We start from the raw sequence: 288,358 nt of genomic DNA, 5'->3' as shown, positions 1-288,358 counted from the left end.
AGCCCCATACCTCTCATTAAGTAATACATAGAAACAGACACAGGGAGGCAGCCAAAATGAGGAGACAAGGAAACAGGTCCCAAATGAAAGAACAGAACAAAACCCCAAGAAAAGAACTAAGCAAAATGGAGATAAGCAACCTAACAGATGCTGAGTTCAAAATACTGCTTATAAGGATGCTCAATGAACTTAGTGAGGGCATCAAGAGCATAAAAAAAGACCAGTCAGAAATGATGGATGCACAGTCAGAAATGAAGGAGGCATTAACTGAAATAAAGAATAATTTACACAGATTCAATAGTAGAGTATGTAAATCCAAGAAGCAAACCACTGATTTGGAATATAAGGAAGCAAAAAACGCCCAATCAGAACAGCAAAAAGAAAAAAGAATCCAAAAAAAAATGAGGATAGTGTAAGGAGCCTCAGGGACAACTTCAAGCATGCCAACATTTGCATCTTGGGAGTGCCAGAAGGAGAAGAGAGAGAACAAGAAATTAAAAACCTGTTTGAAACAATAATGTCAGAAAACTTTCCTAACTTGGTGAAGGAAACAGACATACAAGTCCAGGAAGCACAGAGAGTCCCAAACAAGATGAACCCCAAGAGGCCCACACCAAGACACATCATCATCAAAATGCAAAAGGTTCAAGACAAAGAGAGAATCTTAAAAGCAGCAAGAGAAAAGCAGTTAGTAACCTACAAGGGACTTCCCATAAGGCTGTCAGCTGATTTCTGAAAAGAAACTTTGCAGACCAGAAGTGAGTAGCAAGAATTATTCAGAGTGATGAAAAGCAAGAACCTACAACCAAGATTACTCTATCCTGCAAAGCTGTCATTTAGAATCGATGGCCATATAAACAGTTTCCTAGACAAGAAAAAGTTAAAGGAGTTCATCACCACCAAACCGTTATATGAAATGTTGAAGGGTCTTTTTGAAGAAAAAGATAAAATATATGAACAAACAAAATGGCAATGAATACATATCTATTGACAATGGAATCTACAAACAAAATGAACAGGCAGAACAGAAACATTCTCATAGATACAGAGAACATTTTGTTGGTTGCCAGATGGGAGGGAGGTTGGGGGAATGGGTAAAAAAGGTGAAGGGATTAAGAAGTACAAATTCATTGCTAGACTGACAAATCTCAAAGGGAAAGGGGTTGGGAGTGGGAAGAAATAAACCAAAGAACTCATATGCATAACCAATGGACACAGACAATAGTGTGGGAAAAGGTGGGAGAGGGGCGGGAGTGGGGAGGAGGGGGTCAATCGGGGAAAATGAGGAGCATCTGTAATACATTCAACAATAAAGGTTTAAAAAAAAAAAAAGAAAGAACAAGAAATTGAAAACCTATTTGAAACAATAATGACAGGAAACTTCCCTAACTTGATGAAGGAAACAGACACATAAGTCCAGGAAGCACAGAGAGTCCTAAACGATGAACTCCAAGAGGCCCACACCAAGACACATCATAATAAAAATGCAAAAAGTTCAAGACAAAGAGAGAATCTTAAAAGCAGCAAGAGAAAAGCAGTTAATTACCTACAAGGGAGCTCCCATAAGACTGTCAGCTGATTTCTCAAAAGAAACTTTGCCAGCCAGAAGAGAGTGGCAAGAAATATTCGAAGTGATGAAAAGCAAGAACCTACAACCAAGATTACTCTATCCTGCAAAACTATCATGTTGAATTGATGGACATATGAAGAGTTTCCCAGACAAGAAAGAGCTAAAGGAGTTCATCACCACCAAACCAGTATTATATGAAATGTTGAAGGGTCTTTTTGAAGAAAAAGATAAAACATATGAACAAACAAAATGGCAATAAATACACATCTATCGACAATTGAATCTACAAACAAAATGGACAGAACAGAAACATTCTCATGGATACAGAAAACATTTTGTTGGTTGCCAGATGGGAGGGGGATTGGGGGAATGGGTAAAAAAGGTGAAAGGATTAAGAAGTACAAATTGATAGTTAGACTGACAAACCTCAAAGGGAAGGCAGGTGGGGTGGGAAGAATAAACCAAAGAACTTATGTGCATATGTGCATAACCAATGGACACAAGCAGCAGTGTGGGGAAAGGCAGGAGCGGGGTGGGAGCGGGGAGGAGGGGGTCTATAGAGGAAAAAGGAGGAACATTTGTAATACATTCAATAATAAAGATTAGTGATAAAATAATGAGGTATATTTTGATTAAGCTCTGTTTATTTTTATTATCACTATTTTTAAAGTAAAATATATTTTAGATTACTTTCAAATTTACATAAAATTGAATACAAAGAGTACCCCATATACCCCCCCACTCCTGACAATTTCCCATTATGAATACAGTCATCCCTCATTTATTGCAGTTAATCTGTTTTAGACTCTAGTGGTTGCACCTGGTGTTGAAGGTTTCCTGGGCTGCTCAAATACATAGGCCTACAGTCCATACATACATACAGTAATTTTAATCTTAATTGTAATACAGGGGTGTATAATTGACTCAGACAACCGAGTGCGTGCTGTATCATTTTCACTGTCTCAATCAACTTTTTAATGAATGTATTTGAAAAAAACCACCATAGAGTGAAGCTGTGAAAGTTGAAGTGCGAAGGGGAGAGGCGCAACTGTATCTTATTTTAATATTTTGTTACAATTAATAAATCAGTATTGATGCATTATTCTTAACTAAAGTCCACAGTTTATTTAGACTTTCTTAGTTTTAAATTATTATCTTTTTTCTGTTCCAAGATTGCATCCAAGATACCACGTTACATTTAGTTGTCCAGTCTCTTTAGGTTCTTTTTGGGTGTGACAGTTCCTCAGAACTTCCTGGTTTTCGAAGATCTTGACAGTTTTGAGGAGCACTGGTCAGGTATATTTTAGGATGCTCACTTATTGAAACTTGTCTGGTGTTGTTCTCATGTTTAAACTGTGGTGTAGGTTTTTGGGACAAAGACCACAAAGATAAAGTGTCATTTTCATCACATCATATTTAGTACAAACTATTAACACGATTTGTGACTGTTGATGTTAACTTGGACCACTTGGCACAGATGGTGTCTGTCAGCTCTCTACACTATAAAGTCCCTCTCCTCTCCCACCTCCAAACTTCCATGCTCTTTGGAAGAAAGTAACTATGCTCGGTTCACACTTAGGGAGTGAAGAATTACACTAACACCTTCTTAAGGATGGAGTGCGTATATAAAATTATTTGGAATTCTTTTTTCATGAAATATTTGCCTCTTCTCCCCACATATTTACTTAATCACTTATTTATATGAATATGAACTCATAGATACTTATTTTATACCTTGAGCTAGACTCCAATGCTACTTTATCTTCTTGTTCAAATTCTTTCAGTGTTGGGTAGTGGCAGCTCTTTCACGGGGGGGCTGTGCCTCTCTGACATGCCCCTCTCATTTTGGGTCATTATTCATTTATTTTTGAGTATTTCCTTAGTCTCTGGTCTCTACTGGTTTTTAAGAAATAGAAACTCTCTTTACCTCAAATTTTGAGTGGAAGTACATAAAGATATAATGTCTTTTTCTCATTTAATGAAATGTGATAGCTTTGCTTGACCTCCTTTAAAAATTTTTTTTTCTTCCTTTATTGATTTTAGAGAGAGAGGAAGGGAGAAGGAGAGAGAGATGGAAACATGGATGAGAGAGAATATCCACTGGCTGCCTCCGGCATGCCCCTGACTGGGGATCAGGCCCACAACCTGAGCATGTGCCCTGACCAGGAATTGAACCAGCAACCTCTTGGTGCATGGGTTGATATTCAACCACTGAGCCACACTGGCTGGGCTTGTGTGACTCCTTAAACCACTAGGGTCAACAACCCCACACCCCATTTCCTATCCATGCTTAGTTCTTTGAATTCTTTCCAAGTTATATGCTCTAAATTCTAATTCTCTATGATAAAATTATATATAACACTATCAGCTGATTATCTCCTTAATGTTGTTGAAAACAAAGAAATAAAAAACCACCGGACTTGCAAAAGGATTGTTACCCAATTTAAAATTTTTCTGAATTATACTGAAAAGACTTTATCAAAACTTATCAAATGACCCTTAGTTTTATCTATTGCCTTTCAGACATATCTGTTTAAGCTGATATATTTAGAAAAGTTTAGAAACAACTGAATATTGATTTTAATGTATCATTGTTAATAAAATATTTTGATAACATACATTTATTATATACTTTTTTATTATACTTAGCTCTGGAGATTTAACTCAACCACTATATAACCTACTAATTACTATGCCAGGACAACCGGTGTGAACAGCGACTGCCCTGGGTGAACCGAGACATATGTTTACCTTTTGTAATGAACAGAACTACTATTCACTGTCAAACCAATCAGCCAAATCAACTTATTTTCTGTCAGAAAAAGTCTGACATCATATTCAATCCAAATAAACATGCTATTATGCATTTCTATGACAACCAGCTCACTTTTGAACACAGTGACTAGCTAGGGATGATCCCATTTCCTCGCACATCAATTTAACTCCCTTGATTTCATAATATTTATAATTTAAATGGCAACACTCAATATTCCCTCTAAGTTAGAACTCCACTTTTTACAATCAAAGCTTGTTTATCAATAAAATCATGTTTCCAAGCCAAAGCAAGTTTTAATGCACAGATAAAAGACATTAAAGTTCATTTCTGCATAGTCATTGTGATAATCAGGACTGGTTGCATAATTTTCAGGGCCTAGTATACAATGAAAATGTGGGGCCTTTTGTTCGAAGATTAAGTGTTTCAAATTGGCAATAGCAGAGTCTTAAAGAGAGCACATGCCTTTCTAAGGGCAGGGCCCTGTGTGACTGTACCAGTCACACACCCATGAAGCTGGCCCAGACAATGGTTTTATTTTTAGAGAGCCTTAGGTTTCATTCTTAGAATAAGACAAATCAATAAAGTTTCCAAATTTAAAAATAACATTACTCTTTTCATGCATTCTCTTCTTTATAAATATGGACATATCTGTGGATTTCCCCATCTGTAAGGCAGAGGAAATCTATCTGCCACAAACTTGAACATAATCTGGTGAACCGTTTCTCAGTCTTCATTTCCTCATTTTACCCTGAACTGTAAGAACTAATTGGGTTAATCTGGTAATGCCCTTAGCACAGTATCTATATTTGATAAGTGCCATAGAACTGTTTGCTATTACCATTATCATTATCATTACTATTATTATTCTGCAATTTCATTTACTGTACAAACTACAATAATGTCAGAACAGGAAATGGATTTAGTGGCAATGACAGACTTAGCATATAAAATATTTTTCTGTCAACAGTGTGCCAGGTGCCATAACCTTCTCAACATTTATGTAAGGTTTCCTAGTTTTCATGAGGAAAATAATGACACTAGTGAGCAATGCTAATTCTTATGTGGCTCCCCAAGCCAACCCTGATAACTGTTTAAATGTGAAACTTACTGATAATTCTACCAGTGTCCTTAGCGTTCCTCACAAAGAATTAATTTTAGAGTCTGAACATCCTGTAAATAAATTACTGTACACTACATCAGAAAAAATTTTCAAATATTGTTTAATAATGCTTTTTTTGAAGATCACAAAGCAGGGGACTCTAGTACATTGCTGGTAGAAATGCAGACTGGTGCAGCCACTATAGAAAACACTACGGTGTTACCTCAAAAAATTAAAAATTGAATTGCCATTTGACCCAGTGATCCACTTCTAGGGATATATTCCAAGAAGCCTGAAACATCAATCAGAAAGAATATATGTACCCCCATGTTCATAGCAGCACTATTTACAATAGCTAAGATCTGGAAACAGCCCAAATGTCCATCAGTAGACGAATGGATAAAAAAGCAGTGGTACATATACACAATGGAGTACTATGCAGCTGTAAGAAAGAAAGATCTCTTATCTTTTAAGATGACATGGAGAGACCTGGAAAGTATTATCCTAAGCGAAATAAGCCATGCAGAAAAAGACAAATACCACATGATCTCACTTATTTGTGGAATGTGATGAACATAACAGTCTGAGGATTAGGGTAGACCCAGAGATGTGGAAGTAGGGTACAGACTGACAACCCTCATAAGAGGGGGTGGTGGGGGGAGGGAAGAGATAAACCACAGAACTTATATGCATGTACGCATAACCAATGGACATGGACAACAAAGCTGGGGACGGGGGGGCGGGATGGGGAGGAGGGTGTCAATGGGGAGAAAGAGGAGAAACATCTGTAACAAAAATATAATAATAATAAAAAAAGATCACAAAGCAGAATTGTCGTGAGAAAAAAGTACGTGTTACAGATGAGAGTCATCATGTTTAGTATTCGTGTTTTGCTTTCAATTGTACTTTGATAGTTCTTGAAACTTTGGTTGAAAAACGTTCATCATATTTGTTTAGAGCATGGGTCTCTTATAAATCCCTCACTGTCTGTGTTCAATGGAATCCTCATGTCTGTTTTCTCCAGCATTCTGATTCTCCTTATTGGAAGCTTAGCCACAAATTGGCCAATTAAAAATTTTAAATAATATAGAATGCTGACTCATTTTACTGGAAAGTGACAGTGCAATTTAAAACTGAAATCAAATTTGTATGAAATCTATCTGCAATAGTTTTCTAGGGCTATAGTAACAAGTGCTACAAGCTTGGTGGCTTAAAATGACAGAAATATATTGTCTCAGAGTTCTGGGGGCTAGACCTCTGAAATCAAGGTGTCAGCAGGGCCATACTACCTCTGAACTTCTAGGGGAATCCTTCTTTGCCTCTTCCTAGCTTTTGGTGGTTTGCTGACAGCTTTCAGTGTTTCTTACTTTGCAGCTGCATCACTCCAGTTTCTGCCTTTGTTGTTACCTGACGTTCCCCCTGTGTGTCTCTGTCTTCATATGGCTATCTTCCTACTGGATTGGGGCCACCCTACTTAGTATGGCCTCATATTAATGTCACTAATTACATTTGCAACAATCCTATTTCCAAATAAGGTCACATTGTGAGGTACTAGGCATTACGACTTCAATATATATCTTTTGGAGGAACAGGGTTCAACCTATCACATTTAATTAAAAGATTTTTATATCAAAAATGAAATGTTTTCAAGGAAGACATCTTACTAGTTAGACTTGTATTTTCAAAGACTGTTATAGAAACCGGTAAGGAATAAATTCTGGAAAGAATTTTGTAATATAGATTACTAAATTAATAAAGTCCAGATTAAAATAACGGGGATTGAATATGATTATGAATTTTATAATAAAGTGTAAAAATCAGATAACATATCAACTGTGTTCTTTCTCATTACTTAATTTTTACTAATCCAATGTAGGGTGAGATTAAAATTTTATGAAATAATATCATGAAAGGCATGGTATTTCTTCTGCAAAAGTGTATGTTTGGCTTTTGAAGGTAAGTGAGTCAATCACATATTTATATCTGAAATCATTGCCTTAATTTCATTAGACATTGTAATTAGACTTTCTCCATACATTTGAAGAAAGAGAAAGATCCTTTAAAAGTAAATCAGTTTGAAAGCTACCATGGGGGTGTGCCTCTCATGGGCTATGGTGAAACAGGGGGTAGGAAAGAGTCTGTGAGGTTGCCTCAAGAACAAAATGTGTGCTCAGATGGCTCTGTTCCAGGAAAGACTCACGTGAAAGTTGGGGATCTGCAAATTGGTTCCCTTGGAAAGTCTTTGTGTACCCAAATATCTTGCAAGCGTTACCACATGGCTAAATTTATGTCACATGTGGAAACTTAGTAGCAAAAGATCTGGGAATTTAGCATTTAGCCTTCCAGGTATGATGCATTAGGGGGAAGGTAAGCTAGGATGAGGGAATATGGGTCTTGAGTGAAACAAACTATTTAACAGAATTTACTACCTTCAGTAGAAATTACCAACAGAGTTGCTGTGCACTTTATACTGAACAGATTTAATACTCTCTCTCTCTTTCATATTTAACATTGTGGTTTATAAATCTGGAAATTGTAGTAGCTCACCCATAGGTATGTAGTACTGTTCCTGTAAAGAGAGATTAGATGATTCTTGAGTCCTATAGCCAGTAATGATGAAATGACCCTGTTGCCAAGTACAGGACTAAGCCATAAAACTAAATAATGATTCCTGCAAAAAATAATCTGGAAAAAATCTAGACAACTCTTTCTAGGAGTGCTTTATCAAATTTCATGCAACTTCTCATGTTAGTTGTTTTTATTTCCTTATGTCTGTTTCACTGTTTCATTAATGTCTATCATAGCAAATAAAAATAAAAACAAAACCTAAAATAAAGACTCTGAATTTGCTTGGAGGGGACAGCAAACAAGGGAAGTGGGATGCTGAGGCACTTGGATTCTGTAGTAGTTGAGTGAGAAGCCCAAGAGACTAAGTCTTTGAAGAAGGGAGTGAAACAATCTAAATGTGTAGAGTCTGAGAGAGAAATGTAAGAGCTGTTAGGGCCTTAGGGTCCTCAATTATATACATATAAATCATTGGGCAAGATGGTTACAAAGCAAGGGTATTTTCAGGTCTGTTATTAGTATTCCCAAGCAGAGCCCCATCGTCACTGCTCCTGGCTCCTGGCTCCTGGCCTGGAATGTGGCCAGGGTCCCTGTACTTTCAGGCCCTCCCCGTAGGCCAGTATAAAGGCCATAGCACTGGAATCGTCAGGAACACCATGCTGCGTAGTTCAGACAAGTCACTTGATGCCTCTGAGGTGTCTGGGCAGGATGCTGATCTTTAACGTTCTTTCTAGCTCTGGTGTTCAATTGGATTTCCCCAGAAGATGGGTTTTCTGGTCAGGTTGTTTCCTAAAATACTAGGAGTGGAAAAATGGGGAAAAGAGGGGGGGGATTCATGCCATAATATGGAGACAAGAGACTTCCTTCTCTCCTGCTCCAATATATTCTCTTTCCTTTGACTCTGAATCTGTGCCACTTGGAACTGGAGCTCTGCAGTCACAAGAATCTCTGATATGTAGCCCATGTTGACTCCCTGCTAGGGAATGATTCTGCTTCCTTTTCTGACAAAGTTTTGCATCTTGGCCCCATGATGCTGTTTTGAACATTGTTTGCACTAGTGATTGTTTCCTTCACTCCTCTTCAAGGTCTATATTCAGACTGTCCCTATCAAAGTTCTTGGCAAAAGGAAGCCAGTTCATTCTATAAAATGGAGGTGAAGACGTCCTTCATTTTGGTGCAGTTTTTACCTCCCTTGGCCCCTGAATGGCCTCAGGGTAGAAGGGCCTGGAAAGACACACTGGCTGCTCCTAATTTACCAGGTTTCCAATCATTTTCTCATAGACTTGGAATTCCAGCAATGCAACCCAAATTGATTTCCTTTTCCTGAAATAATCCTGCTGCCTTTAGCCTAGAGCCCTGGCTCCTGGCCCCAAGGGGAAGAGTCTGGGAAATTGTTCACACCCCAGCTGTGATGCCTCAACTGCTGCGGATATAAATCCAGAGAGGAGGAGGTCTTGACACGGCAGCCTCTGAATTATCCAGGTCCTGGGACATCAGCTTCTAACATCCTCTTCCTGGACATATTCTCAAGACCTGATTACATGTGGGCAGTGAGTAGACAGTCAAAGCTGTGGCTGTTTCCTGGTGCTCATCAACCGTCAATGTTTTCACCTTGGACGGTTGAGGTTGCCCAAGGCTGTGCTTGTGGTCTGGGCTGAGGGAGCTGAGGTTGCTCAAAGCAAATCCAGGGAACTCTTTGCATGGGGGAGGGCTAAGGAAGAGAGTGGGATAAGTGGTTTCTGAATTTTTATAGAGAATTAAGAGCAGAGATCTTTGTTACAAGTTGTTTAATTTATTTTCTCTATCTATTTTTCTCTCCCACAGACATAGCAGGAAAGTTTTTGCGTTTCCCATTGAATTAGATGATTCCTTTACCACATAAGCCACCAGGGCCTCTACAGTCTGGGTCAGATTTTAATTTCACTCATGATACAGTCTCTAGGCATATAATGTTCTGAAGCACAAAAATGAGATCCTATTCTTTAAAGAAAATGTTGAAGTGTATAGTGGGTTAGTAGGTGGTTCTGATATATACATTTCAAGATCTCATAGAGCTCTTCTGGTCCAAAGCACCTCTTTGAAGGCTGGTAGTCTTCCCCCAAGATTGCAAAGCTCTGGGTAGATGGGAAACTCATGGTGAGGAGGAGTCTGAAGAAGGAACCCTCTGTGAGGACAGAGGCAAGCATTGTCTTGGGGCAAGAGCAGGATTCCTTTGGTGGTAACTTTGACGAGAACCAGTGTGGTGGGAGACATTGGAGTTGTGAACATGTGAAACTTTGTGTTGCCACCAGTTGAGATTCACAGTGTATTTCATGGTGAGACTTTCAGTCCTAATATCCTGGCATGGATAGTGCCAGTGCATGAGTGCAGAGCAAAGTGTTCACCAAGCCTAGTAGCCCTGAGGTCCTTCCTGCTCCTCTCAGAGTACAGGTCCTGAGGGCAAATCTTGGAGATTAAACCTCCCTTTCCCCTTGCATCAGGATCTTCAGCATTTTTGTCTCCCACACACTGTTGTCCAACATATCAGAACCTCTCTTCAGCTCTGATGGAATGGCCTTCCCTACCTTTTCAATGTACCATCACCTAAAGGGAGTATAAAAGAGTTAGTGAGCAACCTACTGAAGCAGCAATCATTGGAGATCAGAACAGAAATTTCTTGAGCTTATAGGTACCTTAGAGACCAACATGGAATAGTGGTTTTCATACTATTGTTTGAAAACTTTTTATTTTATTATTATAATTATTTTTCAATTACAGTTTTCTTCCAATATTATTTTGTGTTGGTTTCAGGTGTACTGCAGAGTGGTTAGACAATCACATACTTTACAAAATGTTCCCCCTGATATTTCCTGTATCTACCTGGCAACATATTTATTGCAATATTATGTACTATATTCCTATGCTATATTTTACATCCCTATTACTATTTTGTAACTACACATTTGTACTTCTTAGTCCCTGCACCTCTTTCACCTAGTCCCCCAGTTCCTTCTGCTCTGGCAATCACCAGTCTATTTATGTTTGTAAGTGTTCCAATGTTGTTCTTTAGAGCCCACATGTAAGTGAAATCATATGGCACTTGTCTCTCTCTGATTGGCTTATTTCACTCAGCATACTACTCTGCAGGTCCATCCATACTGTTGCAAAGGGTAAGATTTTCTTCTTTCTATTGGCTGGCTAGTAATCCATTGTGTAAACGTACCTCTGCTTTTTTATCCACTCGTTTACTGATGGGCACTTGGGTTGCTTCCGTATCTTGGCTATTGTAAATAATACAGCAATGAACATAGGGGTGCATATATTTTTTCAAATTAGTGTTTTGGTTTTTAAAAAAATAAATATCCAGAAATGGAATTACTGAATCATAAGGCATTTTCTTTATTAATTTTTTGAGGAACTCCCATACTGTTTTCTTTTTAAATCCTCACCTGAGGATATTTTTCTATTTATCTTCAGGTAGAGTGGAAGAGAGGGAGAGAGAGAGAGAGAGAGAGAGAGAGAGAGAGAGACATCGATGTGAAAGAGACACATTGACTGGTTGCCTCCTGCACGACCCTTACCAGGGATGAACCACAACCGAGGTACGTGCCCCTGACTGGAATTGAACTCGCAACTCATTGGTCCGCGGGCCAACACTCTAACTGCTGAGCCAAACCGGCCAGGGCATCCATGCATCCATACTGTTTTCCATAGTGTCTACCTCAATCGTCATTTCTATCAGCAGTGCACAACGGTTCCCTTTTCTCCACAACCTCACCAATAGTTGTTGTTTGTTGATTCATTAATGATAGCCATTCTAACAGGTGTGAGGTAATATTCCATTTTGTTTTGAATTTGCATTTCTTTGATGATCAATGACATTCAGCATCTTTTCATATGTCTGTTGGTCATCAGTATATCCTCTGTAGAGAAGTGTCTATTCAGTTCCTTTGCCCATTTTTTAAATTGGATTGTTTTTGTGTGTGTGTGTGTTGAGTACTATGAGTTCTTTATACATTTTGGATATTAACCTCTTATAGATGTATCACTGGTGAATATGTACTCCCACTCAGATTGTCTTTTTGCTTTGTTAATGGTTTCCTTTGCTGCATTTTAGTTTGCCGTAGTCCCATTTGTTTGTTTTTTATTTTGTTTCCCTTGCCTGAGGAGATATACCAGACAAAATATTGCTAAGAGAAATGTCATAGATTTTACCGCCTATGTTTTCTTCTAGGATTTTTATGGTTTTGAGTCTAACATTTAAGTCTTGAATCCATTTTGAGTTTATTCTTGTGTATGGTGTAAAAAGGTAGTCTAGTTTCATTTTTTTTTCCTGCATGTATCTGTCCAATTTTCCCAGCACCATTTATTGAATAGATTGTCTTTACCCCTGGTGTGTTCTTGCCTCCTTTGTCAAATATTAATTGATCATATAGGCTTGGATTTATTACTGGACTTTTTACTCTGTCTATATACCTGTTCTTATGCCAGTATCATGTTATTTTGATTGCTATGGCCTTGTAGTATAGTGATATCAGGTAACATGATTCCTCCAACTTTGCTCTTTTTCTCAAGATTGCTATGGCTAGTCAGAGTATTTTGTGGGTCCATAAACATTTTTGGGATATTTGTTTTAGTTCTGTGAAATATGTGATTGGTATCTTGATAAGAATTGCACTGAATTTATAGGTTGCTTTGGGTAGCATGAACATTTAAATAATATTAGTTCTTCCTATTTATGAGCATGGTCTATGCTTTCATTTATTTGTATCTTCTTTAGTTTTTTTATTTCAGTATCTTGCAACTTTCTGAGTAGAGATCTTTTACTTCCTTGATTAAATTTATTAAAAAAATAATCTTGATGTAATTATAAGTGAAATTGTTCTCCAAGTTTCTCTTTTTGATAGTTCACTATTGGTGTATAAAAATGCCACTGTTTTTTGTCCTCCTAAAATATGTTTTTATTGATATTTTTTAGAGAGAGAGGAAAGGAGAGAGATACATCAATTGGTTGCCTACCATAATGCTAGTCTCATAAAGTGAGTTGGGAGTCTTCCTTCCTCTTGGATGTTTTGGAACAGTGTAAGAAGGATCCTCTTTCATGTGGGCTCACATGCCATCCAGACTGACAAAGACCTGGAAACTTTGGGGCCACATGAACCATGGCCACAACCACATAGGCAAGCACAGGAAACACCCGGGAGGCCGAGTTAGTGCTGGAGGCTTGCATTATCACAGGATCAACTTTGACAAATATGACCCAGGTTACTTTAGGGTAGTTGATATGAGGCATTAACACTTAAAGAGGAAACAGAGCTTCTGCCTGTCAATCTCGATAAACTGTGGACCTTGGTCAGGAGCAGACGCATGTAAATGCTGCCAAAAACAAGATTGAAGCTGCTACCATCAATGATGTGGTGCGATTGGTTCACTACAAAGTTCTGGAGAAGAGAAAGCTCCTAAAGTAGACTGTCATTGTGAAGGCCAAGTTCTCCAGCAGAAGAGCTTAGGAGAAGATTAAGGGTGTTGGTGGGGCCTGAGTCCTGGTAGCTTGAAGCCACTTGGAGGCAAATTCATTAAAATGTTCATAGATGCTTTTGTCTTCTGGTCTGAGTGTAGATTTCTTGACCCCTCTATCTCCTGACCTGTGCTTCAAAAGCCTCTCTAACAGGGTCTAGGAGTTAAGGGTGTCAAGGCCTGGGCTCCTGCCAATTCCCCTGAGAAAGAAAATATGTAAAAGATGCTTCTTTCTTTTGTTGTACAGAAGCTTTTTAGTTTGATGTAGTCCTATGAAACAAGCATCAAAATGGAAAGGAAACTCACTATATGGGAGAGCATACTTGCCAACGATACATCAGATAAAATGTTAATTTCCAAAATATATTGAGTACTCATACAACACAACAAAAGGAAGAAAAAGAACCCAATTAAAAAATGGGCAGAGGACCTAAATAGACACCTCTCCAAACAGCACAAATGGCCAAGAGACATGAAAAAATATTCAACATCACTAATAATCAGAGATGTAAATTAAAATGACTATGAGGTATCACCCCACACCGGCCAGAATAGCTGCCATGAACAAATCATCAAACAACAAGTGCTGGCAAGGGTATGGAGAAAAGGGGACTCTAGTACACTGCTGGTGGGAATGCAGACTAGTACAGCCACTATGGAAAACAATATGGTGTTTCCTCAAAAAATTAAAAATTGAACTGCCATTTGACCCAGTGATTCCACTTCTAGAAATATATCCTCAGAAGCCTGAAACAGTCATCAGAAAGAATATATGTACGCCTATGTTCATAGCACTATTTACACTCTCTAAGATCTGGAAACAGCCCAAGTGTCCATCAATAGATGAGTGGATAAAAATCTGTGGTACATACACACAATGGAATACTAGGCAGCAGTAAGAAAGAAAGATCTCTTATCCTTTGAGATGACATGAAGGGACCTGGAGAGTATTATCCTGAGTGAAACAAGCCAATCAGAGAAAGACAAATATCACATGATCTCACTTATTTGTGGAATATTCTGAGCAAAACAAACTGATGAACAAAATAGACCCAAAGACATATACGTAGGGTACAGACTGACAAACCTCAGAAGAGGGGGATGGTGGGGAGGGAAGAGATAAACTGCAGAATTTATATGCATGTATGTGTAACCATGGACATAGAGAACAATGCTGAGGGTGGGGGGCAGGATCGGGAGGAGGGTGTCAATGGGGGGAAAAGGAGAAACATCGGTAACAAAAATAAATTAAAAAAAAAACAAAAAAAATTAAAAATCAAAAGTAAATCAATTAAAAAAAAAAGTATGCAAAAGATAGCACAGACACTTAGAAGCCTTGGTCTGTTACCTGAGTTGAACTTTTCATTTATAAAGTGAGAATCATACCTACTGGGAAGGGGGTGGGGAAAAGTAACTAGAATTATTGGGGAAAATATGGTTTAGGCATACCATTTAAGACATGCAATTATTTAATTGGCCCAATGCCTAAAACAGGAACTATTCTAATAAAACTATTTTCAGGGAATAAATTAAGATAAAATACATCAAATGTTGGACTTCACCTTTAAAAAAAATCCCAGATAAATCTCACTTGATGGAAAGGTGTATAAATAAAGATTAAGTAATGGAGATAAAAGCAAAATGCACCAAAATTAGAAAGGACAATAAATAGGTACTTTTAAGATGGAACATGTGGCCAGATGGGCTGAGATAAAGGATATTTGGTTCAATGTCTCTCCAGTTTTCTATATTTCTCTGTGTTAGTGTATTTGGTGACAGCTGCTGTTACATGGTGGTTGGAGATAGCAACTGACTGATAAAAATGATAACCCATTTGTATTAGACTGATATTATTTGGTCACTTATCAATCACATCTGAATAGTTTGTCACAGAAACAAGTGTACTAATGACAGGTGGTGGTAGTGCTGAAATTTTTGCAGTCTGGTTGGAAGAGGGCACTACAGGGCGTATATTAAAGCTACATTTGAATAACAAGTATATTTTATTTATTTATTTTTCACTTAAATTGAGTCATCTCCAAATTTGGCTCTGGCTTTATTCATTATGTTAAACAATGACCTGATAGAAAGAATGCTGTTCAAAGATGATCTGGAGCATTCAAAGGTCCCAAAATGGAGCATTTAAAAATTTAGCCCTAAGGGCTAAGCTTCAGAAGCATCGATAGCAACATCAGGTCAAAAATCTGCCAATGGTGATTACAAAGCTGAAACAAATGTGAGGACACAGAAGAGAACTTTCCCAAGTGTTTTTCACCTGAAAACAATTTTTCAGGAGGAGGTGTGGCAGTAGCCTCTGAGGCCAAAGCCAAACATTACTTCCTAGGACGCACTTAGGAGGCTGTGTGACTCGGTGGGAGCCTCCAAGGGGTGTCAGAAACAGTGATGTAAAAACATAAGGTTAACAGGGACAGATGGCAATCGAGAGTGTTTGATTATACAGAAAGGAGAAGAAAGACAAATCAAATTAGACATGACCACGGACATTGCCAATATTGCAGATTAGTAAACTGTTAAAGCAGTAATATGCTGCTCTCGGAGTGTGTAGAGGTGAAATTCTCTTCCAGATAAGGTAAATGCTTCAGATTAATCTCAGAAGAGATTTCTCCTAAATGTGTTTATAGGCTATCGACTGAGAATAATTGACATCATTTCACTGGCACCGTGAGTGAGTTGATAAATCTAAGTAAAAAATAGCTAATTTTGGAGGGTTTTAAATCATAATGTAATCCTTGAGAACAATAGCGTGTTACCAAGGTTCTAGGATTATTGTTATATTAAATAGCAGGATAGGCTTTTCATTAACTTTATACTGTGTTAGGAAAATCTAAAGTTAAGTGTGCATGTCACATATTTAGGGTAAATATTGAAAGAACTGAAACAGAATGTAAACGTCAAATTTAGTACAGGGGAGAAAATATCCAGGGAAGATAAAAAAACAATTCATTTCACTAAAAGCAAGAAAGAAGAAAAAATAAAAATAGAGGTATCTTTGGATGAAACATTTACTTCCCATACCTCATGTTTCTTTACATATAAAGGAAGCAGCATTAAAAAAACGCTTCTGGCCCTGGCCGGTTTGGCTCAGTGGTTAGAGCATTGGCCTGCGGTCCAGAGAGACCAGGGTTTGGTTCCCACTAAGGGCATGTACCTTGGTTGCAGTTTGTCCCCGGCCCTGGTTGGGTCATGCGGGAGGCAGCCACTCGATGTGTCCCTTTCACGTCGATGTTTCTCTCTCTCTAACTTTTCCTCTCTTTCCCTCCCACTCTATCTGAATAAAAAATGGAAAAATGTCCTCGGGTGAGGAGAAAAAACAAACAAACAAAAAACATTTCTGGCTTCTCTCTCCTTCCACTCATTCCTCTCCAGGGGAGAAGTCGGTTGTGTTCTCCAGCTGGCTAGCCCAGGCTCTGTCCACCAATTCCCAACTATGCATTCGGTGACATCACATTGGTAGTTCAAAATCAGCCCTCATGGGAGTATTTACCACGTGGAAACCAGCAAAACCTACAAATCAGGGCTTTTTGTTCTAGAGAACTCTTCACCAGCAGTACATTAGTCATCTACTCTAGAAGAAATGACTTATTCTACTGATGACTTTGGGAGTAGACACTGAGTGTATATATGTTAGTCCCTTCTCTTCCCCTCTCTCTGTGTGTATGTGTTTGTGTTTTCACCTTTCTGAAGATTAGCATATATTTGGGTGGGCTGTCGTTACGTGGTGACTGATTGCAAGTACTCTGTACCCATGAGGAGAAATCTGTCTGGTTCAGCTCCACCTGGGACTGGGTGGGAAAAATTGTCTATGTCTGGGGATCAATGTTAAGCCAACCCAGGCCCTGTCATTTTAAAGTCAATGTTTTGACCTCTGACTTCTTAATTTCTCTCAATTTGTTCAAAAGTCATATGGCAAGGAGAGAAGTACAATTTATAAGCTTTCTTACAGCTCAACACATATTTTCTCTGTTGAATTATTTAGAAGTTATGTGTTTACATGCTCTTCTAATGCTTGTTTTTAACTTAACACGTATATTTGAATTATATTTTTATTTTAAGAAATCATTCTACCAAGAATAAAAATTTGTGGCAAATTTTTAAAAATTAAAACTCAAAAAATTTAAAGAAATCTTTATTCTCAGACCCAGATGCAAGCATAGTAATGAAATTATGTTATATCTTTCTTACACATTTTTTAGTAAGTAGAACTTTTTAAAATAAACTTTAAATTTTGTAATAATTTTAGACTGACAGGTAAGTTGCATAAATGATAGTGAGAGTTCCTATATGCTCTTCACCCAATTTTCTCTAATTTTAACCCTTGTATTACCTTGGTACATTTGTCGAAAATAACATTAGTACATTACTATTAATTGAACTCCAGTATTCATTTATATTTCCCTAGTTTTTACACTAAAGTACTTTTTCTATTCAGGGATTCAATCCAGTATACCACATTACATTCAGTCATTATGTCTTTTAGCTTCCTGTGGTCTGTGATGGTTACCAGTCCTTCTATGTGCTTCAAGACCTTGACAATTCAGAGGAATACTGCAAAGTGCCTCAATTAACTTTGATGTTTCTGTCCTTATTAGACTAGAGTTGTGGGTTTTTAGAATGAATTATTCATTTGAAAAACTTTATAAACACAATAGCTATATAGATATTAATGTACATTATATAATATTGATTTGCATTTTAAAAGCTGAGTAAGAGATGTCATATAAGTAGCATTTACAAGTTGCCTTTTTTAAAAATCCCACATTGTTTTAGGATTCATCCTTTTTGAAATACAGGCTTTTTTTCCCTTACTGTTAAATATTTTCGCTGTGATATATTCATTCCTAAAAATCCTAATGTCCGCCCTGGCCGGTTTGGCCCAGTGGTTAGAGCGTCCGCCTGCGGTCCGGAGAGACCCGGGTTTGGTTCCCGCTAAGGGCACGTACCTCGGTTGCAGTTTGTCCCCGGCCCTGGTTGGTCGTGCAGGTGGCAGCCACTCGATGTGTCCCTTTCACATCGATGTTTCCCCCTCTCTCTCTTCCTCTCTCTCCCTCCCACTCTGTCTGTACAAAAAATGGAAAAATGTCCTCGGATGAGGATAAAAAAAAAAAAAAATCCTAATGTCCTGTGTAAATGTGCACTCAAAATAACAGGACTTGTGGCATGACCCATAGACAATTAGATCAATAGAAAATTAGGGGTAGACCACTAACACACCAGAGCATTAACATGTCCAGTAACAATCCCAATAAAATTATTAGCATAGTGAAAGCTTTTTAGACATAATCACCAGCCTCACAATTAGTTATAAGGTTGCCACATTCAGCCAATGGCTCATATGAATTTTATGTCTTTGAGGGCAATAACCTCCATATAGATGTGCTTTCGTCAAAATTTAAAATATAATTCCTAGTGTAGCTTTAATCATCATATTGGTTTCATAAAATCTACCTTAGTTCCTTAAAATTGTCTTGTCATTTCTTGTTCTATGCATGTTATTCTCAAATATGACGTTCCAGTCATATTTGGTAAAAATAACAAATCTTTCCCATTGTGTCCTGTTATAAAGAGAACAGATTCTTATTGAGCTTATGTAAATAACTATATTTTTATGAAAATAAAAATGTTCATAGTTTCTGAATTCTGGAGGGATCAGGTAGGGAGAAAGGATACATGTTTTATATTTGTTCACAAAGGTATATTTTACTAAATTACTAATAGTTTAAGAAGAAAGAGAAAAAGGTTTCCTTATGTTTGGAAAAACAAAACATAAAAGAACCAATAATATTTTAAATTTAAAAGATCATAAAAAGTAAAATCCTCATCAGTTCATTCAGTCTCATGTAATTAATTCTTGTTTTGATCTTTCTAAAAGAAGTTTTATGAAGCCATCAGTTTTTCCATTAGAGTTCTATAAATTCCTAGTGGTATGATGTGAAATTTATTAGAAACCTGTGTTTGTTACAGTCATTTTCATGAATCTCTCTAAAGATGATGTACTTTTGCAAAAGTATCAGAGTAAACTAAAGCTTCTGTAAATGACAAAAAGACTAAAATAGTCATGGTTAAAGATCTAATGAGAGTTTATTATTGACAAGAAAATTTGGTTGTTTCTGTGACACATTTTAAGATAACTAGAATTATGACAGCTAACATTATACCAGGACATATCAGAATTTTTAGAAATTTTATACAATTTCTGAAACACATATTAATATCCACACAAATATAACATAAGAAGGTTTAGTGTCCCTTATTTGACAACTTTTCTTAGGTAACTTAACATTTCAAATAAGCCTAATTAGTTTAATATCACTCTTTTTATAAGGTGAGAAAACAAATCTTTGGAGATGTTAAGAGTTCCTCTGGAAAATCCCAAGTCATTTCCAGGTTTAAAAATAAATGTTTAAAATTTGATTTGGGGAAGTTTGTGAAAATTATCAAAAGTATTGGACACTTGAGATAAACCAAAGAACTTATATGCACGTACGCATAACCAGTGGACCTAGACAACAATGCTTGGGGTGAAGGGTGTCCACGAGGAAAAAGGAGAAACATCTGTAACAAAAAGAAATTAATTAAAAGAAAAAGGTTCAGCCCTGGTCGGTTTGGCTCAGCGGTTAGAGCGTCGGCCTGCGGTCCTGAGAGACCCGGGTTCGGTTCCCGCTAAGGGCGTGTACCTCGGTTGCAGTTTGTCCCCGGCCCTGGTCGGTCGTGCGGGTGGCAGCCACTCGATGTGTCCCTTTCACGTCGATGTTTCTTTCTCTCTCTCTCTCTCTGTTCCTCTCTCTCCCTCCCACTCTACCTGAACAAAAAATGGAAAAATGTCCTCGGGTGAGGATTAAAAAAATAAATAAATAAAAAATAAACAGCAAATGTTTAAAAAAAAAAAAAAAAGAAAAAGGTTCAGACACTTGACTAAATAGGATTACAGATAATTATGAAATAATATTTAATTATTTGTGTAACCAAAGTGACAAAAGATTTTAAAGGCAATACAGAGGTTACATGATTTTAAGCAAAACTTAGCTGTTAATACTATGACCCAGTTAAGTAATCAAAGACCTGATAAAGAAAACAGGAATCACTGAAAATTATATTAGTAAAACATAAAACCTTTGCTGTCTAGGAAAGGTAAATAAAAACTTTCATAGTATCTTATCAAGAGTAGACCAATATGGGAGATTCCAAGATGGCTGCAGTGTAGTTAGAAGCTACTAGACCTACCTTGCGGCTAAAATGAAGAACATTCGGCATGAAAAAACAGTTGAAGTGTGACTGATCAGGGGTAGTGTGAACAGGGAACACAAAGAAAGGACAGGAGAAGATGCAGAGAAGGTGAGCCAACTGACATACCTGTGCTGATGAGAAGCCAGAGGAAAAGTTTCAGCCCCACACAGGGATCCCCAATTCAGAGCAACAGAAAAGGGAAGGGGAGCCCAAATAGCACTGGGCAGTGAGAATCAATGGGGGGGAGACTTAGACTGCACCATCCGAGGCAAAGAGTGATTTCTTTGTTACAACAGCAGCCTGGGAAGTTTGCTCCAATCTGTGTTTGTGGGAGGGGTCAAGTGGAAAAGCTTGGGGTTGTCAGAGGGGTCTGATTGGTATACCCAGTGGTGAATCAGAGGGGCCCTTTATTCTCTGGAAGAACTTTGGGCATTGAGGCAGAGGGTCTAGATAATGTGGCTTGGGAAAGAGGATGGGTCTTGCTCATCTTGAGCAAATGGGTGGTGTCCCTACTCCCACCTGCAGAATGGCCCCAGGTCTTCCCTGTCCTGCCACATAAGGAAAAGTGGAATGGCTCTGGCTAAAAATATGTGCTCCTACAGCTAGTTCTGACAATGCAGAGGACTGACATTTGGCCTGGTCAAAGCCTGGGCAGAAGCTCTGCCCCGTGGGGGCCAGCCACCCTGAAAGATTAGAGTGCCAAGTGGGGCTGATTTCTTTTATTTTCTCCCCTCCTACTTGGTGTGGCAGCAAGGGGGTACAAAGCAGCCAGGCAGAGCTGAGTCATTGTGACTGTCTCTAGGGTAGGCTCTGTCCCAGAGACAGATCGGCGTGTTCCAGGTCCATTGACTGCATTAAGGGGAACCAGAGCTGAGCTTCCCAATGAGTTCAGCCAGTGCAGGCTTGGAAAAAAGAGGAAGTGCTTGCCCTTCCTCCTACAAACTACAGGCACCACACCCAATGCAAGTCTGTTTAAAAACCACCTTGGCCAATTCCCAGATACTGCTACAGAGCCCAGTTCTATGGGGGAAGGGAGAGCAGATCAGAGCAGAGACATTCAAAGTGTGAGACCTGAGACAGACAGAGCCCCTGTGTTAGGGAGACCATGTCTGCTGAACTGCTTGGGGCTTTGTGCTGCTGAGGGCCAGGCAGAGACAGTCTGACAATGGCTTGCACCAGAGAACCTCCTGAGAGGTCTGGGACTGGCACACCAAGTGGCCAGATTCAGACAACATCAGAGCAAAATCCAATGAGTTCCATCAGAGCAGATCCAAAGAGTTATCACAGCAGGCACAGAAATCTGTGGAAGCAAACTCCAGTTTTATTTATTTATTTATTTGTTTTAATAGTCTGTGTTTTTCTTCTGTATTTTATTTTCTTAGTTTGGTTTCTTTCTTCTCTTTTTCCCCTTCATATCTCTTATTTCTCTCTTTCCTTTTATTCAATTGTTTTCTTTCTCATATTTCTTTTTATTTTATTTTTTGTTAATTTTCTCTTTCTATTCTGTATTTTATTTTATTCATTATTATTATTTCTTAAAACTATTATAATAATTATTTTCTTTTCTTTTTTATTCTCATTCTTTTCCTTCTTTTCTTTCATACTCTTTTTTATTGCTTCTTTAATTCTTTTGATCTTTTATCTTTAATATTTGTTTATTATTCTTTTTTGTTGTTGTTTTTAGTTTGGTCTTGTTTTGTTCTATCAGCACTAGTATAACAGTTGGCATGAAGTGGTTGGGGTTGAGCCTCACAGTCTGCTAGTCGAAGGACTGAACCCACCCACAAAAGGGACAACAGCAGTAAGACCCAAATACAACAGGTGGGCCCACATAACCTACATAAGGGGCATTCCTAGAGAAACCAGCTCAGATCAAGGGGACTACAACACTGGGTCCCACAAAACACCCTCTATAGAAGGCTACCCTGCCAAGACTGGCAGTCATAATAGTCATATCCAATACACAGAAACAAACACAAAGAAACAGTCAAAATGGGAAAACAAAGAAACAGGCTAAAAATAAGAGAACAAAAGAAATCTCCAGAAAGAGAACTAAATGAAATAGAGGCAAGAAATTCATCAGATAGACAGTATAAAGTAATGGTTTTAAGAATGCTCAAAAGCATGAAGAAGGACATAGAAACCATGATATTCAACCAGTTGGGAAAAAATGACATATCTGAAACAAAGAAAACACTAAAAAGAATTAATAGTGGGCTAGAGGAAGCAGAGGATTGAATCAGTGAGTTAGAAGGCAAGATAGAAAAAGTCACTCATTCAGAGCATTAAAAAAAATAAATAATAATTTAAAAACATGAGGATAGTTTAAGGGAACATTGGGACAACCTGAAACATAGCTAACATCTGCACCATAGAATACCAGAAGGAGAGGAAAGTGAGCAAGAAATGGAGAACCTGTTTAAAGAAATAACGACAGTAAACTTTCCTAACCTGGTGGAGGAAAAAGTCACATAAGCTCAGAACGCACAGAGAATCTCGATCAAGATGAACCCAAAGAAATTCACACTGAGACACATCCTATATAAAATAGAAAACATTAAAGAAAAAGAGAGAAACTTAAGGGCGGCAAGAGAGACAGTCAGTTATCTACAAGCCAGCTCTCCTAAGGCTATCAGCTGATTTCTCAACAGAAACACTGTAGGCTAGAAGGGACAAGCATGAAGTATTCAAAGTAGTGAAAAGCAAGGATCTGAAACCAAGACTACTTTATCTAGCAAGGCTATCATTCAAAACTGAAGGTGAAATAAAGAAATTCCCAGATCAAATAAAAATAAATAAATAAAGACTAAAGTAGTATTTTACAAACAAACCAATATTTAAAGAAATGTTAAAGGGGTTGCTGGAAGAAGAAGGAGGAGGAGGAGGAGGAGGAGGAGGAGGAGGAGGAGGAGAAAGAGGAGGAGGAGGAGGAGGAGAAAGAAAGAGAGAGGAACATAGGCATAAAAATGGGAATAAATAAGAACCTATCAATAATAACTTTAAAGGTCATGGCCAGGTAGCTTGATTGGTTAGAGCATCATCTTGATATGACAAGGTATAGATTTGATCCCTGGTCAGGGAACATACAAGAGTCAACCAATGAATGCATAAGTAAGTGGAACAACAATTTAATGTTTTGTTTTTTTTCCTCTCTCTCTCCTATTCTCTTAAATTAATAAAAAATAAAAATAAATAATAACCTTATATGTAGATAGATTAAATGCTCTAATCAAAAGGCATAGGGTAGCTGAATAGATAAGAAAAGATGACCCCTGCATATGCTGTCTACAAAAGACCCACTTCAGAACAAAAGATGCACAAAGGATGAAAGTAAAGGGATGGAAAAAAGTTTTCAAGGCAAATAGAAACAAACAAAAAAAGCTGGGGTAACAACACTATTATCTGACAAAATAGACTTCAAAACAAACCATAACAAGAAAAAAAGGTCACTACATAATACTAAAGGGATTGATCTATCAAGAGGATACAACCCTGGTAAATATATATCTACCCACATAGGAGCACCTAAATATATAAAAAATATTTTGGAGGACTTTAAGGAAAAGATCAACAGCAATACAGTCATAGTAAGAAAATTTACCACCCTACTGAAATCACTGGATAGACCTTCCAGCCAAAAATCAATAGGGAAACAGCCACTTTTAATGACACACTTGAAAGATGGATTTAATTGATATTTACAGATTATTTCATCCCAAAGCAGTGGAATATATATTCTTCTCAAGTGCACATAAGACATCCTCAAAGATAGATCACATATTAGGACACAAAATAAATCTTAACAAGTTCAGGGAGATTGAAATCATTTTCTTGGTTCATGATAGCATGAAACTAGAAATCAACTACAATAATAATAATAATTAAAAAAACCCTCAAAAACATTCAAACACCTGGAAGCTAAATATCATGTTATTAAACAATGAATGGGTTACCAATGAGATTGAGGAAGAAATAAAAAACTTCCTGGAAACAAATGAAAACACAAACAACAACCAAAAGTCTATGGGACAGAAATAAAGTAGTCCTGAGAGGCAATCTCATAGCATTATAGGACTACATCAAGAAACAAGAAAAATTGCAAATAAACAATGTTACCCTACAACTAAAAGAACTAGAAAAAATACAGCAAGAAAAGGCTATGTCCGGCCAGTGTGGGTCAGTGGTTGAGCATTGATCCATGCACCAAGAGGTCACCAGTTTGATTCCAAGTCAGGACACATGCCCAGGTTGTAGGCTCGATCCCCAGTGGGGGGCATGTAGGAGGTGATCGATCGATGTTCTTTCTCATCAATATTTCTATCTTTCCCTCTTTCTTCCTCTCTCTCTAAAAATCAATAAAGAAAAAAGAAAGAAAGGGGGGGAGGAGGAAGGGAAGGAGAAAGAAAGGAAGAAAGAAAGAAAGAAAGAAAGAAAGAAAGAAAGAAAGAAAGAAAGAAAGAAAGGGCCAGAGTAAGTAGAAGGAAAGAAGTAATAAAGATCAGAGTGGAAATAAGGTAGAGACTAAAAACAAACAAAACAAAAAATTCTACAGTTTCCACAATGTTTTAGAGGACTTTCATTGCTCCAGGGAAGGGTAAAGCCTAAAGGATTTAGAATAAAAAAACATTAACTTGAATTTTTAAAATATCTTTTAAAGTATAACTAAAATATTTGTCATAAAAGCTGAAATATTTTTTAACTTTAGTAAATTTTTTTTATAGAGGAAAGCTACTTTTAGTTTATAAAGAATGATTTTATATATCAAAAGCCTAAATACTAAAGTATTTTGCATAATTACATGTATAAGGTAAACTATAGAGTTTAGAAGAATTTAGGTTTTCTGCCAAAAACTAAAAATAAAAGAATAAAGGAATAGTGTTGTGGAGAAAACAATACTCCAGATAGCAGGACATAGAAGGCCTAGTCTAACACCTCCCAGATAAATACTGCTGTAAGGAGGGAGGGATCTGATAAAAGCTGAGGGGTATGCCTCTCAGTTCCCTGAGGAGACTCGTATAAAAGGCCCAAATCCTGGTGGAGCAGAAATGGGAAAGTGAAGCATCTGGGTGGATGGCTTGGTGAGTCACATTCACTGAGTCACATTCATTCTTTCCATTACAGGGTCAAAGGTGCAGCTGAATGTACAGGTGACCTCAAGAAGTAGCTGAAAGAAGGCAAGTGCACTTAGAGTAGTCACAGGAAGATGAAGTGCAGAGACCACATGAATTAAACAACATGACAAGACCAGATTAGTCTCAATGGATGCCAACAAAGATGACCACAGGGGATTATGTATCTCCACCGAATCCAACATAGGCAAGTGGGAGTACAATGGATCTGGTCCCTCTTCCTTCATGCTAAGAAAACTAGTCTTGACCAGAACATGATTCACACCAGGATAATGGGAGACAATGGGAAGGAGCAGAATCTTGAATTTCATTGTGTTTATTCATAAAATGACTTAACCACTAAATCACATGAGTTCACAATAAGACTGGATGACTTTTGCTGCATCAGGCAAACTGGGAGCTCAGAATTACAAAGTAGACTAAAATGCAGAACATTTTAAATGTTAGATTGTTATGTACCTACATATATAGCCTATAAAATTTATAATCACTTTAGACATTTTATTTGATATTTCTGTATTTAAATAATTTTTAAATGAGAATAGAGTATACTCACATATCTTCTATATTTTTATAAATAGCTCAGTGTAATAACTTAGATTTGCTCAGTAATTATAACTGTTAGTCATTATAGTTTTATTCCACACCTATTTTGTTTCACAAATTGAGTCTAAAGTTTACCCTGATTCTATTTTTTATATTTTTGAGGTGAAGGGCAGTAAATAATCTTTTGTTATCTCATTTCTAACTCAGTTAATTTATTCTATGGAAGTTTTTTATGTTTAAATTCTTTACTGTTGACTCTTCTGGCTTTTCACAAGTAATGAAGTTTCCTAATTTATCAGAAAGGTATTATGCTGACTCTTTTTCATATTTTAATTCTCTTTTCTTACCTTTGTGACTTGGCTTCCAAAGGACAAGGGAGGACCCAATCTGAGGGACCTTTGAAAAAATTTTTTTGGCTCCTTCTGACTCTCCCCTTCCTTCTGCCTTTTCTTACTCTCCTATCACTGGAAGCTCCTATTTGGATCAGCTTCTAATTTTTTTTCTCAGCATTCTTCCAGCAGTCTTCTTCCTAAGCCACTCGTCTCCTCTTTCTCTGAGCCTGTTGTTTATTCTGTCTATGATGGAGACATTTCTTTTAGCCCCACAAGGACTTCTTCATGTGCTTATCTTTAGGCAGCAGAAGCAAAGTCCCAGCCATCATGTGAGCTCTATTCACATGGCCAAAGCTTCATGGCTGTCATAGGTGATTAGGAGTTTTTTTCACTAACTCCTCTTTCCCCCACTGTGGTGAGCACTCTGGCTATAGGCATAGTCTTTCTGTAAGTCACTCAGTGTCCTGAGCTCCGGATAGTATCAGGGGTGCCTGATTGAGGCTGGGATCCTAGGTCGTCACTTGGCCCTCTAGGTTCCTGACACCAAGTAACAACAGTGAGCCCACAGAGGTGACTGTGCTGTCAACGTAGCTTCTATTACTTGCAAGTATAACCCAAATGACAAACACATCAGAACACACACACAAGTGTTGGGTTTTAACAAACTGAAAGTCCAAGAGTCCCAAGTATCCTCCATTCTAGGCTATTCGCAGAGTAGTGGTCACTGGTTCAGAGTCATGGAAACTTTTGCATCCATGGGGTCCATATCTTATAAGGAAGGCTGTCGAGTCAACTCGAGACAGAAAGGCCCCGGAATAATCAGTGGTCTTCAAGCCAGACACACGAGCCGTCAGCAATGGAGGCACAGCCATAGTGAGGTGTGAGGTGCAGGTAGCAAAGGTCTTCTGGTTTTCCGCTGAGTCAGTCTTGAGAATGGTAGAAATAAGGAGGACGCAGGAGGTCAGGAGGAAAGTGGCAGGAACTGAGATGACCAAGAGGTTGATAACTAAGGTCAGGATATCACTGATGATTGGGGTAACACAGGCCAGGTCCAGCACAGGTCGAACCCCACAGAAGAAATGCTCACTCAGAGTGTTACAGAAGGACAATCTGAAAATGGCCACAGCCTGAACTAGTGAAAGCAGGAACCCTGTGGCACGGACTGAGGATGGCATCATGGCACAGACCCTCCAATTTATGATGATTAGGTAATGAAATGGGTGTAGGTGGACACATAGCAGTCATGCCCCATTGCTGCTAGCAGGAGACCATTAGTGTAGCAAAACCAAGGGAAAAAAAAGAGCTGATCCCCACAGCCCTCCGGGAGATGGACTGGCTCAGGTCTATATGTGTGGGGTAATGACCAGGGAGTAGAATGTCTCTGATGTGGAGAGGACTCCTAGAAAGAAGTACATGGGGGTGTGGAGGTGATGGTCAGTACAGCTGATAGTCACAATAATGCCATTGCCAGCCAGAGTTACCACAAAGAGTGTGAGTTGATGTTCTTGGAAATTGGAGAAACCTTGAAAAACAAACTCTCTTACTTCTGTATGGTTGATTGTCTTCATTGAGGATCTCAGGGCTAAAAGAAAAAGAGAAGGTCAACACCATCTGTTGGCACCAGAGACTGCCCTGACCTATGGCAAACACACTGTCCAGAGCAAAGATTCAATACCAACCACAAAGACCCAGTTCAGAACTTCATGAATCAACTGACTTTTCAAGGGACACTTGGAAGACTAGGTCCTAGAACTTGAAGTAAAGATACAGAAACTTGAGCAATATGATTTAAAAGTTTGAGGTAAACCATTCTTTTCAAATACAGCTGGGTCATTAAAAAAACAAAACAAACAAACAAACAAACCCACCTATGTATGGTTTACGGAGTTGGTCTCAAAATTTTTTGAAGTGTTTTTTCTTAAAATGTAGACCATGTCCTCCAACCACTGTGTGATTAAATTAGAAATTGTCACCAAAAATGCTAACTTGAAAAATTGGATAATCTAACTGATAGTTCAAGAAGGAACTTTTAATGGACATTGTGAAATACTTAGAACTAAACAGCAGTGAAAGAATCCTAATAATAAAGTATGCACAAAGCATTTAAAACATTATTAGAAGGAAGTTTGTAATTTAAAGTGCTTGTTTGTTATTAAAAAAAGATGCTAAAAAGTAATAAGTTGAGCATCCATTTTAAAAAGTTGTCAAAACAAGATAAAAAAGATAGAGAAGGGGACAAGCAATAATGAATAACAGTGAAACAGATGTTAATTATATGTAAAAGAGAGATAAAGATAGAGAAGATCCACAAACATAAAAGTTTATAAATTTTAGGTAAACTGCTAATGATACTGATCAAGAAAAACAAGTGAAAACATAAACTCTACTACAAATTAATGAAGGGACCTAATTTCAAAAGTTTCAGATACAAAATATTATGAACAACTTTATCTCAATATATTTTTTATCTCAATACCTTTTAAAACTTCTATAAAATAGATATATTTCTATAAAAATTACTTACCAATGTTAAATCAGGAAGCAGAAAACCTGAAAATTATTTCAAGAAATAAAAACAGTAGTGAAAAACCTACCAATAAATCTGCAGGCCAAGAAAAAATTACCAAGAATGCTATAAAAACACTCAAGAATAAGTTCATTTTCATCTCATACAAACAATTTTAGCTGATATAAAAATAGGGAATAATCCTCACCTCACTTTATGAAGCAGGCATGATCTTGATGTAATGAGAAATGAATATACTATACTTATATAAAGCTACCTATATTAATCTTAGTAAATGCTAAATCCAGCTTGCTATTCTAACCTCATTCTTCTCTTGAAACTAAAGCTTGCATGTTGAAAGAAAAAAAAATAATGTGATTATTTCAATAGATGTCCCCAAAAAGCATTATTAAAATTCAAAGTCTAGTTGTGAGAAGAACCCTTAGTAAGCTAAGCGTTCATACAGCTCTTACACAGTCAGCGTATACTGTAGTGGTAAAATACTAAGGGAATCTCTTTAAGATTATAAATGAGTTAAGGGTGACTGCCGTATACACTTCTATCTAACATTGTATTAAATATTCTAGCCAGCCCAGTAATGCGAGAAAAACAAATTCAAAATATAAGTATTGAGAAGGAAGAAATTCTTTACAGATGATGTAATTGTGCACAAAGAAAATTCAAAAGAAACTACTGATAAATTATTAGAATTATTAAGAGAGTTTAGCAAGCTTTCTGGTCCAAAATTTATATTTAAAAATACATTACAGCCCTGTTCTGTTTGGCTCAGCGGTTAGAGCGTCAGCCCCTGGACCAAAGAGTCTCGAGTTTGATTCCGGTCAAGGGCACATACCTCGCGATTGTAGTTCTGTCCCTGGCCAGGGTTGGGGTCCTGCAGAAGGCAACCAATCAATGTGTCTCTCTTACATCAGTGTTTCTCTCTCTCTCCCTCCCTCCCTCCCTCCTTTCCACTCTGTGTGAAGATAAATGGCACAATATCCTCGAGTGAGAATTAAAAAAAACCAAACATCCCATTTATACAATGGAGCACTATGCAGCTGTAAGAAAGAAAGATTTCTTACCCTTTAAGATGACATGGAGGGAACCTGGAGGGTATTATGCTGAGCAAAATAAGCCAGTCAGAGAAAGACAAATATCACATCATCTCACTTATTTGTGATGAACAAAATAGATCCAGAGACATGGAGACAGGGAACAGACTGACAAACCTTAGAGGGAAAGGGGTTAGGGGGCAGGAAGAGATAAACCAAAGAACATATATGCATAACCAATGAACACAGACAACAGTATGGTGATTGGGGGGAATGTAGGAGGAGAGGGGAAGAGGGTGTCAAAAGGGGAAAAAGGAGGGACATTTTTTTTATTTTTTTATCTTCACCCGAGGACATTTTTTCATTTTTTTTGTTCAGGTAGAGTGGGAGGGAGAGAGAGGAAGAGAGAGAGAGAGAGAGAAACATCGACGTGAAAGGGACACATCGAGTGGCTGCCACCTGCACGACCAACCAGGGCCGGGGACAAACTGCAACCGAGGTACATGCCCTTAGCGGGAACCGAACCCGGGTCTCTCGGGACCACAGGATGATGCTCTAACCGCTGAGCCAAACCGGCCAGGGCAAGGAGGGACATTTGTAATAAAAAAATATTAATAAATTAAATATTAAAAAAAACACATCACATTTTGCCCAGCCAGTGTGGCTCAGTGGTTGAGCGTTAACCCATGGACCAAGAGGTTGCTGGTATGTTGCAGGCTCAATCCCTGTGGGGTGGTGTTGCGGGAGCAACCAATCAATGTGTCTCATTGATGCTTCTCTCTCTCTCTCTTTTTCTCCCTTCCTCTCTCTAAAAATCAATAAAAACATATTTTAAAAAATACATCACATTTCTGTACTTTAACACACTGATCGCAAATTAAATTTAAAGATCATATCATTTATAATAGCTTAAAAATATAAAGTACCTAGGAATAAAGAACTTTGTCAACAAATTACAAAACCTTAATAAAGAAAAAAGACTGAAATAAATGGAGAAATACACCATGCCTACGAATTGTAAATAAGATATAATATTATTAAGATTTCAATTAATGCAAAAATCTATGACCTAACTCAGTGAAATTCAGTCAGAATCCCAAATGGGTTATATTGGTTATCTGATTCTAAAATGTGTGTGGAAGTACAAAGAGAAGCCAAAATACTCTGGAAGAAGAAAAACAATGAGTGAATTTGCCATTCAAACATTATTATTTACTATAAAGCTATAGTAATTAAGAAGGTGTGGTGTTGGCACAGAGATGAAAAAAATCACACCAATGGAAGAAAATGGAGTACTGACCTATGAGAACTCTTCATGACAGAGCTGACACTGCACATTTGTGGAAAGCACAGAGCAGTCAGTTAATGGTCCTGGAATAGTCATTATCCTTATGGGGAAAAAAGAAATTAGAGCAGCTCGCACCATAAAAAACAAATTTCAAATGTGTTAAAAACTTAAAAAGACACAAACAAAACATGCTATGAAATACTTAGAAGATAATATATAAAAATATTTTTAACACAGGGTTGTAAAAGGTAGAAAACATACAACAGAATAATTATAAATTTTATTACATAAAAATTAACTTCTATTTTTCAAAATAAATCATGAAAAAAGCAAAAACAGGGTGATATTTACAATGGAAATATCAGATAAAATATTAGTACCTAGAGTATCTAGAGCTTCTAAAAAAAAGATCAGCTTAATGTAATGATGGGAAAAAAAAATGAATAAGAATTTAAGACAACAGGAAGCACAAAGCATGTGAAGAGATTTTTAACATCAATAGTAGCCAGGGAAAAATAAGATTATAGACTGCAAGTGAAGACTACACCCTCCAGATTTTAAAAAATCAAGGCTTTCTTAGATATAGTGCAAAGGAAGTGCCAGTTTCTTTCTAGAGAGAGAACAAACTGATACAATCATTTAGAAAAACAGGTTAGCATTACCTGCTAAAGGTGAAAGCGAGCATGTCCTATGAACCAGCAATCTTTCTATTAGACATGTAATCCAGAAAAACTAAAGAGACACATGCAAGAGGTTTATAACAGCTTTGTTTATTCTAGAAAACAAAAACGGAAACTAACCAATTGTTCTTCAAAAGCAGCAAGGATATTTAAGTGAAGTAAATGCTCACAGTGAAGTATTATAGAGCACAAATAAATTAATTATAAAGCAGGGGTAGGCAAACTACACCTCATGGGCCAGCTATCTGCAAATGCTTTAACCTACAATTGATGATAGTGACTATTTGTCATATATTTGACATATTTGAGGCTTCTAGATTTATGGTGCTGTTCTATTTCTTAGCCTCGGCATGAGGTAGGTATTTTTGTTATTTTTCTTAAAATGTACATTTGTTTTAAACACTCCTTTTAGTGTGTAACTTTTATTTTGCAATAAAAATTTTAACATATACATCAAGAAAAGTGTTCATAATACTGTTAACTGGAAGAAACATTATAAAACAGTAGAAGTCATATGATCTCAATATTGTAAAGAAAGCAAAGATACGGATCCACATATATGTGAATATGTATGTGTAGAAAAAGACTGAGGATATATCAATGAATATATATAAAATTTGTAAACAGAAACTAATACATTATTATTTTTAATGTATATATTATGTAACTTCTAAATGATGCATATGAAAATTTTTAATTCAATGAACAATAATAAGTTAAAAACCAGGATATGATGTTGTATATACAAAATTACCTTAATTATATAAAAGTGTTCATAGAAATAAAGCTAAGTGGATATCATTTAAAAGTTAGTAAAGCAGTGCATGATTCTGCATGATATAATTATGGATACATTTCTGCTGTCTCCTGAATTTTCCAAAGTGTCCATGGTAAATGTGCATTACTTAGGCAGTAGGGTGGAAAATAGGTTCAATTATTCTTTTGGCCTCCCTTGGGGTGATTCTTACCATTATCTTTCTGTCTCTCTGTCCCTTCCATCTTGGTTCTTTCAGCATTTCTTATATGGTAACACTGATCATCTGCAACTGAAATTATTTATTATCTGACTTTTCAACTAGGTTATAAGCTTTTTGATGACAGAAACCATTACTTAATCATTCACACATACCTAGAACCTAGTTCAGTTTGTGCCATATCTTAAGCCTTTGGTAACTATGTGTTAACTGAACCAATAAATGAAGGAATGTTCTTGAGGTACTTCTGATCTGAAGGACGAGATCTGTACTTCTGCCAGATACACAGCAGCATTGCTTTGAACACATGGAAACCAGGACAAAGTACTGAGGTGAGAATCTAGACTTCGGAGCTATAGAGGGGTGAGCGGTAAAGAGTATGCTTTTTTTCCCATTAGGGACATTTCAGGCAAATGGAGCATATGAAACTCTCAAAAAAAGGAAAGACAGAGAATTGGTCATACAGGTAGACAGGAAAGGATAAAGTCTAGAAAGCTCATTAAGTTGAAGAAATTGAGAGACTGACAGAGACAAAAGACATAAATGAACATGGACGAGTGAAATAAATATTGGTAACCATTATCGCTAAGAAGGTATATAAATAATATGGTTTTCTAATTCTTAGTCTGACTTTTTGTGACTAGCTCTTTTCTCTAAAAAGATGGTAAAAATTATATAATTTTTTTGCATTTCATAGTCTCCTTTAAATATATCTCCTTTATTCTTTAAATATATCTACTACTCAAAAATATGTTCTAGAAATCTTAATTCCACAAAGGATAAAGGAGTTGCTTCATATCACACATTTAATTCATGGCAGAGCTAAGTCAGGAACCCCGTCTCTTTACTTTGGCCTTGCACTTGAAACTTCTCAATGCTGGATAAAAACACTCCTTCTCTCTCAACTGAGATAGTGATACATGTAACCCTGGTACACAGAAGTCGAGAGCCTTTTTTAGGAAGATATTTTTTTTTCTAAAAAATACCCAGAAAATCGGTGTATCTTGTTTTGGAGGGTTTGAGGTCTCTGTGAAGAGGCAGGAACATAGGCTTGAAAAGTATTACCCAATTTTCTTTAGTTCCTAACAGCTACTAACGTCTGGTGAGAGGGCAAGGCTCAGAGGAAAACAGTTTCCTTTATTTGTTTTCTTCTGCAGCAAACCTAGCATCTGTCTAGAATCCCCACCTCCAGCCCAATTCACATCCACATTGTATACACACACATGCACACACATAGACACACATGCACGTGGATTATGAAAAACATATTGTTCTGGCAGTAATGATCTGGATGCCCCCTTGTTACATTGCTAAATAGGAGCAGGGCAAATAATCTAAACCTAGATTGAGCATCATAAGCAGAGGGGGTCAAAGCAACATATAGCAACATAACCTCAAAAGCTTCTAAATAATAAAGTGTGTTTTACATTCTGAATTTCTGAGGTAGTTAGAAACCAAAATGCAGAAATTAGTCTTTGGTTAAAATATACTATATTCTAGCCTATTAAGACAAGCTACATATTTTAAAGTTTAGTAATTACTCTGTAAGAAAAAAAAACTCCCATTTTATAGGTGGAAAATATGAGTTTCAGAAGGATAATCTACTTGGTAGACTAAAAAATCTAGTAATTGGCAAGATCAGGTGTGAAACACACACTTCCATTGAATCAAAACCCCACGGAATGAATATTCAGGCATGAGGTTCAGGCTAGAGGGGAAGGAGACAACAGCTGTATGAAAATGTCTGACCCTCAACCTTATTCATTCAAAAGATACCAGGGACATCAGTGGAAGGTGACAGCTCTAGGTTTATAAAGGTTGTCTTATTTACTATCTTCCATGAGTTTAAACAGATTCTTCCATTATTTAAAAATGAAATTTATGAGAATACCCTATTTCACGTCAGAGGCACCTGGTCTCAATCAGCCATCATGCAAGAAACAGGGAAAGTGTGCAACTCTAATGTTCAAGAAAATTATCGGAAAACCAGAACGGGAAAAAGAAGAAACTTAGAAAATTTAAAATCAAGTCATCTCTTTCTTTTCTCCTCTCTACCAACAATCACTTACTTCTTGCAAAGTTGCAAAAGGAGATGAAAGAATTGATCTGAATTGCTGGTGCATCTAAACTTAAAAAAATAAATAAATAAAAGAGAAGAAGAAGAGAGATAGAACGCTTTCTAAGAGGCCTATAGGAAGAAACCAAGAACCCCAAGCTAGCAGTTCAGCTGGTTTAGCAACAGGGAACTCAGGGTGTGGTGACCAACTCAAGGTTCAGATCATTGACTGTCCTGGTCTGAGAGTATCTTCCTTCAGAGTTGAAGCCTCCTGAAATTCCCAGTTCAGAAACTTTGTCTGTTTATTTCCAAAAGAGAACCAGTTTTGTTTTATCCAGGATCCTAAGGACTTCATGAGAATCATTCCAGGGCACAACAAGAAGCAGAGAAACAGTTTGAGGCTCTCTCCCAGGGGCCTGATTAGGAACTTGGGCAGATAGGAGAATAAAACTTTGCCTTTGGTTACTGACTCACAAAAGTAGCTTGTGTGGTAGAAACTAAAATGTTTTTGTTAAAAATTAAGTGAACCCAGGAGCAACATGCAAAATGAAATACATATCTACTACTCTACATCTGAGGATCATTTTTTCATTTATTAAAGCAACAAATATCAATGAAATCTACTCAGGTTCCAGACACTGTGTTGAATATTGGAGGTTCAAGCATGACAAAAACATCATGGTGTTTACTCTTTAAGGGCTTATCTAGGAAGGAGGCATATAGAGTTATAGCAAATCCATTGGGTATCTATGTGGAAATTAGAAAAAGGAGCCTCCTCTAGGGAGATGCAGCCCATGTGCATACCATTTGGTGAGTAGACAATATATTTTTGCAATTAGTAAAAGGATATCTCCTCATATGGATAAATAAAGCTCTATACCACAATGTATGACTTGCCAAGTGGTCTATGGGCTTGATTTTACCCCTTACTCTTCTTGATTAGGTGTCCTGCATTGCATAGCCTGTACACCAGGCCGTTTTCAAACAAATAATTTTATAAATAAATACATTATTACAAACAAATAAAAAGGGGCAAGTTTTGCTAGTCTGAGAAGTCTAAATATTTTCTGAGGGATGATGCTTTAGCTGGGATCTTTAAGATAAATGTGAGTCAACTAAATGACATTAGGGAAGAGAATTTAAGGCAGAGAGAGAAAAACATGAGTGAAGGACTTGATAGATTAATGATAGTAATTCAACCAAGAACTGAAAGAAAGCCAAATTACACACTGAGAATCCAAGGAAGAGATGAAATTAGAAGGTAATAGGGGATGAGATTGTGCAAGGTGTTGTATCATTTGAAGCTTGTCACAAGACTGATGTAAAGCAAGCAACGTGTTTAAGGAGGGGAACAGCGCAATCAAATGTGGTTTTCAAAATGCTGCATTGGAATGTGGAAAATGAATTGGAGAAGAGCAAGTTTGGAAGCAGAAAGGTCAGTTGAAAGACTGCTGCGGTTCTCCAGTGGAAACCTGACAGGTGTTGGAACTAGAGTGGTGAGCATGGAGACGGTTTTGGCTTGTTGGTACATATAAGACTAATTCACGATAGGCATCCTGGACATATGGTCAAGTGACCTGCCTTTACCATGAGTCAGGAGTAATTTAGGAGTCATTTCTCAAAGAATTCTCATCTAGAGAAAGAACGTTTTTGTTTTCAGAAATCTTCACTGTGATCCTCCTGTGGGGTTATGACAGAGTTCTGACGTTATTCACTGTAATGGAAAAATCATCACTGCCTCAAACAATTCTCTGACTAGAGCCCTTAAATAAAGGGGTAGTCATGTCCCCCTGAGGATACACCCATTGGCATTGCCACATAAACATATTATAATTCTCAATCTCTATTAAAAATGGACTCTCACTGAGTACATTGTATCTACATTATTTGCTATCCAGGGGATGGGTGTCAGTTCAGAGGTAGTGTCCATCAAATAAATGAAGATTCCTTTAAGGAAGGCTATAAAGAAGATGTATATAATATTTTTGTGGCAAAGTCACAGGATAAATCCTCAATGCAATATGGCCATTTAAGGGGTTTTAGGAATGTGAACTGGCTCTAGCCTGGGAATTGGGTGAGGAACCATGATTCTCTATTGTGGTAACACAAGTCAAGATTATGTTCACCAGTCCCAGAGATTTAAAAAATGTATCATTACTATTATACAGATTCAGTTTCCATTCTATTTCAGTCTTACCAATACTGTGTTCAATTAGGTGCATGAAGAGCTCTGAGAGCAAGTAATTCTGATTACTGTTGTTCCTCATTTCACTCCCTATTGAAATCAGGGAGCCAAGTCAATGGCACCATGTCACATCTTCAACCAGAGGCTGCAGAGGGCAGACCCTCTGAACTGTTGAGTCCATATTTTAATTAACCAACTGAGCAAACGAAAGAGCTACTCTCATGTCTTTGAATGGATACATTAAAGTCCAGAATCTCTGGTTAATTGCACACGTCAATACGTGTCGCCCATCTGAACATTATATTTCTCCCTTCTCTAACAAACTTAGAATAAATCCCTACACAGCTTTTCCAGGTTCCTGATGTTATGAATTAGGGGTCTTCTGGTGGAAAAAGGAAGCCAACAATTCCCTTCTAAAAAAAAAATAGAGAACTGAAGGATATATTTATTACCCAATTTCAGGGTACTGGAAATTGACTGAAGACAGATAACAAATTAAGATACATATATGTTAAAAAAAAATCACTAGAACATCAGGTAAATTGCAAGAGTCTGTGGCCTTTTGGTCTTGGGATGCTGCCATCATAGTTCCCACACCTCTCTCCCATCCCCTGTTCAGTGTGTTGAAACGTTTATTTTATCTGCTCAGGGTTGGTGATTAAAAACAGCAGCTGTTGTGTCGGAGAGATCAGTCTATATTTGCAGTGGAGGTTGGGCAAAAATCTGCAGCTATGCTGGCTCAGTATGGCAGAGTCAGTTGGGAATGGATAGTAAAAACCCACAGCTCTGACTCTCTGATGTTGTCTTGGTTCTGGTCAAGCAGCAAATAAGCCCTGAATTTAACTGGGAGATGCTGAAAGTAAGAGAGTGGTAGAAAGGCTGAGATAAGTTTCCCAAACATTTCTGGCTGCATAGAAACTATTAATGCATAAGGGAGATCTGAGAACACCTGACTGAAACTGAAAGGTAACTGAGACTTGAGAACTGGCTGGAATTTTGAATGTATTCCACAATCTGCTTAGATGTTGATCAGCACAGAGAAGAGCCTTATGGGCTCTAGAAGTTTACATACAATCTCTGCCCAAATCATAGGGAAACTCTTGGGAAGTCAGGATAAAAAACAAAAACAACTGAGAAACTGAGCAGACATCAACATCCTTACACAGCAGTTTCTGCATATAAGTCGAAAAAAGCAATTTAAAAGGTATAAAAACAATAATGACACTTGAAAATATAAATTTTTTCAGAGTTGCTACAATATATTCAGTTATTGGCCAAATATTAAAAGTCATGTAAAGAAACATAAAAGCATGGCCCATATTCAGGTAAAAAAGCAGATAATAGAAGTTGGTTCTCAATGGGCTGAATATTGGGTTTAACAGAGTCACGAAAGCAGATTTTATAAATATGTTGAAAGAATGAAAGAAAACTATGCACAAATATTAAGAGGAAAATATGATGGCACTGGTCCTGAAAATAGGAAATCTCAGAAGAGAACTAGAAACCATAAAAAAGAAGCAAATGCAAATTCTAGAGTTGAAAACTATAGTAACTGAAATGGTGACATCACTGAGATAGAAGAAAGAATCAGTGAGCTTGAAAATCAATCAACAGAATTTGTCCAGTCTGAAGAACGGAGAAACAAAAGAATAAAGAAAAATGAAGATGTTCAGACACTGTAGGACAAAGTGAACATATTAACACAACTATAGTAGGATTCCCAGGAAAAAAGAAATAATGGGGTGGAAAGAAAATTGAATAAATAATGGCTGAAAACTTCCCGACTTTGATGAAAAACATTAACTTAATAGATTCAATAAGCTCTAAGCATCTTAAGTAGGATAAATGCAAAGACAGCCACATTCCTTTTTCATCCCTCCTTACACCAGCGTGTTTACCTTTGATCTTACTCTGACTTCTTGTTTCATAAAAGCCAAACTTTTTTTTGTCTCATTGAGAACAAAACAGATATTTCCTAATTTTTTCCCTATTACTGCTGAAAGCCAAATACAAAGATAAAATCTTGGAAACAGCTAGAGAAAATTGACTTATGTACAGAGAAAAAACAATATGATTAACAGTTGACTTCTTAGCAGAAAGAAACTGAGGCCAGAATACAGTAAAAAACAACAAAAACAACAACAACAACAACAACAACAACAACAAAAATACACATTTAAATTGCCAAAACAAAAATGTTTTAACAAAAAGTTCTTTATCCAGCAATTATATTCTTCAAAAATGAAGGCAAATAAAGGTGTATTTAGATAAACAAAGATTGAGAGAATTTGTTACTAGCTGACCTACCATATAAGAAATACAAGATTAAGTTTTTCAGGCTGAAAGAAAATTATAATTGATAGTAACTCATATCTACAAGAAAGAATGAAGAAAACCTAAAATGCTACCTATGTAACATATGTAGGTAATTATAAAGGAGTGTGTGTGTGTGTGTTTGTGTGTATGTATTTATGTCTTTTCTTAATTTCTTTTAACAAAACAACATTATTTAAAGCAGCTATGTAATTATAATACTGTATTTTTAGATTTATAAGTAATGAAAATGTAATATATATAACACTAGTACAAAAGAGAGAGTGGAGGAAATGGTGTCATATTGGGGTAAAGTTATATTCATTGAAGTCAAATAAATATAAATCTGACCTAGATTATGACAATTTAAATACAGATGAAACAATTGCTAAAAAAAGTTTCTATAAAATCAAGAGAAAGATAAATATGATACAATAAAAGTGTATTTTAACAGAAAAGAAGGCAAGAAAAAGGGAACAATGGAATGAAAGAGACATGAAAAAACAAAGAGCAAAATGGAAGGCAATCTGATCATATCATTAATTACATTAAAAGTAAATGCACTAAATCTTCCAATCAAAATAAAAAATTGTCAGATTGGATTTAAACAAACCAAATCAAACTATATGCTCTCTACAGGACATATGCTTTAAAATCAAAGACACAGATACTTTGAAAGTAAAAGTTTATAAATAGATATACCTTGCAAACAGTAGCCATAAGAAGTCTAAAGTGGCTATGTTAATATTATACAAAATAACTTTCAGATAAGGGATACTACTAGAGTCAGGGAACATATTTAATTATAAAAGAGCCAATGTGTTAGGGAGATAGGAAATTAGAAATGTATAGGAACCTTACAATGGAGCCTCAAGATCTAGGAAGAGACAATGATAGAATTGAAGAGAGAAATTGACAAGTCATCTTATAGTTCAAGTTTGATAAATATGTTTCAGTAATATATATATAACAACTAGACAGCGAATCTGTAAGGACATGGAATACTTGAAATACACTGTCAACCAACTTGATCTGACATTTATGGAAAACACATACAAAAAGCAGAATACATATTCTTTAAGCATATATGGAACATTCTCCAGGTTAGATTATATGTTAGGTCACAAAATGGCCTCAATGAATTCTTAAAAGTTAAAATCTTATTAACATAAAACAATAATTTCTTTTGGTTAGTGTTTACATGATATATTTTTTATTCTTTTTCATCTTTCTATGTACTGATAATTAAGGTGTGTCTCTCATAAACACATTTTGTTTTCCTGGCCAGTCTGACAATCTTTGCCTACTAATTAGGTTTAATAAGATTGACATTTTAAATTTAATGGAATTACTGATAAACTTGGGTTTAAATATACCATGTTAAAATTTGTCTTCTATTTTTCTTATTTTATGTGTGTGTAACTTTCATATTTTGCCTTTTTATTTTAAAGTAGTCAATTATTTTTATTTTTTCTTTCCATTTGTTACTCATACATCATTTTAATAGTTATTTTAGAGATACATTTCAAGAAACGTGCAAAGACTAAACAAAATCATAACTTATCTGATTTTAATGTTATTATTGTTTATTTTAATTCTATAAATATTTAAAAAATCACAAGATGTTAATTTATTATTGAATAATATTAATTAAGTATAATATTTATTTATACCTGCTTGTGTATTTATTTTTTCTGTTTTTATTCATTTTGGTTATTTTTCACTTTTGTTTTTATCTCAGATAAATTTTCCTTCTACATGGAGAACTGCATTTCATATATTTTTTAATGCAGATCTGCTGATAATGAATTTTCATTTTTTTCCCATTTCTGAAACTGTTTTTATTTTGTTTTTCTTAGTAAAGGATATTTTTCCTGAGTATAGAATTCTAGTATAGAATTAATTTTCTTTCAGCACTTTAAAGATGTTATTCCATTGACTTCTATTTCCCATTATTGCTATTAAGAAGTCATTTAAAAGTGTTGATATTCCTTGAAAATAATGCATCTTTTTTCCTCTAACTACTTTTAAGGTATTTTTAGCCATTTTATATGATATGCCTACATGCATTTTGTGTGGAGGGTATGTCTATAGACCCTGCTTGTAATTCAGAGTGATTCTTGAATCACTATGTGAAGGTTAATTTATTTCTACTTTACCCTTTCATCTGGGGTGTAGCCTTCAAGTATATGGTGATGCCAGATGCCCTGCTCATTGTTTCAGCCTTTGATCAAAGACTTACAAACGCACATTTCAGTCCTCAAGGAAACTGCAAGGAGTGGGTATCAGGCTAACATTTCTACACATCTTTTCTTTCTGTCATCCTGCCCCTCAGCTATATCTACATCATAAAGTTATTATAAAATTATTTTAAAGATAAAGTAGAACTAATTCTACCCTTCAATTTTATAGGGAAATCAAGAGTAGCCTGGTGCAAAGAACCAGGAAACGGTTTCATATTCCTGGTCTCTTAGCCCTGGTTTCTTTATTTGTAAAATGGGGATAATAGTATTTAAAATATATGTATTTCATCATGTTACTGGGAGATTACATCAATGTGAAAGATGCAGAGTAAGAGGCAAAATTGTTTAGATATTACTGTCATCATCATCATCATCATCATCATCACATAATCATATCATCACTCATAGATGAATAAACAGAGGACCAGAAAAGATAAAAAATGTCTATCCAAACACTAATCAAGTTAGGGGTAGATATGGAAACAAAAACCTGAATAAACAGAATCACTAATCTAGCGCTTTTTTCACCATAACCAAGATGACTTTTTAAATTGCTATTACTAGTAGTACTACTATTGTGCACACTATAACCAATATTTATTGAGAATGAATTTGTGTCCAGAATTGTGCTAGTATGATTTCTGAAGCTGAATTTCCTAAGTTTAAAATCAGGTTTCACATTTTTCAACTCAGTGTCCTAGGTAAAGTTACATAATATCTCTATGCCTATTTTCTCTTCTGAAAGTAAATATAATGCTACTTTATATATTTTTTTCTTAGAACTAAATGAGTCAATACATGTACATTGCATAATTTGGTACCTAGTATATAATAAGCATACATAACGTTATCAATAATTTTTATTAGTAGCGGCTATAAGTACACTGAGAACAGAAGATGGGTACAAGTTCTATATCTAAATATGCTTACAATTGAGTTTGGAATATAAGATCAATGCAAAGGAAATTATTAAAGAGTTAGAAATTGTGACAATTCAGTGCCAATTTTGAGGCTGTTGACACTCATTGGCATCTATGTGGGCTATAGATAATAAGATGATGTCGTACATGAAAGATGACCTGGCAAGACTGACACCGTGCATGGGACTGAGCTAGGAAATCCAAAATGATGTAGGTTGTGTGACTAGTAGAACAGAGATGAGAGAGGTTAAGCAAAAGTATAAAAGCTCTTACAACAGAATTCAGAGACTGGATAGATGGTTCCACCCTGAGACCTTAATCTAGCTTCAAGTGGCAGAGAATCTAAATGTCAGCCCTCGGTCTATGCTCAACCCTACTTGGAAATTCGTGCTTCTCTTCTTCCATTTGTGAAGAGCAATTTCATAAGGTCTTTAACCATGCTCCTTTGGTGCCAGAGAAATGGACAGAAAGTAGGACATGTCTCTTAGCAGGATCATGGCCCACCCTACCAAAGTTTAAAATTAGCCCTTTCACTCCAGAGATTTCTCCTATTAGCCAAGGCAACTCTACCTTCCAAAAATGTTAATCTCAGGATTAGAAAATGAGCTGCCTGAGTAATGAGGTCTCCAGGCACTCTGATGTTTGGATTGGGTCTTTCGCTGTTAATCACTTGGGAGTCAGTACAGTTTTGGGGAAAGAGACCCAGAGGTCTGGGACAGACAATTTACACCTTATTAAGACTCAAGGAAGAACTTCTTCTGGCAGGAAAAACTGTAACAATCTAAAGACAATGAACATGACTTTTTCTATCCTTCACTTCTAGTTTCAGGCACTTGGGATATGCATTATCTTCTTCCTCTCTAGTTCTTTTAGATATTACATTCCGAGTAATATCTAAAGATTTGCCAGTAAATGGGGGGTTTTATTAAACCATAATTCTGCTCAGTGAGACATTAGACCCCGAGATAAGAAAACTTATAGACTATTTGACAAAATAGCAATATTTTTACAAAGTGGTCTAAACGCAAATAATTGATGGGTTTTAAATAATTTCAGGAAAGGCACTGACGAAGATCTGGAGAACATTTTACAACTATTATTAAATCTAAACTTATTGTTGCAGGCGGTCCGATTTCCAGAGGGGGGATGTGATCTTAAGCATGGATATTGCTCTCTAGAGGACCAGAGAAACAAGACTTGGTGAGTTTCACTTTCTTATATGTGAAGATGGGGAGTGTTTATTATAACATATATTCAGCTCTCACACAACCAGTGAAGTCTCCAGAAGGAGAAAAAGACCTCTCATAGAGAATACATACTGTGATTTCTATGATTTTGAAAATATGGGTGTATAAACTAATGTCAAGAAGAGGGACATACGACTTCAAAGGACTTTAATATAAAAGGCTCTTCAAAAGTATAAGCTCCTTGAGGAGAAGGACCATGTCATGGTCATCGCTGTTTTTCTAGAACCAGCACAGTAGTTATACTTTGTGACTGCTGGACACATTGAACTATAAAAGAAATTGTTTTGCTTAGATTTGAAGCAAAATTTTATTATTTAGAGGGGGCTAAAAATAATCAGAGAACAATGAAATGAGTTCTCTTGTTTGGAAAAAAATGTGAATAGTGCATTCATTCATAAATAGGCCAGCAGTAGGCTTTATTTAACTTTTTTTTGTGTGTGTCATTTGTTTGAAAGAAAAAAAGGGTAGTAAAATCTTCAAGGTCAAAAGCATTATCTGAATATTGTGTTCACCTATATGTACCCTCCCTACTTTTTTCTCTCATCTTTTCTTCCTCAATTATATTTTCTACACCCTACATGAATAATCCTATTCTTGCCAATGTTTTTCATTTCCCCATTCCACTCTGCATTCCTTTTCTGATTGTTCTATCTGATTGTTAGAGTCTCTCACATAGTGGTGCTGGGATAGTATTTTAGGATGTTAGCAATTTAGAGCTGACTAATGGTTGGAAAAGAAGGAAACAAATATTCTAGGCTATAGGCATGAGTAAGATCTTCTGGCCAAGAAAGTGAAATTAAGTTATAAAAATAACCTGGATGAATTGCAACCCAAGTTTGAAAGGATAATGAAAACTGTGATTTTAGAGGGATGGTTTCCAAACTATCAGTTATAATCCAGGAAAACAATATAGATGTCACTGTCTATTGTTCTTATATATATTAGCTGGATAGGCTACTATGACTTAGGGAGAAGTAAAATATCGGGCATCTTCAAGAACAGGATTAGAAGCAAAACTGAAAATCTTATTTTACTGATCCACACCTGTTTTAGGATAATACATGTGGCAATACATGGTTCTAGTCAATGCACCTCAAGGAAAAATTTAAAAGAACATGAAAAAGTCCATATGAAAAATTGGCAGGGAAAAAGTAAAATGTATAAAATCAAGGCTGGAATAATCCCAAGCTTATTTACAAATCTTAGAATGCTAAGCTGAAGCCCACCTTCCCCATACCCTGCTTCACTTAGAAATTTATACTGGTTCATATGTGGAAAATAAAAGTGAATAACTGCTAATAGAACTATTTCTTAAGGGCTTCCTACGTGTTGAATGCTATCTCAAACTCTTCAAATAGATTAACTCATTTAATACTCATGAACTCTGTGGAGTATTACTATACTCAATTTATAAATGAGTTTAAATATTATGCTTAAAATTTTGAAGGACTAGTAAAGAAATTTATGTAGGAGGCTCCATTAGCCGATTTATTACAAGAGATGTTATGACAACATTTAGGAGGAAGACTAGGACTTGGACTAGGGTTAACTGAAGTGAGGGAGATTAGTTAAGAGGCCACTGAGGGTCAGAGTTGGGTTTTGGTAGAAAACATGAAGAGAAGGCAGGACAAAGGGAAAGAACTTCAGGAGGTACTGTCTCTAAGGTCAAAAAAGGAAGGAAGCACTTGTGTAGCTTAGTGGATTAAGCATTTTCCCATGGACTGGGAGGTCCTAGTTTGATTCCCTGTTAGGGCACATATCTGGGTTGTGGGCTCCCTCCCCAGGAGGGGGCATGGATGTTTCTCTCTCATATTGATGCTTTTATCTCTTTCTCCCTTGCTCTCTAAAAAAATCAATGAAAACACATAAAAATAATAATAAACCAACTCTGCTGTTATAAATATTCATGAAGCCATCACTTCATGAATGATTCTCAGCTTTCTGAATGGAGGTAGTGTTTAAACACGGTGGGTTTTATCAGAAGTTAATATGAATTTAAGTGGCAGGTTTAAATCTGCCCCCAGTATAGTCTCCAATTCTGCGCTCACATGGGGTAAGTTCATTTCTATCCCTATCACAACTTGAAATGTAAACAAATTAAGTAAAAATATAGAATGTCTGGTACTGCTCTGATTAAATGAATCTTATCTTTGCTCTCACATGGGGAAAACCTGTTCTCTACTTGAAGGAATATTCTCAAATTTATTCCATCTTCTTTCTTCTCTTCATCTGGAATTCAAGGAGATACGCTAGCAACCTGGAGTACCTTATCAAACCAATTTTCTCTAGGATCTTAAAGAACATTTGGTACAATCCAGGGGGGAATATCCAGTAAAACTGTTTCCTTTCTACTCTTTAATGATCACAGTGGATTGTAAGTGTAGGGCATAGGGAAGTGAAGCCTAGGACCTAGGGTACTGAGGAAGAGAAGTCAATCTAGGACCTCATGGACTATTTGATGTTGGTAATGCATTCTGACAGTGCTGACAGTGTTGCTATCTGCCTCAGATATCTTTTATCTTTCACCTAGGTCACTGCTCCTCACTGAATCTTTAGGGGGTTAATTCAAGTGTGTTTGAAGAGGCCTATAGAGCTGGGCTTCTTCCTTGACCTGGACTTACTTCTTCAATGGCTGGGTAATTATTTCTATAAAACCTGTCTTTTAATTTGTCTCTACTTTCCCTCTCAGATCTATCTCTGACCTCAGTCCCAGGGTTCTAAGGTAGCATGTCTGTAGTATCAAAGAAGAAGAGGGACAAAGGTGATGACTCTGAGCAAATAGCCAACAGCTGGACAGTGATGGTCTTTGAGGTCTGGAGTGTTGATCAGAAGATGGGAAGCCCTTTTTTGAAGGCCTTGGTCGAGACCTATTCTCTTTCATAGTTGACTCATCACACCTTTCTTTTCTTTGCCCAGCTATTTCAGACATAGACATTCCTCAATGCTAAAACCAAACTCCACTGCTGTGACTGAGTTCCTCTTTGAAGGTTTCTCCAACTTTGGGTGGCAGCACAGGCTTGTCTTCTTTGTTGTTTTTTTAACTTTGTATCTGCTGACTCTCTCTGGTAATGTCATTATTGTCACTATTATTCGCCTGGACCGTCACCTCCATACTCCCATGTACTTTTTCCTGAGCATGCTGTCCATCTCTGAGACCTGCTATACTGTAGCCATTATTCCTTACATGCTTTCTGGCCTGTTGAGTCCTTATCAGCCCATTGCTATCCAAGGCTGTGCCACTCAGCTCTTCTTCTATCTCACTTTTGGTATCAACAACTGTTTCCTGCTCACGGCCATGGGATATGATCGCTATGTGGCCATCTGCAACCCCCTACGGTACTCAGTCATCATGGGTAAAGAGGCCTGTGTAAAGTTTGTGTCTGTGTCACTGGGGATTGGGCTGGGCATGGCCACTGTTCAAGTAACATCTGTGTTTTGTCTCCCTTTCTGTGACGGCTTTGTCATCCCTCACTTCTTCTGTGACGTGAGACCCCTGCTGAAACTGGCCTGCACAGATACTACAGTCAATGAAATCATCAACTTTGTTGTCAGTATCTGTGTCCTTGTCCTACCCATGAGCCTGGTCTCTATCTCTTATGTACTCATCATCTCCACCATTCTTAAGATTGCTTCAGCTGAGGGTCGGAAGAAGGCCTTTGCTACTTGCGCCTCCCACCTCACAGTTGTCATCATCCACTATGGCTGTGCCTCCATCATCTATCTCAAGCCTAAGTCCCAGAGTTCCCTGGGGCAGGACAGACTCATCTCAGTGACCTACACCGTCATCACTCCCCTGCTGAACCCCATTGTATATAGTCTGAGAAACAAGGAGGTCAAAGATGCTCTATGCAAAGCCATGGGGCGAAAGCCCCGCTCCCTTTAATGAGGAGAGGTTGTGAAGTCCTTTTACTTGATTTTATGAATATGTATTAATGTTAATGCTGTTTCAATAATATGTCTCTAAATATGGGATCAAGAACAATAGACTAAATTTAATTGGGTGCTAAAACTGAAGGCTTCCATTTGAGCTAGTCATGGTTCTCCATGCTCTCCTTCAGAAAAGATAAAGAATGACTTCATATACAGTTAAGAATGTAGGAGAAAGATTTACATGCCCGAGTCACTCATATCCATGTTCTCCCACAGACACATGCACATAGCTAAACACACCCTGAGAACATGCTGATTTACACAACTCCATTAAGACACAGATCTCAGCAAAGTTCTCAACAGCTAATATACAAAGGGTTTAGAAACCATTTTAGAATAACTATTTTTGTGTGTGTTCTTAAGGGAGTAGGACTGATTTTTGCAAATGTTTTAACAATCAAGTGAGGAGACATGCATGCATATCCTTTTCAGTGGACATTGAAGGCTTTATTGTAATCTGTTTTTGCTACTTGCTAATATCCTATCACAGCCTGAAGAATTGTCAAAAGATGTCATGCATACGTTCCAAGTGACGGGAACTGCCCTAGCTGACCATTCCTGGGAATGAGAAGTACAAATGTGGGAAAGCCAAAAAACAAAACAAAACAAAACAAAACAAAACAAAACAAAACAAAACAAAACAAAAAAACATCAGCTACTGAGAACCCAAAGGTGGGTTGTTCATAGTCCAGAAATGCCTAAATTCCAATTATAAAGCAGAGCATGCTGAAAAGTCCAATGCTGGTCCCACTTCCAATACAGGGGTAAAAGAGGCTGGAGGCTGGAAAGAGCTAAGCAAAGGTATAGTTTCTTTCGCAAGAAAAAACTAAACTCTTTGAAATAGTATTATAAGTGTAGGCACTTTAACTACAAATTTTGAAAATATTTATTAATGAGCAGAAATCTGAAGCTTGACTTAAAAAAAATTTTCCAGTAAGTTTCTAAGCCTGAAGAGGTTAATCTTCAGAAATTTCTCCTTAGACACTCCAACTTAAAACCACATTTGAAAAAAGCATTTCATGTGTGACCATCACAGAAGTTGGATAGCGTATGTTCTGGGACAAGGAAAAATCCCCTCTCCCTCATCCTCCACTCTGGCCTTCTATATTGAGGATCAAGCATAACCTGAGTTTCAAATACAGCTCTTGCAGTCCCCAGTATCCAGCTGATACCAAGTAATGACTGCACAAAAGCTTGTGATTGTGTCATGAAGTCTGCTGGATACTGAGGTTGGGACAGGCCAGTGGAAGTTAACAAATCCTGTAAGTAAAGTTACCATGTCTCACTTTGCAAAAAAAACCCCTGGCATATGAAGTCAAAGAGATAGAATATATCTTTGCCTGTATGTTCAGATTTTTAGAAATGATAGAGCCAGTTCATTTCTGTGAGTATAGTCATAACACAATTATAAAAACTATTTTCCTTAGTAGTCTGCTTAATCTGGATAAAAGTGTTAGGTAAAGGTCTGACGGCTGGTGTCACATTTCTTCTGTTTGAAGTCGTGTCTAGCGGAGGCTGTTGTACACTGCGCTGACTGCTCCCCTTGAGGATGCACTGTCATTACTCCAGCTGCTGGGAGTGTCCTGGGCTGGCAGCACTTGGCTGAGTCCCTCTTCAGGAATCGCCCTTGCTAAAGAGCTGCCTTCTCCAAAGTCACACCCTCTGCCCAGGAGTAGATGGCCTCCAGTGATTTCCTAATTTCAGGGTATAAAGACTGGCCCACACCTCAATTGAAGAAGATTAGGAAGGGCTTTCCCAGTTTCAGGGCTCTCATCTGAGAGATGGTTTGAGGTTTTTGCTGTGGCTCTGTTTACGTCATCTAATTCTTTTGCCCAGTTCTGCTTCCTTCACCCACACAGGTGCTGATGCTGAGAGCACTCCCTAGTAAACTTGCTGCATTCAAATCTTTGTTTCAGCGTCTGTTTCCAGACATCTCATTTACAACATTTTAGTATCCCATTTCTAGAACAGCAGTTGGCAAGTGGGGAACCCAAATTTTCAGCCTTGATTTAACCTAACTATGACAGAAGGCCAGTGACTCTTACATTTTAATTAAAATATAATTTTATGCTATCAATTGAACTATATTTACTATGGCTCAATTCAATTAACAGCAGTCTAGTATTATTTTTTTGAAAACTGGTTAAGGAAATTAAACTATGAATTTTTCTCAGAATTCACAAAAAAATCACCCCTTTGTCCTAAAAATTTATTTATGAGCAATTTCAATTTCATTGTTAGATTCATTCCTTCTTAAGTTTAGTTTAGTCTCTTTCTAATGAATAGCTCTGTAAGAGGCTGAAACTTAGTCCCATTTATTCCATGAGAGAATCCTGGGCTTCCAATGAATGTTGTGAAACCATAAATTGAAAAGAGAAATCAACAAACCAAAATGTCTAAATTCTTTGAGATTTATTCAGTTCTGGATTGCTTTCAGAGCAAAGAGTTTTGATTATGATTATTCACAAGAATTTCTCCAAGATACTTAGTTCAGGTGCTGTAAGAGGGTATTCAAGATAAAGTTTGGGAGATATTAGAGGGGCGAAACAATCACAAAGGAGTCTTAGACTGAGCCTCATCCCCAAAGTTCTATGGCTCAGGACTGCCCCAGATTCTGCCAAGACCTAGAAGCTCATGGGTAGTTAGTTGAAGAGAGAACATTAAAATGACAGGCCTCACTAGCATTCTACCATGTCTTCTCATTCCTAGCTTATACTCACTATGGTCAAGAGACAACATGTTTAATCTAAAACTTGATGGCTTTTGCCTCTAGAAGCAAAAAAAAAAAACAACAAAAAACTGGTGAGTCTCAAGTACTTGGAAGCATCATATAGTTTCATAGTTCTCTTATTTAAATTGTACCTTTCTTTCACAGATGTATAAATAAATAGATGTACAAATGAATGTATACATGGATTTACTTATTTAACCGACAATTACTGAGTATTTACTATTACATGCCATTTAACCAGTTTCAGTTGGTTTAGTGAACAGTTCAGATGAACACTGATCTTTCTATGTACATTGATGGTTGTGCTTGACAATTGAGAAGCAATTGCTGATGCCTGAAAAAAATCGCCGTTGCCAATGTTTCTTGAGCCATGACATCAGTCCTTTGTGGGTTTTGGCTTAGGATGTGGGTCCTTAAGTTTGTTTCCTTCTATGGTCCTCTTAATCTTCAAGATAAATATAAATTGCTTCTGGGTTGAAATAAACAACCATGTGTCCACAGCAAACAGAATTGCTACCAAAAATGGAATAAATTGTAGCCAGTTGCTTTGGTAAATTGTGGTGGAATCTAGATGCAACAAGAAACATAAATCATATTAAAAATTGAACTATGAGATTTAGGGCTTCATCTTCCCTAGAAGGGCCCAGCACATTCTTCCATATTCTAGCATGATACAGCATTCAGGTGTAGAGAGAAAACACTTCTGAGTTTGGGTTCCTCAGACTATGTTCCCTGGAGCCCTAGGGAGGCTTGAACATCTCCCCCACAGCCGTGTCTAACAGTTTCTCTAGCCAATATGCCCAAGGGGGAAGGTAATAGGAAAAATGACCCCTTTCTTGGGGCTGACAAGACTAACATCCACATATTATTTGGGGTTAGAAAGGAGACAAAGTGAGGGCAGGGTGTCATTAGTGTCTTATTTCTCAATCATCAATCAATCAATCAATCAATCAATAATTATTCTTGCATGTTTTTGGGGTGAAATGAAGATATTGGATTAGATCATCCAGTTCCACTATTTTGTGACTCTTACTTTTTTTTTTTTTTTTTTTACAAAGTACTGTTTTTTGTGATTATTCTAGAATTATAGATCCCCACAATATTAAAGCCAATTACTAAGAGCTCACCTGGAGCAGTGGTTCTGAACATTGTCTATACATTACCATTACCTGAAAGAACTTTAAAAAATACTGATGTGCAGGCCCTATCAAACCAATTAAGTCATAATTTCTAGAGATGAGACATGGGCATGAATTTTTTTTCTTTTTTAGTTTTTCCAAATGATTCTAATGAAGTCTAGACCAACCATTTATTTTATAGATAAGGATACTGAACAATTAAATAGTACTTAGGTCTCAAATTAGTTAACAAAGAACTACCAGTAGAACTTAATTCTAGCTTCTGGTCTTGTGCTTTTGGAGACATTAATATAAGTCAAGTTTTCAAGGCAAAAGGTCTAATTTTCTGCTTATAAGGCAAATATTTCAAAGGCTCTCTCTTTTATATGAAGTTTGGAAGAAACAGCCCTTTTCATCGGCACAGAGCCAGCCTACCTGCCTATTTTTTCCTCAGTAAGCCCTCTTTCTCTTTTCCCAATACACAGACACACAGCCTACTGACTTTTTGGTTTCCTTTCCCATCCTCCCTAGGCTAGAATAGACTATCCAAGTTTTTCACAGCCTCTGTTTCTTCAACTTTGACACTTCCTTTCAATTTAATAACTATAACTGCTCCACCAGGAGTAGCAGATGACTTTGAGATCAAAACTAATTGCAATCTGTTACACTTGGGTAGTGCTTAACAAATTACAAATCAATTTCATAAATATTACCACATTTAATCTTCATAAAAATTCCATAATATGGGCAGGTATTACTATTGCCATTAAACACATAAAAACATCTAAGACAGCCCTGGCTGGTTTGGCTCAGCGGTTAGAGCATCAGCCCGCAGACCAGATAGTCCTGGGTTTGGTTCATGCTCAGAGCATGTACCTCAGTTGCAGTTTGTCCCAGGCCCTGGTTGGGATAGTGTGGGTGGCAACCAATCGATGTCTCTCTCTAGCATCGATGTTTCTCTCTCTCTCTCTCTCTCTTCCTCCCTCTCTCCCTTCTGCTCTATCTGAAGATAAATGCAAAACAAACAAACAAATAAACAAACAAACCAAAAAAACAACTAAGTCAGAGATTAAGAGATATAGTATGCCCAAGATTTCTCCATTGGAAGTTTAGCAGATTTTCTAAGGTATCACAGCTGCCCCCATTGTACAAGCTGTTACTATTTCAAGCCGAGATGTCTTCTCTCCCTCCCCCTGCTATAGGCTCCTTGCATTTCCTTTACTAACTCACCTTTTTTCACAGTAATCTTGAGGGAAGCAGAGGTATAGTTTTTCTGGTGAAGTATGCCACTGCAGTAATAGGTACCAGTATTGTTTGTTGTAGCACTGGATATGGTCATGTTGTAGTTCTCATACCAGTACTTCAGTGCTATGTCATCCTTGTAGTAAATCACCTTGAAGATGTTTCCATTCCTCCAACCACGGCACCTGATGAGGAAGGCCTCACCCTCCTGTACCGTCTCAGCAGAGGACTGAAGGAGCAGCCAATCTGAGGAGCATTTAGTATGTTACTTATTTAACAATGAACAGGTAGATATATGATACAGATAGATTGCAGATAGATAACAGATGATAAAATAAATGAGATCCTGTATTGAGTCTGTGTCAGAAACCATTTTTCATCATTAATATATTTCTTGGCTCATAAAGTCAATAAAAAGGAAGAAAAATAATGCTTAGAGCCAGACTTCTACACTAATAAATCTCTCCTCTTGAAGAATAAGTCTGGGGCCACACAATTTCTCTGACATTTCTGCCGAGCCCATCCATGGAAGGTCTGAAATCCAGTATCCCCTTTAGCTCCACTATTGTTAGTTCTAGTCACTAAGTGGGAAGTAAACCTATTCTGCCTAGTGTGTCTAAGCCTGAACAGTGTTTATTTTATTCTCTCTTACCTCATAGGGACTTCCAGTTTTATTATTAATTAGAGTTGTTCCTAAAACTTCCTCAAAACATGTATAATAATTTCATTAATTATTTGTGTAATTATTTATTTAATGTCTTGATCCTCATTTGGCTCTGTACTTCAAGAGGCTTGGGGCCATGTTTGTTCCTTACATTACATCCCAAGTGCCTAGCATAATACTTAGAAGTTGGTAAGTACTCAACAAATATTTTTCTTTAATGAGTCAGTAAAAAATAAGAGTCCAGTTCTATGGCTAATGTCATTTTAAGAATTGAAAAGCAGTCACCAAAGAAAAATTTTAAGTGGAAATATGGCTAGTTTGTGCAAACATATTTTATTTAAGAGCAATCCTTGAGGACTTTTCCAGAATCTACTCTAAGGAAATAAAAGATCTATTCTACACTCCTTTAATTTGTATTTGAAATTTGCATATGTATGTTAAAATATCTTCCACTCAAGAAAAAAATACAAAGTTTGTTTATATTTTAAAATATATTTATATTTAAAAATATAAAGTAAAATATAACAATAACCTAGTCATTCAAATGAAATCATTAGTTTTTTCATGCAGTATTTACTAACTTACCCACATATGCCTAAGCAGGCTGCACTAATTATTAGCAGTAGGAAAGTGATAAAGATAAAGGGAAAAGGTAAACCAAAGAACTTATGCGTATAAGCATAACCAATGGACATAGACAACAAAGCTGGGGGTGGGGGTGGCGGGAACGGGAGGAGGGTGTTAATCAGGGGAAAAGGAGAACCGGGTAACAAAAATAAAATAATTAAATAAAAAGAAAAGATAAAGCAAACATAAATTTTTTTCTTAAACAGAAGTAGAGGATTTGAGGAAAGAACACAGATATCTTTTAAAAAGAAGAGTACAACCTAATATTCAGGTTGTTGCACATGGATATTGCAAAGCAAATCTTTAAATCAAATCTTTGGATCCTATTTTAGGTATTTAGTTCTTTGCAATGCTCACATATCCAATATGCCATTAACCTGAACCTACGTAAAAAAGATACAGGTGAAATAACATGGAGAAATAACTGGAAGATGGCCAGAATGTTGAAAGAAGGCAGAAGTCAGGGAGGCAGAAGGAGTAGAGATGGAAGAAGAGAGAGGAACAGGTCTTAAGTGAGAGACCCTGAGTCCTACTCTTGTACCCTAAGCCTTGAAACAACTTGTTTTCTCCACATCATCAGATAGGCTATTCCTCACCTGTCAAAATCTATATTTCCATAGACGTGGCACTTACCGCTGAAGACTTCTAGATACACACGTTGACTTGGGATATGGTTTTTGCACTGACATCTGTATTCCCCGCTGTCCTGAGCTTTGGCATTTACAATGTCCAGACTTGAAGTTCTCACTGCTAACAGGTTGTTGTTGTGGGTCCACTTAGTGGAGTTAGCTTCAAGGGAATTATTACCCGCATTACATGTAAAAGTCACATTGTCTCCTCTAAATATTCTCTTCCATGGTGGATTCAAGGATATCACAGATTTCCAGGTGGCTTTGAGAAGGTCAATTTACGAACAGAGATATAGGGGAGAAATCATAGAAAATTAATTTTCTAGGCATCAAAGTACAGACATACCAATAGTCAATCAGTGGTTAGTCTACCCTTTTCTCCTGATGATAAGACCCTATCTTAATTTCTAGGATTTAAAAAAGAGGAAACACTGTTGTTGCCCTAAGGAGCTCCTAACCTAGGGAGAAAGGACAAAAATGCAGAATATTAAAAAAACAACAACAGACAAACAAAAAATTTAATATGTGGTATAGGATAACTCACTTTAATTCTCTTGATAGGTTTACTTCCCAAATTTCAGAGTATGTAAATGAAGACTGCAGTCTCTTTTTAGACAGAGACAATGTCTGTCATGTTCAACCATAGCTCAGCTCAATGGCTGGCTCAACTGAGTGAATGATAAGTGAATAATGGATGCATAACTGTGTTTTGAGTGTGTACATAGCAAACAACACCTGTAATACTCTTAAAAAAAAAAATATATATATATATATATATATACATATATATATATATATATATATATATGAAGGTAATGAGAAACACCAAGAAGATCAGTGTTAAAAAGGCTTCTAAGAACAAAGAGATGTGATGTAAATTTGAACCAAAGCTAAGGAAGGAGGTAGCGCAGGGCGGGTTGGGGGAGGGCGGTTGCGGTCGAGAGAGAACCAGACTTAGATCCAAGGGAGTTATGTTAGAATTCAGTCCTTTGTTAGCTGTGTAAGCTCTAGAAAATTATCAAACCTGAGTTTCAACATCCTTAATTATAAAATAACAACATTAAGAATAATGATGTAAGAAGTGAATGAGATTATGTAATAATGCCTAGAAGAGAAGCTAAGACATTTGAACATTTAAATGTTCAAAAGATATGGTTGTTGACGTAAAAAGAGGTGATGACTTGAAAGAATGAACTGGTATGTGAGACACTTTTGAGTGAGAGAAAAGAAGAAAGACAAAGCTAGGTGGAAATAGGAAGTGGGTTGAATAGGGAGTTACAGATTCATAATCATTAGAAAACAAAGATGCTGGAATGAAGGGAAACAGTGTAGGGAGATAATGCCCAGACACATTGAAACATTGAGTGAACAAGGACAAAGAACTCACCTGCTGACATGCCATCTGGAGCTGCAAAATTTCAGAGAGGATAAATTAGTGTCTATTCCCAGTCTTCTGAGACTCCTGAGGACTGGGCTCTGGGTTTGGTGATGAGGTCTACATTCACGGAGTTTTAAGGACCAACTCTCTTCTCAGGAATTTGATCCAGGGGGATAGGAGATTCTCTTTTTCCTCTATCCTCCCTCCCCATCCTCTGGGAGATGCCAGAATAATTGCAAGAAACCAGGCTTTCAGTCTGGCTTCTTGCTTAGGTGTTGCTCAGCTCAGTTTCCTCTGCTTTCCAGTTTGTCTCCACTACAGAATCCCCGGGAAATGTCCCAAGGTTTGTGCAAGGCCTAGAAAAAGTCACCACTAAAACTGTCAACCCCATCCCAGCTGCTCCCTAGATCCATTTGGCTCCTCCAAAAGGGGTGACTGAAGTTCTACTTACGAAAGAGCAGCAAAGCTATCCCCAGCAGGGCTGGGCCTCCCATGGAAGTAGACATCTCTGTAGCCTCCAAGTACAGACTGTGCTTAAAACCAAAAAGGAGAAGGAAATGTTTTCTATGCCATATCTGGTTAGCTGATCAGCTGCATCTGGGTTTGCCTCCTTCTCTGGAGATAACATTTGGAGTGGTGCTTAACTGGGCACTTTTATATGTACCACCTTACTCCCCAGCCCACCTCCATAGTCCCGCCTGGAATCTGGAGAAAGAAAATCATAAGATTAGGCACACAGTCACAGGACATTCTTAAATTATAAATCAATGCAATTTAGAAAAGTGGGGCAAGGGATATTTCATTCATTTCTTAAAATAATCCTATGAACAGGTGCCTTCATTATCTACATTTTTAGGTAGGAAAACTGGGGCTTAGAGTGGTTAAGCAACTTGCCTCAGGTTACTAAATGGCCAATTCCAACACTTAAAAATCTAACCCTAGAGTACAGCTCTTAATCTTAACAATATACTGTTTATGCATGCCCACAAGTATGGCCAACAATTGCTGAAATTCTGCTGTGCTTCTCAAGAGCTACTTGTGTGGTAGGCAGTTAGTCAGACATTAACAAAAAGGAAGGGAGCAAATGGAACCAGCTGGATTAACCAGGAAAGTTCAGTTTCCTAGTCTCTCCGGGGAATCTGAGTAGGCAGGAAAGACACTTTACCTTCACTAAAGGAGGCAGGTAGAAATGGCACAGAGGATCTCCTTTCACTAAGTGCAAGCACAGTAGAAGCCAAAATGATGACCATAAAGAAAAAGCGACAAACCTAGGAGAATCTGGGGGAAAAATCAGATAGGATAAGGACACAAGCCTAGGAAAAGCCAGGAAAGAGATTGAATAGTCTGAAAAAAGGCCTGCCTCTTTCCAAATTCAAGGAGATGTAATTAAAGCTTAAAAAAAGGCCAGTCTCTGAGTGGCAGCTGCACGGGCCAATCGTAGTTCAGGTGTCATTGAGCTTTGGCGACTGATGTGCAGATAGGGAAGGAGGCACAGGGAAGTTAAGTAACTTACCCAAGGTTAACCTTGGGTGCTGAAGTGGGTGCAGCTCTGGGCCCTGTTGACCATCCTGGTGGGCCCAAGTGCAGGCCTGTGGGCTTGGAAGCCATACTTATGCAATGAGATGGAGCTGAAGCACCTGGCTGTGGATGCAACATTGGGCATGGTGTACCTGGGAGGCCCTGAACGCGATCTACCAGCTGAGTGCTGGGGAAATGCCTCCTCCAGTGCAGCAGCCTTTTCAAGGGCTCTCTAACAAATCTTGCCACCATCCCTTAAAATCCTCCTATCCATGTGTCCCTGAAATTCTTTTCCTGAAACACTGTAGAAGAACCTCTTGCCTCCAGCAACACTACCAACCCTCTTGTTACCTAAATTCTGCTAATCCATTGGTCCACAAATTTACAAATTTTCACCTGATTCCTTAATGATCCACTATTTGACCAGCCAAATTGGAGATATTTTTAGACAATTCTTTTGCCCTACTGTGTTGTGAGTCTTGAGGGGGCTCACAACGCAGGGAGGCAGATGTTAAACCATAATTTATATTCCAAGTGTGCACAAAAATGCGATAGACTGGGAAAAGATCTCCTAACTAGTGTTACAATTCTTGGGTATCCCTAAAACCATAAAATACAGAGAAAATTCTTGACTCGATCTCCTCAAATTCTTCAGGGTTTGACCACTGACTTATTACAATAGTGTCTTATTGTATATACTGTGTGCATCTGAAACATTAAGTTGCCTGCCTTTGAGATATGTAATCAGCCACTTACTTTCCAGATGAGACATTCTGTGGCCTCTTCCAGTTAGGGAGCAGTCTGAACCATAAGATGAGCTCAAGCAAATTGACCATGACATTTGCCTTATAAACACTATGTTCCAGCCAAGAAACCCAAAGGGCCTTGGACCTATCTTCTTGCCTTCAAACAGACAGATGTTAAGTGAGCTGTCTTTCCTTCAGAATGGGGAGAACAAAATTATAAGCCTGCTGAAAAAGATTCTTGGAGTTCATGGTGGTGTCAAAACTGTTTTCTTTAAATTCCAGACTATGTATTATATGTAACAGATTAAAAAAGTAAAAATAAATGATTAGCCATGCATAATTTAAAGAGATCAAATGAAAGACTGATTAAGAGCCCAGGCTCTGCCCTGGCTGGTGTGGCTTGTCCTGTACACCAGAAGATGGCATATTTGATTCTTGGTCAGGGAACATACCCAGGTTGTAGATTTGATCCCTGGTCAGTTGCATACAGAAGGGAACAGATCACTCTCTCTTTGAATAATTTTTAAAATTTTATGAAAAAAGAGTCCAGGCTTGGAACAGGCTGTGGAGTTTGAGTCTCATCTCAGATCATTTATTAGCTACATGGCTCTTGGAAAGTTACTCAATTTTTTTGTGGTTCAGCCTCCTCTCTGATAAACAGAAATAGTAATAGTGTTGCCAGACAGGGGACCTGGCTCTGAGCAAGTCTGCCTAGCAGCAGCTGGTAGTGTGTGGGATCTTGACTTCCTGCAGAAAAAATTTCACAGCATGAGTCCAGGTGACTATGAGGAACAATTGTTAAAGCTGGTGACAGTGAAACAAGGAAGGGCTTAACACAGAAGCAGCAACAGGAGAGCCCAGGCTGGACTGTTGTAGCTCACTGGGAAGTCAGAGAAAAGGGGACCTTGGGGACAGGTTCAGGGGATTAGCTTGGGAGGAGCTGCCGCTACCCATTACTCCCTGGTTGCAAATCTACTGGGGACTCTTAGAGTTTAGGAGACAAAAGCCTGTGGGGGAAGGAGAGGGAGGAAGAGGGGAAAGGGAATGGTGCAGGCTGTTCTCCAGAGGGAGAGAGCTCGCTGCGTCCTTTGTCTTGAGGCTTGTATTTCTCTCTTGCAGGTGGGAATTTTAGGAGAGGTCTCGGGGGAGGGTTTCAGCAGAATATTCATCAGCTTTCTAGGTGTGCTACTTCAGGGTCATGGTCTCCACTGATTGATCAGTGTCAGGGCAGGGGGTCATTAGTCACTGCAGTTGGTCCTGGTGTTGCCCACCTGGGTTTGCTGCTTTTCTGGGCCTAGAACTGAAATACAACTGAGGCCTAGATCTTCCCTCTAGGGAGGTGACCTCCTGTATCTGCTGTAAATCGCTCTGCCAGTTTGTTCCGCTGTCTGTCTCAGTTTATTTTCCACTTGTCCTGGCTCACCAGCCTGTCTCAATAGTCTATTGTTATGAACATTAAATGATGTAATATAGTGAAAAGTTTAGGAGAGAGCCAGGCAGATAGTTTATGCTTTATATGTTAGTTATTACTGCTATTATGATTATTTTGCAAGGAGCCTTTGGACTTGAAAATAGAAGGGAAAGAGACCATTTCCCCAACCTCTGGTCAATCAACAGGAAATAGAAAGAAACACCCAAAACCGTAAAATTCATTAGTGGGTTCAGAAGGCAAACTGTCCCCGGAGGATGCAGTCAGGATCACATAGAAGTATTTGTGTCAGTGGGGCAGATCCTACCTCACACACACAGGGCTGCAAGGTGTTTGGGAGACATTGTCCTATGTGGGTTCTGAGATTATTCCCAGTTGTGGTTCTAGACAGAGAACCCGCAGCCTGGCAGAGTGAAAGCAAACGTAGTATAGGACAGGTTTACATTATGCTTTCTTACAGAATTACACAGTTAAGAAATGGAAACAGCCTTCTCTTAAAGGAATTTCTTTTGGCTTTTAGCTGATAAGAACAAGCAGTCTTAGCCCAGCCAAGGACATTTGCATTTTAATAGGTAAATTTTGAAGCCCTAATCCTTTAGGACCTGGTTGAACAGAACTGTGACTAGTGTATTTCTGGAGGTGAGGGTAAGAGTGGGTGCTGGGAAATACGGACTGGCAGGGAGTTATTTGAACCTCTCACATCATGATCCCTGTGTTATTGCCTGCAGAGGACTGTGAGGAAATTTGAGTGTGTGTGTGTGTGTGTGTGTGTGTGTGTCTGTTGGGCTGGGGGTGGGCTGAGGGTGGGGTGGCAGTGGGTATTGCTTGTTGCTTGTCTCAGTGATGGTTATGCAGGATAGATTTTCAGCATTTAGTAGGCAGCAGAATGTCCTGCAATACCCAGGACGGTTCAATTATTTGAACCTTTGAGCCTTGAACCTGACTGACAAATACAAAGTATTTTCTTTTTTTTTTTTACTTTTTCATGTATACTGCATTTTACAGGAAACAAACTATGATGTATGTTGAGGGAAGATTATTATTTGCTTTTCCTGGAACCGCATCATTAAATTGTTCACTATTTCAGAAGATCTGATCACCAACAGCTACACTGTTCATATTTGTATCACTAATACCTTACCCTCATATCAGACTGTATTTGTTACCACCATATTTATTGAGAATACATATTTTTATTATAAAGTTATTTTATTTCTTCTTTATATTAAAATTGGGAATTATATTGATTTTTAAAATAAAAATGTGTGTAGGTAGGAGAGGTGGATCCAGTTTCTGTCTCCTGAAACTACCAGGATTTTAGGGGCCTTCCTTAAAAAACTGAATAGAAGATTATGAATACAATATTAGATGTTAGAATGACTATTTAGAACAAGAAACAAATCACAGCAAATTACAAAATAATAAAGCTGATAAATAATATGAATATTATTTAAAAATCCAGGAAAAATAACAGTGTGCTGCTAGACATTCTATTATAATACTTTTTCTCCATAAATTTGCCTCATCCTCTCTGTCAGATGGTGATATTGTCATGATATTTTTATAGTGAAACTAGAAATATAATTTATTATTTCCTCTAGCATTACTGATCAGCACTTATTTTCTATTATTGATAGTTGAGGTGCATAAAAAATGCAATTTGTATGAGATTTTCTCACTGTAGTATGACTAGAGGTTTGTGCCTTATAAACACAGGAATTCTGATAAATTTTATATTATCTTATTACTATCAAAACAGACAAAAACATCATGATGTGTTTATAATTTTGTATTCTGTATAACTGAGTATATTTCTGATAGGAGGGAATTTCCATGTTCACTAGATACAAATGAACCAAATTCTCTGCTTAAAATTTAACACACATCCTATGCTTGGAAAATAATTTGACAAAATTGCCTTCTGACTCCAGATATTCAACTTTGGTTTTCCTTGACAACCGACAAATGCCCAGTGTCAAGTGCTGGAGTATGGGTTCATGCAGCAGCATGACCTTAGGTCCTTCACTTTTCTGTCCTGAAGCCAGGAAAGTGAGCTCTTTGATCAGATTTTTCTGGAAGCCATTCTATCCCAGAATGGCTCACAGTACCTTCCCATCCCTCAAAGTCGCTATGAACCGCATACATCTGTGACACCAAACCAGAGCTAAGCATATTCTCAGCTCAAGTTCACTTTAGCTGGGTCCCAAACGCCTCCTACAACTACGATCATGTTTCCAACAGGAATGAAAGTGTGACAGAGGGAAGTCTGAGAGGAGAAAGAAAATAGTCCTGTCCAAATGTGGTTAAATATGTTTCGTAAATTTTACAAAAACCTAGGAGCTGTTCCAGGATTTTGGAGGTGGTCATGCAAGTGAAGGGTCCTAAAGCTTAACTTTCATTAGTCAAGTCATAACTCTGTCTCTGGTAGGCAAGTTCTATGGGTTTCTTATTAGAATCACAAAGGAAATGTTACAAAATGTAAGCCATAAAATGGAGCCTGATTGGATTGAAAACCACTGGTCTACATGTCAAAGAAGAGGAAAGGGCAGAGGAAGGTGAGACAGAGGCCTTCAACATAGGACGTTCCCAATGGACTTTTCTTTTCCTTTAAAATAGGCTGGATTATCATAGAGGTTCAAAAAAACAACTAAATAAAAATGTGTGTCCTAAATATTGGACTGAATATTGAAAATAGATGCAGTGTCAGAAAATTCAGGACATTTTGGCAGCCTGCCCTATAGGCCAGAGTTTCTTATAATCAGAGATCTACAATTTTTTTCATGAGAATATATGTACATTTTTTATTGATGATAATCTAAAAAAATGTATATAAAATATTATAAATCATTTAGATGACTATTTCATAACCAGAAATTGCCACTTGATTTCATGCCTTACATTGGCATTTTTTATTTAAAATTTACAACTGAATCCAGTGACTATCAAATTAAGTCACGTTTCATGAACCTAAGAACATGGGTTAAAACAGAGAAAAGTGGAGAGAAGACTGAACCAACATAAGGCCCCCACAAAAACCTCAGGGACAGACAACAGCATAGTGATTCCCAGAGGGAAAGGGGGTGAGGGAAGAAGGAGATGGTAGAGGGAGAATAAGTGGTGATGGGAGGAGACTTGACTTGGGATGGTGCAAAAAGCAAGTCTATCGGCACCATTTCCCCCAAAGAACTCAGATGGTTAGCATTTTCTTTTTTCAGCAATAAAATATTTTTTAATTAAAGCAAGTACATTGTTTTTTATATATAGTGCTGTTACACACTAATAGACTATGATATAAATTAAACATAACTTTTATATGCACTGGGAAACCAAACATATTGTGTTATTTTATTGAGGTATTTGTTTTATTGTAGTGATCCAGAACCAAATTTCAAATATCTCTGAGGTATGCCTGTACAGATAGAAATTATAAGGTTCCTTTTGTTTGTTTGTTTTGACTGAAATTTTAAAAATGAGAAAAGGATGAGAAACCAAGTGGTCTTAAGGTTAGAAGAAATATCATAAAGATATGAACAAATACATAAACAAAAACATATCAGATAGTAACAAGGCAGAGGATTAAGTCAGAGTGATGTGATAAAGAGTGAGTGGGTGGTTAATTCAAATATTTAGATTAATCACATACTAAAATGATAACAGTGCAGTAGAATCTCTCAATCACTTTAAATTCCCAAAGTTGTCAGATTAAATGATATTCACCATCCTCTCTGTAGAACAGATTGATAAATGCATACTATACCCTAAATGACCACCATTGGTAAGCTTCTCTGTAGTAGAAATAGTAGGAGTTAGTTGTACCACAGAATCAAGGCTGAAGAGAGTTTCTAGACAGAGAGTGATTAACCACGTTGAGACTTCCGGTCAAGATGGCAGAGCAGGTAAATGAGGGATCCCCTCCTCCCACAAACACATAAAAATTACAATTAAACTACAACACAACCATCATTCAGAACCATCTGACATCAAGCTGAATGGAAGTCTTACAACTATGAAATGAAAGAAAGCCACAGTGAGACTGTTAGGAGGGGCCGAGATGCGGACGGGCTGGTCCCACACTGACATGTGGGGGATAAAAATAAGGAGGAACACCTCAGCTGGGTCCCTGTTTCACACCAGGCACCCAGCTCAGGGCTCCAGTGCCAGGAAAAGTCCCCATAACTTTTGGCTGGAAAAGCCAGAGGGAACTGGGGATAAGGGAGGCTGAGGCTGCAGGAGCCCCAGGCAGCTCCTTGTAAAGGGCCAGTGCACAGACTTACTCAGACTTGCTCCCTCTGAACTCATAAGGGAGGCAGCTTGAAGGGCACCAGAGACATACAGGGAAGAACTGAGCTGTTTGCCCTCGGGACGAGGGCTGGAGAGGCAGCTTTCTCCTGGGCAGGAGTGCTGGCGGAGGCTGATGTTCCTTTGGTGAGCCCTTCCCAGGGGCGGCAGACAGCCACCTTATCTGGGACTCCAGCAATCTGGCTCACACTGTTTGCCTTACCCTGGTGATTCCCTAAGGCCCTGTCACACCCAACTTTTAGGCCCACCCAAACTGTTTCCAAAGTCTTTGCCATAGTATTCACCTGTCTGGGATTCTGCTTCAGAGTTTCCTAAAATCTCTCAAACAAGCGGCATCTGGTCTCAGTGAGCCTCATACCTCATTAAGTGGCCCCAGGCCTGGCACTAGACGCAACCAGCTTGGTTCACAACTTGGCTTTTCCTGGGTACTTCTAAGCTTAGCCCAAGAAGTAGCCATATGCAGATCACTTTGTAGCTTATGCCAGTGGCTCCGGATAGAACACAGGCAGTGGCTGACCTTGCCCCAGAGCCAGCACACCCAGTGGACAGCTTCAGATCACATTAAAACACCCCTACCCAACCACCCCCACAAGTGACACACTCAATGAGCGGACTCAGTGGGTACAAGAGCCCTGATGAAATAAGTCTTGCTCTGTGTGGTGGGCCCCTATGCAGCTGATCTTCCAAAGTAGTCAGAGGCCAGTGGTCAGTGGGCACAGCCAGTCCTTGCAGGTGATCAGCCTGAGTAAATCCCTCCCCTTAACATGTCAACATCAATCAAGACTCAATTACAACAGACGAGTGTACAGTCCACACTAGGGGTGCACCTCAAAGGCATAGCTGGAGTGATCAGGGAGGCTGTGCCACTGGATTCTACAGGACACCTATAACAATAGGCCACCCTATGAAGCCTAGGAGATGTAGCAACTCTACCTAATATATACAAACAATCACAGGGAAGCAGCCACAATGAGGAGACAAAGAAACACGTCCCATATGAAAGAAAATAACAAAACTCCAGGAAAAGAATTAAATAAAATGGAGATAAGCAATCAGTCAGATGCAGAATTCAAAACACTGGTTATAAGGTTGTTCAAGGAACTTGGTGAGACATTTAAGAAACTTAAGAAAACGTCCAAGGAACTTAGTGTGAACATCAACAACATAAAAAAGAACCAGTCAGAAATGAAGGATGCACTAATTAAAATGAAGAATAATTTACAGGGAATCAATAGTAGAGTAAGTAAAACCAAGAAGCAAACCATCAATTTGGAATATAAGGAAGCAAAAAACACCCAATCAGAACCGCAAAAAGAAAAAGAATCCAAAATAAAGAGGACAGTGTAAGGAGCCTCTGGGACAACATCAAGCGTGCCAACATTTGCATTATAGGGGTGCCAGGAAGAGAAGAGAGAGAGCAAGAAATTGAAAACCTATTTGAAACGATGACAGAAAACTTCCCTAACTTGGTGAAGAAAACAGACATACAAGTCCAGGAAGCACAGAGTTTCAAACAAGATGAACTCAAAGAAGTCCACACCAAGACACATCATCATCAAAATGCCACAGGCTAAAGACAAGGAGAGAATCTTAAAAGTAGCAAGAGAAAAGCAGGTTGTTACCTAGAAAGGAGCTCCCATAAGACTGTTAGCTGGTTTCTCAAAAGAAACTTTACAGGCCATAAAGGAGTGGCAAGGGATATTCAAGGTGATGAAAAGCAATGACCTACAACCAAGAATACTCTATCCTGCAAAGCTATCATTTAGAATTGATGGACATATCAAGAGTTTCTAAGACAAGAAAAAGCTAAAGGAATTCATCACCACCAAGCCAGTATTATATGAAATGTTGAAGGGTCTTTTTGAAGGAGAAGAACAAAAATATGAACAACAAAATGGCAATTGTTTGAATCTACAAACAGAATGAACAAGCAGAACAGAAACAGACTCATAGATACACAGAACTTTTTGTTGCTTGCCAGATGGGCGGGGGCTGGGGAAATGGGGGAAAAAGATGAAGGAATTAAGAAGTATAAATTGGTTGTTAGACTGATGAACCTCAAAGGGAAGGGGGGAGGGAGGGTAAGATGAGATACACCAAAGGACTTCTATGTATATATGCATAACCAATGGACATTGACAATAGGGTGGGGAAGGCAGGAGGGGGGAGGGATTGGAGAGGAGGGAGTCAATGGGGAAAAAGGGAGGGGGGGATCTGTAATACATTCAACAATAAAGATGTGTTAAAAAAATAACCATGCTGAATGCATCAGAGTTATCAGAAAAGAAGCAGAAAAGCCTGATGAATTAGGTAATTAGAAAAATTTTGGTGTAGTCCCCATCATCCAGGTTCTATATTGGCTATGGAAACCCTACATCCCACTGGTAAACTCACGAGAGTGACCAATCTCTGAGACATTACTCAAACTCATAAGGTAACTCAAATGCTAATTCATTCATTTTTAATGATAACTATACTAGACCAGTCTTTTCCATGTGGTTTTTGCTTCCTGATGGATATAAATAATTTAGTATAGTAAAATGCATGTCAGAAGGTTACTTACTGTTCACATATTACTCCATTCTGACCCTATCAAAGCATGATCACAATAAATGAATATTGCATCTTTTCTTGTCTTGCTCCTCATCACATACTATATATGTGTCTGAGTCATTGCTCTTTACCTGGTGCTTAGCACAGTGCAGGACATGTTTAGATCTTTGATACATAATTAAAAGATATGAGTAAGCAATTAACTCATCGATTATTTCTATCATGATGTTGCAACCTAATAAATCATCCCCCTGTTCCTTAGAGACAATTTTCTTAAAAAAGAAAAACAAAATCTCTTGAAGAGCACTTAAAACGTGCTAGACAACTCTTTATCTCTACTGGATCATTTTTTTATGAGAAATACTGATCTTGTCTTTGTATTTGTACTTAGGAAAATGATCACCAAAAAAAAAATAATACTCTTCAATTAATTCCTATGGTAATTAGCATCATAGAATATTTTACTTTATGACGAATGGCCTGGCTGCCCTATTGAGATATGTAAAATATGGTAAATATATGATTTTCTAATCTTTTCTCTCTATTCTAACCACAGGATATTAACTATCAATTTAATTAACTGGAAATGTAATATAATAAAGTCGACAAATGAAAAAGAAGATGAAATTCCTTGTGCTGTTTAATTCTGGTTTATAGGTGCCCTTCACCACAGGCACATGGCTGAAGACTCTCCTTTGATCTTCTTGTCACAGTCTCCTTGTGAACAAACACTCCAGTCTTTTCAGAAACCACAAGCAATTTGCTTCTCTATGGAGCATCTATAGCTATGTACTTGGCTCCATAGATTATTTTGATATGTATTACTCAAACTTTGTGGCCAGAAATAAAGAAAAATGGGGAAAAGTTGCAGATTTTAAAAATTGTGTACCACACTTTTTTGTTCTGGACATCATCATTTACCTCTTATTTCTAGAGCGTTTATTACCTCTGCTCAGAGAATCTCTTCAGTCTTCAGACATCACTCCCGCCCCAAGTTATTTCTGCCATCCTCTATCTCTGCTAATAAAACATAGGCTTGCTGGCTTATGATTATTTCTAGTCATGTATCATCAATAAGTCAAAGGTGAATCTTTTTTTTTTTTTTTTCCACTAAGTTTAATGATAAGCATATTAGACGGAGGACCCAGGTTTTAATTCCTATTTAATTCAGGTCTACCTACACTCTTGCTCTAATTAATGAAAAAAACTCTTCTATACAAAAAAGAAAAGAAAAAGTTATGGAATAAATGTAGAAGAAATGACATGAATTAGCAGAACACTGTTTTCAATCCTTACTAAACAGTTACTTAGACATGTTATCAAAAGATGAAATAATAAAAGATTGATGGGATCAATTTGAATACAGCACCAGGCTGTTGCAACATGAAACACTAACCAACTTAGCATTGCTTACAGTGGGATAATCAAATAATATGTGGCTCCTGATTAGTGTTGTCAGATAAAATACAGAATCCCTAGTTAAAAATAAATTTCAGATAAACAATAAATGATTTTTAGTTTATATCTACCATGCAATAGTTGGAATATACTTATCCTAAAAAAGTATTTATTGATTATTTAAAATTCAAATTTAACTGAGTATTTTATATTTTTATTTGTAAACTCTGATAACCCTGCTTGATGTAATACAAAATTTTATATAGTATTATAGTATAATATAGTTTAAAGAATATATAGTTTAATATAATTTTATAAGTCAGACTTGCACTAATTAAGCCTTTAGAAATAACTCCCAGTCTACAGGAAATACAGGATATGAAGAACAAATTAAATGAGTAAATGATACAATGAGTAAATAGATATGTAGAAGGTGAGACTTTGACCTGGTTTTAAACATGTCAAAGAAATGTTTAAAAAAATACTGGGGAGTGGGGGGAGTGGTTGTGGACAAACCATGTTCAAAGGAGGATGACATTTCCCCTCAGGGAATATTTGGCAATATTAAAGACATTTTTTTGTTTTCTCCAGTTTAGTGGGGGCAAGGGAGAAGATGCTTCTGACATCTAGTGAACACAAACCAGGAATGCTACTAAACATCTTATAACACAGAAGAAGACCTCCCTTTTGCACCCCTCACCCTGCCACACACACAACAAGGAATTGTCAAAATGCCAGTAGTGCCACTATTGAGAAACCCTGGTCTAGACTGAAAGAGACTTTGAACACATAACAACCACATGTGATGCATGGTGCTTGTTTGGATCTTTAAACCATGCTGCAAGACACAGCAATCCTATGATAAAGGCAAGGCAGCTATTTTAAACGGATAAGGTAGAAAATTATTTATTGATATAAAAAAGGTTCAAGAGCCCTGGCCGGTTTAGCTCAGCGGTGAGAGCGTCAGCCTGCGGTCCAGAGAGACCCGGGTTCGGTTCCTGCTAAGGGTGCGTACCTCGGTTGCAGTTTGTCCCCAGCCCTGGTTGGTCGTGCGGGTGGCAGCCACTCGATATGTCTCTTTCACGTCGATGTTTCTCTCTCTCTCTCTCCCTCTCTCTCCCTCCCATTCTACCTGAACAAAAAAATGGAAAAATGTCCTCAGGTGAGGATAAAAAAAAAAAAGGTTCACCATACATTGTTAGGAGAAAAACCAAACTGGGTATAAAGAAGTTTGTATAGAATGATCTCATATTGTTAAAAAAGGACCACAGGATTGAAAATAATTATCTTATTTTTGCCGTAAAACTAAGTACAGTATATGTGTGTGTAAATAGATACACATATGACTGGGTAGAGAAAAGATTTGAAAACGAGTCATCAAAATGTTAATAGTGATGATATTTCTAAGTTGGAGATCATAAATAATTTGTTATCTTATTTTTCCTATAATGAACATATCCTTTTTTTAATTAAAGAGAAAAGAGGATTGTTTTAGATAGAACATTCTTAGTCTGGTTTTATAGGTTATTGCTAACACAGCTCCTCAAACATCTCCTGTGGGTGTAGAGATCATCTTGGTGGAGTTGTGCTGAGCCAGAAACTGAACTTGTTGGAGTAGAAATCTATTGCTGTTTCATTTCTTGTCCAGCAAAATGTATGAATGAACTGAAGGGAGCGTGAGAAATAGGTCTGACAGTAACTTCTGCTGTTTCCAAGAATGGTGTATTGTGCTCCCTAAATGGGAGAGGTCGGCTGACATGTATGACTAGTGATACTTAAAGAAATTGGCTATAGGCTGAAGCTGGACAAGAAAATTCTAACCCCGATAACCTCTGCTTGCTCCCATCATTTTTTAAAGTCCTCACCTGAGGATATGTTGATTTGAGAGAGCGAGAAGAGAAACATTGATGTGGAGAGAAAAACACTGATTAGTTACCATCCACATGATCCTGACCGTGGATCCAACCTGAAACCTAGTCAGGTATGTGACCTGACTGGGAATAGAACCAGCAACCTTTCAGTGTCTAGGATGATGCTCTAATCAAATGAGCTACCCAGTCAGGTTGCCCCAATCTAATTTGAATAAGTTTCAGGAAATTGGTTTCTTTAATCCTAAAAAACTAAAATTTGGGGTTTTCTCTGTGTAAGCTTACTAAGTATTTCTAGAATTTTAAATGATTAAAACTCAATGAAGTGTTGGTTTTGAAACTCCAACAATTCCCAGTAGTGAATAAATGACAGTCTTTTTCTCATTTGCTGCCCAAGTTCTTAATGAAGCCTTTGAGACAAGCTCTAGGGTTCTTGCATTCTTACCTCTTAGTACCCTGGAGGGATTTTCAGAGGGCTGTTCCCAGGATACTTGAGGCAAAGGGATTTTCTCCTCTTGGGGAAAATAGATATCCAGAGCTCCTGAAAACTGGTGTTTAAGAGAATGCATTTTCCCGGGTCACTTCCCCAGACAAGGGAACTAATGCCCCTGTTTCAAGGAGTTGGCAATAATTTGAAGTTCTCTCTGATATTGGAGAGAGCTGAATTCTCCTTGCTTTCTGGGTTTTGGCTTCCACACACAGTGTTTTCATGGGCTTCCTCTGAATAGATTCAGCCCCTTCCATTTCTTTTAAGGATCACTACCTGGAAAGTGACCCCTCCTTCCTATTGCCAAGGTCAGAAGCAGTGAGTTGCTGTTGGCAGAACTAAATGCAAATGGAATGTCATGGATATTTTCCAAAATCGTATTACTTTCTCTATATAGTGTTCAGAATTTGTTTGGTTGTATTGATTCTCATGTCCATTGATATTATATTTCTTTATGCTCATCTTGCTATGGTAATGGATTCAAGGACATGAAATTTAGCAGACAGGATAATGATCTTCAAATATTTTCAATACCCTCTGGCTGAAAAGGAAATAGGAGGTAGGAGAATGTGGGGAGGTGGAAGGTTGCAGGGAGACAGATATTGAATCAATATAAAGTAAAATTTTCTAAGAATTAAGGCCATTAAAAATAGAATTAATAACAGTGTACCTATATGGATTTATAAATGGAATGTTATGCACCATTGAAAATAGTGTGAGATAGATGTATAGTACTGTTATGGAAAACATTTATGATATATTATTAAATGAAAAAACTACTTGTAAATTGGTATATTCTACATAATTTCACTTGTGTAAGATTGAAATAATATGAAAATCTGCATAACTGTACATAGAACATTTCTAGATTTAAATGAATAAATTTTAAAGACAAACATGAATTATATTTACATCTGGACTAAAGAATGCAAAATACAGAAGGAGAAAACTAACCTTTCCATTTGTACTCTGCTTTACAGGTGGCTTTACCCCTCACCTCCTTTAAGCATTTTTATAGCATAAAAGCCTAGTTGTATTTTTAAAAGTAAACTTAGTATCTTAAAAAAAAGAAAGAAAAAGAAGGAAAGAAAGAAAGAAAGAAAGAAAGAAAGAAAGAAAGAAAGAAAGAAAGAAAGAGAAAGAGAGAAAGAGAGAAAGAGGTAATGCTATCTTGTAAAATAATGAATTTCCAATCACTGGAAGCAGTGAAGCAGAAGTTAGTGAACTATTTGTGAGGATGCTGGGCGTTCAAAATTACCTCCTAACTCTAATTTTCTATGATTCAGTTATATTAAAGAACTTAAAGTTACAAAGCATGAGTTTTTCCAGCTTGCTTCCAACGGAAAAGATTTGATTAAGGAGATGGATAAGATTAACCCCTTGCCCAAGATTGGTTGTCAGGTCTAAGCGGAAAATAATTTCTCTAGAAGGTAATACTTTTTTGTTTTTTTAGTGTGGAGAGATATTTTAGGCTAAAGATGCAGAATCTAAGGAAACAGAAAATGATGTAAAGTGCTACATTTCTCAATGGCATGGATTTTAGAGATGGAGGCTGCTATTTTGTTTCAGTGATCATGATCATATTACAATCCTAGTGTTATCATCAGGTCTTAGCCATTTGATGAGTCATTGTTTTCCTGAGGGGGTGATGAGAGAGGAAACGTAATTGCAGTAATGTGCAAGCACAACTGAATCCTTTATCTTCTATAGCCCAGCTTTGTTTTTCTATTCCTTTTAGTGTAGGTAGGATTGATTTTCCACTTACATAAGATCTGAGTTTTATTTTGTTCAGTAATAAATTATGAATCACAGTAAAACAAGAATGGTTAAAGATGAGCTTATCCACACATCCCTGAGGAAAATGAAACACATACATATTTTACTGTACATTTTTCTCTATACTTTGAAATATTTTATATTTTTAGTTCTTAAAATCTTTAGTAAGGAAATTCCCAAACTGTCCCCATACAACCACTTACATCTCACTGTAGTAATAGAATTGACCCTGTGATTATTTAAAATTTTAATATTTTTTTCATCATGGATGTTTGCATTAATTTTTAAAATCTTTCATTTAAATGGCATTCATCTTTATTGTTAAGTGTATTGTTGGGTGCTCCCTTAAATTTTGCAACAAAGGTGACCAGCTTACTTGCCACCCTCTACTTCCAGCACTATTCAGAAAGTTTTCTTTTTATCAACCACAATCTTTCTTTAAAAAATGAAGTCAGTTTCCTCTGGATGTGGTCCTTTGGTGCTGAAATGTGTATAAAATGCCTGTTCTGTCAACTTTCTCTTCTCAAAGGTAAATTAAGCCCTGACTTTCACCCTTTCTCCTCAGTGGTCTCTGCATCATTATAGAGTTTGCCTTTGGAGCAGAATTATAGAATTTGGCTTAGTGTTTAGAAGAAGATAATTAAGAAGAAAACTGTATTATATAGAGAGCATAAAGAGAAAGATAATTTAAGATTCTTTATTTACTACTCAGAAAAAAATTGTTTTTAGCATTTTGGTATATTTCTTTCCAGCCCTTTTTTAATGGAAGGTGTGCCATTGAATGCATTACCTTCATTTATTTTTTCCTTCTTTTTTCTTTTCTTTGCTTTCTTGGTACAAAATTATGGTCTAGCTATGAATCTTTGTATCTACCTATGTAACTATGTAACTATGTATGTATGCTGCACAGTTCCCATCACATGAATATGATATAATTTATTTAACCATTCCTTTTTCCATTTACATTCTTTTTGGTTTTTATTATTATAAATATTATCATGAAAACCTCTTACACAAGCATCCTGATACATTTCTCTGATTATTTCTTTAAACTAAATAATTGGAATTGAAAATATAAAGCCAAAGTGAATGGGCATGTGTTATAATTAACAGGCTAATATTTTATCTACTTATCTGGATAACCTAAAAATGTTCCAGTTTTCCATATTTTTTTTCAATTTTTTCTTCAATGCAATCTCACTCCCATGGTAAGGATAATATAGTAATTCCTATTAATAAAAACCAAACCAAACCAAACCAAAACAAAACATTTTGTCATATATGTTTTGTGGATCAGATGGTTCTCAGGTTGTTTTGGTGTAGGACAAATCACACTGGCCTTAGAATTAAAAGATTGAATCTATGACTTTTAAATTTTTGACTAATCACAAAATCCTACATATCTTAGGTTTTCCATCTGTAAGATGGATATAATAATTACCTAAAATACGAGACTGTTATGTTGTTAAATAATATATGTAAAACCTTTTTATAACCTAAAACATGCAATAAGGGACTACTATTTTTGTTGTTGTTACCATTATTATTTAAAAATACTTTTAAATGAGAACTTTGTGATCCCCAATTACCCCTCAAATAGAAAATGGAGGGATGTGCAAACCAGTTTTCCCAAAGACACTAAGCTTATAATTCTGAAGAAATTAGAAAGGAGAGTTCAGAGTAGTGAGTCTGACTACCTGTGAAAATTCACATGCAAGCACAAGGTAGAAAACACAAAGAAAATCACATTTTACCAAAACTAGTTACAGAGCAACACTAACAATTGAAAAGGACTTGGATTGATAGGTTGTATTTACTATTGAGAAGACTGAGAAAAAGGAGACTTGAATTAAGTATTGAGTAAGGAGAGAAACATGCTTCTTTTGAAACCAATGGAAGAGATTCAACAACAACAACAACAACAACAACAACAACAACAAGCTCATAGTCACAGGCAGCAGTATGGTAGTTACCAGAGTGAAAGGGGGATATAGGGAGGTAGAAGAGGTTAAAGGGGAGATAAATGGAGATGGGAGGAGAGTTGAGTGGGATGGTGAACACACAGTACAATATACAGATGATGTACTATAGAATTGTACATCTGAAACCTATATACTTTTATTAACCAATATCACTCCAAAAACTTCAATAAATTTTTTTTAGTGGGGAGGGCACTCAGGTTTGAAGCCATTGAATGATTTGGAAAAAGGTTTGTGGAAGATGCAGACAAGTGGTAGAGGGAGGAAGCAAACACTTCTCACCCTGGTTGGTTTGGCTTAGCAGTTAAAGCGTCGGCCTGTGGACCAGAGAGTTCTGGGTTTGGTTCCTGCTAGGGGCACATACCAAAAAAAGAAAAAGCAAATACTTCTCTCCTGTTTGGCAATTTAGAAAGAAAGATGTTTAAGAAGGTCAAAATTATGCTTTAAACAAAGAAGAAAAGATTGGCAAACTTGTTTTTAGGTAAACAAAACTCTGAAACTATAATCCAAAAGAAAATTCTTTTTAAATGTCACTAGACTTTTCCTACTATTTTTGCCTCAGTGTTTCCCTAACACCTGTGTTCTAACTCATCAGGAAATCTCATCTAAACTTGCCCCAGTTATCCTTCCTTCTGTCTTATCCCATCCCTATTTACTCTTCTTTACCTTTACACACAAATCTGCATACATGACATTATTTCCTGATTGTGTTTTCCTATCTTTACCTATTAGTTAACAGTCGTCTCCATTTACCTTGCATCCATCCAGGAGCAGATTCTTACTATCTCCTTCTCCTAGAATTCTCCTGCTCAAAGCTCTGTGCACTGCTGTATTCTGACTGATTGGCCTAAGTCTCCAGTTTTTAGATGTGGAATTTATCAATGAAGAGACAGAACCACACAGTGGTGAGTGAATTCTTTTTCCAGGGTTTTTCCAGCTTTCATGAACACAAGCTTACTCTGTTTGTGGTATTTCTCACCTTGTATGTTTTAACCCTGACTGGCAATGTCATCATTGTGATAATTATCAGCATAGATCATCATCTTCACACCCCCATGTACTTCTTTCTTAGTATGCTTTCAACGTCTGAAACTATGTACACGTTGGTCATTGTGCCACAAATGCTCTCCAGCCTCATAGAACCAGGCCGACCCATTTCCTTGGCTGGTTGTGGCACCCAGATGTTCTTTTTTATCACTTTGGCCATCAACAACTGCTTTCTACTCACAGCAATGGGGTATGATCGTTATGTGGCCATCTGCAAACCCTTGAGGTACACAGTCATCATGAACAAAAAGGTTTGTTCCCAGCTGGTATGGGGGGCCTGCAGCATTGGGCTTCTTGTGGCCATAATTCAGGTTTTCGCTGTGTTCAGGCTGCCCTTTTGTGATAAAGAGGTGGCCCATTATTTCTGTGACATCCGCCCAGTTATGAAACTCTCCTGTGCTGACACCAATCTACATGACATAATTAATTTCATTGTCAGCTCACTTGTTATTGTGGTGCCCATGGGTTTGGTCTTTATCTCCTACGTCCTTATCATCTCCACCATCCTCAAGATTGCCTCAACTAAGGGCCAAAGGAAGGCTTTTGCAACTTGTGCCTCTCACCTCACTGTGGTCATTGTCCACTATGGCTGTGCCTCCATTGCCTACCTCAAGCCTGAGTCAGAGAACACCAGAGATCAGGACCAGCTGATCTCAGTGACCTACACCGTTTTTACTCCTCTCCTTAATCCCGTGGTGTACACTCTGAGAAACAAGGACGTCAAGGATGCCCTTCGCCGTGCTATCCGCCAAAAGCCTCTTGCCTAGGATCTTACATAGTTGGACATATAGCCTATCATACTCTGGGTATTTTTGAAATAAAAAAAAATTAGATCTTTTAAAGAAATATATTTTTTGCATTATCTGTCCAGTTTTTCCATCACCATTTGCTGAAGAGACTATCTTTATCCTTTGCTTCCTTTGTCATAGATTAATTGACCACATGGGTGTGTTTTGTGGTTTGTTTGTTTGTTTTCTGGGCTCTCTATAATGTTCCATTAATTGATGTTTTATTTTTAGGCCACTACCATGCTGTTTTTATTACTATAGCCTTGTGGTGTAATTTGAGATCAGGAAGTGTCATATATCTCCAACTTTTTTCCTTCTCAAGATTGCTATAGTTATTCAGGGTCTTTTGTGGTTTCATATAAATTTTAGGATCATTTGTTCTAGTTCTGTGAGAAATGCCAGTTGCATTTTGATAGAAATTGCATTGAATCTACAGGTTGCTTTTGGTAATAGGGACATTTTAACGATGTTAATTCTTTCTATCCATGACATTGTATATGCTCCCATTTATTTGTGTCTTCTTCAATTTCTTTCTTCAGTGTCTTAAAACAGTCCAAATACAGGTTTTTTCTTTCTTGGTTAGATGTATTCCTAGGTATTTTTTAGGTGTAATTGGAAAAGGGATTGTTTTAGTATTTTCTCTTTCTGAGAGTTTGTTATTGGTGCATAAAATGCAATAGATTTCTGAATAATAATTTTGTATTCTGTTAGACCACTTTCTTACACCATTACCAGAATTAACTCAAAATGCATTAAAGACTCAAATGTATGACCCCAAACCTTAAAACATCTAGAAGAAAGTAGTAAACTCTCTGGCATTGCTCCCAGTACGATATTTTTGGATGTGTCTCCTCAGACAAGGGAAACACACAAAAATAATAATAAACACATGAAAATACATCAAACTAAAAAGTTTTTGTATAGCAAAGAAAATCATCAACAAAATGAAAAGACAGCTTACCTAATGGAAAAAAATATTTGCCAGTGATACATCTGATGGGATGAAAATCCAAAATTATAAAGAACTTATATAACAACAAAAATAAATAAATAAAATTTAAAAATGTGCAGAGGACCTGAATAGGCATTTCTCCAAAGAAGACATACAGATGGTCAATAAATATATGAAAAGATGCTCAACATAAAACAAAAAATCATCAGAGAAATGTAAATTAAAACCACAATGAGAAATCACCTCATACACATCATAATGGTTATTATCAATAAATCAACAAACAACAGGTGTTGGCCAGGATGTCTATAAAAAGGAACCCACACACACTGTTGGTGGATTTGCAAATGATACAGCCTCTATGAAAAACAGTTTGGAGGTTCCTTGAAAGTTAAAAATAGAACTACTGCATAACCCAACAATACATTTCTGGGTATTTATCTGAAGAAATCCAAAACACTAATTCCAATAGATGTATGCATCCCCATGTTCATTTAAGCAGTATTTACAACAGCCACTCTATGAAAGCAACCCAGGTGCCCATCAGTAGATGAATGGATAAAGAAGAAGTTGTACATAAATAAAATGGAATATTACTCAGCCATAAAAAGAATAAAATTTTACTGTTTGCAACAACATGGATGAATCTAGAGGGTATTATCTAAGTAAAATAAGTCAGAGAGAGAAAGATAAATATCATATGATTTTACTTATATGTGAAATCTAATAATAAATAAACAAAAGGGAAACTCATAGGCACAGAGAACAAACTAATGGTTGCCAGATGGGAGGAGGGTTGGAGGGCTGGGTGAAAAGATGAAGAGATTAAAAGTAAAAACTGGCAATTGAAAAAGAGTCACTGAGATAGAAAGTACAGCACAGAGAATATAGCCAATGATATTGTAATAACTGTGTATGGTGTCAGGTATGTATTAACCTTATCAGAGGGAATCAGTTCATAAGTTATATAAAGGTCTAACCATTATGCTGTACACCTGAAACTTACATAATATTGAATGTCAACTGCAATAGAAACATTTTTAAAGAAATTAATCCTCTGCTAATAAAAGAGTTGCAAAATTTGGTGATAAGACTGCGTTAAAGAATCAAGAGTTTCCCTGACTTGAATTTTGTTTTTTATCATCACTCTCCTAAGCCTTTTATTAATCTCATAGGTTACCAATTTTGTTGAAGCTCATATTAGAGCGGTTTCCTTGGTGAGTCTTTTATGTTTACATGTTAGTAAGTAATTTGTCACATCCAGCAACTGAATTTCACTGCAATATATATGCCTTCCATGGAGTAATGCATATGCCCTTCTATGTTCACAAATGTGGGGATATCTGAAGATACTTTTTGAAATTAAATATATTAATCCACCTTGCAACCAACTCTGGCCGTGTCATATTTTAAAGTTAACCTAGTACTTTCATTCTTCCCCATGTGGAACCCGAACTGGTACCTGTGTCTAACCTTTACCCTCTTCATTTCTACATCAATGGACTCATTTTCTGTGAACAGTTGTGAGTGTTGAAATTCAGAGTTTAAACACTTGTCTAAACAAGTCTGAGAATCTCCCAATTGCTATTGCTTTTGCCTTCGAAACGGGAAAATTGTATTGATCTGTAAAGAATATTTAAGACTTTAGGGTACTTTGGCCTTGAGTAAAATGAGGCAGAACTTGCCAGATGACTACCAGTACATAAAGGGCTGATGTTAACAAAACTACCACCAAAAATCTGTATCTGCCATCCACCATCCATCCTGGTTAAAGAAACCCAAAACTTGCATTGAAAGATACATTGAAAGGGCATGTCAAACAAGGGACTTGGGGATTTCTGATGGTAGAAGGGCCAGAAAGGGAAATATTTGTGTTCATGAGCATCGCCTTGAAAGCAAAGCTTTGCCTCCTCAGAACAGCTATCTCCAAGAAACAAGCTGAGAGGCAGTGTGAAGAGGACTTTTAGCGAAGTTTCTCTTTGACTTTATCTAGGTTCCTTAAGAATACTTCTGAATCTTTTCTTGGTAGGTTCAAGGGAAACACTCTTACAACCCTACTTTTGATAAAGTCCCATTTGAGATTCTGTCTTTGGGCATCCTGCTCACGATAGTAACCTATTCCTGAAAGCCTCCCCCAACACTGATGTCATTTTTATAGATTGTTGAATTTTTACAATATAACCACCCACAGATGTACAGGGCTTTATAAGATTGGCACGCATATGGAAAGCAATGTGTTCCCCTGAGTTCCTATAGTTTATACTGCAGAAAATTATGGAGTGATTCACACAAAGTAATATTTGCAAAAATACAGAATGAATATTAAAGACCTACTTAAGTCTTGTGTGTTTTTTTATGTAGATTACACCATCTTAACAGAGCCAGAAAAAAGTATACAATGCATTTACTTTCAAAGAGAATGTGAGTAATTATCACGAAATATGAATCATACCTGTAGAGGTAGGCATAAGCCCACACCTTGGGCTTAGTCACCACTGAGTCATTATCTTTCTAAGTCAGAGTCTGCCAGGAGGTTGCCACTGTAACATGAGGCACACACATCTCCTTTAAGTAGAACACATGACCACACAAGGACACATCCCATATCTCCCCAGTAAAATATTGTTTTGCATCAAAATGATCCCCAAATTATTTTGTCCCAGGATAATCCTTCCTATACCCCACAGAGTACCCCTTTCTCACCCTTTCTCTCCATGACACTCCCAGCCATCCTGAAACACACTGCCAGTCGGCACAGACCTGGTGTGGGGCCTAAAGAGATGGGTGTGGGGAAAAGGCTCAGAAGTGACCTTGGCATTCCTAATATTCAGTGTGTACTCTTGTACTTTGTTGATAAAGAAAAGCAGCTCATGTCCTTGGACTTGGTGCTGTAGGGGAAGAGGCTGCAAGGGCAGGTGAGGTCCGTGAAGGCTTTCAGGCATAGTGCAAAGTTCTTCAGTGGCTGTTTCATCCTGGGATCAGGGACACAAAGGCTACAGCTGATTCTTCAGGGGGGGAAAACACACCATTCTTCTTAAGAAAAGGTGACAAAGTTCTGTCAATTCTCCTGTTTGAGTCACTGTCACTATGGACCCCCGACGAAGTATGTATAGCACACTGGAGCTTACAGGCTGTGTGTAAGAGCATTTATCTCAGTTGAGTGTATAAGCAAAATGTGAGTGTTACAAAGAGGAATTAAAGATCTCCTGTATCAACCCCCATCCCCATCTTCTTTGCAGATATGATCTGTATAGAACAGCAAACACCAATAATGGAAAATGAAACACAGCTGTCTCGTTGAGTGTAATGTATAAAGTATTTAGTGCCTCCTATTCTCCCACTACTGATTATATTCTGAGATGTCACCCATGGGACACCTGTGGCTGGGGTTAGATGTAATTATAATGGCTCTTCTGGAACCATGGCTTGGCTATCTCAGAACAGCGCTCATGGTGCACAGTCTGAGGAAAAGAATAGTGTGCCAACCACATGGCCCTTTACAGTGTCCACACATTGCTCCCTTTTGCAGCTCTGTGCGCCAGTTCAAGACCAGCTTCCCACTGCTTGCTTCCCCGTGGCCACATCATCAGGATTGTGGAATTACTGATCATTGACTTATTTCCTTTTAAGACCCATGAGAGAAGAGGGCTTAATCATTATAAAATAACTGTTTATTATTCTTGATTAGGAGAGCAAATTTGGCAAATATTGTTGTATGAAAATAAATCAGAGAATAATGACTAACTGAATCAAGGGAGACATAGCCTAGAAGTACTATGAAGTCCTAAATGCAGTTACTTTTGCTTTATAGACAGAAACAGAAAAACAGCATGAATTTAGAATTCATAAATTTAAATATATATGTATATAAATAGAGACAAAGAGAGAGAGAGACAACTTTAGCCAGTGCAACAAGTATGAGGAGAATGGAAAAGTAAATCATAATTTTATACCCTGTGATCTAATTATTTCTCTGTGTGTGATTTGTGACCTTATCAGTATACAAACGTGGGATAAACTAGCAAAATAGCATGGTTATCCAGAGAGCAGTGTTTTGAATAACTCATAGAAAAGTCAGTGTCTCAAACTTGAGAAGATGAGGTTGTGCTTAGTGGCAGTGATAAAAATAAAAATAAAAATGAAAACAAAGAGTGCCAGAATATTAGAACTATTTACTGCTAATAAAAACCCACTTTCTATAATATTTAGACATCACAAAGTACATTTTGCCTTTAACCAATCTCACTCAATCTTCATGACAACTTTTGCTACATTTATGTACTTTATATCCCATTTCACTGATGAAGAAACTGAGGACCAGAGTTCACCAGCTTCACAAGGGTAATTCAGTCTGTTTGGGAGAAACTGGTTCTCTGATTTACAGTCCAACATTCTTTTAGGGTTTCATATTTCCCCCCATGTGACCCAAACTAAAGGATTGAGAAGGATCAGAGAGTGAACAGCCAGCTTCTGTAATAACCTCTCTTTTTCTAATAAAAGTTACACATCTCTTCTTTTTCTCTCAGTGAGAGGTGCTAGTACTCCCATGAAGGAAGCAAAACCAAATCTCCTTTCTCTAGCACTGGGGCTTCCTTAAGGCAGGCACTTCCTTACTCATCAACATCTGGGGTGGTTTTTCAAAATATGTCTACAATGAACTCTTCTGTCCTTGATTGTGTGCCTATCACTCACTTCTAATTAACAGAGTGCAGCACAACTGAGGTGTGCGATTCCTAAGATTAGATTATGAAGAGACTGTGACTTTTCTGCTGGGTCCTTTCTCTCTCTAGGTGGGATCCATCACTAGCTGCCATGGTGTGGGCTGCTGGAGAGAAAGGCCCAGGGGGCAAAGATCTAAGGGTAGCCTCTGGCCAGCAGTCACTGGGGAACTGAGGTCCTCAACCCAACAGCTTGAAAGACTGGAATCCTGACAATGACGGTGTGAGTGAGCTCAGAAACAGAGGTTCCCAGCCCTGAGCCTTGGGATGAGACCTGGACTCAGAATTGTCAGCCAAGCAGCACCCTGATTTCTACCCACAGGAGGAACAGTGGGAGGAATAGCGGCCGTCAGAGCAATAGGGAGATGCTTGCTGTTTGCTGTCTTACTTTCTGCTTTCAGGTGCACAGCCTTTGTTCCAGCAGCAGAAGACAACTGGTCACCATTCACTGAACCTGCACATGGTTTAGAAACAAATTTGTTTACTTTTTGTTCTCATGTTTCAGTTGTTGGGTCTTTCTTTTCACTTTTAACTGTTCTATTTCAGTCCAGCTGTCTTGTTCACATACTCCCAGCCTGCCCTCCTGCCAAAGACAAAGGTTCTCTGTCCACATAAAGAGACATTTAAATTTTTAAAATTATTTTATTTATTTATTTTTATTAAATTTATTGGGGTGACATTGTTTAATAAGATTATATAGATTTCAAGTGCACATTTCTGTGATATATGATCTGTGTATTGCATTGTGTGCCAACCACCCAAAACAAATCGTCTTCCCTCACCATATATTTGACCCCCTTTTATCCTTTACTACCCTCTTATCCCCCTTCCCTTTGGTAGTCACCATACTGTTGTCTGTATCTATGAGTTTTTGTTTGTTTGTTTTTCTTGTTTGTTCATTTGTTGCTTTCAGTTTTATATCTCACGTATTTGTGAAATCTTATAGTTCTTAACTTTTTCTGTGTAATATTTTGCTTAGCATGATATTCTCAAGATCTATCCATGTTGTTGTAAGTGGCAGTATTTTATCTTTTCTTATGGCTGAGTAGTATTCCATTGTATATGTGTACCACATCTTCTTTATCCCATAATCTATCACAGGACACTTCAGTTGTTTTCATGTCTTGGCCGATTATTACCTAATGTGCATAAGAAAATTGTTGCAATTGACTGTTAGTTCTGTGAGATAAACATACTTTGTATGTTTAGCTGCTGGAGGATCCATTTCTTCCCATGTTTAGAGGTTGGGGTATTTCCAGTACACTAAGCATATTCAATGATTCTGGTGGCTAGGCTTCAAAGTAGTGTGAGTTAAAGACTCGGTGTCTCAGCAATCTTGAAAAAGAACAACAAAGTAAGAGGGATCAAAATACCGGATATCAGGTTATACTACAAAGCCATTATAATCAAAACAGCCTGGTACTGGCACAACAACAAGTGTATAGATCACCAAAACAGAACAGAGAACCAAGAAATTGACCCAAGACATTATGGTCAATTAATATTTGACAAAGGTGGCAAGAGCATACAATGGAGTAAAGACAAACTCTTTAATAAATGGTGTTGAAAAAATTGGACAGCTACATGCAAAAAATAAATAAATAAATAAATAAAGGTAGACCACCAACTTACAGCATACACAAGAATAAATTCAAAATGAATAAAAGAAATAAATGTGACTCCTGAATCCATAAAAATCCTAGAAGAAAATGTAGGCAACAAAATTTCAGACATCACACTTAGCAGAATTTTTACTGATACAACACCTAAGGTAACAGAAACAAAGGAAAAAAATAAATGCATGAGACTTCATCAAACTAAAAAGCTTCTGCACAGCAAGAGAAACAAGCATCAAAATGAAAAGGGAACCCACTATATGGGAAAGCATAGTTGCCAATGATACATCAGATAAGGGATTAATTTCCAAAATATGTAGAGGACTCATACAACTCAACAAAAGGAAGACAAAGAACCCAATTAAAAAATGGGCAGAGGACCTAAATAGACACCTCTCCAAACAGGACATAAAAATGGGCAAGAGACATATGAAAACATGCTCAACCATCAGAGAGATACAAATTAAAATGATTATGAGGTATCACCTCACACCTGTCAGAACAGCTGCCATCAACAAATTATCAAACAAGTGCTGATGAGGGTGTAGAGAAAAGGGGACTCTAGTACACTAGTGGTGGGAATGCAGACTGGTGCAGCCACTATGGAAAACATTATGGTGTTCCCTCAAAATATTGAAAATTGATCTGCCATTTGACCCAGTGATCTCATTTCTAAGAATGTATTCTAAGAAGCCTGAAACACTAATCAGAAAGACTACATGTACCCCTATGTTCATAGCTGCACTATTTATAACAGCTAAGATCTGGAAACAGCCCAAGTGTACATCAATAGAAGAGTGGATAAAAAAGCTGTGGTACATATACACAATGGAGTAGTATGCAGCTATAAGAAAGAAAGATCTCTTATCCTTTGAGATGACATGGAGGGGACCTGGAGAATATTATGTTAAGCGAAATAAGCCAATCAGAGAAAGACAAATATCACATGATCTCACTTATTTGTGGAATATAATGAATAAAATAGACCCAAAGATATAGAAGTAGGGTACAGACTGACTAACCATAGAAAGGAGGGATGGTTAGGCGGATGTCAATGTGGGAAAAAGGAGAAACATCTGTAACAAAAATAAATTAATAAAGTAAATAAATAAATAAAAGACTTCAGGTCTTGCCCTGGCCAGTTTGGCTCAGCAGTTAGAGCGTTGGCCTGTGGTCCAGAGAGACCAAGTTTGGTTCCCGCTAAGGGTGTGTACCTGGGTTGCAGTTTATCCCCAGCCCTGATTGGGTTGTGCGGGTGCCAGCCACTCGATGTGTCCCTTTTACGTTGATATTTCTCTCTTCTCTTCTCTTCTCTTCTCTTCTCTTCTCTTCTCTTCTCTTCTCTTCTTTTCTTTTCTCTTCTCTTCTCTTCTCTTCTCTTCTCTTCTCTTCTCTTCTCTTCTCTTCCTCTCTCTCCCTCCCACTCTATCTGAACAAAAAATGGAAAAATGTCCTCAGGGGAGGATTTAAAAAAAGACTCCAGGTCTCAAGGCAGAGTGGAGATCTAGTTCTTCTGATCTTGATGATGAAGTTGCAAACTTCTCTGTAAGGATCTTCTGGATGTTGGGTTAAAATGAAGCCCTTCATCTAGAAACAACATTGGCTAGTAAATTAAGAGCTCAGTGAATGTTTCTGTGAAGATGGATAGCTGAACCATCACAGGAGGGCATGGAGCAGGGCTTGGATACTTGGACAAGCCAGCTATGTTATCACCTAAATTTATTATTTACAAACCTGACTATTTATAAACATTTTTTTTCTGTGTATTTGTTTCTTAGTCTCTAATTAAAACTTTTTGTACATTATTGTTTCAGTTCTTTCATTTATATTTATTGCATGTTTAGAGGACTTTAAAATTCAACAACATCAGGTTCATGTATATTTTTCCTCACAGTTTACTCTCCAGCATCTATCTCTGTGATTAATTTATAGTCAGAACCCTAAAACTACTTACAGAATGAACTAACCTGGGTCTGTCCAGGTTGATGAGAAGAACTAAAAACATTGTGTGAGTTAAGTCTCCCAGTTGTAAACAACAAAATCCGTGTAGTAGGTTGTAGTAGTCAGTTTCTACTTAACTCTGCTGTGTAATAAACCACCTCAAAACTCAGTTTTTAAAACAGTAAATATTTATTTTGTTCATGAGTCTGTGAGTTAGAGATTTGGGCTTAGTGATTCTTTAGGTTTCAGAGGGTAATTAACAGCAAGTCGGTTAGCTTTTGGACAATAAGATATATGAGTCAGAAATGGGGTAATGGGAATTAATGCATTTTAAGATTCTTGTCTTGTTTGTATAATATTAAATTGGTCCAAATCAATCTTGATTTCTCCTTCTTTTCTTCTTTTTTATTAATTAATTTTTGGTACAGATGTTTCTCCTTTTCCCCCCACTGATTCCCCTCTCTCCCGCCCTCCCCGCCCTGTCCCCAGTTTGTTGTCCATGTCCACTGTTCATGTATACATGCATATAAGTTCTATGGTTTATCTCTCCCTCACCATCCCCTCTTCTGGGGATTGTCAGTCTGTACCCCACCTCCATGTCTCTGGGACTACCCCATTCCTCAGACTGTTATGTTCATTATATTGCACAAACAAGTGAGATCATATGATACTTGTCTTTCTTTGTTTGGCTTGTTTCACTTAGGAAGATACTTTCCAGGTCCCTCCATGTAGTCTCAAAGGATAAGAGGTCTTTCTTTCTTACAGCTGCGTAGTACTCCATTGTGTATATGTACCACAGCTTTTTTATCTATTCGTCTACTTGGGCTGTGTCCAGATCTTAGCTATTGTAAATAGTGCTGCTACAAACATGGGGTACATATATTCTTTCTGGTTGGTGTTTCAGGCTTCTTAGGGTATATTCCTAGAAGTGGATTTACTGGGTCAAATGGAAGTTCAATTTTTAATTTTTTGAGGTAACACCATACTGTTTTCCATAGTGGGTGCACCAGTCTGCATTCCCACCAGCAGTGCACTAGAGTCCCCTTTTCTCCACACCCTTGCCAACACTTGTTTGATGATTTCTTGATGGCGGCCATTCTGACAGGTGTGAGGTGATACCTCATTGTTGTTTTAATTTGCATCTCTCCGATGATTAGTGATGTTGAACATTTCTTCATATATCTCTTAGCCATTTGTACGTCCTGTTTGGAGAGGTGTCTATTTAGGTCCTCTGCCCATTTTTTAATTGGGTTCTTTGTCTTCCTTTTGTGGAGTTGTATGCGCCCTCTATATATATTGGAAATTAGCCCCTTATCTGATATATCATTGGCAATTATGCTCTCCCATACAGTAGGTAGACTTTCCGTTTTGATGATTGTATCTTTCTCTGTGCAGAAGCTTTTGAGTTTGATGTAGTCCCATGTGTTCATTTTCTCCTTTGTTTCTTCTGCCTTAGGTGATGTATCAATGAAAATTCTGCTGCGTATAATGTCTGAAATTTTGTTGCCTACAGTTTCTTCTAGGATTTTTATGGATTCATGAGTCACATTTAAGTCTTTTATCCATTTTGAGTTTATTCTTGTGTAGGGTGTAAGTTGATGGTCTAGTTTCATTTTTCTGCATGTAGCTGTCCAATTTTCCCAGCACCATTTATTAAAGACGCTGTCCTTACTCCACTGTATGCTCTTGCCACCTTTGTCAAATATTAATTGAGCATATTGCCTTTGGTCCATTTCTGGGTTCTCTGTTCTGTTCCACTGGTCTATATGCCTGTTCTTGTGCCAGTACCAGGCTGTTTTGATTACGGTGGCTTTGTAGTATAACCTGAAGTCTGGTAATGTGATTCCTCCAACTTTGTTCTTCCTTTTCAAGATTGCTGTGGCTATTCGAGGTCTTTTTTGGTTTCATATGAACTTTTGAAGTATTTGTTCTAGTTCTGTGAAGTATGCCATTGGTATTTTGATGGGGATTGCATTGAATCTATAGATTGCTTTGGGTAATAAGGACATTTTAATGATGTTAATTCTCCCAATCCATGAACAGGGTATGTGCTTCCACTTTTTTATATCTTCCTCTATTTCTTTTTTCAATGATCTGTAGTTTTTTGCAAATAGGTCCTTTATTTATTTGGTTAAGTTTATTCTTAGGTATCTTAATTTTTTTGCCGCAATGGTAAATGGGATTGTTTTCTTAGTTTCTCTTTCTGTGAGTTCATCCTTGGTGTATAAGAATGCCATCGATTTCTTGACATTAATTTTGTATCCTGCTACTTTGCCAAATTCATTTATTAAGTCTAGTAAATTTTTGATGGAGTCTTTGGGGTTTTCTACGTATAGTATCATGTCATCTGCAAATAATGACAGTTTCACTTCCTCCTTTCCAATATGGATCCCTTTTATTTTTTCTTCCTGTCTGATTGCTGTGGCTAAGACTTCCAGTACTATGTTAAATAAGAGTGGCTAAAGTGGGCATCCTTGCCTTGTTCCTGTTCTTAAGGGAAATGCTTTTAGTTTTTGCCCATTGAGTATGATGTTGGCTGTAGGTCTTTCATATATGGCCTTTATTATATCTAGATATGATCCCTTTATTCCCACATTGCTGAGCATTTTTATCAGAAATGGATGCTGGATTTTGTCAAAGGCTTTTTCGGCATCTATTGATATGATCATGTGGTTTTTATTCTTCATTTTATTTATGTGGTGTTTCATGTTTATTGATTTGTGAATATTGTACCAGCCTTGCATCCCTGGGATGAATCCCACTTGGTCATGGTAGATAATTTTTTTTGGTGTATTGCTGGATCTGATTTTCTAGTATTTTGTTCAGGATTTTGGCATCTATGTTCATCAGGGATATTGGCCTGTAGTTTTCTTTCTTTGTAGTGTCTTTTTCTGGTTCTGAGATTAGAATTATGCTGGCTTCATAAAACGAGTTTGGAAGTCTTCTTTCTTATTGAATTTTTTGAAATAGTTTGAGGAAAATGGGTGTTAGTTCTTCTTTGAAAGTTTGGTAAAACTCCCCCGTGAAGCCATCCGGGCCTGGGCTTTTGTTTGCTGGGAGAATCTTGATTACCTCTTCAATTTATTTTGTTGATATTGGTCTGTTCAAGTCTTCTATCTATTCCTGGTCCAGTATTGGGAGACTATGTGTTTCTAGAAATTTGTCCATTTTGCTTAGATTGTGAATTTGTTGCCATATAATTTTTCATAGTAGTTGTTAACGGTCTTTTGTATTTCTGTGGTGTCAGTTGTTACTTCTCCTCTTTCATTTCTGATTTTGTGTATTTGGGTTCTCTCTCTCTGTTTCTTGGTGAGTCTAGCTAAGGGTCCATCAATCTTGTTTATCTTTTCGAAAAACCAGCTCTTTGTTTCATTGATCCTTTCAATTGTTTTTTTGGTCTCTATGTCGTTTATTTCTGCTCTGATCTTTACTATTTCCTTCCTTCTACTTGCTCTGGGGTTTTCTTTTTGTTTGCTTTTTAGTTCTTTAAGTTGTGAGGTTAGATAGTCTATTAGAGATTTTTCTTGTTTTTTTGAGGTAGGCCTGTAGTGCTATGAACTTCCCTCTCAGAACTGCTTTTGCTGCATCCCATAGATTTTGTGTTGTTGTGTCTTCATTTTCATTGGTTTCCATGCAGTTTTTGATTTCTTCCTTGATCTCCTCGGTGACTCATTCATTGTTTAATAACATGCTATTTAGCTTCCATGTGTTCAAATGTCTTTTGTATGTTCTTCTTGCTATTGATTTCTAGTTTCATGCCATTGTGATCTGAGAAGATGCTTCTTATGATTTCAGTCTTCTTGAACTTGTAGAGACTTAGTTTGTGCTCTATCTTTGAGAATGTCCCATGTGCGCTTGAGAAATGTGAATTCTGTAGTTTTGGGGTGTAATTCTCTGTAGATATCTATTAAATCCATTTGGTCTAGTGCTTCATTTAGAGTCTCTGTTTCCTTGCTAATTTTTTGTCTAGAGGATCTATCCAGTGATGTCAGCGGGGTGTTGAAGTCCCCTGCTATGATTATATTGCTATCAATTTCTCCTTTGAAGTTGCCCAGAAGTTTTTAAATATATTTTGGTGCTCCTATATTGGGTGCATATATGTTTATCAAGGTTATATCATCCTGTTGGATAGATCCTTTCAATATTATGTAGTGGCCTTCTTTGTCTCTAGTTATGGCCTTCTTTCTGAAATCTATTTTATCAGATATGAGTATTGCTACCCCAGCTTTTTTTCTTTTCCGTTTGCTTGGAAGATTTTTTTCCATCCCTTCACTTTCAATCTATGTGAGTCTTTTGTTGTGAGGTGGGTCTCTTGTAAACAACATATAGATGAGTCATGCTTTCTTATCCAATCAGCTACTCTGTGTCTTTTTATGGGAACATTCAATCCATTTCATTTAAGGTGATTATTGATATGTACTTATTTATTGCCATTTTTGTTTAGTGTGGTTCTATTTTTCTTCCTATTTCTCCTGGTAATTACAGCAGTCCTTTTAACATTTCTTGCAGTGCTGGTTTGGTGCTAATGTATTCCCTTAGCCTTTTGTTTTCTTTTTTCTTCTGGAAAGCTCTTTATTTGACCTTCTGTTATGAATGAAAGCCTTGCTGGGTAGAGTAGTCTTGGATTCAGATCCTTGTTTTTCATGACCTTGATTACTTCATACCATTCCCTTCTGGCCTGTAGTGTTTCTTGTGAGAAGTCAGCTGAGAGCCTTATGGGGTTTCCTTTGTAGGTAACCTGTTGCTTATCTCTTGCTGCTTTTAGGATTCTCTCTTTGTCTTTAATTTGTGGCAGTTTGATTACTATGTGTCTTGGTGTGTGCCTGTTTAGGTTCTTCTTACTTGGGGCTCTCTGTGCTTCTTGAACTTGAATGCCTTCTTCCCTCACCAAATTAAGAAAGTTTTCTGTCACTATTTCTTCAAATTAATTTCTCCTTTTTAATTTTAAAACTCTATTTATAGTAACTTACAACAACAAAAACTACCTAGAGAATATTAAATTATTGTTCACAGTGAATTTTGCAAAATATAAAATAAATGTTATTTTTCCATAAAATATCTTACTTTTGATTTATATATTACAGATAAAGATCACATTGAAACTTAATTTTATTAGTCTTTAATAATATCCATAATACATATGTATACAAGACAAATTTGTCTTATTCCCATTTAATAAGTGCTCCACATTGTTGATTTAAAATGACTATAATAGAATATAATTTATGGACAGATTCAAATGGCATTTTAAAAACCACATTTTACTTGGGGATAAATATATATGCATTAAAGAATGTAATTAAACTATTTTTGTTATATCAGAAATATACAAAAGTATCTTTGATGATTTAATTTGCGTTTCTGATGTTTAGAGCCTAAAACACATAACACATGTTTGTTTATAAATAATATTAATGCTTTGTTCCCAAGTAATTATTTTTCAGAGTTTAATTAGATGCTAAAGATATCTTGATGTGCTATAGAACATTTATTAGGTTGAGGTCTTTTGGACAATCAATATGACTAAAATTCAAAAATAGAAAACATGTAAATTTAAAATAATACACTATATTTATAAACACATGCATATGTATCAATGTATAAACATGTAAAAGAATAATACACATGTACTCAGTAGAGTGTTGACCTCTGAGGAAGGAGAAAGTAAGGAAGGACAAGGATAGGTGTGAGTTTCTGATTGCATCTATTTTAAAAAAAGAAATAGGGAACAATTGTGACAAATTGGTATGGGGAGTGCATGGTAATTGATATATAATTTTATATTTTTTCTCTACTATTTTGTACATTTAAAATTTTCACAATTATTAATTTTAAAGATAATCTTCATGTGAATTCTGTTTGATAATATTTTGCAATGTGTTATATTTCAAAACAATGCTCATTATGATCCATGACTTTAACCAATGACTTATAATTTTTAAAAAATGCATAACTAAGGAAAAAAACACAAAATGGTTTAACAGTCAAAATTGCCAACTTATTTTTCAGTGATCAACTCTTGGACTGATTGAATCATGAGCAGGCACTTTTGATTTCCACTAAGTATCAGACCTGCTCAATTGATTTCCACAGTAGGTTGTATTTTTAAGGAACATGGTCAATAAATGGAGGACCTTCCCCTCGACCCCAAACTCCTGTCTCCTCCAGCTTTCATTTCAAAACCAACAGCTGATCTTCATAGCACAAGATTTCAGCTTTCTGATGAGATAACTGTTCTTTATATTTTCACATTATCCTAAGACCTGGAAACACAGAGAGTAAACGTCAAAGAGTCTGTCTGTTTCCTTGTCTAATGTGTTCAAGCTTCTTCAGGTAAACGTAAGAAAGGGGAAGTTATAGGAGATGGGACAGTCACAACAGGTGAAAGAAGAGATCAAGGAGTAAAAAGCATTCTTCTTTGTATTGATATATATATTTATCACCTAAATTTGACTCCTGTTAGCTAGAAAAAAGATTTTGTCCTTAAAAGAAAAGGATAAGAAGCCAGATGGTGAATTTCTCCCCCTTACTAGGACCTCTGCAGTTCTTGAGAATATTGTCAGTACTCAGTCTTCACAAAGGACGGAGGAATTAAGACAGGTAGGTACTGAGTCCAGTTGAGTGAAATCTTGCAACCTATAGAAACAAGCAGAGACAGGGTGTTTTTTTTGTTGTTGTTGTTGTTTTTTACAGGAGGAAAGAGTTGGGGTAAAGAAAGGAAGAGGTGGTTGAAATTTTTGAGAAATGATTTTTCAAGCACCAGGGATTCCTAGGGCCAGAGAAAAGAAAGTGGGTTTGATTACTAGATGGGAACTATGCTACCTACATTTTAAGAGAATGAGAAATGGTGTTCAACCTCCTTGGTTCAAAAACTGGCCTCTGTACACAGAGGGCAAGAGAGACCAAAGAAAAAGGTAGACCAGTCAGATTGGTAGGTGGCAGGTTTAATAAGCAACTTATGTATGAGGCTTGTCTTGGGTGGCTACAAGACTAAAGGATCTCCACACCACTCACCAGAATTTTAAGTTTAGAGGTCTTAACTGACAACAGCAATCTATACTATCCAGACAGTCTGAACAACACTTTACCCTCTCATGGCTATGTCCTTGGGACAGCTCCTATTGTGGGAATGTTAAGCAGAGTACACATTCCAAGGACAGAAGAGGAGATGAGGAGCCTCTGATTGCCCAGTTTCAGATCATAGGTTCTCTCAATTACCTCCTTCAATACTCCATCCCTTATGAGGCTCTTACAATCTTACATGCCCCTCTCTTCCACAATATGCCTTGAGCTCTTAGCTAGAGGTCTCACTAGTATGAAGGTGGCTGATTTGGCTGCTATATGGCTACATTAGTGGGAGATACCACAGCAACAATAGAGGTGCATGCAAGAGAAAATAGATTAAGATGATGATTCCCAAACAAGTAACTTTTTTTCTCACCGATAGCCCCATAATCCCAACCACTGATTTAAGTCTACTAGGCCAGAGGTCGGATCACTCAGGATGTCCACTTTTGTCCTCATGGGATCTAAGAAATGTGAAACACTAGCAGACTGCTCACATATAAACACACAATACTCTGAGTAATCCCCCAGGTTCTTCCTTGCAAGGCAATAATTATGCCTATTATATAAAGGCTATTGTATTTTTGGAGGACAGTTTTTCTCATTAGAGACATTTCAGTGTTCAGTAAGGACTGGCTTTGCTGGCTATCATTTAAGGCTTGTTGAGTGAATATAGTAAGAGCTTATATATATACTATAATGTCCTCCAGGACAATGGAAGGGATAAAGATGGTAGCCAGACGACCATACCAATGGAAAAGAGAATGTGTTCAACCTCTCTTGAGGAAATGGAGGTTGTCAGCTTTAGGAACATGCTCTGGTTGTATACACCATCCATGTTGGCCAGGGAAGGTAGCATGTCAGATGTGAAACATGGAACAGGATATACCAGACCAGAATCACCATATTTTCTCCTGTTTCAATGGTAGATGTTCCATTAGATGTTCCAATAGGTCTAGCTTACAGCAGGCCAAAGGAGTCTCAGTGGAGACTGAGTATCTCTCCTGGAGTGTGAAATAACTCACCCATCCTGGTGAGACATCTCATTGAAAATTCCAGTAGATAACACCTCTTTCAGGCATGATGGGACTTGGTGTTGTCATCAGCATAGCATATTGATCTATAGTGGGAGTGCAGAGCAATAGCTGTCTCCCAAGACTTCATGTAATTATGGTGCTAGGTATCTCAGCAGAGGTCCCCAGTCTGGAATACAGGGCAACAAGCCCTACTGGTTGTTCATGAAGAGGTATTAAACCTGTGACAGTAATTTACTCTATCCAGCCAATGTGGTTTTATCTGTTAGTAACTAAATATGCTACTGTAATATTCCATTCTTTGTTTCCATTAACCCTGGTGCTTGCGGGTTATAGGGAGATGAAATTCCATTCAATGTCATGCTTTTATGACCAGTCTTACACATCAAGACCTTTGAAATGTTACTCCCCTGCCTCTGATCAGTTGCTATCTAATTGAGGAGGGTATCCATACAGAGTGCTACATGGTACTCAGCTTCTCTAACCCTCTAACGGTAGTAGCCTGGTTTGGTCAGCAACAGGGAGAATGTAGGTTACAACAGACGTAGTGTTTACAAAAACCCAGACAGATATAGAAAGCCTCACTTGCAGATAGGGTCCCAATGTAATCAACTTACCAATCCTCACCAGTTGGAACTCCTAGGTGAAGGGCTCCAGACTCCTTTGGCAACGGCCTTAAGAGTTGTGTAGGAGACACAGGACATGCTGTTACTGGATAAATCAAGTCACTGCATTTCAAAGACAAGACAGCATCTTTGGCAATTTGCCATCCCACCTGAATGCTAAGGTGACCACTCTTTCTATGCACCCACTATGCTAGATCTATTGAAGAATCAGTTTATTTCTTCTTTATATTAAAATTGGGAATTATATTGATTTTTGAAATAAAAATGTGTGTAGGTAGGAGAGGTGGATCCCGTTTCTGGCTCCTGAAATCTGCACTATTTTAGGGGCATCCCTTAAAAATTGAACAGAAAATTATGAATATAATATTAGATGTTAGAATGACTATTTAGGACAAGAAATAAATCACAGCAAATTACAACATAATGAAGCTGATAAATAATATGAATATTATAAAATCCAGGAAAAATAACAGTGTGCTGCTAGACACTCTACTGTAATACTTTTCCTCCATAAATTTGCCTCATCTTCTCCATCAGATGGTGATATTATAATGATAGTTTTATAGAGAAACTAGAAATATAATTCATTATTTTCTCTAGCATCACTGATCAGCACTTATTTTCTATTATTGATAGTTGAGGTGCATAAAAAATGCAATTTGTATGAGATTTTCTCACTGTAGTATGACTAGAGGTTTGTGCCTTATAAACACTGGAATTCCGATACATTTTATATTGTCTTATTACTATCAAAACAAACAAAAACATCAGGATGTGTTTATAATTTTGGCTTCTGCATAACTGAGTATATTCCTGATAGGAGGGAACTTACATTTTCACTAGATACAAATAAACCAAATTTTCTGCTTATAATTTAACATACATCCTATGCTTGGAAAATAATTTGACAAAATTGCCTTCTGACTCCAGATATTCAACTTTGGTTTTCCTTTACAACCGACAAATGCCCAGTGTCAAGTGCTGGAGTATGGGTTCATGCAGCAGCATGACCTTAGGTCCTTCACTTTTCTGTCCTGAAGCCAGGAAAGTGAGCTCTTTGATCAGATTTTTCTGGAAGCCATTCTATCCCAGAATGGTTCACAGTACCTTCCCATCCCTCAAAGTGGCTATGAACCACATACATCTGTGACACCCAACCAGAGCTAAGCATATTCTCAGCTTAAGTTCTCCTTAGCTGGGTCCCAAATGCCTCCTAAAACTATGATTATGTTTCCAACAGGAATGAAAGTGTGACAGAGGGAAGTCTGAGGGGAGAAAGAAAATAGTCCTGTCCAAATGTGGTTAAGTATGTTTTGTAAATTTTACAAAAACATAGGAGCTGTTCCAGGATTTTGGAGGAAGCTTAACTTTCATTAGTCACACCATAAATCTGTCTCTGGTAGGCAAGTTCATAGTTTATGGATGTCTTATCAGAATCACAAAGAAAATGTTACGAAATGTAAGCCATAAAATGGAGCCTGACTGGATTGAAAACCACTGGTCTACATGTCAAAGAAGAGGAAAGGGCCACAGGAAGGTGAGACAGAGGCCTTCAACATAGGACGTTCCCAGTGGACTTTCCTTGTTCTTCAAAATAGGCCAGATTATCATAAAGGTTTAAAAAAACAACTGAATATTAAATGTCTATTCAAAATTATAATGTGTATTCTAAACATTGGAATTAAATTCAGGACATTTTGGTAGCCTGTCCTATAGGCCAGTGTTTCTCATAATCAGAGGTTTACAATTTTTTTTCATGAGAATATATGTATATTTTTACTGATAATCTAAAAAATTAATATAAATATATTATGAATCATTCGAGTGACCATTTCACAACAAGAAATGGCCATTGATTTTAGTGCCTACATTAGCATTTTTTGTTTACAACTTACAACTGCATCAGGTGACCATCTAATTCAGTCATGTTGCATGCACCTAAGAACATGGGTTAAAATAGAGGAAAGTGAAGAGAAGACTGAACCAGCATGAGGCCCCCACAAAAACCTCAGGGACAGAAATAGTATGGTGATTCCCAGAGGGAAAGTGGGTGAGAGAAGAAGGAGATGGTACAGGGAGAATAAGTGGTGATGGAAGGAGACTTGGCTTGGGCACAAAGCAAGACTACTGGTGCCCTTTTTCACAAAGAGCGCAGACAATGGTTAGCATTTTTTAAGCAATAAAGTATTTTTTAATTAAAACATGTACATAGTTTTTTATACATAGTGCAATTACGCTCTAATACACTACAGTATAATGTAAACATAACTTTTATATGCACTGGGAAATCAAAAATATTGTGTTATTTTATTGAGGTATTTGTTTTATGGCAGTGACCCAGAATTGAACCTGAGATATCTCTGAGGTATGCCTGTATAGATAGAAGTTATAAGGTTCCTTTTGTTTGTTTGTTTTGACTGAAAATTTAAAACCAAGAAAATGATGAGAAACAGAGTGCTCTTAAGGACTATATAATCCAATGTGAGAAGAAATAGCGTAAAGATATGAACAAATACATAAACATAAGCATATCAAGTAGTAACAAGGCAGAGGATTAAGTCAGAGTGATGTGATAGTGAGTGGGTGGTTAATTCAGATATTTAGGTTAATCACATACTAAAATGATAACAGTGCAGTAGAATCTCTCAACCACCTGAACTTTCCAAAGTCGTCAGATTAAATGATATTCACCATTCTCTCAATAGAACAGATTGATAGATATATACTATCCCCTAAATGACCACCACTGGTAAGCTTCTTTGTAGTAGCAATAGTAGGAGTTACTAGTACCACAGAATCAAGGCTGAAGAGAGTTTCTGGACAGAGAGTGATTAACCACATCGAATGCATCAGAGGTATCAAGTAGGAGAAGAAGCAGGAAAGGCCTGGTGAATTTGGTAATTAGAAAAATTTTGATGTAGTCCCCATCTTCGAAGGTCTGTATCAGTCACGGAAGCCCTACATCTCACTGGTAAACTCACTAGAGTGACCAATCTCTGAGACATTACTCAAACTCATAAGGTAACTCAAAATGCTAATTCATTCATTTTTAATGATAAATATACTAGACCAGTCTTTTCCATGTGGTTTTTGCTTCCTGATGGATATAAATAATTTAGTATATTAAAATGCATGTCAGAAGGTTACTTACTGTTCACATATTACTCCATTCTGACCCTATCAAAGCATGATCACAATAAATGAATATTGCATCTTTTCTTGTCTTGCTCCTCATCACATACTACATATGTGTCTGAGTCATTGCTCTTTACCTGGTGCTTAGCACAGTGCAGGACATATTTAGATCTTTAATACATAATTAAGAGATATGAATAAGCAATTAACTCATTGATTATTTCTATCATGACGTTGCAACCTAATAAATCATCCTCTCGTTCCTTAGAGACAATTTTCTTAAAAAAAAAAAAAGAATATCACATGATCTTACTTATTTGTGGCATATATGAACATAACAGTCTGAGGAATTGGGTAGAGCCAGAGACATGGAAATAGGGTACAGACTGACAACCCTCACAGAACTTATATGCATGTACGCATAACCGATGGACACAGACAACAAAGCTGGGTATGGGGTAAAGGAGATAGGGAGGAGGGTGTCAATGGGGAAAAAAAGGAGAAACATCTGTAACAAAAATAAATTAATAAAAAATTAAAAAAAAAAAGAAAAATGAAATCTCTTGATGAGCACTTGAAACATGCTAGACAACTCTTTATCTCTAATTGTTCAGTTTTTATGAGAAATACTGATCTTGTCTTTGTATTTGAACTTAGGAAAACTATCACCAAAAAACATATTCTTCAATTAATTCCTATGGTAATTAGCATTATAGAATATTTTCTTTTATGACTAATGTCCTGCCTACCCTATTGAGATATCTAAAATATGGTAAATATATGGTTTTCTCATCTTTTATGTACTATTCTAACCACAGAATATTAACTATCCATTTAATTAACTGAAAATGCAATATAATAAAGTCAACAAATGAAAAGAAAGAGGAGCCCTGGCTGGTTTGACTCAGCGGTTAGAGTGTCCTCCTGCGGTCCAGAGATACCTGGGTTTGGTTCCTGTTAAGGGCATGTACCTCGGTTGCAGTTTGTCCCCGGCCCTGGTTGGGTCATGCGAGTGGCAGCCACTCGAGTCCCTTTCACGTCGATGTTTCTCTCTCTCTCTCTCTCTCTCCCTCCCACTCTATCTGAACAAAAAATGGAAAAAGTGTCCTCAGGTGAGAATAAAAAAAAAAAAAAAAGAAAGAAAAGGAAGACAAAATTCCTTGTGCTGCTTGATTCTGGTTTATAGGTGCCCTTCACCACAGTCACATGGCTGAAGAGAGAATCTCCTTTGACCCATTGTCACAGTGTCCTTGTGAACTAACACTCTAGTCTTCTCAGAAACCACAAGCAATTTGCTTCTCTATGGGGCATCTGTAGCTATGTACTTGGCTGCATGGATTATTTTGATATGTATTACTCAAAATTTGCAGCAGAATAAAAGAAAAATGGGGAAAAGTTGCAGATTTTTAAAATTGTGTATCACACTTTTTTGCTCTGGACACCATCATTTAACCCTTATTTCTAGAGCTTTTACTACTTCTGCTTAGAGAATCGCGTCAATATTCAGACATCACTCCCGCCCCGTTATAGTTCCACCATCTCACATCTCTGCTAATGATAAAACATAGGCTTGCTGGCTTATGATTATTTCAAGTCATGTATCATCACCAAGTCCAAAGTGAATCTTTTTTTTACTGAGTATAATGAAATACACACCAGACAGAGGACACAGGTTGTAAGCCATATTTTGTTCAGTTCTACCTTCCACTCTTACCCTAACGGATGAAAAAAACTTCTATACAAAAAAAAAAAAAAAAGCCCAGATGCCGCTTGTTTGAGAGATTTTAGGAAAGTCCTCAGCTTGAGCTAAGATGGGCTATTTGTATGGAAGAAACACTGAAAACGGCTTGGGTGGCTTGCAATTTGGGTAGGGTTTGGGGAATCACTAGGGTGGGGCCAACAGTGTTGGCCATGTTGATGGTCTCAGATATGACACCCACCTGCCGGCTGGTGGGGCATGGCAGAAGAGGAACTATAGCTTCTCCCGCACTTCCCTCGGGGAGAAAGCTGCCTCTCCAGCTCACGCCCTGATGCCAAACAATTCAGTTCCCTCTCTCTTTTTTTTTTTTAATACTCACCCAGGACATTTTTCCATTTTTTGTTCAGATAGAGTGGGAGGGAGAGAGAGGACGAAAGAGAGAGAGAGAAGCATCCATGTGAAAGGGACACATCAAGTGGCTGCCACTCACACGACCCAACCAGGGCCGGGGACAAACTGCAACCGAGGTTCGTGCCCTTAGTGGGAACCGAACCCGGGTCTCTCTGGACCGCAGACCGACGCTCTAACCACTGAGCGAAACTGGCCAGGGCTCAGTTCCCTCTTGCATGTTCCTGGTTCCTTTCGAGCTGCGCCCCAGTGCTGGAGCTCAGAGGGAAGTGAATCTGAAAATCTGCAGGTGGATCAGAGTTGCTGGTGCAGCAGTTTGAACTAATAGCCCAGAAATAAGCGAGTCCTTACTAGGATGTGCCAGACCCAAATCCATTTCCTCTTTCCTGAAGCTTCTAGTGCTAACAGTCAATGTACAGTGTATTTATACCAACCAGCTTTCCAGGTTACACTTAACTCAAAGGAAGAATTCTTTCTCAAACAGCTGCTCAGTGAAGAAAATCTAGGAGAATGATATTCTGTATTTAGGATCAAACACTGTACCAAGCTGGAGGAGAGCATGAATTTGAGTAAGAATTTGTTTATGACTACATCCTTCATATAAAAAAAGTTAGAATCAACCTTATGTCCACCAGCAAAATATTGTTAAAATAAATTATGGCTCATTAAAAATAAACATTTCTACCATGTAAGTCAATGCAGTCATTTAAAAATATATATTAGGAAATAAATGTAGAAGAAATTACATGATTAGCAAAACACTGTTTGCAATCCTTAATAAAAAATAATCCAGACAAAATTCATCAAAAGATGAAATAATAAAAAATTTGAATAGAGCACCAGGCTGTTGCAACATGAAACACTGATCAATTTAGCGTTGCTTAGAATGGGAAAAACACTGATCAATTTAACATTCCCTCCTGATTAGTGTTGCCATATAAAATACAGAATGCCTAGTTAAAAATAAATTTTAGAGAAATAATAAATAATTTTTAGTATAAATATGTACCATGCAATAGTTGGGGTATACTTATCCTGAAAAATTATATATAGATTATTTAAAATTCAAATTTAACTAAATATTCCATATTTTTATTTGTTAAATTTGATAACCCCGCTTGATATAATGTAAAATTTTTGCCCTGGCCGATTTAGCTCAGTGGTTAGAAGGTCAGCCTGCGGACCAGAGACTCCCGGGTTCTGTTTCCGCTAAGGGCAGTACCTGGGTTGCAGTTCCCGGCCCTGGTTGGGGTTGCGCAGGTGGCAACCAGTCAATGTGTCTCTCTCACATCGATGTTTCTCTCTCTGCCTCTCGCCCTCCCTTTTTCCCCTCCCGCTCTATTGGAAGATAAATGCAAAAATGTCCTCAAGTGAGGATAAAAAAAATAATGCAAAATTTTTATAGTATATAATAAAGTTTATAGAACATATAATTTAATATAGTTAAAATAATTTTATGTCAAACTTGCATCTAATTAAGCCTTTTGAACTAACCCCCAGTCTATGGGAAATACAGGATATGAAGAACAAATAAAATGATACCATGAGTAAATAGATAAGTAGAAGGTGAGACTTTGACCTGGTTTTAAACATGTCAAAGAAATGTTTAAAAAAATACTGGGGGGAGTGGTTGTGGACAATGTTCAAAGGAGAATAACATTTCCCCCCAGGGAATATTTGACAATATTAAAGACATTTTTTGTTTTCTCCAGTTTAGTGGGTTCAAGGCAAAAGATGCTTCTGACATCTAGTTAACAGAAACCAGGAATGCTACTAAACATCTTATAACACAGAAGAAGACCTCCCCTTTGCACCCCTCTCCCTGCCTCCACACACACAACAAGGAATTGTCAAAGTGCCAGTAGTGCCACTATTGAGAAACTCTGGTCTAGACTGAAAGAGACTTTGAACACATAACAACCACGTGTAATGCACGGTGCTTGTTTGGCTCTTTAGACCATGCTGCAACACAGAGCAATCCTATGATTAAAGGCAAGGCAGCTATTTTATTTATTTATTTCTTTTCTTCTTTTTTTTTTTTAATTAACTTGTTTTTGTTACAGATGTTTCTCATTTTCCCCTCATTGACACCCTCCTCCCCTACCCCCTGCCCCATCCCTAGCTTTGTTGTCTATGTTTATTGGTCATGCATACATGCATGTAAGTTCTGTGGTGTATCACTTGAGGCATGTCAGTCTATACCCCATCTCTATTTCTCTGGGTTAATTTTGTTCATCAGTTTGTTTAGTTCATTATATTTCACAAATAAGTGAGATCATGTGATATTTGTCTTTCTCTGCTTGGCTCATTTCGCTTAGCATAATACTCTCCAGGTCCTTTCATGCCATCTCAAAGGATAAGAGATCTTTCTTTCTTACAGCTGCATAGTGTTCCATTGTGTAAATGTACCACAGCTTTTTTATCCATTCGTCTACTGATGGACATTTGGGTTGTTTCCAGGTCTTAGCTATTGTAAATAGTGCTGCTATGAACATAGGGGTACATATATTCTTTCTGATTGGTGTTTCAGGTTTCTTAGGGTATATTCCTAGAAGTGGGATCACTGGGTCAAATGGCAGTTCAATTTTTAACTTTTTGAGGTAACATCATAGTGTTTTCCACAGTGGCTGCACCAGTTTGCATTCCCACCAGCAGTGTACTAGAGTCCCCTTTTCTCCACACCCTTGCCAACACTTGTTGTTTGATGATTTGTTGATGGCAGCCGTTTTGACAGGTGTGAGGTGATACCTCATTGTTGTTTTAATTTGCATCTCTCTGATGATTAGTGATGTTGAGCATTTCTTCATATGTCTCTTGGTAGTTTGTATGTCTTTTTTGGAGAGGTATCTATTTAGGTCCTCTGTCAATTTTTTAATTGGGTTCTTCGTCTTTCTTTTGTTGAGTTGTATGAGCACTCTATACATTTTGAAAATTAACCCCTTATCTGATGTATGATTGGTGATTATGGTCTCCCATATAGTGGGTTCCCTTTCTGTTTTAATGGTTGTTTCTTTTGCTGTGCAGACGCTTTTTAGTTTGATATAGTCCCATGTGTTCATTCTTTCCTTTATTTCTCTTAAGGCAGCTATTTTAAACTGACAAGGTGGAAAATTGTTTATTGATATAAAAGGATTCACCATACATTGCTAGGAGAAAAAACAAACAAACTGGGTATAAAGGAGTTTGTATAAAATGATCTCACATTGTTAAAAAGGACAATAGGATACAAAAATAATTATCTTATTTTTGCTGTAAACCTAAGTATATGTGTGTGTAAACAGATACACATATATGACTGGGTAGAGAAAAGATTTGAAAATGAGTCATCAAAATGCTAATAGTGATGATATTTCTGTGTTGGAGATAATAAATAATTTATGTTATCTTACTTTTCTGTGATTTCTAAAATGAACATATCTTCCTTTTTAATTAAAGGGAAAAGAAGATTGTTTTAGACAAAAACTTTTTAGTCTGGTTTTGCAGGTTATCGCTAACACGGCTCCTCAAACATCTCCTGTGGGTGTAGAGATCATCTTGGTGGAGTTGTGCTGAGCCAGAAACTGAACTTGGTGGAGTAGAAATCTATTGCTGTTTCATTTCTTGTCCAGCAAAATCTGTGAATGAACTGAAAGGAGCATGAGAAATAAGTCTGACAGTAACTTCTGCTGTTTCCAAGAATGGTGGATTGTGCCCCCTAAATAGGAGATTTCGGCTGACATGTATGCCCAATGATACTTAAGGAAATTGGCTAGTGGTTCCCAACCTCCCAAAAGCCATGACACTTTAATACAGTTCCTCATGTTGTGGTGACCCCCAACCATAAAATTATTTTTGTTGCTACTTCATAATTGTAATTGTGCTATACTGTTTTGTCTTAGGCAACCCCTGTGAAAGGGTCATTTGACTCACAAAGGAGTTGTGATCCATAGGTTGAGAACCACTGCTAGGCTGAAGCTGGACTAGAAAACACTAACCTCAATAACCTCTGCTTGCCCCCATTATTTTTTTATAATACTCACCTGAGAATATGTTTGTTGATTTGAGAGAGAGAGAGAGAAACATTGATGTGAATAAACAAACATTGATTATCACCCTTATGCGCCCCCCCCCCCGCCCCCCGGGATCTAACCTGAAACCTAGGTACGTACCCTGACTGGGAATTGAACCAGCAACCTTTTAGTGTAGGGGAAGATGCTCCAATCAACTGAGCCACCCAGCCAGAATGCCCCTATCTTATTTGAATAAGTTTCAGGAAATTGGTTTCTCTCTAATCCTAAAAAACTATAAGTTGGGGTTTTTTGTGTGTAGGCTTATTAAGTTTTCCTAGGATTTTACTTGATTAAAACTCAATGCAGTGTTAGTTTCTGAAACCCCAACAATTCCCAGTTGTGAATAAATGAGTCTCTTTCTCATTTGCTACCCAAGTTCCTAATGAAGCCTTTGAGACAAGCTCTAGGGTTCTTGTATTCTTACCTCTTAATACCCTGGAGGGATTTTCAGAGGGCAGTTTCCAGGATACTTGAGGCAAAGGGATTTTCTCCTCTTGAGGAAAATAGATATCCAGAGCTCCTGAAAACTGGTGTTTAAGAGAATGCATTTTCCTGGGTCACTTCCCCAGCCAAGGGAACCAATGCCCCAGTTTCAAGGAGTTAGCAATAATTTGAAGTTCTCTCTGATATTGGAGAGTTGAATTCTTCTTGCTTTCTAGATTTTGGCTTCCACACACAGTGTTTTCATGGGCTTCCTCTGAATAGAATCAGCCCCTTCCATTTCTTTTAAGGATCACTACCTGGAAAGTGACCCCTCCTTCCTATTGCCAAGGTCAGAAGCATTGAGGTTGCTGTTGGCAGAACTAAATGCAAATGGAATGTCATGGATATATTTTTAAATCGTATTACTTTCCCTCTATGGTGTTCAGTATTTGCTTGGTTGTATTGATTCTTGTGTTCATTGATATTATATTCCTTTATGCTCATCTTGCTATGGTAATGGATTCAAGGACATGAAATTTAGCAGACAGGATAATGATCTTCAGATATTTTCAATACCCTCTGGCTGAAAAGGAAATAGGAGGTAGGAGAATGTGGGGAGGTGGAAGGTTGCAGGGAGACAGATATTGAATCAATATATAAAGTAAAATTTTCTAAGAATTAAAGCCATTCCAAAATAGAATTAATGACAGTGTACCTATATGGATCTATAAATGGAATGTTATGCACCACTGAAAATAATGTGAGATAGATGTATAGTACTGTTATGGAAAGCATTCATGATATAACATTAAGTGAAAAAGCCAGTTGTGAATTGGTACATTCTATATAATTTCACCTGTGTAAAATTGAAATGATATGGAAATCTGCATAATTGTAAATAGAACATTTCTGGACATAAATAAATAAATTTTTAAAACAAACATGAATTATGTTTACATCTGGACTAAAGAATGCAAAATACAGAAGGAGAAAACTAACCTTTCCATTTGTACTCTGCTTTACAGGTGGCTTTACCCCTCACCTCCTTTAAGCATTTTTATAGCATAAAAGCCTAGTTGTATTTTTTAAAGTAAACTTAATATCTTAAAAAAAGAATAGAAAAAAAAGAAAGAGGGGATGCTAACTTCTAAAATAATGAATTTCGAATCACTGGAAGCATTGAAGCAGAATTTAGTGAACTATTTGTGAGGATCCTGGGCTTTTAAAATTACCTCCTAACTCTAACTTTCTATGATTCAGTTATATTCAAAGAACTTAAAGCTGCAAAACATATGAGTTTTTCCAGCTTGCTTCCAACGGAAAAGATTTGAATAATGAGATGGATAAGATTAACCCCTTGCCCAGGATTGGTTGTCAGGCCTAAGCAGAAAATGATTTCTCTAGGAGGTAATACTTTTTGTTTTTTTAGTGTGGAGAGATATTTTAGGCTAAAGATGCAGAATCTAAGAAAACAGAAAATGGTGTAAAGTGCTACATTTCTCAATGGCATGGATTTTAGAGATGGAGGCTGCTATTTTGTTTCAATGATCATGATTATATTACAATTCTAGTGTTATCATCAGGTCTTAGCCATTTGATGAGTCATTGTTTTCCTGAGGAGGTGATGAGAGAGGAAACGTAATTGCAGTAATGTGCAAGCACAACTGGATCATTTATCTTTTATAGCCCAGCTTTGTTTTTCTATTCCTTTTAGAGTAGGTAGGATTGATTTTCCACTTACATAAGATCTGAGTTTTAGTTTGTTCAGTAATAAATCATGAATCACAGTAAAACAAGAATGGTTAAAAATGAGCTTATCCACACATCCCTGAGGAAAATTTAACACATACACATTTTACTGGACATTTTAAAAAATATTTTGAAATATTTTATAGTTTTTGTTCTTAAAAAATCTTTAGTAAGGAAATTCCAAAGTCTGTCCTTATTCCAACTACTTACATCTCACTGTAGTAATGCAATTGATCCTGTGGTTATTGAAATTTTTAATATTTTTTTCATCATGGATTTTTGCATTAATTAAAAACTCTTTCATTTAAATTGCATTCATCTTTATTGTTAAGTGTATTGTTGGGTGCTCCCTTAAATTTTGTAACAAAGGTGAGCACCTTACTTGCCACCCTCTACTTCCAGCATTATTCAGAAAGTTTTCTTTTTATCAACCACAATCTTTCTTTAAAAAATGAAGTCAGTTTTCTTTGGATGTGGTCCTTTGGTGCTGAAATGTGTATAAAATGCCTGTTCTGTCAACTTTCTCTTCTCAAAGGTAAATTAAGCCCTGACTTTCACCCTTTCTCCTCAGTGGTCTCTGCATCATTATAGAGTTCGCCTTTGGAGCAGAATTATAGAATTTGGCTTTGTGTTTAGAAGATGATAATTAAGAAGAAAACTGTATTATATAGAGAGCATAAAGAGAAAGATAATTTAAGATTCTGTATTTACTACTCAGAAAAAAAATTGTTTTTAGCATTTTGGTATATTTCTTTCCAGCCCTTTTTTAATGGAAGGTGTGCCATTGAATGCATTACCTTCATTTATTTCTTCCTTCTTTTTTCTTTTCTTTGCTTTCTTGGTACAAAATTATGGTCTAGCTATGAATCTTTGTATCTACCTATGTAACTATGTTTGTACATATGCTGCATAGTTTCCATGAAATGAATATGATATAATTTATTTAATCATTCTTTCTTTTTTCATTTACATTTGTTTTGGTCTTCATTATTATAAATATTATTATAAAAACCTCTTACACATTCATCCTGATACATTTCTCTGATTATTTCTTTAAACTAAATAATTGGAAGTGAAAATATAAAGCCAAGGAGAATGAGCATGCATTATAATTAATAAGCTAATATTTTTATCTACTTATCTAAATAACCTAAAAATTATCCAGTTTTCAATATGTTTTTCAATTTTTCCATTTTTTCCCCAATGTAATCTCATTCCCAGAGTAAGGAAAATATAGTAATTCTTGTTAATAGAAACCAAAGAGTAATATCTTTTCTTATCTGTATATGGGATTGTTATGATGTTAATATATATAAAAACTTTTTATAAACTAAAACCTACAATAAGAAACTATTATTTTTGTGGTTGTTACCATTATTATTTTAAAATACTTTTAAATGAGAACTTTATAATCCCCAATTACCCCTCAAATAGAAAATAGAAGGAGAAATGTGCAAACTGGCTTCCCCCAAAATACTCAGCTTATAATTCTGAAGAAATTAGAAAGGAGAGTTCAGAGTAGTGAAAATTCACATGCAAACACAAGCTAGAAAATACAAACAGACACGTTTTACCAGAACTAGTTACAGAGCAACACAAGCAATTGAAAAGGACTTGGATTGATAGGTTGTATATACCATTGAGAAGACTCTGAGAAAGAGAAGACTTGAGTTAAATACTGAGGAGAGAAAAATGCTCCATTTGAAACCAATGGAAGAGATTAAACAACAACAACAACAACAAAAACACAAAATCTCATAGTCACAAACAACAGTGTGGTAATTACCTGAGTGAGTGAAAAGGGGTAGAGCGAGGTAGAAGAGGTTAAAGGAGAGATAAATGGAAATGGAAGACAACTTTCTTGAGGTGGTAAACACACAATACAAATACAGCTGATGTATCATAGAATTGTGCACCTGAAACCTATATACGTTTATTAACCAATGACACTCTAATACATTCAATAAATGTTTTAGTGAGGAGGGCACTCAGATTTGAAGCTATTGAATGATTTGGGAAAAAGGTTCGTGGAAGATACAGACGACTGAAACAGGGAAAAAGCAAACATTTCTCTCGTTTGGCAACTTGGAAGGGAAGATGTTTAAGAAGGTCAAAATTAAGCTTTAAACAAAGTAGAAAAGATTGGCAAACTTGTTTTAAGTAAACAAAACTCTGAAACTCTATATCCAGGAGAAAATTCATTTTAAATGTAACTATGCATTTTGTAATTCTTTTGCCTCAGTGTTTCCCTAACACCTGTGTTCTAACTCATCAGGAAATCTCATCTAAACTTGCCCCAGTTATCCTTCCTTCTGTCTTATCCCATCCCTATTTACTCTTCTTTACCTTTACACACAAATCTGCATACATGACATTATTTCCTGATTGTGTTTTCCTATCTTTACCTATTAGTTAACAGTCATCTCCACTTACCTTGCATCCATCCAGGAGCAGATTCTTACTATCTCCTTCTCCTAGAATTCTCCTGCTCAAAGCTCTGTGCACTGCTGTATTCTGACTGATTGGCCTAAGTCTCCAGTTTTTAGATGTGGAATTTATCAATGAAGAGAGAGAACCACACAGTGGTGAGTGAATTCTTTTTCCAGCTTTCATGAACACAAGCTTTCTCTGTTTGTGGTATTTTTCACCTTGTACGTTTTAACCCTGACTGGCAACGTCATCATTGTGACAATTATCAGCATAGATCATCATCTTCATACCCCCATGTATTTCTTTCTTAGTATGCTTTCAACGTCTGAAACTATGTACACGTTGGTCATTGTGCCACAAATGCTCTCCAGCCTCATAGAACCAGGCCGACCCATTTCCTTGGCTGGTTGTGGCACCCAGATGTTCTTTTTTATCACTTTGGCCATCAACAACTGCTTTCTACTCACAGCAATGGGGTATGATCGTTATGTGGCCATCTGCAAACCCTTGAGGTACACAGTCATCATGAACAAAAAAGTTTGTTCCCAGCTGGTATGGGGGGCCTGCAGCATTGGGCTTCTTGTGGCCATAATTCAGGTTTCCGCTGTGTTCAGGCTGCCCTTTTGTGATAAAGAGGTGGCCCATTATTTCTGTGACATCCGCCCAGTTATGAAACTCTCCTGTGCTGACACCAATATACATGATGTTATTACTGTCATCTTCAGCTCTCTTGTTATTGTGGTGCCCATGGGTTTGGTCTTTATCTTCTATGTCCTTATCATCTCCACCATCCTCAAGATTGCCTCAACTAAGGGCCAAAAGAAGGCTTTTGCAACTTGTGCCTCTCACCTCACTGTGGTCATTGTCCACTATGGCTGTGCCTCCATTGCCTACCTCAAGCCTGAGTCAGAGAACAGCAGAGATCAGGACCAGCTGATCTCAGTGACCTACACTGTTTTCACTCCTCTCCTTAATCCCGTGGTGTACACTGAGAAACAAGTACGTCAAGGATGCCCTTCGCCACGTGATCCACAAAAAGCCTCTTGCCTAGGATCTTAGGTAGTTGGACATAAAGCCTATCATACTCTGGGTATTTTTGAAATCTGAAAAAAAAATATTTTTTTTACATTATTTGTTTATTGTTCCCATCACCATTTGTTGAAGAGATTGTCTTACCGCATTGTATATCTTCCCTCGATTGTGATAGATTAATTAACCATATCAGTGTGTTTTTGTTTTGTTTTGTTTTTTTCTGGGCGTTCTGTTCTGTTTCTGTTGATTGTTATGTTTGTTGTTAGGCCACTCTCATGTTGTTTGATTATTAGAGCCTTGTAGTGTAATTTGAGATCAGGTAGTGTCATATCTCCAACCATCCTCAAGATTGCCTCAACTAAAGGCCAAAATCTTTCTCAAGATTGCTGTAGTTACTCAGTGTCTTTTGTGGTTCCATATAAATTTTAGGATTATTTATTCTAGTTCTGTGAAAAATGCCAGTGTATTTTGATAGAGATTGCATTAAATCTACAGATTACTTTGCATAATAGGGACATTTAACGATGTTAACTCTTTCTATCCATGGCATTGTATATGCTCTCATTTATTTGTGTCTTCTTCTATTTCTTTCTTCAGTATCTTAAAACAGTCCAAATACAGGTCTTTTCTTTCTTGGTTAGATGTATTCCTAGGTATTTTTTAGGTGTAATTGGAAAAGGGATTGTTTTAGTATTTTCTCTTTCTGAGAGTTTGTTATTGGTGCACAAAATGCAATAGATTTCTGAATATTAATTTTGTATTCTGTTAGACCACTTTCTTACACCATTATCAGAATAAACTCAAATTGGATTAAAGACTCAAATGTATGACTCTAAACTATAAAACTCCTAGAAGAAAGTAGTAAACTCTTTGGCATAGCTCTCAGTACTATTTCTTTGGATATTCTCTTCAGACAAGGGTAACAAAATAATAATAAAAATAAACACATGAGACTATATCAAACTAAAAAGTTTTTGTATAGCAAAGGAAACCATCAACAAAATGAAAAGACAACCTACCTAATGAGAGAAAATATTTGCCAGTGATACATCTGATGGGACGAATATCCAAAATTATAAAGAACTTATATAACAGCAAAAATAAATGAATGAATAATCCAATTTAAAAATGGACAGAGGACCTGAATAGGCCTTTCTCTAAAGAGGACACACAGATGGTCAATAAACATATGAAAAGATGCTCAACATAAAAAAATTATCAGAGAGCCCTGGACGGTTTGCTCAGGCCTGCGGTGCAGAGAGAACTGGGTTCAGTTCCCGCTGAAGGCACATACCTCAGTTGCGGTTCATCCCCGGCCCTGATTGGGTCATGCAGGACGCAGCCACTCGATGTGTCCCTTTTGCTTCGATGTTTCTCTCTCTCTCTCTCTTCCTCTCTCTCCCTCTCATGCTATCTGAACAAAAAATAGAAAAATGTCCTCGAGTGAGGATTAAAAAAAAAAATGTCATCAGAGAAATGTAAATTAAAACCACAGTGAGAAATCACCTCACCCATGTCATAATGGTTATCATCAGTAAATCAACAAACCACAAGCATTTGCAAGGATGTGGATAAAAGGGAACCCTCAAGAACTGTTGGTGGATTTGCAAATGGTACAATCTCTATGAAAAACAGTTTGGAGTTTCCTCGAAAATTAAAAAAATAGAACTACCCAGCAATTACACTCCTCAGTATTTATTTGAAGAAATCCAAAACACTAATTCCAAAAGATTTATGCATCTCTATGTTCATTGAAGCATTATTTACTACAGCCAAAATATGGAAGTAATCCAAGTGCCCATCAGAAGATAAGTGGATAAATAAGAAGTGGTACATAAATAAAATGGAATATTACTCAGCCATAAAAAGAATGAAATCTTACTATTTGCAACAACATGGATGGATCTAGAGCAATGGTTCTCAACCTGGAGGTTGGATGACCCTTTCACAGGGGTTGGCTAAGACCACTGGAAAACACATATTTCCGATGGTCTTAGGAACTGAGACACACTCCTCTATCCGTCTCCAGGCAGGTCCGCCCACATGCAGATACGCCCACATACAACATGACGAACTGTATTAAAGGGTTGCGGCATTAGGAAGGTTGAGAACCACTGATCTAGAGGGTAAAGTAAAATAAGCCAGAGAGAGAAAGACAAATACCATATGATTTCACTTATATGTGGAATCTAATAATAAATAAACAAAAGAGAAACTCATAGGTACAGAGAACAAACTAATGGTTGCCAGATGGGAGGAGGGTTGGAGGGCTGGGTGAAAAGGTAAAGAGATTAAAAGTAAAAATTGGCAATTAAAAAAGAGTCACTGAGCCCTGGCCGGTTTGGCTCAGCGGTTAGAGCGTCAGCCTGCGGTCCATAGAGACCCGGGTTCGGTTCCCGCTAAGGGCATGTACCTTGGCTGCAGTTTGTCCCCGGCCCTGGTTGGGTCGTGTGGGTGGCGGCCACTCGATGTGTCCCTTTCACATCGATGTTTCTCTCTCTTCCTCTCTCTCCTTCCCGCTCTATCTGAGTAAAAAATGGAAAAATATCCTCAGGTGAGGATAAAAAAAAAAAAAAAAAAAGAGTCACTGAAATAGAAAGTATAGCACAGAGAATATAGTCAATGATATTGTAATAACTGTGTATGATGTCAGGTATGTATTAACCTTATCAGAGGGAATCAATTAATAAGTTATATAAAGGTTTAACCACTATGCTGTACACCTGAAACTTATATAATATTGAATGTCAACTGCAATCAAAATATTTTTTTAAAATTTGATCCAATAAGAGAGTTGCAAAATTTGGTGATACAGATGTGTTAAAGAATCAAGAGTTTCCCTGACTTGAATTTTGTTTTTTATCATCACTCTCCTAAGCCTTTTATTAATCTCATAGGTTACCAATTTTGTTGAAGCGCATATTAGAGCGGTTTCCTTGGTGAGTCTTTTATGTTTACATGTTAGTAAGTAACTTGTCACATCCAGCAACTGAATTTCACTGCAGTTATATATAACTTCTATATGCATATGCCTTTTTATGTTCACAAGTGTAGGGATATCTGAAGATTTTTTTGAAATTAAATGTATTAATCCACCTTGCAACCAACTCTGACTGTGTCAGATTTGAAAGTTAATCCAGTATTTTTATTCTTTCCTATGTCTTGCCTATAGAGTTAAGCTTAAGCCCACACCTTGTCTTGGTTATCACAGAGCCATTATCTTTCTACGTCAGAACCTGCCAAGAGTTTGCCGCTGTAACATGAGGCACACGCATCTCCTTTAGGGAGAGCACATGACCCCACAAGAATACATCCCATTATTCCCCAATAAGGAAGCCTGCTCTTGTCCCAGGATAATCCTTCCTATACCCCACAGAGTACCCCTTTCTCACCCTTTCTCTCCATGACACTCCCAGCCATCCTGAAACACACTGCCAGTTGGCACAGACCTGGTGTGGGGCCTAAAGAGATGGGTGTGGGGGAAAGGCTCAGAAGTGACCTTGGCATTCCTAATGTTCAGTGTGTACTCTTGTACTTTGTTGATAAAGAAAAGCAGCTCATGTCCTTGGACTTGGTGCTGTAGGGGAAGAGTCTGCAAGGGCAGGTGAGGTCTGTGAAGGCTTTCAGGCATAGTGCAAAGTTCTTCAGTGGCTGTTTCATCCTGGGATCAGGGACACAAAGGCTGCAGCTGATTCTTCAGGGGGGGGAAAACACACCATTCTTCTTAAGAAAAGGTGACAAAATTCTGTCAATTCTCCTGTTTGAGTCACTGTCACTATGGACCCCCGACGGAGTATGTACAGCACACTGGAGCTTACAGGCTGTGTGTAAGAGCATTTATCTCAGTTGAGTGTATAAGCAAAATGTGAGTGTTACAAAGAGGAATGAAAGATCTCCTGTATCAACCCCCATCCCCATCTTCTTTGCAGATATGATCTGTATAGAACAGCAAACACCAATAACGGAAAATGAAACACAGCTGTCTCGTTGAGTGTAATGTATAAAGTATCTAGTGCCTCCTGTTCTCCCACTACTGATTATATTCTGAGATGTCACCCATGGGACACCTGTGGCTGGGGTTAGATGTAATTATAATGGCTCTTCTGGAACCATGGCTTGGCTATCTCAGAACAGCGCTCATGGTGCACAGTCTGAGGAAAAGAATAGTGTGCCAACCACATGGCCCTTTACAGTGTCCACACATTGCTCCCTTTTGCAGCTCTGTGCGCCAGTTCAAGACCAGCTTCCCACTGCTTGCTTCCCCGTGGCCGCATCATGAGGATTGTGGAATTACTGATCATTGACTTATTTCCTTTTAAGACCCATGAGAGAAGAGGGCTTAATCATTATAAAATAACTGTTTATTATTCTTGATTAGGAGAGCAAATTTGGCAAATATTGTTGTATGAAAATAAATCAGAGAATAATGACTAACTGAATCAAGGGAGACATAGCCTAGAAATACTGTGAAGTCCTAAATGCAGTTAGTTTTGCTTTATAGTAGGAAACAGAAAAATGGCATAAATTTATATATATATGTAAATTGATTATATATATATATATATATATATATATATATATATATAGAGAGAGAGAGAGAGAGAGAGAGAGAGAGAACTTTAGCTAGTACAACAGATATGAGGATAATGGGAAAGTAAACTATAATTTTATACTATGTCATCTAATTATTTCTCTGTATGTGATTTGTGACCTTGTCAGTATACAAATGTGCAACTAACTAGCAAAACAGCATGGTTATCCAGAGAGCAGTGTTTTGGATAACTCATAGAGAAGTCAGAGTTGAAAACTTGAGAAGATGAGGTTGTGCTTAATGGCAGTGAAAAAAATAAAAATATAAAAACAGAGTACCAGAATATTATAACTATTTACTGCTAATAAAAACCAACTTTCTATAATATTTAGACATCACAAAGTACATTTTGCCTTTAACCAATCTCACTCAATCTTCCTGATCACTTTTGCCAGATTTATGTACTTTTTATTCCATTTCATTGATGAAGAAACTGAGGACCAGAGTTCACCAGCTTCACAAGGGCAATTCAGTCTGTTTGGGAGAAACTGGTTCTCTGATTTACAGTCCAACATTCTTTTAGGGTTTCATATTTCCCCCCATGTGACCCAAAGTAAAGGATTGAGAAGGATCAGAGAGTGAACAGCCAGCCTCTGTAATAACCTCTCTTTTTCTAATAGAAGTTACACATCTCTTCTTTTTCTCTCAGTGAGAGGTGCTGGTGCTCCCATGAAGGAAGCAAAACCAAATCTCCTTTCTCTAGCACTGGGGCTTCCTTAAGGCAGGCACTTCCTTACTCATCAACATCTGGGGTGGATTTTCAAAATATGTCTACAATGAACTCTTCTGTCCTTGATTGTGTGCCTATTACTCACTTCTAATTAACAGAGTGCAGCACAACTGAGGTGTGTGATTCCTAAGATTAGATTATGAAGAGACTGTGACTTTTCTGCTGGGTCCTTTCTCTCCCTATGTCGGATCCATCAGTAGCTGCCATGGTGTGGGCTGCTGGAGAGAAAGGCCCAGGGGGCAAAGATCTAAGGGTAGCCTCTGGCCAGCAGTCACTGGGGAACTGAGGTCCTCAACCCAACAGCTTCTAAAGATTGGAATCCTGACAATGACGGTGTGAGTGAGCTCAGAAACAGAGGTTCCCAGCCCTGAGCCTTGGGATGAGACCTGGACTCAGAACTGTCAGCCAAGCAGCACCCTGGTTTCTACCCACAGGAGGAACAGTGGGAGGAATAGCGGCCGTCAGAGCAATAGGGAGATGCTTGCTGTTTGCTGTTTTACTTTCTGCTTTCAGGTGCACAGCCTTTGTTCCAGCAGCAGAAGACAACTGGTCACCATTCACTGAACCTGCACATGGTTTAGAAACAAATCTGTTCACTTTTTGGTCTCATGTTTCAGTTGTTGGGTCTTTCTTTTCACTTTTAACTGTTCTATTTCAGCCTATCTGTCATGTTCCTGTCCCCTCTCCTACCTCCTGCCAAAGAGAGAGGCTCTATGTCCTCATAAACAGACACTTAAAATATTTTAATTGAATTTATTGAGGTGACATTGTTAAATAGAATTATATAGGTTTCAAGTGCACATTTCTATGATACATGATCTGTATATTGCACTGTGTGCCCACAACCCAAGTCAAATCATCTTCCCTCACCATATATTTGACCCCCTTTTACCCTTGACTACCCTCTTATCCCCCTTTCTTCTGGTAATCACCATACTGTTGTTTGTGTCTATGAGCTTTTTTTTTTTGCTTTTCTTGTTTGTTCATTTGTTGCTTTCAATTTTATATCCCACATACTTGTGAAATCTTATGGTTCTTAACTTTTTCTGTCTGATATTTTGCTTAGCATGATATTCTCAGTCCTTCCTTGTTATGATAAATGGCAGTATTTTATCTCTTCTTAAGGCTGAGTAGTATTCCATTATATATGTGTACTACATCTTCTTTATTCCATCATCTATCATAGGACACTTCAGTTGTTTCTATGGCTTGGCCATTTATTACCTAACGTGCATAAGAAAATTGTGGCAGTTGATTGTTAGTTCTATAAGATGAGCACGTTTTGTAGAGTTAGCTGCTGGAATAACAATTTCTTCCCATGTTTAGAGGCTGGGGTATCTCCAGTACACTAAGCATATTCACTGATTCAGGTGGCTGTGGACTTCAAAATAGTGTGAGCTAAAGACTCTGCAGCTCAAGGCAGAGTAGATATCTAGTTATCCTGATCTTGAGGATGAAGTTGCAGACTTGTCTGTAAGAAGCTTCTGGATGTTGGGTTAAGAGGAATCCCTTCATCTGGAAACGACATTGGCTAGTAAATTAAGAGCTCAGTGAATGTGTCTGTGAAGATGGATAGCTGAGTCTATCTCAAGAGGGCATGGAGAAGGGCTGGATACTTGGAACAAGCCGGCTATGTTATCACCTAAATTTATGATTTACAAACCTGACTATCAGCATTTTTTTCCTGGTATTTGTTTCTTAGTCTCTAAAACTTTTTGTACATTACTGTATCCGTTCTTTCATTTATATTTATTACATGTTTAGAAGACTTTAAAGTTCAACAACATAAGGTTCATGTATATTTTCCCCCACAGCTTACTCTCCAGCATCTATCTCTGTGATTAATTTATAGTCAGAGCCCTAAAACTACTTACAGGATGAACTAACTTGGGTCTGTGCAGGTTGATGAGAAGAACTAAAAATGTTGTGTGAGTTAAGTCTCCCAGTTGTAAACAACAAAAGTCCGTGTAGTTAGTTGTAGTAGTCAGTTTCTATTTAACTCTGCTGTGCAATAAACCACCTCAAAGCTCAGTTTTTAAAACAGAATGCATGTATTTTATTCATGAGTCTGTGGGTTGGAGATTTGGGCTTAGTGATTCTTTTGGTTTCAGAGGGTGATTAATAGCAAGTCAGTTAGCTTTTGGACAATAATATATATGAGTCAGAAATGGGGTAATGAGAATTAACGCACTTTAAGATCCTTGTCTTGATTGTATAATTTTATATTGGTCCAAATTAATCTTGCTTTCTTCTTTTTAATTTTAAAACTCTATTTATGGTAACTTATAATATCAAAACATCCTAAGGAATATTTTAAATCATTTTTCGCAGTGCATTTTGCATAATATAAAATAAAATGTAAAATATTTTCCATAAAATATCTTACTTTAAATTGATATATTACAGTTAAAGTTTACATTGGAAGTTAATTTTATTAGTCTTTAATAATATCCACTATACATATTAATATAAGACTAATTGGACTTATCTCCATTTAATAAGTGCTCCACATTGTTGAATTAAAATAGCTATAGAGCCCTGGCTGATTTGGCTCAGTGGTTGGAGCATCGGCCTACAGACTGGAGAGTCCCAGGTTCGGTTCCCGCTAGGGGCAAGTACCAAAAAATAAAAATAAAAATAGCTATAGAAGAATATGATTTATGGACAGATTTAAATGGCATTTTAAAAACCACATTTTACTTGGGGATGAATATATTTGCATTAAATTAAAGATTGTAATTAAACTATTTTAGTTATATCAGAACTATACAAAAATATCTTTGATGATTTGATTTGTATTTTTGATGTTTAGAGCCTAAAACACACACACACACACACACACACACACACACACACTTATTTTATAAATATTTATGCTTAGTTTCCAAGTAATCATTTTTTAGTTTAATTAAGTGCTGAAGATACCTTGATTACTATAGAATATTTATTAGATTGGGATCTTTTAGACAATCAATATAAATATAATTCAAAAATAGAGAACATGTAAATTTAAAATAATACCCTATATTTATAAAAAGGTACATATGTATTAATGTATAAACATGTAAAGTAATAGTACACATGGACTCAGTAGAGTATTGACCTCTGAGGAAGGAGAAAGGAAGAAAAGGACAAGGATGGGTATGAGTTTCTGACTGCATCCATAAATGTTATTTTAAAAAAGAAATAGGCATCAAATATGACAAATTGGCAATTGATATATAATTTTGTAATTTTCCTCTACTATTTTGTACATTTAAAAATTTCACAATTATTAATTTTAAAGGTAATCTTCAGGTGAATTCTGTTTGATAAGTGTTTGCATCTCTTTAATGTGTTATATTTCAAAACAATGTTCTTTATGATCCATAACTTCAACCAATGACTTATAATTAAAACAAATGCATGACTGAGAATAAAAAACAAAACCATAAAATGGTATAATGGTCAAATCCGCTAACTTGTTTTGGAGTGATAAACTCTTGAACTGGTTGAGTCATGAGCAGGCACTTCTGATTTCCACTAAGTAGGGTCTATTTTTAAGAAACATGGTCAATAAATGGAGGACCATCCCCTCCACCACCATCCCCACCCTGTCTCCCCCAGCTTCCATTTCAAAACCAACAGCTGATCTGCATAGTACATGATTTCAGTTTTCTGATGAGATACCTGTTCATCATATTTTCACATTGTCCTAAGTCCTGGAAACACAGATAGTAAATGTCAAAAAGGCTGTCCCCTCATGAAGACATGGAGCCTGTTTTCTTGTCTAACATGATAAACATAAGAAAGGGGAAGTTATAGGAGATGGGGCAGTCACAACAGGTGAAAGAAGAGATCAAGGAGTAAAAAGCATTCTTCTTTGTAACAATTTATATTTAACACCTAAATTTGACTCCTGTTAGCTAGAAAAAAGGTTTTGTCCTTAAAAGAAGATGATAAGAAGCCAGATAGTGAGTTTCTCCCCCTTGCTAGGACCTCTGCAGTTCTTGGGAATATTTTCAGTTCTCAGTCTTCACATAGGAGGGAGGTACTGTCAGGTAAGTACTGAGTCCCGTGGGTGAAATCATGCAACCAATAGAAACAGGAAGAGACAGGGTGTTTTTATTTTTTAAAGAAGGAGAGAAGAAAGGAAGAGCTGGTTGGACACTTTGAGAAATGATTTTTCAAGCACCAGGGATTCCTAGGGCCAGAGTAAAGAAAGTGGGCTTGGTTACAAGATGGGAACACTGCTACCTATATTTTAAGAGAATAAGAAATTATTTGATGCCTCCTTTGTTCACAAACTGGCCTCTGTATACAGAGGGCAAAGAGAGACCAACAAAAAAGGCAGAGCACTCCAGACTGGTAGGTGGCAGATATAATACGCAACTTACATATGAGGCTTGTCTTGGGAGGCTACAAGACTAGAGGATCTCCACACCACCCACCAGAATTTCAAAAGTTTAGAGGTCTTAACTGAGAACAGTAATCTATACTATCCAGGTGGTCTCAACAACACCTTACCCTCTCATGGTTATGTCCCTGGGACAGCTCCCATTGTGGGAATGATAAGCAGAGTCCACATTCCAGGGACAGAAGAGGAGATGAGGAGCTTCTGATTGCCCAGTTTCAGATCATAGGTTCTCTCAATTACCTCCTTCAATACTCCACCCCTTATGACTTGCTCTTACAATTTAACATGCCCCCCTCTTCCACAAAATGCCTTGAGCTCTTAGCTAGAGGTCTCACTAGCCTGAAGGTGGCTGGTTTGGCTGCTATCTGGCTATATTAGCGACAGATACCACAGCAACAATATAGGTGCATGCAAGAGAAAATAGATTAAGATGATGATTCCCAAACAAATGACATTTTTTTTTCCCCACCCATGATCCAAATCCATTGAGTTAAGTCTACTAGATCAGAGGTTGGATCACTCAGGATGTTCATTTGTGTCCTCATGGGATCTAATAAATGTGATACACTAGCAGACTCCTCAAATATGAACACACAACACTGTTTGAGTAGTTTCACAGGTTCCTCCTTGCAAAGCAATAATTATGCCTATTATATAAAGGCTATTGTATTTTTGGAGGACAGTTTTTCTCATTAGAGACATTTCAGTGTTCAGTAAAGACTGGCTTTGCTGGCTATCATTTAAGGCTTGTTGGGTGATTTTAGTAAGAGCTTCTATGTGTGCGATAATGTCCCCCAGGACAATGGAAGGGACAAAGATGGTAACCAAATGATCATACCAATGGAAAAGAGAATGTGTTCAACCTCTCTTGAGGAAAGGAAGATTGAAAGCTTTAGGAACGTGCCCTGGTTGTGTACACCATCCATGTTGGTGAGGAAAGGCAGCATGTCAGATATGAAACATGAACTGGGGAGAGGATATACCAGACCGGAACCACCATATTCTCCCCTCTTTCAATGGTTCATGTTCCATTACAAATATAATATGTTTCAACAGGTCTAGCTTACAGCAGGCCAAAGGAGTCTCAGTGGAGACTGAGTAACTCTCCAGAAGTGTAGAGTAACTCATTCATCCTGGTGAGACATCTCATTGAAAATTCCAGTAGATAACACCTCTTTCAGGCGTGATGGGGCTTGGTGTTGTCATCAGCATAGCATATTGATCTACAGTGGGAGTCCAGAGCAATGGCTGTCTCCTAAGACTTTCATATAATTATTGTGCTGGGTGTCTCAGCAGAAGTCCCCAGTCTGGTGTATGGGGCATCAAGCTTTACTGGTTGTTCATGAAGAGATATTAAAGCTTGTGACAGTATTTTAGTCAACCCAGCCAAGGTGGTTTTATATGTTAGTAATTTAATATGCTACTTTAAAATTCCATTTTTAAAAATTTATTATTAATTCTCAGCCATGGATATTTTTCTATTTATCTTCAGATAGAGTGGGAAGGAAGGAGAGAGAGAGAGAGAGAGAGAGAGAGAGAGAGAGAGAGAGAGAGAGAGAGAAAGAGAAACATCAATGTGAAAGGGACACATCAACTAGTTGCCTTCCCCACAACCCCAACCAGTGCTGGGGATGAACCACAAATGAGGTACATGCCCTTGACCAAAATCAAACCCACAGCTCTTTGGTCTGCGGGCCTATGCTCTAACTGCTGAGCCAAACCAGCCAGGCCTACACTCTAACTGCTGAGCCAAACCACCCATACCTGCTGGAGTCACAGACACAAACCGAAACCCATTCTTTTTTTTCCCCATTAACCTTGATGCTTGCCGGTTACAGGGAGATGAAAATTCCATTCAATGTCATGTTTTTTTGACCAGTCTTACACATCAAGACCTTTGAAATGTGATTCCCTTGCCCCATGATCAATAATTATCTAATTGAGGAGGGTGTCCATAAAGGGTACTACATGGTACTCAACTTCTCTAACCCTCTAACGGTAGCAGCCTGGTTTGCTCATCGACAGGGAGAATTTATGTTATACCAGACACAGTGTCTACACAAACCAAGGCATGTATAGAAAGCCTCATTTGCAGATAGGGCCCCAATGTAATCAACTTACCAATCCTCACCAGTTGGGTACTTCTAGGTGAAGGGCTCCAGACTCCTTTGGCAATTGCCAAAAACACAAGACAAGCTGTTACTGGATTAATCAAGTCATTGTATTTCAAGCACAATACAGCATCCTTGGCAATATACCATCCCGCCTGATGATAGTGGCCACTCTCTCTATGCACGCAATCCACTAGAAGAATCAGTTGTTAGGCCATCAACTTTCTGGTTATCAGTGACCTCTGAGCTGGGACATGGAAAACAGTGTGCAAACCCAAATATCTTCCCACATATCCTGACCCCACAAGAGCTTGTTCATGATCATCCACCTCTTGGCTTCCCATTTGCCAAGCCATGGGATTAGTAACTTCAGAACAACCCAAATGTCAACAAAAAAGTTAGCAGCTAGTGCTCCTGAGTAATTACCAGCCAAACTGTGCTCAGTGCACCGAGGTCAACCCACTGGCTGCTGCAGTTTATCTTGTTTCCAGGAATTTTAACAAGAAGCATCAACAGGAATTTTTCCCACTCCCTCTCCTCAGGACCCAGGGACTGCTATAGGAAAAGGGGTGGGGGCATTTGAAGGATCTATATATTCTACAGAGCCTAGTAGCACCTGCATATCTAGACGAAGAGAGTTGATGAACAGTGCTCCTCTGCTGCAAATGAGCTTACCACTTAATCACAGTGGAGATATGAACCATGGCAGAGGTGAGTTGATAGAAAGAAAAGTTCTTACCATGATATGTTGTTCCTTCATGAAAGGCTCTACCTGAAGGAGCACTGTGTGCACTGCTAGGAGCTGTTGCTCTATGGGATAGTTTGGTCCAGAGCTGAGACCGAAATTCTAGGGGTACTCTTTTCTTCTGCTCTCTCTGCCACCATGCTCAACCCAGACCTGCTGGAGTCACAGACACACCTAACTCAAACAGTGGCCCTGTTTGCGAGATGTCTAGAGCTTTAATCAGCTTCCCTAGTATTTTGCGTTTTCAAAGGTGGCTTGTTGCTTTAATCCCCTTGCCCATATATGACCTTTCTTTATCAGGAGATATAAAGAATGGAGACACTGTGCCAGATGAGGAATAAAAAGTCCTTCAAAAACCCCCAACCCCTACAGAGACTTTCATCTCTCTTTCTTTACTCACTTGCCCCCTTCTATTTAAAGCAGAAAAGTTATTTTCAATAACAAAATGCCTTTTTAGACCACTTTGGGTCATAATAATGAGTTCCAACATTCTCTTTCTTCCTGGACACTGCAGGTCATTGTTTGGAGTGGGACAAATAAGCTGTTGTGCATAAGAAGTGACCTGACTTTTTGGTGACTCTCTGGAAACAGAGAAGAAAACAAAACAAAAAAGGCGTAGAAGGAGATGAGCAATATGGCATAGGTGATGACCTATAAAGGAATATAGCACAATGAGCCTTGGTCTGTGTGGCTCAGTTGGTTGGAGTGTCATCCTGTACACTGAAAGTTCTCAGGTTCGATTCCCCATTAGGGCACATAACAAGGTCGCACCTTCAGTCTCTGGTTGGGATGTGTGCAGAAGCAACCAATAGATGTTTCTTCTCATCTGTCTCTCTGTCTCTCTCTGTCTCTGTCTCTGTCTCTCTCTCTCTCTCTTTTCCTCTCTAAGCATATCCTCAGGTGAGGATTAAAAAAAAGTATAGCATGATGAGAGATTGTTAGGAGTGGAGATTTTGGAAAAATTTTAAGAAAAATGGTAAGATATTAAAATTGTAGCAGTTTGCAATGTAGTGCTATAATGTAACCTTTCTCCATTCCCTCTTAGTTATTTAGAAACTGCTACCCATTTTTTTGTTTGTTTCAAATAAACTTATTGAATTTGGGGCAGGGAGGGATTAAGGATCAGAAACTATTCAATATAAGGTTGGAAAGCACACTGCTAATGGTTTTCCATTTGTTAGAACAAAATTCATAGGAATTGCTGATTAAACAATTATTTTTTTCATTCAGGTGTACAGTTAAGATAAAGCAGCTCCAATTGTGTGAGGTAGCTGGTTTTATTTTAGTGGGAGTTCCCTTCTGTTTGTTTTATTAATAAAAAGAGTTAGATGCTAAGTGTTAATAATGTAATAAATACAGCATGCTTATAGGCAGAGTTATTGCAAGAGTATAAAATAGACACCATGCTTATAAGAAAAGTATACTAATTAATGCTTATCAGAAGAGTATAATATAGATAGCACACTTATAGAAAGGTTAAATGTTAAGTGTTGGTGATATATAGATGATACATAGATAATAGACTTCTTATCAGATTAGGATCTTGAGTTTACTACCTTTAGAAAGGGCCTGTTTTATTTCTTATAGGAATTGCATGTTTTTAAATTTTTTATTTTATTTTTTTGCCAAATAAATTTTGTTTCTTAAGTAACTCATTCTCATTAAAAATAAAAAGAAATCAAAGGCTTCCAAACAAGTGCTACCAAACTTAACTGAAATAATTCTAAGCAAAACCAATGAAAGTTGACATGTCACAACCCTATACTACTTTTCAGAAGGTAAAAACACAATTTCTTCTAGGACATTTGAGATACATAAAATTATATGTATTGGTCTCCAGGAAGCAAAATGATTGTAAGTTCAGAGATAGAACTTACAATGATTACTGCAGTGGATTGAATGGTGCTTGCCCAAAAGATATGGCCACCCAGAATCTCAAACTATGCCTTATTTAGAATAAGGGTTTTTGCAGATATAATTAAGGTGAGAATCTTGGAATGGGATTTACTGTGCATTTAGGTGGGCTCTAACTCTAATGATGTGTCATTGCAATAGACAGAAAAGGAAGAGACATAGACACACACAGGAGAAGAAGGCAATATGAAGACTAAAGTGGAGATTAGAGTTATGCTAGTCAAGGCATACCAGCATCCACTAGAAGCAGAGGCAAAAAGCAGTGCCCCCACAGAGCGTTCTGACGGAGCACCGAGATGCACACAGCACCTTGATTTTGATTTCTAACCACCGCAACTAGGAGAGAATGAGTCTCTGTTGTTTTAAGCCACCCAGATTGTGATAATTTGTTACAACGGTTTTAGAAAAGTAATATAGTTTTCTTGCTTGAATATCCTAACAAGAGCTTTACAGGCTGGGAAATAGAAAACAATATGACTAAAGGATCCAGAATTTTACTGATGAGTTGAGGTTGGCTGAGGTTGACTCCAGACATAAAGGCTAAAGGGAAAGTTTCTTTTTGATGATGGGATGCACATGGCATGGGCAAGATTGGTTGAGACTATTTTCTGGTCATGATTCTTACTTTCAGCACAGATGAGAGACACCAGCCAAACTTAAAGGGTTTCACACAGAGAAACCTTTCTGAGAAAATCAGGGCCATGATATTAACAATTATAAACATTTGGTAAGTATTTTCAGAGAAACTTGCCCAAGATGGATCTTAAAATAGCTTGACTTTATCCCCAGATTCAGTTGCTAAGACTTTTAATATCCTTACTTCGCAATAAGAATGGCAGCTCCTGCACCCTTGTGACATCAGGAAATTTTCCAGATAGGCACACCATAAAGTTAATCCTATGGAATTAATATTGCAATAAATTTCACCCTAATGGACTCCAATGTCCTAACCTCAAAACCACTCACAGTCTCCTTCTTTTTCCAACATTTTAGAACAGTTTTGCATTTACAGAAAAATTGGAAAGATGCTACAAAGAGTGTCCTGAACCCAATTTCCCTTACTATTAATATTTGTATATTGGTATATTTGTCACAATTAATTAACCAATACTGATACATTACTATTTAAAAGATTTTCCCCTACTGTTCCTTTTCTTTTCCAGGATCCTATGTAAGACATCTCATTATGTTTAGTTATTATGACTCCTTAGGCTCTTGTTGGCTAACATTTCTCAGACTCTTGTTTTTGATGACTTTGACAGCTGTGAGGAGTATTGGTCAGGTATTTTGAAACTCTGTCTCAATCTGAACTTTTCTCATATTTTTTCTCATGTTCAGACTTGGGTTATAAGTTTTGGAGAAGAAGACCACAGAGGAAAAACACTATTCTTATCACATTATATCAAAGGTATACCTGCTAACTGTTGGTGTTGACTCTGATTAGTGTTTTTCAGGGTTCTCCACTATAAAGCTCCCCTTTTGCCTCTTATATACTCTAGACTTTGGAGGGAAGCCACTGAGCATAGTCCAAAATTAATGAGTGGGGAGCTATGTTTTACCACAATTAGTGAAGCATATATATATATTTTTCATTTTGTAATTGGGTTGTTCATCTTCTATTGTTGAGGTTTGAGGATTCTTTGTGTATTTTGCATACAATTCCTTTACCAGATATGTGCTTCACAAATATTTTCTCCAGTATATAACATCCCCCCATTCTCTTAATAGTTCCTTTCAAAAGCAGTTTTTTATTTTAATAAAGTATAATTTATCAATATTTTCTTTCAACAATTGTGCTTTTGGTATTGTATCTATAAACTCATCACCAAACCAAAAGTCATGTTAATTTTCAACTATTTGTCCTTCTAGAGGTTTTATAGTTTTGCACTTAATTGACTGTACTTAATAATACTTGAGTTTGGATAAATGAACTTCCTCTTCCACTATAAACTTTTATGGGAAGGACAATGTTTATACAACTATTACACCCCTAATTATGCTGTCATAAATGTATATTGGCCATTTGGAAAATATTAAATTCAATGTTTAGGATAGTCCAGGGGTTGAATCATGTTTCTTTGATTTTGGTGTTCATGAGGCTCCATCAGATTTTCAAAACAGAGATATGCCCAGGTCACCACAGTTCAAACAGGAGCTTCTTGTAAGAATAAATGTGAAGGTAAGAAGAAGAGGATAAAGCAGCCAAACAGCCAGACCCCACAAGTGGCTGGCACGTTATTTGTTGCTAGTTCAAGGTACAATGGCAAATATATTCATTTCATGAATGCATGGGTGACTCAGCTCCTAAATTCCTGCTTTGTGCCTTTCAACTTCCTTTTTGCTTGGTTATCCTCTCTCTTATTCCCTCCATATGTTTCACTGATGACTGATTTAAGAAAATTTGCGAGCATTTTCTGTGTGATAAGCACTCTGCCGGGCTTTGAAAATAGAAAGGGTAAGAAAGATATGGTTCTTATGCACAGAAATTATAACCCAGAAAGAAAGACAAGTAAACTGGTAATTATAACACACGGTAAATTAAGTTATGGTGGGAGAACCTAAGGGCATATTGGGAACATGTAGAAAGAGAATTTAATCCAGTCCAAGGGTAAATAAAAGCTTCTTGTAGGGAGTAACACCCAAAATGAGAATTTAGAAAAAGAAGGGGAATTTGTCAGCCAGGTAATTGTGGTGAGCTTTTGTTATAGACAAAGGGGACAGAATACAAGAAGGCCTAGAGAGACACCGTAGTGTCTGGGAAAGAGAGGGTAGTTTAATATAGCTAGAGAATAGCTATAGGATGGTGAGCAGGGAGAAGGATGTGGTAGAAATGTCAAGAGATAATGTATAATGTAGAAATAAACTGGGTCTAGATTATGAAAACATTTTGATCACATTAATAAGTGTGAACTTTATCCTAAATGCCCCTGGAGGGAAGACACTGGAGACTCTCAACTATGAAAGTGATATAATCCAACTGGAATTTTGGAAATACCATTCTGTTAACAGTTGGATGAAGGGGAGAAAAGCTTGACACAAAGAAACAAGTTACTGAGCTTTTCAAATAATCCAACTAAGAAATGATGGGTGTGGTGAGGGAAAAAATGAAAAGAAGGAAGGGAGCAATTTTTTAAAAGTAGAATTGCTAGAGCTCAGGACTGCTTGTATATCAAGTTCCAGAGGTCTGGCCAGTCCTCTAATGTTGCGTTTGTATCAGCAACCACGCACTTCTAATCCAATCAGTTTGCTCAGGGTGGTAAGATCATGGGGCCCAAAACATAGTTGCAAACGGGTAAGTGTGTCCTCTGAAGGAAGGAGTAGCTATGCCACTGGAGCTCTTTCATGGACTACTGAACAGCCTCTGTCATCTGCTTGCTGAGGGTGGAAAGAAATCACGAGATTCTAGGGGGAAAAAAAACTGCAGAAGCTTCTCTGGACTGCCAACAAGGGAAAATTTAATACCAGGGCAAATAAAAATCTCACTGATGAAAGGGGTAACAGGAAGTCAAAGCAGCTAACTCTAGTCTTTTCCAAAGTTAATATGAATGAGTGGAGAATATCTAATGTCCCTCAAGATGCTCTTGTCCACCAATAGGCAGGTGTTTTTTCATGGAGAGCCACTTGGGAAACTGAGGCAGTTAGCTTCCAGTTTAACCAAATTCTAATCTCTAGCACTTCCCTGAGAGTAAATGAGCCACACTGCTCTCTCTGCACCAGGGTGTCTTTTTTTCTTTCTTTCTCTATTGATATTAGAAAGAGGGAGAGAGAGGTAGAAACATGGATGAGAGAGAACATCGACTGGCCACCTCCTGCGTGCCCCGCACTGGGCATTTGTCCCACAACCTGGGCATGTGCCCTGACCGGCAGTGGAACTAGTGACCTCTTTCTTGGTGCATGGGTCGACGCTCAGCCATTGAACCACACCAGCTGGGCAGCACCAGGGTATCTTAACACTATTCCTCATTTGGATTGGCCCATGAAATCTGTTTTTCAGATCTGTAATAGTATCTAATTTTAACTTTGTTTATTGTTCTATGCAAGGATGTTTCACTAAAATAAAGCTATGCTATCAGTCCAATTATCGTTTTATTCTGAATGAACACAACCCCCACCAGCAGCAGCCATGCTGTTAGGTTTATGTCCTGATATTCTTGCAATATTATGAAACTATTTCTGGTGAAACAGAGAGAGAGAGAGAGAGAGAGAGAGAGAGAGAGAGAGAGAGAGGAAGGAAGGAAGGAAGGAAGGAAGGAAGGAAGGAAGGAAGGAAGGAAGGAAGGAAGGAAGGAGAAGGAGAAGGGATGGGAAGGAGGGAGGGAGGGAGGGAGGGAGGGAGGGAGGGAGGGAGGGAGGATCCTGCTAATTTCAAACAACAGCTGCCTTCTAAGGGTGAGGGAGTTGGATCTTGGTAAAAATAATCTGGGAGCCCTGGCCGGTTTGGCTCAGCGGTTAGAGTGTCGGCCTACGGTCCAGAGAGACCCGGGTTCGGTTCCCACTAAGGGCGCGTACCTCGGTTGCAGTTTGTCCCCGGCCCTGGTTGGGTCGTGTGGGTGGCAACCACTCGATGTGTCCCTTTCACATCGATGTTTCCCTCTCTCTCTCTTTCTCCCCCACTCTATCTGAACAAAAATTGGAAAGATGTCCTCTGGTGAGGATAAAAAAATAAAAAAATAAAAATAATAATAATCTCGGAGACGCTGCTGGCTTTTCAAACCGCTAATATACTAGGTGGCCGCTTTGCCAAGTACCTTAATGGTTTGGTACAACCAATCTGGGCCTGGAGCTAAGTTTTAAAGACTGAGAGTACCTTGATCTGCATTATAACATGAAAAGAATTCAGAGTTCCTAGGACAGGGAGAGGGTGGATATGGAAAAGAAATGTGTGAGGAAAAGATGGGAAGAAAGATAGGAGGGAAAAGGAGATGCCATATGTGAATTCATATTTGAAGGTGAGCACTTTTCAGGGGAGTATGGTTAAAATAACTTTGAAGGCAGAGATGACCAACATTCATTTGTAAGTGTGCAGTTTTGAAATGACTTCTGTACTATAGAGCCCTCCCCATCACTTCGAACTTTTAGTCAAGTCTGATACACACCATATGTGAGAAGGAAGAGAAGAGGATCCCACACCAAGGTTAACAATACATGAATGGGGAAGTAGGTATCAGACTTGAAGCCATCTAAACCAAACGGTGGGAACCAGAGGTAAACATGAGAATGTGAACCTCTGAAAATTCCAAGAAATCATGTGGCAGGCATCGGACTTCCCATAAGTTATGAAACGAGGTTTTAAAAAATATATATATATATTTTTTACTTTTTTCTCTTTTTTTAATTGATGTTAGAAAGAGAGATGGAGCGTGAGGGAGAAATAGAAACATCGATAAGAGAGAACATCGATTGGCCGCCTCCTGCATGCCCCCCACTGGGGATCGGGCCCACAACCTGGGCATGTGCCCTGACTGGGAATCGAACCTGCAACCTCTTGGTGCATGGGTCAACGCCCAACCACTGACCCACACTGGCGGGGCCAAAAAATCTTTTTTTTTAAAACAAGGGTTACCCAGCTAAACATTTGGTTGTACTCTCCATGACTGCCCCTAACATGAATCGTGAGTTGTGGAAAAGTACAAGTGGAGGCCTACATATATCTAAACATATATTTCTAAAACGTAAATCAAGTGAAAAAAATTGGTAAATGAAATATGTTCTGAAATCTTACCTAGACAAATATAGCTTTATAATATCAAAACTGAAAAAACCTGCATGAAGTTATGGTTTTGATGTTGTTGCCAGAGGGAAGAGGGACCAGATGCCTCAACACTCCTGGGAAGTCTTGAAACGTCTTATGACGTTTTTAGAAAATGAATTTTCCAAGACTCTCATGGGACAATGGATGGTTTTTATTGGTGTGGAATTAAATTTCTGGAGTTGTAAAGTCCCATGTCCCTCAGTCCAATCCTGGAAAAGGGGCAGTTGTGGGTTTAGCAAGGTCAGAAATAAGGCCGAGGTCCAGAGTGCCCACTCCATGATGCAGCTGGTTCAGATCAGGATTAGTCCAGATTTAGTCCATTACTCTCTTGCATGCTCCTACATGGCTTCGGGCCACATGGCAGATGCAGGGCATGGGAGCCCCACAAGCTGGGAGTCTGGCTTCAGCAGAGAGAGATTGGAGAGAGAACAGAAGGGCAGTGTTCCTTATCTAGGAGAGTAAATATTCAGGTTTCTCACACTTGCAGTGGCCATGCCGATTCTGGCCATTGATTTGTGTCCAGGTGTGACAAACAGGTATGCACCTCCCATGTCATTCAGAACCTACTGGGCATTTTCCACACCCTTTCTGCATTCGGGGAATAGACCTGGAGTGTTAAATTAGTTAATTTTTTTTTTTACTCCTTTCCTGTTAAATAATAGCAAGGTTATTTCACTGGTAACACAGACTAAAATTTGACAAAGCATCAAAGATGCTTAAAGTTATTTTTGCATATGTCTGGATGTTTATGGACTAGTTATGTTTGAATAAGAAATGAAATTGAAGCATAATTCACAAAATGTATTTTTTATTCCAAGAAATTTATTTTTTATTTCATTTCAGAAAAATCACTATGTGCTTTTATTAATATTTTAACATAATATTTGTCTTATTGAAAGCATGCCAAGTTAAATAATTTTATGTGAGTTATTGTGGTTCTTAGAGAGTTTTATTAATTTCATTTGTAGAAAATTTTCTTTCCTGAGACAGAAGCAACTGACAAAAAAATGTTTAAAGTAATATTTAACTGAAAAATATATACATTTTACATATTATATTCAAACATTGTAATGGGATCAAATATAATAAATTATCTTTATCACAGAATATGTTACAAAATATTTATATTTCATTATATAAATTACTATTACAAATACCACAATTATTTTTGCTATCTTCTAAAGGATATCTAGATCCATACAGTATTATTTAAGTTCTTCTTTAAAATTTCAATCCTGAAACATTATGAAGAACAGTTCTAAAATGGCAATATATAGCTCTCCTCTTTAATTGAAACTATAAAATTATTACCAATGGACTTAAAAAATTTGCATAGAAATTAATTTCATAATTTTTAATATGTATCTTTTTCTTCAGAGTTATGGAAATGCTTTCATTTTCTTTTTCTGATTTCTTTTAAATTGTTGGAATATCACTTTTGTTGTATATTTCATACGCAGTTTCTTTTGACTTAGAAAAATCATTTTCTCTAGAATTTTGAGAAATGTTTATTTACCCGTGTAGAGGAACTCACTTAGGGATACAATTTGACTGCAGCAGCAGAGGCATCTGGGAGATGTTGGACTCTCTACTTAACCCTCTGTGACTAACTGTAGCTGCAGGCTTGGCTGACTATCCAGAAAACCCGAATGCTGCCCACAGATAGGAAGCAGGTTAACGAATGTATAGAGTGTGATAACTGCCTGATGTATCTGTAAACTTAGGAATGCATTGTTCTTTCAATAAGGTTATATACCATTAACCCCTATAAAAAGGGATCTTGGCCTGGGAAGGGCGTGGAGCAGCTGCTTTGTCCTGGTGTGAAAGTTTCTCCTATTAAAGCTCTTATGAATCTGAATAAGGCTACTTGTCAGTTCTTCAGATTCAATCCTGAATTTAAACTTTTGGGGCTTGCCCCCAACACTTTTCAAAATAAGTATTTGTTTACTATTGGTGGTTTAGTTCACCGTAATAACAACAATCAACATTTCTTAACAAATTACTATGTATAACACCAATTAAATATTATTTTGTTTTCTGCTGAAGATCATGATTCACTATTTATTTAAAGATCTTTTCTTGCTTCACTTCATTCTTCTGGAATCTTATCTTGTTTAACCTAAATGTATTTGTTTTAAAAACAATTAGTAACATTCCCATCATGTGTCCAACAGTGGTTGTAAGGTCACTTTGATAGGCATTTCATCAAGATATTCCATTTTTGGTATATCCAGAAAACATTCTGTGTAATCTTTGATTTGTTCCAAAGAATGTCATTTCTATTGGCACAGATGAGGACATAACTTCTAGAGACAAATTTAAACTATGTAATGTATACGTCGCCAAAAGTATCTTCTAAATTTTTGGCTGAAATTCAGGCACAGACATATTAATTTGAATTGAACTGTTTTGTTCAAAATACCTGTATGATGTTAAAACTATGCAATGATCATTTTCTAAGATCTTCATCTAATAAAGTGCAAGAGGTCTAGTCCTCTTCAGCCATGAAATTTGCCCATTTCATGAATGTAATTTTCTTCATCTTCCAATGGGCAGGTCGAAATTACATCTGGTGTTTCCAAATTGTAAGTTTGGAGTAATTATTTTTTACATTCTCATTATTTGTATTAGTGATGAGATTTACATTTGGTAAGGGTTATGAAGTTGTAGGCATTTTTTTTTTTTTTTTATCCTCACCCTAGGACATTTTTCCATTTTTTTGTTCAGATAGACTGGGAGGGAGAGAGAGAGAAACATCGACGTGAAAGGGACACATCGATGGCTGCCACCCGCACAACCAACCGGGGCCAGGGACAAATTGCAACCGAGGTACATACCCTTAGCGGGAACTGAACCCGGGTCTCTCTGGACCGCAGGCCAACGCTCTAACCGCTGAGCCAAACTGGCCAGGGCTGAAGTTGTAGGCATTTCATCTCAATGGAACAAGTTGCAGATTTGATGAGAATAGTTTCCTTGTCCCTGTACAGTCTTTGCATAAATAACTAAATCTTTATTTTTTAAATTATAATATTGTAATCACAAATGTTTTGTTGGTCATGCATGTTGGAAATGTGTTTATTTTCATTGTTTAAAGCTCTAAATAGTTCATTTTCTTTCTCTTTTTCTTCTTTTAGTTCTTTTGTGAATTCAAATTTCTTTTTCTTTAGTTTTATTGAGATATAATTTGCATCATTTAAGTTTAATATGTATAACGTGTTGATTTGATAATGTTATATATTGCAAAATAATTGTCACCATAGCATTAGCTAACACCTCTGTCCTTTAACACATGTGGACAAAAAAGGGGCCACATAGGAAACCTGCCAAGCTCAGGGGAGGCCTGCGTGGCGGCCATACAGATACAGAGACCTAAAGTAACCACGTAGGATGGTCTGAAATGAAAACTTTCTATCTAAAAGCAGTCCATAGCGGCTAGTAATGTCCTAGGGTGCTATTTTTCCCAAAACAAAGGTCAAGCTTCACCTCAACTGAGCCCATGTGTTATCTTTTTGCATCTAAGATAACATACCTGATAACATACCTTCGGGATATTAAAGTAATTTTATTTTTTCTGGACCACTCAAAGCACAACCACTTGCACTAGAGCAGAGACCACAAATCCCCTTATTGTTATAATTATTATTATTATTTTCTACTTCTTGTGTGTATTTTATTTTATTTTCATCACCATGTACCCCTCCTATAACCTCTTCCACCCCCCAACTCCCCACCCCACCCAGCAATCACCACACTATTGTCCTTGTCCATGAGTTCTTTCTCTCTTTTTCATATTGTCATGTTAATTGTTAAGTGTTAACTATCCTATCCTATGTAAAAGAAGTATGTCTATTCATTTTACTTTTATCCAATCCCAGAGATTTCCCCATTTTGCTTTCTCCAACCTCCCTAATCTATCACCAGTAGATTTTATGGAATCCCTTATGCCTTCCCCTTTAATTCTGATCTATAAAAATAAGTGGCAAAATGTCCATGTTTATAAGCTTTTATTCAATCTCTTGAGATTTTGCTTCTCAGCAATTGTTGTCAGTTTGGCTCAAAAAAACTCTTAAAAATTCTTAAAGGTTTGAATGTTTCTTACACTAACACAAATCATTATCATTGTTTTGTGTGTGATGAGAACATTAAGGTCTTAGCAACTTTCAAATATTATTAACTATAATTACCATGCCATACATTATATCCCAGAACTTACTCATCTCATAACTACGTTTTTACACTTGGACCAATTCCTTATTCTCCTGCCTCCCAACCTGACCTGGCAACTTCCAATCTGTTCTCTGCTATGTAAATTCAATTTTTAAAAATATTTTGTACAGTATTTGTCTTTCTCTGCCTGACTTATTTTACTTAGCATAATGCCCTCAAATTTCTTTTTTTTTTTTTAAATTTTTTTTATCCTCACCCAAGAACATTTTTCCATTTTTTGTTCAGATAGAGTGGGAGGGAAACAGAGGAAGAGAGAGAGAGAGAAACATCGACGTGAAAGGGACACATCGAGTGGCTGCCTCCCGCACCACCCAACCAAGGCCAGGGACAAACCGCAACCAAGTTACATGCCCTTAGCAGGAACTGAACCCGGGTCTCTCTGGACCGCAGGCCAATGCTCTAACTGCTGAGCCAAACCGGCCAGTGCTATAATGCCCTCAAATTTCATGTAAGTGTTGCAAATAGTAGGATTCCTGTCTTTCTCATGGTTTAAAAATATTTTATTGTGTGTGTGTATATATATATTTAAATATATTACAAATCAAAGTAAATGTAAAAGATTTTACAAACAAAATAATTTTTTTGTTTTTAAGAATGTTATTTTTCTTCTAAAACATTGAAGTGTCTTAAGAATTACAAGGCAAATATAAATTATAATGAATAAGTATAAAATTTTTAATTTAAATGTTTTAAGTTGAAAGTTTTACTAAACATTTGAAACTTTATTTAAATTATAGTGACTACTTTTATAAAAATAAAGATATTCACAATTCTAAAGTTCATTGTCTGCTTACTTGCCAACATATAGAATCGATGGCATACTATTTGAATATTAGGCATATAATGTTGGCTACAGATATCTAAACTTAAGAATAATGTGTATTGTTTAACACAGCAAAATACTTCTCATCTATCATGTGTGACCAGTGCTAGTTGGTGAGTCTAAGTGGGACTGCAAATTGAAATGCAAAGAGAAGCAAGAAAATGGACAGCTGACATTACTGGGAAAAGATCATCTTTTATACAAGAATTTATTGCATTCATTTTATCAGAGTGGACGAATTTGACAAATTAATTAATTTTGTTTTTTCTGTCCTAAGAGCTCTGTCATTCAAACCTCTTTTCATGCTACAATCCACCAACTTAATGGTGTTTATGTTAGAATAGGCAGCTAGATATTAAAAAAGGAAGGGAGCAAAGGGAATCAGACATTATCAAGCATAATAAAACTGGGGAGTTAAATAGGGTAATAAGCCTGTTTCATGAGGAAGCTACAGCTTCATACACTCCCCAGGAGACCACTGCATCATCCGCCCTTAGGACCTCATCCCCAAACTGGGCAGGAATGGGGCAGGAAGTATTGTTACCAGTCATTACCCAGGGAGGAATAAAAACAGCAGGAGAAATGCCTCTATGCCCAGTAGAAGCCAAGATGGTGCAGGGAGAGGTTCCCTCCACTTGGAGATATGTGTAGTAGAAAATAAGATGTCAACTATAAGTGGCAGAGCCTAGCCTGGGAAAAAGATCAGATTGGACAAGGGACACAGAACCCCCTGGGAGATCTAAGAAATGGATTGGTTAGGGGGAGTACCCATCAGAAGCCTGCAAAAGATTGGGAAGTTGATTGGTTGGTTTGAAAGGACACCTGGTCTTTCTTGAGCCCAAGCTAATACAATCCAAGCTTCACAAAGCACGCGCTCTCTCTTTTTCCTGGTAACACACAGTCACCCCATCCCTCGTGCATTCTCTCTCCATAGCAGCCATGTGGGCCTACCAGCCTCCTGAGGTCTGGCAATCTTACAGGATCCCAGTGAGGTTCCGAGGGAGAGCTGGGTACAGCAATGCAGAGTCAGCTGGAGGGCAGCCAGGAACAGAGTCTACGCTGGCTGGACAAGGACAGAGGCTTCACTGGACTCAGTTTTGTCATAGCACAGAATTTTTGGACACTGACCTTTGTTCTGGGCCTGATGAAAACAAATTTGGACTTTTCCAAAGCAGGATGGAAAGAGTTGAGAAGTCAGGAACCTGGGCACAGCTGTTTATTTTAACCCCAATAAATTTTACCACTAAACCTCCTCTTCCCATGTGTGGGTCCCCAGAAAAGCTTTTGTGAAAGGACTCCATTTCCACTGGCAACATTAAGACACAATTGCTTTTAATTTTGAGGACAAAGGACAAGAAATGTGGAGAAGCATTTCTCCGAGGGAGTCAAAGTTATTAGTTATAAAAGCAGATTTAGAGTTGTATGTCCTTAGTCTGTCACTGGACACTGGATGCCCAGGGCAGAAGCACCACTGTGTTTTTGTTTGTTTGTTTTTAAATGTTTTTATTGATTTTTTTTTTTTTTTTGAGAGAGAGGAAGGGAGAGAGAGATAGAAACATCGATGTGAGAGAGAAACATCAATCAGCTGCCTCCTGCACTCCCCCTACTGGGCATTGGGACCCCAACCCGGGCATGTGCCCTGACCGGGAATTGAACCAGGACCTCTCAGTCCATGGGATGACGCTCAATTCGCTGAGGCACCCAGCTGGGCACCACTGTGTTTTTAAATAAACATTTTTATTGTATTTCTGATATGAGTCCCTAAAATGTGGGAGTTGGGGCAGAATCCCTTTGCCAGAATTAGAGGGTTACTGACACTAACAATTGTCTTAAATATTTAGTTTAGCTTATTAGCACAGATATTGGTGATGAGAAGCCATACTCTCTTTGGCTTTACCTCAACTGCCAGCTATAACAGGAACAGCCTTACTATATATCTTGAATTTCAATCTTCTTTCTAGTTACGCACATTAGTTGTTTCCTTTTTATGTTTGTTTTCTTTATCTTTTTCTCTACTTTTGGTAATAAATTTTACTTTTCTAGGAACTGCACCTCCCCAACTCTGGACTGTATTTGGTGGGGGTGGGATACTCTGATTGGTTAGCCTAGATTATTTGTCCAACACAGTCTTGGAAGAGATGGGATCCTACAACATGCTGGGCATGTACTCACGTTGGTTTATCAGAGTTGCCTTCCCTACTGCAGACACGATGATTAGTTTAGACGTAGGTTCATGGCCCCAGCAGAAACAGGACTTTTCAGAGATCAATATGATCTCTGAGATGTCTCTACTTCAAAATTGTGGGCAGTAAGGACCATGTAAACTTAGAGATGCTATCAGATATTTTTGCTACAAACAAGAGAATGACTAAGAAAACACAACACACACACACACAGAAGAATAAGAGCCAAGAGATTAAGAGAAAGATATCTGGCAATGTCATTTGAGCCCCTGGGTCCAGGCTCACCTACTAGGGATTTTTTGAGTTATAGGAAAAATTTCATTCTTTTCTTCTTCTTGTTTCATCTAATTCAGGTCAAATGTCTGTCATTTATAAACGAACGGCTTCAAAAAATACACAACCTTCTTCCCACCTGGTTCTGGTCTTTTTGGTGTTTTTCTTAAAATATACTTTAGCATTTCCAACATGTCTTCCTCAAACAAGTCTCTGTGACATTGAATAAAAGAGTGAATAAAGCTAACAATGACCTACTGGTTTTCCCCCCACATATAAAAGCATTTATCACATCCTTTGTTGTTTAATTAATTTCTTTGAGATGTGAATTATTATTCTCATGCTTATGAATGAGAAAATTTCTGCCCACAAAGCTGAAGTATCTTTTGCAAGATCACACAGCTAGAAGGCAACTGAAGCAGATTTTGAAGCCTGGAGAGTCTGACTCCAAAATCCAACTTTCAAGAAACAACACCCCCAAAACAACAAAGCATTTGTTTGTCTCAGATGCCCTAGATCTGGTTATTTCTTGGTTGCCTTTCTCTTCATGGCTCCATGATTCTTGGTGCCCACCCTATCTCCCAATTTACTTCTCTCAAAGAGATTATTGATCTTTCCCCAGTGTGTGAAAACCATTTAGTTTAAGAGGTAATAGTTTTCCGGTTTGCTTTTCATGCTTCTTAGTACATTTAGGGCTCTTTTCAGTATGCTCAGAACCAAGCATAGTCCCTGGCACATGGTTGGCACTCTATGCTATGGGCCTATGGACACACGTTGAAAATTATTTGGGCCATTGATTTTTTCTTCTCCAAAAGTTGGCTCCTTCTACTGTGATCTCCTTGTGTGTTCCCTTTTCTGGAATAAACTTATTTAGTCTTTTCAGTTCTTGTTGAAACATGCTCCAATTGGGGAGGGTTTAGGCTATTGTAGTCTTATAAGTATGAAGAACAGTTTCTCAGGAAGATTAATATGGTATTGATTTTCATAATGGTTAAGGAGGGCAAAGAGGCAGGAAGCAAAAGGACAGGTGATATCTCTCACAGGATGACATAATGAGTGAGCCATGGTCTTTATCATAATGTACAACATCAATTTATTTGTTTATATGCATAATTAGACTGTAAACTCCATGAGAGCAGAAATACTATCTGTCTTGTTTGCTATTCCTTTTTTTTTTTTTGAGTGCCCAGCACAAAGCATATGACCTTGTACCTGGTATTAAGCATATACATAGTTTGTAACGCCAGACAACTGGAGCGCAAATCCTGCGTTAAATATATATAGGCTCTATGACCTCGGGAGCCACCTAATTTCCATAACTCTTGATTTCCTTATTTTTAAATAAAAAGAATACTAATTTCTATCTCATGTAGTCACTGCTAAGGTCAAATGAAATAATCTCAACACAGAAAGTGTTTAGCATAATGACTGGTATACATTAAATTTCTATTTTACTATCAGCTGTTGTTATTAAGAGAGATCTTCAATAAGTATTTTTTAAATGAATTAGCCATATGGCTCCAGACTCTCACTATTCCTGTCCCTAACCTCTCCACACATACCATTTTTATATTGTTCACCACATTTAACCAACATTTCAAATACGATGTAACCAATGAAAAATTATGAACACTGGCCACCTCCCTTTTGGATGGTTGTTTTTCTCATCTAATCAGGAGTTGACTCATATTGTGTTTGCAAGGCCCTTAAAACTTTATCAAACACGTGCCATTTATCAGATTTTCCTGGGAAACCTGAGGGTAGACATGATGGGCTTACCAGGTTGCAATCTAGCAGTTAGGGTGATAGCTTTTGGCTTCAAAATGAGGTGTGGACCTGAGGGCAAGACAGAAAGGACATTGTCTCTTCAGTGATCCAGGGACACAAGAAAATAACTCTGGAATTGGAGCTGGGTGGGTTGGGAGAAGAATAATTAAAATTAGAAAGCAGAAAGAAGAGAACAATGAAGACTTTCATTGTGTGTCAGCAAATGCCAAGCTAAAGTAATAACACTGTACTTCTAACTGTTCACTCAGATACAGTTTGCGTCCTGAGAGCTCTGTGTATTGCAATAAAGTGCGTGTGCTCTGGGACAGCTAAACGGGAAGAGTAGAGCAGGAGGGGCGAAGGGAAAAGGATGTGGGTTTGGGGACATGACCTTTGGAAGAGTGACTCCCTCTTGCCTTTGGTGGTGTCAGTGAAAATGTACTTGGCAGCAAAAGTGGCCACAGAGCCTGCTGCTTAGGAGCTGCCCTGGGCACCTACTTTATCACATGTTCACAAAAGACCATGTACTTGCACCAGCCCAGATGGACACTACCTCTTTCTGTGCCAACGTCCCGAATTTGTGGACACCGAGAAGTTGCCAAAGGGTTATGTCCTGGCTACAATAGGTGTGGGTCTGAGCACTGCCATTGAACTAAAAGCATTTTTCCATGTCCTCGAGTCTGTTCTCGCTGTGGGAGAGGAGCCCACAGCTTGGGCCCTTGCGAGAGAAGGGACAGTGCCTCGCTTTGCTGAGGTGGATCTGGGGCTGAGCCAGCATCACCTCCCATTCACAAAGGGGGCTTGGTCTTCTTTTGAACACATCTTTCTTAGCTTTTGGTATCTTGAAAATGCAAAATAAATATTTGTGGAAAGAGATGACTCACTGATTAGTTCATTAATTATAAGATTGCTTCAAAAACCTAATTTTTGGCTTTTGTAAAAAAGATTTAGGTCTATGTTAACTGTGGCCCACCCAAAGATAAAGTTCTCTTTTCTCCCAAAGTCACTTTGAGAAAATAGAAAGTAATATGTACAAATCCTGGAGCCTTAGGTGACCCAGTCTTATTGCCAGGTTGCCTATAAAGATACTTTATAAACAGAAAATAGTTGGAGTTAGAAAAAAAAAAAAATTGGCTGATCTTAATTTCACTCTCTCAAAGAACATTTAAGGAAATCCCCTTCAGAATCCACATTACTGGCACAGATCAAGTATTTCATAAACAGCAGTTTTGCTTATGTTTTTATTACTTTTTTAAAATTTATTTATTATTGTTTTGTTTTACAACCCTTTTCCCAGATTCCCACCTCTGTGGGCTCTGTCCTGTGACACTCCCTTCCTTTGGTGAAGGGTCCAGTGGAAGCACACATCTTATCAGAATCACACAGAAAGCCATTATTAGATAGGAACACAGTTTAAATTAGTTTATCAGATTGGCTTTAATCACTTAAGAAACCAAAGTAGCACAACAGTGGAAATGGTTCCCCGGCATTCAAAGAGGTGCTTGCAAAAGGCTCAGATTCCCTAGTCAAAGAAAGAGAGAGAGAGAGAGAGAGAGAGAGAGAGAGAGAGAGAGAGAGAGAGAAAGAAAGAAAGAAAGAAAGAAAGAAAGAAAGAAAGAAAGAAAGAAAGAAAGAAAGAAAGAAAGAAAGAAAGAAAAGATGACAAGGAAACAATTTACCCAGTATGGAATTTCATCTTATACACTTGAAAGAAGTAGCCACCTTTAAATGTTGGGAATGTAAAAGAAGATACATTTGTAGACGTTCTATGTCATAAGGCAAGTGATATAACACAAATAAAGGTTCCTCTTTAAGTTACCTTCTACAAGAAGCATTGCAAGTGAAGAGTATGCATCTCTAACATTGACTTAGAGAAACAGTTTGATTATTCAATTATTGAGAAATATACCTCAACAAGAGGTCAAATCACCCATCAACAGAAATGTTGTAGCATTAGCACGTAAGAACATCCCACTCTTTTCATTCCAAGTTCTATAATCATTAAATAGTTAGATGTTCTCTACTTTGCCAACTGTGTGACGTTAGCCAAGCCACTTAAATTTCTGGATGTATCTTTAAATGTTCAATGAAAAGCCTAGCCTAGATCATCACTACTGAACTTTCAAGTGCTAAGAGTTTATGTAAATTAATATCATTTGTAATTTTATGCCCTAAGCCGAGCATATCACAGTCTACAAATTGCTGTCTGCTGGAAGAGAATAAGACATAATGACTAGAGAGTGTGGCTTCTGGAGTCCTGTTGCCTGGATTTGATACCTCCTCACTATTTCCTAGTTGCGTGACCTTGGGATAGCTACTGGTGCCTCAGTGGTGTCACCTATACAAAAGGGAATGCAGGAATACCTACTTCCTGGTTTGCTATGAGGATTAAGCACATTCATATGTGTAAATGCTTCAGACAGTTCCACAGGCCATAGCAAGCACCCAGTGACCATTAGCTACACATGTAATTACTATCATCATATCCTTTGACTTCCATAAGGCTAAACAGACATTTTTACTCTTCAGATGAAACAACTACAGGCTAAGACAAGTTAGACTGATTGCCAAAGCTCACTCAATTCAGAAGTGACTAGTGATGAGAGTGGACCCTAGGCATTCTAGTTTTCGGTCTAGTAACGTCTCTACACACTGCCTCCCCGGTGAAACCAAGGGCTAGAGTTTGACCATTGGCTGATCTGATGAGCTTCATTCTGACAGAGTCTGCCTACTAACTCAGATGGCACAGCCCCCTCAGCCAGCCACCTCAGAGTTCTCACTTGAGAACCTGCAAACAGGAGACACATCGCTGTATAATTTTCTGTGTACCAAGCTAGTATAGCACCTCCCAGGCAGCTGCTTTAACTGTTTCACGGGAGATAATTATTCTCTTGAGTTAACTGCCAGATCACTTTGCATGTGCCTCTTCCACACAGCACCCTTCACCTCCCAGCACATGCTGTGGAATCTTGCAAACATATCTTGTCTGCTCTGCTACATGCTCACTCCTTGAGGAAACTGTTGTTGTCTTAGTTTTTCTGCATCTGATTATGTATTCTATAAGTGTTTGTTGATTAAATGGATGAATAAATGAATGAATGCATACTTGAAGTACTCAAGTATTTGGAATCAGAATCAAACTCCTTCAGAGAGACATGATTTAATTCAACTTAAGTAAAGTTTGCATGATAAAAATGTACCTGGCACTGAACCATATATAATAGGTGACCCAAAACTTAAAAACGTTTGGACAGGCAAGACTTATATTCATGAAGAAATTATACCTGAGAGGAAAAAAAAAGAAAAGAAAATGATATAAATGGCAGTCCTTAAATTAGAAGGCTTTCCCAAAAAATTCATTTTAAGTTAGTTATTTGAAATTTGGAGTACATTTACATATGAAAACATTGTCATAAAATATGGTGTGTTTCCAATATTTTCCCACTGTATTTTGCTAGAAAAGTCAAAGAGGGAAAGGACTTCAGAATTTATCTGGTCAAACCCTTTCATTTTATAGAAGATACAGTGTGACTTTCTCAACATCACACAGCGAGTAAACTGAGACTAGAATCTTAATCTCCCATTAAATGTACATTTTAGTAATAGTACTAATGATTAAAAAAAGAAGCAATCATCATGACAATGTACTGTATTTATATAAATATTTATCAAATGCCCCTTATGTGGCAGACACTGTCAAAATGACTTTCTACCCAAGCGGCAGACCCAGGCATCATCTGCTCCATCTCCTCCCTCTGCTTCCTCTTCTGTCATGTTCCATGGATGTTCCTGCCCCGATATTCCGCAGATCCCTGCCCTGCTTCTCATTCCTACCATCACTTTCAGAGTTCAGGCCATCTCACCTCTTATCCAGCTGATTATAACAGCTTCCTAGACAACCTCCAAAGTGGTTTACCTATGATACCTAAAAAACAAACTGGATCGTCACATTTCTCTGCTTAACTCTGCCCATGAGTGCGTATTGTCAACCAGATAAAATGAAAGCTCTCTAACTTGTTCTACAAGGTGCTCCATGATCTAACTCCTTCTTAGTTATTTGTCACCCCCTGCCTCCCACTTTGTGCTATAACAATACATACCTGCTGTCTATTTTCTGCTCAGGCCTCGAGGCCTTTCCTCCAGGTACAGGCTCTCATTCTCCCCTCTTCCGGGAATCCCCACCACCCTCTCCTCTCACCTGGTGGGCCTCTCTATCTGTCTTTGGGTAATAGAGATTCATTCTACTCTGTCTCCAGGTTGTGTCAGTCCATCCCTTGAGTACAGGTTCTTCAGCTTCTTGCCCAATAGAGGGTGACTGAACAAAAATTGAAACAATCCTACCACCAAATTATTAGGTGAGCAGAGAGTTTCTAAAGATTAGATGTCTCCAGGAGCCATGTTTAGGTGAGTCAAATCAGGGAATCCATGGTATTGCTGGATCCATGGCATTGACTGAAGAACTGTGGATGATGTCTCTGAGGCAGAGACCAGATTGCACGCAATCCTCAGAGAACAAGAATAGGCAGGGTTCCGGATAAGACTGGTCAGCTTCCCTTCTGGGGGATTGTCCCCAGCAGGCACTGCTTCTAGACAGCCTGCTCTCTTGTCCCCCAACCCTTACCTTTCCTGGCTTGGTATCCAGGTTCTAGAAACTATTCTATCAGGGACTCGGAACCCTGACAGTTCTCTTGCTTGGGTCTCCCTCGGGTTCTCTCATCTCTTCTCTCAAATCCTCAACAAGGCCTGATTCCATCTCCCTTATATTACAGGGATATTGGCCTGTCAGGGTCCAGACATTTCCCCCAAAGCCTATGGACCATCTACAGATACCTGGCAATTTCTTTTGTTCAGCCTTTAAACTCAAAGGAGTTCACTTTGTGCCACAGTTATATCTTTCTAATTAAAAAAGAAATTGATGGCATTTGCAACAGGGAGTTTTGCTAAGCTCTAAGACTTAACTCAGTATCACTGTTGATCAGAAGGCCCTCTTACAAGCAGCATGTCCCTCACACCCTTCGGGCTGGCCCAGGGGCCGCTCTGCTGTGCCCTGTGACAGGCAGAGCGATGTCTCTGTCATTCACTCACTGACTGCACTGTGTTGCAAAGATCTGTTCATCCTCCTATCTCCACCGCGCCTCATGTTTCCAAGAGCAGGGGCTATGTCTTCTTCAGTTTTGTATTCCTTATTCCAACAACAGTGTCTGACACATCGGAGATACTCAGTAAATGATTATTGTTGTTTTACTGCATTTCACTGATCTCCTTTGATATCTGAAGTAGATGAGAAAGCCGACAGCTGCTCTCAAGGACCCTGTTGCAGTTCAACCTTGATTATTACTACTATGAGTAGTGTGATCTGTTCCAGATATGAGGGGTAAATGAGACACCAAAAATTACTCTCCAGAAAGAAGACATATAGAAATATATTTAGCTCAGATCAGCTGAATGGCCAGCTGCGATGATTCATCATCGGTCAGAGACCTACGATAAAATGCCCACCAGGAACTCAGGTATTATCCATTTTTTTCCCAGGGTTCTGAATGAGGTATAGAGTTTGTGGAGTGGTGGTAAGTACTGTGACCCACCGAGCATAGAGTCATATACCAAAGGAATATTTAGCAGGTACTTCTTTCAAAGTAGCTTCACACTGGGGGGAAATCCTAAAATCTAAATAAGAGTTAATTTAAACAAAACAAAACAAAAAAAAACTATCAGTCTTAGGAATGCATAAAGGGTGTTTAGAATAGAAACTTCTGAGAACGTTCATTCTTAGAGAGATAAGGCGGGTACATGTGCAACCGGCATGTAGATATCTCTCTAATCTCTTTTCTCCAAATTGCAAAAATTGGCAGAGAGGCAAGATCTGGTGGTGATGAGGGACTTCAACTAGCAGGACATCTGCTGAAGTCTCACGCAGATCATCTGATGACTTCATGCCTTGCCTGGCTGACAACTTAATCTCTCAGTCGGTAGAAAAAGCAATGAAGTGAAACTGCGACTCAGGACTTAATTATGACCAGTAAGGAAGACCCGGATAACAGCATGTGTGTTACAGGAAACTGGGAAGGAAGGGACTAAAGCATTTCTGACAACTATTAATAAGTGATAGGGGGCCTCTTAGTATAATAAATATGGCAACTATCTACATTCCTTTTGGGAAATAGGCAAGGTATGAATAAATTAATTAAAATATTTAGATCAGTGTACTCCAGACATCAGACAAACATATTTCTTCCTTTTTCTTTTTTTTCTTTTTCTATGGATTCATTGTACTATTTAATTTTATTTTGTGTATGCTGGTAATTTTAAATTTTAAAATAAAAAAATTTAAATTGATTATTGTATATGAACAAAATTCCACTGTGTAAATGAACAACAGCCTTTTTATCCATTCATCTACCCATGGAGACTTGAGCTGCTTTCTAAGTCTCGGCGATTGTGAATAATGCTGCAATGAACATAGGGGTGCATATATTCTTTTGAATTAGTGTTTTGGTTTTCTTCAGATAAATTCCCAGAAGTGGAATCACTGGGTCATAAAGCAGTTTTATTTTAAAATTTTGAGGTAACTCCATACTGCTTTCCACAGTGCCGGCACCAGTCTGCATTCCCACCGACAGGGCACAAGGGTTCCCTATTCTCCACATCCTCACCAACACTTGTTGTTTGCTGATTTATTGATTATAGCCATTCCTTTAGGTGTGAGGTGTTATTTCGTTGTAGCTTTAATTTGCATTTTTCTGATGGTTAGTGATGTTAAGCATCTTTCATGTGGCTATTAGCCATCTCTTTGTCCTCTTTGGAGAAGGATCTATTCGGGTCCTTTGCCCATTTTTAAAAGTTCAGAGAAAAGAATTATGATCTTGTGACCCCTAATGCAAAATAGAAATGGCGCTCCACTCTTTAACAGGATGGCCATTTCTAAAAAAATAAATTCAAATAAAATAATTCATATGTCATCCTGATATATATATATATATATATATATATATATATATATATATATAGAGAGAGAGAGAGAGAGAGAGAGAGAGAGAGAGAAGGCAGCTAACAAAACCCGTGGGACCTTATAAAGAGCTCTTTGGTGAGCTTAGTTGAATGAAGACATGCATAAGAGTTATATGGAGAAGAACATAACTCATAACACATCCAAAAGTTCACAGTTTTATAAGATGAGTAATAATATCAATGCCTAATATTTACTGAGGATCTACTGTGCGCCAGGTACTGTTCTCAGCACTTTACACATATGAACTCACTGAGTCCTCAGAAGAACATTATATAGTAAGCATACAGTTTTGTCTTGTTTTAACAGATGAAGAATCTAAGAAACAAAGTGGTTCAGTACTGACTCAGGGCCAAAAAAAAAAACCCCAAAAAACCAGGAAGCAGCAGAATCAGTATTTGAATTCAAGCAAGCTGGCTGCAGAGTGGACATTCTTAACCTCTGTGCTCTACTTCTATCTGCTGTGCAGCACAGGTTAAAGAGCAGAATGCATAGGTCTTTGGCATGATAATAGTTTCATTTGGCTTTTAAAGGGAATATTCCATTAAAAAGAAGAAGGGACTCATGTGGGCTTAATAGAGGTAGTAAAATGGGAAGAGATGTCAAAGGAAAGGTAGTCTTTTTAAACTCTTATTTTGTTGCTATTTTCTCTAAGGAGAAGGTTGTTTAGTTGAAAAAAGTAGATTAAACACTGTTGTAATAGTGAAACCAAAATGAAAGAAAGAAGCTTCTAGTTTTTTTCAAAATAATAGCTGTCCTAGAATTCTGGAGAGGTTAGCTGGTCCAAAAGGAATTGGAGACACGTTTTTGCTGGGAGAAGGGGTAAAGGAGTGAGAGTCATGGAACCCCAAACCCTAAAGACCCGCTTCGTCTCATTTTACTTCACACAATTGACTGGATTATTCTCAGTTCTGGGTATTACATTGTGTGGGAAGCGTTCCCCAACTATTCCATCCATGACAAGTGAGGTAAAGGCTCACAGTCAAGCAGGGACACTGTTGTATGACTATCTCCCGACAGAAGTGGGGCTCTCCTCGAAGCATAGAATATGTGCGCAGTACTCTACAATTACAAAGCATTTTCACACGTGTTCCATCCCTTGATCCCCACCGTGTTCATCAACAGTAAATGCTCCGGAGCCTCTTTAACAGAAGTTTAGAGGAGGGATCCAACATGCTCGTAGAACTGGAACTGAGTATAAGACAGTTTCAGGCTCCCTCATGGTGCCGTCTTCCACCATCTACAGGGTAATCATGTAGAACGGGGGTTAGATTTGTTCTGTTAGCTCCATCTGGGCTCTAAAGAGGAAGACGTTTTCCAGCAGGACAGCACGAAGACCCTGAAAGTGCTCCAGTGGAACCGAGAGATTAGCATGTAAGGTTGGCTGCTCTACTGATTGAGGTTGGTCTGATGCAACAGGGTCCTCAGACTTCAGTTTCATGAACAAAACAGCAACAGTAAATGGAGGGCTGGCACAGGATCACCACTCTCACCGCCTGTCTTTTATCCCATTAAAACAGGGAACCTACAAACCAAGGAAAGAAGTCTACTACTACATGATATTTTTCCTTCTACATGTTGCTACATGTTACTGACAACAATCCACAGAGCATTATTTGGGAAGCATTGGATTAGAGGGTTTCTAAGGTTCTATCTAATTCTAAAGACTGTACAACTCTCAGTCATATATTTTGGGACCTACTTATGCCTTTCATAAATTTTAGATAATATCTTGAAGTGTGACTCGGTAATGTGTTACGTTTTTTACATGTCAGCCAATTCAGTCTTCCAGATCACCCTATGTCCCAGGTACCTGCCAACCCATTTTCGTTGGAAACCGAGACGCAGGGAAATTCTGTGACTTGTCCTTAGTCACACAGCTGGGAATTCAGCTTTGGTCTCTGACTCCAGTTTTTGCTCTCAGCAATTGTATTCTATTCCTTTGATGATTAAATACTAATAAAATATTTTAAATATTACAAGCTCTGTGTTCCTAGGTAGTAGTGTTATCGGACAAGGAGCTGGCCCTGAGCAGGTCTGCCCAGGGCCGGCTGGTAGTGTGTTGTTTCTAGACTTCACAATACAAGTCCAGGTGACTGAGAGCATTAAAGCTGGGTTCAGTGAAACAAGGAAGGGCCCAGCATAGACGACGCAATAGGAGAGACCTAGGTGGGGCTGCTCTAGCTCACTGGGAAGCCAGAGAAAAGGAGGCCTTGGGAACAGGTTCAAGGGTTAGCCTGGGATGAGCCGCCACTGCCCATTGCTCCTCTGGTTTCAAGTCTTGTGGGGTCCTAAGAGGTTAGGAGATGCATGCCCCTGGGGGAAAAGGGGAGAATAGAAAGGTGTGGGCATGCTCCCAGGTAGGAGAGAGCACACTGAATCCTTCATTTTGAGGGTTTTTATCTCTTTCTTGCAAACACGGAATCTTAGGGAGGGTCTTGGGGGAGGGTTTTAGCAGAATATTCATCAGTTTTCCAGGTGTACTCTTTTAGGGTCATGGTTTCCACTGATTTGTCAGTGCCAGGGCAGGGGGTCATTAGTCATTGCAGCTGGCCCTGGTGTCACCCACCTGGTTTTGCTGCTTTTCTGGGCGTGGAGCTGAAATATAACTGAGCCTTGATTTTGTCTCTAGGAAGGTGATCTATATCTGGCTATAAATTGCTCGGCGAGTTTGTTCCACTACCTGCCTCAGTTTCCCCATTACACTTGCCAAGGAATTTTCCTAGCTACTTACTATCCTGCCTCAGAAGGGTTTGTACCTTTTAAATTTCTGAATCCCATGATTGCAGTTAGTACAGTACCTCAGTGCAGTACCTCTACTGCACTCAACAAAATTAGTAAGTATTTATGGAATGCCTACTATGTTTCAGCTAGCAAGCTCAGGACTTTCTGAGACACACAGATCACATTCGCTGGTTAGTTAGTTGATCAGCAAATTTGTATAGGAAAATGTGCGTTGGTAAAATAGTACTCTCATTTAACTTATTTGCTATCTGAGCAGTCAAACTCACAGGAATCACCAGCAAAGAGGGTCTTTTTTTTGACTTAATAACCCAAAGAAGAAAAATCCTGATATTCGATTACTTCAGACTCTCATCTCTGCCAGGGAGAACATCAAGGACTCCTGCCTTTATTTCCTGTGTTTTCCACCTCTGGCCTGGGCCTGCAGACCATCTTGCACCCCAAAAGCCCAATAGACTCCCCTCTGGATCTTTCTGAGCCTCTGCACCATTCTAAAGATGTTGGGAAGAACCTACTGTGAGCAAAATTGTAGGGAACATGGGTCTATGAGAGAAGGCAAGAGAATTCTGGGTAACATGGTCAAGAGGAAAAGATTGTAAAAGGACTGAGAGCCTGGTGCTTGGCGTCATGGTTTATATTTATATAATGCTCAACTTGTGCCCTCTGTCCTGTGTGCAGAGAGGGTTTGTCTGGCACTGCCACCTGAACAGTGAAAAGGTTTGTTTTGCATGTTCTTGTCTGATCAGTGCTCTCATAGTGTGAGCGCCGTGTTCGGAGCTTAGGGACTAACGCCAGGCTGCAGGACCCGCCCTCTGCTGCCCTGTCTTCCGCCTCCCCTGGTGCTGCGTGATCCTATACCCTGTAAGCACCGCTCTTCCCACAGTACTGGCACATTCATCCTGTGCCTGGGCTCGGGGACTGTGGGTGGGTGAGAAGGAAAGTGAGAAGAGCAAACTCTATCCATGACAACCCGAAGGTGACAATAATCACATTTACTTGAAAATTGCCCGAGAATAAACTACATGTTCCTGTGCAGATATGCAAACATATGTAAATGCATGCAAATGTGTGACCCTCTTAACTATGTTCTCCCTCTGGATGTGGCCCCATGGGGAGAGGCCAGGAGAAAGTGGGCTATAAGTGATGGGTTCTGTCCCGTTCTCCCTTTGGTGTGAGGGGTGGCCAGAGAAACATCCTTCATTCTCCAGGCCACCTTTTTCATGCAGCTGCGGTTTGAGGAAGGGGCTAGGGTACCTAGGTAGGTTCATGGTCAGTCAATATATATTGCTTTAACCCAGCTTGTGCTGATCTGGATAAGGTGGGCTCTCTGTTTCCTGCCCCTTCCTCATCCTCATCCCTTTCCATCTCCCCTCTGCCCAGACCATGATGTGATAAGAAGACAACATTATCATATTGTTCTGGGTATCACAGTAAACAGGGAACATTTCACATCTCTGAGCCTCAACCATCAGCTTGAAAACAAGAAGGCTGAAACTGGCTAACTTTAAGCTACCTCCCAGAAGGTCAGATCTGAATGTCTGGAATTTACAACGGAAAATATAGCAACAGGGCTGTGCTGTATGACTCACTACCAGCTGGATGCAAGAGCGAACGAAGCAAGGGCTTTGAAGTCGTTCTAGAACACAGAGCTGGCTTCGGATTTTAGATTCTTCTGGTTTCTAACTCTTAAAAAATTGTTTTCTGTATTGCTTTTAGGAGAGAGGAAGGGAGAGGGAGAGAGAGATGGAAACATCAATGAGAGAGAACATTGATTGGCTGCCTCCTACCTGCCCCGCACTAGGGATTTGGCCCACAACCTGAGCATGTGCCCTGACCAGGAATTGAACTGGCAGCCTCTTGGCACATGGGTCGATGCTCAACCACTGAGCCATACCATCCCGGCTCTGACTCTTTATACTTGAGCAAGTTGCATAATTTCTGATTGGAGGACCTCATTTTCCCCTTTTGGTACATAACCCTGTCCTCTATATATGCACCGACATATACAATACACACCCAAAGTGCAAACTTTGTGTCCAGCACTGGGCTAAACTCTAGGAATTGAAAGTTAAGGAAGCCATAGACTCAATTCTTAATACACCCAGCTTAGTGGGAGCGACACACAAGAAATTCAACAGCACAGGGCGATACCAGAGGTGACTAGGGAGCACAGAGCAGCTGCACCTAACTCACCAGTGCACCCTATGGGGACTTGGAGGATGGCTGTAGGTCAGGGGGCACCTGAGCCAAGTCTGAAAAGCAAGTTTAGGCATTGGCTAGATGAAGAGGCGGTAGGGAAACCTTTGCAGTCCATGGAGTGGCCTTGTGCAAAGGCAAAGAGGCCCAAAGAAGAAAGTTGCTTTTGGGGAGCAGCTTGTCATGCCCTATATCTGGAACTTAGCATAACTGGCAAGGCTGGAGAGGTAGGCAGGTGCCATGCTAAGGCTTGGCTTTAGTCTAGGACAAGGGGGAGCCAGTGACACCTGGAGGAGTGATGTGGGCAGATAGAAAATGTTTTCAGAAATTCTGACTGCAGGTGGACTTATTTGGGAAGGACCAGGCTGGAGCCCGAGAAGCTCATCCGAAGGCTAGAAAAGCTCATTTCCCTACTTGCCCCAGAAAATCTGGGTCTGAGCAATCTCAGCCAACACCCTGCTCCGTGAACCTGAGCAGCTCCTCTGCACAGTGGTGAGGTGGGTAAAGTTGATCTCTGGGTACCCACATCTCTGATCCTCCTTCATTTGGCTTGCTGTTCCTCCTCAGCTGCCTGATCTCCTGTTGCCCTGGACCCTCCTTTGGGTAACAATTCCAATCACTTAACCTGTACTCCGTGTCCATGATTCAACTCATTGCCACTCTTAGAGGAATTCTGTACTAACAGAAACACGAGGTGAGGGCAATGTTGACCAACAAGGGAGAGGCCTGACAGCACTCATTGTGGGACTCAGCAGAGGGGTGTGGCTGAGGAGAGGACACTTAACTAGGAGGCCTGCCCTCCTTCACCCTGCCCCAATCAGATCACCTGAGAGAGGCTGACTCCAGCTGACCTGAGAAAGTGTCTGGGGTTACGTCAGTGGTACTAAATGCAGACAAGGCCTGGCCCCTGGCAATGGGGCAGCCTGGCCTCTGCCTTAAAGACACAGTGCTTGGACACAGGGCCTAGAAGTGGAGATTGTGTGTGGCTGTGCACAGTGGCCTGTCCCTGTACCTGTGGGTGCACAGAGTGTGACGATGTGTGGTCTCTCCACCACCCCAAGGCAGTGATACTTTGCCATCTTGACTTGTAGCCAGCTCCTTGGCACCCCTTGGAAACTCAGTCACTTCTGATCCTGCTCTCCCCTCACATCTGCAGTCACCCTTCCTGGAGATCACCCAGAGCAAGAGAAGAAAGGAGAAGTAGAAAGGTTGTGTTCCCATTGCTCACAGCCCCCAGACCTCTGCCACTGGGGGAATATCTGAGAAAAGTCTACACTTTTGAGTCGGGCAGAGCCTGGGAAGAAATGGAGATGTGTTTTTGTTTTCTCACTTTGCCTAAAGCGTGGGAACTGAGTGTGTGCAGGACATGCTCTCGATGCATGGCGATTCCTGAATTCTGAAGTAGAGTCTGGAAGGCAGGGAGATCGGAGAAAGGAAAGTTCAGGGAGCCAGGGCCTTTCATCTGCTGGGGGCTGGGTAAGGGGCGGAGGGCCATGGGTGAAGGCAGAACCCTGGTTAAATATGCAACCAAGTGTGCAGTGCATTTCAGACGTCAGTGTGCAAACACATCCCCCGGGATCTGGTTGAAGTGCAGATTCTGGTTCCATAGCAGGTCTTAGGTGGGGCCTGAGAGTTTGTATTTTCTATGCGCTCCCAGGTCATGCCAAGATCGTGACCCAAAGCCCACATTTTGAGTGGCAGTGGTGTAGAATACATAGCACTCATCTGTTTCCAAAGAGTTGGGGGAAGCTCGGGGGCTGCTGAGCAGATAGGTTCTCCCCATTAGGCTTCCTTCCCACAAAGAGCATGCAGAAGATGCTATGTTCCCAGGGACAGAGATCGCAGGAGAGAATGTGTGAGAAATGCTGGAATGTGGTTGTTGCAGGGTCTTCAGAGCAAGGTTAGGTATAATAAATGACATTGCTAAGGCATCACTGCTTTTTTGGCAGCCAAAGAACATTTTATGCTCTGCCCTAAATAACACTGTGATGCAGCAAAAGCCAGTGCAAATACTAGCAAAATGCCTGCCAACAGCCCCCATCCTCACCGTTACATCACCCCCAATGATCGGCCTCGCATTTCAAGGAACACTTTCTGGGAGCTCCCTATCAAGCTGTCTGAGGCAGATGCTGTTAGCCCTTTGGTCACTAAGATAAGTGGTGACACAAGGACAGAGGTGGGAGGCTAGCTCCTAGCAGTCCAGCACCTTCTGATAGGTTGTTGCCTCTGTAAGAACTTACATTCAGGTGGAATGGCCCAGAAGGCAATGGATATTTTCCAACTGCCTGCAGGGCAAACTCTGCTTTAAGATTAATTGCAGTGTATTTCCTCCCAGCTGTAACTCATTTTACAGCTTCCACATCTGTTGGTTCATTTAATCTTTGTGTCAGATCTGAGAGCTAGAAAGGAGAGGTATTGGTATCTGCTTTTTTCAAGTAGGAAGACAAAAGCTCAGAAAGTTGGTAGGTGATGCAGCTCAAAAGCCCAGGATCCATGTCCCCACCTCAGCCTGGTGCTCTCTTCAAGCACAGGGAACAGAAATGACCCTCAGAATCCCTGACTGATAGATGGCTGGGTATCCAGAAAGGTGTCTAGTTTGTAAAAATAGTTATTTAAATTGAGATCACCCCAGACCTCGCAACAAGGGGCAGGGAGAAATTGGTAAGCAATTCCTTAGTTCTACAACCTCTATTTTCTGTTTTCTTTTCATAGGGCACCTTTGTCTTCATAGAGCCGGTAGCATCAAATGATTCTCTGACCAAACCCAGGTCTGGAGAGAAGTGGAGCTGAAGTGACAGCTTCCGACCACTAGAGGGACCCCTGGCACCAGCTACATTTTTCTTCAGCAATTGGTACTGGGAATGGTACCCATCTAGGAAAAATTTAGGTCAGGAGCATATCTGACAAAGAATCCCTTCATTGTTTAACAAACCAGGTCCATAAAAAGACCAAAGTAGCTCAGCTCTGAAACAGAGGATTTTAATTTGAGGATCCAAGCAAAGAGATGAAAATCATCACAAATAGGACCCAGACACCAGAATAGAAGAATATGTATTTTAGTTTAGCTCTTTTATTTAACATGTTATTATAAAGTTTCAGAGTCTTTTAGCCCCAAATATTCTGATTCAGAATATCTTTTTTGTTTGTAATCCTCACCTCAGGATACATTTTTACCTGTTGATTTTCGGGGGTGGGGTGGGTGGGAGAAGGAAGGGAGAGAGAGAGAGAGAGAGAGAGAGAGAGAGAGAGAGAGAAAGAAATACTGATGTGTGAGAGAAACATCAATCAGTTGCCTCCCATACGCACCCTGACTGGAGATCGAACCACAACCTGGGTATGTGCCCTGACTGGGAATCAAACCTGCAACTTTTCAGTGCACAGAAAGACGACGCTCCAACCAAGTGAGCCACCCAGCCAGAGCTCAATTCAGAATAGCTTAAATTGAGTTAAAAAAAAAAAAACAAAAAAAAACTACTGACAATTTCTTCTCGGGGGATTCTGATGCACTTCCAATGTGGGGGAAAGCTTTTGGATTGGTCCTATTGTATCTTGATGCATGGGATGACCCTCTACTCTGTTTTGATGATCTGTTACTGTCCAGCCTCAGACTGAGACCTTCTGTAACTGTGAACTCAGCTCAAATTAGTTCTGTGCTCTATTCTCTTCTATGGCTCCAGTTCTCTTCTCTTATAAGAGCATTCGTAATTTTTCTGTTTGCTTAGTGTCTAACGGCTGCCTCTCTTGTTTGTCTCTAAACTTCTCAAGAGTAAGGCCCTCATCTGATACATTCACCTCTGTAGAACAAGAACACCGAACAATGTAGAGAGCATAGTGTGTGTGGGTGTGGGGGGGGGGGGGCACTTGGTGTATGTGTTTACATTAACAAGAATGCCACGGCCCGTGCCTGTGCTCTGCAATCCAACTGTGAAAAGCCTTTCCTAACAGTCAAAATCTGTGATTTCTTCCCATCCAGTGTTTCTGGTTCTTAAACTACAACCACATGCATGTCTAATGCTCATTTCATAGGACAACTGTTCAACTCTATAAAGACAGCTATATAGTTTCTGTATTTTTCCAGGATTAGTGTCCCATTCCCACTCACTCCTGCTCCTCACACCCCCCTGAGAGAAGGAGCATGGCCTCTAGGTTGTCTTCATGTTGGCCGCTGTCCTTTTAAAAATGCTAATTTGTTAGTGTCTCTTTCAACATGGGGTAACCAGAGCTGAGTTCTCTGTTCCAAAACTGACCTGTGCAGGGCAGGAGTGAGTGATGTAGTGCCTCCCTTTCCCAGCCTGGACACTGTGTCTCTTAATGCAGTTTGAGTCTGATTCGCTTTTTGGACGCCACACATAGTATTGAATCATCTTTAGCCCATGGCCAAGTGAGACCTCTAAGTCTTGTCATTGTTGTTAATCCTCATCCAAGGCTATCTTTCCATTGATTTTTAGATAGAGTGGAAGGGAAGGAGGGAACAAGAGAGAGAAACATTGATGTGAGAGAGACACATCAATTGGTTGCTTCCTGCACCACCTCAATCAAGGTAGAGGATCAAACATGCAACCCAGGTGTCCTTGACTGGGAATTGAACCTGCGACCTTCTGGTCTGTGGCTGAAACTCTAACTGCTGAGTCAAATCAGCCAGGGCTAAGTCTTTTTTTTTTTTTTAGAAGAACTTTTGTTGAGTAAGGCCTCTTCCATCCTGTTTTTGCCATTAATTTCTTTAAAACGTAGGTTTTGCATTAAACTCTATTACATTTTATTTACTTTCTGCGGTCTTTGCCATCTCAGTGACCTTCCTTCCAGTGTGCTCCTTTCAAACTCCCAGAGCTTCCCCACAATGTGAAGTCAGCAGCCCTGCCCTGGGTCATGAAGGAGTGGATGTCAAGGAGAAGAACCATGCTCATGTTTTTAGAAGCTTCCAGGCTGATGACAGAGACAGCTCATTATATCCTCCCATCTTTCTCAGGTCACACACAGAAAAGGGCCTGTTCATTGGTAGAGTTTTCTTTTCCAACGCCCCACAGTCCTTGCTTCTCCTCTGAGTAACCAGCCTCATTGTCCTGGCTTCTGGAACCCACCCACCCACCTTGTCGGAATGTGTGAGAACATACCTGGATGTGACAGGGCCGCAGGCCTGCCCACCGGCCAGGGCCCTGTGGTTTGCTCAGCATCTTTGGCTGTGTAGTAGAGGCCTGGACTGAGAGGTCTCGGTGGCTAAAGGCCTGGTGGATTTTCTGTGTGTCCTGGGATCCAAATATGTTCAGGTTATTAGGGAGAGGGCTGGAAAATCCTGAGAACCAAGGAAGAAAGCTGACAGGTACTCCTCACAGCATCTTGAACTTAGTGGGCACTCAATACATTCTTTCAATGAAATGAGCTACCCACCCCTACGTGCCTTAAAGGTTGCCCAGAACTACAGAAAGGTAAATTGCTGGAAGAGGGGAGGTGGAGAAGGGAGCAGGGGTGCAGCTGGAGCTGACGAGGAGAAGGGATAAGTAATGAGGAAAAAGAAACATCAATCCTAGAGGCTAGCATGACTTTTAGATTCTAGGAGGGTGTGGGCTTTCTCTCGCTGAGTGTGAGAAAATCTGCGGAAGTGTCCAGACACCAGAATTGATTCTGAGCCAACGGATGACTGTCTCCTAGAACTCTAGGGTAGTCTCCTGGGACTCACTTTTCCTCAAGTTAAGATGAAAATCACAGGCCTTCTCCACTTTCCCCTGCTGTCCAAGCCCACAGTGCCCAAAAGCTCCTCCAACGCATTGGTCAGGAAATGCAGCGAAGTCCTCCAGCTCCAACTGGCCAAACGTGGGCACAGAAAACAAGTGCAAGAGCCAGAAATCGTGTGTTGACAACCCTTCAGTCTCTCCTGTCCCCAGGTGATTGCCTGGCATGAGGGAGGGACCCCGGGGGGCTTAGGAAGAGGAGCTCTGTTTTTGGACAGTTATTCTGTATTGATTCTCTGCCTATTTGTTCCTCTTCCCTATGAGCCTCTCTCTCTCTCTCTCTCTCTCTCTCTCTCTCTCTCTCTCTCTCTCTAAATCCTCACCCAAGGATATTTTTTTCTGTTTACCTTCGGATAGAGTAGGAGGGAGAGAGAAAGAGAAACATCGATGTGATAGAGACACACCGACAGGTTGCCTCCCACACGCTCCCCAACCAGGGCGAGGACGAACTGCAACCCAGGTGCGTGCCCTTGGCCGGAATGGAAACCGCTACTCATTGGTCCGTGGGCTGATGCCCTGTCGCTGAGCCAAACCAGCCAGGGCTTCCCCAGGAGACTTTAAACACTCTAGGGTGGGGCAACATGTTTATTCATATAAAATTCATTAATTCACGTATTTAGCACGTTTGCTGAGCTCGCACTATGTCCCAGTCACAAAAAACGTTCTTGCACACTTGATGCTTGTTTTCCGGAGATGGGAGGAGGTGGTAGATTAGCAGCAAACTGGTAAGCAAACCCACGACGAAACGAGACAATCCCAGTGTGGGATCAAGGCCACACTGAAAGCACCCCAGGTGTACTGATTGGCGAAGAATCACTGAGAGCATGGGGGAGCGGGGCTCCATCCCATTGGATGTCAGGGACGTCACTCTTGGAGGTGATTTGCGCTGAGATCCCAATTATAGCGGTAACATAAATAACACAGAAAGGGGTGTTCCACGTAGAAGAGAGCGTAGAGCAATCTTAGACTGGAAACAGGATTTGCTCATTCAAAGAACAGCCAGTTCTTCAGGCCACGGGGCCTCTGGAGCTTGGTGAGCAAGGGGAGACAAAGCCGCAGCTTGGCCATGGAGGTCCCGCTGGGCGGCGAAAGCATTTGAGATTAACCCTAAGTGCAGCAGGGAAGAACCAAATGACACATTTGGGGTGTAATACTATATTTTCCTAAAGAGAGACTTCATAACTTTCATTACATTTTCCAAGAGACTTATAATCCATCCCTCTTCCCCCCAAAAGTAATAAGACCTAATTCAGAGGGAGAAGGAAAAACCCAGATCCGTCAGAAGGATGCAGTGTGGAGCCAAGCACAGCGTATTCTCCCCGGGTTCGGAGAACTACTGTGGGAAAAGTACACTCATCCTTGAGAAGGGCAAGTGGAACTTGGAACACTATCTGTGAAATCTTAGGGAGTAGGCAGCTTAAAGGGTCCCCCAAATGTGGTAGGAACATATACAGAAAGGTGAGGAGAAATGGGCAATGAGGGGAAGTTGGGATTCTCATGCTAGAAACCAACTTCACAAACTGGAAAATGCACTAGAGTTATTTCAAAACTACAGGGACTTTTTTTTTCTTATTTATACAAATATGTCTAAAATGTTTCCTAAATCTAAATGTGACATAATGGTGTTTAACCCCCCCCCCTAAAACTCTGCCTCCAAATCCCCCCAAACCCATTTTCAACTGCCTTTCTCTCTTGAAGATTCACCAAATAGTTACAGGAAAGATAAAAGCTAACATGCATTGTTGCTGCACTGATTTTTAAATTCCCTCACACCCTTCCTGCCCAAACCACCTAGAAGATGTGTAGAGATGATTTAGAAGAACTTGAACTTGTTAATTAACCTAAGCCATCGTATCCCTCTGCAAGATGTATTGTTAATTAAAACTGCGATTCTTCTTGTGCCCAGACAGAGGGCTGCTGATGTCAGAATAATTAGATAGTATATGATGGTTTTCTTGCAAATCCCTGGCAATTAGAGTTGGCGATGAATTGGGTTTAAAATCCCAGTAAAGGTTTCAATTAGAATTCCTCCGAGGGTGGCTTCTGAAGAGAGGTGAGGATGAGGCTGGGGGCACAAAAGGAACAAGGGGCAGATAAAAAGGAATGAGAACTAGCAATTTGTTTCCTAAATCCTCTGGGAGGGGCCTGCGCTTGGAATAAATGAACAATGGGCTTCAATGTGATCTTCAACCTTCCCTTAAAAACTAAGTCTCTCGCCTGGCCGGTGTGACTCAGTGGTTGAGCATCGACCCAGGCACCCAGCGGTTGCCAGTTCCACTCCTAGTCAGGGCACATGCCCAGGTTGTGGGCCCGGTCCTCAGTGGGGGGCATGCAGGAGGTGGTCAATCCATGTTCTCTCTCATCCATGTTTCAATCTCTCTCTCCCCCTCTCTCTAAAAATCAATACAGAAAAAAACACACACACAAAAAAACAAGTCTCTCCTTAAAGAAGCAATGCAGCCCCACCTTCCCCAGGATCCTGCCCCTGCTTCCATCTCTCTGCGGGGATATTTTCTTTAGTCAGGAGGCTCAATAACTCATACACAGCTAAGTCCTTGCCAACCCCGAGGTTCAATTCTTCAGGGTTCTAAGAAAACAAGATTTGTATTCCTGAAGGGTGGCATACAAGATGCCAGATTCAGAAGACGGTTGAAGGGGGTTAAATGGGCTGGGGTAACAGAACTCTGAGGGAAGCCTTGGAGAAATAACTGAGGTCAGGGTTAGACTTTCCAAAGAACTATTTAAATGCAGCTTATATAATGACAGGCAGAGACGGGCCCCTAAAGGAACTGGGGAAAAGCGGGCAGGGGTTGCATGGGGAGAAAATAACTTCAGGGGTTTCCAGCCAACCCTGACCTCTTCTAGGCTTGGGCTTGGGCTTCTGCTTTCCTTCGTGAGAGACATGATCACTGCTGAACTGTCTGGGCTTCCCCCTAACGGGACCGAGCGAGGAGGGATTTTTACTTGGAGACATGAGCTGGGGCATGGATAAGACGACCCAGTGCTCTTAACTTCAGCTTCCCCTGCATCACTGAAAGATTCAGCAAGTCAAAGATACCTGTTAGGGTTTGTTTTTTTATTATTTTTTATATTTTATTTTTCTTTATTGATTTTAGAAAGGGAGAGAGAGAGATAGAAACATCGCTGAGAGAGGACATCAACTGGCTGCCTCCTGCATGCCCCCCCCACTGGGGATTTGGCCCACAACCTGGGCATGTGTCCTGACCAGGAATCAAACCCGCGACCTCTTGGTGCCTGGGTTGACGGTCATCCACTAAGCCACACAAGCCGGGCATGTTAGGGTTTTTTGTTGAGCCCGTAACACAGGCTTGGGAAAGAATTCACAACTGAGAGAAGCAAGAAAAGGGAGGGATTTTTTTTTCTCCCCATATACAGGGAAAGGACTCAGGCACTGACTAGCAGTTCAAGGACAGGGAAGAAAGAGTGCGTGGCTCTTTTATTGGGGGCTTTTGGGAGTGAAGAGCAATTGGGGCTGGGAGGAGATTGTTTTGAAGTCAAGCAGATGCCTGGGGTTGCCTTGAGGAGTTGCAGTTTGTTGTTCAGGAGACGGTCCGGCGAGGCGCCAGGGTGGGGTTCCTTATCATATCTTCTTTAGCCTGCAAAGTACACTTGGGAGGAAAGAGAAAAGGGAGTTTCACCTGAAGGGGTTGCAGAGAATTTGAAAGAGGAAGATTTGTTTGAAGGCGGAAGGGAGAAGGGAAATTTCTATTCTAAAAATGCCTGCTCAGGTAGAAAGGCAGTTTGAAGTTGTAGACACCAGCCATCTCCGCGTTTAATTACCAGGTGCTTCTCATCAATGGTGGGAAAAGATCATGAAAAGGAAATACCTGTTTTCCGTCCTTACAACCCCTTTGCCTTCCCCTGAGCTAGGTCATTCCTGTCCCTTGTCAGAGAGCTGGGCAAGGTCTGGTGGGACTGAGAGAGAGTGACCACAGGTGGGGGGGGGCTTGTGAAGGAAGGCTGAAGGGGAGTAAGAGACAAAGAACACACTGGAGCACGCTGATGAACTCTGTCAGCATACGTTAGGTTTGTAAATTATTTTTCTTCTTCATTTTCTTTCTCTTCCTTTCTCTTTCAGAATGTCTCTTGCATCTCAATCAGCCCCTAAATCCCACCTTTCAATTTAGGATGCACCAATCAGCGGCGAACCTAGTAGTTACTAAGAGACAGGAGGTGGGGGCTTCGGAGGGTTTGTTACCCTACCCACCAAGGAACCTCGCGGGGCCTTTGGCATCGCCGGCCCGGGATGCACTAACTGCTTTCCGCTCCTCTCCTGCACTCAGCTACTTGTCTCCAAGCCCAGAGAGTGGAGCAGGACGGGTGTAGGGCAGAAGCCAGGTATAGCTTACCTTTGAAAAATGGAAAGACCACATTTGGATTCAAATGTAAGATACTCTCTCAAGCTTCCCCAGCTCTTAATTGGGTTAAAGAAAGAAAGGCTGTGTGCGTATGTGTGTGTGTGTGTGTGTGTGTGTGTGTGTGTGTGTGTGAGATCTTGGGTAGAGGGTGAATTTGTTGCAGGCAGTATAGGGGCTTATACATCGTTCTTCCAATCATCACCTAAATGTGGCCATGTAGGGGTGGAGAAAAAGCCTTCAGGATCAAGATTAGCGGCCAAAAAGTCAGGGGGATACTTAAGGAAGAGGTGCCCAGGGCATAGGGATACAGTGTGAAAGATGGAAGAAAAGATGTGTGTGTGTGTGTGTGTGTGTGTGTGTGTGTGTGTTGGGGGAGGGAGGATTCATCCCAAGAGCTGGGGTTTGAAAGGGGAATGTGAGGGATTCTAAGCAGAAATGAATCAGGTCAGACCCCTTCCCCTTTGAGTTTCACATGCTGCACAGCTTCTTGATTTTTACTTCCCTGAATACCACCTGCACAGAAAAGATTAGGCACAGAAACTGGGCTAAAGAAAACGGATGTGTAGGGAGTGTGTAATACTTCCTGACTCCACATCCCGAGAACAAGGATGGAGGGTAGAGTGAAGTGGAGGGTGGGGACTGAGCGAGGTGGGATCACACACACAGGTGAGTGCACTTCACACACTGATGGCAATGCAAGCAGACATGTCAGCAAACGTTACTATATGCATGAATCTAACACAGATGTCCGTTTTAACAGATCGAGACAGACGTACATGTGCGCACACACGGGGATTAAGGTCATGCTGAGGAATCAACCTCAGAGACACATGACTCCTAGGTAGTGGCTTCTAGAATTATCCTGACATGTTCCCTGGTCTACCTGAGGTCCCAGGATGCTTCTCTCCACCTTTGCCACCACCACTCTGATCTCTAAACAAAGCCAGCAGGTGTCCGGGAGACAAAAGGCATAGAGAAAGTCAGAACAGGCCAGACAGGGAGGGGGGTCATGCTCTGGGCACATCTCTGCTCTTTCCTGCTTCGCTTCCTCCAGTTTCTATTTTTCGTCCATTTGCTCTCTGTAGCAGCTTTTCTTTTTTCCCCCTTAACTTCTAAGCCATCTCTTCTAGTTTTTTAGGTTTAGCTGCTTCCCAAATATACTGGTCCCCTTCCCCCTCCCCCTTGGAGGAGATGGCAGTAACCTCACTCCTGGAGAAAACACCTGTGTGCCCTGAGGGTGTTTGTACATCATTCACTCTCTCCTCAAGCCTGCGAGAGAAACAGAAGCTAGCAGGACAATCTGGCATGAAATCTCTCTCCATTTTTTTCCCCCCTGCTTCTCTACACCTCCAGACAAAACAAGGAACCACCAGCTTCATAAAAGCAGCATAGACTTTAATTCAGGTTGGCAGTTGGGAAGAGAGCTGAGATTTTCCTCCAAGGGTGCCCGGATGAGAGGACTGGCCTCCTGGGAGAGGCAAGGAGGGCACAGGAGTGCGTGTAGCCTGGTGGCAGAACAGGGCCAGGAGCAGGGGTGTCGCCACGCAGTGCAGTATTGCCAGGGCTTCTGTCAGGTGCAGCAGCAGGTCCAAGGCCTGCTGGACCAGGCATGATGACAACACCAAGAACTTGGACCTCACTAGGGAGTCCCATAAACAAATGACTCCGTGAGGCCACCAGAAAATGAACCAGAACCACAGGACATCAACCCAGGGACATGGCCCCCTGTCCAATACCTTTTTCAGCCCCTTGGCTCCTAATAAACCTAGTGGCAACAAGGTAAAGGTAGCAAAACTGGCAGCAGCATGCATAAACCGCAAAATGTTCTGGCGGAAAGCCAGGGTGCAGAATCCATTGGAAGTGTCACTGGCCAGGGTGGCTGGCAGCCCCATTAGGACAGCCACTCCCCAGAGTCCCACAGTGAGCCCCAGGGTGAGGCCTGGGACCTGACCTGTACCCAGTTTGGGACGCAGGCAGGCATGGAAGCCTATCAGCAAAGCTTGGGCAAAGGCTGAGCCATACCAGACTAAGTGGGCCAGGTGGCACAGGTAGGTGTTGCGGGTACCACTGAGCCCTGGCACCAGGAGGGGCACCATGATGCTGAAGAGGGCACTGCCCACAGCTAACTGTATGAGGATCTGACGGCCAGGGCAGAGAGGCCAGTAAATGAGAGGTCTGAGGAGAGCAAAGAGGACAGCTGCACTGGCTGCGATGCCCAGGGCACTGGCGAGGACGTAGAAAGGCAGCGAGGACTCGCTGAGCAAGGTGCAGGAGCGGCAGGGGGCAACAGCGTCCAGTTCGGTGAAGTCATAGTCATCGGTCCAGTAGGAGTCATTCCACATAGCAGGATATTCCTCTTCAGTGGTAGAGTTACTCCAGTTCTCATCAGAGATGGAAAAGGAGTCCGCCTGGAGGACACCCCCAGAGGGGACAATCACAGCATCCAGTCACCCCACTGAAGAGTCTCCGGGGAACTAAGGAAAGGGAAGGGGAGAAGGACAGAGGGAACCTGGGACTGGAGAACAAGGGGGCTGGAGGAATTGGATGCAAAGGGCATCACAGCTGAGACTCAGGAGCCTGTAGAGCAGCCGAGTCTAGAACAGCGAGGGAAGGGCAGTGGGCAAGCCTGGAGGGCAGGTGAAGGTCAGAGGGCAGGTAACCAGGGGCTGAATGGTGCGGACTGAAAGACAAATGAGGAGGAAAATGACAGGGACCTAGGAGACAGTGGTAAGAAGGAGAGAGGGAAGAAGAGGGAAGGGATAAGAAATGAGGAGGGAAGGAAAGACATAGAGAGAGGGGCAGGCGGGCATTAGGGGCAGAATTGGGGGCTGTGGGTCCTTCCCCACACTCACCGGGTGCAGACAGTTCCCCATGACACTCCTGGGCTCAGGGCAGGCAGAGAGAAGGCTGGGGCAGTTCTATCACCTGCTGTGGTTCCAAGATAAGTGCCAGGGACTAATGAAGGCCATCCGTTCTGGGCAGGGCCCCTGGGTGGCACGGGCGGGGGCACATTCAGGAAGCCTCTCCCCCACACCCACTGCCTGCCTAAACTTCAGGCCCACATAGGGCATTGGCCCAAGGCTTCCTGTTTTGAGGTTGGATTCCAATGGCAGGGACCTGTACTGGGAAAAGGAAAAAGGTGGGGAACAGTAGGTGGGTATCTTCCTGAAGGTGGACAGGGAGCCAGAGAAGCCAGGGGTTTTCCAAGAAGAAGGATTCCTTCAGCACAAGGAAGGAAGAAGGGGCCAGAGGTGAAGTGTGAGACAGAGATAAGAGACATGCTGGGAAGTTGGAGGGAAAGGCAGCTGACGACTCTCACTGCTCATCCACTCCTTGAACTTGAGCCATCGAAAGATCAAGTAATAGCCATGTGTGTGTGAGAGGTTAGTGGTGCCAGGGTTGGACCCACGAGATGCTGACACGCTGAGGGGTGTATGGGTGGCAGCTCTTCGGTGGGGGGAAGGTGCTCATTGGTGTGTGTCTGTGTGCTATGTCTCTCGGGCACACAGCTGAGGCAGGGGTTGGGGTCGGGGTCGGGGTCTGGGTGTTCCAGTGTGAGCTGCACAATGAAGCTACCTTGGGGAGTGGCTGGGCATTTGCCTCATCACCTGAGGGCGCAGTTATCTTCCATAGCAAGGAGACCCCAGTTAGAGCAGGCTCTGGGGGCAACGGGACAACGTGTTTTCAAACGGACCTGTTACCTCTGGGGTCATCTCTATTCTTATTTCTGTTGGGACCACAAAGGCCATGTGGCAGCTGCATTCACCTGACATCTCAGCACCGTGTCGAGTCTCTTAGGTGGGGAGAGCTTCTGGCTCTCTCCAGATGGCTCACAGAAAGGGTGTCTACCTGTAGTTGGATCCCCCTGAGCTGACACATGGGCTCTTTGGCAGCCCCTCTCCCCAGTCACTTTCCTATGGTCTCTGCTGATGCATCCCCCGTTCACCCCCACCTCTTATTTCTTCAGTTAGGGAGACTTAGATGGGACATGGGAAGAGGTGAATCATGGAGTGTCCGAGGCAGAACGGTGACGTAGAGAGGGCTTAGGCGACACCGCTTCACTTGTCCGAGAAAGTGTGCGATGCTACGTCGGTGCTGCCAAGTAGCTCCTTTCCACTCACACAGGGGTGCCTGGAGGTGCGGCAGGGAAGCCAAATTGCAAAAGATTGGGGACCTCACAAAGACCATCCCTTTCTTCCCAGGACACAAGCTCCAGTTTCAGGTTTAACACGGGTGTGTGTGTGTGTGTGTGTGTGTGTGTGTGTGTGTGTGAAAAATGAGTTTGAGGGGCCTGTTGAACCTGTCCTGGGGTGATGTTGGCAGCATCTTCTCCTTCATCTCCACCTTCTCCAGTCCTGCCTGATGGAAGGCAGTGGGAGCTGTTGACGCTTCAGCCCAAACCCTCTCAGGAAAGCAAGGACCCAGCCAAAGGGAGTGACACACGGCTCTCCCTTGGAGAGTTATATTGTTTCCATATAGAGATGCCCGTGGGGGAGTGGCCTGCTGAGGCACACACCCCCCGGAAAGAACCAGGTGAGGGGATACCAGCAGAGCAGCCCTTACACGTGTATCCCCACGGGAACCAGAGCAGCAAGAAGGAGGCAGCTGAGCGACACGGAGATCCAGATATATTGAGGGTGCCCCTCTGAGATTAGCATAGGAGAGTTAGAAAGATTATAAAGATACACAATCCCCTCCCTGCTCCCTTCCCCACCCCGACCCACAGACAGACACACAAAACACAATGGTCCCTCTTCCCCCTCCCCCAGTACAAATATGGCTTCTGTGTAATATGGACAGAGTGATTCAGCTCAGAGGAAAAGTCATTCTCCTGAAAGTGGGTGCTAGGAGACAGGGAGCCCAGCGGGCCTGGGCGCTAGGCTGCCTGGCTGCTGGAGAGGAGAGCCGTGGCTGAGAGGGGCTGCCTGTGGTGCCCAGGGCCCCAAGCAGCTGCTGGGAGAGCCACAACGGTGCTACCTGAACCGAAGGGGTGGGCAGACCTGCTGGACGCAGCTGCCCCCGTTTTGCACACCCCTGGGTTGTCAGAGCCATGAGGACACGCTGGACAGGGTGACAGCGGTGTCAAGGGGCATCCGGGTCTGAGGCAGGGTGACTGGCTGGACAGGGAGCGTGAGCAACTCATCTCCATGGCAACCAGCTCAGGCCACAAAGGAAGACAGAAAATCAAAAGGAGGGGTGGAGATGGGAAGGAGACAAAGTTTCTCTCCAGCCCGCAACTCCCGGGTACAGACGTAAGGGCAGTTGTTCTAGGGCCAGGGCCAGGGCCAGGGCCAGGGCGAGGCCTGAGGTGTGCATAGCAAAGGCTGCGGCACTGACTCCATAGCTCCAAGAAGGGAGACTGAGGCAGAGGTTCGATGCTCTGTGTTTTAGGGGAGACTAGATGGACAGCTGAGCACACACACATCCAGGGACTGTTTTTTCCATGACAGATGGGCACCGGGGGTGGCATGGAAAATGCCAGGATGAAACAACCTCCCAGGGGAGGTACCAAGCTGGCTAGGAATCCTCTACTCCCAAGCCCTCCTTGACACATTCCACAGCCTGCCCACCTGCCCAGGACCCGCCTTGCTGTCTCTCTCACACAGACATGCGCACGCATGCGCGCGCGCACACACACACACCACACACACACACACTCACAGAGTTCACATTATTTTCTTTGTTTGGGCAGCAAACAGCTCAGTGTAGTGAAGCTCTCTTTAGTATTTTTTTTTTGTGGTTATATCTGTCTGGCTGCTGGGGAAGGAAGGAAGGACTCGGGCTGGCTTAGGACCTGGAAGGGCAGGGGGCACAGGACGGGAGGAGTTGGAGAACAATGCCGTAAGAGGAGTGGTTGCTGAGCAGCAGTCCAGTGGTTGGGTGCCAGTGAGGGGCCGCTGGGCAGGGAAGCAGATGCAGATGGCCTGGAGCGGCGCCTTCCCATAGCTGCCGGAGCAAAGAGGGGCAGCCTGGCCCTACTACCCCAGGGGCAGCTCCTGTGTAAAGGGCCTGGCTTCGTACATCATGGGGGACATGGGATAACTGAGACCATCTCTCCCAACCTTTCTCTCCAAATATACCCCTCCTGGCAGGGACCCGCGTCCCCCAGGTGGAACCCCTGGGTCTCTGTGTGGCTGCACGCCATCTGCAGGTCACATCTCCTCAGGGAGCCCCACTCATTCCTTTCCCGTTGAAGTGGAACAGGGGTATCCGAGAGGCACCTGTGTCTGTCCACAGCTCCAGGTGTGTGAATATCAGCAGAGGAGAGGCCACTCCGGCTCCTGCTCTCGACCTCCCGTTCCCAGAGAGGTCCGGGAAGCTGCTCCGTTGTAGGGGGTGGAGGGCTAGTGAGGTCCCCACTAGACCAGCCCCGTTCCTTTCCTGTCCTTGCCTCTTCTTCACCCTCACTCTCCTCCTAAATCTCCAGGGTTTTTGCTCTTCTCACCCCAGGGCCCCTGCCCCTCCAGCCTGGAGACAGATTTGATTTGGGATTGTTACAAAAATAATAATAACCCAAATGCAGAGAAGCCACGGGAAGGGCTGAGGGCAGCCCTCCCTCCCCCCCTCGCCCTCCTCCCTCCCCATTCCAAACCAAGTACAAAACTGCACCCAAAGCAGACATTCTGTACAGGGGGTGGGGGTAGGGAGCAAGCGGGAGGGGCGGCCCTGGGGTTGCTCTGTACAAGTCCAAGTTGGTTATGGCCCCAGAAGTCCCCATGGGGCCCCTGGAGAGGCGCAGGAAGTGGTGGCCACCCTAGATGAAATATTCCTTCTTGTCATCCCCGCCTGACTGCCCGCCTTCTGCGTTGATGATGGCTGTGTCCGCGTCGGGGGCATCGTCAGAGCCTTTAGCTTCATGAGTCAGGTAGGTTCCTAGGGAGGAATAGAGGCTCCTCTTTCCAGGAGCAGTTCCCAAACCTTCAAAGCCCCCCTTGCCCACTTTCCCACCCACCTATCCACACCTTGCTCCTGTCATTTCTCTGGTTTAGACCTTTCTTCTTCCTCACCTGACCTAACTAGCATTTTGCTCCCAACATCCCTCATCTGACCACATCCCTATGAATTACTGAATCCGGCCTTTAATTAGGGAATCTCATCAATAATACTGGCAAAAAAATAATACTGTGTGTGTAGTCTGTATGTATGTGTCTGCCTGTATATGCATATGTGTATGCATATGTGTATGCATGTGTCTATGTGTATATACATGTGTACATGCATGTGTGTGCATGCCTGCATGTGTATATATGTGTATATGTGTTTGCAAGTGTATATATATGTGTGTGCAGGTATATATATGTGTGTATGGGTGTGTGTGTGTATGGGTGGAAGCGTATGTATGTGTGTGTGCATGTGTGCATGTAAGGTAGTGCTAAGGAAACTGCCATGTCTGCTCCATGTGCAATGCGATTGAGAGCTGGCTGGCACTTAGTCAGTGTAGTCTGGCTACAGCCAGAAGTGATAACAGAGGGGGGCATCTGAGAGGGAGGCATGTGAAGAGAGGGTACAAGATGGTGTGCATAAAGGAGAGAAGGTTAAAGAAAAGAGATATTGTGGAGATCAGGGGCAAGGAGATCAATGATCAAGGAAAATGAGAACAAATAGAAAGGAAGAAAGTGTATAAAGAAGTGGGAAGAAGATGCAGAGTTGCAGAGTTCTCTGCTTAAAGCAGAAAACCCTGGTGGTAGAGCAGCATGGGAGCAGCAGCTAACTGACTGGGAAGATTCGATTTTACTGGATGATCAAAAAAGTGGTAAGGCTTTACTGAGGCTGGTGGTGCTCCACTGCTGCAGAGTGTCCTGCATTCTCCTTTCTCAGACATGCATGGGGCTAACGGGATCTCCCAAGGCCCTTCCTGCAGCCAGCTCCTACCTGCCTGCCCCTGACCCATCTCCCCCCCATGCCCAAGTTCTCCTTACACTTCCTTCACGCATCTGACCTTTGTGCCGAATCAAGTAGTGACCGAGGAAGATGAACAGAATGAGCAGCAGAAAGACGATGAAAGCCACAATTCCACCAATGATGGCGTGGTAGGTGCTGGAGGACGAGGGCACCGGACTGGGGTCTAGAGGGAAGGGACAATGCACACAGTCACTTGGGAAATGCCCTAATATTATAGCATTGTTGAGTTCATGACACTGAAGTTTGACCTTAGCCAAGTCAGAGATCATCACTTTAGCATTTAAAGCATCTCCTGAACATTCTCTTTTCCTCTCTTTCTCTCTGTTTCTGTATTTCTTTCTTCTACTTTCTGGGTTATCAGAGTACCCCTTCCCTATACTCCATGGCCCTCTTACTCTTCTGTCTGCTTGATATTCTGAGATGGATTCTCCATGGGGGCTTTTCAACCTACTAGTCCCTTGCCCTGAGATAGAGAAGCAGTGAAAACCGGTGGATCCAAGAATCAGGCACTAAGATAGCACCTTACAAAAGATGATAGCCTGGGACCCTGTAGGAGGATAGCTGTTCCTTCTTGGCAGATGAGTTTAGAGTTCCAGCAAAACCCCAACCCCTAGCAAGTCTCATTAGGAGGGTCTGCAGCTGCGTGTTCACGTCCCACCACCCAAAGATTTGTGGAGAGTTGAAGATTTCCTTTATGGACATCCCACTGTGATGCCTTCCATGATGGCCGATGTCTCTGCCATCGAATAAAGAATCTGTTGTCCATAGCAGCATCTACAGAGGATCAATGGCCACAACACAGGTGGGCTAGGCAAGCCAAGGACAGCACCAGCCATATCGGATTCCCAAATACCTGAGAAGACAGCTCACAGGCCCAGGATACAGTGCTGATGTGTCCAAAATTACACTCACCATAGATGACCCGTGGGAGAACTACTGTTTTCCACAGACTCAGCTTGTGTCTTGATGCCTCATTGACTCCTTATTATATATTTTGTCTTTCTTACTTTGTCTCCTCAGGCTTGATTGGGCCAGCTTTTTAGTTCCTTGCCTGCTTACGCCTTATTTAAAAAGAAAACATTTATGCTCTGGTTTTTAATGTTCTCCTTGGGAGGGAAGGAAAGGATGGGCCCAGGGGCTCATTAGTATGATGTGGGGCGATGGTATAAGTTAGAGAAAGCAGCAGGAAGGTACCCACTGTCTTTCTCCTAGGGAATGTGTGAGACACAGTCCACATTAAAAATAAATCCTGGATAATTATTCTAGAGACCAGGGAAATGGAAATTCCCTAGAAAAACATAGGTTTCCATGGCCAACACGACCTCTGGGGTCATCCACGACAGGCCCCTGTCTCTAGACAGGCCCCTGTCTCTAGGTGGAATGCCATTTAATTTCATTCCAGGCCCGTGGGAGTCAATACTGCTTAGGATATTCCTGCAAGAAGATGCAGTAACTCATTCTACCATTAGGTGTCAGCACTGGAAGCAGTTGGAACAGGACTAGCTTCCCAGCGCAGGGCAGGGAGGAACAGCAAGAGGCCAACCATAGGGCCTTGCTCTCAGTGCCAATCATCATCACAGTTTATCTGGAGAGAGACGGGGGCAGATGCGGACCCTCAGTGCCTTGCCCTTGCTCCAGGCTTCTAGCTTTGTGTGCTGTGCTGAGCCAGTCCCCACAGGCTGAGGTCGGCCCTGGAGTCAGAATCATCCCATCCAGACACTCTCAGGTCTCTTGTCCCTGGCAGACCTGTTCATGGGAGAACTACTGTTTTTCTACCGACTCAGCTTGTTTTGATGCCTCATTGACTCCTTATATATTTTGTCTTTTCTACTTTGTCTCCTCAGGCTTGATTAGGCCTGCTTTAATGGACGTTTCACTCAAGGGAGCCTCTGATGTTCCCCTGACAATGCATTTCCCTATTCTGAGGACAGGCTTATAAGACTTTCTGGCATGACCCCACTGCCTCTGGGTTCTTCAAAAAATCTCCTGCTCACTCTCCACAAAGGGAATTCTGTGTTAGCCTGTCTCTTCTCCTGAAACTGGGTTTTATAGTCACCCCTTTGGTAAGACCTTCGGAGAATAAGCATCACCTCGTTCCTCTAGAAGATGTGGCATCTGAGACAAGGCTGACTACTTCTCAGCACAGTACAAACTTATCCCAGTCTCCTGCCTTGACCAGGTGTAGGAAAAGAGATAGTAGCAGTAGACATTCCTCTCTGGTCACAGGAGAAGCAACCCTGAGAAGAGCCTGTTGCAAAAGGAAATGCATCTACGCCCATATTTGAGAGGCTCTGGGGCTTCGAACACAGAATTATTATTCTTGCTGCCAGGTGAGTGCAGGGGCTGGAGGATGGTGTCCCTTGAGTCATCATTGCTAAGGTCTCTGAGAGCCCTCCATTCTATTGATCTTTCCTTACTGCACATTTTAGAGTGGATCTGGAGCGGAGTCTTCAGGCGCTCCATGGGGGGCTGTTGTCCCTGAAGTCCACTCCAAAGCACCGTCTGGGGAGGGGGCTCTCAGGTGATAGAAAAGATGAGAATAAGATGGACAGAAAGAGAAGAGGGGTGCTGGGGGAAAGCTGAGGCGCGCTCACCGTTCACATTGAGAGTATAGTAAGCCTTGTAGCTGCCCATGTTGCTGGTGGCTGTGCAGCCGTAGGTACCGCTGTCACTCTTGTTGAGGAAGGGGAAGATCAGGGCGCTCTCCTGGGTTATCTTCAGGGGTGGCACACTGCCCTCCTTCTCCCATAGGTACTGCTGGGGACTGTTGAGTGTTCAGAAGAAAACAGGTGAGGGAGCTAAAGGGAAACAAAAATAACTGGGAGTAGGGAGGTCAGGGGTGTTTGATGGAAGCTGAAGATGTAGGGGCCAGAGACCCTGAGCTGCTCAGAGGCGGGGGAAGGGGGACCTCTTGGGGTTCAAGTTGGAGAAAGGGGAGGCTTCCTAACTTGCATCTTACAGATCTTACTGTAACGTGGTTCCTTATGGGAACCGCGGGGAACCGGGAGTGGCCCCTCGCCACTGCTGCTGCTTTGCAGTAGAAACAGAGGATAGATGCTGTTAATGTCAGGGGGAAGTGAGAGATCAGACAGGACAGAGGAGATAGGAAGCGTATGTGAGAGCACAATCTGAGAGTATGGAGTCGTGCCAGAGGCCAGGGAACGAATCTTCTTACACGGGATTGCCACGACCCTCACAGTATAGCAACAGCTTCTGGCCCTCGCGGGGATGTGGAGGGTCTGGCCTAATCTTCGCCGTTGGCGTGTCTGTGGAGAAGGAAATGGTGTCAACGCAAAACTCCCACACCATTCAGATCGCCTTGGTCTCAAAAGCATCCTGTTCTATGTTACAGCTTCCACCCCTGCATGCCTCAGGAGTCCAGAAGGCTGTGAACAAAGACGCTGTTCCCCCTACTTCTTATGAGCAAAGATGATTATTGCCACTGCATGTGTGAGGGACTGGTATCGCCCCCTTGGAGAGGTAGGGTTCTGGATGGTCTGCCCTTGGTGATGACCCAAGAGATGTCTAACTGAGAGCTGAGAAGGAGTATCGCGAGTTCATTGTGCCTAGCACACTGCCCAGAACATAAATTGGACTTAATACATATCTGTGACAGAATAAATACACTGGAACTTGATTATTGAGTGCACAACCTCTCAATCCTCTCTGTTCTGCAAGGGAGCTGGAACCGGCAGCAATGCTTGAAGAAAAAACATCATTGTTGGTGGTCCGTCCAAACATGGAGGGAGAGCTTTGAAATAGCAAGAGATGGGGGTCACATTTTGGCTGCAAACAGGCACCGACACAATATAGATGGGCTCTGCAGAGGAATAATGACACCTGTCACTGACACCAAAGGGCTGCCGAGGAGGCCAGGGCCAGATGGCCGCGTAGAACAATACAGCCAGAGGCTGGTTCAGAAGAACAGAGAAAGAGGCTGAGCTTCCCCTAAGACAGAACCAACCTCAACAATCATTAGTGAATGTGTTTCAGTCAAACAAAACAGGACAAAGAGCACCAGACCAGGTGAGAGAAGGGGTGTTCAGGGGCCCCCCAGCCTCAGAAGCCTCTAACACAGGACCTGGAGTACAGTATTTGTTGACTGACTACTGATCACAGTTGGATCAAAAAGCTCCCTGGAAAGGAACTGCCAGATGGTCTGGTACCTAACAGGAGTCTCTGGGACTCAGGGGGGAGGGCCTTCCTTAGCCCTGGCCAGGCCCCAGACTCCGGGACAAGGCCAAGGCCAGGGGAAGCAAATTACAGCAACATAGAACTCTGAAGTGGATGCAGTATTCATAGGTATCGTTTCATTTATCCTCAAGGAAATTCAGTGAAGCAAGCAGGAGCCGCCAATGGGATACATGCTTTGGTGACGGTCCCACAGGAAGTGGAGGCCCTCTGGCCAGAGTCCGGGTTGTCTGCTTCCAAATGGAGAGTCTGCTGAATGGCAAGCGATGCTACCCCAAGCCTGCCTCATGGTCACGTCTCAGCAATGAGCTTAGCAATTGGTTTAAATAACCCTCAAGTCAGGCCCGTGTCTTCCACAAGAAAGAGGTTACGGGTTTTATTCATGTTAGGAAAACACCCAACCTTTCGATGAATTGGAACAAAAGGTACATTATTTTACTCTTTATCTTCTCCCCTTGTACTGGATTTTCTTTCCCACTTGGTTCCTCCACTCAGAAAGAAGTTCTTTTTTGGGAATTTCCACATTTCCTCAGGTGAGGAGGGAAGTTCACTGCCCATGGGGAGGGGAGGATCCTTGGAAAGGTTGGGCGTAGTGATTGTAATAGTGGCCATTTGGGGTCAGAATTCCAGGAAAAGTCAAAGAGGAGTACTGTAGGAAAAGGTCTGGGAATAATGATGGCAGAGAGATTGTGTTTCCTGCCATCTGGATTTTCTTGAAGCCATCGAAAGCGCGATAGATCAAGAAGCAGCCTTAGTGATCCTCATGTTCATCTTCTCATTTAGCAAGTAAAGAATCAAGCTCAGGGGGGTAAACTAATTTTCTTGGCATCACATGGCTGGTAAGGGCAGACTAGAGCCTACCTCTTTTGACTCCTGATTTGATACTGTTACCACTATAACTTACAAGCTGGTTGCATCATATTGTACTATTCCATATATTGGTACACTTATCCATTGGGTCAAATCCTGCCAGCTCCATGGTTTTATAAATCAAATTTTATTGGAACACAGCTATGTTTGTTTGTTTACATATTGTCTATGGCTGCTTTCTTGCAAAAACAGCAGAGGTAAGTAGGTGAGACAGAGGCTTTATGACTCCCAAAGCCTAAAATGTTTTCTACTGGGGCCTTTACAGAAGTTTGCTAACCCTTGGCCAAGTCCTGTCACCACTTGTCTTGTTTCATGTTCACCTACCCAGCAGGTATCTGCCTGGTCATTCAGGGACAGCTGCCACCACTTTGCTCTTCCCCACACCCCATCTCATACCTGAGTTGTCTTCACCCACAAGCCCATGACATACATAAAACTTCAATGCGTTGAGAGGTGGATCTGTCAGCTCCATCTAGAGATTCATGGTTCGCAGAGCATACGATGTCTGCCCCATCATCCTCCCGGGTGACCTGGAATGTCACTGAGCTGCTCACAGTGAAGGTTTTACCGTTGGGATCTTCCTGTATCCGAGTTTGTTCTCCTAGTGTACAGAAACAGACACCACACACACACACACACACACACACACACACACACAGAAACAGAGTGAGCCCTAACATACAGACCTTGTGTGGGCCCCACTGTAGACATACAGATGGTCAGTTTCAACTTCGACAAACGTAGAAAGTTGTGAAATGAATATGCACACACATACAGACATGAGTGTAGACAGAATACCTGTCGTTCCCACTTTTCCCTTCTACATCAGGCCTTGTGTGCAGAGACAGACATATAGACATGTGCCCTCCCTCTCATTCTCTCCTCCCAGTACCACCTCCTCTTGGGATCCCCAGGCTGGAGGAACTTACCCTGAAGCTCTTTCTCACCCTTCCTCCAGGTGAGATGAGCTGCAGGTTTGCTCCCAGAAGACTGGCATTTGAGGGTGGTTGTCTCCTTTTCCTGTAATGCTGACTTGTAGCCAGTGATTATGGGCTTCTGCGGGATTCCTACCATGCATAGGAGATAGTCAGGATATGAAGGAGAGGCCATGAGGTTATACTCAGCTCTCTCTGCTGCGATGGCCTCTCTGGGGAACAGGATACCTGGGTCCTACTTCGGTTTGTGATTGGTAGAAAAATAGATATCTTTCTCATTGCTCTCCTCCCTGAGGACCAGGAAGAAAGATCTGGGGGGAGGAGGCAAGGTAGTGTGGAGATATACCACACCTGAGACATGATATGTGACGTGACAACCCAGCACACAACTGGGTGGTCACAGAAATAGTATGGAGTTCAGGGAAACAAAGAAGGCAATTGAAATATAGGATAAAATATAGGAGGAGAGCATGTAAGCAACTGGGATATTCAGTTTGGGCATTATAATCATACATTCATGCACTTCTCATGTTTCTCTCACATAAGCTTTGGAGGCAGGTGAAACTGACATTATCATTCTTCTGTTACAAGTTAGGAATTCAGGCTCAGAGAGAGTAAGAGGCTTGTCCCAGAACAAACATAGAGGAGAGATGATCAGAAATCAGCGTTCTTTCCATTTTGTTCCATTGCAAAGGAAACGTGGACTGAACTTTTCCAAAAGGCCTGGATTGCCTGGCTCTAGGCTCCTTTAGGGACCCACCCAGAGAGATCTGTTTGCACAGAAACATGCTGCAGTCACACTGGGGTCAGAGCCTCACCCAGCACAGTGATGAGGGCCTTGGCTGTTCTCACAGGCATAGTGAAGATGGAGCAGGTGTACTCGCCCTCGTCCGCCAGGGCCACGTTGCTGATGCTGATGCTGAGTTCATGGGGTGTGGATTTGACCAGCTGAATCCGATTATCTCGAAGGGCTGGGGGTGGGGGGAAAAGGGGAAGCAAGGCTTTTACTGGTACTTTTCATGTTTATCTTCAATCCCAGGTCAGTTTTTTTGGGGGGGAGGGGTCTAGTGTGATTTGGGGCAGGGGGAAACACCTGCTCCTGAATTTGAGCAGTCTTTAGGTCATTCAGTTACTTTCCTGGGCCACTGGCCACAGTAGCCTCAGATATACTCAGAAAAGTGAGTTGGATCTCAAGGGCTTTCTTGTGCGACACATAAGTCAACACTGACATCAGCTGTCTCTTACTGCTCCTTTGGGGCTGGGTCACCTTAGGACCCTACAAGACCATGCATGGCCTATGTCAGAGCTGTAGTAATGAGGTTCCTCTGAAACCAGTTCAGGAGCCCATGGATTGCTCTCTCCTCAATTGGCCATACCCTCACATGTCTCAGCCTCGGGACTACAGGGACATTTCCCGTCATGCTGCAGCCCCCTCCCCAGCCCATGGTTCCTACAGAGAGAAATAACTCTACCTCTCTTCTCCCCAAAGTAAAGAGTCTGCTGAGCAGGGTTAGACCACTGCAGGGATGAGTTTTCATGGTTTTTCACTTGGCACTTGAGCACCACGGTGCTACCAGCCACCACTGTCTCATCAGACGTCCAGGGCTGACTGTCTGCAGGAGTAGAAGAGGGTTAGTTTCCTGGGCAAGCTCTAGCCCCTCCACCCATTTCTGGGCCAAAGTCCACCTCATCTAATTCAGACCATCCAAGCTCCAGGTCTCTGTGTCTCTTAAGGCATCACGGAGGAAGGAATAGGGGGAAGGAACAGAGGTGCTTGTGCTGGGACCTTATTTCCTCTTGTTTTGCACACACAGAAAAAAGTTACTCGTTGAATGTTTGCTTAATAAACTGACATGACCACAAACACTTAGAGGAACACAGGCCTTCCAAATCTATATATACCACTCCACACATATCTTTTCTGATAGAGGTCTACCGTTCACCTTTGAAAACACATGTATGTATCTGTCATTCCATGTTTTGCCTTCCTGCCACCACCTGCCTATATGAGGAAGAATAGAAGAAGCAGTTGTGACTAGTAATCCCCAAACTAAAAGTGAACAGAAGGCCAGGCCAACTCTTGGATTGCACGTTCATTTATGTAAGAGGTAGCTGGTAAAACTTCAAACCAAACAAACAAAACAGATTTTTAAGAAACTGAAACATTTTGACACGGACTTTTCAATTCTCCCAGCAACAACTTCCCTGCCTTCATCAACTCCCTTAACGCATTTCTTCAGGTTTAGTACTACCTGCTTCCCAAAACGCAAACCCGACCATCATCCTGGTGTCAGAGAGCAAAGGGGTACAGTTTTCCCTTCCACGTGATGGAACTACGTTTTCTCATTCCTCTCTCCTTAGTCATGTTGAACAAAAAAACAAGGACTAATAAGGTATGTGGATGAGCCAGATGAATCCCAAATATGCCTTCTAGTCAGGCACAGCTGTGAGCCCCTTGAACTGTGTGACACTGGCTTCCTCCTCCCAGCATCATCCATTTCCCCACAGAATCGATTGATTCCCATTATTGATTCCCTCATCTTCAGGACTGACTTTTGTGACCCAATAGCACTGACCTTCACAGAACTAAAATAAACAACACCTTCCAGCTCTGATTCCGAATCCTCCACAGTATTTCTTCTAGGGCACTGAGTTACTTAACCAGCATTATTCTCCTCTGAATAGGAAGCCAAAAAACACAGTCCTTATATTCCCTGAGTAACTTAGACAATCCCTAGGCTTCCTAGGGCACTGACCTCACCCCTCCCCTGTCTGCTCATTCCTTTATTTCTCGGTCACCACCGCTCCATCTCCAACACGCAGGGAGTGTTCCTGGCAAAGAAGGTGCCCCGAAGACGGAAGGTGCCCTGTGCTGAAGTTGGTATCAGTGCTTCAGGATAGCTGTCTCCAAGCTGAAGCACAAAGTGTTAGTGTTTAGAATCCTAAAAATTAGAACCAAAAGGGATCTCAGGGATCATGGATTCCATTCCCTCCTTTTACAAATGTAAACAAGGAGACAATGGAGGTGAAGTGATGGTCTAAGATCATTCACTTATTAGTGATTCCAGTTGGGACTAGAACTTCATTCTTCTGACTCTCAATGCAGTGCTTATGCCATTGGGCTGCCCCTCAAGTAATCATCTAATAAGAATTAAAACTATGATTTTGAGATTAATGAGTCATAGATTGAGCTGGCTGAGTAAATTTGGGAGTAGTCTATTCCGTGAATGTCTCAATGAAAGGTTTGGGAAATGTTTCATTTACTGTTAGCTATATTCCGATTTTTGACAAGTAATCCCATTGTCCTTGGTTCCTTATGAAGATTTCTACTTTGACTATATCTTCCAGAACCTATTTGTTCTGAGTAACACATTACTCTTGAAATCATTCTAAGAAAAAAGGTGTAGAGGATACAGAGGTCTCTGTACTGAAGGAAGGAGCAGGTGCTAGAGATGTTGGCGTAGAACTAAGAACTACAATGTCAGATGGAAAATAGAGGAGTAGAACACGGGGCGAAGGCCGCATGAGTGGGAGGTGATATGAGGATGGTTGAGGGCACTGAGAGACACTGAGATGAGTGGACCTGGTTTCTCACCTTGACTGACCAGCATGTCAGGGGTGCTCCAGACTGTGGAGCTGATGGCCTCGTCCAGTGGAGCCAGAGTTCCCAGCTCCAATTTCTGCTCCTGCCAGTAGCCTGGGGAGAGAATCTCCATCAAGGATGAGCCCTACATATATGCTGCTGCTGTATGAGATCTGTACTTTCATTTTGGAGCTGGGGGTGAGGTAGGCCTCTGTGATAAAAAGCTTCACCAGAATACCCAAGAGAAGGCGGGTTTCTCAAAAAAGGGAGAGATTAACTAAAGTACTGAAAAAGAAAGTGAACTCTTCCTCCCAAGGGGTGATAAAGTAGGATGCTCAGTGTTATCAGTCAATCATATCATGTTAGAGCCAAAAGAGATCCTGGAGGTCATCTGGTCCAGTTCTCCTACTTCACAGGTGAGCACAATGAAGCGTATAAAGGTTGAAGTGACATGGTGGAGGTCACTACAGAGAAAATAAAAGATAACCAAAGATTTTCATTCCTTATCCAGGATTCCTTCTGCTACACTCTATTATCTACCAAGATAACAACAGGTGTAATCATTAGAAAATACTTCCACATTAATCCTTTTAATAAACCTGTAAAATCAGAACTCTGGTATTATCATTGCTACTTTGCAGAGTGGAAACAGAATGAAGTGACTTGCCCAAGGTTATATACATAGAAGAACAAAGACTAGAAATTAAACACCCGATCCAATTCCAAAGCTCTATTTGTTTCAGGTAAGGTCCTACCACTCAAGACAGACTCCACAGTGAGGGCAGAAGTCCCCACCCCCCTTCCCAGAGTGTTACCTTCTATTGGGTGCTCAAATTCTCAAGGTGTCCTCCTTCACCCTCAGTCCAATTGCCCACTTGCTATCACTGACTCTGCTTGCTCCTCTGGCACAACAAATCTCTCTCTTTCTAGCAGGTAGCCCGTGAACCACTTTGTGACTGCACAGTGTCAATGGCCTATTTCCCCAATTCAACCTGAAGGGGCAGAGGGACAAAGAAACAAGGGTATCTTTTCAGAGTCTCCCGCCATAAGCTCAGAAACAGCCAATCACACGCGCAAAATTCCGTGAGGTCATCGGCTGCTGAGCGGAGTTCTGAGCTGTTACTTGTCCAGACCCAGAGTTCAGGCAGAACCTCAGTGTGGCAGCATGCTCGCTGGAGAGACCGCGGGGGAGGGCAGGTGGGAGAGAAAAGGGGAAAGAACTGTAGGAGAGGTGTGGGTGGGAGATTAAAAAGAGAAGTGGCACATGGACTTAAGGTCCATGGAGAAGAAAGGGGAGAGGGAGAGAACTGCTGAATCAGAGGGAAAGAAGGGAAAGCAGGAGGGGGGGGGGGGGGGGGGGGGGGGGAGGAGGACAGAGAGAGAAGAGGAAGGAAGGGGGAGTTAATGAGTTTTTTTTTGTGTCTGGATAGGGCTGTAAGACACAGTTTCAGGGGTTTGCAGGCCTTCCTGGAGACGCCCCCCTCTCCGGAGTACCTCATAGACATGCTCTTGGAGATTTAGTAATTACTCTGTTGTCAAACGGAAGTGTAAATGCCCAAATAAGAGGAGGCGTAAAGCAGAGAAAACAGAGAGTCTGTAACAGGTAGAGAGAAGTAGGCACAAGGGGGGCAAGAGAAAGAAGGTGTCCAGGAGAGGACAACAGATCTCCCATCCAGCAGGGAACCTCCCTGGGAGCCAGGATCTCACCCTGCTGCCTTCTGTGGACATCAAGGATAGAAGCAACCTGAAGTTGGTGAGTGTTTCATATTATTTTTCAGGTTGTGTGTTTGTGAGTGTGCTGCTTCAACACGCAGCAGGAAGCCAAACAGCAGTGCTCAAGTTTGGGATGGCGGAGGGAAGGGAGGAGCCAGAGAGGGTCGGGGCTCAGCCCACAGTATTAGAATCCAGTGCACAAAGTAAGTACTCAACAGGCCCTTTAGCCAAATGAACAGAGGAAAACAGCCATCGCATACCTTGGAATAGGACTTTCAGTTTGCAGAATGCATTTTCAACTATGAATTCATTGACTGTTAAAGCAACCTTGTATATGTGGAATCTATTGAACAAAATACATTGATGAATAAAATAGAACCAGAGGCATGGGAACATGAAACAGATTGAGGAATCTCAGCGAGAAGAGGGGAGGTGGGCTGGGAAGAGATTAACCAGAGAATTTATATGCATATATGCATTGCCTATGGACACAGGGTGGTGAAGGTCTGGGGCAGGCCTGAACCAGGTAGAGGAGGCAAGCCAGGTGAAGTAGGGTGATGGGGGGAAAAAAGTGGGGATACTTTTTTAATACTCTCAACAATAAAGATTTTTTAAAAACCAACCTCAAAAGATAAGCAACCAGATATAATTGCTTTTTAGAGATGGGGTCTAGAGAGGTTCAGGGACTTACCTAAAGGCACACAAATAGCACACCTCTCAAGGATTCTCTGTCTCTGGTGGTGTTCTCAATGCTTTCAACAGCTCCTTTTTCTTACAGCATTTTAGCCCATTGTATTGCAGTTTAATTGTTTAGCTATCAGTCTTCTCATATAAATCTTGAGTTGCTTGAGAAGAGGTGTCTTACCTTATTTATCTCTGTCTTTGGCATGTAGCTCATAGTGGGCTCTCAGGACATTTAATTGGCTTGGTAATTCATTCCATCACAATTGGCACTGTGCTATGTCTATTCCTAATCAGGCAGAGTGGGTATTCTTTCCAATAGCATGAATATAGTCTTTACTCTCCTGCTCCCTTCATCTATACTTTTTTCCTGCTTTCTCAGTTATTTTCTCCTTGCTTACATCCATTCCCTCCTCCTGTGTTTTGCTGGCATTTTTTTTTTTTTTGCATAGAATGAATATGTGAAATGGTGATGTAGGTCATTCAAATCCAACTAAGTGAGGGGACTGATAACTAAATAAATCATCTCCAATAAATTGCATATTTATAATATGATTAGTATACTGTCTCTGTAGGCTTTCAGGGAACTCTAGTTTGTAGTGTTTTAAGAAACTGCCTAAGAGGTAGCTGTTTTATTTCCCCCTCTGGGGTGACATTTCTTCCTCTAATTTTGCAAAATACTTAAGTTTTCCTTCTATTTTTGTAAAATTGTATCCCTGTAATGATAAATTCTGAATGGCCACTCCTGTGGGAGCAGATGATTAATTATAATTCTTATCAACAGGAACGTGGATAAGTAGAAACAATTATTACCTGGGTTGTGAAAGGTTAGTGCCTTCTTTGAATTTAGATCATGCTGATTATTTATGACATCAGCACAATTCCGTCAACAGATTCAGATTGGAAAGGAAAACTTAAGAATACTCTGAAAAGGCGACGTGGACTTTGAGGTGGAAATAGTAAAAATTCTTCTTAGGCAGGATCCTTGGGAAGAAATGAAGACATTAAAACCACAGGACCCTTAGTGAGGGGAGGATCCTCACATAGAAAAATTGATGAAGACAGCTCTGGTCATACTGGTCATATTGTTTCCCTGCTCAGGAACCTTCAGTAACTTCCCATTGTGTGTGGATCATATCCAGATTTGTTAGCCTGGCCTTTAAATTCCTGTATAGTCTGATGTCAATATGCCTTTCAGCTTTGTCTTTTCTTTGCTTCAGTCACTCCATATCCCGGATACAGAACTCTATTTGGAATTCTTTCTGTAACCTCTTTGCTTTGTTGCATACATTCCTTTTCCTACAGTAACTCTATTGATAATGTCCTTCACCCATCTTCACACATCCAAGCCCTATTCATCCTTGAAACCTATTTTCTTTGGCATCTACTTTAAAAAGGCTCCTCCGATTGTCCCAGGTGAAAATAATTTCTAATTTCTCTGAGTTACAGTGCTTTATCTGCCTTCCTTAAATTGTGCATCACTCTACTTTGTACTGCAAGTTTGGAATTCCTCCAAAATTATACAGATCGTGCAGGTAGGGTTGATATCTGATTCGTTTTTGTATCCAGTCTTGGGCCTAATACAGCATGTTACACATAGAAGGTGCTTAATAAATATTTATATAATAAATGAAGCAAAGAGTCTGAGTGAGCATCTTCTCCTGTGAGAACTAGGATCAACATCTGTAAATGAAGAGGCAGTAGCAACCAAACAGGGTAAGAACAAATAGGCCAAGGAAGAGAGTAACCTGTCCAGAGGCTGAAGTTCTGGAAGTCTGCAAGATGGTGGGAATCAATATATGTTGGTCACCCTCTGTGTTTCCAGATCCAAGTTAGTTGCCCTATATTCATTACTCCAAAACAATCCATTTACTAGGCAGTATACACATGTTAAGGATGAGTTAACTAGGACTGAGAGACTGACTAAGGCTAAAAGAAGCAAAGTAACTCATCTATATGATGGAGTCAATAAGTGTTGAGATGGGACAGGCTTTAAACTTAGATCTCTCTGACCATGGAGCCCAGCCTTTCTACACACCTTCACTACATGCCTTCTGCAGAGCATGCATTTTGTATCTGTGGTTGTGGAGCAGAACTTAAGGGGGAAAGATTCATTTCTACATTGCTGGCCAAGGGTGGCTCACCTAAGCAGTATTCACACCCTCACCTGCAACGTTACTAAAACAACAACAACAGTGTAGCAAGTTGGAAATGAATGCTTGTGCTGGTGGTACAATTTGTACTCACTGAGTTGCATTTTTAATTGGATTTCTTAATATAGTGACACCTGTACATTTGGGGGCGATTTCGTGCACCCTTAAGAGCCTTATAATGCGGGACTCTTTGGTTGACAAAGCTACAGATGTGTCCAGTTAAAACTAATGGAATGATCTCATGTTTTCATAGCACTTCTAACACCTTTGCTGGAAAACTAACAGTATCTTTCTGTGTGCCTTCCATTACCTTGGGAGTTCTTAATTCTTGGTTTCTTTTCCCTTGGGTTCCAGTATCTTTAGGATCCCCAGCATTTTAAAGGACAACATACCCCTTTCATTCACCAGTTTCCTTCTGAATGACTGTTCCCATTAGAGTAGCAGAGGTGGGAATCGGAAACTTACTAATGTGCCTCCTTAAAGCATGCACTGGCACCCATGATTGAGGTTTTCACTATTAGCCCAAGACCTTGAACATAGTAAGTACTCAATAAATACTTACTGAATAAATAAATGGGTGACTCAAATGAATAACAATGTATTGTGTCTCCAATTTAAGTGATGCCAGTGGGGAAGTCTATGTGTCAGTACTGGTCTTATATCTTCCGTGCCTTGTCTGTTTTGGGAATCTAAGGTACATTGGCATGAGGGTCAGCAGTGCACACGTGTACATTTAGAATGGTGGGACAAGGGGACAGAACCCTCCTACATAACTGCTGCTGTCCTTGCTTGGGTCCAGAACCCCATTTCACAGATGAGAGAAAACCAGCTCCCTGAGTAAGAGTTGATGGTGATGGTGATGGCAATGGTGATGGTGATGATGATTCAGCATTACTCTAATTGCACAGTTAAAAATACTCTTCAACCCAGCCTACTTATTTCTCATGACTACTGTGATAGGTGGGTGGAGGAGTGTTACCTCCAAGGGAAAAATACACTGAGAGCCGTGGCCCAGAATACTGAAGGGACACACTTTTAGAATAGTTTACCCACTCCCATGCTGGGCCCCCTGGCCAAGTGCTTTCACTGTGATTCTTCCCTGTAGTAAAATCTGTGCCACACACTACAGAGACTAGCCGTGGCAAACTCAGAATTAGATCTCAGCCCCTGGAGTTTTTCTTTATGCCCAGAGCCAATCCCATCTGAGTCCCGATTTAGGCAAAGACTCCAAGACTTGGGAAATCACTTTGACTTGAGAGATTTCAGAGCACAATATCCCTAATCAAAAAAAGGACTCTACTTAACTTTCTTCAGATTGCTCTTGGGCTGCCAGAAATGCTACTCCTATGAAGTCATAATATATATAATTTCTTAGTCTAAGACTTTGAGGGACTGAGCGTCTATTTCTTGCTTTTTGCCCCCATTTCTTTCTAACTTCATCTGCCCGCCCTTAAGTTCCCAGTTCCCTGATCCCCCCAGTATTACCGTGCAACCGGACAAAAGTTGGGGCCTTAGAGGTGGGAGTTACTCTGTCATCTGAGATTATCTGTCGTTTCATGTGTTGTCTGTGCATTTTCTTCTCTTTCTGTTGTTCCTCGGGGACAGCGCTGTGTTCCTTCCCAGCAGCAGGCAGGCTCTCCTTGCTTAGCTCAGACAGGCTCCAGTTCACGTTCACCTCGGAATCGCGGATCTCAGTCAGACGTCAGCTGCCTGCCTGCCTCCCCCAGCTCGGTCTTCTCTCCAGCTCGCTGCTCCCTCCACCCTCTTTCTGGCTGGACTCTGAGCTCTTGCCCCTCCTTGTTCCCTCCCTCCACTGTTCTTTCTGTTGCTGTCTGGTTTTCCTCCTGCAGTCTTGTTTACTTACTTTCCTTCTGGCTCCCAGCAGCCTCTTGGGCTGAAAGTCACTACTCTCCACTTTGCTTTATTCTCCCAGGGGGCTTACAAGATATAAGTGAAGCAGGTGGGAACCAGAGGCGGGAACAGAAGCTTCACTCTAAGAAGTTCCTAACATGCTGATTGGCCCTGTAGCTTGGAAATGCAGGATGTGTATAACCTATGCTGTTAGATGATCCAAGATTTAGGTTTGGAAGAGACCGATGGGGACTGAAGCAGGTTTATTGTTGTGTATTGGCAGACACCTTGTGGTTCCATCCTAAGCAGGTCGTTGCAAGTGAAAGGCTTTGTTTCCTGGGCTTGGAATGGTGTGTGGCTAAGTTTTTCCAGGTTGGATGCAAGAAGGGGACCTTTCAGGTAGTTGGCTAGCTTTCCTGTAGTGGGCATGAGGGCGAGGTTAAAACAAAAGCTTATCTTAGTCTTAACCCACAGAGGGTGGGGGTGGGGGGCAATTATTCCAACTTGAATACATCATGAGTAAATATGTTCTGTGTATTTCCTAAAACCCTGGAATCAGTTTGCACATCTGGTAATTTCCACCAACCCCTAATGGCCAGAGGTGGTTATTTTTAAGATCTTTTGATTCTACCAGACAGGATGGAACCCCCTGTTAACAAAGTTCAGTAATCCCTCTCCTCTTTCTATTTCACCTCATTCTTCCCAAAATAGTTTCCCCTCTGTGATTCTTAGAAGCATAAACTTTTAGAGTTGACAAGAACCCTAAGTAGCATCTAGTGCAACCCTCTTATTTATTTATTTATTCATTTATTTTTGTATTGATTCTAGGGAGAGGAAGGAAGGGGGAGAGAGAGGGAGAGACATCGATGTGGGAGAGAAATACCAATTAGTTGCCTTCCGCATGCAGGCTCAAACCCACAACCTGGGTATGTGCTCTGACTGAGAACTAAACCCACAACCTTGTGGTATATGGGACGACGCTCCAACCAACTGAGTCACACCAGTCAGGGCAACCCTATTATTTTCATGTGAAGAACTAAGGCTCAGAGTGGTGCATGAACGTAACCATGGTCACACAGGCAGCTGGTGGGAGCTGTGGCTATATCCTGGTCTCCCGTACTCACTGCCATTTGACAGCAGGTCTTTGCACTGGCTAATTCAAAGGTCAAGTTGCCATTTAGTGGGATTTCACGTCCAGTGACATCTGGCCTTTCTGCTCCCCACCTCCCTGTGGGTTGTTGTGAGAAACCCCAGGATCCTGGACCTCAAGAAAAGTAACTCTACTAAATGCCGGGCAAGTTAGAGAAGTTGTGAGACGAGGATGTAGTCCTTGAAGATGCAAAGAATGACATCTTCACAAACTCCAGGACCTAATAGACAGGTGTCAGCTCTCACAGCACATGAGGCCAAGGGGCAGAAGCCACTTCTTTCAGGCTCCAGGTGTTAAAAGGGTGATTATGAGGACAGGCTGTGTGTGTGTGTGTGTGTGTGTGTGTGTGTGTGTGTGTCTGCATGCATGCATGCGTGTGCACCCTGGCATCTGCATAGTGGAAAGCTGGAGGAATGCGAACCTGATTGTGAAGTGGGAGACAGAGACTAGAAGAGATTAAAAAAAAAAGCAGAAGAGCATGTCCTATTCTTGAGCTAGAGAGAGAAAAATCTGGAGGCAGAGTGGGCTTGCAGTAGGCTGAGGGGGCCCTAAGAGACTTAGTTAAGATTCCGAGGAGTGGAGACTGGGAAGTGGGTGGCAGAGAAGGAGGTGGGGACAGCTGTTGCTTTGATTTGATAGTGAGTCAGTGTTCTCCGTGCATTCATGCTGGGAGGGAGCCCTGGGCTTGCCCCCAACAAAAACAAGCCCCTCTGTAGCCAACACTGCGTTGTAGTAAAAACTGCAGTTGGGAAACAAAAAGGAAGGAGATCCTATTCCCAGAAAACCGCTCCCTAACCTTGGCTCCTTGCTACTGGGACTGAGCAGCTGGTGTTGGCACTAAGGCCAGTAGGGGAGACAAGCCAGAGGACAGGGATGGCTCCGTGAGCGCTGCTTCTGGAAGAACAGGTTCTGTACAGGGCTCTGATCCTAGTCAGTTGTTTCTCAGATAAGCCCCTAAGTCTGGCTGTGAGGTCACACAGGTGGATGACAGTCCTGATACATTTTAGGAGAGTCCATCTGCCCCATTTCCTCGTTTCCTTCCCACCATGCTCACACACTCAGACAGCAGGACCAGAATGACCTGGGATCTGCATTCTAATGCAACAGGGAGTCAGGAGGCCAGACTTAATCTGAACTTCTGGATGTCCCTCGAACCAAGTGCAGGCACTTATACCCATCCACTAAATTTACCTTGCTGCTTCCACACATATGTAATAGAACTGGGAGAACCCCCTCGGTCCCCCCACCCCATCTTAGGAAGTACTTGGAAAGGAAACATAACAGAACCAGTGTGGAGTAAATGAAAGCAGAATTCAGTTTAGCTCACTGGAAAAATATGTTTAGCTGTGGGAAATTAGGGGCTGTGAAAGGGCAAGGACGCCCAGAGGCATCAGGAGAAGTAAAGGATAGATTCTCTGAGGATGAGAAATCTCAGTCCAGGTTCCAAAACCTTGCACCTACCCTCCAGAACATCAGTACTTGTTTGATGGACTGATGAATCCCCTCTTTCAATAGTCTCTGTCTTCTCAGGCTTATGACCTGGGGCGGTAGGGTTACTATGCTGTGAAAAAGTTTAATTTCTTAGAAGTGAGGCAAACAAGCATTTATGTCTGTTAATTTCTGATTTCACTGACTTGTTTTACTGTTTCCCTTCACTGGGTGATCAGAGTCAGGGTGTGGATGAGAGGTTCAGGGCAGTGGTTAGACCATTACATGAAGAATGTGCTCCACCCTCCATGCCCACTAGGTTTCCCTCTTCTCCAAATCCTATCTGAGATTAGTCTATTCCCCTCACTTTTATCACTTAAAACATGCATTTTTCTGGTTGGCTGGGTGTGGCTCAGTGGTTGACCAATGCACCAAGAGGTTGCCGGTTCGATTCCTGATCAGGGCACATGCCCAGGTTGTGGGCTCAATCCCCAGTAGGGGGTGTGCAGGAGGCGGCCAATCGATGTTCTCTCATCAATGTTTCTATCTCTCCTTCTCCCTTCCTCTCCCTCTAAAATCAATAAAGAAAAAAAAATTTTTTTTAAGTGTGTTTTTCAGAGAGGGGCACATGGTTCAATTAGCCTTACTTTGTGCCTTCCTGAGCATTTAACTCTTCTGTGAAACAGAAACATTCTTCTAAGTCTACAGACTTCACAGTCCCCAGAGTGGCAAATAGCACTGTTCTGACCCAAAGACCTCCTCTTCTTTTTTTTCTTAAACCTTCATTGAGTATCTCTTCTTCAACGTGGGGATATACATCTTTCTGTGCCTCAAGTGTATATATTCCAACTTGGTTATGCTCCTTTTCCCCCCTAACATGTGTCCCTCAACACACATGGCACACTACAATGTTCACTATTCATATATGTTTTAGTTTTTCTCTGACATAAACACAGAGCTTTTCTTATGACCCAGATACCGAGCCATTTTCACAAGCCCATTATTAATCAGAATCTCTTATTTCCAGAAAACCATATGGCTGAAATGCAGATATTCTCCCCAAAGTAGAATTCAGGCTCTCTCTTCTGCTCATACTCCCCAGGAGAGGGCCAGAATCCTCTCCTCCCCAGGGCTGAGGCTCAGTCCATCTGTTACCGACATTGGGCTCCAGGGCTTGGAAACCAGAAGAGAGTTGGCATTAATCAGCAGTTGAGGATAAATGAGAATATGTGAGGCCCAGGGGCTTAGTGATGGTGGTTTTTATATTTGTCTGATATTACAGGATAGAGATTAGAAGAGGAAACATATGTGTTTGGAAAGATTTCATCTTTAAGAACTAGAGTAAGAACTAGTAAGGATGAGAGAGTACAATTGTCCCATTGTCATTTTTACATTTTCTGAGGAACAAATGATTAGGGGAAGATGGTATAACTGGCCCCTCATTTTATAACAATAAAAGAACTTGGTTCTAGGCTCTTCAAAGGCTGACCTAGGATACACTAAGTCTCAAGTAATGTGTCATCAATGTATTTATTAGAGTCTTGCTGGATTTCCAAGAAGTATCAGGTATTTAAGTCAGAGACTCAATAAACCAGTTTACCTTTATATCTTTTTACCCTGTCTGAAGATTTGGCTGGAATTCTAGAATCAGAATAACAGCAAAGAGCCAGGGCACAGAAGAAAAAGAAATGTATGAAGCAAGGATCTGCATATTCCCAATGAAATCTGGTATTGGAAGTACTAGTTTTCTATTCTACCTTGCCAATATCTGGTACTATATGAGGGAAGTGGAGAGCTAAGTAATGGTTAGCTTAGAGATGAATGGCTGAGATATCAGCCTTCATTTATTTTTATCCACCCCCTACCCCGCTACAGCAAGGTGATGAATTTGACCATTCTGACCCTGAACTGGAAGTAAATGAGCTAAAGGTGCTTATAATTATCAATCAATGCACAATTAGTGTAGGTCTAGCTGGGGTAAGGGGGAAAAAACCAAACCCTTAGAGAAGACCTCTAGGAGAAAAATGGAGGGAGATGCGAGAGTTAAATAATCCCAGGGGCAAGAGTTCACATAAAAGAATGACACATATGTTGAAAACAATGTTAGAACTTCTGCACTAGAATCCTTTTTGAGACATGTCTACTATTCATGAGAATAGGGGGCTCAGGGAGATGAGTAGATGGAAGATCGTCCAGCTGTTCCTGTAACCCTAATTCTGTCTTCCTAAAGGCTTGCTCATGGAGATAAATCACTTCTATTACCTGTCCTTGAAGTATGAAGTTTCTCCTTGTTTCAAATGAGAAAAAGAAAGAGGGGTCTCTGAAATTCACTCTGGAAGCCTGCTTCCCAAGCCAGACTCTGCTATAGGTCATTCACTGGTGCTAACTATTATATTAACTATTGTGCAGAAATGGACACAGGGAAATCAGCATTTAGAAGAAGAGAAGCTTGTGTAATTCTTATGTGATGGGGAGAACAAGCTGTCTAGTCTCAGACTGGCAGGGGCTGAGCATTCTTGGCTCCTTGCCACATTTGATGTCATCCACTTATTGGCAGATACCCCAAAGGAGTAGCAGAATCCAGTTTAAAGATGTATCTCCTGAGATGTGGCCAAGCACTTGGACTCTGGGATGGATGGGATGGTTATGTATTTAAGGCCATTTAGTTCTGTACAAGATGGTTGCAATAATGGGGGACATGAGTCAGGGTTTTGATATTTTTTTCTATGCCTCTCAAATGTTGAATCCCTCCATTATCTATTCTGATAACCCATCACTATGCGTTGTCTTTGCATTTACTTCTAAGATTGAGGTAAAAGAGGAAATAGTATTGGGAAAAAGAGGGAAAACGGAACAACTAGCATTGGTCATCAGGCTCAGAGTGATTTTAAGAGGTTCATCCTTATAAACTGAGTAAGACTCATTTTGCATTCCATGTTTATAGTGTATGTGTGGTTACTGTATATAAATAATATTGTTTTAATCTAAAACATGACTATTTATAGTTCTGTTTTTAATATATGAGTCCATAGATTTGCTTTTTTTTTTTTTTCTTCTGCCCCCTTCCTACAGTTGGTTTGATGGTTGTGAGGACTCAAGGTTTTGTTCTCCTTTTCCTGGTGGAGTAGGTCAGTGATCATAATCAAGGCCACGGGTGTGTTTGTGTTGGAAGAGGGAGATTCCAACACTGTTCTGAGGGCTGCTTGTGGAGAGTAGAGATAATGAAACACGAAGGGAGAGCAGGACCATGGAGAGCAACAAGAAGAGTCTGGAGTGTCACCATCAGTGGCTAGCACCATGGAGAGTTCAAAGCACAGGTAGTTCCACAAAGAACAAGGAAAGCAAGGGGGACCACGGGCGAAGGCCGCTAGCTCTCTAACAATCAGACTGAAAGAACAGATCTCAATGAGGGCTTCTGTTAAGATCATGTTACATACCCATCACTTGCTCTAAAAGGCTTCCTGAAGTACTTTGTTTGAACCTGTCATATATACACCCAAGAGTATATAAAAATGAGGACTTCCACCAGACTTAATTTGTCAACATGAGCCTCAGTAATTATGACAAATTACCTAAGCATTAGTGGTGGTGGAAAGGGTTTTAATTTGCTACAGCCAATTATGAGTAAAATTACAGTTATCATCTAATGAGGTAAGCAGAGCCACAGAGCCAGTGTCCCCTCAGAGACACCAGGGCATGAGAAGTCACAATATATTACCATAAGATAGAGTATGATGTGAATTAGAGTCAGAGTGCTCTAAGGTACCCAGTATTGCTGTGAATAGTCCAGTCTTGATCATACATGAAAAGGAGAAATGGCTCTCATGCCTCTGAAGAAGGGTATTGTTCTCAGGACATGGAGGCTGCTATGTTAACTGGGACATTTGGTCACTTGCTTTAGGCTAAGGAAAAATTTGGCAAAGAGAAAGACAGCTCTGTCTTTAGTACTTGTTGCTTCAGTAAAGAATATGGTAGCTTCATCGAGCTTCTTTTTTGTAAAAATCTCAACAGCTTCATGTGTTCAAGACTCTTGAGAGCGTGGTTTCTTGGTGCTAGAAGGGATAGAGGTTCTTGGCATAACAGAGATGGAACTGGGTTTTTATTTGAGTTCTAGAAACCCTTAGCATCAACTGGTTCTGCCCTTGTAAGGAATCATCACTACTGCTGATTTTACAGTTCATGGAGAGACCTCTAGGACATGACCTGATCGAGGAAACAAAATGTCCCAATATAGGGGACTAAAAACAGTACTTAAACAGAAATTATTAAATGTTAAATGAAAAACCAAAGGAGGAACTATAATTACCCAAACTTTCCAATACCCCAGTTTGGCATTCAGTAGTCAGTAAAGAGCTGGTCTAATCCACAGCTTGTTTTCATGGAGAATAGAGATCCTAGAACATCCTTAGGTAAAATTCCATTACTGAGAAGGAAGTGACAAAAGGGATAGTTGGGTCAGTGCACAGTTCTACTGGACAAGAAAACAGCAAAGAATGTGACTAGTCACAGCCCAGCCCCAGGGGTTTTATTTCTCTGGTGATAACTATGAAAATGTTTTTCCTAGCATGTGACTTAAGGAAAGGCAGCTTTTGATCCCATTCTACATATTATTTGGACTACAAGAAAGTAGTAACAGCAAGGAGTACCAAAATAAAATCTAAATTTTTTTACAGAGCAATGGCTCAACTACCCAGTCAGCTATTACAAAGTGACCAGAACACCAAAAAAGAAAAAGCCATCTGTAGAATTGTATGGCTGCAGAACTATGAGTCACTCTTCAAGTGAATGCTGAATGTCTTCAACAAGGCACTCTTGAAATCAGATTAGGACCTTCTTTCTTCCTCAGTTGGAAGAGGAAGGAGAGAGAGGGGGAGGGAGGGACTAAGAGCAGTGAGCTGACTCATTTTACTGTCAGTCTGGGGCACGGGATTTCAAACCATAGGTAGCAGAACCCCAGGTTGTGCCTTAAGGAGTATGGGGAGTGTGGGGAAGCCAAGAAGAAGAGTAAAAGAGCTACAGGTCTTGCTCTCTGTTTCAATAAGAATAATTTTTCTTTTATCTATTTCATTTATTTGAGAAGGAAGTTTACATTTTTTTTAAGAAGAGTCAGAAAACCACTGCCCTAGAGGAAACTACTAAAACCAACAGTGCTCAGTCCTACAGAGAGCTCTAGGAGAGAATCTTTGAGATGGTCGCTGGATAGGCAGTTGACATTCCACAGCTTGGGCCCCACAGCAGGAACACTGCATAGAATTAACTAAACTGCTAGACCAGTGTCTCTCTAGTGGTCTCCACTTCTCCATACCAGGAAATGCACATGTCTGAAGAGAGGGCATGTCCTTCCCAAGGGTTACAGCTACAACTAGGAAGAGAACAGGCACAGAAACAAAACAGAACAGTTACAGCTGCAACTAGGAAGAGAAAGTGGATGGAGTAAGTCTGCCAAGCAGATATGTAGGCTGCTCTAGAGTGAATGCCTTCTGGACTTCTCTGCTACACTGGGCATGATCTCTGTACTGGGCACCTGGCCAGGGGGCTGCAGAATGGATGGCAGTGAACAGAAGGTCATTGGGAAGGGAAAAGATACTCATGTGTGGGGCAGTGCAGTACAAGGTTACATTGCTGTAACCTGGTCTAAAGCAAAGTGAGGCTGTCCACCTATCTGTCTCTACACTAGATCAATTCACAGAGTGCCAGAAGTAACTTGAGAAGGAAGAATCCAAGGAAGGCTGGTCACAATGATGAATGTCAAACTACTCACCAGAGAGAGAACCACAGGACACATTAAGTTCATAGGGCTTGTGTTCCCCACATCTGGAATTGCTGACTTCTGCCAATACCAGTGGAGAAATGAGACAAGGAAGGAGCAGATGGAAAAATCTGAGTGTCTAAACTGTTCCTGAGCTTCTAGCCACAGCACTAATGGCCAGGTTAAGATATCATTGCTTGCCTTTCTCCAGCCTCTCAATCCCTGTTCAGCCAATGAGCCTAAAAATGTATGCTGCACCCCAGGGAGCAATATACCTCAGCAGCACATGAGATCTGTTTTTCTTATTCTAAATGGAATAGCCACTCTACCACATACCTTTGACCACTCAAGTATCAGTGTATTAAGGTATCTTGTCATTAAACCTTCATGCCACATCTCTCTGTGTTTTGGTCAAATATCACCAGGTAAGTTATAAACTGCCCAGCTTCCTGCCCAGGGGCCCCAGACCAACTCAGGGGTACTAGACATCCCTTTTGCATGATCCTGGCCAGAATGGCTGCATCATTGAGCACTATACCTATGCAACTACCTCCCGCTATCAGAGCTGGTGTTCTTAGATCCAGAAACTAAGAGATAGAATTAATTTAGATGAAAGATCATATGTGGTTGTAGCTCTCATACATCTGCATCTGGAGACACTGCACACCAGATATAAGCCCACTATCTGGACAGATAAAGTTCTACAAGAAAAATGATGCTTGAAATGACTCTCCCTAAGTTAATAGACCTCTTTCCCCATCCCCAACTTTCCAACCTTTGCTTTAGAAACTCTCCATTCAAAATTTAGTCCCTCCCACTCTTTCCTTCAAGCCACTGGTCTAGGACATATTTATAAATATGAGGACAAAGCATTTCTCTTCCTCTCAACCTTAAACCTACATGGGGGTTGGGCCCCCAAGTTTAGGACCAAAAAAAGAATAGTGCAGTTGGTGAAGCCAACTATAGCTAGCTTACAGGTTTACTCTGTTCTCCAGGGTTTACATTCTAGAATTGAAGAGCTCACAGCTTTCTGGGATGACTGCTTTCTGTTTAGGTACCAGCCAGGTGCCATTAGTTCCCATTACCAAACAGTTGCAACTTGGGTCACACTTGTCTCTCTTTAATGCAGTTAGCAGGATGGGAAGGCCAGGGGCTGCAGTTGAAAGTCAAAGCCTAGTACAGGGTCATTAGTGACGTACAAACACCCAGTGACTCTCCAAGGCTTGCACTTAGCTTTCCCTCCATCCAGACTCTCCACACCATCTCAATGAGTTGGGTCAGCAGTGCAGGCCTTGGGGGAAGGGAGATCCACATAGGAAAGGGGAAAGGCTGCTGTCTCTGTGGTGACTTAGGCTGGAACTCCCTTTGGGAAATGTTGATAGATACAGGGCAGAAGGAGTCAGCCAGCCAACTGTAGGGAGGGGATCTCTATACCAGGGGAAGCTCCTTTAGCATGATGGAGACAGGATGGGGGGAGGAGGTCAGGCAAGATGGAGTGATTATCTCTGTAGTACCCTGGCTCTTGCCTGCTTTCTTGCAAGGAAATTTTCTATATCCTCCTCCCCAGTTTCGATCCCTCCCCTTTCCACCCCCTGCCCCGCCCTGTGCCCATCCCTCTCGGCCACTGGGTCCATCACTAGGAGCCTCCTCCCTTTTCTCCTCCCCTGCGGTTCTTTTTGTTTTTAGCTGGCATCTGGCCGGGCATAGCTACCACCCTCCTCCTCATTCTCCCCAGATCCCTTTGCTCTGCAGAGGTCCCAGTCCCTCTCCCCCCTCCCCCACTCTTTGCCCAGCTCTGACTGGGCTGGTGACTGGAAGATGCATTCCTTTAGTCCCTTCACAGCCTGCCTTCCCTCCTCTGTAACCCTAGGCTCTGAGCTCTGGCTGCTTTCCTGGTCCCCTTATAAACGGCCCCTGACTACCCCATTTGCCATCAACAGCCTTTAAGAAAGCTGAGGTGCCCACACAACGCTGACCTACATAGCTGGGTCCAGGGCTCTGGGAGGGGCTCTTCCCCAAGTCCCCTCAGCCCTGGCCCCGCCTCCTTTCTCCCGGCACTCTTCCTTCATCTCCCTATCATTACAAACCAAAGAAGGTTTGGGGTTGAGGCATGCTACCCCACCTTAAATTTGGGAAAATCAATGGTTAGCCCAGGAAAGCTTTGGGTTTTCCATGCATCCCCCCTCCGGAATATCTTGATCCTTCCTTTTGCCTAACCAAACCCCACCTCCTCCGCTCCTGTCTGGGTTTCTTCTCCCAGCTTCTGCCGCGGCTAGTGATATTGCCATCCCAGGGCCCAATCCGCCCTGTGTTGTTGTTTTGCTCCTTGCCCACGCCCCCCTCAACAGCCTCACTCGGGCCCCCTTCCCTAGCCGCGCAGAGCTCCGCCACGGGTGGGGAGCAGAAATGTTTGCATATAGCAGTTTGGGGGATTGCACTGGCCACCCAACCCTCCAGACATACATACACAAACAACTAACACACGCCCTGACTGTCTCACTCCGCCCCCAACACACACTGACACAGACACACACACAGATACTGACACGGGAACGCAGAACCAGACACCAACAGAGACGCGCACACCCAGACACTTGGACATCAACACATCCAAACCCCTGGCTCCTTTGACCGACCACAGCCCCGGTGCACACACAGACACGCTCGACGGTGTACAAGGAGAGTGCATACCCGGCACACCCAAGACCCACAGAGGCACCGATGCTCAGATATACACAGGGGTACTAGCCTCGGCTGGCGACTTGAACCCCAGGTTCCAAACAAAGCCAACAGACTCCCTCCGCCCCCGGTGCCTCTCGGAAACCCCGGCCCGGCGGCTGCCCACCTCCCCTGGCGCCGTCTCGTCCCTCACTCACCGTCCTGGGAGAGGTTGGCCCAGCAGGGCGCCCAGCAGCAGGCAAAGAGCAGGAGCAGAGGCAGGGCTGAAGGGGCCCCCATAGCGCTTCCCGGCGGGCTCCCTGCTGGGCGCGGGCGAGCCTGAGTCCCCGGGGGCTGAGGCTGGGGACCGGGGAGACAACGACGTTAACTGAAAGGGCGCCCCGGAGCCGCTTGAACCCCGGGGCCGAGGCGGGGACCGGGAGGGAGCCGGCGCTGCTGCAGTCGCGGGGATTAAATAGGACGCTCGGAGCAAACCATTCGGTTGGAGGTGGAGGGGGATGACGGGGGGCTGGACTGGTCGCGGGGGGGGCCAGTCTGCCGCATTCCTCACTGCCACTGCCCCCCCACGACCCCTCCGCGCCATCGTGGTGCCTTCCACCCTCTCCCCTGGGAGTTCCGCCACCCCGGCTTGGGTGTGGAGCTGAGGGAGGGAGCTGGCTCAGCAGCGGGACCAGGCGCGCACCCCTCTTAGGTTTGGGGTGGAGGGAGGGAGTTGGGCATGGCTCTGGGCCAGCTGGCGAGAGCGGCCACTGCAGGCCTGGACAAGGGTGTGCCCACTAGCCCGAGGTCCTCCAGCCCCGCCCTCCTCCCTTTGGCAACTGAGATCCCCAAGAGCCCTGGGGGTCCCGTATCAACAAGGTGCACAGGGGCATCTTCCCACTGAGTAACCAGTTACTTTGACCATTCTCCCAAATACTAACATCCCTAGTTCCTCTAACCAAAGGGCCCTTAGCTATCTCCGCAGCAACAATTTGTGGCCCCAGGCGATTTCCCTTGACAGGCATCTTTCAGCAATCCCACAGGTCACGAGATTTAACATGTTTCTCAATCCCTTGTCACAGAAATTACCACACTCCCCCAAAGCAGTGATTTTCCTTCAGACTCTCGCCCAAGGAAGTGGCCTACAAAACAACTCGGTAGTCTCTCCTTAATCTTTCCCATGCTTTTCCTTTCCTCCCAGGCCTTTCCTTCAATATTTTTTCTTCATCTTTCAGAAGATCTGGTTTTCTCTTCTCAAGTTTTAGTAAGATTCCTGAGTGAATGGTCTGAAATGTAGGCTCTCAGGAAGCTCCCTCTTTAAGGACCAGTGCATCTGCGACTAATGCAGTTCTTGTCCCTGAGGCCAGATGTAGTGTGGGTGAGAGAGGCAGGTGTCTATACTTGCTCTTGGCTAAAGAGTTACTAGTTCCTGGGGTTGCTGTTCTTTGTGCTTGAGTATCTCTGGAAGAGCTTTGGTACATTTCAGAAAGGGATAATTCTGAGTCAATTTGCTCAAATTTAGCTTTTGGGAATCAAGTTCTAAATTTTATAATCCGAATCAAATACTTTTACACTTAGATGTATTTTTAAAAATATTTGGTCCACCCCCTTATTATTCATGTGTAACTTAGGTCCAAAGGGTATTAACTGACCTACGCTGTTAATAGTAGAAAAGACAAGTATTTATTAGAACATGGAACAGTATAATTTTCAAAGTGCCTTCTCTTTCTATGAGGCCATATTTTGTCTTTAGAGGAGGGATTTGGGTCCATGTCTTTCAACTCCTGGACCAGTCTCCTGGGCTAAGGACTGGGCCTCAGCCTGGTGATTCTTAATGTTTTGGTTGTCTTTTTCCCCTCTCAGACAAATCAAGAGTAAGGATTTGGGAAGTACTTTGTAGTCAGTAAAGTTCTATATAAATGCTGGTCACTAATGGAGAGGCCCAGAGAATATTCTCCAGGGACGTACTTCAGGATGGTCAGATGCTGCCCCACTGTTTTTCCCTCCCTGTTTCTAGAGCTTATCTAAGGTTTCTGGGAGAAGAGTTCTGTCTGCCATTTGAACATTTCCTGAATGTCTGAGTAGTTGTTAAGAATTATTGGCAGGGTAGTGCTTGACCACCTTGGGTGGCCTCACTTGCCTGCCTTGATCCTTCTCAGTGACTCCAAACCATTCCTCTTCCCTAGGTTCTCTGGCATCTTGGAAACTCTACGAGGCAAGCATCGATGGAATAGTGTGGTTGAGGAATGTAGAGACCTGGGTGTAAGAGAGAAGAGAGGATGGTCTATGGGGTGGAGGAGGGGGAGATAGTGGGAACACTAGACTGTCTGACAGAAGTGGGGCCACGTGGGCATGAGTTTAGTCATGTAGAGGGAAGCAAGCAGCAGGTGTGTTTTCAAAAACAGAATGAGATTTCAGAGGGAAGGATCAGGCTATCCTAGTTCAAGGATCTTGATGGATAAAGAATATTATACCTGGAGTAGAAGAAACCTTAGAGATCATGTAAGTGAGCATAATAGATGACAGGTTAGCGTGTATGTGTTTGTGTGGCGGGGGTAAGAGTGGGATGGGGATGGCAGGATGTGGGATTAGGTTCCAAGTACCTTTAACTAATGGTCTTTTGCATCTGCTGCTGTGCTGTGGTCCTCTTCTGCCTGTTCTTTCATAATTCTCTAATGACTCTGCAGGTCCAGCCCTGCCCTGTACTGGAACTGCCTGGAAGGAGAATCCAGTGTGGGAGGAGAGGAGGAGAGTTGTTTTGGAGAGAGAGTATTAAGAACAAGCAATTGAGACTCTGGAATGCTCTTTTCATCCTGGCTCTCTTTCCCTTTTCTGCATCATCAGCATCAGCTTGGCAGTACTTTAGGTCCTGGGAATTGGAAGCAGTCATTGGCTTTTAGAATCATAGAATAAAAGAGTATTAGAGTTGTAAGGGACCTTCAAGATTACCTAATTAATACCCCTTGTTGAACAGATGATGAAAATAAAACTCTGAGAAGTTAAGTGACTTTCTGTGTTAACATAATGTATAATAAAGGGTTACCAGTGTTGGACAGGGTAGACACATACCACCCCCAATGGCAGGAGGAATAATAAAAACGATCCCAATACTCCCCACCCAGCAGTGTACAATTTAAGGAAGTCCTCACTCCTGCATAGCTCAGAGTTGAAGGATAGTTTCTTCTACAGACTTGGATGTCTACATTGGAACAATTCCTTATCTGTAATCATTCAGCACCCAGCATGTTACAGGCACCCTATTCACTAGGAATAGAGTTTTATAAAGAAGGCTGACCTATAGCCCAGCCAGTTTGGCTCAGTGGTTGAGTGTCGACACATGCACCAAGAGGTCGCCAGTTCAATTCCCAGTCAGGGCACTTGCCCAGGTTGTGGACCCAATCCCCAGTGGGGGTGGGGGGGCATGCAAAAGGTGGCCAATCGATGTTCTCGCTCATCTCTCATTGATGTTTCTATCTCTTTCTCCCTCTTCCTTTCTCTCTCTCTCTCTAAAAAAAATAAAGAAAAAATATTTTTTTTAAAAAGAAGACTGACCTACAAAGATTATCCTCATCACAAAAGTAAGTAAAATAAAAGTATCCATGTTGGACTGTGATCTCTATGGTTACTTACCACTCTAAAATGCTATGGCATAGAATGTGTGTTTCCCAGAGATTTATGCAAAGTGTGGAGTAGGTTGTCTGTGTGATTAAAGAACTGGTAGTCACAGTGAAAATTGGGGGTGGGGAGTGGGTAGAGAAGGGGAGTGGAGGGAAGCAGGTTTTGGCGCCTGAATGCCCCTGTTCACTCAGCGACAGCCTGGGTCACTGGGGGTGTGGAATGTGAAGCTGGCACCAGTGCTGGGCTCACCACAGCTGTGTGGGCCCTGGGCATTCCTTTCCCCACGCTGCTTCTGTGGAGGGAGGGGAGGGGACTCAGCCTGAGTGGGGTGAGTTCTACATATTCATCTGGGAGGGAGATGACAGCACCTGTAGGAAGAATAACTCGGAAGACTTGGCTCAGCTCTGCTTGGCACTCTAACCCTTCTCTGTATGACTTTTTCTACATAGATTTTCACATTGTTTTCCTCTTTAATTTTCCACTCAACTAAACCAGTCTTATTCTGCTTCTTACTTCAGCTATCCAGTTTTAATTAACCCCATCCTTAATAATAAGCTCTGTATGTGTTTTAATTCTAACCTTAATTGAATTCTAATTTCAGTCCAAACCTTAATCTATCACAGACTCTAACTACTAATCCTAATACCAAACCCAATTTAATTGTCAATTTTTACCAGTGTCTTACTTCTAACCTGTTATAAACCAGCAACTAGGACAGCAACTTGCACATAATAAATATGATTACAGGTAGCATTTATTGAGAACCCGTTGTGTGCCAACTTTGCACTGGGTACTTTACATAAGCTCTATCTCATTTAGGACCCCGACAGTACCATACTGTGGTTTGCATTATTAGCTGCCTTACAAATACAAAGGTTTAACTAGATTATGTAATTTGTAAGTACTAGATCCAAATCCACTATTTTATTTCTACTTGACCAGAAAGCCTGTGCTCATTCCTTTTTCTTCCAACAAATACTTGTTGATCAACCTCTTTCTAAAATCCTAACTAATTCTAACTGGAATGATTTCTAACATACCGAGTTTCGCAAAAGGATATTATTAGATTTTTTAAAAATAAGTAGTAATACAAAATAGAAACCAACCAACTAAACAAGCAAACAAACAAATAAACACAAAAGCCCAAATTTTCTTGTCCAGAAACCCCATGGACACTTTAAAACATTAAAGTAATGTTTTTATAAAGTTAAAACAATCAAACTGGAAAGGAACAAACTGAAAGTAAAAGCTTCCTTCTCCTTCCCAGACTGCCATTCTGCATACCCCCGGGGCATCACTCCAGTTGGAGTTGTGCAGTGCAGTAGCCCTGTCTCCCACAGTATCAGAAGGCAGATAAAGTCAAGTTAAACACCAGTGGAATCACCTATGTATGTATATGACTCAGACATGAAGACCACTGGACAATTTGAATTTATGACCCACAATAAGTATTAGAGGCCAAGGTTCTCTATACTAAGCTCTTTACATGTATTATACTTTTTAATATTCACAAGCTCTTTGTGCAGTTTACTCTTATTTTATACATGAGGACAGCAGGGCCTGGAGAAGCCAAGTTACTGGCACAAGGGCACAAAGATGGTGAATGGGAGACCCAGGTTTCAAATACAGATTTGCCTTACTCCAAAGCCTAAATTTTTAACCAGTAGACTTAGCTAAAAAGGCTTGTGAGAGGACAGGTTATTTGATTTTGCTTCTGAAGGAGAGAGAGGAAGAAGAATTACCTGTGAGACTGGACTCGGGTCAATGTGGGCGGAAACACTGCATGGGGCAAGGGAGCAAGAGACCTAGAATGCAGAGAGAACTGAGGAAGAGGCAAGAGAGCAATCAGGGAAAAGAACAGGTGTGCGTGGAGACCAGGAATAGTTTTATGATAAATTCAGAAAAAAAATAATAAAGCATGTTGTAATATGAATGCCACTATTTGCTTCAATTTCAGGCTGATGGATATATTTTGAAAAGACAGTAGACACACATAATCATCTTCAAACAAAAGTACACATTTTCAGCTATATGTATCTGTATCTGTAGCCTCTCCAACTAATCACCTCTGCATTTCTGCACTTTCATTTCTGTGCTCCAGCAATATCAAATGACTTGTAATTTCCCAAACACACTATGTTGTTTCATGCCTCAGTGTCTTTGCATATACTGTTTCCTATACCTGGACTGCCCATCTCATTAAGCCTGATAAAACTTGTGCTTGTGTTTATCCATCCAAACATTGATAAAGTGTCACCACCTCTGTGAAGCCTTCTACCCAGAGGTAATCACTCCTTGCTAGGTGCCACCCTTATGTTGAATATATACTTCTACTGTTATACTTCTTTCACTGTGTTGCAATGATTAGTCTATGCGTTTTTCTTCTCTAACTGTGAGCTCTTTGAGGGCAGGAACAATACTTTGTGACTCTTGTTATTCCTGCTTAGTGTAGAAATGGAAAAACAATAGATTCTTGCTTAATTCTAGTAAATTAAGCTGAAATAACATATTTATAAACACACAGGCTTCAAAAACCATTTTTTTTTCAGAAGCACATATGACTACATTTCATTGGTATACCCCTATAGGTATGTATATGTTCTTATAGATATAATGTATACAAAATAATGTGAATTATTCTAATATACATGTATACATATTTTCATCTACTTATTCAAGGAACATTTTGTAATGCTTGGGATTTCCTTTAGAGCCTGCTACATCCTCTTGCATGTCATCAGGTGTGGAAAATTCTCATCTTTTGAGATTGGCTTTCAATTTTCAAAATAGCCAAATGTCTTTTGAACAAAAACAAGATTTGGTTGTAAAGTAGTAAGAAATGGCTTATAAGTTGACTAATATGTTGGTTCTTAAGGCAGTTCTCAAAAAGTAGTTCTAGAAATTTCTGAACAATGTCATTCTGGTCTATTTGTTAATACAAACAAAATCAAACAGGAGTTTTATTATTGTATAGTCTCAACTGGTAAACATATAAGAACACAAAAAGTCATGTGTTTTGTTGCAGTGTATAAAAAAAATGACAAATTTTCAGGTTTAATTTTTTTTATTACAAAATAAAATGATTAGTGGATGCTCTTATTCATTCCCAATTCCCACCCATTTTTGAGCCTCATTTTATCTGTGAGAAATAATGCAAGGATCAAGGATAGGTTAATATTTAGGGGTGCAAAATACTTGATGATTAAAACCAATCGAATAGTAATGGTTTGCTTTTTAGAATCATAAAATAGAAGCAGATATTTTTTTAAAAGATGGTAGGCTCTTGAGAATACAAAGGTGAGTCAATAAGTCATGAAACGTACCTTTAAGGAACCCCTAGTTCAGCAGGGACAATAAGCAAACGCATAATTATCACACCATGTGATAAATGCTGCAGAACACTGTTAATAAGTTACTGCAGAATTAAAGAATAGGCAGAGATTAAATTTGTAGAAGACTTTAAGGAGTGACTAAAAGTTGACCAGGTGTAAAAGGATGAAAGGCGTTACAAAAGAGGGAACAACATACGCAAAAGCAGAAAACAATATAGTTAGTGTGGCTAGACTGTGAAGGGAATTTATGCAAGAGATTTCTCTTTATTCTGCAGATAAGGAGTCACTGAAGGGTCTTAAGCAGGGAAATGTCAGTGCCAGATTTGCATTTCAGAGCGATAACTCTGGCAGTGGTGGATGGATAGACTGGAGGATACATATCATTTGATTAAGAAGCCTGACCCTTCTGGAGACCACAAATCTACTAACATAACATTGCATAGGACCCACGGAGTGTGGTCTTGTCTGAACCGATGGGTAAGGGGGATATAACACCTAAAACACTATTGTAGAACTCAGACATCAATACCAAGTGTGACCAATGGGGTGGAGCACACAGATGCAGACAGTAGTGCAAAGCAACATAAAGTTGCATGGGGTTAGGTGTTGGGGTCAATGACCGGCTTCCCTGGCTTGCCAGAGACTGAGGCACTTTCCAGGACTGTCAGTGCTCACATTGGGAAAGTCCCTGAAAAGCTGGATGGATGGCCACCGTCGGCAGTGTCTGGCAGGAACAGCCTGCACTCAGTGGCAATTGTTACTCAGACCTTCTCCCTGGCAACCAGCAGGGGATCATCTCCAGGGAAGACTGAAGGGGGAGGAAAACTGAGTGAGTTACTTAATGTTTCAGAGGAAGGTAGAAGTGGGAAGGGGTAGGGGCTGGTGATGAGTCAGAAAAGCTAGGCCAGTTGAGAGGGAGGTAAGAGAAGAAAGGCGAAGTAGGAGCGAGGGGGTGGAGGTTGGTGTCTAGTCCAGGATCCTGGGCTCTCTGCTGATGTTAAGGGACAGTACAGACTCAGAACAGCAAGCATTTCAAAGAGTGATTATACATGTTTAGATTTTTATTCATGCATAGGTTTCATATATTCATTTACCATTAATGGAGGGCCTCCTGTGTGTCTGGCACTTCACACATGCTCTATCACTTAGTTTTCAAGCAGAGCACTATGATTTGTAGATAAGATAATTCCCATTTTACAGATGATGAAAATGAGGCTCAGGAAATGTGGTAACTTCTTATGAGTCATATATTAACTGCTGGAGCCGAGATCTTAATTTAGGTGTGTCTCCAAAGTTCTTGGCCATTCCCGCAAACCAGTATATCCATCTGTGTCCAAACATAAGAGTTACATGGAGCACCTGTTAAAAATAATACAGGTACCGAGGAGATCCTGGTTTTGAAGGTTAATGACAAAGATCCCCAGACTTTTAACAAGTGCTCCCGGATGACCCCTTGGCCCTGACAATCCTGCAAAACAGCACACCACAGCCTGTATCTCCTCACAAAGCTCACTGACTCCCGAAAGAACCCTATGTGTAAATCGTCCATTAGAACACAGTTGTATCAAGTTTGAAAACCAAAATGTGTCACTGAGTCTTTCAACAAATTATTTCCTTGACTATTCCTATCCAGGGACTGCTAACCTTGTTTATAAAATGCTATGCAGTCTGGCCCCTGCCTATCTCTCTGACCAGTGTATCCTCATGGCCACACTCTGCCTCCTTTTGTTTCTCTAACACACAAGCTCTGGCCACTGTAAACCACCACACAGCCTGGTCATCCTGAACTGGAACCTCCTCTGTGCTCTGTGCAGAGCTGCTTTGGCTTGCATGCCCAATTTAAATGTCACCTCCTCAGAAACGCCTCTCTCTCCCTTGCAGTCCCTTACTATTTTTAAAATTATTTTCTTTATAATTTATCTCTTGTGTGTTTATTTGTTGTCTGTACCCCTTTTCTAGTAAACACAGGCTCAAAGAGAAAAGTAACCTCAATTTTTTTCCAAGTTGTATCTCCAGAAACCTCAAAGATATTTCACATAAGGCCTGGCACATAATAGCTGCTCATTAAACGTTTGAACGAATACAGGAAAGAGTGCACTCTCACTTACCACATTTGGAGAAGAATGTCCACATTCTTTGATTTTACAATCAAGAACTTTTTTCTTAGGCCTCAAATAAACTTCCCACTGCCGTTTAAGGCTTTCCTCTCTGGTTCATAAAAGAAGATATCTTTTTATCTTTACTCGCTTGTAAATAATGTCCCTCCAGAGGCTTTAAGACTGTTATTAAAGTGCTCCTCAACCTCCCATGTAAGAGATGAAGTGTCCTAATTCTTAACCTTCTGCCAGTTCTTCCATCATTTCAGAACTTCTTCTCTCATCTTTTTTTCTTAGATAATTGGGTTCAAAACTGGTCTTGGTAGATAAGGTTGACGGTTATGAGTTAAACACGAGATGCTATTTCAGGTCCTCTTGTATGTTTCTGTTATTCTTGATTTTTAAATCTGTTTTCTTTGGCTAACTCTTGGTCACCTGTGGTCCATTTTGGTCCTAAGATGTTTTTCAGCCCAGAGCTTGTTACCACGAGAGTAGTAGTCCTTAGCCAGGTGCGACCTGACAAGATTTGCCACCAGAGCGTCCAGTCCCATGGTTTGTGTGTGGAATAGTGTCCCCACATGCACATCTGTCAGGCTGACCACTGCGGCTGCTATTCCTGTGGGGTAGCCAGAAACGGAGGCAGATGCATTTAGGTATTCTTGCTACATTCATGTGAAGTTCCTGTTGGTGCGGACTGTGAAGCTCCAGAGATGACTTCGTGTCCTGCTGGAAGAAACACCAACAGGCTCTGGGTGCAGCTGCAAGGAGCCATTCCTGACTTGACTCATGGACAAGAGCGCAGGAGTGTGAGACAGCATGGATTTTGAAGTTTGACCCCCCGGGCTTGAATGCCAACTCTGCCACTCTCTTTCCTGGAGGTCAGTTTTTTCATTTGCTAAAAATTAGACATTATTATTGTCTACTTTGTAGGCGCCCTGTGAAGATGAGGATATTTATGCAAAACTCCTAGTTAAGGACTCAATGCACGTTAGTGCCCCCTTCACTTTGGAGCACATGTGTGAGAAATGTTTCTCTGCTCTACTTGGATGTACTATAGACTCTTGCTCTGGGTTCATTGTCTGAATATAAAGTACTGCTTGCATCTAGATTTTAAGTTCCAATAAATTGTTCATTCTTACCCACGGCTCCTCGGATTAGCTGGCTCTCTGCTACCCTCGTGTGGCCACTCGGATTACTCACCATTTCTGATCCTATGCTCCCTCATTGTGGTCACTTTGCTGTAATGCAGCCTCTTCCCAGCTTGTTGGCCAAACTAGCTCCCAACTCCTTTGAGTTAAGAACATGTAAAACATTTTCTTCAGTTTATTTATATATTTAATTAATTTTTAATATATGGCTCTGTTTTTTATTTTTAATTAAATTTATTGGGGTAACATTGGTTAATAGCATTATGTAAATTTCAGGCATACAACTTTATTATAACCTGTATATTCCATTGTGTACCCACCACCCAAAGTTTAATTTCCTTCAGACACCATATATTGATGCCCCTTATCCACTTCACCCTCCCTCCATCCCCATTCCCTCTGGTAACTACCTTTCTGTTATCTATGAGTTTGCTCATTTGCTGCTTTTTGTTTTATATTCCACAAGTGGGTGAAATCATATAGTTCTTGCTCTTTTTCATCTGATTTATTTCACTTAGCATGATATTCTCAAGATTCACCTATGTTGTTGCAAATGACAGTCTTTTGTCTTTTCTTATGGCTGAGTACAGTATTCCATTGTACGTATGAACCACATCTTCTTTACCTGATCATCCAGCAAAGGACACCTAGCTTGCTTCCATGTCTTGACCATCATGACTAAAGCTGCATTATGAATACAGGAGTACATGTAACTGTACGGATCAGTGTTTTAAATTTTTTTCCAGTGGATGCCCAGAAGAGGGATTGCTGAGTCATAGGATATCTCTAATCTTAACTTTTTGAGGGACCTCCATTCTGTTTTCCGTAGTGGCTGCACTAATGTACATTTCCGCCAATGGTGTATGAGGGCTCCCTTTTCTCCACACCCTCTCCAACACTTGTTATTACTTATCTTATTGATAGTAGCCATGCTAACAGGTGGTATCTCTTGGTGATGTCAGCCTCTCTTCTCAGATAGTATTATCGCGGTTCTTCTAACTTTTTCTCATTTCTTTCTAACATTTATCTCATCTGTCAGAGATTGTGTAGGAAGCATATTACACATTTTAAGAGTTTGGATGCCAGTAAGGTCTCTAAGTTTCAAATCCTGTTATCAGTTGCCCTATTCAACATCAAATTGTCTTACGAATGCTGAAAAAACAGTATCTTACCATTGATTATTTCATCAGAGAAATTCCCTCTTTCTGCTTTCAAAGTCACATCTCTTTAAGTGAATAAGGAAAAATATACCTGTTTTTGTTTTGCCAAAGGGTAATGGGTGGAGCTTGGGTGTCCAAAATGCCAGTGCTTCAGAGTGAAGGTGAATGGACGAAGCTACACCTGCCTTGTTCCTCTCCTAATTGCACAGCATGTCCAGCAAGGGGAACGAAGGATTATTTAGGATTCAATAAGTACACCAGTTTGTTTGAAACACTTTGTGGATGAGAATAAAGGGCAATAAAGGTGGTAAGGTGACTCTAAACCAAATTTGAGAGGGCAGGACTTGAAAACCAGACACTGAAGAGTTTTATTTTTATCCCAATGTCAGTGGGAACATTTTCGTAGCAGCAGTGTCATGGGATTGAACTGCATTTCCAGGTTAATCTTCAGGTTCAGTATGGGAAAGATGGCAATTCCTTCTTCCTCTCAGTCTGTAAATTCAATGCCACCCTATGCTAAATCCCAATAGTTTATTTTATAGAACTTGACCAGTCAATGCTAACATTCCCTTGGAAAATAAAGTCAAGGGTAGCCATGATTTTAAATATGTGGGGTTTAGGGTGAGGGAGGGTTTTCCAGCTATCCCAAGTTCCTTTAAAATTATAGCAGTGAAAACATGAAAATATAACACAGGAGTATACAAATAGTTCCACGGAACAGGAGAGAGAACATAGTGATACATTAATGTGAGACCTTAGTGTATGAAGAACAGTGCTCCTCATCATACTACACTTCTAACCAGGACTAGAGGCTGGGCTGTTTAATAAAGGCATTAGAATAATTGGTTATGTTTGCCAGCTGGGATGGGGTAGGTTGAGCCCTCCCTCCAGCTATATACAAAAATAAATTTCAGATGTATTGAAGTGCTAAATTTTATAAATAAAGCACAACTAAAAGAAAATTTAAAAAATTGTAGAAGAATATGTTTAAAGCCTTCCTAAGCAAACCTGAAACCCCAGAATCCATAAAGGAAAGGGCTGACAAGTTCACTGCGTGAGTTTTTAAAATTGATGTAATTGTAGACACCATAGAGAACGTTTAAAAGTAAATTGCATAGTGGGACATTTTTATTTACAGCATATAGTTACTAAATTGATAATGTGCAAAATATCTAATAAATAAACCGTGGATGAAAGGGGCCACATGCTAACCTGACAAGTTCAAGGAAGGCCTGTGTGGTGGCCTTGCAGACTCAGAGCCCTAAAATGACCATAAAACATGGTCTGAAATTAAAAGTGTTTAACTAAAAGCCGTTTACGGCAGGTAGTCATGTCCTAGGCGAGAATCTTCTCTGACAAAAGTCAGTCTTTATCTTCACTGAGTCAGTCTGTTGTCTTTTACATCTACGATAACATACCTTTGGAATGTCAGGGTAGTTTCACTTTTTCCAGATCTCTCAGGGCACAACCAATGCACCAAGGTAGAGACCATAAATCCTCTCATTGTTATTGGTATCATGTTAATTGTTGACTGTTAACTATCCTGTACCCACCTGTGTAAAAGATGTATGTGTCTATCATTTTACTTTTCATCCAATCCCAGAGGTTTCCCCACTTTGCTTTCTCCCGCCTCCCTAATCCCTAGCCAGTGGATTTCATGTAACCCACTTGTGTCTTCTCTTTTGATTGGAATATATAAAATAAGGTGCAAAACTACCATTCTCTGGAGCATTTTTCAATCCCTTGAGATCTTTTCCTGACAATTTTCAATAGTTTGGCTCAAATAAACTCAAAAATTCTTTACAGGTTTGAATGTTTCTTACATTGACAACTCATAAAAAGAAAAACAATTGAAGAGGAAATTGGACACAGGATATGAGTAGAGATTCTTTTTTTTTTCTTCTTAATTTATTTGTGTTACAGATGTTTCTCCTTTTTCTCCCCCAGACACCCTCCTCTCTATCCCACCTCCCAGCGTTGTTGTCCATGTCCACTGATTACGCATACATGCATATAAGTTCTTTGGTTTATCTCATCCCCTCCCCACCCCCGACCCCTCTCCTTTGAGGTTTGTCAGTCTGAACCTACTTCTTTCTATGTCTCTGGGTTTGTTTTTTTTCACCAGCTTTTTCTGTTTATTATATTCCACAAATAAATGAGATCATATGTTATTTTTCTTTCTCTGACTGGCATATTTTGCTTAGCATAATACTCTCCACGTCCCTCCATGTTGTCTCAAAGGAAAAGAGATCTTTCTTTTTTACAGCTGCATAATGTTCCGTTGTGTATATGTACCACAGCTTTTTTATCCATTTGTCTATTGATGGACACTTGGGTTGTTTCCAGATCTTAGCAATTGGAAAAAGTGCTGTTATGAACATGGGGGTACATATATTCTTTCTGATTGGTGTTTCAGGCTTCTTAGGATATATTCCTAGAAGTGGGATCACTGGCAGTTCAATTTTTAATTTTTTGAGGAAACACCATATTGTTTACCACAGTGGCTGCACCAGTCTGCATTCCCACCAGCAGTGTACTAGAGTCCCCTTTCCTCCGCACCTTTGCCAGTACTTGTTGTTTGATGATTTGTTGATGATGGCCATTCTGACAGGTGTGAGGTGATACCTCATAGTTGTTTTAATTTGCATCTCTCTGATGATTAGTGACATTAAGCATTTTTTCATATGTCTCTTGGCCATTTGTATGTCCTGTTTAAAGGGGTGTCTATTTAGGTCCTCTGCCCATTTTTAAATTGGGTTCTTTGTCTTCCTTTTGTTGAGTTGTATGAGTACTCTATATATTTTGGAAATTAATTTAGAAAAAGTTAAATTGCCTAGTAAACATCTGAAAAGATAATTAACTGCATTTAAATTTTGAGAAATGAAAGTTAGAGCAACTCAGAGAACCTGGATTGTTAAAAATTAAAATAATGGGTAATATCCAGTGTTGGCAAGTATTTGGGGAAACAAGCATCTTCATTTATTGTTAGTGAGACTGTAAATCTGTGAAGCATTTTTGGAGATATTTTGGCAGTATTTATTAAAATTAAATATGGAAATGATACCATTATAATAACCTGGTTATTCTATAACAAGAAAGGAGTAAAGGAGAGACTAGATAATATAGGCATGCCATTTATATAGCTTTGCCAGAAAGCTGCAGTTTAGATGCATGCTCATTAAGTCTGGGTGATGTGGGAAGGTGCCTGCCTGTCAATCACAACTGGACACATAATTGACCAGAATAGGTGTGGCCACTGGAAGGGCATGACATCTGAATATTTAAACTCCTAAACAAAGAAAGTTCTCTGTCTTGGCTCTCTCTCTTGCTTGCCCGTGCTTCTGCCTCTCCTGTTGCAGGAGGTGCACTCCGCTGCATTAGCCCACATGGCTCATGGCCCTGTGGGACCCACACAGTGGACCGATGGACTGAATCTAGCCTGATGCCTGATGCTATGCTGGACTCAACTCCACCATGGGATGGAAACTCTGGACACTGGCCCTGCTTCTAGCTCTGCTGAAACCCCAGCTGCGTGTTTTCCAGGACTGGTTTAAGGGAATGGGGACTATAAACCGAGAGACGTAACTCCATCAAAGTAAAGCCTTTTACCACATCTCATTCTCCCGAGTGGATCTTAGAAAATTCCTTTTCTCAAGATATCACAAGAACCCCACTCCCACTAGTGATGGAGACATTGAACCCACTCGATTCTCTAGCAACAGAAATACGAGCAGTGCTATTTCCACATATCTGTGCTATGGATCTATTTACACATGAAAGCTACGAGTTACGCATATAGAGTTGATTCGTGTCTTTGTTTCTAGTAGTGAGAAATGGAAAACAACCTAAATATCCATCAATAGTGAATTGGTTAAATAAATTATACTATAGTCATACTTTATAATAACACATAACTATTAAAAATTATGAGGTAAATTTTTATGTACCAACATGGAAAGATAACCAAGATATATTGGTAGGTAAAAATACAAAAAAAAAAAAAAAATACACATAGTATTATCTCTTTTGCCTAAAATAGGGGAAAAAAAGGCTATGTTTATAATATACATTTGCCTATGTTATATTTCATATACATTTAAATGTGTATTTAAATAAATGAATAGGTACTTACTGGATGTATGATCTTGGGTAACATGCTTAACCTCTCAGTATTTTATTCTCCTTATATGGAAAGTGAAATAATAATAATACATATTCGCTAGGGCTATATGATAAGGCTTAAATAAATTAATCAATTTAAAGTGTTTTGAATAGTGTCTGGCACATAGTAGGCACTTTATAATGTCCTATTGATACCATTGCAATTCACCTAGTTATTAATAACAGGAAAGGAGCAAAGGGAAGGCTAAATACTATAGGCATGTCATGTAGGCAGCTTCGCCAAGAAGCTGCAACTTTACACTCCTCACAGGTCCAATGGAGGAGAGATAGCATCTTGCCCAGTAAAGCTGGGATGACATAGGGAAGGTACTTGCCTGCCATTCACACCTGGGAACAGGTCATTGAGCAGAATAGGAATGACCATGGGAAAGGCACAAAATTTGTGATATTTAATTCCCTACCAGGGGTGGGGAACCATTTTCTGCCAAGGACCATTTGGATATTATAACACCTTTGCAGGCCATACAAAATTATCAACTTAAACATTAGCTTGCTATATTTGGTCAGATTAATTCGGTGAGACATGTGATGTTAGTTGGTACTGATTTCATGGGCTTTATATGGCCCACGGGCCAGACGTTCACACCCCTGCAAGGAGTTAGCGACCTTGTGCTCTTATGCTCTTGGCTCTCTTGGGATTCTTGTTACAGGGGGTGTGCTCTCTCAGTTTCCTTGCATTTGACCACATAGCTCATGGCCATGTGAACCCCATGCACTATGGACTAATGGACTGTAACCAGCCTGATGCTGAACTGGACCTGGCTGCAACATGGAACAGAAACTCTGGATACTGGCTTTGCTTTCAGCTCTACAGAAACCCCAGCTATACTTCTTTCAGGCCTGGATTAAGGGAATGGGACTTTGGAAACTCAGGGATGTAATTCCATGCAAATAAGAATCACTCATCCTTCCATGAGAATCTCAGAATATTGTTTTTTTTCGAGATATCGTCAGGACTCCACCCCCAGCACTCAGTAGGGAAAGGAATACTCCAGTTTGTCCAATAACACTATTATTCAGATATATGTTAAACTTGGGAAAATAAGTTATTATTCTTGAGGTGGGAATAGGATTTAAGACATAAGAGGGGGCTATAATTGTTTATATTATATGCTCAATTAAAAAAAATCCTTATTGATTTCAGAGAGAGAGGAAGGGAGAGGGAGAAAAAGATAGAAACATCAATGAGAGAGAACATTGACTGACCGCCTCCTGCATGCCCCCCATAGAGATCGGGCCCAACCTGGGCATGTGTCCCTGACCGGGAATCAAACTGCAAACCTCTTGGTGCATGGGTTGACGCTCAACCACTGAGCCACACTGTCCAGACTGTATGCTTAATTTTTAAAAAGTGGTCACGTGCTTATGTGTCGAGTAACTAAAAAATATTTTTAAAAGCTTATCTAAGGAGGTCTGTTAAAGAATGATTATAAAAATCCAGGAACAAAGTCAAAGGGTCCTGAGCGAAGGCAGGAGCAAAGGGAAAGAAAGGAGGCACAATACTTGATGTTGGTTATGGGAAGCCAGGGAGAAGGAGGCATGGGTGGCTCTCAGCCTGGGGTCTGAGTGATTGCCTTGGAAAATCCTGAACCATGGGAAGAAATAGTAGAGTCAGGAGAACGATTTTGGGGAGTGTAGTACTTTAGGATAGAGGAAGATTAGTACTGTTTGAACTATGTTGAGTTTATGCTTATGGGAACCCATCTAATAGGACATATTCAGTAGACTGGAGAAAGCTGATGTTTCAATGACCACTTTCAAGTAGAGCAGCAGAAGAAGTTTGATTCTCAGGTCTCATTTTAGCAGTTTCCATCTAATATTTCCATGATAAAAACAAATAATTGTGGCGTTATGGAACCGTCTCTGGGCCTGGAAGAGAGAGACCTGTTCTAGTCACTCAGACTGACAAGGGTAAAAGGAACTCAAGATGCTGACCGACTGGGAGGAGACAGACGTGCACAAAATTGATTGCAGTACAGTGTTCTCAGCGCTCCAATAGCCATATGCACAGGCTGTGTAATAGTGTGAAGATGGGTGTGATTCCATCTGCTTAGGGTTATAGTAGATGTCACCTCATTTTCTATATCTTTCTTGTTTGTTTAGGGAACTGTACTTTGGCGTTGTATAACATAACCAGGGTGGGAGTGGAAAATAATAATAAATGAAGTTGAAAAGAGGGCAAGAATCAGACCATAGATGGTCTTTAGGCTCTTCTCTGGGCAATGGACGGACAGACATTGAGTGGGGTTGCCTTCAACAAAATCACAATTGTTCTGTTTGTGGTACGGCAGATCAGTAGCAAGACAGCAGGAATGCTTGCATGTAGACAAATGAGGGGTTATTAAAATATTTAAATAGCTCTGGTTATAAAGGATGAACTCTCTGAACTATGCCCAAAGCAATGGAAATAGAAAATGATAGGCAGAACTGATAGAACTCTGTTGTTGATTAATTTTGGAGGATAAAGATGAGGGAAGGAGCTTTGACAGACTTCATGTTTCCAGCTCAAGTGACTGGATAACCAGTTCTTTCTCCCTAATACTGTTTTTATCAAATCAGTCATCTCTTTTCCATTACTGTTATGTAGCCAGTACTATTACTGGAGTTCAGATCTCCATTTTAACTTTCCTTGACCACTGCAAGAGCTTCCTCACAGAGCCCTCTTGAAATTATTCACCACACAACAACCGGAGCAATCTGTCTAAAATGCAAATGAAGTCATAGTTCTCCCTTACTTAAAATCCTTCACTGCCTCCGCATCTCCTGCAAGATTAAAATCAAAGGACTTTTACGTGACATATGAAGGTCTTGAGGGTCTGTTCTTTCTAGCCACATTGTTACTCCCTGCCTGGGAGCTTGAACTTCAGCAGCTCCTCATGTCTTGTCGTTTTTTATGCAAACAAGATGATTCAGGGAACATCTTTGCTCTTGCTGTTCCCTCTGCTTAGAGTGCCTTTGTTCCTTGGTTTCCCCAACACACACACACACACACACACACACACACACACACACACACTCACACCCTCCCCACCCCAAGCTCCCCCACCCCCTCAGGTGCACAACTGTTTGTACTTTAAACCATGGTTAGGTCTATAGCTCTAGAAAACGTTTAGACCGCTCAGACAGGGTTAGTTTGCTCATGTTTGTTATTGCTGGATATATCCCTACAGTTGGGCAACTTTGTTTTATGATTCTATTTACTTTCTATTTCTGACCAATTTTATTGAGGGCAGATATGGCATCTTTATTATTTTTGTGTCTCAACTGTGTAGCACATTTCTTGGTATATAGCATATGTTTATAGGTTTGTGGGATACATGAATTAAAAAATGAGTCGGTGAGTGGTGCTGTCATTAATTAAATTAGTGGATTACAAAAAGTAGAAGAATTATGGGAATAAAAAGGAAAATTTATGATTATATCATAAATAAATTTTACGGAAATGTAATTTTAGATTTGTACATTTTATCATTGAGATACCTTTGACTCCTTCAGGTATGGCTATGTCAAGGTGGCTAAATGAAGCAATCTGGCTTTTAGGTGAGAGGCCTGGTTTTAAGGTATGAATATGGGAGTTTTCAACGCATAGTTGGTGGTGTGTGCTATACTACTACTTAAGATCATTCAGGGAGAAAATAGAAGACAGCCAGTGCACACTTGATGGCAATGTTTTGACCCACAGAAGAAATCAATTAAGAGCACACATATCCACACAAATACGTGCGCGCGCGCGTGTGTGTGTGTGTGTGTGTAATTGAAACAAACATTTTATGAAACAGTGCATGCTTTTATGGAAGGGAGATGTCTTCTGTCATTTTCTTCTTTTAAAAAATTCTATCTTATTCTACCATGTCCTGTCCTATCATTTCTTTCCTGTTTAGTAATATAAAAATGCTGTTAACATTCTGACTGGCAGTCTGATAACTACAGCTCTTTGGAACACTTACATTTAAGAAGAAAGAGAAATGTTGGTGAAGGAGACTGACAAGGAGGGGCCAAGAAACAGGAGACAAGTGGGAAGAGGGTAGTGTGTGTCGCAGAAACCGGGGAGTGAGCGTTTTCGGGAAGGAAGGTGTGGTTGCCAGTGTGAAATGCCGCAGAAAGGTCAAGTGAGGCTACTGAATTTGATGACTAGGAAACTCTTAGTAACTTTAGTGAACACATTTTAGCATTAGCTAGGTTGGAGTCAGCTGAGGAATGGGTGAGGGAGAAAGGGGAAGAACCTGAGCATAACCTCCTCTCTGTAAAAACAGAGCCTGCCAGGCACTATTCTACTAAGGATCGTTTCATCCTTTAGTTCATTTCTTAGTTATAAAAGACCTTACAAGGTAGGCATTACTGGTGTGAGTTCTTTAAATCGCATGAGCAAGCTGAGCCTCAGAGCTTATTTAGGCGACATGTGGTGCATTATCACACAGTGAGCTGTAGAACTGGAATTCAAACCTTGGTCAGTGTCAACTGTCCATTCTGTAGCTTGCCAAATGGACCATAGCAGTTAGTCTATTTTTTGTATATTGGATAAGTTATTTAATTTCTATGGGTGTGAGTTTACTAATCTATGTAATTATAGATGGAGAAGCTTGACAGAAATTATAGACTGCAGAAATACAGAAAGTAAAGAGCATTCACCCACTTAGCATTATCAACTTAATTTTCAAACTAGTGTTTTTTTTTTTTTTCTTCTTCTTCTTCATTTATACAAGTAATTAGAGTATATGGTAGAAATTCAACGGATGCACTAGGCTAAAAATGAGACTTAATTATTTTAAAATCTTTTTTCCATTTTGAGCATTCAGTGATTCTAGGAAGAGGTTATTTGATCTGTTTTATTTTTCTCACTTACCAGCTAAGACTGGATACTAAGCATTTTGCTCTCCCCCCTCCCTTCCCTTCCTTGCACTGTGCATAGAGACTATATTGGGTATTCAAGAGTGATTTGGTGATACTATGGTGGGATAAATGACCACTGAAGTAAGAGTCAGAAGACCTGGAATTGACCAGGTTTTTCATTGTACCAGCTTTGTGAATGACTAGCGGACTGATCTTGAACAAGTCATTTTATTTATGTGGACATTGTTTTCTATGTTTTGCAAAGGCAGGGAAGAGACTTGTAAGGAAAAGTCTCAAAATCTCACTTTTTGGGACAAATTATAATGAGATAGCCTGTACCTCTTACTGAATACCTTCTGTAGGACACTTGCTTTGATTGGTCACCGTGGTCAGAACACTGTGCCTGTGACTCCCCTCAGCCTCAGCACTTCTGAACTGACTGATGTTCTGCAAGCTACTTCAATGTGTTTGATCAAGGAGTTTGTTTTGTAAATGGAGGATAATGATGATCACTCTTTTTACAAACTAGGATAGTTCTGATGGTAAAATGAGAGAAAGAATTTAAAATACTTCTATCATCGTTATGACTACTTTTAATACTGTTTCTTAGAATTGTAGACAGCCTGAGAAAGGACCTTGGAATTCATCTACCACCTTTTAAAAGAGGAGAATCTGAGCCTGAAGGAGATTAACTGGTTTACTCAAGGTAACATGCTTCCCCTTAATCCTGACCCTGTTTTCAGTGTGGGGACTGAATGTTCTTTAGGGCAAAATTTAGAAGACAAGGACTGACTGTTGTGTGGGATAAATTGTGTATAGACCTCGCTATGACTTGTCCATAAGAGGTTCCTGGGTAAGGACAGGTGTAGCCCCTGGGATTGAACACTTCATGGTCACGCTTTTTGTTTAAACTGATGCACTGTAAAAGATGAACACCTGTCTCCTCTGGCCCTTGCATAGTCTATTTTACTATGGTCCCCTCAAGTCTCTTTCCAGGTAGACTTGAATGAGAAGGGGAGCTAGGTAGGCAAGAGAGAAAGAAAGCCCTGTTTTCTCCTACATTAGGCAAAACCAATGTTCTTGAATCCCTTGGCTTATGATCACAGAATCGTAGACCCCTTAAAGATTCATCTTTTAATTCTTTGGCCTTGGGCATAGACTATCTGACCCTTTAAAGACCAGAGGCTCGGTGTTGACTGTGAAGATCAAGGAGCCTGGTTGCTAGCCCATCCCCATGGTAATTCAATTCTATAGGGATTAGGAAGGTCCTACTTAGGTTCTTCCAGTTTTAAAGCCAGTAGTGCATAGAGACCCAGACAAAGAAGTAAGGTAGATACATGTGTGTTATAGAGTCAAAAAGATCTGAAGATGTGTGGAGGTAAACACTACGTAGTGGGGAATCTGGTACATAGCCTGGTGGGAAGTGTCCTGAGAACTTGTGCTATATTTGAGTGGTTCATGGCTGGCCAATAGGGTGGGGCTTCCCTTTACAGACACGTGGACCTCCTGACAAGTTCTTTAACCAGCACCTTCTTACTAGCCCCTCACAGCAATTCGATCTCAGGCTAGCACTGTGTTCTGTGTGTCAGGTTGTCAGAGTTGCGTAGGGTAGATGTGCTAAGAAAGGTCTATTCTGTGTTTCCTTGCTGTAAAATTATTATATGCACTATCAGTTTCACTTTTCTGAGCTCCTCTCTAGGTCCTCGATGGAAAGGAAGTTTGGTTGGAGAATCTGCTTTTCTTCAGATGTTAGAGTCTTCTCCTTGCATTCCAACCTGACTGAATCACTTTGGTCCTGTTCTCTCTCAGATCTCATTCTTGGGGCCATAAGGATGGGTGGGGAAGTGTGAGATATTGTGATTATAGTCATAGGGTTAGAAGGGCACTTAAAGATCTTTCAAATGAAGCTCTTCATATTGTCCTGTTGCTCTTCACTTGGCTGTCACCTCCTCTCACAACCTAGAAAGAACTATTTTGAGTTATGATTGAAGCCCACGGGTGGTGTCCAGAGCTGTGGGCCATAGAAGCACACACTGTGAAGAAAGAGGAGGGAGTCTGAGCCAGCTCTCTGCTGTTATTGTAATCTTTCGAGTGGGAGCACTGTGGTGAATACTGAATCAAAGTCTTTAAATTAATGCATTGTCATTGGGACATAGAGGCCAATTGTCCCTTTATGTATCTGGGAATCAAATAGGAAAAATAAATGAGCTGAAGGTGAGGTAAGAAGGACTTAGATTAGGCATTCAAAAGAAATGGATTAGTGGAACCTATAACCAACAGTAATTATGTATTTGTCTTCTCTAGGAAGCTTTTAAAAATAGGAATTTATTTATTTATTATTTATTTATTTATTTTTGATCTGGGCTGCTGCTCTTTATACAGTTGTGGGCAAAAGTAAGTTTACAGTTGTGAATACACAAAACACATAATTTATTCTTGTATTACTATTTATTACTTATTATATTATAGTAGTAAACCTACTTTTGCCCACTCCTGTGTATGGTTATGAAAGAATAGTCACTTTGATTTTCCTAGAGAGCCTCTAGCCAGCCCAGACAGCTGAGAAATCCTCATTCTGTAAATTAGGCAGCCTTGGGAAGAAGAATGACAGAGACTTGGAGCTAGGGAAGGTGGGGGAGGGGAGACAGGTATTCATAGGGGGCTGTGTGAGGACCATCTGTATTTCATTAGGGAGCTGCCACTCTCACCTTCCTTCCTATATGTAAGCGCTCTCTCTCTCTCTCTCTCTCTCTCTCTCTCTCTCTCACACACACACACACACACACACACACACGTACCACTGTTCTGCCTCCTCCATCCTTAATTCTAGTGAAGATACTGAAGGAACATCACATCAGACTCCCAGTAGCTCTTCCCCTGGCTGGACAAATACAGCTCTCAAAGCTGAGAACTGGACTAGTCTCCTGGAACCCAGCTTCCCTGCCAGCCTCTGCCGCTGTTCACACTGTTTCTTTACAGAAGCAACTCCTTTGTCTCAGGGATCCAGGGTTTTCCTGAATCCCCTAGCTATGCCCAGCCCCTCTCTGAGACTAGCTGAACTGGGATGGAACTACAGTGATGGGGAGGGGGTGGAGGTAGAGATGGCTTCTCCAGGCTCTGCTGGGCAGGGTGTGCTCTGCTTAGTTAGCATGAGAATAGACACGCTTTTTTCCTATCCTCTCTTAGGGATGGAGAGAAAAGGGCAGCACAGGCTCTAGCTCTGTCCTACTCTGTCAGAGATTCTGGGACTGGGAAAGTGACCATCCTCACATTCTTCCAATCCTCTGAGGACCCGAGGACCCTGCAATATTGAGAAAAGCTTTGATGGAGCCGGCTGGTAGATCTCCACTCCAGATTTTCCAGCTGTCCTTGTCCCCACACCGCTGAGAGAGCAGGATGCTGAGATGGCTCTGTGATGCAGAAGGTATGTGCTTTTTCAGTTCTGGTGCTGATGCTGTGTATGTGGTGAGGTCTCTGTGGCGCAATGGGCGAGCGCGCTGGACTTCTAATCCAGAGGTTCCGGGTTCGAGTCCCGGCAGAGATGATCACCTGGCAAGTTCCTCTTTTATTTTTTTATGCTGTCATGCTAGGTTCATAATTATATTTATCCCTCCCTGGAGGCTCTGGGACGGAGAAAGGAAACCCGTTTGCTTGGGAGTTTTGGACCTCCTCTCCTTTTCCTTTTCCTCCCTCTTCATTCTTTCTCTGCCTCTCCCCGGCTGTTTCTCATTGTTAGTGAAGGCTCAGATGTCTGCTGCCTCTCTCCTCAGCCTGAATGACACAGCCTTTGCATCCTTTCCTTCTCAGCACTGCTACAGCGACCGAGATGCCAGGCCGCTGGTTCTGGAACCACGATGGCTCTCTCCTTTTACTCCCAAAACACAAAAAGGCAGGTTGTTCCATATGCCAACGAGGAAATGTCTAGTTGTCCTCTAGGTAACACCTGACCTAGGCAGGTCAGGAGGTGCATGGGGTCATGCAGAGGATACTTTCTTCTGCTGTCTTTGTCAGTGATACCTTTGCGTTACTAGAGCTCTTTGTGTGAAAGCCCATCACTCCCTTCCTCATCGGCAGGCTGAGATGTAATCACTGCTCTTTGTTTCATTGGAATGAACAACACAGCAGCACACTAATTACCAGTGGCGGATGAACTCGTCTCCAGAAACCCAAAGGTCTTATACGTAAGTGCTCTTTACTGTGAGAAGTTTTCAGCTTTTCCTGTTGGCAGGGCAAGCTTTGAGGGTTGCATCTCAATGCTATTTTTATAACTCCCGGTTTCCAGCAAGCCACCTTCTCACTGCCTCTCTCAGTCCGCATTCACTTCTGCTCTTTTCTTCTGTCTCACCTTCAGCAAGATTGGGAGAGAACTTGGGTTTCTATTTTGGGCTGGTCTGGCTCCTGGCTCCCTTGTATATGGCAGCCTCCAGCCTGTTAGCTAGAGGGTAGCCCCGAGCCAGGAACTGACCTCCACCTCCCGTGAACCCAGGAAACCTGAGAAGACCTATCTCTCCTCTTACTGCTCGAGTCAACATCTTTCCCACGTGAGGCTCTTGAGGGGTGACCAGAGGACACATTTTAGCCACATTCGGCTCCGAGGAAGCTGGGGTAGAGTGAAGGGGAAGAGTCCACACACAATTTAAGCACACCAACACCAAGAGGTGGGAGTTGATAGAGTAGACAGAACTCTGGAGGGAGGGAGACTGATGCTGTTTGCCTTTTGGACATGTGTAGCAAACTGAAACTCCTGAAATTCTTTTGAAGTAAAGCAGTACTTAAAAGGACTTATAATTCTTGCACTAAGAGCCCACAGAGATTTTCCTCTCTGAGTTACCTTGGTGGAATGCCAATTCAGATATTAACTACCCCTGTCAGTCCCATGGACATGCCCTTTGGAGGGTGCTCTGTGGACCAGAATTCCTGTGCAGACCCTCTGGAGCCTGTCTTTCATTCTTAGCTCAGCATCCTGGGGTAGGGAACATCTGGCCTGCGGGTCATATAAGGCCCGCAAAATCAGTGCCAGCTAACATCACACGCTTTACCAAATTAGCTTGACCAAATATAGCAGGCTAATTTTTAAGTTGATAATTGTGTATGGCCCATGAATGATGTTATAAATATCCAAATGGCCCTTGGCAGAAAAAAGGTTCCCCATCCCTGCAAGCTTTGTCCTGAAAACAAAAATTGGTGTGTGTGGAGGGGACAGGGCATGGGAATGGGGATAGGGGTGAGGTAGGGAGTGTAGAGAAGGGGCCTGTTCTATTTTTCAACCACATCCAGAATTCTTCATCTTTCAAGTTCCTCTTGCATTAGTAGATAGCAACAGTAATGAGAAGTGAGGAAGTTGTTCTTCTGTCACTCTTCATGGTTGGGGCAAAATCTAGGTTCATTATGGCCCACATTAGGGTTTGTTCAATTTTAGAAGCTTTCTAGGAATAAAGACTTCATGCAGTGGTGGAGGCTAGTAGTGGGAGTTGGGAACTGGGAGGGGATGTGTACCCAAGGAGACACCAAACTCCTGCTTGTTCAAATGTTTTATCAGGGTTCATTGCAGCCAGCTCCTTAGGTAAAATTCTATGTCAGTGAGAATGAAAACCCACAAGACAATCCCTCAAACCTTGTTTTAGTCCTTTTCATTTTCAGCGAGGAAGCAGAAGACCTTGGTTCAAGTTGCAGTTTTGCCAAGTTGCTAAACCTCTCTAAACTTTAATTTGCTTATTTATATTAACTATTTTCCAAATGTGAAAATGAATGAGAAAGTTTGCTGTGCAGCTCTGTACAGACAGATTGGCTATGTTCATGTTCTAGTGGCTTTTGTCTTTCTCCTCAGCTTGTAAGAAAGGTATATGGCCACAAAGAGGGGAATAAAAGCATCTGAATAGTCAGCCGCTGCCTGGAGCATCCAGGGTGACAGCATACCTTCAGCTGGGGCTGCTGTGGCCTTGAGCCGCCCTAAGAAAGAGGATAGATTGGACTTTACCATCTGGTGTAGCCCTTCCGAGGGCAGATGGTCCCTCTGTGCTTAGGCTGAGGGCTTCATTTCAGCAGATAGGCCGAGGTCCCTGCTAGCTTTACTACTAAAGGGAACTAGAAGCTTACACCTACTCCAACATCACCCAGCCTTCAACCTCCTCAGTCTCTGAGGGTTGCTGCTTTGGGAACTTGAAGAATATCATAAGACTGGGGGCAAGATTTTCCATATTGGTTAAAATTCCTCTATATGTGATAACAGCTTTATTTTTTTTTTTAATTTCTCCTTTTTTATTTTAAATTATCTTTATTGTTGAGAGTATAACAGATGTGTCCCCTTTCCCCCTCCGCCCTGCTCCCACCCCTCACTCAGGACTTCACTGCACTGTTGTCTGTGTCCATTGGTTATGCATGTATGGGAGGGGCGGGAAGAGATTAATCAAAGAATTTATATGCACAACAGTTTTATTCTTAATACTATGAGATAACACATAATTTGTGATTATAATAACTGCATTTTAAAGATTGGATATAAAATAGAAATGAGTAGACTTTTATAAAGTTACTTCACTGTAGAACTCAGTGCTTCACAGGTTTAGAGCTGGTCATTAGGTCCAAAGTATTGCCAGTCGGATGTATCTTATTCATTATTGTATCTCTGCCCGAAATATGGTAGGCATTTGATCGATATATTTGAAAGAATTGATGCTGACTTAGATTGGCTCTAAATTATGTATACAGGAAAGAGAACGAGATGTAGCTCCTAGAGATCACAAACACAGGCAACTTCTTCATGCATTCATTAATTTGCTTTACAAATATTCATCAAATGCCCATTTTTGTAGCACTTTCCATGTTTCAGGCTCTGAGATCCAAAACAGCAGTAGTCTCCATGTCACGGAATGCATATTCTGATGGTAGAGACAAAAAATAGATAGGTAAATGACATTAAAATAGAATTGTAAGTAGAGATACACTAGGCTCCTTTTATCCAGGGTTTTATACTTTCCTCAGTTTCAGGTTTCTGCGATTAACCACAGTCCAAAAATATTAGATGAAAAATTCCGGAAATAACCAATTCATACATTTTAAATTGCATGCCAATTCTGAGCAGTGTGATGAAATCTCAAGCCATCCCACTCCATTCTGCCCATGACCCGAGTCATCCCATTGTTCGGCATATCCATGCTTTAAACACTAGCCTCCCATTAGTCACTGAGCAGTTGTCTTAGTTATCAGATCGGCTGTCATGGTATTACAGCGTTTGCGTTCTAGTAGCCCTTATTGTACTTAGCTCCAAATCCACTTCCACAACTTTTATTACAGTATATTGTTATAATTGTTCTATTTTATTATTAGTTATTATTGTTAATGTCTTACTGTGCCTAATTTTAAAGTAAACTTTATTATAAATATGTATGTATAGGGAAAAAAACCTGTACATATAGGGTTTGGTATTATCCATGGTTTCAGGCATCCACTGGGGACCTTAGAATGTATCCCCTATGGATGAGAGGACCACTGTACATGCTGGAGGAACTTGATTGATACCAAAAGTTAGAGCAATGTAAAGCATGGTTGTCACAGAAGACCTCTCACAGGAGATAACATTTGAGTGAAGAATGAATGAAGCAAGTGAGATCAATGAGATCTAGAGAATGGGCACTTCAAACAGAGAATCAACAAGAACAGAGACCCCGAGGTAGGCACAGGCTTGGTGGCTTTGAGGGAAAGCACAAACGTCAATGAGGTTGGAATGGAGGGATCGATGGGGTGAGTTAGTTTCGGAGATTAATAGGGGCATGTCATATAGGACAATGTTCTCAACTCTATCACATCTAAAAGTGCCTTGTATCATAAGTCCAGTATTTTCTCACTTCTTTACCATCCCACAATACAATTCACAGGTAATTAATCTAAGCTTCCTACACATATAATTAAAAAAATAAAATAATATTTTCATTGTAATATGAGAGAAATAAAAGTAAATAAGTTTGTAATAAATAATATGTATTTTAATATGTAAATGCCACACTAACAGTCTTATAACTATATGACTTACTTTCAATGCAACAGATTATATTTGTATTTGTATTTATATTTATGCTAGCATGTTATATTTCTGACAAATATCCTAAAGCATGTCATTCACCATCAATGTTATAATTTTCCAAACTACTGAGTATTTCTTGATAAATTTATGATAAAAACGAATGAACTTTTCTTGCAAAATACAATGTATTTTGCATTTCTGGATATTTAAGGAAGTTTTAAACCATGCAGAAAACTCTCTACATTTATATATATTAAAATGAGTTGGATTCTAGGCTCACATGCTAATAACTAGGTTTTTAGAAGGTCGTTCAAAATAAATACACAACATAAGGCAAGTATTCTTTGTGTACAATGCACCGGTACATTGCAGGATCCAAGCTACCCTTCCTCTCTTCAGCTAATGCCAGTCCCCAGTCATTGTGAAGACAAAAACCACTTCATCAGATTTGCAAACCACTTTCTAAGGGCAATTCCACATCCACTGGCAAGTGATGACATCAGACTTCTAGGTCAGGCCTTCCTACATGTTAATGAAAACCATCGGTGGGTTTGAGCAGAGAGAAAGAATGTGATTTATGTGTTAAAAGGCTGTTGGTAGAGAATAGGCTTGGTTAGAGACAGGAGCGGGTTTGAAGATTTGCTGGACTCAAAACCTTTTAGGAACAGCAGAGAGAGGTACATGGTTCCCGAGTGACTCTGGTACCACGAGAAGTGCAAGGTTTTCTAGCAATGCACAGCTACAAAAGTGATCGACTGTCTCTGGAGGGCTGACCTAGCATGGGTCATTTATACCTGCCTGGGAAGCAATGATTTTTATTCATTGTCATTACAGTGGTTGTTAGCTACTAGCAAAAACATTTATTTTGTTTGTATTTAAAAGCCATAGCAAAAGGAACTTATTGCTCCGAATACTATTTCAGTGTTTATGTACTTAGTAGTCCCAATAAATTATCATGGAACAGAATGTCTCGACTTCTCTGTGTCCTCCTTGGAACTTGGATCTTTTGCTTTTGCAATAGTAATGTTCTGCAATGGTTCTGTTGAGAAGACAAATGGTGAGACAGGGAGTATTATGATGAGAGAAGCTGAAAGCATGAGCTTCATGGAAAATGCAACTGTGTGGGAATGACACTGGCCTGGGTCTCCATCTGAGGCCTTGCTATTGACTTGTTGTGCAACAGGGCACACAGTACGTCTCTTGAACCTTGATTTCCTCATGTAGAAAATGAGCCAATATAATAATGTTGAACATTAAATAAGGTAAGTGTAAAAGTATCTATGTAGTTACATACATGGTGGGTGCAAAAACAATGCTGTGGTTATGAACAGTTCTTTCAAACATTCTTCTTCAGATGGCATGCATCAAGTTAGTTTCTTGTAGATTGTGGGTTTGGGGACTTAGCCATGGACCTCATTTTTTTTTTTTTTTTTTTGTGTCCCTTGAAAGTGCTTGGGTAAAGTGCAGTGTTAAGAGGAAAAAAAAATGCATAGTGTTTTTGATAGGAGTTACCCTCCAAGATAACTTTCTCTCCTCAGTGGTAATGGTGGGAGCCCTGAATTTCTCTCTAGGGCTATGGGCATAGAAACTTTGCAGCAATCCTTAGTACAGCCCTGGGAACAGGTTTTACAGGCCTTGTAGAGAGGATCACACGAAGCCTCTTCAGCAGGGAGCAATGCAGGACTTTAAAGCCAAGGATGAAGGCAAGTGGATCTATTGGGAGAAGTTAGGTAGGTGTCTCAGGAGGTGGAATTAGACTAAAAACAAATTCGTGAGGAGCTTGGAGGAGAGAGGAGACAAGATTTCAGCTGCTGTGTTCCTAGTAAAGGCCCTTTCTGGGCATCTTCCCTGCCAAGGTCCAAACTCGGTCCCGTGTCTCAGAGAGGCATCTTCTGGGAATCACCTACAATCCTTAATAATCTTTTCTTCATTTTGCTCCATCTATAGGCCACTTTTGAGGCAGGAAATGGTGTCATTCAAAATAGCAGGCACTTTAGAACCAATTATGTTTATGCTTATTTTAAATGTGAAGTTATTTCTTTTCTAATTATGTACAAACTTCTAACGGTGCTTTTTAATTGTTTGTACTTAAGTCTGCCGCTAAAAGGAGGATTGCTTGCCCTGAGGTGTCAAGAAGCAGAATCTACAGTGGCCTTTGCCAAGTAAAACATTTATTTGAAGTCTTATACTTTGTGCTACATTCTAGTAAACATTTTGCGTTCTACTTCATTGTACCTGCATTTTTCTAAGTATAAAAATTATTATCTGGCCCCAAATCTCATAATAAAAGTGATCCCTGGCATGTTCCACCTAGGGGTGCCTGGCACACCCTAGTTATAAAAGCCCAGAAATAATACCATATGATCTCACTTATTTGTAGAATATAATGAATAAATAAGCTGATGAACAAAATAGACCCAGAGACATAGAAAGGAGTGTGGTTCAGAGTGACAAACTTCGGAGGGGAGGGAAAGGGAAGAGATAAACCAAAGAACTTACATGCATGTATGTGTAACCAATAGACATAGACAACAATGCTTGGGGGTGGGGGCGGGGCAGGACAGGGAGAAGGATGTCGGGGGGTTGGGAGAAGAAACATCTGTAACAAAAATTAATTAAAAAAATGTATAAATAAATAAAAAGTAAAAAAAAAAAAAAATCACAGAAATAGATTAGTGTTAAAAATGATCCCGGAGTATCCACCCAAAGATGAAAGGGAGATAGTTCAGAGACAGGTTAAGCTGTGAGAAACCTGGCAGGGAAGAAACATTAGTTTATTTATCCAACAAATATTTATTTCGTACCTACTATGTAAAAAACATTGAACTAGGTACTAGAATACAATGATGAACAAAATGAGACAAAAATGATCAGACAAATATTGCAAAACTTTTTGCATATTGCAAAATATGCAAAATTGCAACTGCAAATGAAAGAGAGGTTTATGAGCAAATAAAGTTTATGGTGGGGAGCTGACCTCTTTAGAGAGGCTGGGGAAAGCTTCTTCCAGGAAGTGTCTCTTGACTTGAGTCAAGATCAAGTAGAAGGATCAGTAGAAAATCACGAGACAAAGAATGAAAGAAGGAGCTTTCCAGACAGAAACAGGGAGCACAAAGGTCTTGTGTTGGGAGGGAGAGGAAAGGGCTGAAAAGTAAGTATGGTTTGACGACAGAGAATAAGGCAGATGGGGTGGGGAGAAATGAAGTTGGAGAGAGAGACAGGAGGCTCACTCCACAGGGCCTTGTAGGAACTGTAGGGGGCTTTGCCCTTAACAAACAAGAAAAAAAAATCACTGGAGGATTTTGAGCCAGAGAATAACATGATTAGATTTGCATTTTAGAAAGCTTACTCCAGCTGCTGCTCAGAGAACAGAGAGGAAGGATGCCAGCATAGAGCTGGGACCGAGTTAGCAGTTACTGCCAGTAGTTGTTGTGAGAAGGGATGTTAGCTTGGGTTAGGGGGATGATAACGATGGTGGTGGTGGTCATGGTGGAGAGAGAAGATGGGTTTTGGAGATCTTTGTGAGCTACAATGTGCAGGATTTGGTGATGGATTAGAAATTGTAGAAAGAGGAAGGCGTTGTCAAGGATGGAGCCAAGATTTCTGGCTTGCATACCATGGACCAAGATGGGAAACACCAGAAGATGACCAGGTTTGGGGGAGAAAAGGGTGAGTTTTGAGCTTCAAATATAAGGTGCCTTTGAGATATCCGAGAGAAGAGGTCAAGTATGTATGAAGTTGAAAGCTGGCTCAGGGACTGAACTGACCGTTTGATTTGAGGAGTCCTCTGCATGTTGATGGAATTAGAAGCCATAAGTAGGAATGAGATCACCTAGGAAAACATGTAGAGTGAGAAGGCGGCTTAAAAACGAACAAAGAAGAACCTCAAGATAGCAGAGTAGAGAAGGAGTTAGAAAAGCAGTGGCCAAGAGGTAGGAGGGAAGCCAGGATATTACCACTTGCAAAGCCACAGGAAGGGAGTGTTCAAGAAGGACCTTGGTTGGGCACCAGATGCTACTGAGAAGTCAAGAATGCTTATAACTAAAATATATACATTAGATTAAGTGATATGGAATTTAGTGATGGCCATCGTTTCCATTTCTGTGGAGTAGAAACTAGGCTCCAGTGGACTGCAGAGGGTATGGGAGGTGAGATCATTGGAGAAACGCCAATAGGCAACCATTAGAAGTTTGGCTGAGAAGACATGAGGAAAAGGAGGTGATCTGGAAGGCATGAGGAGGCAAACAAAATTTTTTTTTTCTTTTTTAAAAACCTTTAATTATGGAAAGTTTTAAACATCAATAAAATTAAACAGAATAGTATTATGAACCCACATCACCCAGTTTCCACAATTAACTCATCGTCAAACTTGTAACCTCTAACCATTTTTTTTTTTTTTTTGCTTTTTTTATGGAAGAGACTTGATCTAATTTGAAAGCTACTGGGAAGAAAATCATTGAGAAGGGGAGTATAAATATTCAAGAGGGAAACAAAAAATTAGGCATACATGATAGCCCAGGTTTCTGAGAAGGAGGAAGAACAGGAACGGGGTATAGGTGAAAAGGTTAATTTAGGAAACTAGAGAGCCAGCCTCTTTATTGCTATAGGAGGGAAAGCAGGTGAGATGTAAATTTACATGCTTAACATCTGGAAGATAAGAACATTTCACCTTTTGGTGGAGGTAGCTCTTCTTTGTCTTCCTTCCCCTTTTGCTTCTCCTTCTTTTAAATTAAGTGGCCATGTCATCTTCAGACAATTACTGAGAAAAAGAGGATGTTGGATGTTTGAAGAGAACATAGAAAGTTGGATCAGTTATTGCGGAGAGAGAGAATAATATAGCAGAAAAATGTGGAATATTTACTAGACAGTGTTAAAGACCCATTTGGAGGAGATGGATTGGCTCTGAAAACCAGATTCAGTTCATATACATACATTACATCTGGCTTATTAATGTTTACCTTCATAATAGTGGTAACATAAAACAACATAATAGGATTGTTGTTACTCTATTCCATTCCCTAATGGAGGGATGTATCCATGCACATGTTTATGTGTGTTTTATAGTGGCCACGGATTCCACAATCTCCTGAGTGTGATCATAATGTATATCTCTCTCAAAAAGGAGGTGATTTTAATGCTTAAAATGTGAGTGAGTCGAAGAAGAGTACATTGCAACTTGTGTTTCACATTAATTGGTTTAGGGCTCCACCTGCTGGAAAGAACGCATGCTCAGCATGGCCAGCCAGATTTTTCCAATGCAAAATCTAAAACCTTTATTCTCTGAGAAGTCAGTGTTCTTACATAAAGCATTTCCCCCATGATTTGTGAGTTTCATTTTTAAGGTAATTTTAAAATGTCATTAGTGTATTAAAGCAGGAACATTAAAATGCGTTTTTTTCCTGACTTGATTTTGGTCAAAGATCATATCTATCCTATGTCAATGCATTTGTTATCTATAAACCTCATTGATGAAAGAAGAAGAATAAAATATTAGAATTATTTGAAATGGCACAAATAAGAAATAGATTATTAAACATGTAGAAATTATAGGTGATACAGAGATCAACTTTGTCCAGATTATTTACAGTCCTTTAAAATGTGATTTTGTTGTTCACCTGCTTCTGTTTCCAAATCTTCTCCTTTAGGTTCCTTAACTAAAATTTCTTTGTAGTCTCTAACCTGACCTTTCAGGAAACTAGTCTGCTATAAGTGATTTTTTTTTATAGTCTATTGTAACTTGAATGCAGTGTCCATTAAAACTTTTTTTCAAGGTTTCTAGGTCACACCACTAAACTGCTCCTAGTTTCTAGATTTTCATTAAAGAATTCCTTTCCTCCAAATTAACCTATTTTATAGAAAAGTTCAGGGATAGTAAATTACTTTAATGGCTTCCTCTTCTTTAATTCAGGCAATAACTCTTATTAATTATGGTCACTTTACATATACAAATCCCGTCATGATTCCTAGGGAATTTGGAGAAATGCCAGTATAAAATACTAAGTCATTCACAAAAAAAGCAGCAATGGTTCATTGACCCAATCAGTCTTATTAAGTGCACTCTCTGTGTCGGGAGTTTTGAGAGCATGGAGAGATAGGGAACAAGGCAGCCACTCGTACAGAGTTTGCTATACTGTGTGGAAAACAGACATTAATCAAGTCGTCCCAGCAAGTTCTGGTGAGTTATCTACTGGGGGAAGTGTTGAGAATGTTATGAAATATCTAGAAGCTAGAAAGTCACAGACAGCCTCTAGGAAGAAGTGTTATTAAACCACAAAAAAAGGGGAGGACAAAAAGATGCGAGGCAGGCTACGGGGCAGAAGCCTGATGCTGAAAGCCAGATTGTGGAGGGGCTGTTGAAACTTTTTAAAGAGTTTGGATGTCATTCTAAGAGCAATTACCAAATTAACAACCAAGAAAATATTTTCAATGTGTGTGTCTATGTGGCAGGAGGTTGGGTAGGTGGTGGTGCCCATACTCAGACTTACATTCTGGAAACATTATTCTAGCTGAAATTTGGAGAAAGGCAGGAGGGAAGCCAGATTGAACATTGGTTAAAGGTGTGTGTGTGTGTGTGTGTGTGTGTGTGTGTGTGTGTGTGTGAGAGAGAGAGAGAGAGAGAGAGAGAGAGAGGTCACGTTGGCTTATTTTCCACCAAGAAGGAGAGAAGTAAATTAATCGAGGAGATATCTAAGATGTTGAATGGAGACGACTTGGTGGAAATTGGTTGTATGACGTAAATAAAAGAGAAGACTCTTTTTGTCTTAAGCAATTAGGTGAATGGAAGTATCATTTCATGAGACAGGGAGTATTGGAAAGGTAGATTCTCAAGATGGCCAGGGAAGCTGGGTATTTTCCCTTCAGACATGTTGAAATTGAGATGTTAAAGTGTATAGGTATGTATGTCTAGTGAACATTTAGATATATGAACTGGGAACTCTGAGGGAAAATCAGGGCCAGAGATACAAATTAGGAATGATCAATCTGTTGAGAGTAAATTGCTGTTTTGGGGGTGGTTGATATCATAGAATGTAGAGTGAGAAAAGAAGAATAACGAAGAAGGAACCCCGAGGAACCCATCATTTAAAGATTTGTTAGAGAAGATAGAAGCCAACAAATAAGACCTGTCAGGAAGATTGGAAGAAAGCCAAGAGGGCAGCAGCCAGAGCCCATGAAAAGCTTTTCCAACAGGAAGAACATGTGCAACAGTGTCAAATGTCGCTCATAGGCCTAATATTTTCTTTAGGATTTAGTAGTATGTGGTCTCATCAAGTGCAGTTCTGGTGGAGGGACAGAGTCTATTTCAGTGTGTAGGGGTGAGGAAGTGGAGGCACTGAATGCATTAAATTAAAATATTGTGAAAAAGACTTCAGGGAGGCGGTGGGAGTTGAAGGGAGAGGTCTGATTAAAGGAGTGACATTTGTTTTTGGAAAGAAAATGGTTGAGAATGTTTAAATGCTTAAGAAAATTATCCCATAAAAGAAAAAGAAAAAAAAAAAAGGCTGAAAGATTAAGAGAGAGAGTAGTCAGTAGATAATTTAGTCCTTGAGGATGTAGCCAGAGATGATGATGATGATGATGATGATGATGATAATTTATTGCGCTCTTCTTTGTTTAGGAACTACTCTAAAAGCATTATCTCATTTAACGTTTACACAGTTTCTCTGAGAGAGGTGCTATTATTATCATCCCATTTTTAAAGATAAAATTACTGAGGCACAGGCAGGTACTGTGGGTAACCAAGCTCATATGGGAAATCATGGAGCGAAGGTTCATACCCAGGCATTTCACTTGAAAATTGTACCCTTAATCACAGGTCTTATTGTGGGACCCCCAGCCTAGCTGAAGATGTAAGTAGGAGGCACACACCCTTGCTATTGCAATGGAAGAGAAGGGGAACAGGGCAGGAGTGGATGTAGGTAAGTGTTAGTGTGGCTAGCATTTTTAGTTTCCTGTGGCTACCATAACAAATTACCTCAAACTGGGTGGCTTAAAAACAACATAAATGTATTCTCTCACAGTGTTGGAAGCCAGAAGTCCAAAATTAAGGCACCATTAAGTTCTCACTGCCTCTGAAAGAGCTGCATACCTCCAATCTCTGCCTGTCTTTACACTGCTGGCTTCTCTGTATCTCAAATCTCTCTCTACCTTTCTTTTCTACCTGCCATTGGATTTAGGGCTCATTCTAGATCCAGGATGATCTCATCTTGAGAACCTTAACTTAATTAATTAAATCTACAAAGAATATTTTTCCAAATAGGGTCACATTCACAAGTTTTGAGGGCTAGGATCTAGACATAACTTTTGGAGGCCATTATTCAACCCACTATAGTTAGAAAGTTGAGGGATTTCCTGTCCAGTGGATTCTATATCTTCTGTGAAGTAGGAATGTGAGTCATTTTTTCTGAGGGTGAGCTCAGATGAAGAGGAGTCAAATGTCTGAGTAGTTGAAGAAATATTGAAGTAATTACTATTGAAATTTGGAGTTAGCTGAGTAGGAAACAGTATGTTTGTGGAGTGGTGTGGAAAAACCAGATAAAGGTGTGTTATCATTAATTTACTGTCGTGTAATTTTTTTTTCTAGCAGCAATTAGCAGCCTGTGTACAAACATGGAGAAAGCTAACAATTGAAGTGACCCAAGTTAAATCCCAGAGGGAGGGAACATGGATGTGAAGGAAGGATAGAGACACAAGCGGTTTTAGGACACTAGCAAGTGGTGGTTTTCTATAGGCCACAGAAGTAAAGCTAGGTATGCATAGAAGTGAGGTCAGAAGGGTGACTATTGGCTGGGTCATAAAGCAGGCAAAACACAGGGAGCAATTTAGTGAACTAACTGTAATCATATATAGTTAATCTCAGAGTATGAAATATTGGTTTGTATTATTTCACATGAGGGAATGAATCTGGTTTCAGTAGACACAAAGAGAAGGTTAATAGAGATGGAAAAGTCAAAGAAAGGATTCTGGAGAGGCTACACATGTGGACACAGAGACACACAGGAAAATGGCAGGATCTGAATGGAGAATGCTGCTAATGGTGTGGTGTTTGACCTCTAGAACTGTTTGCAGTTGGAGAAGGCTGTTGAGGGAAGGTGTGGCTCCCTTGGAATGACATTCAAGGAATGTGTTAATTAAAATTTTTCAAAGAGAGATTCCAAGATGGCAGTGGATTGAATGGGAGCTACACTGATCTTCTCCCAGGACCAAACTGGAATTACAAATAAAATATAGAAATATAATCCTGAATAACAAACTAAAGATGAGCTGGAAAGAACCTTTAAAACCAAGGATGTAAAGAGGAGGCCACATTGAGACTGGTAGGAAGTGTATATGTGCAAGAAAGCTGCCTGGGCTCCCACAGGCAGCAACTGGAGTTTTGGAACGATATCTCAGCTGTGTGTTTGTGGGGAGTTCCCCTTGAGAACCCCAAGCTGGGCTTCTCAGCTGGGAGTAACAGAACTGAAAAAGGTACCCACATAACATCTGACTGTGAAAAGCACTGGGGGCTAGAAAAAAATGCACCCTCTTAAAGGGTCAACACACCAAATTTCATTTGCAGCCACTCACCTTGAGCTTCAGCAGAGGGAGGGCAGAGTGGATAAAAGCTATATGAAGAGAATATGGGGTTGGCGGCTCTGGGGAGAGAGCTGGGAGGACAGTCACCAGGATTCCTGTGCTGAGTCCTGTCCCCATGCTGCAGAAAGCCATCTTTCTCAGCCAGAGCTTTTTCATTAATGCAACTTTAGCCTGGGGAAAAGGAATTGCCCCACCTACTGGAAACCCTTTCACCTCTTTTTGTGGTGAGGACTACAGCCTGAGGTCATTAAATAACCGATACTAATAGCCTGAGGCAGAGGCAAATCTCTGGGTGATTTGAGTCTTTGCCTGACTTGTTCCTGGGCCTGCGGATAGTAAAAACAGACTTTAGTGCTCAGCTTGGTGCTTTCCACATTCACACAGCCCCCACAGAGAGAGCCACAAGCTGTGGATCACTGATAGCTCTAAACAGTGTACTCAGGGACAGTCATAAGGAGCATTTGACATTGGCCTGCACCAGAAACCCCCCCAAAGAGGTCCAAACCAATAACCCAGTGGCCAGCTTCAGACAACAGCAAAGCAGGATCCAATCAGCTTCACCAGCAGTATATCCAGGGAGATATTGGCAGGCTCCAAACTCCGCTGTGGCAAATTCTGCCTCATGTGACTTGTACAGCAGCCTGCATGCTGTGTTGGGCATTGAACCTCCCTTCCAGCCATCCTGAGGGTTGATTCCATGCACAAATGGGCCAATAGCAATCAAGACTTAATTACAACAGGAGGGACCACACAATGCTCACAAGGGATATTATTAGAGCACCTAGGTCTGATGATCAGGAAGATTGTGTCACTGGGTCCCAAAGGTCACCTACTGCATAAGGACACACTACCAAGACTGGGAGTCATAGATGTCCCTAATGCATAGAAACAAACCCAAACAGGCAGCTAAAATGGAAAAAAAACAACAACAAAAAACAAAAATCAAGCCTCAAAGGAAAGAACAGGAGAATTCTTCAGAAGAAGAGCTAAATAAAATGGAGATAAGCAATTTATCAGATACAGAGTTCAGAGTAATGATTATAAGGATGCTCAATGGTATGAAAAAAGACAGAAACTATGAAAAACAACCAGTTGATGTAGAAGAATGACATAGCAGAAATAAACAATACACTAGAAGGAATAAACAGCTGATTAGAGGAAGCCAGAGATCAAATCAGTAAATTAGAAGCCCAGGTAGAAAAAAACCACTCAATCACAGAACCAAAATGAAGAAACAGGAGGACAAATTAAGGGAGCTGTGGGACAGCATAAAATGTGTTAATACCTGCGTTACAGGCATTCCAGAAGGAGAAGAAAGTGGGCAAGGGGTATGAAGAAATAACGGCAGAAAACTTCTTCAGCTTGGTGAAGGAAAATGTCACATAAGTTTAGGAAGCACAGAGAGTCCCAAGTAGGAAGAACCCAAAAAAGTCCATGCCAAGATATATTATAATTAAAATGTCAAAAATTACACAAAAAGAGAATCTTAAAGCAGCAAAAGATAAGAAATTTGCTACCTATAAAGGAGCTCACATAAGGCTGTCAGCTGATTTCTCAACAGAAACATTACAGGCCAGAGGTAATGGCAGGAATCATTCAAGGTAATGAAAAACAATGTTCTGAAACCAAGACTACTCTACCCAACAAAGCTATCATTTAAAATAGAAGGTGAAGTAAATAAGTTTTCAGGCACACACACACACACACACACACACACACACACACACAAGAGTATTACCACCAAACCAGTATTGCAAGAAATATTGAAAGGACTGCTATAATAATAAGAAATATACACATAGAGAAACATAGTTGTAAAGAACAAAAATGGCTAAAAACAAGTACTTTTCAATAATAGTTTTAAATGTAGATGGATTAAATGTTCCAATCAAAAGATATAGGGGAGCTGAATGGATAAGAAAATATGTCCCATATATATGCTGTCTACAAGAGACTCACCTCAGAACATAAGACACACAGGATGAAAGTGAAGGGATGGGAAAAACTTTTCCATACAATTGGAAATCAAAAAAAGCAGGGATAGCAATACTTACATCTGACAAAATAGACTTCAAAGCAAAGTCTATAACAAGAGATTAAGAAGATCACTACATAATACTAAAAGGATTGTCCCAACAATCCTTTGGTAAACATATATGCAGCCAAAATAGGATCACCTAAATATATTTATTTTTTAAAAACCAAAACTCTTGGAGGACTTCGAGGGAGAGATTGACAGCAATACCATCATAGTAGAAAAGGTTAACACCCCCACTGACATCACTGGATAAATCTCCAGACAAAAAAATCAACAAGGAAACAGTGACCCTAATGACACACTAGATCAGATTGATTTAATTGATATTTACAGAGCATTTTATACCAAATCTGAAGAATATATATTCTTTTGAAGTGCACATGGGACATTCTCAAAGATAGACCACATGTTAGGACACAAACATACAATCTTCCATAGTGAATTAAAAAAATTCGTAAAACCGGAATAAACCAGTAACATCTAATGAAATTGAAGCAATAATCAATAAACTCCCAGCAAACAAAAGTTCTAGACTGGACAGCTTCACAGGGGAGTTTTACCAAACATTCGAAGAACTATGGCCTATCCTTTTCAAACTTTTCTAAAAAATTCAAGAGGAAGGAAGACTTTCAAGCTCTTTTTATGAGGCCAGCATTATCCTAATTCCAGAACCAGATAAAGACACTACAAAGAAAGAGAATTCCGGCCAATATCCTTGATGAACATAGATGTAAAAATCTTCAACAAAATATTAACAAATCAGATCCAGCAATATGTTTAAAAGATTATTCACGATGACTAGGTGGAATTTATCCCAGGGATGCAAGGCTGGCACAATACTTGCAAATCAATACATGTGATACATCACACAAACAAAATGTAAGATAACAATAATCTAATCATATCAATAGATGCAGAAAAAGCATTCCACAAAATCCAGTGTTATTTTTTTATATAAAGACTCTCAGCAAAGTGGGAATAGAGGAAACATACCTCAACATAATAAAGTCATTATATGACAAACCTACAGCCAACATCAGACTCAATGGGCAACAACTAAAAATGTTTCCCTTAAGAACAAGAACAAACAGAGATATCCTCTTTTACCACTCTTATTCAACATAGTACTGAAGGTCTTAGCCACAGCAATCAGACAAAAAGGAAGAAATAAAATGCATCCAAATTAGACAGAGGAAGTGAAACTGTCATTATTTGCAGATGACATAGAAAACACTAAAGACTTCACCAAAAAACTTCTAGATTTAATAAATGGATTTGGCAAAGTACAGGATACACAGTTAACATCCAGAAATCAATGGCATTTTTATACATCAATAATGAACTATCAGAAAGGGAAACAAAAACAAAGTAAACAAAAAGCAATCCAATTTTACATTGCAACAAAAAATTATGACACTTAGGAATAAACTTAAGTAAGGAGGCAACAGATCTGTTCTCAGAAAACCACAGGACATTGAAAAAAAGAGCAAAGAAAGATACAAACAAGTGGAAGATAATTAGAAGAATGAACATCATTAAAATGTCCATACTACCCAAAACAATCTATATATTTAATGCAATTCCTATTAAAATACCAATGACATATATCAAAGATCTAGAACAAATACTTCAAAAAAGTATATGGAACCAAAAAAGACCTCAAATAGCTGCAGCAATCTTAAGAAAGAAGAACAAAGTAGGAGGGATCACAATACTGGACATCAAATTATACTACAAAGGCATTGTAAACAAAACTGCATGGTACCAGCATAAGAATAGGAATATACATCAGTGAAACAGAACAGAGGACCCAGAATTTGACCCAAGCCATTACACTCAATTAATATTTGATAAAGAAGGCTAGAGCATAAATGGAAAAAAGACAGTCTCTTCAATAAATGATGCTGGGAAAATTGGACAGGTATGTGCAAAAAATACAAATAGACTACCAACTTACATCATACACAGAATAAATTTAAAATAGATAAAAGAGTTAAATATAAGTATTGAAATAATAAAAATCTTTGAAGTAACCATAGGCAGCAAAATTTCAGACTTCTCACATAGCAGAATTTTTACCAATACATTGCCCAGGCCAAAGGAAACAAGGGAAAAATAAACAAATGGGACCACATCAAAATTAGAAAAAACTTCTGCACAACAAAGTAAAGCAGCAACAAATTGAAAAGGGATCCCACTGTATGGGAGAACATATTTGCCAATGATACATCTGATAAGGGGTTAATTCCCATAACATAAAAAACTCTTACAACTTTCCCAAAGAAAGACAAACAATCCAATTAAAAATTAAGCAAAGCTGTTCTGGTCGGTTTGGCTCAGCAGTTAGAACGTCGGCCTGTGGACCAATGAGTCTCAGGGTTGATTCCGGTCAAGGGCAGTTGCAGTTTTTCCCCAACCCTGGTCAGGTCGTGGGGGAGGCAACCAGTCCATGTGTCTCTCTCACATCGATGTTGCGCTCTCTCTATCCCCCTTTTCCTCCCCCTCTCCCTCTCTCTCTCTCTACCTCCCTCCCACTCTGATGATAAATGGAAAAATATTCTTGGGTAAGAATTAAAAAAAAAAAAAAAAAGGGCGAAGCTACTGTTAGTGGTGGTCAAGAGGTTCTCTGGCTTGAGATAGCCTCTGGCCAGAGACAGTACTCTGCACCCTCCATTCTTCTCTTGCTTGTAGGAATTAATTCAAACAAGAGATGCTAAGTAGCAGCAAAAGTGGACAAGGATTTATATATAGGGAAGACATACGCTCAGACAGAACCTGAGAGGGCAGCTCAACTGGCTGAGACTGAACTGAGTGCCCTGATATTTGGGTCTTCAGAGGCTTTATACCCCTAGGCTGGAATGCCCCTGGGCAAGGAACAAGTCACTCCCTCCCTCGTGTCTCAAAAAAACAAAACAAGACAATGTATCTTTAAGTTATAAGGCTCCTTCACCCAGTGCGATGCCACCAGTTAGACCACATCCTGCATGAGCTCTGAATCTTTCCTCCTCACACAGGGGTCTGCCACCTCCAGTGTCGACTTCCAGTTTGTCACATCTCACACATACTCCCTCCAAGCCCCAGCTGCCTCTCCCAGCTTATATCTTTCTGTCTACTCTAACAGCCCTACATAGACACTTCTCCAAAGAGGACATATAGGTGGCCAAGAGACATATGAAAAAATGCTCAAAGTTACTAATCATCAGAGAGACATAAATTAAAATCACAATGAGCCTCACAGCTGACAGAATGGTTACCATTGACAAAAAACAAGTGGTGGTGAGGATGTGGAGAAAAGAGAACCTAGCACACTGCTGGTAAGAATGAAGACTGGTGCAGCCACTATGGAAAACAGCATGGAGTTTCCTCAAAAATGTTATAACTATTATCTTCCATTTGACCCAGTGATTCCACTGCTAGGAATATATCCTAGGAATCCTAAAACGCCAATCAGATAGAATATATGTACCCTCTATGTTTATAGCAGTGTTATTTATAATAGCTAAGATCTAGAAATTGCCCAAGAACTCATCAGAAGATGAGTGGATAAAAAAGCTGGTACATTTACACAATGGAATACTATGCAGCAGTATAAAAAATGGATCTTGCCTGGCAGGTTTGGCTCAGCGGTTAGAGCGTCGGCCTGCAGTCCGGAGAGACCTGGGTTTGGTTCCCGCTAAGGGCACGTACCTCGGTTGCAGTTTGTCCGTGGCCCTGGTTGGTCGTGCGGGTGACAGCCACTCGATGTGTCCCTTTCACATCGATGTTTCTCTCTCTCTCTCTCTCCCTCCTGCTCTATCTGAACAAAGAATGAAAAAGTGTCCTCAGGTGAGGATAAAAAATAAAATAAAAAAATAAAAAATAAAATAAAATATGGATCTTTGTACCCTTTGAGACAGCATGGAGGAACCTGGAGAGTATTATGCTATAAAAAATAAGCCAGTCTGAGGAAGACAGGTATCACATGATCTCACTTATATGTGAAATCTAATAAATAAAATAGAACCAGAGACATGGAAGCATGGAACAGACTGACGAATGTCAAAGGCAAGGGGCGTGGGGGCAGTGGGAAGAGATTAACCAGAGAATTTATATGCATATTTGCATAACCCATGGACACAGACAATAGTGCAATGAAGGCCTGGGGGGTGGAAGTGGGGTGGGAATGGGGTGGGAGTGGGGTGGAAGGGCCAATGGGGGAAAAAGGGGGGGGGACAGCTGTAATACTTTCAAGAAGAAGAATAAATTTAAAAAATAGTCTTAAAAAGAGGAAAATGTCAGAAAAAAGTGATTTTCTAGAGAAACAGAGCCAATAAGTGTGTGTGTGTGTGTGTGTGTGTGTGTGTGTGTGGAGAGAGAGAGAGAGAGAGATTCTGTGTGAGGAATTAGCTCACACAATTATGGAGCCTGGGAAGTTGACACACAGGAGAGCAGATGCTATAGTTACAGTTAGAGTCCTAAGGCCTGAGAATCAAGAGAGTCAATGGTATAAGCTCCAGTCCAAGTCTAAATTTGAAGGCAGAAGACTGATGTCCTAGCTTGAAGAAAGATAGAAATAATTATTTCATGAACTTTTATTCTATTCAGGCCTTCCGTAGATTGGAGGAGGGCAGAACACATTAGAAGAGGCAATCTTCTTGACTCAGCCTGCACATGCAGGTGCTAATCTTATTCAGAGACACCCTCACAGAAGTGCCCAGAAGCAATGTTTGAGCAAGTATCTGTGTGCTCCATAGCCCAGTCAAGTTGACACATAAAATTAACCATCATAAACACTTGGATTATATAAATAGCCTTAATATAGTAATCTTCAGTCTCATTGATTATAAAATGAAGGGGTGAACAAGATTTCTAAAAGGTTCTTCTGCTTTTATTTATTTTATTTTATTTTTTTATCCTCACCCGAGGACATTTTTGCATTTATCTTCAGATAGAGCGGGAGAGGGAGAGAGAGAGCGAGGGAAACATCGATGTGAGAGAGACACATCGAGTGGTTGCCAGCCACACGACCCCAACCAGGGCTGGGGACAAACTGCAACAGAGGTATGTGCCCTTAGCACGAACCGAACCCGGGACTCTTCGGTCATGCTCTAACTGCTGAACCAAACCGGCCACGGCTGATTTTAACTCTTGTGTTTTAAAGCAGAATTCCTGGCCTTTAGTATGGAATAAAACAATGCATTAAAGTTCTTCTTAACTAGGTGTAAGTCAAAAATGATACCTGTGAATCCACAGATCTTAGAAACTGATTTTTATACACAGAATCTGGCTAATGTTCTCTACCTACCTGTTTTTTCTTTTTCTTTGTTTGTTTTCCAACCATAAAGGTTTTGATAGAACAACTTGAATCATACAACCAAGGAAACCTCTCTGTCATTAACACTGTTCGAAAACGTTCCTAGACACTGGGCCCTGGCTCTGGCGTGCTGGCTCTGTGTCTTCTCGGAGGATGGAGTGAGTGACATTGCAGCGATCACCTCTGAGGTGAGTTTGTCATTCAGGTTAATGTAGCAAACTTGCACTCAGAGAATGTACTCTAAGTTGTTACTTTTGCTTGAAATCTGGGCATTTTAAAGGTGGGTTGAAGGTGTCTTTTGTGTAGGTGTGCCTGAGATAAGGGCAGCACTTCCTGGGGGCGGAGGGTTGGGAGGAGATGACATTTTGAAGTGTGGCACGTGTCTAGTTTGGGGGTAAGGAAAGGGGAGTGTAGGTACAGCAGCGAGGGGAGTCCTTGGTCCAAGGACTTCCAGCTGGAGGAGTTAATTGGAGAAGATGAGGAAAGTCAGTGTCCTCAGATTGGTTCACTTTATCTTTAATCCACCTGGAATGCCCTTCCTCCATTTCTTCACCTGATTACTTAAAACAGCCCCCAAAGCACTAGACTCCTCTGTGTAGTCTTTCTAGACTTACCTTTCCACTCTCCCCTGTCTAGTTTAGGGGCCCTGCCTGTGTCTGCCTATAACACCCCATGTGTACCTCTGCCATGGCATTCACGTGTTATATTGACTTGTCTTTTATTTCTGCCTTCGGAACACAATGCCTGATACATGAGAGATGAAAACTTAATTTATTCTAAAGTAATTTTATTGTGACTTATGATGAGTTTGTCGTTATCTTGCTTCTGTCCCCATATTTAACGATCGTTTTATGCCAGTCACTGTGCTAGCAACTGGGAGAATAATGATAAACAAGACATATGGGGTCCTGACCCTCATGAAACATATTCATTCTGAATGTATTCATTCAGAAACTGGCAAAAAGGAAGGTAGCACAAAAAATAAATGGAGTGGCTACCATTCGTAATTAGTTTGTTATAAAGGGAGTAACTAAGAGACTGTGATAGAGACGGACAGGCATACCTGCTTTGGTAAAGAGGAGCAAGACGTCTTTCTCAGTTGATAATGAAATGAATACTTCAGGCAGTGAAAAGGGCAGCACTGAGTTAAATGTGGGTGAAGTACAATGAGTCTGGCAGCGTCCAGAGATCAGGAGTGAGATTACACAGAGATGTTGCCCCCTAGTTAGGAGTTCAGATCAGAGGACTTGGGAGAACTGTAAGGAGGCTCAGCAGTTACATCCTGAGTGAAGGAGAGAGCACTCTTAGCATATTGTAATGGCAGTAAAGACAGAGTAATGGAAGTTTGAAATTGTGTTTCAAAGATAAAAATTGTTCAGATTTGTTTATGATTTGGATGTGGTTGCTGAAGAAAATAAGAAATCAAGAATGTCCCTGACTTGAGCAATGGATTGTCATGTATGATTTGAAGAGATTTGGAAGAAGGAGAAAGAAACAGCCTCAAGAGAAAGTTAAGGGTTCCATTTACATTTGAGATGTGTATAAGTTATCCCAGAGTAGGTTCCGGGTGAGAAGCTTAATATAAGTTTCAAGCTCAGAGGAGCTCAGGGATGTTGCATGTAAAGATCATACATTGATCTGTGGGAATTGATGAGATCATTTAGAGAAACGGTATAGAGAGAAAAGCAAAGAGGGGCTCAGACAAGACCTTTGAATCTCCAGGATTTGAAATTTAGGTAAAGCAGGAGGAAGTATTAAAGAACACTGAGGAGAAATGGCCAGTAGGAGGGTGATTTTTGGAAGCAATGAAAAGAGGGCTTCAAAGGAGAGGGAGAGCTGTTGCTGAGTTTAGTAAGAGGAGGGTAGTGAAGTGTCCACTGAACATTGAGTAAGGTGGAGGGTGCTTTGGCAAGAACGGTTTCAGTGAGTGGTGAGGTTATAAACTAGATTACAGCAGGATATGAGTGAATGAGAGTTCAAGAGGTGGACATAGCATGTGTAAAGAGCTCTTTCAACAAATTTGGTTGTAGAGAGGAACAGAGAAATGGACCAGTAATGGTGGAGAGGTGTGGGTCAATGAAGAATTACTATTGTTGTTATGTTTTTTGTTTTAAATCTTTAAAAATTTATCTTTATTGTTGCAAGTATTACAGATCTCCCGTCCCCCCATCCCCATCCCCCTCCTGCTTTCCCCACACTGTTGTCTGTGTCCCTTGATTATGCATATATGCATATAAGTTCTTTGGTTTATCTCCCCCCCCACCCCCTTCCCTCTGAGGTTTGTCAGTTTAACAACCAATTTGTACTTCTCTTAATCCCTTCACCTTTTTAGCGAATTATGTTTTTATATCTGTGAAGATAATCAAGGATAGAGGGAGAAGTTCGAGGTTTAGAGAGGAAAGGGATAATGTCAGGTTTGAAATCCTCTAGAATCTAAGAAAAGATAGAGTCCAGAGCCCAAGGAGAAGAATGAGCTTTGATTGGAGGAATTTTCCCTTCCCTATTGTAACAGAGGAAAAAGATAGGATGAGTGGACATCAGTAGGTAGCTTTGTAGGTAAGAAGATGTGAGGTTTTACATTCAGTGACTTCTATTTTATCACTGAAAAGTGAGGTGAAACCATTAGCTAAGAATGAGTAAACAAGGAATTGGACCTAATCTGTTTCTGATGACAATTAAACTGCTTTTGCTTACCACTAAGATACTCAACCCCTCTCTTATGTGTCAGTACTCTTTGGTACTCCTTTTTGGCAATGGTGAATTTCTGTTCATCAGTGTGTGTGTGTGTGTGTGTGTGTGTGTGTGTGTGTTTTCCTGAAGATAGTTTGTTGTAGTAGTCAATAGTTTTTTAGTGAGATTCCAAATTCTGTATCAATAAGTACTCTCAAATCATGCTTTGGGGACAAGACTTAGTAAGGACTGTTGACTGTGAAGGGGGAAGAAGTGATTGCTGTAGTTTACAGAGGGATTTTTAAAGGCATTGGAGGGGACAAATGTATGGGAACGAGAGAATTTGTAAGAGCAGTGTAGAAAGAAAAGGAAGAATGGGAATGATTGATGGCGTTTTGCCATGGCTGCACAGTATATAACATTTTCATAAGACCTTTAATAGAATTCACATAATTAGTCAAGGCTGACTGGTGATCTTACTGGGCTCAAAATAGTGTGGAGTGATGCAGAAGCTACCCATGGTGCCCCGCGTACATTTGGATTACATTAATTGTTTTTATTGTGAAATAAGTTATTCATACCCAAGAGTATATAGAATGTATTTGAGCAGTTTAAAATCTATAATTAGAATCATAAAATAAACACTTAATTTCAATCAACCTTCTTAAAGTAAGAACATTGTCAGTTCCTCTGAAGACACTTGGGTGGCACTCCTCAACTGCAGTCCCCTCTCGGACCCCAGCAATAACCAACCAATCATCCCCTTAGCTTTCTTTACAGTTTTATCTCACAGTTAGCTATTCCTAATTAATGTCCCCTAGTTTTGTTTATTTTTAAACTTTATATAAATGGAAGCATATTTACTTGTGTTTTGTTTCCTCATTATTATATTTTTTGAGGTTCATCTAGGTTCTTAGAGGTATAGTAGTTTATGTTCATTGATGTATAGTGTTCCATGGTATGATTATAATACAAATTATTAATACATCCTACCTTTGAAGGACATATGCTTTGTTTTCAGGTTTTTCTATTGTAAACAATCTGCTAGAATATTTTTGTATCTCATAGTGTAAGAGTTTTCAGATTATATACTTGGGAATAAGGTTGCCAAATCATAGGTTATATTCCTAGTCACCTTCACTAAGGTATGCTTTATTGCTTTCCAATGTGATTCTACCAATTTTAGGTTGTATTTTCATTACTGATAATACTAGATACTTTGCACACCTGGAAGTAGAGATATTACCTGTCACCTTAAGAGATAGTCACAGTGCCAGAAATGGGTGGAGACTTTCAGGCCAGTGAAATTTTGGTAATACATTTCCTCTTTGTTACATTTTTTCCCTCCCTAACCCCTGTTCTCAGACAGAAATATCTGTATTCATGTGAAAGTGTTTAGGAGGCTTCCAGGAAGGCCGAGAATGTCAGAAAACGGCAGATTCAAGGTTAGAAGCAGAGAAGGAAGGGGGCATTCACTGCCACACATTTTTGAGAGTCTAGAATGTCCATCAAGCAATAGAAGGGAGGGGACTGACTTGCACATGCTGTGTTCAGAGTTTCTGGCCCCAGAGCTAAAATGTTTTTTGCACGTAGGAATTCCCATAGTCACGTTGTGAGAACTACAAGTTTTCTACTCCCTTCTCCCCAGAGGACATGGAAATGCATATTTAACTCTGTCTAAGCCTGGTCAGTGTTTCTTAGTGTTTGAGCATCGACCCATGCACCAAGAAGCCACCAGTTCTATTCCAGGTCAGGGCACATGCCCAGGTTGTGGACCTGATCCCCATTGTGGGGCAGGCAGGAGGCAGCCAATCGATGTTCTCTCTCATTGGTGTTTTATCTCTCTCTCCTTCTCCCTTCCTCTCTCTCTAAAATCAATAAAGAAAAAAACAAACAAACAAAAACTCTACCTAATACTCTGGTGTCCTGCCCCCATGCTTTCTGAAGTCAGACTACACCTTCTTCTTTCCCTCTAGACCTGTGTGTGTCACGACTCCTTTAGGGGTCGAATGATTCTTTCACAGGAGTCGCCTAAGACATAACAGTAGCAAAATTGCAGTTATGAAGTAGCAACAAAAATAATTTTATGGTTGGGGGTCACCACAACATGAGGAACTGTATTAAATGGTTGCGGCATTAGGAAGGTTGAGAACTACTGCTCTAGAGGGTCAGCCATGAGCCAATCACATTAGAAAAATAACCTCTAATCCTCATAGGATCCCTAACAATTAGATATTGTTCCAACTTGAAAGAAAAGAAAACTGAAGCCCAAGAGATGAGTAAGTGCCATCATTAGATGGCTTCTAGGTGACAGATCTGAGCGTCTAAGTCACATCTACATAATTTCATCTGTGCTCTTTCTCTTGGTATCTCTCCCTGTTCTTCTATTTTTTGCCTTGTCTTTTATAACCATGTGGCCCTGAACAAGTGTCTTATGATCCTTTCTGAGCTTTAGGATAAAAAGTACCAGTTCACAGAAGTTTAATAAAGCTTTATTAAAAATGAAAATTTCTATATGGACTTCTTAAATTCTAGTAAGAGCCATGCTCTGGGTTGGCCAAGGATCTTTCTCCCTCGACATTATTATTATTGTTGCTGTTGCTGTTACTGTTTTCATATTTGTCTCCTAAATCTGTTCTCACAGCTTTAGGCTAAGCATGTGAGTTTAACTCATTTTACAGCTAGTACATGCCTACAATTAAGTAGGTCTTGGCTATAGAGCTTGCTCTGGTATATTGTTGGTTGTTTGCTTTCATTCTGTTTTGCTGGCAGAGAGCATATTTTCCCTCCTAATAATCAGAGGTTTTAGCGGAGGCTTCCCCACAATATGCTGTTACAAACTTACATCCACGCTGGCTCTGATATTTGTCTCAGAGAAGTAGTCAAGCTTGGCAGTACAATCAGCATGCCAACATCCTGATAGCTGGGGACCCTGCTACCGTGGCCTTCCAGGCTCTTTACTTCTCCAGTCACAGGGGAATTGGAAGCAAAGCATGGAAGTATCATTCAAATATGGGGAAAATATTAAAACCAGCCTCAGTCTTGGTGTGGTTTGGGGAGATCCAGTTGCCTCCACAAAGGATGCACTGGGAGGTCAACCGTCCCAGCCCTTCTCCTGCACAACCTTCCTGCTGCCTTGCACGAAGGTGTTACCTCACCTGTTTTCTCCTCCTTTCCTGGAGAAAAGAGGCTGTTGATTTCCAGTGGACCCCTGATACATTGGGAATGTAAACACCATGATCTGAGGAGTTGTTCTCTCTGACCAAACAACTCCAGCCCCAGAGCAATAAATTGAAATAAAAAACAACTTTAAACTTTTCTAATATTGGTCATGCCACATAAAAAAAATATTAGAGGTTACAGTTTTTTTGTTTGTTGGTTTTGTTTTGCTTTCAGCTGATTGCTCTGTATACTCTACTTTAAAACTGGGGAGAGAATCTCAAAAAATGATAAAGATTACTGAGGATGGCAGTAGTCAAGAGCCCACACGTTTTTCATAGTCTAGAACAGAGACTAGCAAACTTTTCCTGTGGCGGACCAGATACTAAATATGTTAGGCTTATGGCCCTTCTGTTTCTGTAAAAAATCAATCTTTGATTGGATTTATGATGTTTTAAAAATTGTGAAAACCATTCTCAGGCCAGGATCCTTACCAAAATGGACCACAGGCACAATTTGGCCTGCAGTGTGCCAACTCCTGTTCTATACGCTCGATTGCAATTTTGGAGGAACAAAATATCACGGAAAAACTCTAGAGACATGGTCAATTTTTAGAGGAAGCAATGAGCAGGAATATCAGGATCTAGCACAAATAATTAGGAAAGAATTTCTGGAAAAAACAATTGAGCAAAAGAAAGAAAAGGGGCCCTGACTGGGTAACTCTATTGGTTGGAGCATTGTCCCGATGCGCCATGGTTGTGGGTTTGATCCCTGTTAGGGCACATACAAAAGTCAACCAATGAATGCATAAATGAGCAGAATAACAATATCTCTCTCTCTCTCTCTCTCTCTCTCTCTCTCTCTCTCTCTCTCTCTCCCCCCACCCCTTCCTCTCTCTATACAATTTTAAAAAAGAAAAAAAGGGAAAAGAAGTACAGAAATTGTGAGACTTGGGACATGAGAAAGAGGCAGGAATATAGGATAAGGACTGATCAGAGTAGTACCTCGAACAAAGCAGAGAGCCTGGAAAACTGGAGTAAATGAGGGAGAATTTTTTGTTAAGTATGGTTAGTGGCAAATGCACAGGGATCTTGCTGTGTAACAGTGTGGATTTGCATGCGCATTTGAGAAGGAATTTGCTTCCATCTTGTGGCTGACAGCTGCGGTCCTCTTTAAACCTTGTCAGCTCACAGGCCTTTGCTTGCTTTCCTGCCCTGTTCCAAGACTGTGATTCAGTGTTTGTTCAATTAGCGTTTTTGATTTGAACAAAAAGGGGGAAGTCAGTGAGTCACTGTCTTGGGATGTAGGTTGGCAAGGGTGAGTGGGAGGAACAGCAATGACTGTGGAAAGCTTTCTGGGAATTGAAAAGTGAAGGAAGTCATTTCAGCCATGTAACATTCATCATAATATAAAAATTTTCTCCCCAGATTACTGACCATCAGAAAACAGTCAAGATGGAGAAAAAGGAGAATCAGAACATGAACTGTGAGGTAATACACGTGCGCGAGAGAATATGGAAATGAGTCTCAAATGTAAGACCAGGTTGGAAAACAGGTAAACAGGCTACCTTTTGCTAGAAGATCATTTGAAAGACAGGAACTTCTAAATATTTTGGAAATATTAGACATTATAAGGAAGTGCCCATTTCCCCAGAATTATGAAAGAGCGCTGAACTAGGAGTTCAGATGTCTTGGCTTTCGTCTTTAGTCTGCTCCTTACTAGCAGTGTGACTTCTGGAAAGTGAGGAGTCTCACTTTCCTCATCAGTAAAATGGAGAGACTATGTTTTTTCCATTTCATACTGTTGTTTTGTACATGGATATTAGAGGGCTCTGTAAAGTATTAAGAACTGTGACAATGACAGCAACTCAATGAGTTATCGTATTTCATTTGTGCATTGACTTCACTCATGCATAGCAGCCTGTGTACTATGACTGAGAGATTTCCAAAGGACTAGCTACCGGTCAAATTCCATCTCTGGAATTGACTGTGGTTCAATGATTAAGTCATTTTTATGGGGTCCAAAGTTTCTATATTCCATAGATTATGAAAATAAGGAACATTAAAATGCAAACGTATCAAAGACAGGACTTGATTCAACTGTGGACATCTGAGCTCTTGATTAGTTGGTCACCTAGCAATGTCTGGGAAGAAGGGGCAGAATTGTCATTAAATAGAAGGGACCAAAGAGCTTGGTGTCACCATGAATGCATTGAATTCCATCAGAGCTCCAGAGGCAAGCAAGGCATTAAGGAAGAGAGGAAAGGACTCTGCAGATGACTTAATGACTGTGACTCAGTCTAGTTCTGCTTAGATTTAGTTTTTTTGTGAAATAGCAGCCTGTGATCTTTTTTCCCAGTGTCATTTTTTTCCTAAATAATTGTTTTTGGAACAGGAGCCTGACAAACCTCCCTGGGGCTATTATAACATAGACAGGTAACTTTCCATAAAAAAAGCATGCTCTCCTTCCAGGCAACCTTTTCAGGCTGCCTTGCATCTAGATGGGACTGGGTACCAATTGCATGTGGGTGGATTTGATGCATGCTTCTTACAGGCTGAAGTGGTTAAAAAGACAATGGAGTTCTCTCTCTCTCTCTCTCTCTCTCTCTCTCTCTCTCTCTCTCTCGCCTGCCTACTGTATATTGATACCAGTGGCAATGCTGGAAAGCAAATCTTGAAGATGTAATAAAACTAAAAGGAAACTGGGCGTCTGAGTCACTGTTTGGAGAAGAGCTCCCTGACCAGGAACACGTACATTGAAATAGAATATGAGCAAAAATCCACTGGGATTTTTGGGTTTTCTTGTATAGCAGCGCATGTCACTTGGTTTATTAACTATTGATTTTATCAAACCTCTTTAGACTATTCTGCTTTCCACAAATTGTAATTGGCCTTTTCTCTTGAGCAGCAGCCCTTGCCCTCTTCCTTTTCTCTCCAGATGCTTTCTACTCTCCTTGCAATCATGTCCTCAAAGAAATAATGGAATCCACACAGAGCAAAGAGAACAGAAGAATAATGGTTATTTCATGCATGAATGCATGCATGCATTCATTTATTTTTCTGCTTGACTTGGCTGAACAGTAGTAGCCCAGGGGCTGGATAGGAGCCAAGAACAGATGTCTAAACTCTTGCGCTCGATTTTTAAAAAGTATAAACATAAAGGCCTTGCGTTTCAATTAAATTGAGAACCAAGAGGAAGAGTGTTTTCTCACCACTTTACACCCATGGAATTTGCTTCTTTTTCATTTCTTACTTTTCATTTGGCAGGGTGCCCTTGACATGAAAGATTTGTCAGTGGAGCACCCTGTGGTCATTACCTGGTTTATAAAATTGGCGTAGGAAGATCAGAGTTGTTTCTACCAAAAACCAAGCTATGTGCCTGGAGGAGAGGTTTAAATACTTGGATAGGAGAAAAACTGAGGGTGCACATATGGAAGGAGGGTAAAGTCACACGTACAGAATAAGTAAACAAAACCTAGAAAACAAAAACAACTAAAAATAAGAGTTTGATCTCTGTTTTGTTCATTTGGTTTGTGTTTTTATTTTTATTATTTTTTATTAATTTATTTTTGTTACAGATGTTTCTCCTTTTTCCCCCCATTGACACCCTCCTCCCCACCCCCACCCCTGTCCCCAGCTTTGTTGTCTATGTCCATCAGTTATGCATATATGCATATAAGTTTTGTGGTTTATCCTTTCCCTCCCCTCTGCCCCTCTTCTAAGGATTGCCAGTCTGTACCCTACTTCTATGACTCTGGTTCTAGTTTGTTCATCAGTTTGTTTAGCTCTTTATATTCCAGAAATAAGTGAGATCATTGAATATTTGTCTTTCTCTGCTTGGCTTGTTTCACTTAGGATAATACTTTCCAGGTCCTTCCATGTCGTCTCAAAGGATAAGATATCTTTCTTTCTTACAGCTGCATAGTACTCCATTGTGTATATGTACCACAGCTTTTTTATTCACTTGTCTACTGATGAACACTTAGGCTGTTTCCAGATCTTAGTTATTGTAAATAGTGCTGCTATGAACATAGGAGTACATATATTCTTTCTGATTAGTTTTCAGGCTTCTTAGGGTATATTCCTAGAAGTGGGATTACTGGGTCAAATGACCCCTCTCCAAATAGGACATACAAATGGCCAAGAGACATATAAAAAAATGCTCAATGTCACTAACCATCAGAGAGATGTAAAGTAAAACAACAATGAGGTATCACTTCACACCTGTCAGAATAGCTGCCATCAACAAATCATCAAACAACAAGTGCTGATGAGGGTATGGAGAAAAGGGGACTCTAGTACACTGCTGGTGGGAATGCAGACTGATGCAGTCACTATAGAAAACACTATTTTCAAAAAATTAAAAATTGAACTGCCATTTGACCCAGTGATCCCACTTTTAGGTGGTTTGTGTTTTTAGATTCCACATATAAGTAAAACAATATGGTATTTGTGGTTCTCTGTCTGACTTATTTCACTTAGCATAATATTGTCCAGGTCCATTCATGTTGTCATAAATGGCAATATTTCATTCGTTTTTATTGCTGAGTAATAGTCCATTATGTATACCATGTCTTCTTTATCCACTCATCTATTGATGAACACCTAGGTTGTTTCTGTATCTTGGCTATTGTGAATAATGCTGCAATGACCATAGGGCTGCACATATATTTTTGTATTAGTGGTTTTATTTTCTTTGACTATCCAAACGGAATTGCTGGGTTGTATGACAGCTCTTATTTGAGTTTTCTGAGAAATATTCATATTGTTTTCCATAGTGGCTGTGCCATTTTAAATTCCCACCAACAGTGCATGAGGGTTTCCTTTCTCCACATCTTTGCCAACACACATTATTTGTTTACTTTTGATAATGGTCATTCTAACTGGTGTGAGGTGGTATCTCATTATGATTTTGATTTGCATTTTTGTTGATAATTTTAGGGTCCAAGGTTTTCAGTGTATAAAATTAGAGAAAATGTATAGAAACAAGGAAGATATTGTGGTAGGAGAAACCCTATCAATCAAGTCTGAATTGTAAATAGCAATATGAGCACAGGTTTATATGATATAATCTACACATAATCTATATAAAGTATAGCATGTATTATACACAATATAACCTATGTAATCTATATGTATTTATCTGCATATAATCTGTTTATATTATATATGTATATATATGTAAATACATATACATATGTGTGTGTATAGAGGACAAAAAAAATGCAAGAATGTGCTCTGTCCAATGAAAGAGCTTAGAAACCATTTTTGCTTCAGTAACAATGAGTACACGTAACATTCAATAATGGTTTTCTAAAATACCATTCTTACTAAAAGGAACCAAGGATCCTTAAAGAAATAGTCAATTCTAGGTTTGATGCAAGGAAAATTTAAGGTGAGCTTAAGATCTGTTATTGTATCAGAAGCTAGAAAATACTAAAGACTTGTTAAAAGGATCCAGGTGAATGGGTTCTCACTGGCCAAGTTCAGGAAAATATGAGCCTCAAATCATTGATATGATTGATCATATCAATAAAAATGTCTGAGTCCATAATGACACTAAAAAAAAAAAGGAAAGTTTAAAAAAAGAGAAAATTAAAGCTTATTGGCTATAATGAAGATTCTTAGTACACAACTCCTTATCAGGAAAATTACTAATTAAAAGGAAATAATTAAGCTTTACTTTGTTTATATTCATCTGGATAGGTCCTTTTTTTTTTTTTTTTTTTTTTTTTTGCAGTGGCAAATGTCAAAATCTTAGTGGCTTAAAACAAAAACATTTATGTTTCACTTTCACTACATATCTGTCTTGGGTGAGCAGGTATTCTGATTTACATCATCCTCACTCAGAGATGTAACATAACATGTGACAGAAACATAATAATTTAGAATGTTGCTGTTCTCTGTGGCAGTGGGAAGGAAGGTGCTGGGAAATGCAACACGTGCCTGCTCATATTTCATTGGCTCAAGCAAATTCTATGGCCATGTCCAAGTTTAGGAGGGTGGAAGAGTTCAGTCCCACAATGGAAGATTGTATAATTTTTAGGAAATAATTTCCTTCTTACCTCTTTTGCAGGAACAGAGCAAAATTTCTCCCTGCACCGATTTCATGACTTGCTTTGGCTGATGCAGTGTAGGCGGACGTGACAGCATGCTGGCCCAAAGCAGAAGCTCTAAGAGGCAGCTCATGGTTTTACTCTCCTTTGTGCTCATACCATCCAGCAAAAGAACAGGCGCCTAGGAGCCATTACTTTTTTTTCTTCCCATTTTATTTATTTATTATTAATTTATTGATTTTTACTTTATATATTTTTTGTTTATTTTTCAACTACAGTTGACATCCACTATTATACTAGTTTTAGGTGTACAACCTAGTTATTATACATTGTATAACTTATTAAGTGATCACTTCGATAAATCTAGTATCTGACACCATACATAGTTATTACAACATTATTGACTATATTCCCTATGCTGTACTTTACATTCCTGTGACTCTTCTGTTACTACCAATTTGTACTTCATATATATATATATATTTTTTTTTTTTTTCTTTATTGATTTTAGCGAGAGAGTGAGGGAGAGGGAGAGAGAGATAAAAGATTGATGAGAGAATATCGATCGGCCGCCTCCTGCATGACCACTCCACTGGGGATCAGGCCCAAATGTGGGCATGTTTTCTGACCAGGAATTGAACTGGATTGACACGCAGCCACTGAGTCACACCAGCCAGGCCCAATTTGTACTTCTTAATACCTTTAAACTCCTGGTTTGAGAGACATGAGACTGATCTAGACCTTAAAGCAAAGCCCGGAAAAGATACAGCTGAGACATAGACAAATCACAGCACTATGAGCAAGAAATGTTTGTTGATATAAGCCACCAAGATTTTGGATTGTCTGTTACTGAAGAAAAAGCTAAATGATCCACCCATCATGTACTTAGAAGGAAGGAAAAACTTGAATGTTGGTGGATAGCCTAAATGACTACCACATTATCTTTTAAGAAAAAACCATTGTGAATAATGCAGAAGATTGCCAGCTAATAAATATAGAAGGAATTAATACCACTAGAATCACCACTTGACATCCTGAAATAACTGATTCAGGTAATTATTATCAATGAATTTTAGAGCCATAGGTAAAAGTTTGTTCTGAAATAGAATATTTGAATGAGGCCTAAGTGCCACCCAACAGATTACTTTCTCTTTTCAAAGGGTTAAATGTACCTTTAAAATAGAGAGAGCCATTATTATTGTTCTCTACATACTGACAGTGGACAAGTTGACATTATGTGCCTCCTGGTACAATGCAATGTGAAGCAACAGTATTGCCTTTGTAATACCCTTGCCTAAAATATAATACCCTTTCAACTGTTAAAGCTTTCATTCAGTGTTCTAATATATAAGAAATACAGGAGACAAAGAAATATGTTATATAATGCTACAAGAAAAAACACATCAGGAATATGGTCATTTTATAAGGTGGTTGTGCTACCATAAACTGTCAGTTGGAGTGCTGGGGAGTTTCCCCCACTGGAAAAGATGGCACAGGGGGAGGTTCTTACACTAAGTGCATCAAAAGCTAGAAAGACAAACGAATAGGGTCTGAGTGTGCCAAAACTCAGAACAATGAATGGACAGGGCCCCAGCCCACTGAAATCTTGCAAGATAATTGGATTTGAATAGTGCCCTGCCCTCTCTTATCCCTCTAAGATTGGTGGGCTGGAGCAGGAAGGAGAGATGGTCTTTGAGACAAAAGTTTACCATTCTCTCAGGTGGGGCAACATCTGAATAAAAACTCTCTTCCCTTTTCACCAGCACCTGTATCACAAGTTTGGCTTTTGTTGCAACAAGCAGCGGAACCTGCATTTGTTTGGTTACAATTGTTTAAGACTCTTCAACATGCCCATGTCATGGGGGCTTAGTCTATGTATGTAGCTGAACTGGTTTAAAAGTCACGGAAGATATGAAACAAGTGCATAAACCTTGATTGGATTTTAGTTTGGGAAAAAAAAGAAAACCTAACTATGAGGGCATTTGTTGGTCAGTTTTGGAAATTTGACCCTATGGCCTGCATGATAACAGGGTATTTTTGGTGATATTCTTAGGTATGATAAAGGTATTCAGGTTATATAAGAGATTCTTTTTTTTTTTTTTTAATAGGAGATGTTTGCTAAAGTATTTAGTAGATAAATATTGTGATACCTAATCCAATGTTAAAGAGCTCAGAAAATTTTAAAGATAAATAAACACACTTATAATATTTAAAATTCAGGTAAAATGTTAATGTTTCTTGAATTTAAGTAATGGATGTGCATGTGTTTTTATGATCTTATTATTTCAAATTTATATTTGAAATTTTTATATAAATTTTTTTATATTAAAAACTTGGGGGTGCAATTCAAATCTGTACTAAAATTGCAATCCTGATCCAGAAATCTTACATGATAAATGTGACTTCAATTTGTTTTATTTACCTTGTTTCTGAGCCATTTCATCTCAGGGTTCTGAGACTGAACAGTTGTTTTTGACCTTCTGCATCCTCCATCATTTTTCCTCATACAAGAAGCCATCTATTGATTTAGGGCAGGAGATTGATAGTCACACTTTACTTGATGTATAGCCCACCTGCAGAAGCCATACCTTACTGGATAGCCTGGTGCTTCTCAGTTTTAGAAAGACAATACATACAAAATGCATGTACTTAAAATTGATGTTATTATTTTTTCTATATTTCTACATCCGTCTCACAGCATGAGGCATTTTCTTCTCTAAGGTTAATTTTACCTATGCTCCAGAACACATCCATTCCTGATGTCTTCAGGATTGATCTGATCTTTTGTTACCCTATTCTTCACATCATTTCTTTTGACTTTTGGCCTTCAGCCTAACACACACATACGCCTGTCACCTTCATTTCAAAATAAAAATTATTTTTCTGCTCGACTAAGCCTCCTAAGATGTATTGACCTATCTGTATTCTTTCTTAATGGCAAATTTTCTGTTAACTACAGTTTATACAAGCTATTGCTGTTTTCTGGTCATTTATTCATTATTCTCATTTGTTACTGAAACAATTCTTGTTAAAGTCACACAAAAAAGTCAAATTCAATTTCTTTTATTTTATATTTTAAAAAGATACTAGCAAGTGTCTTTATTTTTGTTGACACTATTACAGATGTCACTCACTTAATCCCTCTTTTCTCACCTCTACTGAGCCCCTGCCCCTTTCTCTCTCTGGCCTTCTCCACACTGTTGTCTGTGTACATGGGTTATGTATGTTATTTGGCTAATCTCTTCACATTCTTTTATCTAGTCCCCTATCCTCCACCTCACTCCCCTCTGATATCTGTCAGTCTATTCCATATATTAATTCTTCTGGTTCTATTTTGTTTATCAGTTTATTTTGTTCATTAAAGTCCCCATGTAAGTGACAACATATGGTATGTGTTTTTATCTGACTGGCTTATTTCACTTAGCATAATAAACTCCAGGTCTGTGCATGATGTCTCAAAGGATAAGAAGGCCTTTTTTTACAACTGCACTGTATTCCATTGTGTAAATGTACCACAGCCTTTTTTATCCACACATTTACCGATGAGCACTTGGGCAGTTTACATATATATATATATATATATATATATATATATATATATATATATATATATATCTTATCAGATGTATCATTGGAAAATATATTCTCCCATACAGTATGTTGTCTTTTCATTTGGTTGATGGTTTCTTTTGCTGTGCAGATGCTTTTTAGTTTGATGCAGTCCAATTTGTTTATTTTTTCCTTTGTTTTGTTGCACTAGGAGATGTATTGGCAAAAATATTCTATGAGAGATGTCTGAGATTTTACTGCTTATGTTATCTTCTAGGATTTTTATAGTTTCATGACTTACATTTAAGTGTTCTATCCATTTTGAGTTTATTCTTGTGTATGGTTTAAATTGGTGGTCTAGTTTTATTTCTTGGCATTTATCTGTCCAATTTTCCCAGCACTATTTATTGAAGAGACTGTCTTTTCTCTGTTGTTTGCTCTTGCCTCATATGTCGAATATTAATTGACCATAAAGGTGTGGATTGCTTCTGGCTCTCTGTTCCGTTCCATTGATCTATATACCTGTTCTTATACCACTACCAAGCTGTTTTCATTACAATGGCCTTGTAGTATAGTTTGATATATGGTATTTTGATAACTCCAACATTGTTCTTCTTTCTCAACATTGCTGAGGCTATTTGGGGTCATTTGGGTTCCATAACACTTTTTGGAATATTTGTTCTAGATCTGTAAAATATGCCACTGGTATTTTAATAGAAATTGTGATGAATCCATAGATTGCTTTGGGTAGTATAGACATTTTAATTATGTTAATTCTTCCAATCCTTGAGCATGGTATATACTTCCACTTGGTTCTAGCTTCCTCGATTTATTTTATCAATGTTCTATAGTTTTCTGAGTGTAGGTATTTACCTCCTCAGTTAAATTTATTCCTAGGTACCTTATTTTTGTTTGTTGTTGCAATAAGAAATGGGGTTGTTTTCTTAATTTCTCTTTCTAATAGTTTCTTATTGGTGTATAAAAATATACATTTCTGGATATTAATTTTGTATCCAGCTATTTTGCTAAATTCTAATTGTTTTTTGGTGGATTCTTTATGTTATTCTAAATACAGTATCATGTCATCTGCATAAAATGATAGTTTTACTTCCTCCTTTCCAATCTGGATGCCTTTTATTTTTTCTTCTTTTCTGATTGCTGTGGCTAGAACTTCCAGTACCATGTTAAACAAGAGTGGTAAAAGCAGACATTCCTATCTTGTTCTTTATCTTAAGGGAAACGCTTTTAATTTTGCCCATTATGATGTTGGCTGTAGGTTTTGCATGTATGGCTTATGTTATGTTGAGGTATGTTTCCTTGATTACCACTTTACTGAGAGCTTTTATCATAAATGGTTGCTGGATTTTGTTGAATGCTTTTTCTATGTCTAGTGATATAATCATGTGATTTTTATCCTTCATTTAGTTTATGGGATCTATTATGTTTATTGATTTGTGAATATTGAACCAATCTTGCATGCCTTGAATAAATACCACTTGGTCATGGTGTATGAGCTTTTTAATATATTGCTAGATCTGATTTGGTAATTTTTTTTTTTTTAGATTTTAGCATGTGTGATCATCAGGGATATTGATCTGTAATAATTTTTTTTTTTTCTTTGTTGTGTCTTTAACTGGTTTTGGAATTGGGATAATGCTGGCTTCAAAAAATGAGCTTGGATATCTTCCCTCCTCTTTGATTTTTTGGAATAGTTTGAGGAGGATAGGTGTTAATTCATTTTTGAATATTTGGTAAAACTGGCCTGTAAAGCCATTCGATCTAGGACTTTTGTTTGCTGGGAGTTTCTTTAAATTACTGTTTTAATTCCATTAGTTATTAATGGTCTTTTCATGTTTTCTGATTATTCCTGATTGAATTTGGAAGATTGTATGTTTCTAAGAACTTGTCAATTTAGACTGGTTGTCCAGTTTGTTGGCATAGGGTTATTCAAAGTGTTTTCTTACAGTCCTTCCTATTTCTATGATGTCAGTTGTTACTTTGACTCTTTAATTTCTAATTTTATTTATTTGGGTCCTTTCTCTTTTTATCTTGCTATGTCTGGCTAAAGGTTCATCAATGTTGTCTATCTTTTCAAAGAACCAATTCTTGATTTTATTGATCTTTTGTATTACTTTTTATTCTCTATGACATTTAGTTCTACTCTGATGTTTGTTATTTCCCTCCTGTTTACTCTGGGCTTTTCTTGTTGTTCTCTTTCTTATTCTTTATTTGTAAGGTTAGATTATTTATTTGAGCTTTTTCTCATTTCTTGAGGTAGGACTACAGTTCTCTGAACCTCCCTCTAAGGACTGCTTTTGCTGTGTCTCAAAGATTTGGGGTTGTTGTGTGTTCATTTTTATTTGTTCTAAGGACTTTTTTATTTCTTCCTTAATCTCATTGGTAATTCATTCATTGTTTAATAACATGCTATTTAGTCTACATATGTTTGAATGTTTTTGAATTTTTATTGTAGTTGATTTCTAGTTTCATGCCATTGTTATTTGAGAAGATGCTTGATGTTATTTCAATCTTTTTGAATTAGCTAAGACTTATTTTGTGTCCTAACATATGGTGTATCTTTGAGAATGTTCCATGTGCACTTGTGAATAATTCATATTCTGCCGCTTTGATGAGTTTTTCTGTAAATATCAATTAAATTCATTTGATCTACTGTATCATTTAAAGTCACTCTTTCCTTATTGATTTTATTTCTGCAAGATCTATTCAGTGATGTCAATAGGAGTGTTAAAATTGCTTAATATGACTGTAATGCTATTGATCCCTCCCTTAAAGTTTTCCATGAGTTTTTAAAAAATAGATATTTGGGTGCTCCTATGTTTAGTGCATATATGTTTACAAGGGTTATATGTACTTTTTGAAATAATCCCTTTAGTATTACATAGTGACCTTTATTATTTCTTGTCATGGTCTTTATTTTGAAGTCTATATTGTCAGATATAAGTACTACTACTCCAGCTTTTTTTTCATTTCCATTTGCATAAAATATTGTTTTCAATCTATGTGAATCTTGTTCTGAGGTGAGTTTCTTGTAGGTTAGATTTTTTTAATTTAAAAAATTTTTTTTAAATGTTTATGTGTTTTCATTGATTTTTTAGAGAGAGGGGAAGGAAAAGAGAGAGATAGAAACAGAAACATTATTTTTGTTAATCCTCATTGAGGATATATTTTCTGTTGATGTTTTAGAACATGGAGGTGAGGGAGGGAGGGGTGAAAGAGAGAGAGAAAAAAAACTTTGATGTGATAGAGACATCAATTAGTTGTCTCCTACACATGCCCTGACAGTGGCCTGGAATCAAACTTGCAACTCAGGTATGTGCCATTGACTGGGAATCAATCCACAGCCCTTCATTTTGTGTTCCAATGCTCTAACCACTGAGCTTCACCAGCCAGGACCTGTCTTCAATTTTATTCATTTATTTTTATTTATTTATTTTTTTATCCTCACCCGAGGACATTGTTCCATTTTTTGTACAGACAGAGTGGGAGGGAGAGAGAGGAAGAGACAGAGAGAGAGAAACATCGATGTGAAAGGGACACATTGAGTGGCTGCCACCGCACGACCAACCAGGGCGGGGGACAAACTGCAACCGAAATACGTGCCCTTAGCGGGAACTGAACCCGGTCTCTCTGGACCGCAGGCCGATGCTCTAACCGCTGAGCCAAACCAGCCAGGGCTGTCTTCAATTTTAAATGATAGCCTTGCTGGATAGAATAGTCTTGGGTTAAAGCCCTTGCTTTTCATAACTTTGAGTACTTCCTGCCAATCCCTTCTGGCCTGAAGTGTTTCTGTTGAGAAATAAGCTGTCAGTTTAATGGGAACTCCCTTGTAGGTAACTTTCTGTCTCTCTCTTGCTGCCTTTAGGATTCTTTCTTGGTCTTTAACATTTGTCATTTTAATTATGATGTGTTTTTGAGTGGATGTCTTTGGGTTCATCTTTATTAGAACTCTCTGTGCTTCCTGAACTTGTGTGACCTTTTTCTTCACCAAGTTATGAAAGTTTTCTGTCATTATTTTTTTAAACAGGTCTCTTTTCCTTGCTCACTTTCTTCTCCTTCTGGTACCCCTATGATGTGAATGTTATGTTTCATGTTGTCCCAAAGTTTCCTTAAACCATCCTCTTGCTTTTTAATTCTTTTTTATTTTTGTACTTCTCATTGGATATTTTTTTTTTCACCTTGTGTTCCAAATCATTGAGTCGATCCTCTGCCTGATTCAATCTACTTTTTAAATTTTTCTTTATTGATTTTAGGGAGAGAGGAAGAGAAAGGGAGAGAGAACTAGAAACATAGAAACATCAATGATAGAGAACATCCATTGGTCACCTCCTGCATGCCCCTCACTGGGGATTAGGCCTACAAAGTGGGCATGTGCCCTGACCAGGAATTGAACCAGCAACCTCTTGGTGCATGGGTTGATCCTCAACCACTAGCCATACCAACCAGGCTCATTCAATCTACTTTTGATTCCTTCCTGTATATTCTTGATGTCAGATATGATATTCTTCATTTGTGACTAATTCTTGTTCATGGTTCCTGTGTCCTGTTCATACTGCTGTAGTTCCCACTAAGTTTCTTGTAATTCTCTAAGTCCTTGAGCATCCTTATAACTGTTACTTTTAACTTAATATCTGATCTTTTTTGTGCTTCCATTTTGTTTAGTTCTTTTTCTGGAGTTTACTCCTTTCCTTTCATTCGGTCATTTTTCCTTTGTCTCCCCATTTTTTCTGTCCCTTTATATTTCTATGTATTAAATTAAACTGCTATTCTTCCCACTCTTTGTGGGATGATCTTATGCAGTATGTGTTCTGTGGGACCCAGTGGTGCAATCTCATTGATCTCTTGAGCTGGATGCTGTAGGAATGTCCCTTGTGTGAATTATTTGGGCTCCCCTGTTGTAATTGGGTCTTGATTTTTGTTGTCCCATTCATGGGTGGCATCTCCTCTCTGTCTGGCTGACTGTGAGGCTCCACCCTGACCATGTCATGCAACCTGTTGTCATGTGTCTAGCTGTGCGATTTCAGACACATTTCTTTGCCTCTCTGAGCCTCAGTTAATTATACGTGGCTGTGTCCACCCACTAGAGCCACAGGGTGCTGACTCCAGGTTAACATCCTGTTTCCTGCCGAGTCCTGCAGTGAGGCTGGTGCAGGGAGGGCACACATAGAGCTGTTTACTTGCAGTGGGTGGTGAGAAAATGTTCTCTTAATGTTTTTTCTGTCTGTATTATTTTTGTTATTTTATCTTTTACTAATTATTATTTTTTTGCCACCTTCTTAAGTTCAAGCTTTTCTTAGAACCACACAGTTCTATAAATTTAATGATGGCATGAGGTTTTTTATTTAAAAGTAATTCATCTTTATTGTTTAAAACCTGTGCATTTATTCTCATATTTTCATTTAAAGAAGACATTAAAAGGGAAGGAAAGTCAGTAGGAAATTACTCAAGAAGGGGGATCCCAGGAGCAATTTGAATTTGAGTCTTTGAGACTGAGACACTTCATGCTAATGTGGTTAAGTAGCACGCGTTTCTCCTACTGAAAAAAATTTTGCATCAACTTAAAAAAGAGTTTTATCCCAAAGAGGGATAAAAAATTAGCATCCCAATGGTTTTCTAGAGTTGAATCATGCATTACACATGTCTGATGTTGACACTGAAGGAAAGACTCATGCCCTGATCACCATATAAGAACACTAAATGAACAGCTCAAGGTAGTAACAAAAAATAAATAAATGACCTCCAAACATGCCCTTGTAGGAAATATCTTAAGAGTTTACTCCTAGGATTTAAGGTCCATTTTTTAACTTGGTCTGAAGGGGCCATAGAACACATTTAATTAAGCCCTTTTGTTTAGAGATTTAGAAAACTGAAAGGCAGGGAATTTAAATGGTATGATGGTAATTACAAAGTTATTCAATGTGAAGTGATTACACACTTCTAGCAGTATATGAGTAGGATTGATTCACAGATTTCAGTTCTTGTATTATTTTTACCTTCTGGTATGTTTCTGAACTCTACAGCCAAATGCTTTTCTGGTATATATTTTAACACTGCACTCCTGCACTTTTTTTAAAGTACCGGTATTTGTAAAAATGACTGAAGTTAAGAGTTGAATATAGTCTTATGTTGGTTCCCCAAGAAGCAGACTCTGAGATTTGTCTGTAGGACGCTTATTAGAAGGTGTTCTTGAGGACACTTGACAGGCAAGAAGAAAGCAGGTTGGGCAAAGGGAGTTGAACTTACATGAAATTATAATGGGGGTCACAGCAAATCACCCTGTTCTCTAGAGTTTGGATGATCCCCAATTGTTCCTCACTGAGGTAAGAGTGCTGGGACTTTGAAACTCTCCATAGACTGGCTGCAGCTGCCTCTAGGGAGGGCATAACCTTGGGCACGGCATCTTCCTTCAGCATTTAGCAATCACAGGAGACAAACTCAGATGTCAGCAGCCAGTACTTCCAGCAGCTGGGAAAAGAATGCTTCATTGTGGGCTCAGGGGATCCAACTGGTGCTCAACAGCATCCAATCCAGTGATCTTGTGATGCTGGGGCTCAGGAAAAGGTCCTTGAGCGACCATTTTGTTTGGGCTGGCACATAATTTAAAGAACTAAGCAGAGTGACCCTGTATTTTGTTTTGCATTCAGCTATCTTGAGAATAAAAGAATGAAAGTAGGAAAAGAGCCCTGGCCGGTTTGGTTCAGCATTTAGAGCATTGGCCTGCGGACCAGAGAGTCCTGGGTTTGGTTCCCCTTAAGGGCATGTACCTTGGTTGCAGTTTGTCCCTGGGCCCGGTGGGGGTCATGTGGGTGGCAGCTTGATGTGTCTCTCTCACATCGATGTTTCTCTCTCTCTTCCTCCCTTTCTCCCTCCCACTCTATCTGAGGATGAATGCAAAAATGTCCTCAGGTGAGTATTAAAAAAGAAAATAGGAAAAGAACTTTTTTTTTTTTTTTTTTTCATCCTCACCTAAGGATATTTTTTTCCATTTATCTTCAGATAGAGTGGGAGGGAGGGAGAGAGAGAGAGAGAGAGAGAGAGAGAAACATCGATGTGAGAGAGACACATCGGCTGGCCGCCCCCTGCACAACCCCGACTAGGGCCAGGGATGAACTACAACCGAGGCACATACCCTTGACCAGAATTGAACCCACAACTCTGATCCTCAGGCCGACGCTCTAACTGCTGAGCCAAACCGGCTAAGGTGGAAAAGAACTTCTTAACAAAGAGCCACATTGTGAGAATGTTCCAAGTAAGAAAGCCTGAATATAGTAAAATTGGACAAACAACTCAAAATCACAGCCTCTTTAAACAAAATACTTGCTCTGTATCTCCCTGCTGTGCTTTTGTTTACTGATCCCTTGGTTTTTATCCTGCTGGATAGAGTTGTACTTCTTCACATTGCCAGCAGGGGACAGTAGTGTGTAATCTTTTTTTTTTTTTTTTTCCCAAATCTTTATTGTTGGATGTAAAATGTATTACAGATGTTCCACATTTTTCCCCCATTGACCCCCTCCTCCCCGCTCCCGCCCCCCTCCCACCTTTTCCCACATTATTGTCTGTGTCCATTGGTTATGCATATAAGTTCTTTGGTTTATTTCTTCCCACCCCCCCCCACCCCAACCCCTTTCCCTTTGAGGTTTGTCAGTCTAGCAATGAATTTGTGCTTCTTAATCCCTTCACCTTTTTCACCCATTCCCCCAACCCCCTTCCCAACTGGCAACCAACAAAATGTTCTCTGTATCTATGAGAATGTTTCTGTTCTTCCTGTTCATTTTGTTTGTAGATTCCATTGTTGATAGATATGTATTCATTGCCATTTTGTTTGTTCATACATTTTATCTTTTTCTTCAAAAAGACCCTTCATCATTTCATATAATAACGGTTTGGTGGTGATGAACTCCTTTAACTTTTTCTTGTCTGGGAAAGTTTTTGTATGTCCATCGATTCTAAATGACAGCTTTGCAGGATAGAGTAATTTTGGTTGTAGGTTCTTGGTTTTCATCACTCTGAATATTTCTTGCCACTCCCTTCTGGCCTGCAAAGTTTCTTTTGAGAAATCAGCTGACAGCCTAATGGGTACTCCCTTGTAGGTAACTAGCTGCCTTTCTCTTGCTGCTTTTAATATTCTCTCTTTGTCTTGAACCTTTTGCATTTTGATGATGATGTGTCTTGGTGTGTGCCTCTTGGGGTTCATCTTGTTTGGGACTCTCTGTGCTTCCTGGACTTGTATGTCTGTTTCCTTCACCAAGTTAGGAAAGTTTTCTGCCATTATTGTTTCAAACAGCTTTTCGATTTCTTGTTCTCTCTCTTCTCCTTCGGGCACCCCCAAGATGCGAATGTTGGCACGCTTGAAGTTATCCCAGAGGCTCCTTACTCTATCCTCATTTTTTTGGATTCTTTTTTCTTTTTGCTGTTCTGATTGGGGATTTTTTGCTTCCTTATATTCCAAATTGATGGTTTGCTCCTTGGATCTACATACTCTATTATTGAAGCTGTGTAAATTATTCTTTATTTCAGTTAATGCCTCCTTTAATTCTAACTGTGTATCCATGATTTCTAACTGGTACTTTTTTATGCTCTTGAGGCCCTCCCTAAGTTCACTGAGGTTCTCACTAAGTTCATTGAGCATCCTTATAAGCAGTATTTTGAACTCAGTATCTGTTAGGTTGCTGATCTCCCTTTCGCTTAGTTCTTTTATTGGGGTTTTGTTCTGTTCTTTCATTTGGGACCCGTTTCTTTGTATCCTCATTTTGGCTGCCTCCCTGTGTTTGTTTCTGTGTATTACTTAATGAGAGGTATGGGGCTCGCTGAGACCCGGTGCTGCTCGTTTGAAAGAATTTAGAAAAAACCTGAAGCAGGATCCAAGACCGGCCAATCCTATGGTTAAGCAAGTGACAACAGCTTGAAAGTTGTGTGGGGCGGGGCGGGGCCTCAGGGAGTCAGCAGGGCGTGGCTACCAGTGTGAGCCAGGTTGCTGGAGTCCCAGATATGGCTTCTGTCTGCTGCCCCTGAGAAGGGCTCACCAAAGGAACAAAGGCCTCTGACAGCACGTTTGTCCCCGAGGAAGCCCCCTCTCCAGCGCTCGCTCCAGTGCCAAACAGCTCAGTTCTTCCCTGTATGTCTCTGGTGCCCCTCGAGCTGCCTCCCCTCCAAGCTTAGAGGGAGAGAGTCCGATAAGTCCGTGCGCGGGCCCTTTAGGGAGCTGCCTGGGGCTCCAGCCGCTTCAGCTTCCCTGAGCCTCTGTTCCCGCTGGTTTTTCCAGCCAGAAGTTATGGGGACTTCTCTTCCTGGCACTGGAACCCTGAACCGGGCACCTGGTGTGGGACGGGGACCCCTCAGTCCTCAGGAAGGACCTTCCCAGCCGCGGGATCCTCCTGATTTTTATCCACCACGCTGGGGTGTGGGACCAGCCCGTCTCGCCGCTGCGCGCTCCGCTGCCGCTGCGCCGCCGCCACCGCCCCCCTCGCGCCGCCGCCCGTCCTACCGGTCTGGATGTAGCTGTTTTTTTTTTCCTTAGTTCCGTAGTTGTACGACTTCCATTCAGCTTGATTTCAGGCGGTTTTGAATGATGGTTGTTCTTTAGTTTAGTTGTAACTTTGATGTGGTTGTGGGAGGACGCGATACCGCGTTTACCTACGCCACCATCTTGACCGGAAGTCGCCAGTAGTGTGTAATCTTTAAGAACATGTGATATGACTTCATATGGCTCAAGTTCAAACTCAGATTCTTAGTTGTGTGATCTTGGGCAATTCACATTACATCTCTACGTCTATATTTCCTCATCTATAATGTGGGGATAATAATAGTTCTTACTTTGCATGGTTGTTAGGAATATTAATTAAGTTAATACTTCTAAGCACCTAGGTTACTGGCTCAGAAATAGCTGGTCACCCAGGCCAGAAGCTGCTATGTAAACCTAGTCCCTCATATGCATGACAATCCTTAGCCAGGTGGGGTTTTTTTGTTTGTTTAAGAAGGATGCTGTGTTGTCTTTGAATAAAAATAAAAGGAGGAAAGCTAGAGATCGTGAATTGATGATGGACTAAAATCCAGTTTGAGAAGATAAACTTAAAAACAGCTACTTTTAGTGATCAATACATAGAAAAAAAAAAGCTGAAGCTGATATTTGGACACCACAGTTTCACTGAAGTTGGGGCTTGGTGGAGGAACATCATTTGCTTCCTGGAAGGATCTGTGTTGGGATTTAATTGGGGAAACCAGGCTGGAGCTGTAAGTTATCCCCTTGACATTATGAGTCAACAAACAGCAGGCCAAAGTCACTCATGAAATTCCTTGTACCTAGGGCACCCCCATCCCATGATTCTAAGGCATGTTCCGTTATTGAAAACATATTCTGGCCACATGGTCAGGAAGATGTAGGATCCAGGTGTCAATGACACAACTTTTACATCTCACATATACACACTTCTCCTATCACCAGATCCAATTCAATCATCCTTGAACCTCAACTAAATCTGATAATGTCAAAGTAATTCTTTGCCTGTTCTATCCCTCCTCCCTATCTTTGTGCTGAAATAATGTCCTAATTAGGGTCACTTACTCAGCTTATCACTGGTTGTATTAACTCTTTCCATCATTTTATAATTTCCCCCTCATCTATTTTGGTAAATAAGAAACAGGAAAGGAGTGAGAATAAACTTGAGCCCTGGCCGGCATGGCTTAGTTGGTTGAACATCATCCTATGCATTGAAAGATCACTGGTTTGATTCCCAGTCAGGGCACATGTCCAGGTTCCAGGTTTGATCCCCCCGTTGGGGTGTGTGCGGGAGGCAGCCAAAGGATAGTTCTTTCTCACACCGATGTTTCTCTCTCTCTAAAATCAATACAAACATTTTTAAGAAGAGTAAATTAGAAAGTTTCTGATTATGCAGTAAACCTTAGGGATCAAAGACTATTTGGTATAACCAACTGTGCTACTTGTCACTATTAAGTTCAAAATTAGACTCTCCCGAATAAATGAAAAGCCTGGGGTTACTTTGTATAACACACAAATTGTATAATAGATTATTATCATTACAAATACAATAATAAGTGAATATTATAAATCTTGTGATAATAATACCCAAGCCACCATTCTGATCCCCCGATCTTGTTTTTAAGAACAGTTCAGGCCCTGGCCAGTTTGGCTCAGTGGTTAAAGCATCGGCCCACAGACCAAAGAGTTGTGGGTTCGATTCTAGTCAAGGCACGTACCTTGGTTGCAGTTTGGTTACCGGCCCTAGTTGGCGTCGTTGCGGAAAGCAACCAGTCGATGTCTCCCCCACACGAATGGTTCTCACTCTCTCTCTTTCTCTCTCTATCTTCCTGCCTTCTCCTTCCCACTCTATCTGAAGATAAATGAAAAAATATCTTTGGGTAAGGATTAAAAAAAAAAAAAAAAGAACAGGTCAGCACAAGGACAGTTCCTTCAGCCAGGCTTTCCATTGAAATTTAAAAGTTAACTTGATGTAAGGGCTGGTGATCAGCGTTATTTTTTTTTATCACAACTTAACCTGATGGCCATCATTCCTAACTCAGCCTCGTCACTGGTATTGTCAATATAAACAAAATTGACTAGATGTAGGGATCAAGGAACTGGGAAGGATTAGCGACAACTGTGAGTTTGGGGCCTAGTTCATTGAGAGAACTGTGGTTTCATTAATAGTAAAAGAGGAGTCAGGATGAGAAGGTGCTTAGAGGCCTAAGATAATTACTGATTAAGGATATGTTGAATTTGAGGTTTTCATTATACATGTAGATAGAAATGTTTAGCATGAAAGTTTTAGTGCATACCTTGAAATCTAGGGTGGCAGAATGGTGTGGTCTTGGGCATTTGGGTTTGGAATTATTTTTTACAGGTAGTATATAAGAATTGCATATTTAACAAACCTGCATTGAAGTTTTACTACACTGCAGTCCCTGTGGTGATTTATTTTAAACAAGACAGATTTCATTTCTGTCCCTACCGAGTTTATATCTCAGTGAATAAGGCAGATGAGACATTAGGCCTCATAAAACAATCTGATGCGAATGATACTGCTGATGATATTAATAACAATGGACAGTGTTTGCCGAGAGCTTTCTATCTTGCAGTTACTTTGCTTACTGACTTAAGTCCATAATTTCTTTTAATATTGACCTCACCTGCATGGATTAGGTACTGACAGCCTTCAGTAGGTCAAGAGGCTTGCCCAAGGTCACACGAGCTTGTGGAGTGGGGGTTTTCACTGTGCAGTGCAGTGCCAGGGCCCACGCTCTTGTCTGCACAATGTTGCTGTATGAGGAGTCCTGGGTAAAACGGGAATGAGCAGTAGAAGCACCGAGCCCAGACTTGGGCTGGGAGAACTTGAAAATAGTTTTGAACGAAGTGAAATATAAAGAGAGACCTGGAGGCAGGAGCTAGCCGGATGTAGGAGGAAGATGAACGAGATAGCGAGGTAGGCTGGGGCACAGTGTACTGGGGCAGAGGGGTGTGGGGAAAGGCCTGATCACAGTGCACTGAAGATAAAATGGCCATGAGGACAGGAAGATGACCACACACCAGACAAAGAGCGTGTGTTTATGAGGCAGGAAGAGGAAGAGGCACTGACGATATGGGCAGAAGTATATGATTCAAAAGCTGGCACAGGGTGCTCTCTTGGGCTCTTACCATGTCCCCCACCATTCGCCTACTCTCTGCTTCAGTACATTGTGACTCAACATAAGCAGAGCAAAGCAAACCAAAAGTCACGAAATGAGGGGTAAAATTTGGAGGAAATAAATAATTGTCTAATGGCTGTTTCCTAGCAGGATTTGCTAGGTGTGAACCCCATCCTTCTTGAAACTCTCTCGTCTTGCCTTCCAGGACCCCACCAGCTCTTTTTTTTCCTTCCCATATTTATTTCTCTTTCATTTATTTATTTATGTATTTTATTTATTTATTTTTGTTACAGATGTTTCTCCTTTCCCCCCGCACTGATTCCCCCTCCCCCTCCACTCCCCACCCTGTCCCCAGCTTTGTTGTCCATGTCCATTGTTCATGCACACATGCATATAAGTTCTGTGGTTTATCTCTCCCCCACCACCCCCTCTTTTGGGAATTGTCAGTCTGTACCCCACTTCCACGTCTCTGGGACTACCCCATTCCTCAGACTGTTATGTTCATTGTATTCCACAAATAAGTGAGATCATATGATGCTTGTCTTTCTCTGTTTGGCTTGTTTCGCTTAGGATGACACTTTCCAGGTCCCTCCATGTCGTCTCATCATCTCAAAGGATAAGAGATCTTTTTTTCTTACAGCTGCATAGTACTCCATTTTGTATATGTACCACAGCTTTTTTATCCATCTGTCTACTGATGGACATTTGGGCTGTTTTCAGATCTTAGCTATTGTAAATAGTGCTGCTATGCTAGCTCTTATTTCTTTTCCCTTCTGCTCTGGCCTTTCCTTGTAAATCTCCCATGCTGATTTTCCTTTTTCTGCTCAACACATACCTATTCAAGCTCCATGTGGCTCCAAGGCCCACCCTCTTCTCAGTCAGCATGCCCTATCCTGCTGATCCTATCCTGTTCTCCAGCATCAATTGTCCTCTGTATCTGATGCCATCCATGTTATCAGCTGGAGTTCTGACTTTTCATCCAAGCTCCAGATTCTTACATTTAATTAAACAACTCCATTTGCATATATCACAGGCACCCCCAACTCTAGGCTTCTAGCACTGACGCCACACTCTTCACCTATCCCGATGTGCTCCTCTTCCAGGGCTCTTTTTCCCATAATGACCTTATCACTCACTTTCCTGAGCCAGGCATCGGCGTAATTCTCGATGCTGTATCTCTTGAAGGGGTTATAGTTGACATCATATTTGCGGCTGTCCAAGAACTTTCAAATAATTCACGTGTTAACAGGTCCCACCTTCCCAACTCAGAAGTCAAACCCTCAGTTTTTCTTGCAGCCCAAATAGACACACGAGGCAGAGGCTTGCCTGTCACGTGTTCCCACATGAGGCCTGATTTGGAAGTCACCAACACAAGAACCGGGCTCCACAGGGGGTTTCCGATACAGTGGCTTCAACAGGTTAAAAAAAATTACATTATGCCAAAAATTAAAATAAAATAGTTAGCCAAAGTAGGTTCTGTTGTTTGCAGTAGAAATTTCGAACAATTCAAGACCTGCATTCTCTCTGGGAGAAAGTTTAGACGTCAGTGTTAGTGGTTGAGCTGTGAGAGGTGCAGGGAAGGATGGGGTGAGGAGAAACTAGCAATGGCTGGGATTGGGGAGCACGGGCCTGTCCTCTAGGGTTGTTGGTTTGTTTGTTCTGTCTGTGCTCCTACAAAGGGCTTCTGTATACTGGCATATAAAGTATATAAGTTATCCCCAAACATTCCAAGAATGCAGGGCAGAGTAATGGAAAGAGCATGGGCACTCACAGCAAAAAGGAATTGAGTTTAAATTTTATTTCCACCATCTACTAACTAGGTATTCCTGAGCAAGTGACTTGATCTCTCTCAGTTTCCGTTTCCTCAGTTTTGGGGTGTGATTATTATATTTACCACATAGTATTTTGTTGTTGTTTTTTTAAGGTTACATGAGGCAACATGTGGAGCGGACCGAGTGCTTAGTGGCTGAGTGATAATGGTTAGCTTTCTGTGCCAGAGACAATCAGGAACGCTAGGGGATGGATACAGTATTGACTATACGTGTCAACAGTCCCTGAAATTGACTATTTCATCCTATTGCCCTGGACTTCCACTTTTGTCTTTCTGCTTTATGAAAAGCTGATTCTTTCTAAGAGGACCAACCCAAGTACCCTTTCCCTATATTGAATCCTTCCAAAGTTCTATCGACTGGAAATAATGAATTCTACTTCTGAAATTGTATTATATTTTTATTGTAGGTCATGTTTGCAATTTTTTAATAGATCCTTAAGACGAACAAGTGGGAAGGTAGTTCAGTCAGCATCTAGTAGAGCCCCTTATGTTTTAATCTTTATTATTATCAAGTGAATATATTACTATGGATTAAAATTTAGTGTTACAAGGATGGTAAAAAGAGTAGTACCCTTACCAGTGCAACTGCTTTTAACCTCTTTTAATAATAGGCTTCATTTCTGGTTTTCATTTTCAGCCAATCCATTACCTATTGATTTTCTGTACTAGAAGATGAATATTACGTTTTCTTATACTTCTTTTTGGTGCATTGTGAGAGCCCTGCATCTCCCAAATACACATGATTCCCTCCTCCCATTTTCCCAGTATTTGGGTAAATCACTGGTGTTTCATATTACCATAATTATGTAAATAAACCTCACAGTGAAGCCAACTAGTCTATTATATTTACATTTTCTTCCTTATGTATCTTTAATTTTTTTATTGTCATGTCAATGACACTTCTCTAGTAATTTGTTCAATGTTTTGTCCTTATCACAAATTCTTTCCCAACTGCTAAAAGTGTAAAATTCCCCTCAAACTAAATTCACATAATTAATCACTAGTCACTCCTCTTTTCCTGCTTGAGTTTTATGTCCTCCCTCTCATCAATCTGCTTTCTGGCCCTGCACATGCCAGGGTTCAGGGACCTCCCTTCACCATCATACTGGGTTCCCTGAATACTTTTGTTTATTCCTTACATTTATATGCAATTAAGTATCACCTGAGTATAGGATACCAGGCTGAAAATTTGTTTTCCTTTAAATGTTAAAGAAATTGCTCTACTGTCTTCTAGTCTTCTAGCTTCTGGTGCTGCTGTCAAGATGGCCAATGCCATTCTTATTCTAAGTCCTTGGATGCGATCTAGTTTTTCTCCGGAGCATTTAAGATCTCATCTCCCCTTGGTATTTTGTCATTTAAAAATAATGTGCTTTGTATATGTTGTTCCTCCATTCATCAAACTAGATACTATTTCTTTGATAACTCCCTGTCCTCCATTTTCTTGGTTCACTCTTGCTTGAGCACCTATTAGCTGGTAATTATTCATCCTGTCATAAATCTCTAAATGTCCTATCTTCGCCTGCCTTTGTTTTCATCTCATTGTCTTATGGGTATGCTTATAAAGAGAATTCTTCGACTTTGTCCTCTACCACTCTATTAACTTTAAATTGTTCTGCTATCACATTCAGAAAACACATCTCTAAAAACTCTTTTGATATTTGTTCATTTTTCACATTTATTGACATCATCTTGATTCACTGATGCAATGTCATCTCTTATCTCTCTGATGACCCTCTCCGTATTTATACAGGGGTGGGCAAAGTAGGTTTATAGTTGTAATACAAATAAATAAAACAATAATTAATAATTAATAAATGCTAATGCAAGAATAAACTGTGTTTCATGTATTCACAACTGTAAACCTATTTTGCTCACATACATATACATATATACTCTCTTAGCAAATTTCCCCTGCTTTATCTCATTTCTTTTACGTTATTTTTTCAGTGGGTTTTTTTCTGTTTTGTTATTTATTTATTTTATTGTTGGAAGTATTACAGATGTCCTCCTTTTTTCCCCATTGATCCCCTTCTTCCCACTCCCACCCCACTCCTGCCTTCCCCAGCCTAGTGTCCTTGTCTATTGGTTGTTGATATATGTTCTTTGGTTTATCTCTTCCCTCCCCTTCCACCTCCCATCCCTCTGAGTTTTGTCAGTCTGTTCCCTGCTTCCATGATTCTGGATCTCTCTTTTGACAGTTTATTTTGTTTGTTATATTCCACAAATAAGTGAGATCATGTGGTACTTATCTTTCTCTGATTGGCTTATTTCACTTAGCATAATACACTCTGATCCCTCCATGTCCTCTCAAAGAATAAGAGATCTTTCTTTCTAACAGCTGCATAGCATTCCATTGTGTAAATGTACCACAGCTTTTTTATCCACTCTTCTACTGATGGGCGTTTGGGCTGTTTCCAGATCTTAGCTATTGTAAATAGTGCTGCTATAAACATAGGGGTACATATATTCTTTCTGATTGGTGTTTCAGTCATCTTAGGATATATTATAAAAAGTGGGATCACTGGGTCGAACGGCAATTCAATTTTTAATTTTTTGATGAAGCACCACTTTTTTCCATAGTGGCTGCACCAGTTTGCATTCCCATCAGCAGTATTCTAGAGTCCCCTTTTCTCCACATCCTTGCCAGCATTTGTGTGTGTGTGTGTGTTTATTTTAATAAAGTTAAAAGTTTTTTTGAATGTGATTTATGTCTGTTTATACATATTTAAGAGTTAAAAAGCACATACACACAAAGTGATTGGAATTCTTTGTGTTTGAACCAAGTGCTTATTTAGAGGTTGGTTTCATTATAGAATTAACAGGAAAGGGCCTAGAGCAATACAAAGGTATTGGGGGACCCAAGATGTCAATCACTATAATGATTTTCCTTCTCTTGGGCCATTTAGTTCTGTGGGATGCTCCAGTCTTCCGCTTCTTGCACAAATCTGCCTGTCAGTACTGCGTCAAGGAAGAAAGTGCTTGGAGATCCCACTTTTGTCTGCGTAGAATTTCACTTAAAACTTTCTTTTTCAGCTTGTTGCCTTCACAACACCCTCTGTGCCCAGCATTCTGGAGGATGAGTACTCATCTGGCTGCCCTGAATATAGGAATGTGCCTCTTCCACACAGAAACCTTCAGTAAGTGCACCTTTTCCCAGCTTCATCCCTCATCCATCCACCTTTCACAGAACCCGAAGGCTTGACCCACTAAACCTCTCTGGGGTTGTGTGGGGTGAACATAATTGGTTCTTACTGGGGTGTCCCTCTCAGTTATCCCACATCCATTCACTTTCTACCTTTCATACTTTTTTCAGTTACTTTTTTGTTTTGTTTTTTAATTAAATTTATTGGGGCGACATTGGTTAAAAATTATATGGGTTTCAAGTGTATAGTTCTGTAATACATCATCTGTATATTGCATTGTGTGCCTACCACCCAAAGTCTAATCTTCTACCAAGACCATATATTTGACCCCCTTTACTACCCCCAGCTCCTTCCCTCTGGTAACAACCACAATGTTGCCTGTGTCTATGAGTTCTTATTTGTTTTCCTTGCTTGTGTATTTGTGTAAAAATGTGGTGTTAATTCATGTGAATTGTTGACTTTAGCCTTTGTGGGTTTCATTCATCTAATTAATTAACAAATATTTTTATGAGTACCTCCTGTATGCCTGGCACTGTTTCATGTGCAATGGATACAGTAAGCAGACAGACAGAAATCCCTGCCCTTATGGGGCTTACACTTCACGCTTGGAAGTCAGAGAATAAAACAAACACATGAAATGTATAGTATGTCAGATGATGGTCAATGCTATGTATTTGGAAAAATAACATAAGTGTTTTTTTGTTTTTGTTTTTTGCTTTATCACTTCATTTTTTTTACCCAGCCCCCCAACTCCTTCCCCTCTGACAGCTGTCAGTCTGTTCTTCATATCCATGCGTCTGTTTCTATTTTGTTTGTTAGTTTATTTTGTTCATTAGATTCCACATGTAAGTGACATCATGATACTTGTCTTTCTCTGACTGGCTTACTTCACTAAGGAGACTCTACTTAGGGTGAGGAACACATAATGCAAATGTATTATAGAATTGTACACTTAAAACCTATGTAATTTTATTAACCAATTTTGCCCCAGTAAATTCAATTTAAAAAAAGAGTCAGTGAGACTCCCCTCAGAAAAAAAAAAAAATAACGTGAAGAAGGGGTAGAGAACGTGTTGATAGGTGAAAGTCTCACTGATAGAGTACTAGTTGAGCCAACATCTGGAGTGTGTGGAAGAAGAGGTTCTGTAACTCTCGGAGATTACTGGAGATTGGTTAGTACTCTTCCTCCTGTAGATGCTCTCATAGCACCTTGAATATGCTGACATTATAACATTATCACCATGCAGTGTTGAAATTATTGAATTTCACGTCTATTTTCAAGACCTGGCAGAGCCACTCAATATCTGGGATCTTGTCTTATTAATTTTTATATTTCCAGAGTCTAAATCATCATTATTAGGTATTCAGTAAATATTTTTTCTAGCTGTATTGAGGTATAATTGACAAATAAAATTGTAATATATTTAAAGTGTACAATGTGATGATTTGATGTACATATACATTATGAAATGATTAACACAATCAAGTTAACTAACACACCTATCACTTTATAAAGATGGGGAACTCAAGAAGTTAAAAACCTTCTGGCTTTAGTTACATAGTTAATAGGCTGGGTAATTAAGGTACGTAGAAAGCTATTGTTCCGGCAACTGTAATGTATGCCGGGACCTACCCTGACTCCAGGAGACCCATAAACAATTCCACCTTTGTGCCTCAGGAGGACCACAGGTGATCAAGATGGTATCTGAGCCACGGTGGGTGTTGCGGGGAGAGAATGTCTTCCGCCCAGGACCCCAGCGCGCACATAAAGGATCACTGGTCAGCCGATGAAGGGATGGTAGGAAAATCACCAGACTGCAGCTTTTAGCTTATTAACTTTTCCCCTGAATTTTAAACCCCTTACCTACTTTTTCCTGAATTCCAAACCCTTTACCTACACTGTTCTTCTTTTTATAGAATAAAGTCGGCTGAGATGAGATGTAAGACAGCCTTTAGGGTACATGACCTCCCGTCTTCTCAGATTCCTGGCCATCTAATAAAGCTCCCATAAAGATTCAATCATTTTCTCCACTTACTGGTTCTGGTAGTGACAGAAAGCATGAATACTGACTTTTTCAGTTTCAAAAACACTTAATATATACTCTCAGCAAATTTCAAGTATATAATACAGTGTTATTAACTATTTTCACCATGATATATATTAGATCCTCAGACCTTATTTATATTATACCTGAAAGTTTATACCTGTTGATCAACATCACCTCATTTCCTTCACCCTCCTTCCCCTGGAAACCACCATTCTACTCCATATTTTTATGAGTTTGACATTAAAAAAAAATAGATTGTACATATAAGTGACAACATACAGTACTTGTCTTTCTCTGGCTTATTTCACTTAGCATAATGCCCTCCAAGTGCACCCATGTTTTAAAAAATGTCAGAATTTCTTTCTTTTTATGGCTGAATAATATTTCATTGTATATATATATATATATATATATATATATACACACACACATACATACATACATACACACACACACATATATATGCACAAAATTTTATACACAATTATATATATAATTTTTTGTTCATTTATTTGTTGACATACATTTAGGTTGTTTCTGTGTCTAGGCTATTGTAAATATGCTCCGATGAACATGGGAGTGCAGATATCTCTTAGATTTTTATTTCTTTTTTGTTAGATATTTACCTAGAAGTGGGAATACTGGCTTACATGATGATTCTATTTTTAACTTTTTGAGGAACGTCTATACTGTTTTTCCTAATGGCTGTGTCAATTTACATTCCCACCAGCAGTGTACAAGGGTTCCATTTTCTCCAATTCCTCTCCAGTTTTTGTTACTGCTTTTTAAAATATAATATACATTCTAACAGGTGTGAAGTGAGTGATATCTCATGTGATTTTAATTTGCATTTCCCTGAGATTAGTGATGTCAAGTACCTTTTTTATATCCCTATTGGTCATTCAAGTTTTCACTTCCTCTAGCCTTTGGTCTGAGATTCTCCTTTCGGTCTGGGGATAAAGGCAGGTGTGTATTAGAATTACACGTGAAGGTTTTCAGATGTTCCAGAGTCTATATAACTTTTAAAGTCCCTTAGATTGTTCAGATATACTCCCTGAGCATGCTTGCTAGTTTAGGCTCTCTGAAGAGAAGGCAGCAGACACATGTTTGTTGATCACACCAGTGATCAGAAGCTAAACACCGTGGTGGAGTTGGATTAGAGAGGAGGACTGAATGGTTTCTGCACAGGAAGAGAAGACTGAGGAAAAACCCAGCCATGCTCTTCACATCCATAGGTCTTTAACCTGAACAAATAGGCATCAGCTCTGAAAGAATGGATCCACTTCTGTTTAACTGTCACGTTAAGCCACAAACCCTTATGTCTTTGAGCCTGTGTTTTTCCTCTTAAGCTTCAGCCTCCATGTCCATTTCAATACCAGCGGATCTGTAAGACAGATCATTATGCCAGAATTCCCCTGATTGGGTCACCAGATTACCTTCCAGGACAGTGACCCACTTTACTTGACTCAAACCCCTACATAACACTTGGGAATCTCCCAATAAAGAATGTGTCTCCTTGCCCTGGCCGGTTTGGCTCAGCGGTAGAGCGCTGGCCTGCAGTCCAGAGAGACCCGGGTTCGGTTCCCGCTTAGGGCATGTACCTCGGTTGCAGTTTGTCCCCGGCCCTGGTTGGGTCGTGTGGGTGGCAACCACTCGATGTGTCCCTTTCATGTCGATGTTTCTCTCTCTCTCTCTCTCTCTCTCCCTCCCACTCTATCTGAACAAAAAATGGAAAAATGTCCTCGAGTGAGGATTAAAAAAAAAAGAATGCTTCTCCTTGCACAGTACAGGGCCTCATCTTCCTGACCCCAGGTCCATCTGAAAAGCCTCTGGTTTGCCCTAGTGGGCTCTGTGGTTTGGTTTCACGTCCGTGATATTTCTTTATCATCTGTTACCCCAGAATTCTCTCTTTGGCAAGGAAAGCTCCTCCATTACCGTCTTATACCTCTACCTTTCCCATACTTTTTCTTTTAATGTCTCTATCCTTTAAAAAAGATATCCACTCATGTTCCCTTTCAACCTCAAATACAGGTAGCCACCTTCAATCCCAGCTAAAACTGTTATTTATCATAACGTGTACTACTCTCTATGTACTTCTGTTACTTTTTATACTGATAACTAACTTTGACCGAGTGATTGCTCATTGCAAGGCTCTGTAACACGTTCGTGACTTACCTTCATGGAATGATCTTATTCTAACAGTAATCCTCCAATGTAGAAGATACAATTTTTTCCATTTTACAGTTGAGGATATGGGCACTTTGAGGAAGGTTGTAATTTTCCAGATGTCACACAGCTAGCAGATGGCAGAGACAATGCTGGAGTCTCTCTCTGCTGTCTGTACAGCTGTCAGCCTTAGGCAGCAAGTGAACAGGGTGTGAAATCCTGGGGGTTCAGAAATCCTGGGCTGAGGACGATGGGCACCACTTCTTCATCACAGATGCCACACATGACTTCCTTTGTTTCACAAGGTGTGTGTCAAAGAAATATCATTTTAAGTTATCATTTCCTTAATCAATTTTTTTATTATTCTGTACCAGCAATTGTTTCTTCCTACTAGCTCATTCTTATCGACATGAAAAACATGTCATTTCTTCCCTGTTAGACAAGCAAGCCAACAAACAACAGGACCTCTCTCAAACCCACATGTCCCTGCAGCTTTTACCACATTTCTCTGGCTCCTGCACAGAAAAGGGATCATTTTACCTGTATTCTCCCTTTTCTTCACTACTGCATCACAACTGCTCTTATCAATGTCACCATTGACGCCACACTGTGGCACATTGTGTCATTTCTGCAGTCCTCATTTTACCTGGCATATTGGAAATATGTGACCCAGTTGATCCCTTTATCTGCTTAAGAATTATCTTCTCTTAACATGCTACCTGGTTTTTATTCCCCCTTATCATCTATGCCCTTATGGTCTCTGTGGCTGGTCAACCCTCATCCCTTACTCTAAACACCATAGTGACCCAGGACTTAGCACAGACTTCTTTCTGTCTATACTCCCTCCTTTGGTGAAGTCACTTATTCTCTGGCTTTATCTACTCCTACCTGTATACTAATGACTTGCAATTTTATTTATCTCCTGAACTCTACCTGCATACCTGAAACATGCTCCTGAGCTCTAATAGGCATCTCAATCTTAACATGTTCAAACCCAAATCCAATTTGCTCTAACGTACTCCACACCTGCTCCTCTGACATCCTTCCCCCTCTCAGTATAAATAGCAACTTGATTCTTTCCAGGTACTCGGTCCAAAAATCCATGTATTTTCTTAACTCCTCTTTCACACTTCATATCCTATCTATCAGTGAATCCCATTTATATATATATATAAATTTATATATATATATAAATTTCAAATCCATCCATGTATTTCCACTGCTACTCTCTTGGTGATGTTGAGCATTTCTTCATATGTCTCTTGGCCATTTGTATGTCCTTTTAGGGGAGGTGTCTATTTAGGTCCTCTGCCCATTTTCTAATTGGGTTCTTTGTCTTGCTTTTGTTGAGTTGTGTGAGCACTCTATATATACTGGAAATTAACCCCTTATCTGATATATCATTGGCAATTATGCTCTTCCATACAGTGGGTAACCTTTCCTTTTTGAAGATTGTATCTTTCGCTGTGCAGAAGCTTTTGAGTTTGAGGGCACCTTCATCTCTCACCTGCATTATAACAGCAGCCACCTAACTGGTCTTCTTGCTTCCATCCTTGCTGCCGTTCAATATATTCTTAACCAGGCAACCAGAGTGATGTATTGAAAATGTAAGTCACATATATGTTGCACATTTCTGTTCAAGACGCTCTAATTTCAACCAGAGAACAAATTGCCTACCAGACCCGACATGATCTGGCCTAATGCTTCCTCTCTGATGATATTTATCTACCTTTCCCCCTTGTTCTTCCTCTCCAACCACACCGATTTAACGTTCCTTGAATGTTCCAGAAACATTTTTGTTTCAGGCCCCAGCACTTTCCCTTCTTTCTTCCTAGAGTTCTATTTTCTCTGAAAGCTGCTGGGTTGCTTTGTTATCTCCTCAGTTCTCTGCTTACATTTACTTTTCCCATTTCTGGTCTCCACCTTTCCCGACACTCTGTTTAGGTTAGCAACTCCATCTCCTAGTCCTGCACTTCCTGCCTTCCCTGCTTTATTTTCCTCCACAGAACTTATCACCACCTAAGGCACTTTTAATATACTTGTTTATTTGTTGGTTTTTAGTTTCCTCTACTAACAAAGAAGCTCTATGAGACCAAATATTTTTTGTCTCTTTTGTTTTTGTTTGTTTACAGGTCCTAGAACACTATAGAAACAATGAAGGTATTTGTTAAACATTTGTTGAATTAAAAAATAGATAAATAAATCTCTCTTCCAACCTTGCAGAAGCAAGAGAATGATTGGCTGTCTGTGCATGTGTGTGTGTGTGCATGTTTGAGTAATAGAAGCCAGACCTAAATGTTGGGGAGAATATTACTCAGCTGAATTATCAAAGCCAAAGATTGATGTTAACCTGAGAACTCAATTTCTTTTGGTTATTTTCATTTCTTTTAATGGTGAATTCCACCTGATTTCTAAATTGGTTGTGGCCATGGCATGGAGTAAGCATGGGTTAGCTCACTAATTAGAGGAATTTAGAACTTGTTAGTTTATCTTGCTGTCATTAGATTCAGTAGTACACATCAATTGTACTGATATTTTATTCTCCCTTTGTATTCATCCTTTCTAGCTGAATTGACTTGGTTTGTACAACTAAGTGAGAGCCTACCTCTGTTCCGAGCTACACATTTCATCCTCCTAAGAGTAAAATTCTCTAAACCATAACTTGGTTGGTATAGTCTTAGACTCTGACCCCCTGCACTAACAGCCTGGATTCTCCTACATCTGCTAAGGAAGATCTTTCATGACAGGTCAGAGGCTTGAAGAATGGACCAGATTTCCATCTGACTCCGAGTTCTACATCCTACCTAGTCTCTGGGTTTAAAGTATCATCACTTTCTGCCTCATTGAATTTTCTCAGTTACTGATGTATTCTGAGCCAAACTTCTTTTTGTCATGTCTCTTTGATTACAGTACCCTGGAATGCTGACTATCTCCAAAAGACTGAGCCCTTCTCTGTGTCAGCACCCCCAGTTTGTCTCAGCTGATCTCATCTTGTTCACCCTTAACCTCAGTCTGCATTCCTCACAATCTTTAGCCTATTTAATTTATGCCAGCCAGGTTGCTATGAAGTTAAAACACAACAAATGACAGTGATTTAGGAAAATAGGGAACCAGGGAACCAGGGAAACAGGACAGGTGATCAAAGTGAGGAGTACATTACATGGGAAGGTGCATAAATGAGTTGGGCCATAAACCAATTGGATACTTGAATATCTCTGCCCTAAAATCCTAAAAGCATCTCAAACATAATGTATCAGAACTTCTCCCACCAATGCCTCTTAGTTTACAGTAAATGTGTTCCCCTTTTTTTATTTTAATTTTCCACCTAGTTTTCCAAACTAGAAACCTAATATAATAATTGTTTCTCTCTCTCTCTTTCACCTTCAATTGTTAATTAGTGCCTGTGGATCAATGTCCCTGAACTCCAATCCATCCTCTTCCACACTGTCATTTATTTTTGTAATTTCTTAAGGTTGAGTATCTATCCTTCAAACTCCAAATCCAAATACTAAAAATATAAGTCACGTTGAGAGCAATTTAGATTCATCATGGGGAATGTGGTTCTTTGGCAAGAAGAGAACTTGGAGAGGACAAAAAATCCACACACCTGCATTTGGGTTGGACCACACACAAACCATGGACCATTGTCTCTCTAATGGCAGCATGACGTGGTAGAAAGACATTGCTTTTGTAATCAACAGATGTATATCAATCCAGGCTCTACCACTTAATTGTCTGTGTATTATTGGACAAGTTATATAGTTACTCTGATTTTCAATTTCTTATTTGTGAAATGGAGATAGTAACTTCTACATCAAGGCATTGCTGTGTAGGTTAAATTTGTTAATTTATACCAAAGTAGTCACTGAACCTATGCTCTGTGCCAATCATTCTTCTAAATTCTAGGAATACAGCAGAAAACAAAATAGACAAAGATCCTTGCCCATGCAGAGCTCACATTCTAGTGGGTGGAGACATAAAAAAAATGAATAAAATATGTAGACAAAAAGTGATCAGCTAAATTTTAGACAAGAAATTTTGAGAGAGTTGATATTAACAAATATTTTTTCAACATGTATTTATTTAATATTTAATTGTGTTCCGGATGCTGTTCTAAGAGTGAGGTATGCAGCCATGAACAGAAAAGTATCTGTCCATATGGCAGGTCTATTCCAGTAGAGACTGACAACTAAAAATTAAACAAATAGCAATAGAGTATATACCTTAATACAAAGTAGACAAGTACTATGAAGAAAAGCAATTGGTGTAAGGTAAAAAAAACTAATGAGTCATGTCTGATTTTACAAAATGTGTTCAGGAAAGGTTGTGCTTAGAAAGGGACAACTGAAGAGAAATCTAAATACAGTTGGGAAACAAGGTGCGCAGATATTCCAGGTACACAGATTTAAATGATGTAGGCAAAGAAAATAATTACTAACATTGGAATAGTAAAAGGACTAGATAATTGGGGAATATGTGCCTTTCTAAACTAGCTGCTTCCTCCTCCTCCTTTTTTTTTTTTTTTTTTAAACAGGGAATCATAATATGCACTGTGCACAAAAAGGCAGTTGGCAATAAAAACAGCAGATGACCTGGATTAAGAAGACTTGAATTCAGGCCTTCTTACTTCCTTTTACTACCTGTATGGCATCAGGTAAGTATCCACTGCAGATACCTAATTTAATCAGTAATAATTAGGAGACTACAGTAATTGAAAACTGGTGTGTGTCAGGCACACCATGCTGAGTATTTACACCCTCTGTTTTTCAAGCAACACTAAAGGTAGGAATTAACACCCCTATTTCAGAAGTAAGTATGTGCTCCCTGAATGTTTTCTTTCCCATCTTCCAGGCTTTATGGGAAAGCACTTTGTAAAGTGTCAGGTGCTATCTGGTGTTTAGTTATTATGCATAGTGCAGTATCATGCTTCTCACACTACAGAGTGTGTACTCCTGGGGTCAGGAGGCTACCAAATAGATCTAATTGCATTTCCTTTGGGGATAAATTTTACCCAATGACAAATTCTTTAAAACATTTTTAAGTAAACAGATATTATGAAGTAAAATGCAAATTTTACATTTTAAAGATAAAAACCAAATATCAGAGCTATAGACATACATGAAATTAAATTTGACAGTTTTCCTTTATGTTTTTTTCCCTTTATACCTTGTTTATTTTTTATTTTATTTTATTTTCTATTTTTCAAGTTTGTTTTTAATTTTATTTATCTTTATTGTTGAATGTATTACAGATGTTTCCCCCATTGACCCCCTCCTCCCCACTCCCCACCCCCTTCTGCCTTTTCCCACACTGTTGTCTGTGTCCATTGGTTATGCATATAAGTTCTTTGGTTCATTTCTTCCCATCCCCCAACCCCCTTCCCTTTGAGGTTTGTCAGTCTAGCAACCAATTTGTTCTTCTTAATCCCTTCACCTTTCTCACCCATTCTCCCAACCCCTCTCCCATCTGGCAACCAACAAAATGTTCTCTGTATCTATAAGAATGTTTCTGTTCTGCCTATCCATTTTGTTGTAGATTCAATTGTCGATAGATATGTATTTATTGCCACTTTGTTTGTTCATATATTTTATCTTTTTCTTCAAAAAGACCCTTCGACATTTCATATAATAACAGTTTGGTGGTGATGAACTTCTTTAACTTTTTCTTGTCTGGGAAAGTCTTATATGGCCATCGATTCTAAATGACAGCTTTGCAGGATAGAGTAATCTTGGTTGTAGGTTCTTGCTTTTCATCACTCTGAATATTTCTTGCCACTCCCTTCTGGTCTGCAAAGTTTCTTTTGAGAAATCAGCTGAGTGTCTTATGGGAACTCCATTGTAGGTAACTATCTGCTATTCTCTTGCTGCTTTTAAGATTCTCTCTTTGTCTTGAACCTTTTGCATTTTGATGATGATGTGTCTTGGTGTGGGCCTCTTGGGGTTCATCTTGTTTGGGACTTTCTGTGCTTCCTGGATGTGTATGTCTGTTTTCTTCACCAAGTTAGGGAAGTTTTCTGCCATTTTTGTTTCAAATAGGTCTTCGATTTCTTGTTCTCTTTCTTCTCCTTCTGGTAACCCCAAGATGCAAATGTTGGCATGCTTGAAGTTGTCCCAGAGGCTCCTTACACTATCCTCATTTTTTTTATCCTCACCCGAGGACACTTCTCGAAATTTTGTTCAGATAGAGTGGGAGAGAGAAAGAGAGAGGGAAAGAGAGAGAGAGAGAGAGAGAGAGAGAGAGAGAGACATCGACGTGAAAGGGACACATCCAGTGGTTGCCACCCACACGACCCAACCAGGGCTGAGGACAAACTGCAACCGAGGTCTGTGCCCTTAGCGGGAACCAAACCTGGGTCTCTCCAGACCACAGGCCAACGCTCTAACTGCTGAGCCAAACTGACCAGGGCTATCCTCATTTTTTTGGATTCTTTTTTCTTTTTGCTGTTCTGATTGGGTGTTTTTTGCTTCCTTATATTCCAAATCAATGGTTTGCTTCTTGGCTTTACCTACTCTATTATTGAACCTGTGTAAATTATTCTTTATTTCAGTTAGTGCCTCTTTCATTTCTAACTGTGCATCCTTCATTTCTGACTGGTCCTTTTTTATGCTCTTGAGGCCCTCACTAAGTTCACTGAGGTTCTCACTAAGTTCATTGAGCATTTTATAAGCAGTATTTTGAACTCAGCATCTGTTAGGTTGCTTATCTCTATTTCACTTAGCTCTTTTCCCGGAGAGTTTTTCTGTTCTTTCATTTGGGACCTGTTTTTTTGTCTCCTCATTTTGGCTGCCTCCCTGTTTTTGTTTCTATGTATTAATTAACAAGAGGTATGGGGCTCACTGAGACCAAATGCTGCTTATTTGAGAGAATTTAGGAAAACCTGAAGCAGGATCCAAGACAGGCTAATCCTGTGGTTAAGCAACTGGCAACAGCTTGGGTGGGCCTTAAAGTTGGGTGGGGTGGGGCCTCAGGGAATCACCAGGGCAGGGCAACCAGTGTGAGCCAGGTTGCTGGAGTCCCAGATATGGGGACTGTCTGCCGCCCCAGGGAAGGGCTCACCAAAGGAACAAAGGCCTCTGACAGCAGTTTGTCCCGGAGAAAGCCCCCTCTTTAGCCCTCGCTCCAATGCCAAACAGCTCATTTCTTCCCTGTATGTCTCTGGCGCCCCATTGAGCTGCCTCCCCTCCAAGCTTAGAGGGAGTGAGTCCAATAAGTCTGTGCGCGGGTCCTTTAAGAGGTGCTGCCTGGGGCTCCAGCTGCCTCAGCCTCCCTGAGCCTCAGTTCCCACTGATTTTTCCAGCCACAAGTTATGGGGACTTCTCTTCTTGGCACTAGAACCCTGAGCAGGGCGCTTGGTGTGGGACAGGGACCCCTCAGTCCTCAGGGAGGACCTTCCCAGCCAAGGTATCCTCCTGATTTTTATCCACCACACATGGGTGTGGGACCAGCCTATCTGCCTCCACCCCTCCTACCGGTCTCGATGTGGTTGCTTCTTTAATTCTGTAGTTGTAGGACTTCCATTCAGCTTGATTTTAGGCGGTTTTGAATGACAGTTGTTCTGTAGTTGTAGCTCTGATGTGTTTGTGGGAGGATGCAATACTGCATTTACCTACGCCGCCATCTTGACTGGAAGTCCCTCCCTTTATACCTTGTTTAAAACTTACCTACCAAACTTCAGTGTAATGTCAACTGCTGGTTGTTGATGCCAGTTCAATATAAACAGGAATACCCAATTTGGGGTGCAGTGAAGAAGGAAACTATTCTTTGTAAACAACTCAACAGTGTTACAGCATGGCTGTGGAACAGCTGTGGAGCCAGGCAGCTCTGGGGCCGGGCCTCTCTCCAGCTGGGCATCACTGCTCTGGGCTAGGCAGCTCTGTTCTGCTCCATGGTTCTGTCCAATGATGATCAGCTCTGCTCTGGTGTTTCAGCTCTAGCCAGGAACCCAGTCTTCAGTGGAAAGTGCACACCTGAGCCAGAGGGGAGGTGGCTCATGTGGACAGAAGTCACTGCCCCAGTCCTGCCTCATCAAAGGAGGACTCTGAATCTTTGAAGTTTCATTGGCTTGGAAGGCACTCTCCTGATTGGTCAGAATAGAGCCACTCTGATTGGTCAGAGCAACACAGCTCTGATTAGCTAGGAAAGCCTCAATCCTATTGGTGGAAATATGAGTCCAGGAAACCTTTATAAGGGCTGGCTCGGTGGCAGAAACAGTGCTGTCAGGCTTTTAGCACAGAGGCTTCTCCATGAATTGAAGTTTCCATTAGAGGTCCCTGTACAGAAATGGTTGCTAGGCTCTGCATTTTTTTTAAAAAAAATTGAGCCCATTTAGCCACCAGGAACCCTTCTTAGTAGGACTCTCTCTCTCTCTCTCTCTCTCTCTCTCTCTCTCTCTCTCTGTCTCTCTCTCTCTTTCTATAGGGTTTACAGTACTAAGAGATTACCCTGTGTTTTCTTAAACAGCATTGCCATTCCTATCTATGTATTTAATCATATGTATATATAAAAATAAATGTTAGATAAGACCAGTATTATCATTTCCCATATAGATTATCATTTCTCCCAACACCTTTTACTTATTATTTTTAAATTTTTTTAATCCCCACCTGAGGATATTTTTCCATTTATCTTCAAATAGAGTGGGAGGGAGGGAAGGAGGGAGGTAGAGAGAGAGAGAGAGAGAGAGAGAGAGAGAGAGAGAGAGAGAGAAACATCAATATGAAAGAGACACATTGACTGACTGGCTGCCTCCTGCATGACCCTGACCAGGCCGGGGACAAACTGCAACCAAGGTACATGCCCTTGACCACAATAAAACCTACGACTCATTGGTCTGCAAATCGAAGCTCTAACCACTGAGTAGACTGGCCACGGCCCAACAACTTTTATAGCTGTCTGATTGCTAATGTTACTCAGGTTATATACCATGTTTTCATGTATATGTGGTTCTGTTTTCACATTCCCTATTAGTTGATTCTTTCCTGAGCCACTAATCATATTGCTTTAATTATTATATATTTATAATAAGTGTTAATATTTAGTAAGGATAGTAGTTCCTAATAAACATTTAAACTTATTTGGGGTATTTTTTGTCTTTACTCTTTCACATAGGTTTTAGGATCATCCTGATAAGTTCTACAGAAAGATTTTGCATGAAGTGTATAGGTTTATTTGGTAAGAATAGCAATTTTAATTTAATTGAATCTTTCCATTCAAAATATCATATATATTCTCATTTATTTAGGTTTTTGTATAAGTCTTTCAATAAAGTTTTAGCATTTCTTAAAAGTCTTACATAGATTTTGTTAGACATTCTTAAATATTTTGTAGTTTTGTTGTTATTGAAAATTATACATTTTTATTTAATATTATTTCTTATTGGAATGTTGCTAAAATAAAAGACTGCAATTTTTGTGGATTGGTTTTATATCTGGAAACATTGCTGAATAATTATTTGTAATTTAGTGTATTATTTTGGATATTACACATAGTAAAATTACTACAATGTGGTACTGGCAACATGATGGAGAAATCTGTGGAACAGAAGAACAAAGAATCCAGACATCGACCCAGTTATATATGGACAATTGATTTTCAATAAGGGTGCAAGAAAAATTCAGTAAAGAAAGAACTGTATTTTCAACACCATGTACATTTTCAACTGTATTTTCAAGGTGTATATAATTCTGAGAAAACTTATATCCATGTGAAAAAGAATGAACTTTGAATCACACCATATACAGAATAACTCAAAATAGATCATAGACATAAGTGTAAAAACCACAAACTATAAAATTTCTAGACCAGGGGTGGGGAACCTTTTTTCTGTCGAGGGCCATTTGGATATTTATAACATCATTCAAGGACCATACAAAGCTATCAATTGAAAAATTAGCCCACTATATTTGGTCAAACATTTAATTAACTCACCCCTAATGTGATGGCTGAAACTGCTTCTCTTTGGTGAGACGTGGGATGTTAGCTGGTATTGATGATGTTGCTACTTGCAACTGCTTTTCCAGGTTTGTGTTGGTCAGGCTGGAGCAAAGTCACTTTGTGATGG

General features: G+C 40.0%; 6 protein-coding genes, 4 long non-coding RNA genes, 1 other non-coding gene and 1 pseudogene across 24 annotated transcripts; 8 read left to right on the top strand and 4 right to left on the bottom strand.

Moving 5' to 3' along the window:
- The first annotated feature begins 13,102 nt into the window (after window positions 1-13,102).
- On the top strand, window positions 13,103-13,544 carry LOC118637352 (annotated as a pseudogene).
- A 33,619-nt stretch (window positions 13,545-47,163) lies between these two features.
- Window positions 47,164-48,105, top strand: LOC118637721 (olfactory receptor 10J3-like). Its single transcript, XM_036273272.1, has one exon. It carries the CDS (start codon window positions 47,164-47,166, stop codon window positions 48,103-48,105), a length of 942 nt encoding a protein of 313 aa, XP_036129165.1.
- A 2,472-nt stretch (window positions 48,106-50,577) lies between these two features.
- FCER1A (Fc fragment of IgE receptor Ia) lies at window positions 50,578-57,094 on the bottom strand. Its single transcript, XM_036272739.1, has 5 exons — window positions 56,993-57,094; window positions 56,551-56,571; window positions 55,168-55,425; window positions 53,232-53,489; window positions 50,578-51,450 (listed from the first exon to the last, which is right to left on the bottom strand). Exons 1-5 carry the CDS (start codon window positions 57,045-57,047, stop codon window positions 51,260-51,262), a joined length of 783 nt encoding a protein of 260 aa, XP_036128632.1. The 5' UTR covers window positions 57,048-57,094; the 3' UTR covers window positions 50,578-51,259.
- An 18,381-nt stretch (window positions 57,095-75,475) lies between these two features.
- On the top strand, window positions 75,476-76,408 carry LOC118637931 (olfactory receptor 10J1-like). Its single transcript, XM_036273622.1, has one exon. It carries the CDS (start codon window positions 75,476-75,478, stop codon window positions 76,406-76,408), a length of 933 nt encoding a protein of 310 aa, XP_036129515.1.
- Window positions 76,409-108,405: 31,997 nt separating this feature from the next.
- On the top strand, window positions 108,406-109,325 carry LOC118637818 (olfactory receptor 10J1-like). The gene is given in 3 exon segments (XM_036273410.1): window positions 108,406-108,440; window positions 108,442-109,263; window positions 109,265-109,325. Coding segments are annotated over 3 exon segments (918 nt in total).
- Window positions 109,326-162,241: 52,916 nt separating this feature from the next.
- ACKR1 (atypical chemokine receptor 1 (Duffy blood group)) lies at window positions 162,242-163,862 on the bottom strand. Of its 2 annotated transcripts, none has more exons than XM_036272278.1 (2): window positions 163,720-163,862; window positions 162,242-163,341 (listed from the first exon to the last, which is right to left on the bottom strand). In XM_036272278.1, exon 2 carries the CDS (start codon window positions 163,207-163,209, stop codon window positions 162,268-162,270), a length of 942 nt encoding a protein of 313 aa, XP_036128171.1. In that variant the 5' UTR covers window positions 163,210-163,341; window positions 163,720-163,862; the 3' UTR covers window positions 162,242-162,267. The 2 variants fall into 2 exon arrangements, with proteins under 2 accessions (XP_036128171.1, XP_036128170.1); XM_036272277.1 differs by having other exon boundaries at window positions 162,242-163,275.
- Window positions 163,859-173,425, top strand: LOC118637123. The gene is made up of 3 exons (XR_004960898.1): window positions 163,859-164,250; window positions 172,122-172,249; window positions 173,095-173,425. It is a non-coding gene; the product is annotated as an uncharacterized LOC118637123 (long non-coding RNA).
- Window positions 167,297-196,208, bottom strand: CADM3 (cell adhesion molecule 3). 2 transcript variants are annotated; one of them, XM_036272275.1, is made up of 10 exons: window positions 195,950-196,208; window positions 178,361-178,462; window positions 176,238-176,378; window positions 175,584-175,736; window positions 174,760-174,897; window positions 174,261-174,431; window positions 171,945-172,035; window positions 171,364-171,533; window positions 168,807-168,932; window positions 167,465-167,740 (listed from the first exon to the last, which is right to left on the bottom strand). In XM_036272275.1, the coding sequence occupies exons 1-10, from the start codon at window positions 196,029-196,031 to the stop codon at window positions 167,622-167,624; spliced, it is 1,293 nt and encodes a 430-aa protein (XP_036128168.1). In that variant the 5' UTR covers window positions 196,032-196,208; the 3' UTR covers window positions 167,465-167,621. The 2 variants fall into 2 exon arrangements, with proteins under 2 accessions (XP_036128169.1, XP_036128168.1); XM_036272276.1 differs by lacking the exon at window positions 178,361-178,462 and having other exon boundaries at window positions 167,297-167,740; window positions 195,950-196,178.
- On the top strand, window positions 179,531-253,338 carry LOC118637121. 12 transcript variants are annotated; one of them, XR_004960887.1, is made up of 10 exons: window positions 179,531-179,545; window positions 180,028-180,101; window positions 199,253-199,309; window positions 214,763-214,827; window positions 216,708-216,803; window positions 219,284-219,521; window positions 220,172-220,278; window positions 241,053-241,209; window positions 248,278-248,340; window positions 252,926-253,338. It is a non-coding gene; the product is annotated as an uncharacterized LOC118637121 (long non-coding RNA). The 12 variants fall into 12 exon arrangements; XR_004960886.1 differs by lacking the exon at window positions 220,172-220,278 and adding an exon at window positions 201,899-201,937; XR_004960885.1 differs by lacking the exon at window positions 220,172-220,278.
- Window positions 219,568-219,641, top strand: TRNAR-UCU. Its single transcript has one exon. It is a non-coding gene; the product is annotated as a tRNA-Arg (tRNA).
- Window positions 222,671-238,781, bottom strand: LOC118637124. Its single transcript, XR_004960899.1, has 3 exons — window positions 238,679-238,781; window positions 228,787-228,876; window positions 222,671-222,975 (listed from the first exon to the last, which is right to left on the bottom strand). It is a non-coding gene; the product is annotated as an uncharacterized LOC118637124 (long non-coding RNA).
- A 170-nt stretch (window positions 253,339-253,508) lies between the features above and the next one.
- On the top strand, window positions 253,509-287,473 carry LOC118637122. The gene is made up of 5 exons (XR_004960897.1): window positions 253,509-253,957; window positions 273,976-274,079; window positions 275,763-275,882; window positions 282,833-282,952; window positions 287,407-287,473. It is a non-coding gene; the product is annotated as an uncharacterized LOC118637122 (long non-coding RNA).
- Window positions 287,474-288,358: the final 885 nt, after the last annotated feature.

This window comes from Molossus molossus, unplaced genomic scaffold (genome assembly GCF_014108415.1).
Source record: "Molossus molossus isolate mMolMol1 unplaced genomic scaffold, mMolMol1.p scaffold_m16_p_20, whole genome shotgun sequence".
Lineage (NCBI taxonomy): Eukaryota > Metazoa > Chordata > Mammalia > Chiroptera > Molossidae > Molossus > Molossus molossus.
This window is presented reverse-complemented; position numbering and strand designations above follow the sequence as displayed.

Bases quoted from the DNA above. Each gene is read 5' to 3' on its own strand.
- LOC118637721 (XM_036273272.1), top strand. From the start codon at position 47,164: ATGCTAAAACCAAACTCCACTGCTGTGACTGAGTTCCTCTTTGAAGGT.
- FCER1A (XM_036272739.1), bottom strand. From the start codon at position 57,047: ATGTCTACTTCCATGGGAGGCCCAGCCCTGCTGGGGATAGCTTTGCTG. The intron at 56,572-56,992 runs GTAAGTAGAACT...GAAATTTTGCAG, and splicing joins GATAGCTTTGCTGCTCTTTC to CTCCAGATGGCATGTCAGCA. The intron at 53,490-55,167 runs GTAAGTGCCACG...AATGCTCCTCAG, and splicing joins GTATCTAGAAGTCTTCAGCG to ATTGGCTGCTCCTTCAGTCC.
- LOC118637931 (XM_036273622.1), top strand. From the start codon at position 75,476: ATGAAGAGACAGAACCACACAGTGGTGAGTGAATTCTTTTTCCAGGGT.
- ACKR1 (XM_036272277.1), bottom strand. From the start codon at position 163,740: ATGGGGAACTGTCTGCACCCG. The intron at 163,276-163,719 runs GTGAGTGTGGGG...GGTGTCCTCCAG, and splicing joins TGGGGAACTGTCTGCACCCG to GCGGACTCCTTTTCCATCTC.
- CADM3 (XM_036272275.1), bottom strand. From the start codon at position 196,031: ATGGGGGCCCCTTCAGCCCTGCCTCTGCTCCTGCTCTTTGCCTGCTGC. The intron at 176,379-178,360 runs GTGAGAAACCAG...CTACTCCTGCAG, and splicing joins TGACATGCTGGTCAGTCAAG to ACAGTCAGCCCTGGACGTCT. The intron at 175,737-176,237 runs GTAGAGTTATTT...CCCCACCCCCAG, and splicing joins TTACTTTGGGGAGAAGAGAG to CCCTTCGAGATAATCGGATT.